General features: G+C 42.5%; 5 protein-coding genes and 1 long non-coding RNA gene across 13 annotated transcripts; 1 reads left to right on the top strand and 5 right to left on the bottom strand.

The window, feature by feature from the left end:
• Positions 1–1,465: 1,465 nt before the first annotated feature.
• On the bottom strand, positions 1,466–5,582 carry LOC115499418. Its single transcript, XR_003964162.1, has 3 exons — positions 5,476–5,582; positions 2,642–2,650; positions 1,466–1,477 (listed from the first exon to the last, which is right to left on the bottom strand). It is a non-coding gene; the product is annotated as an uncharacterized LOC115499418 (long non-coding RNA).
• A 34,184-nt stretch (positions 5,583–39,766) lies between these two features.
• Positions 39,767–40,705, bottom strand: LOC115499358 (olfactory receptor 2L13). Its single transcript, XM_030293240.1, has one exon. The coding sequence runs from the start codon at positions 40,703–40,705 to the stop codon at positions 39,767–39,769; it is 939 nt and encodes a 312-aa protein (XP_030149100.1).
• A 57,242-nt stretch (positions 40,706–97,947) lies between these two features.
• On the top strand, positions 97,948–110,344 carry CHAMP1 (chromosome alignment maintaining phosphoprotein 1). Of its 3 annotated transcripts, XM_030314588.2 has the most exons (3): positions 97,948–98,055; positions 101,874–102,003; positions 106,791–110,344. In XM_030314588.2, the coding sequence occupies exon 3, from the start codon at positions 106,845–106,847 to the stop codon at positions 109,314–109,316; it is 2,472 nt and encodes an 823-aa protein (XP_030170448.1). In that variant the 5' UTR covers positions 97,948–98,055; positions 101,874–102,003; positions 106,791–106,844; the 3' UTR covers positions 109,317–110,344. The 3 variants fall into 3 exon arrangements, with proteins under 3 accessions (XP_030170448.1, XP_030170452.1, XP_030170450.1); XM_030314592.2 differs by lacking the exon at positions 101,874–102,003; XM_030314590.1 differs by lacking the exon at positions 97,948–98,055 and having other exon boundaries at positions 100,700–102,003.
• Positions 110,345–125,045: 14,701 nt separating this feature from the next.
• Positions 125,046–155,360, bottom strand: UPF3A (UPF3A regulator of nonsense mediated mRNA decay). 3 transcript variants are annotated; one of them, XM_032592537.1, is made up of 11 exons: positions 155,090–155,351; positions 153,980–154,086; positions 152,303–152,409; positions 149,000–149,098; positions 148,765–148,875; positions 144,713–144,768; positions 144,464–144,622; positions 138,503–138,663; positions 136,587–136,884; positions 134,383–134,531; positions 125,046–125,682 (listed from the first exon to the last, which is right to left on the bottom strand). In XM_032592537.1, exons 1-11 carry the CDS (start codon positions 155,294–155,296, stop codon positions 125,418–125,420), a joined length of 1,719 nt encoding a protein of 572 aa, XP_032448428.1. In that variant the 5' UTR covers positions 155,297–155,351; the 3' UTR covers positions 125,046–125,417. The 3 variants fall into 3 exon arrangements, with proteins under 3 accessions (XP_032448428.1, XP_030170437.1, XP_030170439.1); XM_030314577.2 differs by lacking the exons at positions 125,046–125,682; positions 134,383–134,531; positions 136,587–136,884; positions 138,503–138,663; positions 144,713–144,768 and having other exon boundaries at positions 144,462–144,655; positions 155,090–155,360; XM_030314579.2 differs by lacking the exons at positions 125,046–125,682; positions 134,383–134,531; positions 136,587–136,884; positions 138,503–138,663; positions 144,713–144,768 and having other exon boundaries at positions 144,463–144,622; positions 155,090–155,360.
• CDC16 (cell division cycle 16) lies at positions 154,031–201,245 on the bottom strand. Of its 4 annotated transcripts, none has more exons than XR_003968664.1 (19): positions 201,068–201,245; positions 199,358–199,412; positions 199,157–199,254; positions 198,170–198,208; positions 197,442–197,582; positions 195,792–195,951; positions 194,739–194,830; positions 193,922–194,055; positions 193,019–193,098; positions 191,927–191,976; positions 190,684–190,757; positions 188,927–189,052; positions 178,537–178,689; positions 177,151–177,214; positions 174,681–174,742; positions 173,437–173,572; positions 171,386–171,476; positions 157,196–157,309; positions 154,031–154,086 (listed from the first exon to the last, which is right to left on the bottom strand). XR_003968664.1 is itself a non-coding variant. In XM_030314552.1 (19 exons), exons 1-19 carry the CDS (start codon positions 201,113–201,115, stop codon positions 167,900–167,902), a joined length of 1,698 nt encoding a protein of 565 aa, XP_030170412.1. In that variant the 5' UTR covers positions 201,116–201,245; the 3' UTR covers positions 167,803–167,899. The 4 variants fall into 4 exon arrangements, 3 of the variants coding, with proteins under 3 accessions (XP_030170419.1, XP_030170405.1, XP_030170412.1); XM_030314552.1 differs by lacking the exons at positions 154,031–154,086; positions 157,196–157,309 and adding exons at positions 167,803–167,912; positions 169,122–169,203; XM_030314559.2 differs by lacking the exon at positions 154,031–154,086 and having other exon boundaries at positions 157,149–157,309.
• A 16,108-nt stretch (positions 201,246–217,353) lies between these two features.
• On the bottom strand, positions 217,354–252,667 carry CFAP97D2 (CFAP97 domain containing 2). The gene is made up of 4 exons (XM_030314538.1): positions 252,560–252,667; positions 238,298–238,378; positions 237,287–237,381; positions 217,354–217,882 (listed from the first exon to the last, which is right to left on the bottom strand). Exons 1-4 carry the CDS (start codon positions 252,608–252,610, stop codon positions 217,876–217,878), a joined length of 234 nt encoding a protein of 77 aa, XP_030170398.1. The 5' UTR covers positions 252,611–252,667; the 3' UTR covers positions 217,354–217,875.
• Positions 252,668–288,358: the final 35,691 nt, after the last annotated feature.

The raw sequence follows: 288,358 nt of genomic DNA, 5'->3' as shown, positions 1-288,358 counted from the left end.
TTCCTCCCACCCCACCCACCTCCCCTCTGGTAATCATCTTTTAATAAAGTGAAAATAAAGCTCATTAAATTGAAGGAAATATATCATATAAAAATGAATATCTAGAATACATAAATAACTCATAAACCTCAACAACAAAAGTTGTTAAAATATGGGTAAAGTATTTAATTACGCATGTCTCCAATGAATATATACAAATGCCTGATAAGCAATTGACAAAACAGTCAACATCACTAGGTGTTAGAGAAATGAAAATAAAAACCACAATGAAATATTCCTTTTACCCATTATGTAAGCTATTATTAAACAATAAATAATAACAACAAATGCTGGCAAGAATATGGAGAAATTGGAAACTTAGCACATTTTTGATGGGAATGTATAATGGTCACATGCTGTGAAAACCAGTATGGCAATTCTCTGAAAGTTCACCATTAACTTATATGATGTAGTAATTATGCTTCTAAATATATAACAAACTGAGGGTTGATGGGGGGTGGATGGGAGGGGAGGGTAGGTGATGGGTATTGAAGAGGGCATCTTTTGGGATGAGCACTGGGTGTTGTATGGAAACCAATTTGACAATAAATTCCATATGTTAAAAATAAAGAAAATAAAAAATATAATTCATGTGTAAAAAAAATAAAAAGTAAAAAGTAATTGAAAGCAGGAATTCTAGCAGATATGTGTACACTTGTGTTTAGCAGCATAATTCACAATAGGGAGAAAGGTAAATGCTTACTGGAAGAGGAATGCATTAAAAACGTGATATATACACATAATGGATTATTTGCACTTAAAAATGAATGAAATTCTAATACATCCTACAATATAGATGAATCTTGAGAACATTTGTCTAAATGAAATAAGCCAAACAGAAAAGGCAACTATTATGTTTCCACTTTTATGAATTAGCTAAAATAGGCAAAATTGAGACAGAAAGAATTGTTAGCAGGATGTAGGATGGGGGACTGGGGAAGTATTGTTTATACAGTGAGAAGCTTCAGTTTGGGCTGATGAAAATATTGTAGACATGGATAGTGATGATGACTGAATAAAAATGTGAATGCATGTATGTCACCCAATTGTACAAATATGGTCTGAATTGTACAGTCAAAGATGGTTAAAATTGTCAATTATGTTATATATATATATATATATATATAACAAATTCTAATACTATATATATATAACAAATTCCAATACTATATATATATAACAAATTCCAATACTGTTCTTACTTGGATTTTTGTGTGTTTTTGTTTGTTTGTTTGTTTGTTTACATTTTTATTTGTGTATGGTTGACATACAGTGTTGTATTAGTTTCAGGTGTACAACATAGTGATTGGACAAGTTTATACATACTCTACACTCACCATAAGTGTAGCTACTACATGTTACATCACAACACTATCACAATATCATTGACTATATTTTCGTGCTGTGTCTTTTTTCCTGTGATTTATTCATCTCATAACTGAAAGCACATATCTCCTTCTGTTCTCTCTAATGAATTTTTGCTAATGAGCATAGTGGCTATGTGGTTGCCAGGGCAAATTTATTATTACTTATACACTGTCTTAATTTAAATGAATATGTCATTTCTAATTAAATGATACTTTGTCTCAATTTTATTCAAAACATAAAATTGAAATTATAATAAAGGCAAAAAAGATTAAAAGCAAAATCTGTCTGTTTCTGGGACAATTGTAGATTATCCAAATTTAAAGGACATCTAGAAATAATTGAAGTATTCACAGAAATAGAGGATGTATTAGTTATCAATTTATTTTTCCAAACACAGATTGTGACTAATTTTACTTTCTCTATTTAACTTTTGTAGTTTATCTTTTAACTTCCTGTATGTATAATTGAACTTCAAGTGAAATAATAATATCTCCATTAGAAATTAACGATACTTTGGGAAAATCAGATGGAAATGGTACACAGAAATAATTTGGAAACTATATTGATGATAAATCTAGGCATATCTGGTGTATTTGTGAAAATAATTTGATGGTAATTTTCTTGATGTTGCTGGATCATTATCATAAAGATGGTAAATATCACACCTATTTTTCTGTGAAGTCCGAAATTGTGATGTTTTCAAGTTTGCTTTTCTTTTTCAAGTTCTTTTTGGCTATTCTGGGTCTTCTGGGTTCCATTAAAAATTTTAGGATTGTTTGTTCTAGCTCTGTAAAAACTTATGTTAATATTTTGATAGGAAATTCATTAAATGTGTATATTTCTTTGGGTAGTATAGACATTTTAACAATATTTTTTCTTCCAATCCATGAGCACGGAATATCTTTCTATTTCTCTGTGTCCTCTTCAAATTTTTTCATCAGTGTTTTAAAGTTTTCACAGTACAGTTTTTTTACTACATTTGTTAAGTTTATTCTTAGGTATCTTACTGCTTTGGGTGCAATTGTAAATAAGATTAATTCCTTACTTTCTCTTCATGCTGCTTCATTATTTGTGTACAGAATGCAACGGATTTCTGTTCTTTGATTTTGTATCTTGAAACTTTACTGAATTCTTTTTCAGTTTTAGCAATTTTTGGGTGAAGTCTTTTGTGTTTAATATATATTCCACACTTTCTCTATTCATTCATTTGTTGATGAACACTTAGTTTGTTTACCTACCTTAGCTATTAGAAATAATGGTGCAATAATTATAGAACTGCAGATGTTGCTTCAAGATATAGATTTTTACTTCCCAGAAGGAGGATTGTGGGATCATATGGTATATCTATTTTTAATTATTTGAAGAACACCTAATTTACAGTCCCATGAACTGTACACAAATATCCCTTTTTCTCTCCATCCTGGTCAATACTTCTTATATTTTTGATAGTAGCCATTTTAACAGGTGTGATATCATATCTCATTCTGGTTTTGGTGTGCTTACCTTAAATAACATTCATAGAGTTAAATTTAGTAATCCAAACTTTTTTATTTCTAAGTTGCAATACTAGAACTAGATCTAGTTTGGACTCCAAACTATCTGTCACATTCTTGTGCAATAAAACAGAACAAACCATCTTCATTATGAATCCAAACTCAAAGTACTTCCAGTAGTAATTATTTTCTTTTCATCTCTCAAAATATGTCTACCTATTTTCATATTTATCTAGCTATTAATGGTAATTCATTACATGAAATTTCATAAAAGCATGTAATATAAAGGTATGAAAATATCTGCATTACAAATACTGTGTGTTCTATACCTCTTTAACATAATTATGCACCTGAAACTGTATGCCCTTTTAAAAAAATAGGTCACATGTTTCTTGGGGTGCCTGGGTGGCTCAGTTGGTTAAGCATCCGACTTTTGGTTTCAGCTCAGGTCATGAGCTCATGGTTTCATGAGTTTGAGCCCTATGTAAGGCTCTGCGCTGACAGTTGGCAGACTGCTTGGGATTCTCTTTCTCTCTCCCTCTGTCTATACCCCTCCCCCACTCATGCAGTCTTTGTCTCTCTCTAAATAAATAAATAAATTTTAAAAAATAAATCACATTTTCTTAAATATGTAATAACTCATTCTAAGTACCTAAAATACACAAAGTATATACTCTGTCTGTTTTTAGTAGAATCTATAGTGGAAACACCTGAAGGGATGTGTAATCTTATGTGAGATTTCATGAAAGGATATTGTGTAGAACTATGCTTGCTAAGACCCCAGAGGACACTCTTTTGGGGTTATGATTTGAAAATATTGAAAGCCATCTCACAATGCTGTAAATTCTAGATGACTTAAGGCAATACAAAATACTTATTATATAGGGATGTCTAAATACAAGCATGACGAAACATTTCAAGGAACCAGGGTAGACTTTAGGAAACCAATGGGCTTCAAAATTCTCTGGGAAATCTGACCTGGTAGCTCTTTCATAGAATTCTTCCCTTACTGGTAGATAAGAACATTCCCTTTTGGTAAAGTGAAGCACTTTAGACTATTTCAAAAATCTTGAGAGGGTCTGACCCTAAATTGATGTGAAATCTTCTGGAGAGTTTTTACAAATATATATATATGTATATATATATAAAATATAAATATTATATACAAATATAATAATATATATAAATATAATAATATATAAAGAATATATATATAATGGATATTGAATTCATGCGATGGCAATTTGCCCATCACCTTGAAATTTGACAGCAGTTGGAAAATTTTCTTCATCATGATATAAGAATAAACTGAATATATCTTGAATATACATATTTACAACTTGATTTACAGAGGAGATAATACAAATGTTTTTTGTAAACAAAATTACTGGGGGACACTTTGGTATTGGGGCAAGGCATGAATTGCAGTTAATTTAGAGAATCTGGAAATTATATCTGCATTCTCTACAACTTCATTAGAGTTGTATATGTGCAGGGAACAAGTGACAGTGTGGTAATCATCGAAGAAGAGGAAACATAGGAAGAAGATCTTAAAATGAGAAAAATTAAACACTAAACCAATTCATTTGGGCATAAAGGAACTTGTTTATTCATGATGGGTTTGGGGTTTCTTTTCTGTTATGCTTCTAGTTCCTTTAGATATGCTGCTAGATTTTGTATTTGGGATTTTTCTTGTTTCTTGAAATGGGCCTGGATTGCAATGTATTTTGCAAAAGACTGCCTTTGCTGCATCCCAAAGACTTTGGATTGTTGTGGTTTTATTTTCATTCATTTCTATATATTTTTAAATTTCTTCTTTAATTGTCTGGTTGACACATTCATTCTTTAGTAGGATGTTCTGTAACCTCCATTCATTTGGAGGCTTTCCAGACTTTTTCCTGTGGTTTATTTCAAGTTTCATAGCATTGGATCTGAAAGTGTGCATGGTATGGTTTCAATTCTTTTGTATTTATTGATGGCTGTTTTGTGACCCAATGTGTGATTTATCTTGGACAATGTTCCATGTGCACTCGAGAAGAATGCATATTCTGCCTCTTTAGGATGAAAGTTCTAAATATATCTGTCAAGTCCATCTGGTCCAGTGTGTCATTCAGAGTCATTGTTTCTTTATTGGTTTTCTGTCTAGATTATCTGTCCATTACTGTAAGTGGAGTATTAAAATCCCTTCAATTACCACATTCTTACCATTAACGTTGCTTATATTTGTGATTAATCATTTTGCATATTTGGGTGTTTCCGGATTTGGTACATATACATTTATAACAGTTAGTTCTTCTTGATGGCTAGACCCCATGATTATTATATAATGTCCTTCTTCATTCTTCTTACATTCTTAAGTTTAAAATCTAGTTTGTATGGGGTGCCTGGGTGGCTCAGTCAGTTGAGTGTCCGACTTCAGCTATGGTCATGATCTCGCGGTCCATGAGTTTGAGTCACACATCAGGCTTCATGCTCACAGCTTGGCACCCAGAGCCTGATTTGGATTCTGTGTCTCCCTCTCTCTCTGGTCCTCCCCTGCTTGCACTCTGTCTCTGTCTCTTTCTCAAAAATAAACATTAAAATCTAGTTTGTCTGATATAAGTATGACTACTCTAGCTTCTTTTGACTCCCAGTAGCATGACAGATGATTCTGCATCACCTCACTTTCAAGCTGAAGGTGTCCTCAGGCCTAAAATGGGTCTCTTGTAGACAATAAATAGATGGATTTTGTTTTCTTTTATCCATTCTGATACCCTATGTCTTTTGATTGGAATATTTAGTCCATTTACATCCAGTGTTATTATTGAAAGATATGAATTTAGAGTCATTGTGTTATCTGTAGATTTCATGCTTGAAGTGATGTCTCTGGTACTTTGTGGTCCTTGAAACATTTCACTCACAGGATCCCCATTAGGATCACTTGTAGGGCTGGTTTAGTAGTGTTGAGTTCATTCAATTTTTGTTTGGGAAAACATTTAAGTCTCATTCTATTCTCAATGACAGACTTGCTGGATAAAGAATTCTTGGCTGCATATTTTTCCTATTCATCACACTGAACATTTCCTGTGTTTTCTTTCTGGTCTGCAAAGTTACAGTGGTTAGGTCAGCTAATATCCTTGTGTGTCTACCCTTGTAGATTAAGGCCCTTTTATCCCTAGCTGCTTTCAGAATTCTCTTTGTATTTTGCCAGTTTCACTATGATATATTGTGCAGAAGATCAATTCAAGTCATGTCGGGGGGAGTTTTCTGTGCCTCATGGATTTCAACGTCTGCTTCCTTCCCCAGATTGGAGGAGTTGTCAGCTATAAAATGTTGAAGCACAACCTCGGCCCCTCTCTCTCTTCTCCTTCTGGAACTCCTATAATACAGTTATTGTTCCATTTCAATGGATCACTTAGTTCTCTAATTCTGCCCTTGTGATCCAGATTTTTTTATCTCTCTTTTTCTCAGATTTCTCTTTTTCCATAATTTTATCTTCTATTTCACCTATTCTCCCCTTTGCTTCTTCAATTCTCGCTGTCACCACCTCTAGTCTATTTTGCAGCTCATTTACAACATTTTTTAGTTCATCATAGCTATTTTTTAGTTCCTTGATTTCTTCAGCAATAGATTTTCTTTTGTCTTCTATGTTTTTTTTCAAGTGCAGCAGTTAATCTTATGACTATTATTCTAAATTATTCTTCAGTTATAGTGTTTATATCTGTTTTGAGCAATTCTTTAGCTGTCATTTCTTCCTGTAATTTCTTTTGAGGAGAATTCTTCTGTTTCATTATTTTGACTAGTTTTCTGTCCTTTATGTGTTTTAAAAACTTGTTATGTGCCTTGCACCTGTGAACACTACTATATTAAAGAGGGCTCATACACTTCCCAGGGCCTATCACTTCAGGAGGTGTTTTTGGAGAGTGTTACTTGCTCTCTGTTGTGACTTTGGTTATCTCCCTACTCATAGTGATGTTTTGAACTCTCCACTAGATGTGCTTTGATTTGTTCATTGAAGCAGCCCTGGAAAGGAAAACAAGAAAACAAAAAAACAAGCAGAGAGCAAAAACACACAAACACACAAACAAAACCCAAAAACAAAAAACCAGAAACACAGAAACACCAGCTACAAATAAACAACAGGGCGGAGGTGGTGCTGATGGAAGACACCTTATCCCATACAAAGACAGAAATGACAGGGGCAGGGGAAAATAAAAAATAAAAATTGACCATCCAGGGAAACTATATGGCTTAATCCAGTGAGAGAGAAAGGAAAATAAAGAGGTGTGGAACATGTATCAAGAGAATGGAGTAAATATGTCTGCTTAAACAAACCAACAACCCAGTAGAGGAGGGAAAAGATAAGAAGGAGAAAAGGAAGGAAGATATATCTATATCATAAGAATTGTTGGAGAATTAAACCAGGCAATGAAACGGTGCTGATCTGGAGGAGGAGCTGTCTGTTTCATCAGTGTCAATCCTCCTCCAGTAGGTAAGCAGTTACCAGGCGGAGGGGGGGGGTTTAGTGTAGGCTGATCCCGCCTCTACTGTGGGCCTGCTCTCCAATACCTGAAGCCCCACCTTGGTGGTGATGGGGAGAAAAATGGCAACACCTCAATCTTTCCTCCAAGGACCAGGTGTCCCAAACCACTGTATTCAAGCAGTCCTCACTGTGGTGTGGTAGTAAACTAGGCTGTTTGTCCTGCTCAGCCTACTCCAGTGCTCTGGTGCTTGGCCTGGATTCAAACTTCCACTCTGTGCACCTGGGTATTGGAGGAGTGCCTCTCCGTGCCGCCTGATATATGGTCCTTGGCTGGCGGACACAGGCAGGCTTTGTCCCGTCCCAAACCACTCCGGGGAGGGGATCACTTTCTCCTACTTCAGAATGTGTCCCCGACCTATCCACCAATCCCAGGGCTGGCTCTCCTCCTCCCCAGGTGCGTGATCTGGGTAGCTGGCCCCAGTCCAGAGAAAGCCCCTCAGTTAGAGATTCGATCTTTCTCTGTCCTGGTCAGTGGTTTTTCTTTTTTCCAGATACAGTCCTATGTTTTCCCAGTCTCTCTTTCTCTTCCCTTTTTCTCTCCACAGAAGGGATCCTTCGCCTCCTTTCATTTTATCTCTTCCAGTTCACAATCACTCACCTATGGCCCCCATCAGGTTGTGCCGGTGGGTCCCTGGAAGTGGCTGTCTCTTTGTGTCCTGGACTCTCAGAGTTAAAAATCCTTTAGCTTCAACACTGCTTTTTTTAGAGATGAGGGAAATTCAAATCCCCCTACTTCTCTGCCATGTTGGCCCCCTCCCTGTTTATCAATTTAAATCCAATATTAACATGTAAATACCTGTGCCTTTTCATCTAGAAACTAAATTACTAGCAGGGGAATCAGGGAAAGTCGCTTACCCTGAATCTTGGTATATCATCTATAATACGCTGAAGTTACCTCAAACTCAAGAGCCATTGATCAGGATTAAATAAAATTAAATTCTGGTACAAATCTTGACAGAAGTCAGATTAAAGCCAGTGAATATAGCCAACAAAAGTTGATAGCTCTGTATTCTCCTTCATGTATAGACCTTATTCACAGACAAGACTTGTTTCTCCAACTCAATAAAAACTTGATTGTTCTTCACCTGTGTATATTTGTAGCATAAAAAAAAAATCAAGGTGGTGAAAATCTGTATATGGTCTGTAAATAGATTGCTGACTGTTATTTAATTGGACTAAATAAAAATGAAAGGGGAAATACCTAACTAATTTTGTAAAAGAAAACATATTATTACTTTAGACCTTGAAACAGGTATTTGGGCATCTGAGTGGCTCAATTGGTTAAGCAGCCACACCTTGATTTCTGCTCAGGTCATGATCTCATGGTTTGGGAGTTTGAGCCCCAGATTGGACTCTGTGCCTACAGCATGGAGCCTGCTTCAAGTCCTCTGTCTCTCTCTTTCTGTCCCTCCCCCTTTCACTTTCACTCTCTCTTTCTCAAAAATAATTAAATGTTAAAAAAAGAAACATATATTCAATGGCTGAGGTTGCTCAGATGCAATATATCCTTAAGTTATATCACTTACAGTTTATTAATCTTAAACCATAATTTGTAAATTGGGCCACTGTGAATGAGACTCTGCTCCCTTTCTACATCATCACTCATTCTTTCTGTCCTCTTATGCTCTCATCACAGTTACATCCCACTTTATGTTTGGTAACATGAGTTGATGGTATTGTTTCATCTTCTAGAAATTAATGGTTTTATATAGAAATATAACATTATTGAAAACTTTATACCATTTTATTGATTATTGCTAAATACATGTCTTCTACTTAATCATTGTAATTCTCTAAAGAAATTTAAGATTATAACTTTTTGGATGATTTTTTTTTAATTTTTTTTTCAACGTTTATTTATTTTTGGGACAGAGACAGAGCATGAACGGGGGAGGGGCAGAGAGAGAGGGAGACACAGAATCGGAAACAGGCTCCAGGCTCTGAGCCATCAGCCCAGAGCCTGACACGGGGCTCGAACCCACGGACCGTGAGATCGTGACCTGGCTGAAGTCGGACGCTTAACTGACTGTGCCACCCAGGCGCCCCACTTTTTGGATAATATTAAGAATTATCAAGAAATTGTCCACAAGAAGATGTAATTTTCCAAGAAATCCTTTAATGCATCATTTATCCTTTATTATTCTATGTTCTTTGCATTGTATTTAAGTATTATACCTCATATATAACAGTTCTGTGAATTTTGTATAATATTCACTCCTCAGTTATTATGTCATATGCATTTTTAGGAAAATCCATATGCATAAGTTGAATTCTATTAATTCTTAATTATCTTATATTTTATTTTAATTTCAAACTATTATATTTTGTTTCTGTTTTTGTTTTCTTTCTGGTCAATTTTCTCCAACTTATCTTTTGAAAATTTTAATAAATCTATTGTATTAATTATATTTTTAATTTCAAGAAGTCTTTTATTGTTATCTGACACTTTTTTTTATATATATAATACATAATATTTCTACTGGAGATTTAACAACTTCTAATAGTATTCTGAGTTCCTTGCTAATAGTATTCCATCTTGAAGAGAATGTCTCCATGCATTCCAACTAAGAAGACTCTCAGGATGACATTTCTCCTTCTCTTTTAAAATGAAAAGTCCTGAACTCTTATGGCAATTTATAAGGGTTAGAAAAACATCTAAGTCCTATTAATTTAATGTGTAAATATTTTCTATTATAATTTTATGCAGATTTTGAAAATATTTTCAAGAAAATGTTTATCACCTGAATCTTGCATTTTGGGGACATAGAATGTGATTTCTTTTTCTTTTTACCATTTTTACTATATTATTACTGAAGTGTACTTGACACACTATGTTACATTAGTTTCAAGTGTACAACATAGTGATTTGGAAAATCTATGTTATGTTAACTCACGACACGTGTAACTACCATTTGTCAACATGCAATTCTATTACAATACCACTGACTCTATTCTCTATACTATACCTTTCATCACTGTGACTTATTTACTCCATAATTGAAAGCCACTTCCTCCCACTCCCCTTCACTCCTTTTTACCCATCCTCCACTCACCTTCTTACTAGCAACAACCAGGATTTTTTCTGTATTTGTGGGTCTCTTTCTGTTTTTTTTCTTTGTTTTGTTTCTAGATTTCACATATAAGTGAAACTATATGGTATTTTTTTTCTTTTACTGTCTGATTTATTTCACTTAGCATAATATCCTCTAGGTCTATTAATATTGTTTCAAATGACAAAATATCATTGTTTTTATGGCTGATTAATGTCTCATTGTATCTATATACCATATCTTCTTTATCCATTTATTTATTGATGGACACTTACATTGCTTCAAATCTTGGTAATATAAATAATGCTGTAACAAACATAGGACAAGGGGTGTACGTAGTTTTTTGAATTAGCAGTTTTGTTTACACTGGGTGAATACACAGTAGTGGAATTACTGTATCACATGTTATCTCTATTCTTAATGTTTTGAGAAACCTCCATACTTTTCCACAGTAGCTGTACCAGCTTACCTACCCACAAGAAGTGAACAAAATCCCTATTTCTTCTAATTCTCACCAACACTGGTTATCTCCTGTCTTCTCGATTATTGCCATTCTGACAGGTTTAAGGTAGTATCTCATTACGATTTTTATTTGCATGTCATTGATGATTAGTGATGTTGAGAATCTTTTCATGTGTTGGCCATCTGTATATTTCTTTGGAAAAAAATGGCTATTCAGGTTCTCAGCTTAATTGTAATTAGATTCTTTCTTTTAGTGTTGTTTTATAGCTTCTTACAAATTTTATATACTAACCTCTTACTTGATATATTATTTGTAAATATCTTCTCCCATTCTGTAGGTTGACTTTTAGTTTTATTGATGGTTTCTTTGATGTGCAAAAGCTTTTTATTTCGGTGTGGTCCCAATATTTCATTTTTGCTTCTGTTTCCCTTGCCTGAAAAGACATCCTAGAAAAATGTTGTGAAGGTTGATGTTAGATATCTTAAAGAAATTTAAGATCTTAGAGATGATCTTAGAAATTTAAGATGTTAGAGATTACTGCCTATATTTTCTTATAACAATATTATGGATTCAGGTCTAAAGTTTGTGCATTTGAGCCATTTTCAGTTAAGTTTTGTGGCACCTGGGTGGCTCAGTCAGTTGTGCATCTGACTTCAGCTCAGGTCATGATCTCACAGTCATGATCTCACAGTGGGTTTGGGCCCTGCATCGGGCTCTGTGCTGACAGCTCAGAGCCTGAAGTATGCTTTGGATTCTGTGTCTCCCTCTCTCTATGCCCCTCCCCTACTCATGCTCTGTCTCTCTGTCTCAAAAATAAATAAAAACATTAAAAAATTTAAAAAATTTGTGTACAATATAAGAAAATGGTCCAGTTACATTATTTTTCATGTAGCTGTCCAGTATTTCTAGAACCATTTATTGAAGAAACTGTCATATTTTTATTACTTTTATTTTTTAACATTTATTTATTTATGAGTGATAGAGACAGCATGAGTAGAGGGAGGGAAGAGAGAGAGGAAGACACAGAATCCAAAGCAGTCTCTGAGTGGTCAGCACAGAGCTTGATGCAGGGTTCAAACTCACAAACCAGGAGATCATGACCTGAGCCAAAGTTGGGCACTCAACCTACTGAGCCACCAAGGAGCCCCTTGAAGACATTTTCTTTACCCCGTTGTATATTCTTGCCTACTTTTTCATATATTAATTGACCATATTTTCATGGGTTTATTTCTGGACTGTCCTTTTCTGTTCAATTAATCTATATGTCCATTTTTGTGTCGGGAATTTACTGTTTTGATTATTATAACTTTGTGGTATATCATGAAATCTGAGATTATAATACCTCACACTTATTCTTCTTTTTCAAGATTTCTTTGTATATTCAAAGTCCTGAGTGGTTCCATACAAATTTTGAAATTATTTCTTATGGTACTGTGAAATGTTATCGGTGCTTTCATAAGAATTACATTGAATCTATAGATTGCATTGAGTAGCATGGGCATTTTAACAATACACAATTTTCTAATCCGTTAGGATGGAATATTATTCCACTTGTTTGTGTTATCTTTAATTTCTTTCATCAATATTTTATAGTTTTGAGAATCTACTTCTTTCACTTCCTTGGTTCAGTTTTTTCCTAGATATTATATTCTTGTTGGTGCAGTTGTACATTAAATTGTTTTCTTAAATTCTCTTTTTGCTACTTCTTTATTAGTGTCTAGAACCTAACTTATTTCTGTTCATTAACCATGTATCTTCCAAATTTACTGAAATATATATATATAAGTTTTATAGTTTTATAGTTATATATAAGTTTATAGTTATATATATATATAAGTTTTATATATATATATAAGTTTTATATATATATAAGTTTTTATTTAAATTCCAGTAGTTAACATACAGTATAATATTAGTTTCAGGTGTACAATATAGGGATTCAACACTTACATAGAACACCCTGTGCCCATCACAAGTGCACTTCTTAATCTCCATCACCTAGTTAACTCATCCCCACACCCATCTCCCCTCTGGTGACCATCAATTTGTTCTCTATAAATAAAAGTCTGTTTCGTGATTGATCTTTATCTTCCCCCCCACTTTGTTCATTTGTTTCTTAAATTCCACATATGAGTGAAATCATATGGTATGTGTCATTCTCTAAGTGACTCATTTTGCTTAGCTCAATACTTTTTAGCTCCATCAACATCATTACAAATGGGAAGATTTCATTTTTTTTTATGGCTGGTTAATAGTCTATTGTGTATATCTACTGCTTCTTTATCCATTTGTCAGTTGACAAACATGTTTCCACAATATGGCTATTGTAGATAGGTAATGCTGCTATAAACATTGGAGTGTATGTATCTCTTCGAATTAGTATTTTTGTATCCTTTGGACAAAAACCTAGTAGTTCAGGTGCTGTATAGTTCTTTCTTTCTTTCTTTCTTTCTTTCTTTCTTTCTTTCTTTCTTTCTTCTTTATTTTTAGGAACTCCATGTTCTCCAGAGTGGCTGCATCAGTTTGCAATCTCACCAACAGAGTAAGAGGATTCCTTTTTCTCCACATTCTCACTGACACTTGTTTCTTGCATTTTTTTTCCATTAATACAGATTTAAAGTGATATATATCATTGTAGTTTGGGTTTATATTTCCCTGATGATCAGTGATGTTGAGCATCTTTCCATGTGTCTGTCGGCCATCTGTATATCTTTGGAAAAAGCTCTATTTTTGTCTTCTGCCTATTAATAATTGGATTATTTGGGGGTTTTTGGGTGTTGGGCTTTGTAAATTCAAATATTTGTTCTAATAGTGTTTTTGGTGGAGTTATTACAGTTTTCTTCTTAGAGTATCACATCATCTGCAAATAGTGAAATTTTTAATTTTTCCCCCTTAACTCACATGCTTGTTTTAATTTGTTTCTTTGTTTGCCATTGTTAGGATTTCTATATTATGTTGAATATAAGTAGGATATCCTTGTTCTGTTCCTGATCTTAGGAAAAAATCTCTCAGTTTTGTACCACTGAATAACATGTTAGTTGTGGGTTTATGGCATATATTTATTATTATTACTATTATTATATTGAGGTAGGTTTGCTGTAAACCCTCTTTGTTGATAATTATCACCATACATGAACATTAAATTTTGTCAATATTTTTGTAACTATTTAGTTGATCATTTTTTTTATTATTAGATAATGTGATGTGTCATGTTAATTCCTTTGTTGATATTGAACTATTACATTCTTGCATCGCTACAATAAATCCATTAAATCATGATGAATGATTATTTTACTGTACTGTTGAATGTGGCTTGCTAATAATTTGTGGAGGACTTTTGCATCTATGTTCATCAGGCACATTCTTGTGTAGTTTTCTTTTTTTTGTAGAGTATTTTGCTGGTTTTGATATCAGGGTAATTCTGGCCATATAGAACATATTTGAAAGTTTTCTTTCCAATTATTATTATATATTTTTCGTAATAGTTTGGAAAAATAGATTGTAACTCTTTTTAAAAGTTTTGTAAAAAAAAAAAAAAAGTGGTTAGAGTGGGAGAGAGCCAAAGCATAAGAGACTGTTAAAAACTGAGAACAAACTGAGGGTTGATGGGGGGTGGGAGGGAGGAGAGGGTGGGTGATGGGTATTGAGGAGGGCACCTTTTGGGATGAGCACTGGGTGTTGTATGGAAACCAATTTGACAATAAATTTCATATATTAAAAAATAAATAAATAAAAAATAATAAAAAAAATAATAATATAAAAAAAAAAGGTTTGTAGAGGGGGCGCCAGTGTGGCTCAGTCAGTTAAGTGTCTGACTTCTGCTCAGGTCATGATCTCACAGTTCGTGGGTTTGAGCCCCACATCAGACTCTGCAGCACAGAGCCTGGACCTTGCTTTGGATTCTGTTTATCCCTCTCTCTCTTCCCCTCCCCACCTCGTGCTCTCTCTCTCTCAAATAAAAATAAATAAAAATAAACATTTAAAAATAAACAATAGATAAAATATAAAAGTTTTGCAGAATTCACTTATGAATCCATCTGCTCCAAGACTTTTATTTTTTGGTATTTTTGATTACAAATTAATTTTTTTAATCAGTCTGTTTATGTTTCCTATTTCCTTTTGATTCACTTTTGGAAAATTATATGTTTCTCGGAATCCATCCCTTTCTCATATGATATCAAGTTTGCTCACTTTTTTTGTAGTAACTTCTTATAGTTCTTTGTATTTCTGTAGGAATGGATGTTACTTCTCATTAATTACTGATTTTTGATTACTCTCTCTTTTTTTCGTGATGAGTTTGGGTAAGGAATTATAAATTGTGCCTATTTTTTTCAAAGAACTCTTGGTATCACTGATTTTTTTCTACATTGCTATTTTTTTTCATTTTTATTTAAGTTCTTACTGCTCTGATCTTTACTATCTCCTTGTATATACTAACTTTGGGCTTTTTTTTAGTTATTTTACATATTTGTTTTTTATTGTGTATTTGAAAATTTTTCTGGTTTCTTGAGGTAGGTTGATAACACTATAAACTTCCCTTTTAGAACTATTTGTGCTGCATCCTAAAGATTTTGGACCATTGTTTTCTCATTTTTATTTACCTATATGTATTTTTTAAAATTTCCTCTTTGATTTGTTTTATCATCCAATGATTGCTTAGTAATATGTTCTTTAGCCTCCATGTGATTGGGTGGGGGAGTCGGATGCTTTGGTTTATAACAAATAACAACGAAATAACATCTTAAGTTTTTTGAGGATTGTTTTGTGGCCTAAGATGTATCTGTTTTGGAGAATGTTTCATGTACACTTGAAAAAATGTACATTCTGTTGTTTTTGTTTTGTTTTGTTTTGACTTCCATTTTTCATTTAAATTCCAGTTAACTAAAATATAGTTAATATTAGTTTTAGGAGTATAATTTAGTGATTCATCACTTACATACAACACCCAGGACTCATCACAACAAGTTCTCTACTCAACACCCATCACATTTAATTCATTTTACCACCTACCTCAATTCTAGCAATATTCATTTTGTTCTCTATAGTAAAGATTCTATTTTATGGTTTGACACTCTCTTTTTCCTCATATGTTCATCTGTTTCATTTATTAAATTCCACATATGAATGAAATCATATGGTATATGTCTTATTTGACTTATTTCACTTAACATAATACTCTCTAGCTCTATCCATGTCCTTGAAAATATCAAGCTTTAATTTTTTTTTGGTCTGAGTAATATTGCATTATATACCATAACATCTTTATCTGTACATCTGTCAATGAACATTTAGGTTGTTTCAATAATTTTGCTATTGTTGATAATACTACTATAAACATTGGGGTGCATGTGCCCCTTGGAATCAGTATTTTTGTATCATTTGGGCAAATACCTTTAGTGCAATTGCTGGATCAGAAGGCAGTACTATTTTTAACATTTTGAGGAATCTCCATTCCTTGTGTGCCCACACCAGTTTTCATCCCCAACTATGTAAGAGAGTTCCTATATATATATACATATAGCGAGAGAGAGAGAGAAAGACAGAAAGAAGAGAAACATCCAAACTCATTCTACAAGTCCAGCATTACTTTTATTCCCAAACCAGACAAAGACCCCACTAAAAAAGAGAATTACAGGCCAATGTCCCTGATTAACATAGATACAAAATGCTCACCAAAATAGTAGCAAGTTGAATCCAACATTATATTATAATATTCATTCAACACAATGAAGAGGGATTTATTCCTCTGTTGCAAGTGGGTTCAATGTTTGCAAAACAATCCATGTGATACACCACATTGATAAAAAAGGATAAGAACCATGTGATCATCTCAATAGATGATGAAAAAACATTTTCCCAAGTAAAGCATGCATTCTTGATAAAAAAGAAAAAAAATGCCTCAACAAAGTAGGGATAGTTGGACCATACCTCAACATCGCAAAATATATTCAAAGGACTCACAGCTAATATATCATTCTCGATGTTAAAAAGAAACGAATATTGCCAGGTAGTATTCCATTTTGTACATAAACCACATCGGGAAGGTATTACACAAAGTGAAATAAGTCAGGCAAAGAAAGATACCATATGTTTTCACTCATATGTGGATCTTGAGAAACTTAACAGAAGACCATGGGGGATGGGAAGGGGGAAAAAGTTACAGAGAGGGAAGGAAGCAAACCATAAGAGACTCTTAAGGACTGAGAACAAACAGGGTGATGGGATGGTTGGGGGAGAGGGTAAAGTGGGTGATGGGCATGGAGGAGGGCACTTGTTGGGATGAGCACTGGATGTTGTATGGAAACCAATTTGACAATAAATTATATTTTAAAAATAACCATAAAAAACTGATAGATTTTTCTCTACAGTCAGTAACAAAACATGTATGTCCATTCTCACCATTGTCCTACTCTCAGCAATCAGAAAACAAAAAGAAATAAAAGGAATCCAAATTGGCAAGAAAGAAGTAAAACTTTATTTTCAAATGACATGATATTCTCTGTAGAAAACCTAAAAGACTCCACCAAACAATTGCTAGAACTGGTAAACAAATCAGTAAATTCGCAGGATACAAAATCAACATACAGAAATCTGTTGCAATTCTATACACTAATAATGAAACAACAGAAAGAGAAATCAAGGAACTGATCCCATTTACAACTGCACTAAAAACTATAAGATACCTAGGAATAAACCTAACCAAAGAGGTACTCTAAAAGCTATAAGACATTTATGAAAAAAATATTAAAGGTGACACAGAAATGGACAAATATTCCATATTCATGAGTTGGAGTAACAAACATATATTTTTTAAATGTCTTTATTACCAAAGAGATCTACACAATTAATGCAAAATGCCACCAGCATTTTTCAAAGAGCTAGAACAAATAATCCTAAAGTTTGTGTGACACCCAAAAAGACCCTGAAGAGTCAAAACAATCCTGAAAATGGAAAACAAAAAGGGAGGCATCACAATTCCAGACTTCAAGTTGTATTACAAATCTGTGATATTCAAGACAGCATGGTAGAGGCACAAAAATAGACACATAGGTTAATGGAACATAATAGAAAACCAAGAAATGAACCCACAAGTATATGGTCAATTAAACTTTGAAAAGCAGAAAAGAATATCCAATGCCAAAAAGACAATCTCTTCAACAAATGGTGTTGGGACAACTGGACAGCAACATGCAAAAGAATGACACTGGACCACTTTCTTCCATCATACACAAAAGCAAATTCAAAGTGGATTAAAGACTTAAATGTAAGGCAGGAAACCATCAAACGCTCAGAGGGAAACACAGGCAGAAACATCTTTGACATTGGTTATAACAACTTCTTACTAGATACATCTCCAAATGCAAGGGACACAAAAGCAAACATGAGCTATTGGGACTTCAAGATAAAAAGCTTCTACACAGTGAAATAAACAATCAACAAAACTAAAATTAAACTTATGAAATGGAAGGAGATATTTGCAAATGGCATATGCAACAAAGGGTTAGTATCCAGTCAAGAAATGGGTAGGAGACATGAATAGGTGTTTTCCCAAAGAAGACATCCAGGTGGCTAACAGACACATAAAATGATGTTCAAAATAACTCATTATCCGGGAAATACAAATAAAAAACACCATAAGATACCATCTCCCACCTCTTAGAATAGCTAAAATTAACAACACATTAAACAACAAATGTTGGTGAGGATGCGGAGATAGGGGTACCCTCTGTTGTGTTTGAATGGAATGATCTTATGCATGTGTTCAGTCAATCTGGCTTAATATTTTATTGAAATACATTTTTCTTATTGTTTTTCAGCTCAGATCATCTATGCATTTATATAAGTGGAGTGTTAACGTTTCATAATATTTTATATTACCATCAATTTTGCCTTTATATCAGTTAATATTTGCTTTATGTATTTAGGTACCCCAATGTTGCATTCATTTACATTTACAATTGTTGTATCCTCTTATTGGATAGACTTCTCTATCATTGTGTTGTCCTTCTTTGGCTCTTGTTACAGTTTTGTTTTAAAGTTACTCTTGTCATATACAAGCATTGATACTTAAGGGTTTTGTGGCTTTTTTTTCTTACATTTTCATGAAATACCTTTTTCCATCCCTTCACTTTGGACCTGTGTTTTGGGTGTTGAGTTTGGTTTATTCTGTATAGATTTTGGATACTAACCCTTTTTCTGATATGTTATTTGAAAATATCTTTTCCCATTCTGTCGGTTGCATTTTAATTTTGTTGTTTCCTTCACTGTGCAGAAGCTTTTATTATCTTGCTGATAATTTTAAATCCAAGTTTATAATTTTATAAATTTTATTAATTTAAATCCAAGTAATTTAACATATAGTGTAATCCTGCTTTCAGGAATAAATTTAGTAATTCTTATCTCACTTTTAACACACAGTGTTCATCCCAAGTGCTCATAAACATTCTCACCAGCAGTGCAAAAATATTCCTCTTTGCATCCTCGCCAACATCTCTTATTTCCTGAATTGTTAATTTTGGCCATTCTGACAGGTGTGAGGTTGTATCTCATTGTGGTTTTGATTTGTATTTCCCTTATAATGAGTGATGTTGAGCATCTTTTCATGTGTCTGTTAGCTATCTGGATGTCTTCTTTGGAAAAATGTGTATTCATGTCTTCTATCCATTTCTTCACTGGATTATTTGTTTTTGGGTGTTGATTTTGGTTCATTCTTTATAGATTTTGGATATTAACCCTTTGTCTCGTATGTCATTTGAAAATACATTTTCCCTTTCTGTTTGTTGCTTTTTAGTTCTGTTGATTGTTTCCTTCACTGTGCAATTTTTTTTTAATCTTGATGAGGTCCCAATAGTTCATTTTTTAATTAAGTTTTTTAATGTTTATTTATTCTTGAGAAAAAGAGAGAGACAGAGACAGAGAGAGACAGAGCATGAGCAGCCAAGGGGCAGAGAGAGAGGGAGACACAGAATCTGAAGCAGGCTCCAGGCACTGAGCTGTCAGCACGGAGCCCAATGCAGAGCTTGAATTCACGAACTTGAATTCAGATCATGACCTGAGCTGAAGTCAGACGCTCCACCGATGGAGCCATCCAGGTGCCCAATTCATTTTTATTTTTACTTCCCTTGCCTTTCAGATGTCAAGTAAGATGTTGCTACAGCTGAGGTTAAAGAGGTTGCTGCCTATTTTCTCCTGTAGGATTTTGATAACTTCTATCTCACCTTTAGGTCTTTCATTTATTTTGAATTTATCTTTTGTGTATGGTGTAGGAAAGTGATATTAGGCCATTTTATTGTTGGTGAACTCCTTTAAGTTTTGTTTGGGAAACGTTTATCTCTCATTCAAGTCTGTATAATAATCCTGTCAGGTAGAGTAATCTTGGTTGTAGATTTTTCCTTTCAGCACTTTAAATATATCAAAGCACTCTCTTCTGGCTTGCAAAATTTCTCCTGAAAAAGCAACTGATAGCATTATATTTTTGGGGGTATATATTTATTTCTTGTCTCTTGCTGCTTTACAATTTATTTATCATTAATTGTTGACAATTTAATTATTGTGTTGTGCTTATCTTTGGGCTTATCTTGTTTGAAACTCTATATATTTTGAACTTGAATGTTTGTGTGCTTCCCCAGATTAAGAAAACTTTCAGCTACTATTTTTCAAATACATTTTCTTCCCCTTTCTCTCTTTCTTTTTCCAAGTCCCCTATAATACAAATATATGTTCACTTGATATTGTCCTAGAGATCTTGTAACCCATCCTCATTTAACTTTCCATTACTGTGTCTTTCAAATCCCTAATGTGTTCTTCTGCATCTTCCACTATACTCTTGATTGCCCCTAGTTTATGTTTCATTTTGGTTACTGAATTATTCTACCTTGTTTTATTTTTCTTCCTATGTCACTGTTGGAACCCTTATGGATTTCATTTTCTCTTCTCTCCAGTCCAGTGAGCATTTTTATCATCATTACTTTGAACTCTTTATCAGGTAATTTCCTTATTTATGTTTCATTTATTTCTCTTTCTGAGGTTTTGTCTTATTCTTTCAGTGGATCATCTCTCTCTCTCTCTCACTCTCTCTCTCTCCTCTTCTCATGTTTGTTTTTATGAATTAAGTGGGGCAGCTACTTTACCTAAGATGAAGGAGTAATTTTGTTTATGATTGGTCCTTCTGTATAATGTGTGTACCTGGTTACTTTGGCAGGCTGGCTAGCTGGAACTATGACTAGTGTAGGCTAGGTGTCCTGAAACATTCTGTGTTGTGGCTGCCTTGGTGGGAGTGGACAGAGCTTAAATGGTCCCAGGCCAGGACAGTCTGAGTGCACACACTTGTGTGTCAATTGGAATGGTGATAGGCATAGGTTGAGGTGTACCAGGGTACTCTGTACAAGGGTACCCTGGCAGGGCTGCTGGAGTCAAGGCAGACATGGGCCACGGTGTCTAAGTAGACTCCATGCAGGGGAACCCTGAGAGGCAGATAGAACTGAGGTGGGTGCTGATATGGGTGTACTGGGGTTCTCTGTGCAAGGTACCCTGTTGGGATTGCTGGAGATGAGGCAGTTATGGGCCTGGCTGTTCTGGGGTACTTCATGCAGTAGCACCCTGGGAGTTTAGCTGAAGCCAAGAGACAGTGTGGGCTAGATGACCCAGGACACCCCATGCAGGGGTGTCCCTGGGGGGCCAGCTGGCCAGAAATCCTGGGGTGTTCCATTCAAGCAGAATTTTGGCAGGGATTCTTTGAGCATAGATGGTTGTGGACCAAAGGTTTCTAGAAAATTCCCTGGTGACTCATCTGTACCCAAAGACTTTTGGGTCTGGAGTATTCTGGGGTGAATTTTGCCTGTGTCATATTTGTAAAGTGGCTGGAGATGTAGTGAGTATTGGCGAGTGGTTCTCCAGTGTGTGCCTCATTGGGGTTACCTTGGTGGGATGGTTGGAACTGTGTGAGCTAAGGTCCATGGATCACTTAGGTGGTAGACTGGGTAGGGTGCCTAACCCTGTTTCTGTCCATGCTATCAAGGTGGAGGGTAGAATGCAAACCTCGGTGCTCACCAGCCCCTCTATTTGATGGAGAGTTTCGGCAGTTCCTTTGCCATTTATGGGAATTCAAGGGATGGATCTTTTACATTCTATTTGCTCTTTTAAGCTGTGGATTTTTTTCTGAACCCCAGAGCATATAGATTTGCTCAAAGTCCTTTAGCACTTCCTTTCACAACAATGCAAGGGGATTCCTTTGTTACCATCTTTCCATCTCTCTTTTTATTCTGCATGTGGCCTCTCTATAAGTTGATCTGTAAAACTGTTCAGTCAGCCCTTAGTTCTTCAGGAGGAATTGCTCTCCATATAGGTATAGATTTGGTGTAAAGTGGGGGAAGAGGTGAGTTCAGGGTATTCCTGCATCACCCTCTTGGACCTGAACTTCAGGCTTTGGTTTTCAAAATTGCTAAATGCAGATTTCAGGGAAGATGGGAGCTTATCTTGTCCCATGGATACAAATAAACAACACTCACATCAGTGTTAATAAACCATAAAATGATCCGAAGACTGGCAGAAACAACTCCACAACAAATGTAGAGAAGAGGCCACACTGAAGAAGTGGGGGTGGGGGTGGGTGGAGATAATGTCAGGAACTAAAGGGATACATGGGACTCTCCAAAGGAAGGAGAAATTTTGTGGGTGCATAAAGAGGAGAGTAACAGACCTCACACCAGGAAGTCCTCACAGGGAAGATGAATCCCCATAACATTTGGCTTTGAAAACCGAAGGGGCAAAACTTCACAACCACTTAAAAACAGTGGGACTTAAAAAATGAAACTTTAAAAATAAATGGTCTCTACTCTGGGAAGCTGGGAAGGCAAAAGGAAACTCAGTCTCTACCCTTAAATAGACAAAACAAACAAACAACCCATGGAGAAACAGCATAGAAGCAGCAATTTGAAAAATTCCTGGAGCACATATGAAATTTATTTACTAATCTCAGAGCATGTACTGGAGAGCCAGGTGTGCTTGGAAGACATCTCTGGGAATAAAGGAGATGGCAGGTACCATTTCTGTGCCCAACTTCCCAGCATAAACACAAACCATCAGTGGGAACCAGCAAGTTGCTGTCACTCTCTACCTACCTTGCTAAAACCATTGTGTTGTCCCTGTGCATGTTTTATGAATCTATCCTTCCAAATCTGCAGGTCTTACTACCTGTGACTTCATGTCCCCTACTGCAGAAGACCTGTGTACCAATCTTAACACTGAACATTCAACCCCTGCACACTTCTTAGGATTTCCCCCTCCAATACACTCTTCACTGGAGCCCATCAAAACAGGTGCTGCAAGCCTGGCAGTGTGCATGCAGTTCTGGAAATGATTAACATTACTCTAAAGTAACTCCTGCCTCAGGGAGAGGAGAATATAACCACATACACCAGGCAAAATGGGGCCTCAGCAGTGGGCTGAGGGCACACAATTGGTCTGACTATAGGCCCTGCCCACCAATGAAAGCTTCTAAGGGAAAAACACAGGGAAACTGTTTTTCAATTTGGTACAATTGCATCTCTGCAAATGCCATCTAAATCAACTCATGTCCCAGGTGGTCCCAGACTGGCCCATTAATACCACAGGGACTAAACACTGCCCGCAACTGGCAAAGAGACCCACTGAAGAAAACTGGGCTTAAGGGGAAAAATATCTCAGCCACAATAGCACAGTGCATGCAACACACATTGGAGACAATCCTGAAGTGACAGGTTCTGGTGAACAAAGGACACTGCATTACAGAACACTACCATACCTCTTCTTCATAAGGTCACGATTTTTCAGGTCACTTCATAAGGTCATTTCATAAGGCTTAGATGATTTTCCTAACACAGAGAAACAGAAATGGAGATTTAGACAAAATGAGGAGACAGAGGAATATGTCCCAAATGAAAACCAGACAAAATCACAGTAAGAGACTGAAATGAAAAGGATATCAGTAATAAGACTGATAGAGTCTTTAATGATCACAAAGATACTTATTGGATCAAGAGAAGAATGGAAGACATTATTGATTTTCAAAAAGATTAAAAAAAAGAAAAAAAAAGAAAAAAAGCTAGATATGGGGAACTTAATAAATGAACTTAAAATTGCACTAAATGGAATAAATCATTAACCACAGGAAGAAAAATGTATCAGTATCCTGGAGGATGGAGAAGCGGAAAGCAATCAAGCTGAATACCTGAGAGGAAAAAAAATACAAAGTGAGAACAGACTTAGGGAATTTAGTAAAACCATCAAATGTAATAACATTCGCATTAGAGGGATCCCAGAAGGAAAAATAAGAGAAGAGGGGGCAGAAAATTTATTTGAAGAAATAATAGCTGACAACTTCCCAAATATGGGAAGGAAAGAGAAATCCAAATTGAAGAAGGACAGAGATCTCACAACAAAATCAACACAATTAAGTTCCCACCAAGAAACATGGTAATTAAAATGGAAAAAAAATAGTGATAAGAAAGAATTTTAAAAGCAAAAAGACGGGGGTGCCTGGGTTGTTCAGTTGGTTAAGCACCCAACTTCAGTTTAGGTCGTGATCTCACAGTTCATGGGATTGAACCCCACATTGGATTCTGTGCTGACAGCTCAGAGCCTGGAGGCTGCTTCAGATCCTGTGTCTCCTTTTCTCTCTGCACCTCCCCTGCTTGTGTTCTGTCTCTCAAAGGTGAATAAATGATACAAAGTTTTTTTTTTAAGCAACAAGACTAAGAAAGCAGTTAGAAAAACCTGGTAAACCTATCAGTAGATTTTTTAGAAGTAACTTTGCAGGCCAGAAAGGAGTTGCATGATACACTTAAGGTGCTGAAAGAAAAGAAAGGCAAGCAACACAAACAAACAAAAACTGCAGCAAAAAATACTCTATCTAGTAAGGTTATCATTCAGAATAGAAGAGATAAAGATTTTTACAGACAAAAGCAAAATTAAAAGAATTTATTACCACTAAACCAGCCCTAAAAACAATGTTAAAGATGACTCTTTGAGTGAAAAGGAGTACTTTTCTTACTCCTTTAGAAAAGTAGGAAGCACAAAAGAAATACAAATAAGTATATCTATAAAATAAATCTAAAGTTTCACAAAATAAAAAGATAAAAAATGACACTACATAACTAAAACCCTGGTGTTGGAGGAAGAGGAATAAAAAGTGGGTCCAAACTTAAGTGACCATCCACTTAATATATATTGCTTCATGCAGAAGATGTTATATAGAAACCAAATGGTACACATCAAAAAGCAATAGCAGATAAGCAAAAACATAAAAAGAAAGGATCCCAAGTATATCATTAAAGAAAACCAGCAAAATATGAGAAGAGAGCAAGAGAAGAGAAAATAGAACTACAAAAACGAACATAAAACAAGTTACAAAATAACAATAAATACATACCTATCAACAATTACTTTGAATGTAAATGGACGAAAACCTCCAATGAAAAATACAAGGTGATGAAATGGATTAAAAAAAAGAAAAGACCCATCTCTTTGCTGCCTACAAGAGACTCATTTCAAACTTGAAGATACATGTATATTGAAAATGACGGGATGGGGAAGCACTTATTTTGCAAATAGTTGTGAATGGCAAGCCAGAGTAGCAATGCTGATATCAGATAAAATAGATTTTATGAAGACTGTAGTAAATGGCAGTCTAGTAGGAGGACCCTATCCTTGTCCTGTCCCTTGAACACAATTAAATAGCTATCAAATCATTCTGAAACCTCAAGATATCAAGCTGGGGACTGAAAAAACAAACTCCACACCTAAAGAAAGAAAAGAGGTCACATTGAGGAAGGTAGGAAATGTGGAGACATGGTTGGGGACAGAACAGAGTGTGGGTGCTGCAGAGGGGAGGGAGCCCTGGTCACAGAGAAAGGCGAGAGAGAGAGAGAGAGGGAGAGAGAGAGAAGAGAGGAGAGCACAGGAAAATGCACAAAAACACTTCCCCAACATCAAAGGTGTTGTCTTGGAAAACAAGAGGGATTGATCTTTGTGTTTTTGTAACCAACAACTCTCAAAGACAGTAGTCTTAAAGGTCAATGGACTCAGACAGGATAGAGCCTTCAGGGTACTACCCTCTCCTGGAGAGAAGGCTGATGAACAATCTTGGGGCTGAAAGCACCATCTGAGGATCCCACAAAGCACATGGGGGAGAGACTGTTCACTCTTCTTGGAAGGCATCTGTGAGAGGTGGCATTCACAGGGATGGTTTTCTGGGGACAAAAGAACTGGCAGGCACCATTTTTCTCCACCAAATCTCAACATAGGCACAGAAGCCTTCTAAGGGCTTCTCACCCCAATATGGGCTGTTTAGCCTTCTTGCTCCAAACCTCACACTCCTGGCCTCTGCAACTGCCCTTCATCATCAAACATGCATCTGTCCCAGCAGGGCAAGACCCTCCTCCAGAAGACCAATTCATGCCCCTGCCATAGCAGTTCCCTAAGGTTTGGAGTTTTAAAACTCAGCAGGCCTTTTATTTTTATTTTTTTAAAGACATAAGTAATTTTAAACAATACAAAAAAAAGTTGGGAGGAGCCAAGATGGTGGAACAGCATGGAAGCTTTTTGTGTGTCTTGCGTCAATGAAATACAGCTGGACCAACACTAAACCATCCTGCACACCTAGAAAACTTATCTGAGGATTAACACAACAATCTGCACAACCTGAACAACAGAATTCAGCAGGTACATGGCACAGAGAAGTGAACTTGGGGAAAGAGAAGCCACAGAGGGCAGGGAGCTTCTTTTGCATACAGAGAAAGGATGGAGATGAGGCAGGGGGGAATATGGGAAAAGCACTCCCCCTGAAAAGCAGCTGGAGAGAAATTGGAAAATAGGAAACAGCCACAGGGACTGAACTAAAAAGGAAGAAAGGAAAAAGGAGAGGGTTTAAATTCCATTAAGACTATAAACAGGGGGAGTGCAGAGTCTGAAACTCCACAGCTCAATACCTGGCAGTGCTCGGATGGAAAGGGTAAATCCCCAGGAGCAGAGGGGAGTCCAGGAGGTTCTCGGGCCACATGGGGAGAAGCGTTCCACTGTTGGAAGGACACTTGGTATGGGCTGTGAGGCCACCTGGTCCCAGCTGACCCCAGAGAACAACCACATTCGCTGGTGCTGGAACAATCTCCTTAAGGATGAAGTCTGGTGCCAGATGTGTGTTGTGATTTTCCACAATCCCTAAAATGCTGCTGCTACACTATCTCACGCACTTTTTCTGGGGTGGGCTGGCACCCAGCCAGTCTCTGGGCATTGGTACCAAACTGCTGGGTGCAAGCCAGCACCCAGCCACTGCTCAGTGAGACCCTCTGTAGAGGGGCACAACAGGCCAAAGCCACAGTCTCTCAGAAGTAAGGGGCCTGGAAAAACAGCAGCATCTGAGAAGAACTCGGGAGGGAAATGTTGCCTGGGGCTTGGTCACAGACTGTGTAAAAACAGGGAGGGGACGGAAGCCAAAGAAAACAGACAGGTGCACAATGGCTGATCAGGGAGAACAGAGTTCCGATACTAGAGACTGGGTAGCTGGGTGACACCATTATTACCACATCCGTACAAGTGCATATGCACCTACAAGTGACACAATAATCTACCCCAGTAAGCTAAGCAGCACCATCTAGTAGAGTATGGAGGAGTTACACTAAGCCCTGCCCAACTGGGAGAACCTCACTTTTCAAGAACATAAGTCTGACAGCCTGCTTAGTTTGTGGACTATAAAGCACTTCATAGTTTGACTTCTAGGGGAAAATGAAGTAATTTCAGTTGTATTTCAATCTGTTAATCGATTTATTCAATTTTCTTTCTTTTTTTTCTCTTTTACACTTCTTTTTCTTACAGAAAGAGAAAAAATCATTTTATTTTCAATTTTTATTAAAAATATTTTTCCTTATTTTTTTCTACTATATTTTTTACTTTTGTATAAAAATTTTCAAATTCTATTTTACTTCCATCATTTAATTTAGTGTACTTCAGTGCCTTCATTTTTTTCAAATTTGTGATCAATTTCCTTTTTTTCCCCTGCTTTTCTCTAATCTATCAAGCCTCTTTCAACACCCAGACCAAACAATACCTAGGATTTATCATCATTTATTTGATTTTATTTGTGTGTGTGTATGTTTTCAATTTTTAATTTTAATATTTCTTTAAGTTTAATATTTTTAATTTAATTTTTTCTACCTCATTAATTCCTTTTTTCCCTTCAGAATGAGGAAACGAAGGAATACACCCCAAAAGAAAGAGCAGGAAGAAAAGACAGGGAATTAATGAACACACATACAAGCAAGATGTCTGAACCAGAATTTAGAATCATGAACAAAAATACTAGGTGGAGTCTAAAATAGATTACAAATCTCTTTATGCAGAGATAAAAGAAGTAAAAGCTAGTCAGGATAAAATAAAAAATGCTATAACTGAGCTGCAATGTCGAATGGATGCCACAGCGGCAAGGATGGATGAGGCAGAACAAAGAATCAGCAATATAGAGGACAAACTTATGGAGAATAATGAAGCAGAAACAAAGAGGGAGATTAAGGCAAAAGAACATGATTTAAGAATTAGAGAAATCAGTGACTCATTAAAAAGGAACAACATCAGAATCATAGGGGTCCCATGGGGCGCCTGGGTGGCTCAGTCGGTTAAGCGTCCGACCTCAGCTCAGGTCACGATCTCGCGGTCCGCGAGTTCGAGCCCCGCGTCGGGCTCTGGGCTGATGGCTCAGAGCCTGGAGCTTGCTTCCGATTCTGTGTCTCCCTCTCTCTCTGCCTCTCCCCCGTTCATGCTGTGTCTCTCTCTGTCTCAAAAATAAATAAACGTTAAAAAAAATAAAAAAAAAATCATAGGGGTCCCAGAAGAGGAAGAGAGAGAAATAAGGGTAGAAGGGCTATGTGAGCACATCATAGTGGAAAACTTTCCTACCCTGGGGAAAGACACAGACTCAAAATTCAGGAAGCACAGAGGACTGCCATTAGATTCAACAAAAACCAACCATCAAACAGGCATATTATAGTCAAATTCATAAAATACTCGGGTAAGGAGAGAATCACGAAAGCAGCAAGGGGGAAAAAAAGTCCTTAACCTACAAGGAAAGACAGATCAGGTTTGTAGCAGACCTATCCACAGAATCTTGGCAGGCCAGAAAGAAGTGTCAGGATATATTCAATGTGATGAATCAGAAAAATATGCAGACAAGAGTTCTTTATCCAGCAAGGCTGTCATTCAAAATAGGAGAGATTAAAAGTTTCCCAGACAAACAAAAATTAAAGGAGTTTGTGACCACTAAACCAGCCCTGCAAGAAAATTTAAGGGGGATTCTCTGAGGGCAGAAGAGATGAAAAAAGATGTTTAAAAATTTAAAAAAAAATAAAGACCAAAAGCAACAAAGGCTAGAAAGGACCAGAGAAAACTACTAGAAACTCCAACTCTATAAGCAACATAATGGCAATAAATTCATATCTTTCAGTGCTGACTCTAAACATCAGTGGATGAAATGCTCCAAACAAAAGATGCAGGGAAACATAATGGATAAGTAAGCAAGATCCATCCATATGCCCTTTACAAGAGACCCACTTTAGACCTAAAGACATCTTCAGATTGAAAATAAGGGGATGGATAACAATCTATCATGCTAATGGTCAATAAAAGAAAGCCAGAGTAGCCATACTTATATCAGACAACCTAGATGTTAAAATAAAGACTGTATCAACAAATGAAGAAGGGCCTTATATCATAATCAAGGGGTCTATCCACCAAGAAAACCTAACAATTGTAAATATTTATGCACCAAATGAGACAGCATCCAAATAACAAATAATAAATCAATTAATCACAAACATAAAAAAACTCATTGATAGTAATACCATAATAGTAGGAGACTTCAACACCCCACTCACAGTAATAGATCATCTAATCAAAAAATCAACAAGGAAACAATGGCTTTGAATGACACACTGGACCAGATGGACTTAAGACATATATTCAGAACATTTTATCCTAAAGGAGCAAGGTATACATTCTTCTCCAGTGCACATGGAACGTTCTCCAGAATAGACCATATAATGGAACATAAATCAGCCCTAAGTAAGTACAAAAAGATCGAGATCATACTGTGCATACTTTCTGACCACAATGCTCTGAAACTCGAAATCAACCACAAGAAAAAATGTGGAAAAGTAACAAATACTTGGAGAATAAAGAACATCCTACCAAAGAATTAATGGGCTAAAAAAGAAGTTAAAGAGGAAATTAAGAAGTATATTGAAACCAATGAAAATGATAACACCACATTCCAAAATCTCTGAGACGCAGGCAAAGCGGTCATAAAAGGAAACTATATAGCAACCCAGGCCTTCCTAAAGAAGGAAGAAATATCTCAGATACACAACCTAATCTTACGCCTTAAAGAGATGGAGAAAGAACAGCAAATAAATCCCAAAACCAGCAGAAGAAGGGATATAATAAAGATTACAGCAAAAACAATGCTATTGAAACCAAAAACACAGCAGAACAGATCAATGAAACCAGAAGCTGGTTCTTTGAAAGAATTAACAAAATTGATAAACCACTAGCCAGTTTAATCAAGAAGAAAAAGGAAAGGGCCCAAATAAATAAAATCAAGAATGAAAGAAGAGAGATCACAACCAACACAACAGAAATAAAAATGATAAAAAAGAATATTATGAGAAATTATATGTCAATAAAATGGGTAATCTGGAAGAAATGGACAAATTTCCTAGAAACATATACACTACAAAAACTGAAACAGGAAGAAAAAGAAAGTTTGAACAAACCCATAACCAGTAAAGAAATAGAATCAGTAATAAAAATTGTCCTGAAAAACGAGTCCAGGGATGGATGGCTTTCCAGGGGAATTCTACCAAACATTTAAGGGAGAGTTGACACCTATTCTCTTGAAGCTGTTCCAAAAAATAGAAATGGAAGGAAAAACTTCCAAAGTCTTTCTATGAAGTCAGTATTACCTTATTCCAAAACCAAAGACCCCACTAAAAAAGAGAACTATAGACCAATTTCCCTGGTGAACATGAATGAAAAAATCCTCAACAAGTTATTAGCCAACCTGATCCAACAATACATTAAAAGAATTATTCATCATGACCAAGTGGGTTTATACCTGGGATGCAGGGCTTGTTCAATATCTGCAGAACAGTCAATGCAATTCATCACATCAATAAAAGAAAGGATAATAATCACATGATCCTCTCAAAAGATGCAGAGAAAGCATTTGATAAAATACGGCATCCTCTCTTGATAAAAATTCTTAAGAATGTAGGGATAGAAGGGTCATATCTCAAGATCATAAAAGCCATATATGAATGACCCTACACTAATATCATGTTCAATGGGGAAAAACTGAGAGCTTTCCCCCTAAGGTCAGGAAAAAGACAAGGATGTCCACTCTCACCACTGTTATTCAACATAGTATTGGAAGTCTTAATCTCTGCAATCAGACAACACAAAAAAATAAAAGGCATCCAAATCAGCCAGGAGCAGGTCAAACTTTTACTCTTCGCAGATGACATGATACGCAATATGGGAAACCCAAAAGATTGCACCAAAAACCTGCTAGAACTGATTCATGAATTTAGCAAAATTGCAAGATATAAAATGAATGTATAGAAATCAGTTGCGGGGTGCCTGGGTGGCGCAGTCGGTTAAGCGTCCGACTTCAGCCGGGTCACGATCTCGCGGTCCGTGAGTTCGAGCCCCGCGTCGGGCTCTGGGCTGATGGCTCAGAGCCTGGAGCCTGTTTCCGATTCTGTGTCTCCCTCTCTCTCTGCCCCTCCCCTGTTCATGCTCTGTCTCTCTCTGTCCCAAAAATAAATAAACGTTGAAAAAAAAAATAGAAATCAGTTGCATTCCTATACACCAACAATGAAGCAACAGAAATAGAAACCAAGGAATTGATCCCATTTACAATTGCACCAAAACCATAAAATACCTAGGAATAAATCTAACCAAAGTGGTGAAAAATCTATACACTGAAAACTATAGAAAGCTTATGAAAGAAATTGAAGACACAAAAAAATGGGAAAAGAATCCATGCTCCTGGACAGGAAGAACAAATATTGTTAAAATGTCAATAATATCCAAAGCAATCTACATATTCAATGCAATCCCTATCATAATAACACCAGTATTCTTCACAGAGCTAGAGCAAATAATCCTAAAATTTGCATGGAACAAGAAAAGTCCATGAAATTCCAAAGCAATCTTGAAAAAAAAAATACCAGGAGGCATCACAATCCCAGTCTTCGAGCTGTAATCATCAAGACAGTATAGTAGTGGCCCAAAAAGAGACATTCATATCAATGGAACAGAATAGAGAACCCATAAATGGACCCACAAATGTATGGCCAACAAATCTTTGACAAAGCAGGAAAGAACATCCAATGGAATAAAGACAGTCTCTTCAGTAAGTGATGCTGGGAAAACTGGACAGCGACATGCAGAAGAATGAACCTGGACCACTTTCTTACACCATACACAAAAATAAACTCAAAATGCATGAATGACCTAAATATATGACAGGAAGCCATCAAATTCTCGAGGAGAAAGCAGGCAAAAACCTCTTTCATCTTGGCTGCAGCAACTTCTTATTCAACACGTCTCTGGAGGTAAGAGAAACAAAAGCAAAAATGAACTACTGGTATCTCATCAAAATAAAAACCTTCTGCACAGCGAAGGAAACAATCAGAAAAACTAAAGGGCAACCAACAGAATGGGAGAAGATATTTGCAAACGACATATCAGATAAAGGGTTAGTATCCAAAATCTATAAAGACCGTATCAACACCTAAAAACAAAATAATCCATTGGAGAAAAGGACAAAAGACATGAATAGACACTTCTCCAAAGAAGGCATCCAGATGGCCACTGACACACGAAACAATGCTTAACATCACTCATCATCTGGGAAAGAAATCAAAACCACAATGAGATACCACCTTACCCGTGTCAGAATGGCTAACATTACAACTCAGGCAACAACAGATGTTGGCGAGGATGCGGAGAAAGAGGATCTCTTTTGCACTGATTTTGAGAAGGCAAACTGGTGCAGCCACTCTGGAAAACAGTATGGAGGTTCCTCAAATAATTAAAAACAGAAATACTCTATGACCCAGAAATTGCAAATTGCACTGTTAAGTATTTATCCAAGGGATACAGGTACACTGTTTCAAAGGGACACATGCACCCCTATGTTTATACCAGCATTGTCAATAATAGCCAAAGTATGGAAAAAGCCAAAATATCCATCGATGAGTGAATGGATAAAGATGTGGTGTATATATATATAATCAAAAAGAATGAAATATTGCCTTTTTCAACTACATGGATGGAACAAGAGGGTATTATGCTCAGTGAAATTAATCAAAGAAAGACAAATATCATATGACTTCACTCATATGAGGACTTTAAAACACAGAGTAGATGAGCACAAGGGGAGGGAAGCAAAAATAATGTAAAAACAGGGAAGGGGACAAAACATAAGAGACTCTTAAATATGGAGAAGAAACAGAAGGTTACTGGAAGGGTTGTGGGAAGTGGGATGGTCTAAATGTTTAAGGGGCATTAAGGAATCTACTCCTGAAATCATTGTTGCACTATATTCTAATTTTGGTGTAAATTTTTAAAAAATTAAATAAATAAACAAACAAATAAATAAATAACTTTATTTTTTTATTAAAATAAAGTCATCGGGTTTCAGTGGGATAGAGCTCAAAGTTCACTATACTGCTAAAGGCAGGCAAGCAAACTAGAGACAGATGGCCTAAAAAATGCGAGTTGAAAATGTGTATGACACGTGTGGGGAGATTGCTCTTCTGGGAGTGCTCCCCTGAAAGCAGGAGGGAGGGAGACCAATCTCTAGAGATAAAAGAGTGAGCTGGTTCCATTTCCCTGCTCCACCCTCAACATAAACAAGCTTCAGTAAACAGGAGAGTTCTGACACTGGATGACTAACCTCTTTACACCAAGCTACTCCACTCTGTGCTTTGCTGGGGTAAGTCTACCTAAGTCCCAGTGCGGCAGGCCCTTCCTCCAGCGTACCATCAGAAACCCATGCACATACTATGTCTCCAAACAGAAATGTTTGCATTGCAAAGTTCAGTTCTACTGTAAGTAGTGCTAGGTCTCATTTACAAGCAGACCAGAACACCTAGTTAAAACTGGCCACACTCTGGCCAAGGTCCAAACCCTGCACACTGCAGGCAAGGGAAATCTCTAGACAGGACTGGCATAAAGGATAGAGCAGCCAAACACAGCAGCAGAGTGCAAACAGTACATATGAGAGACACTCTCTGAAGCATCAGTCCCTGGACATTTTATGACCTTTTTTTCATAAAGCCATTACTCTAAAGGCAGGAAAGCCATTACTCTAACACAAAGAAGAACCCAGAGACTTGGAGAAAATGCCAAGACGAAGGAATTCATCCCAAATGAAAGAACAAGAGAAGGTCACAGACAGATCTAATCAAAACAGATATAAGTACTCTGCCTGATGCAGAATTTAAAGTAACAATCAGAAAGATACTCACTAGGCTTGATAAAAGAACTGAAGACTTCAGAGAGGACCTTAATGTAGAGACAAAAGATTTAAAAAACAATCACACAGAAATGAAAAAGGCAATAAATAAGATTCAAACCAGATTAGATGTAATGACCACAACACTGGAAGAAGTAGAGGGACAAGTGATACAGAAGATAAAGTAATGGGAAATAATAAAGCTAATCAAAAGAGAGAAAGAAGAATTATGGATCACAAGAACAGCCTTAAGGAACTCAGTGACTCCATCAAATATTACATTTGTATGAAAGGAGTCCCAGAAGAAAAGGAGAGAGAAAAGGGGAAAGAAGGTTTATTTGAGGATATAATAGCTGAAAATGTCCCTAAGCTGGGGAAAGAAACAGACATCCAAATCAAGGAGGCATAGAGAACTCCCATCAAAATCAATAAAAGCAGACCAACACCAAGACATATTGTATTAAAATTTGCAAAATATAGTGATAAATAAAATATCCTCAAAGGATCAAGACAAAAGGAGTCCCTAACTTACAATAGAAGACCCAGAAGGCTAATTGGAGATCTCTCCCCAGGAACATGGCAAGCCAGAAGGGAATGGCATAATGTATTCAACATGCTAAATGAGAAAAATTTGTAACCAAAGATAGTCTTCCCAGCAAGGCTATTTTTCATAATAGAAGGAAATATAAAGAGTTTCCCAGACAAACAAAAATTAAAGGAGTTCCAGACCACTATACCAGTCCTGCAAGAAATATTAAAGGGTACTCATTGAATGTGAAGGAAAGAACAAAAGTGACAAAGACTAGAAAGGAACAGAGAAAACCTCCAGAAACAATGAGAAAACAAGTAATGAAATGGCACTAAATACATATCTATCAGTACTTACTCTGAATTTAAATGGACCAAATGCTCCAATCAAAACACATAAGGTGTCAGAATGGATTAAAAAATAAATAAAAACCATGACCCATCCATATGTTACTTAGAGGATACTCATTTTAAACATAAAGACACCTACAGTTTGAAAGTGAGGAAATAAAGAAACATTTAGCATACAAATGGAAGTGAAAAGAGAGCCAGAGTACCAATACTTACATCAGACAAACTGGATTTTATTTTTAAAATTTTTAATGTTTATTTTTGAGAGAAGGTAGAGAGAGAGGGAGAGAGAGAGAGAGAGAGAGAGCCAGGGAGGGGCAGAGAGAGAGGGAGATACAGAATCTGAAGCAGGTTCCAGGCTCTGAGCTGTCAGTACAGAGCACAATGCAGTGCTCAAACCCACAGATTGTGAGACCATGACCTGAGCCAAAGTCGGATGTTCAACTGACTGAGCCACCCAGCCGCCCCTGACAAACTAGATTTTAAATCAAAGACTGTAGGGGGTAGGTAAGATGGCAGAAGACTAGGGAGAACCTAAACTTGTCTCTCCCTTGAACAAAGCTAGGTAGTTATCAAATCATTCTGAACACCAAAGACATCATGTCATTTACAAATAGTGAAAGTTTGAAATATTTCTTACCAATTTATGTGTCCCTTATTTCTTTTTATTGTCTGACTGCTGAAGCTATGACTTCCAGTAGTATATTAAATAGTAATGGTGAAAGCTGGCTATGGAGTTATTTCTAGAAAGTGTATTGTAAGTCCTGAAGGGTGAAGGGTGAATGAGATAAAAGCTGAAATGTCAGCTATGTTTTGGTCTCGAGGCTGTAGAATGTGATAGCATTATGAGATCAGAGTCCAATGATCCCACAAAGGACAGTTTTAGACACACCTGCTGTAAATCTTTGACATTCCTTGAAACCACACTCATTCCCTCCATGCCTTCAGGTAACCACCAGGCATATGTCTGGTTAATGTCTAAAGATCCTTTGCACTCTCTTTCCTAGCTTTGATATTCTTTGATACTTCTATATAATGAAATATGAAGTAAAGACTGTGTGCAGTTTGCTGCTGCTGCTGTTTCTCTGACAGAGGCAGCCCCGCGCGTTCACTCAGTCTATGTGTCGGCTACAGCAGGCATCTTTGTCTTATTCCTGAATGTAGGGAAAAATCAATTTTTCCCCATTGATGATGATATTAACAGTGGGTCTTTCCTATATGACCTTTATGATGTTAAGGTATGTTTCTTCTGCCCCTACTTTATTGAAGGGTTTTTATCAAGAAAGGATGCTCTATTTTGTCAAATTCTTTTTCTGCATATATTGAGAGGATCATATCTTATCATTTCTTTTATTAATGTGGTGCATCATATTGATCATTTTGTGAATATTGAGCAAATCCTGAAGGTCAGGAATAAATCCCACTTGATCATGGTGAATAATTATTTTAATGTACTGTTGGATTTAATTTGCTAGTATCTTGTTGAGAATGTTTGCATCCAGTTTCATCAGGGATAATAGCCTTAAATTTTCCTTTTTAGAGGGATCTTTAACTGGTTTTGAAATTAAGGTAATGCTGGCTTCATAGATTGAGTTTGGAAGTTTTCCTTCAATTTCTATTTTTTGGAACAGTTTGAGAATAATAGCTATTAACTCTTCATAAGTGTCTGGTAGAATTCCCCTGGGAAGCTATATATCCCAGGACTCTTCCTTGGTATATTTCTGATTATTGATTCATTAACCTTCTTTGCAGGTTATGGGTCACATAAAATTTTCTATTTTTTCCTGTTTCATTTTTGGTAGTTTTTTAGTTTCTGGGAATTTTTCAGTATCTGCCAGATGCCCAGTTTGTTGAAATATAATTTTTCATTGTATTCTATAATCATTGTTTTTATTTCTGTGGTGTTACTTGTGATCTTTCCTCTCTCATTCATGATTTTATCTATTTGGGTCCTTTCTCTCTCTCTCTCCCTCCCTCCCTCTCTCTCTGTCCTTTTTTTTTTTTTTTTTTTTTTGTATAGTCTGTCCAGGGCTTTATCAATTTTGTGTATTCTTTCAAAGACTAATCTCTAAGTTTCATTGATCTGTTTACTGTTTTGTTATTTTCTTCTATATCATTTACTTCTGCATTAATTTTTATTATATCCTGTCTTCTGCTGGCTTTAGGCTTTATTTGCTGTTCCTTTTCTAGCTGCCTGATGTGTATGGTTAGGTTGTATATTTGGGAACTTTCTTGCTTCTTGAGATAGGCCTGAATTACCATATAGTTCCTTCTTAGAACTTCCTTTGCTGCATTCCAAAAGGTTTGGAATTTCATGTTTTAATTTTCATTTGTATTCCATGTATTTTTTATTTGTTATTTAATTTCCTGGGAATCCCATTCATTCTTTGGTAGGATGTTCTTTGACCTCTATGTATTTGTGTTTATTCCAAATTTTTTCTTGTGGTGGACTTCAACTTTTATAGCTGTCTGAAAATATTCATGTATGATCTCAATATTTTTGTATTGGTTGAGGCCAAATTTGTGACCCAACATTTGATCTATTCTGTTAAATGTTCCATTTGCACTCTAAAAGAATGTGTATTCTTCTGCTTTAGAATGGAATATTCTGAATATATCTTTAAGTCCATCCAGTCTACTATTGGACCTTGTTAGTTTTCTGCTTAGATTATCTGTGCATTGTTGTATGTGGGTGTTAAAATTTCCTACTACCATTGCATTATTATTAATTAGTTTCTTTATTTTTGTTATTATTTGCTCTATGTTTTTGAGAGATATTTACAAGTGATAGAACTTTTTGATGGATAGACCCCTTAATTATTGTGTAATGCCCTTCTTTATCTCTTGTTACAATCTTTGTTTTAATGTCAGGTTTGTCAGATATAAGTATGGCTATTCCAGCTTTCTTTTTTCTATTAAGTAACATCTCTCTCTCTTTTCAACTTTAGACTTGTCTATGATTTACCATAGAAATTATAATTGCTCTGTTATTCCCAAATGAGTCCATTTTGCTGATAAAATAACTGGCTCTTTTACTTTTAATGTCAAATGTAGCTATGGCACTAAGTTTGTGGATTGAGTTGTAGAACCAGATAAAAGAACATAATGTAAATTTTAGATGCTCTTGAACTTGAGCATAAAATTGGCAATTATTGTGCATGGATGTGTGTGAAATCAATAGGAAATCAAAGACTGTGGGATGACAGCATCACATTTGTATTTTAGGGAAATAACTTGCGTAAAAAGGTGTAGTATACATTTTAGATTTCAAAAATACTTTTTAAAATTTATTTATTTTTTAATTTGCATCCAAATTAGTTAGCATATAGTGCAACAATGATTTCAGGAGTAGATTCCTTAAGGCCTCTTTAGCCCATCCCCCCTCCCACAACCCCTCCAGCAACCTCTGTTTGTTCTCTATATTTAAGAGTCTCTTAGACTTAAATCATGAGAATTCTTAAGATATTAAAAGACACCAGAGAAAGATATTTGGAGATTGAACTTGGGCAATAAATGAAGACTTGGGGGATGGACTAATAAGTAATTCCTTTAAGTAGAAATAACTTATTTAAGCGCTCTCTCGCTCTCTCTCTCTCTCTCTCTCTCTCTCTATATATATATATATACTTGAATATAGAATAAATTGTCAATCTTCCTCATATTTCTATGCAGGTACTGACTCCTACTATTTTTAAATAGAAATTGTAAAAAATGCTATACAAAATAAGACCCCTAAAATTACTTTTATAAAATGATGTTAGGATAAGATGGACTCCAAATGTCAATTACAATTATGATGAAGGAGGACAATATGTAAGCAAACTTATAAACACCACATTTACATGCTTGTTTTTGCTTGTTACTTCACATCCCACTACCTATATTTTATGTATTACAAATATATTTTTATATACCATATATACTTTGTAAAAGCATTTTATTCAATGTTTAAGTTTCTGCTGTGTAACAAGTAACCAAGAGCCCCATCTAGCTATTTGGCACTTGAAATGTGTATATTCAAAATTGTAACATGCTCTAACTATAAAATACACAGAAGGTTATGAAGACCTAGACTGAAACCAAAGTAAAAGTCACATTAATAATTTTCTATTGACTAACAATAAAAACCATAGCATGACAATATAAGTATAAATATTAATATGTACTAACATATTGCATTTAATATAGTATATATATATCATTAATATAATTGCTGTTAATATCAGTATTTATTTTAATGTTTTGAGTTAAAACAATATATTATTTAAATCAATTTTACTTTTTAACTGTGGTTGCTAATTTTTAAAATTACATGTGGCTCACATTACATGTCTATCAGACAGTGCTGCTCTAAGGTGTTCTAATTAACCTGGAAAAGGATAACAAGAGTAAGGGCAGCCATGATTATTCTTTATTGGCAGAGAATCTCCCAAACTCTCTTTTCATGGCCCCAAGAACCTCCTTATTCCTCAGGCTATAGATGATGGGATTGAGCATGGGGGTGAGGATGGTGTAGAAGACTGCCAGAATCTTATCTTCTGTTGGTGAACGGAGATTCCTGGGCCGAAGGTAGGTGTAAACAAAAGGTGCATAGTAAAATGTCACTACAGTTAAATGTGTTGAACAGGTGGTAAAGGCCTTCTTTCTTCCCTCTTTTGAGTGCATGTGATAAATAGAAAAAAGAACCCATCCATAAGAAGCAGTAATGCCAAGGAAAGGAAAGAGGAGAAAGAGACTTGTACTCACAAAAACCATGTACTCATAGACCCAGGTGTCTATACAGGCCAAAGGTAACATGGCTGGCACATCACAAAAGAAATGATTAATGGCCCTGGACCGGCAGTAAGGAATATGGAGAGCATAGACTGTGTGTGCCAAGGAGTTGATAGACCCCAAAATCCAAGATCCTATGATCATTTTCACACACGTCATTTTACTCATGCGGATGGGATAATGAAGGGGGTGGCAGATAGCTACATAACGGTCGTAGGCCATTGAGGACAGAAGTAAACCCTCAGAACATGCCATAGTCAGGAAGAAAAAGCTTTGCATGCCACATCCCAGGAAGGAGATACCTTTCTGTCCAGAGAGGAAGTTGAAAACCATCTTTGGGACAGTGGTGGAAATATATATTAGGTCCATGAGAGAGAGCTGGCTGAGGAGAAAGTACATTGGTGTGTGAAGCCGGGGATCTAATCGTATGAGGTGAATCATGGCTGAGTTGCCCACTGAGGCAAGAAAGAATATGAAGACGATAAAAAATAAGAGAAAAAGGCCAGTTTGATTTGAGGGAAACAACCCCAACAAAATGAAATCATTTGAAGTTTGATTCCATTTCTCCATGAAATTGTACTTTTTTCACTCCCTTGAAAGAAAAATAAAAACAAAACAAAGCACATAACAAGAAATTAAACAAACAGGAGCATAAAAAGGAATTATTATTTTATAAATATTTGTTTATATTTAATTGTCTTTTTTTTCAATACTGCAGCTTTCATAGAACCATTTTAGTGTCTGAATTAAATATTCCCCTTCAAATTGTTTGCTAAGCACTGCAACAAGTGATCTTCAGTATGAAGCCTAGTATTATAGCCAGCACAAACAAACAAAATAACTAAAACATTATTCTCTCCATAAGTTTTGTTTACGCACATCACTCAGCATTTATAAGATGCCACATGAATCTCTGTATTCCCTGGTGTCTGTTAATTTAACACATTATATTTACAGTAGTAACTGGATTATGTGACTCAAAATCTTTGTGTAAGCTTAAATTATTATTCCTCTATTACCTAGTTCTTTTCTACATCTTTAATTTCTGGTCTTTCTTCCCTAAATGGGATACTGCAGTGAGGAAAATGTTCATACTCTGCCTCTCATATTCTTATCACTTCTGTACCTTTCCTAAACATGTGATCTCCACCAAAAATCACTATCCTTGAACTGTAAAGTTCTTGCAGAACTTGTGAGATCTACATGAATTATAAAATATTATTTGAACATTCTCTCTTTCATAATGATGTTTGAATTTTTAAAGACCTACAGAACCCAAAGTCAAATGCACAGATTTTCATACCTAATTTACTTTCCTTCAATAATTATTACCCTTTTGCAAAATATTTGGCTTAATTCAATATTTTGGAATAGGTCAAAACATTCTGAATTTGGAGAGAGTACTTACCCCCTTTTTCTATTCTCTTGTTTCTGATACAGTAGATGGTAGCATAATTGATTGAAAAGCTGTTCTATTAGAAAAGCAGGTATAAGCAGGAAAATACTATTGAATTTGTAGCTTAAACATTTGTACTTACCCCTTTTGGCTTATGAAAAGTGGCAATATTCGTATTATGCATTAATTACTTAAAACAATCAAGAAATATTTTCCTTTCTGGAGAATTTTTCAGGTTTCTAATGTCCAATCCTTTCCTTGAGAATTTTTAAATGTAACTCAACATTTTATAGCTTCTCCTTTTCTCTTTCTCAATCAGTTCTGGCAGTTCTTTTCTTCACTCATTCTCCTATGCATGCATAAATTGTGATTGTGGTATTTCTTACACTTCCAAATACATGTTTTATTTTTTCCTTTACCAGTTTCAGTGTAGGACTTTCTGCTCTCTGTGAGCTTCTCTGTCTGAGGGAGGCATCTGAATTGTTATGTCCAAGATTTGGGTAATATTGATTGAGTTACTGATTTTTCAACAGTAAAGCAAAACAATTAATAGTTCGTTGTGGTTTTCCACATATTCTGACTTTATTATTTTTTATTTAAATTCAACTGAGCTAACATATATGTAGAACTGATTTCAGTAGTAGAATTTAGTGATTTATCACTTATAGATAACACCCAGTGATCATCCCAACAAGTGCCCTCCACAATGCCCATCACCCACTTAGCACATTTCACCCCCCTCCTCTCAAGCAACCTACAGTTTGTTCTCTGTATTTAACAGTCTCTTATAGTTTACCTCTCTCTATGTTTGTATCTTATTTTTCCTTCCATTTAATTCAATATTTACCTCACATTATTTTGGTAATCAGGAATAAAATTGTGAAAAAGGACTTGCAATAGAGAAATGGAAACATATTTTTATAGTTGTTTAGTTGATTCATGCTAACAATAAAAAGTACATAGTCAGGAACATAAGAGGTACATACTACCATTGGACATGGGTGTTACATGGGATAATAGACATCTGCTTTTTATAACTTCCTAGAAATAAAAACTAATGGCCCAAAATATAAAGATCAAACATGCAGCTACCATAATGATTAATTCATTCATTCCCTCAAGCAGCTGTTTTACTGTATGGCAGTGTTAAGTACTGAGAAGCTTTGGTGATTTAAAATAAACAATTTTCCAATCGTGTAGCTAAAGTTTAGTGAATAATACAGACAACAGACAAACTCTTACTTGCAACCCAATGTTATGTAGTGACTAATACTATAAAGAAAAATTAAATAATATAAATGAATAAAGAGACAGCAGGATAAGAGCACTAAAAAAGACACTCTGAAGAGGCAATTTTCAGACATGTTCAAGAGTTTTCAACTTGAGTGAACAGCAGCTAAATAGTGAAACCTATTCAGTGTATCAGGACAGTAGTGATGACACCAGGGTTTTGAAGCACAAGGTATTAGGGAATTTGTATAGAAAAAAGCAGAGTATGATAAGGACTTTGATTTTGTTCTGAGGGAAATGAGAAGCCAAGGAGAGTGACATGATGTCATTATATTCTAGAAGTCATGCAAGATGCTCTAAGTGAGTGGAGATTTTCAAGAAGTGCACATAGGAGATGTGGACATAGGAGCTACAGTTCAGGGTCTATTTTCATTAATAACCAACAGATTTCTTTAGTGGGTATGGGGCAATATTTAAGGTACTGGAATTATATCAAACACCATCCCCTGTTTACATTAAAACTTGGAGAATATTTTTGAAGGAAACAAAACATTCTCAAAAAGAGAATATGGCATTTCTATGTGGTGGCATCAGAATTATTCACAGGGGTTAGGCTCTGTTCACATTTAATATTATTCTTCTTGTAACAATTAAGTTCAATGATAAATGTCCATCCCTTGGTATGGACCATGGTTGTGAGTGCAGGATGCCTAGCAATCATTCTAAACTGTTATGACCCTCAACAGAATGCTGATGAAGGAACATCAGTGAAACAGCTCTATATCTTATTATTTGTTCATGTTCAACTCCCTCACCTGACTTTTGGGTTTTTTCCTTTATGCTGAGGATTTTCCTGATTTTCAACAGAAAATAGTAAGGCCTGAACCAATCACTAGAGTTGGTCACCCATATGGGGATAATGTAGGACCGGATTATCAGTCTCTCTCTATGACCTCATACAGCAAATATTGCATCATGTCTCAAATAAAATTGCAACATTTTATTTGCCTGATGAACCAAAGCTTACCTTAGTACTCAATTAATAGTTCATACTCATAAAAGGTGGCCAGATCAGTTCAAAAATCACTCTTTGGCATCATGTGGTCTGGAAATTAGGAAAAAATAGACTTTGGGATACTTTCCTTCTTACTTTGTTTAATTACAGTTTAAATTCAGGGGAAAAAATGCACCAACCATTTCTACAAACCAATTGCAAGCACTGAACAAACAGGCTGTTTTTGTATTCTATTGGAAAGTCATATTGTAAAGAGAAATGTATACATTTTGATTTTATGTTGCATAATTTAGAGTTCAGAATGTCAGAAAGATTCTTTAGTGATAGTTACAACATTTTTTGTTTGTTTCCTAAATTGAAAACTAGCATCTCATAAAACAATGGAAGCCATAGTTACTTTCAGAGTCTTGTAAATCTGGGACTTTAAACTTTTAGGACATAAGACATAGGGTCTATTTTAATTAATATCCAAAATATTTTTTACTGGGTATGGGGCCATATTTAATCCACTAAATTACATGAAACCCCACCCCTGTTTACACTATATCTTAGAGAATATTGTTCCTGGAGCTACAAGCTGGATCTATCATGAATGTCTCCCTGGATCATCTTAAGAAGCACATTGCTGAAATTTATATAGCTAAAAGGAAAAAAAGTCTTCAACTTAAAGGACTTCTATATGTAAACGTGCCTATCTCAGGTTCTAAATATACTTTGTAAAAGTTACAAGTTAAGCACAAGACCAAGAAGAAAATCGTTAGTCTGAGCCTCAGCTAATTCAATGCCAACAACGTTATAGGATGGCTGTGAAGATGGAATTTATTGAGTTCTGTGTATTTGGCACATAGTCCTCTATAGGTGCTAATCTCATTTGTTCATTTCATATCTTAAGCATTGAGAAGCCTCAAGTCCAGAGAGATTAAGTGACTTAAGGTCACACACACAACTCCAGCCACACATCATATAATAATAGGGTTATACATTTTAATATTTTAAGTTTATTCTTAGGTTTTCCAGTTTGTTATGGAGCTGCTTATTCTCTATAAAGTAGAAAATATTTCCCTAAGAGAAAAACCACATCTCTAAAATATTTCCCTGAGTTTTAACTAACACAAATCAACTTAATTCAGTAATATTGCTGTGACTCACCTCGTCTGAAGTACTTGAGTTTGTATTTTGGCAGAGAATATTTTTATATTGACATCATTGCCTGTTAATAGTCCACTGAATTATTTAAAGTGTTTAAGCAACAAACTTTGCTAACATAGTTTCTCAGCCTATCCCACAAGATCACGTAATTGATCACTAGTCTCTGCATCAGATCAAAATTCTCTGACAATGAGGGCCTTTTCTTTATCTCCTAAAATTTAGGAGAGGTAAATTTCCAGGAATATTTTTTAACATCTGTTTCTCACTTCTATTGCTCATCAATCTCTTTAATATAAAACCTATGGGCACATTTAAAATCCTATTGCCCATAACTTGTTGGAATCAGAAAACAATTCTCTCTAGTGATTTTTTTTCCATTTCGTAAGTGATTAGTCAAAACATCTTCCTGTCCTATTATCTTGCCAAGTGAAAGCAGACTAAGACATTTTACACTTAATTCCCTCAGGTTCTACTGTAGGAAGTCAGAAGGATGAGTTACTATATTTAATATGCAAAACCTTACATCATTAAGACAGAAATTCCTCTTTCTCTTAATTGATCCCCAATGACCAAGTCCACAGGGGCCAAAATTCAAGAAACTCACTTCACTTATTTGAAGATCCACTCAGTTATGCACCTAGATAGAGTAAATCAATCAACCAAATCAACACTGTTGCATTCTGCTAATGCAGAATTAGGCTAAAGACAGATGAACTTGATCATTCTAGAACACGATTTGAGAGCTAGAAAAGATGTCAGATAATGCTTTCTGAATTTTTGTAAGAAAACAAGGATTCAAGAGATGCAAGAGTGTAAGTGCTCAGCTATACAATAGCAGAGCTACTATAGGGACAGTTTCCTACCTACCAGTGAGTTTGCAGACGGAATTATTGGTGATTGTGAATAAATTAAATTATGCTGTGTCAAAACACTTTCTTATATTTGTAGAGTTATAAGACAGTTAACCCATGTCAAGACATTTATCTGGTCAGGTGTCCTGCTGAAGTGGGAAACTGACTTCTAAAGACAGTGCAATAAAATGAACATTTAGACTCAGAGAGGAGTTTTATATGGCAAGTAACACTGATTAAAAGGTGGACTGGGGAAAAGTACTTAAAATTCTACCTTGCTGCCAAGTTCTAATGGATATCCTAAGAAATAAGTGGGGTGATATATGTCAAATGATTACAAGTACCTGCTGCAGGGGAAGTGAATAATACATTTTAGAAGGTCTTATTTATTACCCAATCATTCCACAGATTTGTAACTCAGAGTTTATAGTAAAAGTAATTTTTAACTCTTGCTTTTGTTTAAAATGTGGCACTTACCCTAGTAAGAGATGAAAGAATATTACTTAACAAAATTTTACTAAATAAATATAAATCTTTCAGATATATATACATATATACATATGTCATGGCACATCACACACACACACACACACATACACACACACACACACGCACATATATGTCATGGCAAATATGAAATATAAAACTGGAGAAATTAATTACATTGCTTTACATTTGATGAGAAAATAAGTTATAAATACATACAAATATTAAATATTTTGGTTGTTACTTTGGGTCTTTTATCATAATATCTATGTTTCCCTGTCTTGTGTTGTGGCATTCCTTGCTTTTATATGACCAAAACTTCAAACCAGATAAACTCCACTCTCAAACTGTTATAAAACCCACAAAGATCCTTTCAAAGTAATTAAACAAAGATGGAGAAATGTCATAATTATTCTGACAGATCTCACTTCAAATTTATGAACACATATTTTAAGTTGGTTCTTCTGCAAAATCAGTTTGACCAAATTTTCTTCAGGATTACACCAAACTAATAATCCACACCTCTTCTTCTCTACCAAAATCCAACACACTTCCATATTCCTTACCTCAGATGAGAAAAGAAAATAAATGTATTAGGAAAACACAATCAGAACTCAAATTATCCTGCCACTAAATATATCACTCATAATAATAGGTCATATATTTAGTATTGTTTCCTGTGATAGAGCATGAAATGACCTTGCTTTTTGTCGAATCCACTCCTATATTTTTGTACAGGTTTCATTCCTTCTCACCATCTCCTCAGTCCATTTCCCTCTGCTGGATCATCGTCATCAGTGCATAATCATGTTTTCTTTAGATATGTTTTCCTTATATTTCTAAAGAAAAAATGATTATGAAATATATATTATACATATATAATATATATATTACTAAAGAAAAATGATTATTAAATATATATAATATATATGAGATATTATATATATATGTATTTCTAAAGAAAACATGGTTATGCATTGATGAGGATGATCATTTCATGCACTATCACAGGAAACAAGACTAAATAAATGAGCTATTTGTAATTTTCCTTTTTAGTGGGTTTTTTGTATGGTTTTGGAATCAAGGTAATATTGGCCTCATAGAATGAGTTTGGAAGTTTTCCTCCCATTTCTATTTTTTGGAACATTTTCAAAATAAGAGGTATTAATTCTTCTTTAAATGTGTGGTAGAACTCCCCTAGGAAGCCATCCAGCCCTGGACTGTTGTTTGTAGGGATTTTTTAAATGATTTTTTTTTGAGAGAGAGAGAGAGAGAGAGAATGAATGTGTGTGTGGGGGGGGGCAGAGGGGAAGAATCTCAAGCAGGTTCCTCGTTCATCATGGAGCCTGAAATCGGGATTGATGTGACAACCCTGGGACCATGACCTGAGCTGAAATGAGGAGTTGGATGTTCAACTGACTGAACTACCCAGGTGCCTCTGTTGGGAGATTTTTGATTACTGATTCAATTATTTTACTGGTTATAAGTATGTTCAAATTTTCTATTTCTTCCTGTTTCAGTTTTAGTAGTTTATGTTTTTTTTTAATTCTATACATCTCTTCCACATTTCCCAATTTTCTAGTATTTAATTTCTCATAATATTCTCTTGTAATTATTTGTTTTTCCACTGTGTTGTTTGTGATCTCTCCTCTTTCATTCATGGTTTTATTTATTTGGATCCTTTCCCTTTCTATTTGAAAAGTCTTTCTAACTGCTATCAATTTTGTTAAGTATTCATAGAACCTGTTCCTAGTTTTCTTGATCTGTTCTACTGTTGTTTTTCTATATCATTTATTTCTGCTCTAATCTTGACTATTTCCATTATTCTGTTGGTTTTTGGCTTTATTTGTTGTTTTCCCAGCTCTTTTAGATGTAAGGTTAGGTTGTGTATTTGAGACTTTTCTTCCTTCTATACACCAATAATAAAGCAGCAGGAAGAGATATCAATGAATCAATCCCACTTAAGATTTCACCCAAAACCATAAGATACCTAGGAATAAGTCTAACTAAAGAGATAAAAATATGTACTCTGAAAATTATACAACGCTTATTAAAGACATTGAAGAAAACACAAGAAATGGAAAAATAGTTGATGCTCATGGATTAGAAGACCAAAAATTATTAAATATACATATAGAGATATAGCTATAGTATATATTATATAGTATAAGATAGTATAGTGTATATAGTATATACTATCAAAAGCAATTTACAATTCAATGCAATCCCTATCAAAATAGCACCAGTATTTCTCAAAAAGGTAGAAAAAAACAATTCTAAAATTTTTATGGCACCAGAAAAGATACTGAATAGCCCAAGTAATGTTGAAAAAGAAAATAAAGTTGGAGGTATCACAATTTGGGACATCAAGCTGTTTTACAAAGCTGTAATCATTAAGACAGTATAGTACTGGCACAAAAACATACACATAGATCAATGGAACAAAATATAAAACCCAGAAATGGATCCACAAAAGTATGGCCAACTACTCTTTTTTAAAAAGCATGGAAGAATATCCAATGGAAAAAAGGACAGTCTCTTCAACGTATGGTTTTGGGAAAACTGGACAGCAATATGCAGACAAATGAAAGTGTCCACTTTCTTATACCATGAACAAAAATAAGTTCAAAATGGGTTAAATACCTAAATTTGATACAAGAAACCATAAACCCTAGAGGAGAACACATGCAGCAAGCTCTCTGACTTTGGCTCTAGCAACTTCTTACCAGGCACATCTCCTAAGACAAGGGAAACAAAAGCAAAAATGAACTATTAGGACTTCATCAAGATTAAAAGCTTCTGCACAATAAAGGAAACAATCAACAAAACTAAAAGGCAACCTATGGAGTGGGAGAAGATATTTGCAAATGACATATTGGATAATGTACTAGTATCTATAAAGAACTTATCAAACTCAACACTCAGAATATAAATAATCCAGTTGAGAAACGGTCAGAAGACATAAACAGATATTTCTCCAAAGAAGTTATACAAATGGCTAATGGACACATGAAAAAAATGTTCAACATCACTAATCATCAGGGAATTACAAATCAAAATCACAATGAGATATCACTTCACACCTGTCAGAATGGATACAATTAAGAACTCAGGAAACAACAGATGTTGGCAAGGATGCAGAGATAGGGGAATCATCTTACACTGTTTTGAGGAATGCCACCTGCTGTAGTCACTATGGATAACAGTATGGAGGTTCCTCAAGAAACTAAAAATAGAACTACCCTATGATCCAACAATTTTACCACTAGGTATTTACCCAAATGATACAAAAACACAGATTTAAAGGGGTACATGTACCCCAGTGTTTATAGCAGCATTATCAACAATAGCCAAACTATTTAGAGAGGCCAAATGTCCTAAGACTTATGAATGGATAAATAAGATATGGCTCATATATATATATGCAATGGAATATTACTTAACCATCAAAAAGAATGAAATATTGCCATTTGCAATAATGTGGAAGAAACTAGAGTGTATTTTGCAAAGCACTATAACTCAGTCAGAGAAAGATAAACACTAATGATTTCACTCATATGTGGAATTTAAGATACAAAACAGATAAACTTAGGGGAATGAAAAGAAAAATAAAATAAGACAAAAACAAAGAGGGAGGTAAACCATAAGAGACTCTTTTTAAAGTTTTTTTCTATTTATTTTGAAAGAGAGGACACACACGACAGAGCAGGGGAGAGGAAGGTCAGGGTGTGGCAGAGAGAGAAGGAGAGAAAGAATCCCAACCAGGTCTGGGGCTGTCAGCACAGAGCCTGATGCAGGGTTCAAACTCATGAACCATGAGATCATGACATGAGATGAATCAGACACTAGAATCAGACACTTAACTCCATGAGCTGGTGCTCCACCATTAGAGACTAACTGTAGAGAACAAATTGAGAGTTGCTGGAAGGGAGTTGGGTGAGAGGATGAAATGAGTGATGGACATTAAGGAAGGTCTTTGTGATGAACACTGGGTGTTGTATGGAAGTGATGAATCACTAAACACAGACTCTTACTAGAATTAAGCATAATTCTTTTTGCTTGTAGAGATGGGAGTTGCTCGTGTTAAGGTGGAGTGTTGGTGGGTATTATGGATAAAGGGTTGCATAGCTATGATCAACAAAAAAATCCAGGGTGAAATGAATGGCTCTGTGATGCTGTCTCCATGATGTCTGGGGTTTTAGAACATGTTGAAAGAGTCTTCACATTTCCTTAAGTGACAAACAGGTTTTTGGTTGTGAGATTTTGTTGGTACAGAGAATCTTGGTGATAATCAACATGATTTAAGAGATAGTGAATAGTTATGGAAGACTAAGGTAGGCAAAATGGACCAAATATACACTGGGTATGAATTATTATGAGATCATTACTATTATAATTGTCAGATGACTACTCAGGTATTTGGGGAAAAGCAATATTAAAGTGGTGACATTTTGGGAATAGGCACAGATTGTGAATATATCCATTTGCTAAAAGTGCTCACCTCCAGGTAGCATAACTTCACAGAAGGCCTCAGTAGTGTAGTGGAAATGTTGGCTCTTCCTGAGATATTCCCATCTCTTTCTCTAGCCAATCTGGTGCTTACTTTATGGGCCCTTTCAGATAGTGACAATAGGGGCTTGAATAGAATCAATACATGAGCTCGGCTAAATAAACTTGGCTCCACCAAGGTTGATTTGGTTTATATTCAACCTCCCAATAAGGTAAATCAAAGTTATGACACTCATATAGTAATATTCACTGAGGAAATGAGCCTACCACATGGGGATAGGATGATTATATTGGACTTTACAATTCTATGGGGAGGGGCAACAATTTTTTCTTCAATGTACAGTAACATGTTTTAGCTTTTCTATTTAATAGCCTGTATATATGCCTTTCTGTACAATTGCTCCCTTCAAGAACATGTTTAATTCTATCATTCATTGGCATAAATAGTGCTTTACCATTTAATTCTATGGTATATGGTTGCTGACCAGTCAATATTATTTTTTTATTTTTATTTTTTTATATAAAAAGGAAAGTGACCAACGAACTCATTCCCATAAGACACTGTTTTTGTATTGCATGCACCATCACCCAAAAAATGTCTGTCCTGATACAAGAGTGGAAATTCCTGGTGAATCTTATTTACAGTGCCACCTTGGGAAAGCACTCTACCAAATATGTTTTAAAGGCTATAATGTATGAATTAAATTGATGTTGTACTGTCTCCTTCATGCTGGTTTCCCTTACCATATAATGGAAATAAAAGTAGTTGTTTTCATTAAGAATTAAAATAATCCACTGAAATATGCATTGACTTCTGTCCCTGGCAACTTGGGTCATTGAGGAAGAAATAAATATTCAGTCACACAGATCAAAGCACTGAATCTAACTGATTGGAACTGAAACTATATGTAGTCACTTAATGCTTCTCACATTGTTAAACCTGAAGGTTGAAAACGGATCAGTACACTTTCTTAATGTAAATTGTCACAGATAAAGTATATTGCTGTTGCCCCAGGTGCAAGGATTAATATGCTTAAAATCCAGAGAATTCAGTGGAGCACTGTTAAGTTTTCCTTAATCAATGGTCCTGAAAAGCTAAATATATATATATAAAAGCTAAATATATATATGCTAAATAAATATATATATATATACATATATTTAAAACTTTTTAAAGTTTATTTTATTTATTTTGAGAGAGAGAGAGCATGCAAGCAGGGAAGGGGCAGAGGTGGGGAGAGAATCTCAAATAGGCTCCATGCTGCCAGTGTGGAGCTTTATGTGGGGCTCAGTCTCACAAACCAAGAGATCATGACCCGAGCTTAAATCAGATGCTTAACCGACAGCTTCTCAAGCACCCCAGAAAAGACATTTATTTAATCTTCAAAAAAAGAAATATTCACATCCAAAACAAATGAAGATTGGAATTGGCCAATTGGCCATAGCCAGCCAAAATATTGGCAGGTAACAAGCAGAACTTGAAATGTATAATCAAAGAAGGCAGTCATAATTACCTGAGGATTTGTATTTAACTGCGGAAAAAGGATTTTTAATATATATACACATATATATAAGTATTGTATAATATATTTAATAATATATAATATATTGTATAATGTATAATATATATAGTATTATATAATATATATATATATATAGTATCATATATATATATGTGTGTGTGTATATATAAACATATATATTTTTTTTCTTTCCTTCCCACCACATGAGCTATATTAGTAGTGGCTTTGATTTTGTTTTATGTGGCAGTATACCCAAATTCCTATCATCATGTGTTAGTTGAAAATATTTTTCAAATTCTATTGACCCATTCTATTTCTTTGACCCATGTGTTGTTTAAAAGTGTATGATTTAACACCTAAATATTTGAGGACTTTCCAACTATTATTGTATAACCTTTATTCATTTTTGAGAGACAGAGAGCTAACAAGGGAGAAGCACAGAGGGAGACACAGAATCTGAACGAAGTTCCAGGCTCTGAGCTGTCAGCACAGAGCCCAATGTGGGATTCAAACCCACAAACCATGAGATCATGACCTGAACCAAAGTTGCATGCCTAACAGACTGAGCCACTCAGGTACCCCTATTTATTGCTTAATTTCATTCTGATCTGAGATAAAACCTTGTATCACTTCTATACTTTTAAATTTGTTAAAGTTTGTTAAGACCTGGAGTGTGGTCCATTTGGTGAATGTTCTATGTGAACTTGAGAAGCATGTGTAACTTGCTGTTGTTTCATGAAGTAGTCTATAGATGTCTGTTATATCCAAGTGATTGATGACACTGTTTAGTTGAAATGTGTCCCTACGATTTTCTGCCTGCTGGAGTTATCACCATTGAGGGATAGCTGCTGAAGTCTCCAACTACGATAGTGGATTCATCTATTTTTCCTTACAATTCTATAAGTTTTTGCATCACATTTTTTGGCTCTTTGTTAGGCATACACACATTAAAGATTGTCATATTACACCTCATTTCATTCGTGTTATTTTTTCATGTTCTGAAGTTGGCTTGGTCTAATAAATATTTCTTTATTAGTTTCATACAATATATAAATTCATCCCTAATTTTTAGTCTATATGTGTGTTTATATTTAAAGTAAGTTCCTTGTAAACAACTAGTTGGGTTTTGTTTTTAATTGCTATATTCAGACCATTGATATTTCAAGCCATTATTGATATAGTTATATAAATATCTACCATATTTGCTACTTTATATTTGTTGCCATTATTTCTTTTCACTCTTCTTTTGCTTTATCTGTGTTTTTTGAACTATTTTATATAAATTACTTGCTCTACTCTCTTAGTATATCAATACTTTTTGTTTTGTTTTGTGTGTGTTTTTGATTGCCCTTGAGCTCAAAACATACATTTAAAACTAACAGCTGTTGTGAACATAGGACTCTTGAAACTAATGTAACTTTGTGTCAACTATAATAAAAAAATAAAATAAAATGAGTTCAAGTACTCTTTGAAATGACACTAGAGCACTTGATGAGTAGCAGTGCAAGTATCTTATAAAAAAGCATTCCCGGGACACCTAGGTGGCTCAGTGATTAGGCATCAGACTTTAAGCTCAGGTCATGATCTCACATTCCATGAATTCGAGCCCCACACCAAGCTCTGTGCTGACAGCTCAGCCTGGAGCCTGTTTCCGATTCTGTGTCTCCCTCTCTCTCTCTGCCTGTTTCTCTCTGCCCTCCCCCCATTTGCACTCTGTCTCTCTCTCAAAAAAAAAAGAATCCCAATTCCTCTTTGCGATCTCTTATGGCATTAGTGTTACTCATTTCACCTATCCATAGTCTATAATCACTGAATAATTTTTGCTATTATTTTTTTTCTTTTTTAAGTTTTTATTTAAATTCTGCTTAGTTAACTATTCTGATTTTGAACAAAATTAGGTCAATTGTGTATGACAAATAAGAATTATGTCACCCATAGATTTTATATGTTGCCCTACAATATCTTCCTTCTGAATAATTTAACATTTTTCAGGGTGAATCTTGTGGCAAAAATTTCCCAAATTTGTTTTTAAAAATTCTTTATTTCTCTCATGCTTTGAAGAATAATTTTTTTCTGCACACAGAATTCCATGTCAGTACTTTCCCCCCCACACTTTAACGATGTCACCCCACTCTCTTCTTGCATCATATATAAGTTTTTATTGTTTATTTATTTTTGAGAGACAGAGAGACAGAGCACTAGTGGGGGAGGGGCAAAGAGTGAGGGAGTCATAGAATCTGAAGCAGGCTCCAGGCTCTGAGCTATCATCACAGACCTGACACAGTGCTTGAACTCATGAACCACGGATCATGACCTGAGGTGAAGTTGGATGCTTAACCCACTGAGCCACCCAGGTGCCCTTCTTGCATCATATCTAAAGAGAAGTCTGATTTAATTGTTACCCTTGCTGCTCTATAAGAAAAGTGATTTTTCTTCTATGCCTTTTTGCAAGATTTTCTCTTTGTCTTTGATTTTTCTGCAGTTTGAATGTAATATGGCCAGGTGGATATTTTTGATATTTATCCTGTTTGGAACTGTGTTTTGATGACTTTCATTAATATTGGGAAATCTTCAGACACCATTCTTTCAATTATTTTTTTCTGATCCTTTTTCACTTTCCTTTACCTTCTAGTATTCCATTAATAGATTAAACCTTTTGAAATTGTCACACAATTATTAGTTTTTGTTCTGTGTTTTTCACTCTTCTGTTTTTATTTAAGTTTGGGAAGTTTCTATTGATATTGCTTCAAATTCACTGATTCTTTGCTCAACACGTTCGACTGATGAACTTATCAAAGACATTCTTCATTTCTGTTACAATGGTTTTTATTTCAAACATTTCTGCTTACTCCTTCTTAGTTCCTATATTCTTTTTTTAATTTTATTTTTTATTTTTTAAAATTTATATCCAAATTATTTAGCATATAGTGCAACAATGATTTTAGCAGTAGATTGCTTAGTGGTCCTTACCTATTTAGCCCATCTCCCCTCCCACAACCCCTCCCGTAACCCTTAGTTCATTCTCCATATTTATGAGTCTCTTCTGTTTTGTCCCCTTCCCCCTTTTTATATTATTTTTGTTTCCCTTCCCTTATGTTCATCTGTTTTGTCTCTTAAAGTCCTCATATGAGTTAAGTGATATGATTTTTGTCTTTCTCTGACTGACTAATTTCACTTAGCAAAATACCCTCCAGTTCCATCCACGTAGTTGCAAATGGCAAGATTTAATTCTTTTTGGTTGCCGAGAAATACTCCATTGTATATATATACCTCCTCTTCTTTATCCACTCATCCATCAATGGACATTTGGGCTCTTTCAATACTTTGGATATTGTTGGTAGTGCTGTTATAAACATGGGGTTGCATGTGTCCCTTCAAAACAGCACACCTATATCCTGTGGATAAATTCCTAGACATCACTCATCATCAGGGAAATACAAATCAAAACCACAATGAGATATCCCTTCACACCTGTCAGAATGGCTAACATTAACAATTCATGCAACATCAGATGTTGGCGAGGATGCGGAGAAAGAGGATCTCTTTTGCATTGCTGGTGGGAAAGCAAGCTGGTGCAGCCACTCTGGAAAACAGTATGGAGGTTCCTCAAAAAAACAAAAATAGAACTACCATATGACTTAGTTTCTATATTTTTGTACAAATTACCCAATCTTTCTCGCACGTTGTCCAGATTTTTTCATTAGAGCCATTAGAATATCAATTATAGTTGTTTTAATGTACTGGTCTATTAATTCCTACATCTCAAGGGGTGAAGTGAGGGCTCATGCGACGGGGTGTCTAAGAGTACGTGGAGGGATCGAGGCTGGCTTAGGCTTCGGTGGAGGGTCCCGGTTTGACGTTGGGTTAGGGTTAGGGTTAGGTCCCAGGAGGCTCCAGGCGCCGAACAAACAGCAGGGCAGTGGTCTGCCCGAAGGGCTGAGTTGATGGCACAAGGGAGGCTGCCGGTCAGGACCAGTCTTTTGCTGCCAAGGCCACACAGGTCAAAGGAACCCTGTCAGGGAGGCCTCAAGAATCCTCTCGGGCAGTTGCAGCCGCGCCTCGGAAACGACATGATCAGGTTCCAGGTTCCATGCCGAGTGAGCATGCACCGCTTGGGAAGCCCGGGTGCGTGGCGTTGTCAGGTTTTGGGATTGGGTCCCCATGGGGAGAGTGCCTTAGCTAGGGTTAGGGTTCGGTCCAGGGACGTCGCCAGGGCCGAAGCGACTCCGGCCGTGCGATCTACCTCGAAGGCTGAAATGAGGGATCATGTGACAGGGCGGCTCCAGTGTAGGGTTAGGGTTCGAGACAGTCTTAGGTTTAGGTGGAGGGTAGGGTTCCGGGTAGGGTTAGGATTAGAGTTACTTCCCAGGAGGCTACAGGCTACGAACCCACAACAGGGCAGTGGTCTCCCCGAAGGGCTGAGTTGAGGGCACAAGGGAGGGTGCCGATCAGGATCAGTCCTTGGCTGCCACGGCAACACAAGTCGTTTGGCCCTTGGTCGGGGAGGCCTCAGGAATCCTCTCGGGTAGCTGCAGCCCTGCCTAGGAAATGACGTGTTGCGCTCATGGTTCCATGCCGAGTGAGCCTGCTCTGCTTGTGGACCCCAGGCGCGTCGTGTAGTCCGATTTTCGTATAGGGTCCCCATGGGGAGTGCGACTTAGCTAGGGTTAGGGTTCAGTCCATAGACGTCGCCAGGGACGAAGCGACTCCGGTCTCGTGATCTATCTACCTCAAGGGGTGAAGTGAGGGCTCATGCGACAGGGCATCTCAAGTGTACGTGGAGGGATCGAGGCCGGCTTAGGTTTCGGGGGAGGGTCCCGGTTAGACGTTGGATTAGGGTTAGGGTTAGGTCCCAGGAGGCGCTAGGCACCGAACCCACAGCAGGGCAGTGGACTGCCCGAAGGGCTGAGTTGAGGGCACAAGGGAGGCTGCCGGTCAGGAACAGTTTTTGCTGCCAAGGCCACACACGTAGAAGGAACCCTGTCCGGGAGGCCTCAAGAATCCTCTCGGGCAGAATCATCCGCGCCTGGGAAACGACATGCTCAGCTTCCAGGTTCCAAGCCGAGTGAGCCTGCACCGCTTGGGAAGCCCAGGCGCGTGCAGTTGGCAGGTGTTCTGATAGGGTCCCCATGGGTAGAGCGCCTTATGTAGGGTTAGGGTTCGGTCCAGAGACGTCGCCAGGGCTGAACCGACTCCGGCCTTGCGATCTACCTCGAGGGGTGAAATGAGGGCTCATGCGATGGGGCGGCTCAAGGTTAGGGTTAGGGTTCGAGACCGGCTTAGGTTTCGGTGGAGGGTACGGTTCGGGGTAGGGTTAGGGTTAGGGTTAGGTCCCAGGAGGCTACAGGCTACGAAACCAAAGCAGGGCAGTGGTCTGCCCAAAGGGCTGAGTTGAGGGCACAAGGGAGGCTGCCGGTCAGGATCAGTCTTTTGCTGCCAAGGCCACACACGTCGAAGGAACCCTGTCCGGGAGGCCTCAAGAATCCTCTCGGGCAGTTGCAGCCGCGCCTCGGAAACGACATGCTCAGCTTCCAGGTTCCATGCCGAGTGAGCCTGCACCGCTTGGGAAGCCCAGGCGTGTGGCGTTGTCAGGTTTTGGGATTGGGTCCCCATGGGGAGATTGCCTTACCTAGGGTTAGGGTTCGGTCCAGGGACGTGGCCAGGGCCGAAGCGCCTCTGGCCTTGTGATCTCCCTCGAGGGCTGAAAGAGGGCTCATGCGACGGGTCGTCTGAAGAGTAGGAGGTACGTCTTCCTCAGCGAAGTGAGATGTCAGTGGAACGACGGCTTTCACCAAGTGGTATTTGCCAGAGCGCAGTGCGAGATGCTTTCGGGCTAGGCTCCGCGTAGCTTTCCAAACACTTCTTTTTTTTTTTTTTCTTTTTTTTTTTTTTTATGAAATTTATTGACAAATTGGTTTCCATACAACACCCAGTGCTCATCCCAAAAGGTGCCCTCCTCAATACCCATCACCCACCCTCCCCTCCCTCCCACCCCCCATCAACCCTCAGTTTGTTCTCAGTTTTTAACAGTCTCTTATGCTTTGGCTCTCTCCCACTCTAACCTCTTTTTTTTTTTTTCCTTCCCCTCCCCCATGGGTTCCTGTTAAGTTTCTCAGGATCCACATAAGAGTGAAACCATATGGTATCTGTCTTTCTCTGTATGGCTTATTTCACTTAGCATTACACTCTCCAGTTCCATCCACGTTGCTACAAAAAATGAAATATGGCGCTTTCCAAACACTTCTAATGAGGGAACCCAGATGCTGTTTGAAGGAGGGTTTCACCACAGTGTTGTTTTCCAGAGTTGCGCCCAGGGCCCTCCCTGCGTAGGACCCACATAGGTTTTCGAACCCTTCTCACTAAGCGACACGAGCGGTTAGGTGAAACGTGGAGACCCACGGTGTTGTCTCACAGAGTTGAGTGTATGGCATTTTCCGCATAGGCCCTGCATAGGTTGTCAAACACTTCTAACATTGTGAAACGAGATGTGATTGGAAACATGGTTTCCCCCACAGCGTCTCCGAGAGTTGAGTATACGGCAGTTTCGTTGTAGTCTCGGGATGCTTCTCAAACACTTCCAACTTAGTGAAACCACGTGGTAGTTGGAAGATGCTTTCCCCACAAGGTTGCGTCACAGAGTTGAGTGGACGTCACTTTCTACATAAGCCTCCATGGGTTTTCAAACACGTCTGCCTTAGTGAACTGAGATGTTAGTCGAAAGGTGTTTTCCCCACCGTGTTTCTCCCCATAGCCGAGGATATGGCACTCACCGTCCACGTCTGCATACGCTTGCAAACTCTTCTAACTTAGGCAAACAAGGTGTTAGTTGAAAGATGGTTTCTCCACGGTATGTTTTCACAGAGTCGAGAACATGGCACTCTCCTCATTGTTTCTAGCAATGCTTTTCACGTACGTCTAACATGGTGAAACAAGATATTAGTTGGAAGATGGTTTCCCTAAAAATTGACAGTGGAGCAGGTGGCACTCTCCGCCTAAGCCCCCCCCCCACCCCGCCCCCGGCAAGTTTTGAAACACTCCTACCAACTGAACCCAGAGGTTATTTGAAAGACGGTTTCACCGCAGTCGTGTTGCGCCGAGTTGAGCATATGCCACTTTCTTTGTAGAACCGGCGTAGGTTTTCAACCACTTCTGAGTGAAGAGCAGTTGGCTGCACCATGGATTCACCACAGTGTTGTGTCACAGAGTTGAGTGCATGGTCTACGCGCCTAGGTGCCGTGTGTCTTCTCAGACACTTGTAACCTAGTGAAACCGGAGGCTAGAAGACAGACTCTTTCCCCCACGGTGCTGTTTCACAGAGTTGAGTATATGGCACTTTCGGACTAGGCCCCTCATGGTTTGCATCTACATCTAACACAGTGAATTAAAATGGGAGTTGGAGGACGGCTTCCCCAGGTGTTGTTTGACAGAGTGGAGTGTATGATTCTTGCGGTGTAGGCTCTGCATAAGTTTTCAAACACTTCTAACAGGGGGGCCCAGATGGTATTTGAAGGGGGTGCTCTCCCCACCGTGTTGTTTTACAGAGTCGAGCCCATGGCACTCTCTACGTAGAACCGCATACGGTTCTCAAACACTTCTAAGTGAAACGAGAGGTTAGTTGAAAGGTGGAGTCCCCACAGTGTTGTTTCACAGAGTTGACTAGGTGGCCCTTTCGGCGCAGGCCCTACGTGGGTTTTCAAACGCTTGTAACTTTGTGAAATGAGATGTTAGTTGACAGATGGTTTCTCCACAGTGTCTCACAGAGTTGAGTTTGTGGCGCTTTCGGTGCCATCTCCGCGTGGTTTTCAAACGCTTCTAACGTACTGAAACAACATGTTAGTTGGAAGAGGGTTTCCCCGACTGTGTTGTGTCTCGGAGTTGAAAATATGGCGCTTTCCTCACAGACCCTGGATCGTTTTCAAACAGGCTTGAAGCAGGGAGACCAGATGTTAGTTGAAAGATCGTTTTGCCACACCGTTGTCTCTCACAGTTGAGTCCATGGCACTTCACGGTTAGGCTTCCCCTGGGGTTTCAAACACTTCTAACAGGGGAAACCAGATGGTAGTTGGACGATGGTTTCCCCATAGTGTTGTTTCACAGACTTGACCGTATGGCACTCTCCGTGTGGCCTCCACTTAGGTTTCCAAACCCTTGTAACTACGCGCAGTGAGAAGTTAATTGAAAGGTCGTTTCACCACAGTGTTGTTTGATTGGGTGGCGCGTATGGCGCTGGCCACATGGGCCCCGCATGTGTTTTCAAACACTTGTAACAGTGGAACCGGATAGCAGTTGAACGATCCTTTCACCACCCTGGTATTCACACAGTTGAGTATAGGGCACCTGGCGATTAGGCAATCCTATGAGAGCCTAGGATTTCCACACACTGCTCACTGAGAGAAACCAGCTGGTAGTTGAAGAGCGTTTTTCCCACAGTGTTGTTTCACAGAGTGGAGTCTATGGCACGGTCTTCCATAGGCCCCTCAGGGGTTTCAAACAGGGGTTTCTGACTTAGTGGTCCAGTTTTTAGTTAAAAGTCAGTTTCTCCCGTGTTGTTTCACAGAGTTGAGCCTATGGTGCTATGCACCTAAGCCCCCTCCCCCCGTCCTCTCAAACCCTTGTAACCTCGCGAATCCAGATGCTCGGAGAAAGACTGTGTCACCAGAGTGTCTGTTCTCGGGGTTGAGTACATGGCACTTCCGTTGTGGGCCCCGCATGGTTTTCAAAGACATCAAACTTAGGGAAATAAGAAGATGTGAGTTGGAGGACGGCTTCCTCCGAGTGTTGTTTGACACAGTGCAATGTAAGATACACTCGGGGTAGCCGCCGCATGGCATTTCAAACGCGTCTGACAAGTGAACCCGGGTGATATTTGGAGGGTGGTGTCACCACGCTGTTGTTTTACAGAGTTGAGCATATGGCACTCTCTGCGTAGTCCCTGCATAGGTCTTCAAACACTTCGAACTTAGTGCACCACGATGTTAGTGGAAAGAGGGTGTCTCCACAGGATTCTCCACAGTGTCCTGTACCTGTCCCTCTCCACATCGTTCCCCACATAGACCTTCAACAGACTTCTACGCGACACGACAGGTGAATTGACAGACTATTTCCACAAAGTGCATTTTGACAGAGTTGAGGATGTGGCGCTTTCACCATAAGCCCTGCATTGATTTCCCAACACTTCGAACCTAGTGAAACAAGACGGTAGTTGAACGATTGTTTTCATTACACTGCTGCTCCACAGAATCGAGTATATGGCACTTTCATGTATCCCAAGCACAGGTTTCCAAACACTTGAACCTTAGTGAAACCGGATGTTAATCGAACAGTGGTCTCCTCCCAGAGTTGTGCATATGGCACCTTGCGGGGAGGCCACTCAAGTGCTTCTAAACACTTCAGACTGGGTGAAACCAGGTATTAGTTGAAAGACGGTTGCCCCACAGTGCTGTTTCACAGGGAGACGGGTATTCAGCGCCTTCCGCTTAGGCCCCTCATAGGTTTTCAAACACTTCCACCTTAGCGTAACGGGCTGTTACTTGAAAGACGGTTTCCCCCGCCACGTATCAGACAGGTGTGTATGTGGCACTTTTGACGTCGCCCCCCCGCGTGGGTGTTCAAGCACACTGAGTTAGCGAAACCAGATGTTGACTGATAGATGTTTGCACCACACAGACGTTTCACAGGGTTGAGTACCGGGCACTTTGGCTGTAGTCCCCGCATGAGTGTTTAGCCACTTCTAGTGTCGTGACACAAGACATTAGTTGAAAGATGTGTTGTTTGCCAGAGTTGACTATGTGGCACTTTGTGCGTAGGTTTTGGAACACGCCTAGCAACGTGAAACCGTTAAGTTAGTTGAAAGATGGTTTCCCCACAGCAGTTTTTAGAGTCGCGTGTATGTCCCTTTCCCCATAGTCCCTAGTGTAGGTTTTAAAGCATTTCTAACAGGGAAACAAGTTGTTAATGGAAAGATTGTTTTACCCCACAACACTGTTTCACAGAGTGGAGTAGGTGGCACCTTCCTCTAGGTCCCTCGTGAGTTTTTAAGCTTTTCTAAATTTCTGAAATCAGATGGTAGTTGAAAGAGGTTTTCACCTCAGTGTTGTCTCACAGAGTTGCGTATACGGCACTTTCCTCATAGGCCCGGCATAGGGTTTCAAGTACTTCCGTGAGTGAAACAAGATATTAGTTGAAAGACCGTTTCTCCATCATACTCTTTCACACAATCAAGGATAGGTCCCTTTCATCGTAATTCCCCGAGAGTGTTTACAGACACTTCTCACCGTGACACAAGATGTTGGTTGAAGGGTGGTTTCGCCACACTGTTGTTTCACAGAGCTGAGTGATGGCGCTTTCCGTACAGTTGCCCGCGTGGGTTTTCTAACACTTACAAATTAGTGACATCAAATGGTAGTTGAAAGACGGTTTCACCACAGTGTTGTCTCACAGAGTGGAGGATATGGCGCTTCTCTCATAGTTGCTCGCGTACGTTTTCCATCCCGTCCAAATTAGTGACATCGAATGTTTCTTGAAAGAGGGTTCCCCAAAATGTTGTTGTTTCCCATATTTGAGTATGAGGTGTCCCTGTAGGTGTCGCATAGGTTTTCAAACTGTTCCAACCTTGTGCAACAAGAGGTTCGTTGACTGAGGGTTTGAGCAGACTCGTGTGCAGAGTTGAGTGTCTGGCACTTTCCGCATAGGCTCCGCAATCGGTTTCAAAGATGTTTGTAACCGTAGGGATACCAGATGCCAGTTGCAAGATGTTTCATACAGTCGTGCATATGGCAGTTTCGGTGTTGGCCCCGCACGGGTCTTCAAACACTTCTAACTTGCTGAAACCCGACGTTGGTGGATCGATGGTTTCACCACACGGTTGTTTCCCAGGGTTGAGTGCATGGCACATTCGCTGTAGGCCCCACATGGGTCTTCAAACGAACAGGGGTCTAATGTACTGAAAGAGGATGCTGGTTGAAAGATGGGTTTCCGCACAGTGTTATTTGCCAGACTCGAGTATATGGCACTTTATTCGTAGGCCCCACATAGGTTGTCGAATACCTCTAACATAGTGAGGCCTGATGGTGGTTGAAGGATGGTTTCTGCACGGTACGATTTCAGCGTGGAGTGTATCTCGTCTTCCTCATGGGTTTTCAAACACTTCTCAGCGAAGCAAGATGTTAGTTGATAAATGGCTCATTTATGAAAAGCGTCACATCCTTAACGCGGTGTAAAATCACTGTGCGGAAACATCTTTTTGTTTCACAAAGTTAGAAATGTTGGAATCCTAGACACAGAAGTGAAAAAGGGATGGGGTTAGGTCCCAGGAGGCTACAGGCTATGACCCACAGCAGGGCAGTGGTCGCCCCGAAGGCCTGAGTGGAGGGCACAACGGAGGGTGCCACTCAGGATCAGTCTTTGGCTGCCACGGGCACACACGTCGATTGGCCCCTGGTGGGGAGGTCTCAGGAATCCTCTCGGGTAGCTGCAGCCCGGCGTGGGAAAACACGTGTTGCGATCCAGGTTCCATGCCGAGTGAGCCTGCTGTGCTTTTGGACCCCAGGCGTGTCGTGTAGTCCGATTTTCATATTGGGTCTCCAAGCGAGAGCGCCTTAGCTACGGGTAGGGTTCGGTCCGTGAGGGCTCACGGACTACACGACGCGCCTGGGGTCCACAAGCAGAGAAGGCTCCCTCGGCATGGAACCTGGAAGTTGAGCATGTCGTTTCTGAGGGGCGGCTGCAACTGCCCGAGAGGATTCTTGAGGCCTCCCGGACAGAGTTCCTTCGTCGTGTGTGGCCTCGGCAGCAAAAGACTGATCTTGACCAGGAGCCTCCCTTGTGCCCTCAACTCAGCCCTTCGGGCAGACCACTGCCCTGCTGTGCGTTCGTAGCCTGTAGCCTCCTGGGGCCTAACCCTAACCCTAACCCTACCCCGAACCGTACCCTCCACCGAAACCTAAGCTGGCCTCGATCCCTCCACGTACACTTGAGACACCCCGTCGCATGAGCCCTCACTTCACCCCTTGAGGTAGATCACGAGACTGGAGTCGCTTCGTCCCTGGCGACGTCTCTGGACCGAACCCTAACCCTAGCTAAGGCGCTCTCCCCATGGGGACCCTATACGGAAATCGGACTAAACCACTGGCCTGGGGTCCAAAGCAGAGCAGGCTCACTCGGCATGGAACCTGGAAGCTGAAGCTGTCGTTTGCCAGACTGGGATGCAGCTACCCTAGAGGATTCCTGAAGCCTCACTGACGAGGGGCCAATCGATATGTGTGGCCGTGGCAGCCAAAGACTGATCCTGATCGGCACCCTCCCTTGTGCCCTCAACTCAGCCCTTCGGGGAGACCACTGCCCTGCTGTGGGTTCATAGCCTGTAGCCTCCTGGGACCTAACCCTACCCCGAACCGTACCCTAAACCGAAACCTAAGCCGGTCTCACACCCTAACCCTACACTTCAACCGACCCGTCGCATGAGCCCTCATTTCAGCCCACGAGGTAGATCGCAAGGCCAGAGGCGCTTCGTCCCTGGCAACGTCTCTAGAACGAACCCTAATCCGAACTAAGGCTCTCTCCCCATGGGGACCCAATCCCAAAACCTGACAACGCCACGCGCCTGGGATTCAGAGCAGTGCAGGCTCACTCGACATGGAACGAGGAAATTGAGCATGTCGTTTCCGAGGCGCGGCTGCAACTGCCCGAGAGGGTTCTTGAGGCCTCCGGACAGGGTTCTTTCAACGTGTGTGCACTTGGCAGCAAAAGACTGATCCTGACCTGTAGCCTCCCTTGTGCCCTCAACTCAGCCCTTCGGGGAGACCACTGCCTTGCTGTGGTTTCAGCGCCTAGAGCCCCCTGGGACCTAACCCTAGCCGAAACCCAACGTCAAACCAGGACCCTCCACCGAAACCTAAGCCGGCCTCGATCCGTCCACGTACAATTGAGACACCCCGTCGCATGAGCCCTCACTTCACTCCTTGAGGTAGATCACCAGACCGGAGTCGCTTCGTCCCTGGCGACGTCCCTGGACCGAACCCTACCCCTAGCTAAGGCTCTCTCCCCTTGGGGACCCAATATGAAAATCGGACTACACGATGTGCCTGGGGTCAAAAGCACAGCAGGCTCACTCGACATGGAACCTGGAACGCAACACGTCTTTTCCCAGACCAGGCTGCAGCTACCCGAGAGGATTCCTGAGGCCTCCCCGAGCAGGGGCCAAACGACGTGTGTGGCGGTGGCGGCCAAGGACTGATCCTGATCGGCACCGTCCCTTGTGCCCTCAACTCAGCCCTTCGGTGAGACCACTGCCCTGCTGTGGGTTCGTAGCCTGTAGCCTCTTGGGACCTAACCCTAACCCTAACCCTAACCCTGGCAACGTCCCTGGACTGAACCCTACCCATAGTTAAGGCATTCTCCCCATTGGGACCCAATCCCAAAACCTGACAACGCCACACGACTGGGCTTCCCAAGCGGCGCAGGCTCACTCGGCATGGAAGCTGGAAGCTGAGCATGTCGTTTCCGAGCCGCGGCTGCAACTGCCCGAGAGGTTTCCTGAGGTCTCCCACACAGGGTTCCTTCGACGTGTGTGGCCTTGGCAGCAAAAGACTGATCCTGACCGGGAGCCTCCCTTGTGCCCTCAACTCATCCCTTCGGGCAGAACACTCCCCTGCTGTGGGATCGGCGCCTGGAGCCTCCTGGGACTTAACCCTAACCCAACGTCAAACCGGGAACCTCCACCGAAACCTAAGCCGGCCTCGATCCCTCCACGTACACTTGAGACGCCCCGTCGCATGAGCCCTCACTTCACCCCTTGAGGTAGATAACGAGACCAGAGTCGCTTCGTCCCTGGCGACGTCTCTGGACCGAACCCTAACCCTAGCTAAGGCACTCTCCCCATGGGGACCGTATATGAAACTCGGACTACACAACGCGCCTGGGGTCCACAAGCAGAGCAGGCTCACTCGGCATGGAACCTGGAGCGCAACACGTCGTTTCCAAGGCCGGGCTGCAGCTACCCAAGAGGATTCCTGAGGCCACCCCGACCAGGGGCCAATCGACGTGTGTGGCCGTGCCAGCCAAAAACTGATCCTGATCGGCCCCGTCACTTGTGCCCTCAACTCAGCCCTTCTGGGAGACCACTGCCCTGCTGTGGGTTCGTAGCCTGTAGCCTCCTGGGACCTAACCCTAACCCTAACCCTACCCCAAACCGTACCCTCCACCGAATCCTAAGACGGTCTCGAACTCTAACCCTACACTTGAGCCGCCCCGTCGCATGAGCTCTCGTTTCAGCCCTCGAGGTAGATCTCAAGGCCGGAGTCACTTCGGCCCTGGCGATGTCCCTGGACCAATCCCTAACCGTAGCTAACGCACTCTCCCCAAGGGGACCCAATCCCAACACCTGACAATGCCACGCGTCTCGGCTTCCCAAGTGGTGCAGGCTCACTCGGCATGGAACCTGGAAGCTGAGCATGTCGTTTCCGAGGCGCGGCTGCAACTGCCCGATAGGATTCTTGAGGCCTCCCACACAGGCTTCTTTCGACGTGTGTGGCCTTGGCAGCCAAAGACTGATCCTGACCGGCAGCCTCCCTTGTGCCCTCAAATGAGCCCTTCGGGCAGACCAATGCCCTGCTGTGGGTTCGGCGCCTGGAGCCTCCTGGGACCTAACCCTAACCCTAACCCAACGTCAAACCAGGACCCTCCACCGAAACCTAAGCCGGCCTCGATCCCTCCACGTACACTTGAGACGCCCTGTCACATGTGCCCTCACTTCACCCCTTGAGGTAGATCACGAGACCGGAGTCGCTTCGTCCCTGGCGACTTCTCTGGACCGAACCCTAACCCTAGCTAAGGCGCTCTCCCGATGGGGACCCTATACGAAAATCAGACTACACGACCCGCCTGGTGTCCACATGCAGAGCAAACTCACTCGGCATGGAACCTGGAGCGCAACACGTCGTTTCCAAGGCCGGGCTGCAGCTACCCGAGAGCATTCCAGAGTCCTCCCCGACCAGGGGCCAAACGACTTGTGTCGCCGTGGCAGCCAAGAACTGATCCTGAACGGAACCCTCCCTTGTGCCCTCAACTCAGACTTTCGGGGCGACCACTGCCCTACTTTGGGTTCGTAGACTATATCCTCCTTGGACCTATCCCTAATCCTAACCCTACCGCGAACTGTACCCTCCACCGAAACCTAAGCCGGTCTCGAAACCTAACCCTACACTTGAGCCGCCCCGTCGAATGAGCCCTCATTTCACCCCTCGAGGTAGATCGCAAGGCCGGGTCGCTTCGGCCCTGGCGACGTCCCTGGACCGAACCCTAACCCTAGCTAAGGCACTCTCCCCATGGGGACCCAATCCGAAAACCTGACAACGCCACGCGCCTGGGCTTCCCAAGTGGTGCAGGCGCACTCGGCATGGAACCTGGAAGCTGAGCATGTCGTTTCCGAGGCGCGGCTGCAACTCCCCGATAGGATTCTTGAGGCGTCCCACAAAGGGATCCTTCGACGTGTGTGGACTTAGCAGCAAAAGACCGATCCTGACCGGCAGCCTCCCTTGTGCCCTCAACTCAGGCTTTCGGGCAGACCACTGCCCTTCTGTGGGTTGGGCGCCTGGAACTTCCTGGGACCTAACCCTAACCCTAACCCAACGTCAAACCGGGACCCTCCACCGAAACCTAAACCGGCCTCGATCCCTCCACGTACACTTGAGACGCCCCGTCGCATGTGCCCTCACTTCACCCCTTGAGGTGGATCACGAGACCGGAGTCGCTTCGTCCCTGGCGACATCTCTGGACCGAACCCTAACCCTAGCTAAGGCGCTCTCCCCTTGGGGACCCTATACGAAACTCGGACTACACGACGCGCCTGGCGTTCACAAGCAGAGCAGGCCTACTCTGCATGGAACCTGGAGCGCAACACGTCGTTTCCAAGGCCGGGCTGCAGCTACCCGAGAGGATTCCTGAGGCCACCCCGACCAGGGGCCAATCGACGTGTGTGGCCGTGCCAGCCAAAAACTGATCCTGATCGGCACCATCCCTTGTGCCCTCAACTCAGCCCTTCGGGGAGACCACTGCCCTGCTGTGGGGTCGTAGCCTGTAGCCTCCTGGGACCTAACCCTATCCCTAACCCTACCCTGAACCCTACCCTCCACTGAAACCTAAGCCGGTCTCGAACCCTAACCCTAACCTTGAGCCGCCCCGTCGCATGAGCCCTCATTTCAGCCCTCAAGGTAGATCGCAAGGCCGGAGTCGCTTCGGCCCTGGCGACGTCCCTGGACCGAAACCTAACCCTAGCTAAGGCACTCTCCCCATGGGGACCCAATCCGAAAACCTGACAACGCCACGCGCCTGGGCTTCCCAGGCGGTGCAGGCTCACTCGGCTTGGAACCTGGAAGCTGAGCATGTCGTTTCCGAGGCGCGGCTGCAACTGCCCGAGAGGATTCTTGAGGCCTCCCGGACAGGGTTCCTTCGACGTGTGTGGCCTCGGCAGCAAAAGACTGAACCTGACCGGCAGCGTTCCTTGTGCCCTCAACTCACCCTTCGGTGAGACCACTTCCCTACTGTGGGTTCGGCGCCTAGCGCCTCCTGGTTCCTAACCCTAACCCTAACCCTATCCAGAACCGTACCCTTCACCGAAACCTAAGCCGGTCTCGAACCCTAACCCTACACTTGAGCCGCCCCGTCACATGAGCCCTCACTTCAGCCCTTGAGGGAGATCACAGGACCAGAGTCCCTTCGGCTCTGGCGACGTCCCTGGACTGAACCCTAAGCCTAGCTAAGGCATTCAACCCAAGGGGACCCAATAAGAAATTCTGACAACGCCACACACCTGGGCTTCACAAGCGGTGCAGGGTCACTCGGCATGGAACCTGGAAGCTGACCATGTCGTTTCCCAGGTGCGGCTGCAGCTGTCCGAGCAGTTTCCTGGGGCCTCCCCGACCAAGGTACCATCGACGTGTGTGGCCTTGGCAGCAAAAGGCTGATCCTGACCGCCAACCTCCCTTGTGCCCTCAACTCAGCCCGTCGGGGAGACCAGTGTCCTGCTGTGGGTTCGGCGCCTGGATCCTCCTGGGACCTAACCCTGACCCTAACCCAACGTTGAAAACAGGGCCCTCCACCGAAACCTAAGCCGGCTTCCATCCCTCAACGAACACTTGAGATGCCCCGTCAATGAGCCCTCACTTCTCCCCTTCAGGGAGAACACGAGACCGGAGTCGCTTTATCCCAGGTGACGTCCTGTACCAAACCCTAACCCTAGTTAAGGCACTCTCCCCTTGTGGACCCTATACCATAATCAGACAACACCACGTGCCTGGGGTCCACAAGCAGTGCAACGTCACTTGGCATGCAACCTGGAGATCACCATCCCCCCCTAAACCCTACCCCAACCGTACCCTCCACCGAAACCTAAGTCGGTCTCGAACCCTAACCCTCCACTTGAGCCTCCCCGTCGCATCAGCCCTCACTTGAGCCCTCGAGGGAGATCACGAGACCATAGTGGCTTCAGCCCTGGCGACGTCCCTGGACCAAACCCTAACCCTAGCTAAGGCTCTCTCCCCTTGGAGACCCAATCACAACGTCTGACAACACCACACGCCTGGGGTCCAGAAGCAGTGCAGGCTTACTCGGCATTGAACCTGGAAGCTCAGCATGTCGTTGCCCAGACTCGGCTATAGCTGCCGAGAGGATTCCTGAGGACTCCCTTACCAGGGGCCCAGCGAATTTTGTGTCCGTGGCAGCCATAGGCTGATCCTGACTGGCACCCTCCATTGTTCCCTCAACCCAGCCCTTCGGGGAGACCACTGCCCTGCTGTGGGTTCAGTCCATGGAGCCTCCTGGGACCTAACCCTAACCCTAACCTTACCCTGAGTCAGAACCCTCCACCGAACACTAAGACGGCCTCGAAACCTAAAGCTCCACTTGAGCAGCCCCGTCGCATGGGCCCTCACTTGAGCCCTCGAGGGAGATCACGAGACCGGAGTCGCTTCTGCCCTGGCGACGTCCCTGGACGGAACCCTAACCCTAGCTAAGGCTCTCTCCCTAGGGGGACGCAATCCCAACGTCTGACAACACCACGCGCCTGGGGTCCAGAAGTGGTGCAGGCTTACTCGCCATGGAAACTGGAAGGTCAACAGGTCATTTCCCAAGCCTGACTGCAGCTGCCCGAAGGGATTCCTGTTGCCTCCCTTACCAGGGACCCATCGACTCTTGTGGCATTCCCAGCCAAAGACTGATCCTGACCGGCACATTCCCTTGTTCCCTCAACTCAGTGGTTTGGGGAGATCACTGCCCTGTTGTGAGTTTGGCCCCTGGAGCCTCCTGGGCCTTAACCATAACCCTATCCCTATCCTGAACCGGAACCCTCCACTGAAACCTAGGCCGGCCTCGAACCCTAAACCTCCACTTGAACCACCCCATCGCATGGGCCCTCACTTCAGCCCTCGAGGGAGGTCACGAGACAGGCCTCGCTTACCAAACCCTTACCCTAGCTAAGGGTCTCTCACCATGGGGACCCAATCCCATAGTCTGACAACACCACGCGCTAGGGTCCAGAAGCAGTGCAGGCTCACTCGGCATGGAACCTGGAAGCTCAGCATGTCATTTCCCATGCCCGGCTGCAACGAAAGGGAGGATTCCTGAGGTCTCCCCGATCAAGGGCCCATTGATTTGTTTGTCCTTGGCAGTCAAAGACTGATCCTGACAGGCCCCATCCCATGTGTCCTCAAGTCAGCCCTTCAGGGAGACTACTGCCCTGCTGTGGGTTCGGCACCTGGAGCCTCCTGGGACTTAACTCGGACCCTAAACCTACCCCTAACCAGAACCCTCCTCCGAAACCTAGGCCAACCTGAAACCCTAACCCTCCACTTGTGGTGCACCTTCACATGGGCCCTCACTTCAGCTCTCGAGGGAGATCACGATACCAGAGTTGCTTCGGCCCTGGCGACTTCCCTGGAACGACCCTAACCCTAGCTATGGCTCCCTCCCATGGGGACCCATTCCCAAAGTCTGACAACAGCACACGCCTGGGGTCCAGACACGGTGCAGGCTCACTCAACATGTAACGTGGAAGCTCACCATGTCGTTTCCCAGGCCTGGCTGCAGCTGCCCGAGAGGATTCCTGAGGTGTCTCTGACCAGGGGCCCATCGACTTGTGTGTCCTTGACGGCCAAGGACTGATCCTGGGCGGTCCCCTCCCTTGTGCCCCCAATTAAGCCTTTCGGGGAGACCTCTGCCCTGCTGTGGGTTCGCCCTCAAGGGAGATCATGAGACAGGAGTTGCTTCGGCCCTGGCGATGTTCCTGGACCGAACCCTAACCCTAGCTAAGACTCTGTCCCCATGGGGACCCAATCCCAAAGTCTGACAACACCTCACACCTGCGGTCCAGAAGCGGTTCAGGCTCACTCGGCATTGAACCTGGAAGCTCAGCATGTCGTTGCACAGGCCGGGCTGTAGCTGCCGAGACGATGCCTGAGGCCTCCCTTACCAGGGGCCCAGCGAATTATGTGTCCGTGGCAGCCATAGGCTGATCCTGACCGGCACCCTCCGTTGTTCCCTCAACTCAACCCTTCGGGGAGACCACTGCCCTGCTGTGTGTCGGCCCATGGAGCCTCCTGGAACCTAACCATAACCCTAACCATACCCCGAGCTAGAACCCTCCAATGAAAACTAAGCCGGCCTTGAAACCTAAAGCTCCACTTGAGCTGCCCCATCACATGGGCCTTCACTTCAGCCCTCAAGGGAGATCACGAGACCAGAGTCGTTTCGTCCCTGGCTACGTCCCTCGACCGAACCCTAACCCTAGCTAAGGCACTCTCCCCATGGGGACCCTATACCAAAATGGGACAACACCATGCGCCTTGGGTCCAGAAGCGGTGCAGGCTCACTTGCCATGGAACCTGGAGGGTCAGCAGGTCGTTTCCCAAGCCTGGCTGCAGCTGCCCGAGGGGATTCCTGTGGCCTCCCTTAACAGGGACCCATCATTCTTGTGGCATTCGCAGCCAAAGACTGATCCTGACCAGCACATTCCCTTGTTCCCTCAACTCAGTCCTTCAGGGAGACCACTGCCCTGTTGTGAGTTTGTCCCCTGGAGCCTCCTGGGACCTAACCCTAACCCTAACCCTACCCCGAACCGGAACCCTCCACTGAAACCTAGGCCGGCCTCGAACCCTAACCCTCCACTTGAGCCGCCCCGTTGCATGGGCCCTCACTTCAGCCATCGAGGGATCACGAGACCGGAGTCACTTTGGCCCTGGTGACGTCCCTGGACCGAACCCTAACCCTAGCTAAGGCTCTCTCACCATGGGGACCCAATCCCAAGGTCTGACAACACCACATGCCTGGGGTCCAGAAGCGGTGCAGGCTCACTCGGCATGGAACCTGGAAGCTCAGCATGTCGTTTTCCCGGCCCGGCTGCAGCTGCCGGGAGGTTTCCTGAGGTCTACCCGACCAGGGGCCCATGGAGTTGTTTGTTCTTGGCAGCCAAAGACTGATCCTGACTGGCCCTCTCCCATGTGCCCTCAACTCAGCCCTTCGGGGAGACCACTGCCCTGCTGTGGGTTCGGCGCCTGGAGCCTCCTGGGACCTAACCATAACCCTAACCTTACCCCATGCCAGAACCCTCCACTGAAACCTAAGCCGGCCTCGAACCCAAACCCTCAACTTGAGCCGCCCCGTTGCATAAGCCCTCACTTGAGCCCTCGAGGGAGATCACGAGACCGGAGTCGCTTTGGCCCTGGCGATGTCCCTGGACTGAACCCTAACTCTAGCTAAGCCTCCCTCCCCATGGAGACCCAATCTCAAAGCCTGACAACACCACACACCTGGGGTCCAGAAGCAGTGTAAGCTCACTCGCCATGGAACCTGGAAGCTCAGCATGTCGTTGCACAGGCCGGGCTGTAGCTGCCCGAGCGGATTCCTGAGGCCTCCTTACCAGGGGCCCATCGAATTATGTGTCCTTGGCAGCCATAGTCTGATCGTGACCGGCACCCTCCATTGTGTCCTCAACTAAGCCCTTTGGGGAGACCACTGCCCTGCTGTGGGTTCGGCCCCTGGAGCCTCCTGGGACCTAACCCTAACCCTAACCTTACCCCGAACCAGATCCCTCCACCGAAAACTAAGCCGGCCTCGAAACCTAAAGCTCCACTTGAGCCGCTCCGTCGCATGGGCCCTCACTTCAGCCCTGGAGGGAGATCACGAGACCGGAGTCGCTTCGGTCTTGTTCCCAGAGGATTGCTGTGGGCCGCCGATGGGGAAGAGGCCAAGGGAGCTGCTGTCTTGGGATACCAAAGAATCCCACTGTGCAAGGGCCTGGCATCTCGGCACCGAGATGCTGGAATCACAAAGGGAACTCTTTCGGCTCTTAAGACTAATTTCCCTGGGGTGAACTCAATGGTAATCTTACATTCAACCGTGGGCTGAATTGTAAGTATCTGAGCACAGAGAGGCTCACTGTGCATAAGGGTTTATATACAGGATTTATAGCGTTTTTCAGACAGTGCTTCCACTCACTCCCAAGAGATGGGCTCCCTGGTTTTGAAAAATGCACAAGAAATCTGAGATAGGGGTCTCTTCCTTGGGACAGGCCACAGTGTTGGTTCCACTATCACATGGAATTATTCTTCTCCTAGCCAGATATGAATGATATTGAGGCACCTCATCTGATATTGCACCTTAGACTAACAGAGACCAAGTAAGTACCAAGCATGGGCAGAACAAGTCAAAATGTAGGAGACTGACTACCAGCTTCTGTTTCAATCATCAGATTCATTCCTCATTGAAATATTGGTGAGAGAACTTATTTTAAGAGAGAAACTGACAAGGGGTCAAGAAAATGAGCTTATAGAACAAGGAAAGAGAGGAAGGGGAAAAAGAAGAGTATAGTAAGAAAAGCTGTTCTTTGAAGCACTAAAGGGTGATTGTGCTCTAGATGTTCCCTTTCATTGCTGAGCAGGTTTTGGAAGCTTTGCGGGGATGAAGGGAGGAAGTTCATGCCTTTTCTATTATCCAAAGTAATCTGGTTTCTTCAATTAAATGTGTTTTTTCAATCCCTTCTTGCCCTCCCCCAGCACTCAGCACAGCAGCTCTCTCCCTGAATGCACGTCCCAGGCATCAGGTGAACCATGATGCAGACCCAGGTGGGTGGGAGCCCCCAGCGGCAGGGCTCACGCACATAATAACCCTGCTGGTTTTTACTCCTTCATAGTGTACTTTCCAGCTCTACTCAAGGGTGCTACTGGTCTAGTTCTTCAAACCATGAAGATTTCATTCAGACTTCGTTGGTCAAAGATTACTCAAGATTTTAGAACTGGGGGGACTTTTGGAAGCATTCTCCTCCAAACCTTTGTTCTATGGTAAGGAGACAGAAGTCCTTAAAAATGAGGTGGGACCAAGGTTGGAGAGTAGCCCTTCCTTCCCTCTATGTCCAGCTCCATATTCCCATCTCCTATGCTTCCCCCGCAAACACCTGCCTCCCACATGACTCTCTGCCATTCTCTCACCTTGTTGGTTCTTCTTACCTCCTTGTCCCATCAACATGCTGGTCCCTTTGAACAGAACACCCTCTCTGACACCCAGTCAGAAGCTTTGCAGCTTTTCCCAACTTCTCTGGGATCAGAGGCTCCATCCTGTGTTTCCAGAACACCAGTTTAAAACTCTCCCCATAGAATTACCTATTTAGACACCTGCTTCTTTTAGGAGCCTGACTACCCTAAGTGCCTCTCCATGGGGCTCTGGTGAGTACAAGACACTTCATATTTACTGAGGGAAGGAATGCATAGGAGCTGGACCCAAGCATCCTTTGACTTTAGCTGGGGTACCTCAGACTCACATCTCCAGCTGTTCTCTGGATGTACCCCCACTTTAGAACCTGTTGTCAGAATCTCCTCTTCTGTCATCTGGCACTCCGTTTGATGGCACTCATAAGATGTCTCTGTGCAGGGATCCTGCTCATTCACTGCATACTGTCTTACCAATGTGTCCCAACTCTGATAAGTGACCCTGGCTGGCCTCTAAAAGGCACTTGGCTGCTGGCTCAGGTAAATTTTCCTGGGAAAGCCAACAGAAGATGCTCTAGCTTCTAGGCCCTTATGTTTCTCCTGCACTCTCAATTTTTAAAAAAAAATCACCTGATGGGGTGCATGAGTGGCTCAGTTGGTTGAGTGTCTGACTTCGGCTCAGGTCATGATCTCACAGTTCATGGGTTCAAGCCCCACATTGGGCTCTGTGCTGACATCTCAGAGCTTCAGATCCTGTCTCCCTCTCTCTGCCCATCCCCCACTTGCATTCTGTCTCTCTTGGTCTCTCAAAAATGAATAAATGTAAAAAAAAGTTTTTTTAATCACCTGATACCTAAACCTTGGCAAGTTTTTTTTTTTTTCATTTTTAGGAACATTTCATTTTTAGGAACATCTGGTGCTTCAGGCTAACCTGGCATAACTTCCTAAGCTTTTCAGGACTCTTGCCCCAGACAGTCCTGTCTCCTTCTACCACAAGGCCCCATGGAGGAAAGTTCTGAGGGAAAGCATGCATGAAACTAGGCAAAGCTCTGAAATACCAACTATCCTGGCCCTCCCAGTCCCTGCTTTGGTACTGGCCCACTTCACTTGAAGTGTACTCAGAGATGTTTACATTCAGAAGGTCTTAGGCTAAAAAAAAATTTACCTTCTATTATAGAGTTTTAGGCACCAACATGGCACTTGGTTCAGAAGGGCTTGCCAGAGGTAGTGACATCAAGACAGGGGATGTCCAAGCCAACCCTAAGGGGGCCAGGCCAGGGCCCGATGTGACAGGTGAGTTGAGCCCCCAAATGGCCAATGCCCCATCAAGGAGGTGGTGATGGTGATATGGAAGCAGGCTATCTTATCAAAGACAACGTGACATGTGGAATCCCACTTACTGGCATTTTCCCTAATCAAACCTGGGAACAGTTGTCAGAAGGGAAAGACAAAACTTCACAAAAAATTTCAAGTGGCTGCTGCAACATGCTTATTAGTAAAAGTCTTAAAGTCTTCGGAAGTCAGTGATTTTGGAATCTAAAAGTCATAGAGAAGCTTAAGTCTTAACTCTTTGTGGAGCTTGCCTGGATGACACTACCATTGCAGTGGAGCAGAGGAGAGGGTTTGTGTGTGCAGGAAATGCTCTTTTGGTTTTAGGCACATCCTCTCCCATTCACACCCTGCAGTCCCTGAGATCTGAAGCAGTGTCTCTCAACTATAGACCCAAATACATTTTTAGGCACACCCCCAAGCAGGCACCCTCTGAAGAGGGCAATCCCCTGGGGAATCCTGTTATTAATGGAAACTGCACCTCTCCCCTTCCAGGATGCTTCATCAGCGTCACTCCCTCATCCCCTCTCAAGGTAGAATTTTACAGACTTCCCTTAGGAGAGCTGGAAGAGGGACAAGGATGCAGGCTGTCCTGAAAGTTATCTACTCAGCTGACACCATGAGTGGGAATGACTTCCAGGCAGCACAGACTTGATGACAAGTTGGCTAATTCTGAGTCTTTCTCCCTCTCTCTGCCCCTCCCCCGCTCACACTCTGTCTCTCTCTCTCTCTCAAAAATAAATAAATATTTAAAAAATAAAAATAAAAAATAAATTTAAAAAATGCCATGGGTTCTCATAATCTATGCATCCATTAAAAAAACCACACCAAGGTGCTACTAAGGAGCTTAGCTTTGCACTGGACCCTCGGATGGGGCGCAAGGGATGGAACAATGAAAAGCCAGACTGAAGTCCCTGCCAAGAAGGAGCTTTCTATCCAGAAAAGGGAGGCAAACAATAAATAAAAAAAATATATGAACTGTGTTGGATGGCATTAAGTCCCACTGTGGTGAAAAATAAAGAGCTGGCAGGCTGAGAGCAAGGGAGAGGGGGTAGTAGATAATAACACAAGTTTAAACAAGGAGTTCAGGGATGACTCACTGAGAAGGTGACATCTGAGCAGAGACCACACAGAAATGCAGCCTGGCAATGACCTGGGCCAGCACAAGGGCCTCAGTGGTGGAGGAGTGTGGCTCTGGGGTGGCTGGACCTGCTGTCCCTCCAGTCCCAGTCGCACAGAGACTGTGGTTGCATTGTGGAGAAGAGTGGTTAGGCATAGAGCATGAGAGGAGATGAACTGCCCTGTTCAGGGGGCTGGGAGTGGGAGTAGGGAATCTGGGCCAGGGCTGGACCAGCAAGGACCCAGCACTGCTCAAACAGCACCCTCTGCTAATGTGATGCACAGCATCGTCCACAGTGACCCTGTGGTGCCCTCCTCCTCAAGAATCTCCATGTTCCTGGGTAACCAATATGTGTGTGCTCATGTGCGTGTGTGTATGCGTGTGCACATCTGTGTGGAGAAAGAGGGGAGCATTCAAGGGAGAAAAAGGACTTCTTGCTTTTAGGGTAGGTGGAGTCCAAACAATTAATTGTAAATGAAAAGAGATGAAACTCTTTTCTATCATGCATCAGTAAAGAGAATCCTCAGCAATTACTCTGGATTCATGATAAATGTGATAATATGACAAGCAGGTTTCAAAAATGGCCCCAAGATTCTCACCTCTTTGTGTATGTGGTGTGCACGATCCCCTTCCCTAGCAAGGGGTCCTACGAATATGATGAAATGGCCACCCCCATGATTATAGAATACTATGTAAGGTTGTATGTTATTTAAGGCTCTCCTGCTGGCTTCAAGAGGTAGCTACTGTGTTGTCAGAGGCACACATGTCTTGGACTGAGGGTGGTCTCCAGGAGCTGACTGCAACCACCAACCAGCCAATGAGGAAACTGGCACCTCAGTCTGACAAGCACAAGGAACTGAACTCTGCCAACCTGCATGAACTTACAGAACCCCAAGCTACAGATGAGGACACAACCCAGCCAACTTCCTGATTTCAGCTTTGTGGGACCCAGAGCAGAGGACTCATAGATGCTATGCCCAGACTTATCTATAAAAATTATAAGATAATAAATATACAGTAAAACCTTGGTTTGCGAGCATACTTCATTCCAGAAAACTTCTTGTAATCCAAAGCACTCGTATAATCAAAACAAATTTCAAGAACCACTGGCTCAGTTGTGATCACGTGACATTCAGCATCATGTACAACTTGTATTGCAAGACATCACTTGTTTATCAACTTAAGATTTATTAGGAATGTATGGGGCACCTGGGTGGCGCAGTTGGTTAAGCGTCCGACTTCAGCCAGGTCACGATCTCGCGGTCCGTGAGTTCGAGCCCCGCGTCAGGCTCTGGGCTCATGGCTCAGAGCCTGGAGCCTGTTTCTGATTCTGTGTCTCCCTCTCTCTCTGCCCCTCCCCCCGTTCATGCTCTGTCTCTCTCTGTCTCAAAAATAAATAAACGTTAAAAAAAAAAAAAGATTTATTAGGAATGTTTGCTTGTCTTGCAGAACACCTGCAGGATGAGTTGCTTGCAATCCAAGGTTTTACTGTAATAAGTTTGTAGTAATTTATTATGCAGCAACAGAATACTAAGACAAGTAAGGACAAAGGTCACAGGTTATGAGAACTTCGAGGTGTTTTACCACTGTCATAATACCCAAAGCTTCTATATACCGGGTAAGTATTATTAGCTTCATGTTTGAAATAATCTCGGGACACAAGGCATTAGGTATGTTTTGTCTCTTAACTGCAGGGCACTATCTGCTAAAGCCAAGAATTGACTTGACCAGCATTCCAAGAAAGTGTTTAGCACAGACACTGCCTCTTAGGTAATATGGAGTCTTCCATTACCGAAGGGTAACTTCTTTATCCCTACTTGGTTTGCCCATTCTTCCAGGGCCCTGCTTTTACAAGCTGCTATGGGCCGAGCCATCCCAGTGATGATGTGTGGTGACTGTACTAACAGTGAGTCCACAATCATTTAGCTCATGTGAACGAACCAACTGGAAGAGGCAGAGAGAACCAGAGCAGTTGAAGAGATGCCTAAGAAAGCAAAAGAGGTTGAGAAAATATAGGAGGTGAAGGGGAAGTTTAACGTGGCAGAAGCCATTCCCAAAGGGCAAATCAAGCCCCAAGGAAGTGACAGGGAAAAGAGAGAAACTCAGCCAGAGCACAGAAGCAGAGACCAGCAAAGAATCCCTGGGTAAATAGCAGGAAGTCACTGGGACAGAGGCGACAGATGGAAATTCTGCGACCACAGTTTAGTAATGCTTTAACTAGGGACAGATTATTGATTCCCTCAAATACCTATACCACTCTGTGTCAATAACTCTCCACAATTAGCAGATAATTTAATCATTACAGATAGAACTAATACAGTAAGATGTGATATTAGGTAAAAGTATGATGTTCGTTTGGAAAGAACTCTCAATGCTGCCGTGATAAATTATACATCAGAACAGTGTTGTTTAGCTACTGTGACCGCCTAAATGATTGTGGAATCAGGTTACTAGGTTGTGATATCCATTTTATAGAGGCAAAGATCGATTTTAAAGAAATACTAAGACATCACATGTAAGAAGTGTTTTGTGAAACTTCTCTTTTGGCTACATATATACCCATACAGACGTGTGTGTACTAGGCTACAACACAAAGGCTCTTTCCTCAAAGCTCTGTTGTGTAAACCCCAAAAGTGGACAAGCTCAAGTTGTGTTGAGTCTAGATCAGCTTCTTTACCCTCCTGGTAGGTTCTGGGCAACATCAGGTCCAACCAGAAGGTCACTTCCTGCTGGCAGTGGTGCTGGGCTGAGTACTCTTTCACATTCCCCGCGCTTCTGCCTGGGTGATACTGGTCAAATGGCTATTGCATTTTTGTTCAAAACTCTACTAAAAGTTGCCCTGCAATGATCAAATTCTGGAAGATGCAACTCTCAGGAAGGCCCCCTCAAGTGGGAATGGCCCCTGCTCACCTGCCTGCTTATAAGCACCCCATGAAGGGAGGAGGTGGCTGAAGAGTGGTAGACAACAAAGATGGCAGATGTTTGTGGATTGGGAGAAATGAGACTGTTCTCTTCCCGGTTCAGAACACTTTCTCTCCAACGCTCTACCACCTTAGCCGCCATGAAATTTCCTGTGTATCTCTCTCCGGGTTTTACCCCTAACTATAACCAGAACAGCCTCAAGCACAGTCAGAGCTGAGGGCAGACTCAGGGAGTTCATTCAACTCAGGTAAACATGAACTTGCTATAAATAAGACTACTCCTGACCAGCACCCTCCCTTGTGCCCTCAACTCAGACCTTCGGGGAAACAAATACACTGCTGTGGATTCAATGCCTGGAGCCTCCTGGGACCTAACGCTAATGCTCACCCTAACTTTAACCCTAACCAGAACCCTCAACCAAAACATAAACCTGTCTCGAACCCTAACACTACACTGGACCCGCGCCGTCACATGGGCCCTCACTTCAGCCCTCAAGTGACATCAGGAGACTGGAGTCGTGTCAGCCCTGACAATGTCCCTGGACACAACCCTAACCATAGCTAAGGCTCTCTCCCCATGGGGACCCAACAACAAGGTCTGACACCACGCGCCAGGCGTCCATAAGTGGTGCAGGATCACCTGGCATATTACCTGGAACATCACCATGTCGTTTCCAAGGCCTGGCTGCAGCTGCCCGAGATGATTCCTGAGGCATACCCGTCCAGTGGCCCATAGAGCTTCTGACCATGGAACCCAAAGACTAACCCTGACCGGCACCACCCTTGTGTCCCCAACTGAGCCCTTCGGGGAGACAACTGAACTGCTGTGGTTTCACTGCCTGAAGCATCCTGGTACCTAACCCTAACACTAAACAAAACCCTAACGAGAACCCTCAACCGAAACCTAACCCTATCTCGACCCCTAACGCTACACTGACCCTACGCCATCGCGTGGGCCCTCACTTCAGCCCTCAAGAGAGATCACAAGACTGGAGTCACTTCGGCCCTGGCAACATCCCTGGAGAGAAAGATAACCGTAGCTAAGTCTCTCTCACCTTGGGGACCCAAAACCAAAGTCTGACTATACCACGTGCCTGGGGTCCAGAAGCGGTGTAGAATCACTCAGCATAGAACCTGGTACATCACTGTTTGTTGCCAAGGCTGGGCAGAACCTGCCCGAGAGGATTCCTGAGACATACATGAACAGTGGCCCATAGGGTTGTCTGGTCATGGACCCAAAGACTAATCATGACTGGCACCAGCCCTTGTGCCCTCAACTCAGCCCTTCGGGGAGACAACTGCATTGCAGTGGAATCAGTGCCTGGAGTCTCCTGGGACGTAATCCTGACCCTAACCCTAAACCTCAGCATAACCCTCAACCGAAACCTAACCCTATCTCGAACCAAAACCCTACACTTGAACCGAAACATGGCATGGCCCTAATTTCAGCCCTCTAGGGAGATCACGAGACAGGAGTCACTTCGGCCCTGGCGATGTCCCTGGACCGATCCCTATCCATAGCTAAGGCTCTCTCCCCATGGGGACCCAATACCAAATTCTGACTACACCATGCGCCTGGGGTCCAGAAGCAGTGCAAGATCACTAGGCAAAGAAGCTGGAACATCATCAGGTTGTTACCCAGGCCCAGCTGCAGCTGCCTGAGAGGATTCCTGAGGGATACCCGACCAGTGGCCCATAGAGTTGTCTGGCCTTGGAACCCAAGACTAATCTGACCGGCACCCTCCCTTGTGCCCTCAACTCAGCCTTTCGGGGAGACAGCTGCACTGCTGTGGGTTCAGCACCTGGATCCTCCTCGGTCCTAACTCAAACCCTAACCTAACCAGAAACAGAACCCTAACCCTAACTAGAACCCTCAACCAAAACCTAACCCTATCTCAAACCTTAATCCTATACGTGACATGAACCGTCGCATGGGCCCTCACTCCAGCCCTCAAGGGAGACCACAAAACTGGAATCTCTTTGGCCCTGGCAACATCCCTGGACCGAACCCTAACCGTAGCTAAGGCTCTCTCCCCATAGAGACCCAATACCAAAGTCTGACAACACCACGCACCTGGGATCCAGAGGCAGTGCAGGATCACTCAGCATAGAACCTGGAACATCACCATGCCGTTTCGAAGGCCCCACTACACCTGCCCAAGACGATTCCTGAGGCCTACCCGACCACTGGCCGATAGAGGTTTCTGGCCTTGGAACCCAAAGTCTAATCCTGCCCAGCACCATCCCTTGTGCCCTCATCTCAGCCCTTCAGGGACACAACTGCACTGCTGTGGGTTCAGCACCTGGAGTCTCCTGGGACCTAACCCTAACCCTAACCCTAAGCAGAACCCTCAACCAAAACCCAACACTATCTCGACCCAAACCCTACACTTGTTTTGCACCATCGCATGGGCCTTCACTTCAGCCCTCGAGGAAGGTCACAAGACTGGAGTCGCCTAGGCCCTAGTGATGTCCCTGGACCGAACTCTAACCCTAGATAAGGCTCTCTACCCATGGGGACCCAATACCAGTATATGACAACACCACAAACTGGGGTCCATAAGAGGTGCATGATCACTCGGCATAGAACGTGGAACATCACCATGTCATTTCCAAGGCCCAGCTGCAGCTGCCCAAGACGATTCCTGAGGTCTACCCAACCACTGGCCCATAGAGTTCTCTGGCCTTGGGACCCAAAGACTAATCGTGACCGGCACCGCCCCTTGTGCCCTCAACTCAGCCCTTCAGGGAGACCACTGCACTGCTGTGGGTTCAGTGCCTGGAGCCTCCTGGGACCTAACCCTAACCCTAAACAGAACCCTCAACCGAAACCTAACCCTATCTAGAACCCTAACCCAACACTGGACCCGCACCGTCACATGGGCCTCACTTCAGCCCTCGAGGGAGGTCATGAGACTGGAGTCGTATCGTCCCTGGCGACGTCCCGGGACTGAACACTAACCCTAGCTAAGGCCCTCTCCCCATGGGGACCCAATACCAAGGTCTGACAACACCACATGCCTCAGGATCCAGAAGCGGTGCAGGATCACTTGGAATAGAACCTGGAACATCACTATGTCGTTTCCAAGGCCCGGCTCCAGCTGCCCAAGAGAATTCCTGAGGCCTACCAGACCAGTAGCCCATAGAGTTGTCTGGCCATAGAAAACAAAGACTAATCCTGACCGGCACCCTCCCTTGTGCCCTCAAATGAGCCCTTCAGTAAAACAACTGCACTGCTGTGGGTTCAGCGCCTGGAGCATCCTGGGACCTCACCATAACCCTAATCCTAACCTTAAGCACAGCCCTCAATCGAAACCTTACCCTATCTCGGACCCTATCAATACATTTGACCAGCAACTTCGCATAGCCCCTCACTTCAGCCCTCAAGGGAGATCAGGAGAATAGAGTCGCTTCAGCCCTGGCGACGTCCCTTGACCGAACCCTAACCCAAGCTAGGGCTCTCTCCCCATGGGGACACAATACCAAGGTGTGAAAACACCACGTGCCTGGGGTCCAGAAGTAGTGCAGGTACACTCAGCACAGAACATGGAATATCACTATTTCAGTTCTATGGCCCGGCTGCAGCTGCCTGAGAGGATTCCTGAGGCTGACCAGACCAGTAGCCCATAGACTTGTCTGGCCTTGGAACACAAAGACTAATCCTAATCAGCACCCACCTTGTGCCCTCAACTCAGACCTTAGGGGAGACAACTGCACTGCTGTGGGTTCAGTGCCTGGAGTCTCCTGGGATCAAACCCTAAAACTAACACTAAACCTAAGCAGAACTCTCAAGTGAAAAATATCCCTATCTAAAAGCCTAACCCTAAACTTGACCCACACCTTGGCATGGGCCCTCAATTCAGCCCTGGAGGGAAATCACTAGACTGGAGTCAATTTGGGCCTGGTGACGTCCCTGGACTCAACACTAACCCTAGCAAAGGATCTCTTCCAATGGGTACACAATACCCATGTGTACCAAAACCACGCATGTGGGGTCCAGAAAAGGTGAAGAATCACTCAGCAAACAAGCTGGAATATCCACGATGTCTTTTCCAAGGCCCGGGTGCAGCTTCCCAAGAGGATTATGAGAACTACCCGACCAGTGGCCCAAAGAGATGTTTAGCCTTGGAACACAAACACCAATCCCGAAAGGCAACCTTCCTTGTGCCCTCAACTCAGCCCTTCGGGGAGACAACTGCACTGCTGTGGGTTCAGCTCCTGGTGCCTCATGGAACCTAACCCTAACCCTAACCCTAACCCTAACTCTGACCAGAACCCTCAACCGAAACCTAACCCTATCTCGAACCCTAACCCTACACTGGACTTGCACTTTCGCATGGGCCCTCACTTTGGCCCTCGAAAGAGATCACGAGACTGGAGTCCCCTGAGCCCTCTCGATGTCCCTGAACCGGACTCTAACCCTAGCTATGGCTCTCACCCCATGGGGACCCAATACCCACATGTGACAACACCACACGCCTTGGGTCCAGAAGCAGTGCAGGATCACTCAGCATAGAACCTGGAACATCACCATGTCGTTTCCAAGGCCCGGCTACAGCTGCCCAAGACGATTCCTGAGGCCTACCCGACCAGTGGCCCAAAGAGTTGTCTGTCCTTGGATTCCAAAGACTAATCCTGACTGGCAATAACCCTTGTACACTCAACTTAGCCCTTTGGGGAGAAAGCTGCACTGCTGTGGATTCAGCACCTACAGCCTCCTGGGACCTAACCCTGACACTACTCTAACCCAAGCAGAACCCTCAACCAAAACCTAACCCTATCTCCAACCCTAACTGTATACTGAACACGCACCGTGGCATAGGCCCTCACGTCAGCCCTCGAGGGAGATCATGAGACTGGAGTCACTTGGGCCCTGGTGACTTCCCTGGAACAAACCCTAACCCTAGCTAAGGTTCTCTACCTATGGGGACCCAATGCAAAAGTCTAATAACACCACGAAACTGGAGTCCAGAAGCAGTGCAGGATCACACGGCATAGAACCTAGAACAATACCATTTTATTTCCCAAAACCTGGCTACAGCTACCCGAGAGAACTCCTGAGTCCTACCCGACCAATGGGCCATAGAGTTGTCTGGCCTTGGAACCCAAAGACTAATCCTGACCATTTGGGACCTAAATGCAGCTCTTCGGGGAGACAATTGCACTGCTGTGGTTTCAGTGCCTTGAGCCCCCTGGGACTTAAACCAAAACCTAAACCTAACACTAAGCAGAACACTGAACCGAAACGTAACCCTATCTCGAACCCTAACCTTACACTTGTTTCACACCGTCACATGGGCCTTCACTTCAGCGCATGAGGAAAGTCACGACACTCGACTTGCCTAGGCCGTGGCGACCTCCCTAGACCAAACAATAAACCTACCTAAGGCTATCTACCCATGGGGACCCAATACAAATATATGACAACACCACACGCCTGGGGTCCAGAAGTGGTGCAGGATCACTTGGCATTGAACCTGGAACATCAGCATGTTGTTTCCAAGGCACGGACAAGGCTTTGGGAGACGATTCCAGAGGCCTACCCGACCATTGGCCCATAGAGTTCTATGGTCTTGGAACCCAAATACTATCCTGAGGGGCACCCTCCCTTGGGCCCTCAACACAGCCCTTCGGGGAGACAACGGCACAGCTTTGGGTTCAGCGCCTGCACACGACTGGGACCGAACCCTAACCCTCACCCTAAACCCTAACCGTACCCTAACCCACCATCCCTAAAAATAAAAAACCTAAAAGTAACCCTAAACCTAACCATAAAACACTAACCCTAATGCTACCCCTAATCCAAATACCGACCCATTCCCCTAACCAATGTCCTAGACCTAGACTTCACCTTAACCCTAAATCTAATGCAAACCCTAACCCTAACCCTAACCCTAACCCTAACATAACCCTAACTCTCAAACCCAAGCCCTAACCCTAAACCTAAGCCTAACCCAAGACCAAACCTAACGCTTAAACCTAACTCCAAACCCTAACCCCTAACCATAACCCTAAACGGTAACCCTAACCCTAAACCCAACCCTAATGTATAAACCTAACTCTAACCCCTAACGCTAACCCCTAACAACAACCTTAACCGTAACCCTAACCCCTAACATCAAACCCAAACCCTAACCCAACGCTCACGACACACAGGAATGGTGTCACATCGGCACTGGTGAAGTCCCTGGACAGAATATTAACCCTAGTTAAGGATCTCTCTGGTTGGGGACCCAATTCCTATCTCTGAGAACACCACGAACAAAGGGCCCAAAGTGGTGCAGGATTACTCATCATGGAACATGGAACATCATCATGATATTTCCAATGCCCGCATGGAGCTGCACAAGGGGGTTGATGAGGCCCAACTGAAGATGTCACACACACGAGGCTGGCCTTGGCAAAGACTATGTCTGAACAGCTCGCTCAAATGAGGCCTATACTCAATCCTCTGAGGAGACCACTACCCTGCTGGAGTTTAAGCACTTGGAGCTTCCTGGGACCTAACCCTAACCTAAACCATGACACTCAGCACACCGCTCAAACTAAACCTCAACCCAACTCTAAACCTAACCCTACACATGACCCGCACAATCATGGACCTCATTCAGCCTTCCAGGGTGACCACGGCTCTGGTGTCACTTCGGCCCTGGCAACATCGCTGGACCGAACCTTAACCTTGGCTAAAGTTTTCCCCAGTGGGGACCCAATTCTTAAGTCTGAGGACACAATGGACGTGAGGCCCATAAGCAGAGGAAGATTACTCACCATGGAACCTGGAACATCTCGGTGTCATTTCCAAAGACCAGAAGGAGATCCACAGGGGATTTCTTGAGGTCTAACCGAGGAGTGACCCTGGCACCCAAAACTCAGCCTCACTGGGACGCTCCTTAGAACACCCACTCAGCCCTGCGGGGAAACAACTTCCCAACTAGGTGTATAGCACCAAGAGCCTCCGATGACCAAACCTAATCTTAACTGTTACCTTCGGTATACACATTAAGCTAAATCTCACCTCATGGTTAACCAGCATCCTACACCTAACTCCCAACATGCATGGGCCTTCAACTCATTGATCCAGAGAGATCACAGGACTGGTGCCACTTCGGCGCTACAGATTTCACTGACCCAAAATCAGACGGTAACTAAGGCTCTCTCTGAATAGGGAACCAATTCCACAGTCTGACACAACTCAAATGGGGTCGAGAAATGGTGGATAAATATGCGACATATAAACTGAAACATCACAATATCATTTCAAAACCACGAATGTAGCTATAAAAGAGAATTCCTGAGGACTACCAGGCCATAGGCCCATAGAGGTCTCAAGACTTGCAAAACAAAGACTAACCCTAAATGGCACCCTCCCCTGACCATTACACTCAGACATTCAAGGAGACAAGTGCCCTATGGTGAGTCCGGCACCTGGAGCCGCCTGGGACGTAACCCTAACCCTAAACTAACCCTAACCCAAACTCTAATGATAACCTAAATCCTAACCCTAACCCTAACCGTAACTGGAACACTAACCCTAACCCTAACCCTAACCCCCTAACCCTAACCCTACCATAACCATAACCCCTAACCCTAACCCTAACCCCTCGGAAGGAGACCAGGAGTCACACCTGCCCCTGGCCACATTAATTACACATTGTCATAGAACAAATTGTCCCATCTTCGAGTCTCTTCTCTCTCCTTTACAAAGAGCACATGTGAGGAAGGTAAGGAAATTAGTGCTCAGTGAAGGAGTGGGAGACTCCAGGATTATTCCACAGCACAGAATCCACACTTGGCAGGCTTTCTGGAGGGCATGGTCCTGGAGTCATGCATGTGGCTCTCTGAGACCATGCAGCCTCAGTGAGAAACTGCCTGCTGGGAAACACAGTTGCTCCTATATTCTTGATCCTTAACAAGTATAAATGTCCAAGATTTACATTACAACAGAGAGGCCAAGGACTACAGGGCCAGTCTGCTGTGTGGCTCTTGTGGCCAAGGCCACATTCAACATTTGGAGGGTTATTATATCTCTTGGCAGGATAGGAGGCTAGGAGGGAAGAGTTATTTGTCTCAACCACACAGACGTTGGGAATGGAAACATCCTGTGGATTGGTCTACACTGCCCATAGACCTGTTAAATTGCCAAGAGCACAGTCAGCTCAGTAATTGGCAATGGGGGTTTTTAGGACCTGAGCTGGTGGACCACAGATGCCTGCCTGGATGGTCAGAGGCCAAGGGCTGTCCTGTCTGAGACCTGACTGTCTACTGCTGATGGCTCCAATGGGACCAGGGATACAGCCAGTGCCAGGAGGGCCCTCCCATTCCACAAGAAGGGCTGCACATGGGGTCTTATAGGATGCTGCACTCAGACCTATGTAAACCGACACATGTCCATTGAGTGCCCTGTGGGTCAGGGCTGTGCTGAAACCTAGGGCTGCCCAGGCAGAGTGTGGCCAGCAACGCCCTCTCCAGGTGAGAGGGTGGAAGAATCCTGTGTAATCTCTGAGGCTCTCCACAACGCTGGACTGGGTCTGAGTTTGATCTGAAATAGTCAGGGACCAAGCGGACATTTGACTCTCCTTCTCTTAGTACCCAGGGCTGAAGGGGCAGAAGACCGATGTTCAGATCAACCTCTGATGCATGTGTGATCCTGGGTGAGTCCTGTCCAATCTGGAGGGCCAGAGAGATGGAAAAGGGGGATGAAACACAGGCCCTGATCTCAAGCCTTGCACTGACCCCAACGCATGGCCCTAACAATAAAATCTTAAGTCTAAACCTTAACGACATTTTGTTTATACACTCACCACTGATGGACATTTGCATAGTTTCTACATTTTGGCTATTGTTAACACTGCTAGGGGTTAGGGTTTCCAGGTTCAGGGCTTAGGTCCAGGTTTTGGGTTCAGGGTTCAGATTCAGGTTGGAGTTAGAGATCTGGGTTTGCAGTTCAAGGTTTAGGGCTAGGGTTTCAGATTGGGGTTTGGGCTCGAGGTTCAGGGTTCAGGTTAGGGGGTAGGCTAAAGGTTAGAGGTTACAAATTTTCTTCAGGTTGTCATCATAGATACAAAATTTCTCCCCAAAGGGTATAAACCTAGAATCTATTTACTCTGTGTGTCATGAACAGGTTCAGAGTTAGGGTCCCAGTAACTCCCTACTGACAGCATTCTGATGCTAGAGTTGGCCAGCTGCACAGAGGCTGCCCCTTGTCTCAAACATACCCTTTGCAGAGAACACACCCTGTGTGATTCATGGAGGTGTGAAACTAAGACCAGGACTCATGGAATATGAAACAAGATACAAACAATTCATGGACTCCTTATTCTTTCACAATAACAAATATCGAGTTTGGCTCCCAACAGAATGTTATAATGTACCCCAGGAGGGACTATGGTACTATCGACACAAAATGAAGAAACCCTTTTTTTTAAATTTTTTTAATGTTTATTTATTTTTGAGAGAGAAAGAGAGACAGAATGAGAGTGGGTTAGGAGCAGAGAGAGGGGAGACACAGAAGCAGAAGTAGGCTCCAGGCTCTGAGCTGTCAGCACAGAGCCCGACGCAGGGCTCGAACTCATGAGCTGTGAGATCATGACCTGAGCTGAAGTCTGACGCTCAACTGACTGAGCCACCCAGGCGCCCCAAGAAACCCTTTTAAAGAGAAAGGAAAAGAGTTTTATTTGAGCTCAAGTTAGGGCTGCTGCCAAGCATACACAATATTCCCAAAGAAGAGAATGCTCGGGAGAAGGAACATTTGGCACAGGGTTACATGGTTTTTCAATAGAGAGTTACAAATCTATGTGAAGAAGGACATTCCAGAAAGTTACAGACTTTATCTTATCTTTTTGGTATGTGCAGGGCTATGTGACTTTAATCTTATGGGAACCAGGGATGTTTCTTTCTTTTTCTTATCTTCTGTTCAAAATGCTCCTTTGTGGTTTTTTGTCTGTTTGTTTTGTATGTTTGTTTAATGAAGCAGACATACAATGTGTGCTCAGGGAAGAAATAGAGTCCATGCTCTGAAGTTCTGCCAGGTCATTCTGACCTTGGTAAATGTTAAATTGTAGCTTCTCTGGGGAGCCCAGGAGCAAGGCTGACAAACATTAACAGCTGAAAGTTCCCCATATCATTACTCACTACTGGTACCAAACAGGGCTCCCTCCCCCTGGCTTAAGCTAAGAATCACAGGAGGACACTTATCTCATTGTCAAAAATAAAACTGTATTAATAACTAATTGGATGTTCCAGCGTACAATTTGTAGGGGAGTCATCAACATTTTCAATATGCAAATACATAAAACGCAGGCAATATTGTAACACACCGCTCATTGGAATACCAACTACAAGGAGATTGATAGAAGTAATAACAATATATCTACTATTAAACTCAACAATCACACTTTATGAGGATACCTATCCATAAAATCTAACATCTCTCCATAAGGAATACATCCATTAAGATCATGAGTGACAACAGCCTGCTGTCCCCTGTAACCACCCCGTCACTTACCAGATGCCTGTAATACCCACTCCAGCCGCTAGAGACATACTTCCCAGCAACGAAAGGGGACTTGTCCACTCCCCAGGCATCAACTCTTACAGGAACCTACATCTTAACAGTCCTGCTCCTTGGAAATTCCAGCCCTTAGAACAAAGTCACAGAAACCACGCCCATACTTCATAAAAAAAGGCCGGTATCTCATCAGCCAGACGCTGCAGGTCCACCACCACTCTCGTGAAGTAACTCCACAGTGGACTCCAGATCCACCCTCTTCCCAAGATTACAAGGTGCATCATTCTTCCAATACCCCATCCTTAGAACAATTCTTTTTATTGTCTTAATCAGTCCTGCGTGCAGGCTCAAAGTGAGCCCTGTGAAAGCCAGGTACCTTCTTAAGAGCACTCAGGCTGTCACGTCTATTGAGATTTGCAGATCCTTTCAGACAGATGGGGTGCCCTCTCTCCGACTTCTCTACCAACTACAAAATACATCAACATCCAAAAGCCATTCTTCTGTGAAATTACTTATGGTGAAACACCACCAACCCCTCACACCTTCTGAACCTAGGTAAATTGGCCAGGGCTGTGACCCCTAGCCCCTACTCTGCACAACCCCTTACCTGTGTGTTCCAGACCGGTTTTCACTTTGTTCATTCTCAGCCATTGTCTCTGCAGAATAGTTCATACCAAGCCAGCACCTGGGACATACTCAATACTATAAGTTAATATTTATTTCATCAACCGCCACACATCCCCAAACCGTTATCACCATGGCAACCAGAAACACCATCCACACCAGCAAAGGTTCCTCTTCTTTGAGTACTTGAGAACAGGACCTTGTGGAGGTAAGCTCTACATGGTGCAAAGAAAAAATACTGCTCCCAGATTCTCCTGCAAGCTCTCAAGAAAAGGGTTTTTAGTAATATTTCAACTCTAACTTACCTTATAATGGCACATCCACATGTCTACAACCCAATGGGAGTGGTATTAATAAAATGACCTGTAGCCCTCAGGTGATTTTATTTTATTTTATTTTTTAAAGAGAGAGAGAAGGGAGCACCTGGGTGGCTCAGTCACTTAAGCATCTAGCTCTTGGTTTCAGCTCAGGTCATGATCTCACAGTTCATGAGTTCGAGCACCTGCACTGACAGTGCAGACCCTGTTTGAGATTCCCTCTCTCTCTCTGTCTCTCTGTCTCTCTCCCTCTCTCTCTCTCCCTCCCCTGCTGTCTCTCTCTCTCTCAAAAATAAATAAACTTAAAAAAAATAAAAGAGAGAGTGAGTGCACACACAAGCGGGGGAGGGGCAGAGAGAGAGGAAGAGAGAGAATCCCAAACAGGCTCCACTCCCAGCATGGAGTCCAACATAGAACTCAACGTGAGGCTCTATCTCACGACCATGAGATCATGACCTCTGGGGCTTGATCTCACCATGATATGATGACCTGAGCAGAAATCAGGAGTCCAGATGCTTAACCAACTGAGCCACCTAGACGCCACATCCCTCAGGTGATTTTAAAAGTGCTTTCTGACTCATTAAATAACATGATCAGTTGCAGTTTGGGAATTCACTGCAGTTTATATGGCAGTGATGCTCAAAGATGGAGGTGTGAATGTAAGTGTGTGCGTTTGAGTACATGTTTAATTCTAGTCACAGTAATTCAGTAGAATAGACCTTCTCATTATTATAGAACTTTGATTTGAATGGCACCAAACAGTTCAAGATGGTTGAAAGCAGTAAATACTACGGCATTCATGCTTGGTGTTCACTCTTTGCTTTTCTTTTAAAATAAACTTAAAGCACATTAAAATGCATCATGATACCTCTTTTTCAACAAACCAAGATGCCCTGAAAAATGTGTCCAAGCTGATTTCCCCTCCTCTGCTGCCCTCTGGAAGCAAGGATAGATCCACTTCAAGCAAGAAAATATTTCCCAGAGCTTCAGCTGTCTTCACAGTTAGAGTTCAGCTAATTTCCAAGTTCCATGTTCCTTTCTTTTTCCATAGCATGTCAAACCTTCTGAATTATGTAAGATTCTTCAATGTAATGCTTTATTCCTGAGAAAACATCAATCATGTGGCCACCTGGGTGCATTGGACAAATCCTGTAACAGTGAGGATGGCCCTGGGGTCCTCCATCATCCATGACGTACTTCAAGGAACCCCCACAGTCAGGAAGGCTTGCTTCCTGAGGAGTAAGGAAAAAGCAGTGAGTCAACATGTCAGTCTAGGTAGAAGTTGTAAATCCAAACATTACGCTACAAAGTTTTGGCCCTATAGTCTTTGGTTTTGTGGTATCTTCTGCATTTTAAATTTTGAAAAGAAGTTGGTTGCCTCAGAGAAGGTTTCACTCTTATGTGGATCCTGAGAAACTTAACAGGAACCCATGGGGGAGGGGAAGGAAAAAAAAAAGAGGTTAGAGTGGGAGAGAGCTAAAGCATAAGAGACTGTTAAAAACTGAGAACAAACTGAGGGTTGATGGGGGGTGGGAGGGAGGGGAGGGTGGGTGATGGGTATTGAGGAGGGCACCTTTTGGGATGAGCACTGGGTGTTGTATGGAAACCAATTTGTCAATAAATTTCATATATATATATATAAAAAAAAAAAAAGAAAAGACAGCTATCATCTGGTTTCTGTGGCAGAACAAACATCTATCTCCCTTAGGCCTTTTTATGAACTTCTGAAATGTCTGTTTGCTTCCAACTACTCATGGGACAATAAGAACGCTACCTTTAATGTTGGCAAGGGCAGGGGCACCTGGGTGGCTCAGTGAATTAAGCAGCTGACCTCGGCTTAGGTCATGATCAGTTCGTGAGTTCTAGCCCCATGCTAGGCTCTGTGCTGACAGTGCAGAGCCTGCTTGGGATTCTCTCTTCCCCATCCCCATTCATGCTATCTCTCTCTCAAAATAAATAAATAAGTTTAAAATATATATATTGGTAAGGCCAGTGCTAACCATCACAGAGGTGGACAACAAACTGAAAACAAGGCAGGCAGTCCAAATAAATAGGCGAAGGCAAACAGGTCCACCCTTTCCACACACAAAGCTCTCTGAAAGGCCCAGGGGCTGGCCTAAAGACAGAGAGGGGTGATCTTATAGCTACTCCAGCCACTTGTTCACCTAAAAATCCACTCTCAGTGACTAGAGAGCTGCCCAGATAGTCAAAAAAGAAAGGAGCAGAAAGGCCAGAGCATCACAGTTTGCTCTATCCAAGCTGCAGGCCAGATCTTCGCAAAGTAGGAGACATAGCTTTCAATGGACCTCTATAGAAGCCCCTTCTTGTATCAAAGACAAATGTGAGAACTGTGGCTATTTGAACTTTTTGCTTTGAAATTGGACAATGTTTATCCCTAATAACTCCCAAAGAACAAGTTATCATTCTTTCATTATAATACTAACATCAGTAACTTATATATTCTATGGGAAAGACAGAAAACCAGAGACACCTAAATCTAGGCAGCCCTGTTGTTGAAATGAATTGAAGGACTAGATGTGACTTAAGAGGGCAAAACACACTAGCAGGTGAAGAGCAGCTCTTTACAATTATAAACTGAGAAACAGAATGCCACAGTTACCCCGTGTAAATGTCTGTATTTGTTTCTCTGTCATTTTTCTTTTTTCAACGTTTATTTATTTTTGGGACAGAGAGAGACAGAGCATGAACGGGGGAGGGGCAGAGAGAGAGGGAGACACAGAATCGGAAACAGGCTCCAGGCTCTGAGCCATGAGCCCAGAGCCTGACGCGGGGCTCGAACTCACGGACCGCGAGATTGTGACCTGGCTGAAGTCGGACGCTTAACTGACTGCGCCACCCAGGCGCCCCTCTCTGTCATTTTTCTGATGTTCCTTGAGATGTACATTAATGCTCTAGTTTGGATTGGAAATTTAAGTCTGCCTTTTTCTGACAAAAATTCTGTACGATTTTAGACCTTCAATTCACAAACTGCACTGTGTTTGCAATTGTGATTCTGTGTCAGCTTTGAGTATACGCACAGGCACAGCTGTGTCCTCCTCCACCAAGGACACTGAGGTGATCACTTCTTGCTGCAACTTTAGTTCTCCTGCATCCACCTGCTCCCCACTTCAAGTTTAGACCCTAGAATCTAGCAGGAATTGAGAAAACACCCAAATAAGTTATGAAGTATGTGCTAAATAGGAGACTTAAAGTGGACTTTAAAAGTCTGTAAGGTCTAGTTTTAGTACAGGGTTTTATGAGGCTAATTTGTGCTTTCTTGGGTTACTTCAGGTTTAGGGCAATATGCTGACAGACTCTAAAAGACTAAGGTTTCAATAATTGGGAGTTCATTTGAATTATCCGTATACTCTATGATAGCTTTGCTTACATAATTTCAATTCAAAATAATGGCAGAGGGTATTTTGTTGCTATGTTACTTTGTCACTTATAGAGAAATTCTCACTAAAATGGACCGAATTACTGCCCCATCACAATCTACATTTGGCTTCCAAGAGTTGCCCTACGCTAGAGGCTTGTTTGTTCAGAGTTCTGTTAAAACAACTCATTCTAACACTTGAGGAAAAAACCAAGTACCACAGCCAAATTCTGGCCTGCAGCCACCATGAACCTTGTTTCTGAAATTGGATTTCAAAACAGAAGGTAAAAAGCTCCACAGAAGCTTCTTGGGGCACCCAGGTGGCTCAGTCAGTTGGGCATCCAACTTTGGCTCAGGTCATGATCTTGAGGTTCATGAGTTCAAGCCCCACAGCATGCTTGCTGCTGTCAGCACAGAGCCTGCTTTGGAACCTCTGTCTCTGTCTCTGTCTCTGTCTCTGTCTCTCTGCCCCTCCTCCACACACATACACACACACACACTCTCTCTCAAAAATAAATAAATGTTTAAAAAAAAAAGCTTCTTAAATAACAGAAACTCAGAACTCCAGTGCTCCAGAGGCATCCACACACTTGGCAACCAGGTCCAGACCCTAGGGACTTCCATCTGCAGATAGCAGAGCTGAGAACAAGTCTGTGTCTGCAAACAGTTCACAAATTGACAAACCACCCCAGGAGGGCAGATCTTCAGCAACTGAAGAAATAATACACTGTTATCTTGCTATCAGTCTCTGGTCACTACCCAGTTCTTTAACTGGAAATTGTGTGATGTGAGTACAAATTACGGTACCTTCCAGGGGGAGGCCTTAGGGGTAACAACAGTAATAAGAGTTGAAAGTTATTTTGGTAACACTGATACAGCAGCAACACTTGTAATTATTACAATGCTTTTAAAATACAGGCCTAAAATGAGAAAAACAGCACTACATATATGCCTATACTGAATTTTACACCATAACTTCCTATTAAAGGTAACAATCTCAAAAGTTAATATGTAAAACTAAGTGGTCAGAGAAAAGATTCTCTCATTTCTACATTTAAAATTTATGGCTTAAAGAGTATGGATTGTATTTCTATTAAGGCTGAAGACTTTTTCACTATTTATTGGACATCTATGTTTCTTCTCTTGTAAATAAGCTGTTTGTCTTTTTTCTGTATATTTAATGCGGTGTTCAACTTTCCTTTTTCACAAAGAAAGTTTTGTTGTGTTAGTAGATAAAAGTTCATGTCACAGTTTGGACTTGGGAGAGTGGGAGGTGTTTTCCCAGGTAAAGAAAATTTTCAACTTTTAACATTTGGGGACCCTACTCCTGGGCTTCCGGAAACTACTTAACATTTACCAAGGTCTGTAGCACACACTATGTCTGCTTCATTAAATAAAATAACAAAAAGGAGCATTCTTAACACAAAATAAGAAAGATAAGAAAAAGTAAGAAACTTCCCTGATTCCTTCAAGATTAAAGTCATACAGCGCTGCATATACTGGAAACTTAAAGTCTGCAACTCTTGGAAACGTTCTTTGCATAATAAAATGGGACTTTTAACGTAAAAAATGTATATAACTCTATACCGAAGATTGTGTATCGCAGGAAGTTGTCCTAATCTAGACCTGAATAAAACACTCTTTTTAAAAAATTTTTAATGTTTTTATTTATTTTCGAAGGAGAGAGACAGAGCATGAGTTGGGGGAGGAGCACAGAAAGAGCGAGACACAGAATTCAAAACAGGCTCCAGGCTCTAAGCTGTCAGCACAGAGCCCAATGCGGGGCTTGAACTTATGAACTGTGAGATTATGAAGTCGGGCGCTAACTGACTGAGCCACCCAGGTGCCCCAAAATGCTCTTTTTTAAAGAGATTCTAAAATGTTTGTTTATTGTGCCTTACAAGATGAATGGTTCCTCCTCCCTCTCCCAGGAGTGTGTTTACAGTGTACCTTGGCAGGTACAGTCTTCAGGCCCAGGCAGTTGCCTCCCGCCCAGGCAACAATATATATGTGTGTATATAAACATATATATATATATATACACAAACGCACATATATATTGTGTATACACATACATATGTGTATACACATAATGTATGTGTATATATATATATGTATATATTGTGTGTATATATATGTATATACACACACAATATATATATACACACACACACATATACATGTGTATTTATATATGTGTGTATATATATATTTGTGTGTGTGTGTGTATATATATATATATGTATATATATAGTTTTAACCCTTTTAATTGTGCAGTTTTCTTTCGAGGCTATTAAATCTAAACACAACTAACGGATCACTCTGCTACACAAGCAAAAACCTGCAAATGCCCTAAAATGCGCCTGTCACTATTTAAATATTAGAAGTCAGAATATTCTCAAAAATCAAAGAACGCAGGGCCCTCAGTTCCAAGTGAATGGGAGGTCAAAACAGCAGACTGGAGAAGCCTTGCACTGAGCATGAGTGGGTACCGACTGCACAACCCGGCGGGCTGCTGGTTCGACGGCGAGGTCCACTAGGCATTCGCGACAATGAATCTGCTGCGCAGCACCGTCTCGGCCGGCCACTCGAGGTCTGCGGGCGTGTTCACCTCAAGGGACCGGCAGAAGCGAGAAACAGAGCGGCCAGGCGACCTTAGGCCGGGGATCGGACCGTCGACCTGCCGGAGTCAACAAGGACTACAGCCGCTGAGACCGCGGCTCACTCGCTCAGGGTAACCAGCACTGTAGACCCAAACCCGGCCGGCGCCCGGGATCCTCCGGGGGCGGGACTGAGCGCGTAACTTCCGGAGGCAGGGCGGGCTGCTCCGCACGCCAACGTACTCCCAAAACGGCGCCCGGCGATCTGCGACCTGATTGGGCGGCGCTGGAGGGCGCGGGACGACAAACTAGCTTCCCATCAGCCCCCACTGACCCGTCCCGCGGCCGCGCGCACGCCCGCGCGCCCGCATCCCGCGCCTGCGCCGCGCAGCCATTCGGGAGGCCGCCGCGCTGCAGGGCCTCGCGGAGCAGCCGGGTCCCGCGAGCGCGGCTTCCGAGGTCCTTCGAGTGTCTGGACGCCGCCGAGGCCCACCGGTGAGGAGCGGGGCGAGACTGTCGCCCGGGCCGGGGCCCACCCCGCCTCCGCCAAGGCCCGAGTCCGGGGAACCCCGTCCGGGGCGTGCACCGAGGAGCGGCCTGCGCCCCGTCCGCCGGCGGGGTGGGCCTCGGGGCGGGGGGCGAGCCCCGCGTTCTCTGCGGGAGGCGGGAAACGCTCTGCGCGATCCCGCGGGGAGGTCGTGAACCGGCTCGGGAAGGAAAGCGCTTCTTCCGCTACGGGCCAGGACGCAGTTTTCGCGGCACCTCGTCGGCGTGGGCTTTTGTCATTGTTGCTGCTTAAAAATGAGCTGGGCAACCCAGAGTGGGAGACACGTAATCACGTAGCTGGGAAGGGGTTAGTGCCCAGAATATGTAAAGAACTTCTACGACTCAACAACAGAAACATCCTGGCTTTAAAAAACGGGCAAGGGCTGGCCAGTGAGCACGTCACAGGATGCTCCGCAGGATGCTTCCAGACATCAGAGTTAGGAAAATAAAAACCAGAATGAGGTACCACTTCACACCCACTCGGACGACTGTCATCAAAAGAAAAATAACAGGTGTTGGGGAGGGTGTGGAGAAGGGGGCACACTCGTGCATTGCTGGCAGCCACGTAAAGGGGTGCAGCCAGGAGGTATGGAAAAAGGGTTAGTGGTTGCTCACATTTTAGCGTAGTTACTCTAACACCCAGCAATTCCGCTCCTAGGGCTAAACTCTAAAGAATTGAAAGCAGGGCCTCAAATATTTGTTCACCAGTGTTACTAGCAGCTTTATTCAAAATGAGCCAAAGGCGGAAATACTCCAGATGTCTATCAACAGATGAATGGAAAGCAAATTGTGTAATGTAATTCATCCATAAAAAGGAATAAAATTCTAATACATGCTGTAATATAGATGTGGAAAGTGAAATAAGCCAGACACAAAAGGACAAATGTATGATTCCACTCATAGGGACAGAAAATTGAGTAGAGATTACCAGGGGCTGCGGAGGTGGAGGGGTGGGGGGAATGGGGAGTTACTGTTTAATGGGTACAAAGTTTCTCTTTGTCCTAATGAAAAGTCCTGGAAATGGACAATGGTGATGTTATACAACATTGCAATATACTTGATTCCACTGAATTGTGCTTTTGAAAATTGTTAAAATGGTAAATTTTGTTGTGTTTTGCCATAAGTTTTTAAAATGTACGGAAAAGGCAAAACCAGGAAGACAGTAAAGAGATCAATGGTTAATGAGAAGCACAGGGAATTGTTATGGCTGTGACATTCTGTCCATTTTGTAATGCTCGGTATGTGACACAGTGTGTGTGGAAAATTATAGGCTTGTACAACAGGTAGAATGAATGACCCCTAACTACACTTTGCACTTCAGTAACAATAATATATCAGTATTCATTCCTCAGTTATAACAAATACTAACAGAAGTTGTGTGCAGAGGAGGAAAGAAGGTATATGAAAGCTGAAACTTTGCATTCAATTTCTTCTTTAACCTAAAACTACAAATAGTTTACTACTTTTCAATTGACATTTAGGGGTGAAGAGAAATGCTAGTGGATATATAATAGAACGCGATTGGTTTTAACCGTGCTGTACATAATTTTGTGCATTTATTTTTTAAACTATGCATCAGAATGTTTTTAAAGACAACCAGTGGTGTTAGAGTCTAATGAAGCTGTTGGATAGGAGATAAGTGTGATGTGGTGGACTGGCAAACCACTAATGACAGAACTTTTTTAGGGACTGCGTGTAGCCTGTAGAGGCAGAAAGTAGGATGAGGGAAACTTTTGTAGAGTTACCTTCATACTTAGGCTTAGGAGCTCTGAAATTTGGGTGGGAGGGCAGAAGGAATCTGTGTGTCTGGCCTGTACTCAGGAGTCCCCATGGGAAAGACCTCATGGTGTTACAGCAGAGATCCAGAATCAGGATCTTGTGTTACTTCCTCTGACCTCAGTGTTGTGATCTTGGGCGCTTTTCTCCGTCAGCATCACTTTTCTCATTTTAAAGTGAAGGGTTTGGGGCGCCTGCGTGGCGCAGTCGGTTAAGCGTCCGACTTCAGCCAGGTCACGATCTCGCGGTCTGTGAGTTCGAGCCCCACGTCGGGCTCTGGGCTGATGGCTCAGAGCCTGGAGCCTGTTTCCGATTCTGTGTCTCCCTCTCTCTCTGCCCCTCCCCCGTTCATGCTCTGTCTCTCTCTGTCCCAAAAATAAATAAACGTTGAAAAAAAAAATAAATAAAAAAATAAAGTGAAGGGTTTGGACTCAAGTCCTCTGACGACCCTTTCAGTCCCATGCTGATCATTGACTTACGATTAGGGAGGGCTCTTACCTGGCAGGGCCAGTCATTCTTGTCCATGACTGAGTACTTTGTAACCCTGCTGGCTTCCACTTGCTGCTTCTAGGACACCTTACATATTAATCCATACTTCTTCCACTTTTGAAGTTAATCAGTTTCTGTAATCCCAAAATACATGTTTTTATTTATTTATATTTTTAAATGTTTATTAAAAACATAGAAACAGAATGTGAGCGGGGGAGGGGCAGAGAGAGAGAGAAAGACAGACCCAAAGAGGCTCCATGCTCTGAGCTGTCAGCACAGATGCAGGGCTTGAACTCACAAGCCATGAGATCATGACCTGAGCCGAAGTTGGACGCTCAACCGACTGAGCCACCCAGGCGCCCCCCAAAATACATGTTTTTAAAGACTGCCTGCCATCCTGGTTGCTTTCGTTTGCGTGTTCCCCTGTGTTATGAACTCAAAGTGTCCTTCCTGCTCAGAGCTAGAGACAGCGATCTACTGGGATTTTCTGTTCAGTGTAGAATATGGAATGCAGTTCTCTGTAGATTCGTCTTCCTGATTTTGTGCACTGTACTGGCTTGTCAAGATCTTACTAAATTCCAGGGTATTAGTCAAGGTGTGTTAGAAAGAACCTGGATAGATGGCAGAACTTTAATCTGGTCCTTTGTCAGATGCTCATTATTTGCTTCATCTTGAACAAGTTACTTAATGTTTAGGCTTGAATTTCCTCAGCTATAAGTTGAGTTTTAAAGTAGATGCTCCCTGAGGGCTTTCTGCTCTAAATCCCAATGTTCAAAGGCTAGATGATAGCTTAGGTCTCTTCTAGTTTTAAAATCTTGTGAACCTAAGGTCAGGTCTCCAGTCTTCATGACCAGATGTTTTAGAGGTAACAAACACATACTTTCTTAGCATACACCGTGTGCCAGGGATGTGCAAGGGCTACAGGGTGAATGGGTAGACCCTGCCCTCAGAGAGCCAGACTCCTGCCAGAGGGTGAAGGCTACACTGGAGGTGTGCTGACAAAGAGGATGGGGGGTGGGAGTGGCCATTATTAAGAAGTAATTCTGCGTGAAGGGTCTGATGGCTGGGTGGCAAGACGGAGTGTAAAGAAGGGGCGATGCCTGTGCAAAGGTCCAGACGCTTGGTTTGTGGGGGAGTTACAGATGGGTCAGTACTTAGACCTGTCGGCGGCCAGACAGATCGTGAAGAGCTTTACATGCCTGGTTTTGTCTGCTGAGTGCTGTCACATCAGCTGAAGTGGGATGGTGGGCTGGAGAGTGCTGTGGTTAAACACATGAGCGTTAATTCTGTAGTGGATTTTAAAGTGGAATTAGACATGGGTGGCATCATGGTACGGTCACCTTTGGTATTATTTCAGTAAAGCAAGTGTTCAGCTTATTGGATCGGACCCCTGTCACTGTTGCAGGAAGCAGGACAGCGAGAGAAATAGGCAGAATTCTATTACAGGGCCACAGATGACCACAGAAATGTAGTTTTGATTATACTTCCTTTATTTTTTTCAGGTCCAACTTCTCATCTCTGTATCTCTGTTCTTCATGTACTACAGGCTTTTTTCTGTAGTTAAGTCAGAAAGCCATGTAGACTTGCCTGCCCTTTGAAGACAGACTTTTAAGACTTCTAGGAAGATAGCTGGTAAGTCTACCAGGGTATAGCATGTTGGTCTCTATTTCTTCCCTGCTGTAAAAGCACTTGTCCTGGATTCATAGTGTCATTCTACCAGCTTTACTTAGCATATGTTTTTGTTTGCTTTTTAATGTTTAGGAGAATATTTTAAGATATGAACATTTTTGAAAAGTGTTTGGATTTTGTAAGGAAAAACCACTTATAAGAGCATATACACTCATATGTAATGATGTGGGAATGTGTGCTAGATATGCATTTATATGACAGAGTTTGGGGTTTGAGAAGTGAATTTTTTTACCATTCTTTTTAATTTTTTTAAGAGGTTTCTAGAGTATGATAATGAGGTGTGGGAGTAGGCAGGTTTGGGTAGTAGGCACTTTGAGATTGGCCAGAAGAGTTGGTGACAGGAAGAGGAAATAGGGGCAGGTGGGAGAGCTGGGGACTTTTAAAGTGTGAGGAGCTTGAAAGAGAATGGGATGGGTGAGATACTGATTGGGTGGCACTAGATGAAGGGTGGGAGAGCTGATGATTTAGGCAACAATTAAAGACCAAAGGAGACCGTCCAGTCAGAGAAGCTGAGGTGGCTGGAGGCCACCCGAGGCAGAAGCTAGCGGACTTAGGCCAAATGGTATTCCTCAAAAACGGACTCATTTACAGGAGCAGCTGTAAAATGTAGTGAGCGTACAATTTCCAGAGAGGCAAGAAACAGAGGTACAACTGATGGAAAATAGAAGTAAGGAGAAAGAGTGGTAGAGCTTTGCCCGTAGAAAAGATCCACAGGACTTGGGTAGTAGTCGAGACCGGGGGTGTGGCTGAAGAGGGGACCACCTCTCTACTGTTGCACTGTGTCAGAGGTGTCTATTTATGCATTGTGCTTTTGTGTTACCCTCTTTTTCATTTGGTAAAACCTTCCTGGCAATAGAATATTGTGCTCAGTCATTTCTGTGGTAGTAGAAGGAAATGCTCTATACCCTTACAGTTCATAATCTGATCCCCGTATTGTACACTTATTGGGTTCGTTGATAACTTCTGTTTTATGAGTTAGTATTGGTAAAAGTTGGTGAGTTAGCATATAGGAAATAAAATCATTTCATTGATGGGACTATATTAGGGAAAGAAAGGAGAGGGGTCGCTAAGTAAGATATTTTTGCTGTATGCCAGTTTCTTGAGAAGATGGGAAAAGTCTCCATAGTTTTGTTTAATAAGTTTCTGAAGTCATGGAAGTAAAAAGCCTCTTCCTGTCACGAGTGGGACCTGAGTATATTTGGGATGAGATACTGTGTGTTGGTCAGTCATAAAGTTACCAAGATCATTTGGGAATATTTATTTACCAGAAATGAAGTATTTGTTAGAGGGTACTCTTGTAGTTTCTAATATAACAAATCATAGCTGACACTGAGTGCTAACTCTGAACATGCTACGAAATATCACATCCATTTTAGGGGAACTGAAGCATAGAAAGGTTTAACAACTTAACAAAAGCCGTATCGTGGAGCTAGGACTCCCTCAAACCCAGCAGGCCTGAGCTCTTAACCTCTGTGTCATAATACATACGACATAGGGAATATTATACTACAATGATGTGATATCCCCCATTACTTAATATGAGCATCCCTTGACTGTTCATTAGGGCCGCTTATTGCCAGGTGGGATTATTAAGATAAATCTTCCCTATTCTTTTAACATTGTTCTAGTTTTATGAAACATTGGGTCTGAGGTTAGCCTGCATGTTCTTTCTACATGTTTTACTTGCCAACCACGAGATCATGACCTGAGCTGCTGACTGAGCCACCCAGGTGCCCCAGAAATGTTAAGTCTTTTATTTTATTAAAAAAATTTTTTTTTCTTACATTTATTTACTTTTGAGAGACAGAGACAGAACACAAGTTGGGGAGGGGCAGAGAGAGTGAGACAAAATCTGAAGCAGCTTCCAGGCTCTGAGCTGTCAGCACAAAGCCCAGTGCGGGGCTTGAACTCAACAAACTGAGATCATACCTGAGCCAAAGTCGGATGCTTAACCAGCTGAGCCACCCAGGCGTCCCTGTTAAGTCTTTTAAATGAATGTTTTTGAAATTATTAAAGGGCGATCCTGTGGACATAAGAAGTGTGTACTGTTTTCTGAGGAGCAGTAACATGGAAGGAATACATTTTGATCCTTCATTACTGTTAGCACAGAGCACATTGTGGGTCCTGGGGAGTGGCTGGTACTTTTGGTAAAGGATGGAACATAATGTAATGGGAAAAGACTTTGTGATCCATTTGGATAAACTGTATGTGTTACAGAATCTGTTTTAGCAGTTGTTGGGTTCCCATGCTGAGAAGAACACACCAGATGGAGCCGGTGGAGAATAGGATAGAGTCCAGTTGGAAGAACGTGGGACTCTTGATCTTGGGGCCATGAGTTTGAACCCCGCGTTGGGAGTAGAGATTACCTTACAAAATTAAAAAGAAAAAGGAAAAAAAGGAAAAGAGTTCAGAATGGATTCATAAACACAAAATTTAGTAAATGCTAAATGGAACATTATACATCAGTGAGGAAAAGGGTTGCAGAGACAACTGCACTGTCCGTTTGGGGTGAAAAAATAAGCTGAAAAAATAGACTATCCCACTCCTTATACACGATGGAGTAAAAATACAAATGTTAAAAAAAAAAAGAATGAAACCATCAAAATCACAAGAAAAATATGTAGACTGCTTTAAAAGTAATGGAGTGGGAAAGCATGATTTAAAACAGTCGTAAAGGGGCGCCTGGGTGGCGCAGTCGGTTAAGCGTCCGACTTCAGCCAGGTCACGATCTCGCGGTCCGTGAGTTCGAGCCCCGCGTCAGGCTCTGGACTGATGGCTCGGAGCCTGGAGCCTGTTTCCGATTCTGTGTCTCCCTCTCTCTCTGCCCCTCCCCCGTTCATGCTCTGTCTCTCTCTGTCCCAAAAATAAATAAACGTTGAAAAAAAAAAAAAATAAAACAGTCGTAAGGAAAACCTGTAAGTTTTTCATTTGTATGTGAACCAGTTGTGTGTGAAAACACGCACGCACACATACACACACACATACCGTAAGTCAAGAGATGGTAAACTAGGAACATATCTTCAGTAGAAGGACTGATTTATTTTATGCAAAGACTACAGATAATTAAAAGGACAAGGCATACCCTACAAAAGAAATACACATGTGTAATAAAAAGGGAAAATGTTCACTCTTTCTCATTAAAGAACAGCTCGTTAAAACGATGATGAGACTCCAGTTTTCACCCTAGAAGTAGCAAAGATTAGAAGTTAATAATAGTGTTCTTGAGGGATTGGGGAATTGCCCCTGAACTGTTGGTTGGTGTGCAATACTACTGTAACTTTCTGAGAGGTGGGTGAAATGTATCAATTTTAAATGCAAAGAGCCTTTGAACCGGGTAATTCACTTGTAGGAATTTTCCCTTCAGCAGCACCCTCATATTCAAGATATGTACAAGGAAATATAGTGCTTCCTCTATGTAAAAATGTCCTAGAAAATGCTCATCATAATTCAGCAGAACTCCTGAAACCTATGCCTTCCCTCTCCATAGAAACATGAAAACTTGGCCTAGTTCTGTTTCCAGAATCACCAAAACCTGCTCCTCTCTTCGCTTTACCTGAAGCCTCAGGAGCCTGGTCTTGGTTCTCTTGAGCCACCTGCTCTTACTTAAATGAAAGCAGGTTGTAAAATATTGTGTTTAGAATCCTATTTGTGTAGCATGTCTTTGTGAGAGATTGTGTAGTCTTAGAGCAAGTGATACTGTGTAAATATCTTGTTCTGCACGAATGAGTATATTTCTAACTCTGAGCTTCTGTTACTTTTCACCATCCTAGAAAACGTGCTTATTTAAACTTTTAAAAAGTCATAATTACTGGCAAGCAAGTTCCTGCTTCAAGGATGTCCTCTATCTGAATTGCCCTTTTGCTAAGCAAACTCCTTTACATCGTTCAGGATCTACGCTGGAGCTTCTTTCCTTGACAGCCTTTTCTGTGTTGCCCTTCACACTTACCTGTGCAACTAATGTTAGCACCATAGTACAAGACACATCTTTAAACCCAAGTGCCTAGAAAAGCAGGGAACAGAAAATAATTAATCTTAAATGAAAGAATAAAATATTAGGATGGATAAAATATTATAAAATGTGTTGATATTTTTAAAAAGCCATCTTTTCATAATTTTAGATTAATGAGTGCTTTCTGAAATGGATCTAGTTTTCTTGCTCAGCCTTAAATTGCCTAGCTTTAATTTTGATGTTTGCTCAACTTTATGTGCTGACAGCTTGTTGATGCAGAGTTTTAGAGTCAAGGTGTAAGGCACACGCTGGGTAATTCTGGGGTCAGGCTTGGGTCACTGGTAGCCTAGAACATGGGTAAGGTACCATTCCGAACCTGTTTCTTCATCTATAAATGAAAATACTAATACTGAGTCATAGTGTTAGATGGATTAAATGAGATGATATATGTAAAAGCAGTTTTGAAGCTCAGCTAAAAACTAATTCCATCTCGGGGTACCTGGGTGACTCAGTCATTTAAGCATCTGACTCTTGATCTCAGCTCAGGTATTGATCTCAGGGTCATGAGTTCAAGCCCTGTGTTAGGACTCCACTACTTTAAAAAAAAAAAAAATTAGTTCCATCTACCTTTTCTCTTCAAAATCTTTGTTGAGATACTATCTGATAAATGCACATACCATTCTAGACTTAAAATTAAGCAATTATAGAATGAAAAGTTCTAGGACAGCATTTTATTTAAAATTATATTCCCTGAAAATAATTAATTTCTACTTTATTGCAGCACTATTGAAAGTTTTCAAAGAATATAATCGCGTGTGTTGTAACAGAAAGAGAAATGGAAGTATTCCAGGAACTCCGTAAGCCCTCAGCACGTTTGGAGTGTGACCACTGCAGTTTCCGAGGCACAGATTATGAAAATGTGCAAATCCACATGGGCACCATCCATCCAGAATTTTGTGATGAAATGGATGCTGGTGGGTTAGGTAAAATGATATTTTACCAGAAAAGTGCAAAGCTATTCCACTGCCATAAATGCTTCTTCACCAGCAAGATGTACTCTAATGTGTACTATCACATCACATCCAAACACGCAGGCCCAGAGAAGTGGAATGAGAAACCAAAAACTCAGCTAAGCAAAGAAGCAGATCCTAGGAAGAGCCCTCCTCCTCCTGAACACCAGAAAATACCCTCTAATTCAGCAGAACTCCCAAAACCCATACCTGCCCTTTCCATAGAAACACAGAAACTTGGCCCAGTTTTGTCTCCAGAATCCCCAAAACCTGCTCCTCTCTCTTCCCTGGAGCCTCAGAAGCCTGGCCCTGTTGTTTCTCCTGAGCCACAGATACCTTCTCTTCCTTCTCCTGAGCCTGCAAAATCTGCCTCTCTTTCTTCTCCTGAACTTCCGAAGTCAGTCCCTGTTGTTTCTGAATCTCAGAAACCAGTCCCTCTTCCTTCTCCAGAACCACAGAAACTTACTCCTTTATCTCCTGAGCCAGTAAAGGCCACTCTTCCTAATCCCAAACCCCAGAAACACTCCCATTTCCCAGAAACATTGGGGCCACCTTCAGCCTCTTCTCCAGAGTCACCAGTTTTAGCTGCTTCCCCTGAACCTTGGGGTCCTTCCCCAACTGCGTCTCCGGAGTCTCGGAAGCCAGCCCGGACTGTCTCCCCTGAGCCAAGGAAGCCATCCCCATCGGAATCTCCTGAACCTTGGAAGCCATTCCCTGCTGCCTCCCCAGAGCCCAGGAGACCAGCCCCAGCTGTGTCACCAGGTTCTTGGAAGCCAGGGCCACCTGGGTCCCCAAGGTCTTGGAAATCTAGTCCTTCAGCATCATCAGGACCTTGGAAGCCAGCTAAACCTGCTCCAGCTGTGTCTCCTGGTCCTTGGAAGCCAATTCCTTCTGTTTCACCTGGACCATGGAAACCAGCTCCCTCTGTGTCCCCCGCATCTTGGAAGTCTTCATCAGTCTCACCTGGTTCCTGGAAGTCTCCCCCCGCATCTCCTGAGTCGTGGAAGTCTGGCCCACCAGAACTCCGAAAGACAACTCCCACCTTGTCACCTGAACATTGGAAGACCATTCCCTCAGTGTCCCCTGAGCTTCGTAAAGCAGGACCTCCCTTATCTCCTGAGCTTCGTAAACCAGGCCCACCATTGTCCCCAGAGATCCGCAGTCCAGCGGGATCTCCAGAGCTCAGAAAACCTTCAGGGTCTCCAGAGCTTTGGAAGCTATCTCCGGATCAGCGGAAAACTTCTCCTGCTTCACTTGATTTTCCTGAGTCCCAGAAAAGTTCCCGTGGTGGTTCCCCTGATCTCTGGAAGTCTTCCTTTTTTATTGAGCCTCAGAAGCCTATCTTCCCTGAGACCCGGAAACCTGGACCATCTGAGTCCCCCAAAGCCACCTCTGATGTCTGGAAGCCTGTTCTCTCTCTTGATGCTGAACCTAGAAAACCTGCCCTGTTTTCTGAGCCCACCAAAACAGCCCCTCCTGCTTCTCCTGAACCAAGAAAACGTGCTCTTTTTCCAGAGCCCCGGAAACATGCCCTTTTCTCGGAACTTCCCAAGACTGCTATCTTCTCAGAATCCCAGAAGGCAGTTGAGCTTGGTGATGACCTACAGACAGATGCCATAGATGACCAGAAGTGTGATATTTTGGTTCAGGAAGACCTACTAGCTACACCTAAGAAACTCTTAGAAGACACTTTATTTCCTTCGTCAAAGAAGCTCAAGAAAGACAACCAAGAGAACTCAGATGCTGAGCTTAGTAGCAGTGAGTATATAAAAGCAGATTTAGATGTGATAGACAGCAAGGGCCAAGAATCAAGTAGCGATCAAGAGCAGGTTGATGTGGAATCTATTGATTTTAGTAAAGAGAACAAAATGGACATGACCAGTCCAGAGCAGTCCAAAAACGTATTACAATTTACTGAAGAAAAAGAGGCTTTTATCTCTGAAGAAGAGATTGCAAAATATATGAAGCGTGGAAAAGGAAAGTATTATTGCAAAATTTGTTGCTGTCGAGCTATGAAAAAAGGTGCTGTTTTGCATCATTTGGTTAATAAGCATAATGTTCACAGCCCTTACAAATGTACAATCTGTGGAAAGGCTTTCCTTTTGGAATCTCTCCTTAAAAATCATGTAGCAGCCCATGGGCAAAGTTTACTTAAATGTCCACGTTGTAATTTTGAATCAAATTTCCCAAGAGGCTTTAAGAAACATTTAACTCATTGTCAAAGCCGGCATAATGAAGAGGCAAATAAAAAGCTAATGGAAGCTCTTGAACAGCCACTGGAGGAGCAGCAAATCTGATTTTTACACTTGGCGTGGATATACGATCTACAGAGTTGTTTGTTGAAACTGTAAAGCCTAGTTAAGTAGCATAGTTGGAATGGTAGATGTTGATGTGTATAATGTACCGTGTTTGTCTCGGTAGTGTTACAAAGGGTAAGCATTTGGTCCTTTTTTTCATGGCCTCTGTTTATGTGGCTGTCTTAAGTTAATAAATTCGTAACTATATTCCAGGTGGATTAAGATTTCTCTAATTTCTTTAAATGTATTTGAATAATATGAAGATGTAGGCGGTCCACTTAATCCAGAGCAAGTTGTACTCGATTTAAAACATCTAATAAAGTGTATCTTTTTTTGTGAAACTGACTTCAGACAATGGAAATTATTAGTTGGAATGTTTAACAATTAGGCATGAAATTTTTTCTCTCCTTATTTTCAGATCATAAAAGTTATTTTGAAGTTCCTATTTGATCATATAAAGTTAGAATTTTGAGCAGTTCTAGATGTTTATTAGCTTTTACGTCATGGAAAATTGGAGTCTCAGGGTTGCTGATTTTCTGCTAAAAGAAGAGGGGTCAAGTAAGTTTGAAAATATTTGCAGCCTTCTCCTCTAGGAGACTGGGAAAGATGAGTGTGACTTAGACTTAGGTCTTGTCCTTAGATGTTCCCTTTGGGTTCTTCCACACTGCACTGACCCCCCCTCCCCCCCCCCCCCCGCCCCTGCTCCATTCTGGCTCTTTTCTTACCTGTGAGTTCACACCAATAGATGATCCTTAACTGCCAAATGTGTCAGAACTACACTTCTGCCCCTGGGCCTCATGCGCCACCTATTGGGATTTCAGACCTGGTAATGAGTAGGAACTGAAGAGTCTTCCAGATTCACAGTAGAAAATTTTATAAGTAGACGTTTCTGTTTGAGAGTACGTCAATTGTCTGTTTTCCACGGTTGTTACTGTAAATACCTTGTATTCGTGGGTTATTTTGTTCCAAAATATTTTGTCAAATGTGTATCGACCAAATTAAAAGCAAAGGCTTTCATGTCAGCAGTATCTTCATGTGTGTGTCTTCTTTTGTGTAATTTTCATTGTATAATACCCAGATTCCATTATTCTTTCCCATACCCCCTTTTTTCAGCATGCTGATTTTCATGTCTGAATAAGCATTTTCTAAGCTGTGTTTTCTCAGCTCTGTGGTCAGGTAAGTGAGGGAGAAGCTACCCTAGGTGAGGCTCCTTGTGGAATATCCACATCCTGGCTGACTCGTGAAACATTTAGTGCCATGAGGATTGGGAGACTACTTTTAATTAAGCTGTTTCTAGACATTTTTGAACAGGGAACACTTTTTCTCATAGCATCGTAATTAGCTGCCAATCGAGAAGGTAGTGTTTACAGAATACTGGGAAGGTCTTACAGGCTCCAGGTCTCTCCCCTCTTTGAGCACAGTCTGGCAGGGAAAGCACTGTGAGTAGTTGATGGTGTTTTCAGTTCACACTGGGTACTTTGAGAGCAAGCTTCTACTACTGGGTTTTCCTTCTAGGCCAACAGTAGGACAGATGGGATATCTTGGATATACAGTGGTCTTTTTCTCATCTATACTGACTTGATTAAAATTACAACTGGAAAAGAGAATGTGCAGCACCCAGAAACCCTTTTGAAGCCTGCAGTCTAAGACCAATTGTGTTATGTGTAACACATTTTCCTTAGGACCTTGCATACTTCTCACAGAACGCTTCCTAGACTTGCTCAAGGTGGAGCCAACTAGATCCCATGACTTGCCATCTTAGGTGAGTTTTTTCGTAACACAGGATGTTATGCTAAAGTAGGGGGTGACAAATAGTTTTGGCCTCTAAGCCACCATGTTCTTGGTTCATCTCATTTGTGGCTTTCCACTTTTTTTTCCTTTTACCTCTTCCAGTCAAAGTAACCTAATACCCTTTTTTTCAACCTTGATAATTCTGGTTTCTATATGATAGCATCCCAACTCTAATCAATGCAGCCCTACATGTTCATTTTATTTTCCTATGTAATTACAACTATTTTAAATGAACTCGATCCAGTTATTTTATATAATACGAAAAATTGTACCATCTTTCGCTCAACATTCATGGACCTGACACCATTACATTTTAGGGTGGCCTATTTAGTTTTCATTAATTTGACCCTAAGTACATGAACTGTGATGTGTCTTTAGCAGATACTGCTTTTGTTTTAAATATTGGTGTGGATTATAGCTTTTGTCTTAGATGAAGGCCTAGAAGGGTGCTTACCATGTTGGATCTTCAGAGATCGTAAAGTGAAGAGGGGCATCTTTTAAGCTGAGTTACATCCCTAGATCTTAAAAACCCTGAAATTGTCCCCATTTCTCAGTCTTGCAGTTTCTGTTGAGTAACTTTGAGTATGCAGTGTATTAGTTTCCCCTTCCTGTCATAACAAATGACATGAAATTTAGTTGCTTAAAACAACGCAAATTTGTTTTCCAACATTTCTGTAGTTCACAGGGCCAAAGTCAAGGTGTCAGCTGGGCTGCCTTTCCTGGAGGCACCAGAAGAGCATCCGTTCCCTTCCCTTTACGTTTTCTGTCGGTTCGTGGCCCGCTTGCTAGCACCTACATCTCCTGCTTCCTTCTTCCATGTAAGGGCCCTTACGTTTACATTAAGCCACCCGGATAATCTAGGATGATGTCCCTGTTTTGAAGGCAGCAGATTAGCGGCCCTAAATCTTTGCCATATAAACTGCCATAATCACAGGGTCTGGTGGTTTGGACTTGGATGTCTTTTGGGGTTACCGCCTGCTAGACCTGGGCTTGAAATTTGGGGTTTTGATTCCTCTGCTTGACCTATTGCAAGCTAGGTTTCTTCAGCAGTATATCTTCTGTGGCCATCTCACTGTGTACATGTATTAGTACAGTAGACTGCTTGTAGTCTGGGGACTCCAGTGTCAACCCCCATTCACCCTTTACACACAAATAAGGTCTCCACAAGACTGATTTTTATGTTGCACATTTAAGGTCCAGTTACTTAGGATCTTCCATTGGCAAACCATACCTTACTCAAGCAGCCTTCCAACCCTCCCCCTGCTCATTTTTTTCTTCCCCAAGAAAATGCTCCCTCTGTTTCCTGTTAAACTGCTATCCTCACCAAGCCTGGCACATTTCCCTCCACCTTCCAATGCTAGTCTTGGCCAAACTGCATTGTATTTTAGGAATTGGAGAAAGAACAGAAAAACCCTATAAGGTTGAATTGGGCCTCATTTAGTATTGATTCAGTGCAGGAATGTAACATTTTCGTTACAAATTCTCCAGACTGGAGACACTACACTAAATCTGAAAACTGAAAAAAGTCATTGGAATGAAATCAGATGTGTCAACACTTTTGATCCTCACCAATTAATGGCTTAGTTGGTTTGAGCATAATTTTAATTAACTTTTGCTTCCATCACCACCCAATCTATTGTGAATGCTTGTTGTGGGCCTGGTTTGTATAAATGGGAGAGTTTTAGTCATGTGAAATAAGAAGGTAGTAAAAGCCAATCAATTCCAGTGAGGATTCTGGGAAGATGGTGGAGTGGGACACCCCAGGAATCTGTCCCCTCCATGTGGACAACAATTACATTCATAGAACCTGTCTGATGTAACTATTTGGAACTCCAGTCTCTTGAAGGCTCACAACTTCCAGGGGAAGACTTGGACAGTAAATTTTAGCTCTTCACACAGTGGCAGCTACCCATCCCCCACCCCTGGCCATGTGAGCACCTTGCCCACAACTTACAGGAACTAAGGTGGGTAAAAAGGACCCTGTCTTCCAAATGTTGGGCATCTGTGCTTTGCTGATTGCTAGTTTTGATCAAAGAGGTGCAGGCAGACAGGCATTCTCATTCTATCTCCCCCATTAATGCAATCCCCTTCCCCCACCCCACTCCCACCTCCTGGCTGAAGTGACTTTGAGGATATTTAAAGGGGCAGCACTCCACCCACCCACCTCCCACTGCCCTGACCTCAGTTTTGCTTTTCCCCTTTGGGGAGCCAGACTTTAAAGAGTAGGACTTTGAAAAACAGCTGCATGTACAGGGAAAATTAGAAAGTGGCCATGAATGCCCAAGGAAAGGCTCAGAATAGACATAAGACACTTTACACCTCAGGCTGATCCTCAGCGTAGAGCATACAATAATAAGACAGTAAATCCTGGGAAAGGAGGAGAAACTGATTTACACAGTTACACATTTTAGATTCAAATGTCCAGTGTTTCACAAAGTATCATAGACAAACAGGAAAGTGTGACCCATTCAAAGGAAAAAACTTCAACAGAAACTGTCCCTGAGAAAGACTTAATGGCAGATCTATTAGACAAAGACTCCAGAACGATGGACCTAAAGATGCTCAAAGGCCTAATGAGAAGTGGAGAAAGTCAACAAAATGATGTATGGACAAAATGGAAATACCAACAGGGTGATCAAAAACCTAAAAAGAAACCAAGAAGAAATTCTGGAGCTGAAAGTACCACAACGGAGATGAAAAATTCACTAGAAGGATTCAAAGGCAGATTTGAGCAAACAGAAAAATCAGTGAACGTAAAGACAGGATGATGAAATTTATCCAGGCTGAGGAACAGAAAGAAAAGATTGAAGAAAAGCAAGCAGAACCTAAGAGACCTGTAGGACACCATCAAGTAGACGAACATACACTCTGTGGGTGTCCCAGGAGAAGAGGGAGAGAAAGGGGCAGTGCAAATATTCAAAGAAATAAATGGCTGAAAACTTCCCAAACATCCAGGAAGTTCTACAAACTCCGAAACACATTATAGTTGAAAGAAAAAGAATGAATCTTGTAAGCAGTAAGAGAGAAGAAAATCGTCACATACACAGGATCCTCAATGAGATTATGTGCAGATTTCTTATCAAAATTTATAGGCCAGAAGACACTGGGTCAAAGTAAGAGTGCTAAAATAAAAAAACCTGTCAACCAAGAATCAAATATCTGGCAAACACAGTCCTCCAAAAGTGAGGAAGAAATCAAGACATTCTTAGAAAAAAAAAAAAAGCTCAGGGAGTTTGTGACCACTAGATATGTCCCACAGTAAGTGTTCAGCAGAGTCCTGCAGGGACACTAGACACTACCTTGAAGCTGTATGGAGAAAGTAGTATCTTCATAAAGGTAAATGTATGGTCAATTATAGATGCTGGTATTATAACAATGGTTTGTAACTGTACTTTTTTCTTAGCTAAGTGATTTCAGAGACTAATACATATAAAGAAAAAAATTATTATAAAACTAGTATTATTGTAACTTGGCTTTGTGACTCCAAGTCTTGTTTTCTCCGTTACTCAGGAGACTACTGCATTTAGAAGAATTAGTTTTGGTTTGGGGACATACAGTGTATAAAGTTGTAATTTTGTGGCATCAACAACGTAAAGGGGGAGGGATAGAGTTGTAAGAGAGCAGAGTTTTTGTATGCTTATTCAACTTACGCTGCTACAAATTCAAATTAGAATGTTATAACTTTAAGATGTTGATCCCCATGGTAACCACAAAGAAAATTGCTGTAGATTTCATGCAAAAGGAAATAAAGAATTCAAGCATTTTACTTTTAAAAATCAACTAAATGTAAAAGGGAAAAATACAGGAATGAGGGGAAGAAATCTGGACAAACTTTCAGTATGCCCTATGAGCTATAGAGCATATGGGAAACAAATAGCACAATGTCTCATCTAGTGGATCAGACAGAGACTTTCCACCTCAGCAAGAAAGAACTGGATGATAAACTGAGGACAGTTCACGAGCCCCCTTATAGGTGGGAAAATGGGGGGGGGGGAAGGCAGGACCCCAGAGGGTTTTGCTGGTGCGAAGGGGCTCTTCTCTTCTGCCAAGCAGAGCTGGCTCTGCTAAATGACCATCTCAAATTCACAGCCAGCAGAGTGAGGCAGGCAGGAACTGACAGGGTCTGCTGACTCCACAGTGCCTGGCACATTGTAGGCACTCAATAAATGCTAGTTGAATACATGAGTGAATGGACTTTCCACACACATGCAAGTGAAAGGCTACCAGGAACCTGATGCTGGCCAGCTGAGTCCCTTTATGCGATGTATCGTGACAACACAAAGCCAATCATCTTCTAGTCTTGTTTGCTCCTGCTAAGGAGGAGGCAGAGGGCACTTTGCTTGGAACAGGGTTCCTGAGTAAAGGTCACCTGCTCTTGCTGGTGAAGAAAAAAGCAGGAGTGGTGAGCATAGAAACCAGCCTGACCTTGGATACTCTTTGTGCTTGTGGAACTGCAAAAGGAACCCATGACTTCTCTCCTGCCCTATATTATGTATGAGACTGGAAGCCAGGCTCCCTCTCCATGCAAGGACTCCCACCATCTGACTGTTAACAAAACTGAGGTAAGGCACCAGCAAAGCTAAGGACCTACTTTGTTGGACATTATAGCTTTAATGCTTGATAAGCACACACTTACTCTCCTGCTGAGGATAATGAGCATAGTGGTTGAGAGCTTGGGCTGTGCATTCAGACAGACCTACATCTTCATCTTCAGACAGACCTGCCTTCATCACTTAATGTGTGTGTATACGTGTGTGCATGCCTGAATGTGAGCTTGAGTGAGTTGTTATCCTCATAGGCAAAATGGGATAGATTGCAGGACCTACCACATAAGGTTATTATGGAATAAGACGCATAAAGTGCTCAGAGCACTTAGTAAATGTTAGATGCCACTGTTACTCATACGTTAATTGAATTGTGCAAATGAGAATTTTCACCACTGGTAGGGAAAGTAATATTGAAGGATGAAGATTTTATGGCTTACCTCCTCTTGGCAAGGTATTGCAGGCCTTTGGGGATTTCTTTCTATCAAACATCTGAATTACAAATAGCCAACACATAACCACCATGAAAATATCCAATGGCGTACTCCCACCCTGGAGTCATAGCTGATGTTGGAGCTCTAGTGGGCAAGACATCTGATTCCCTACACACCATGTGAGTGTAAGTCACCATGTAAGTGAGGCATTGGGTCCTGCTTAAAACTCAACCCAGGCACTACTTCCTCACCGAGGAAGACTTTCTTGCTTCCAGGCTGGGCAAGACACCTTTTCCAAGGCTCCTAGACACCTATTGTTGCTGACTTTTACTGGAGTGTTTCCCTCTTCTTGAGGGCAGAGACTTGCATGTCATATTCCTGGAAGTAGCATTTTCTCAAATATTTGTTGAGGAGTAGAGGATTGGGCATTCTTTGCTACCCAGCATTTTCCCATGGACACCGTGCTACCTATCAGTTATTTTTGAACCTGGCTGCACATTAGAATCACCTGGAAAGCTTTATGGGGCACCTGCGTGGCTCAGTCGGTTAAGCCTCTGACTTTGGCTCGAGTCATGATCTCGCAGTTCATGAGTTCGAGCCCCACATTGGGCTCTGTGCTGACAGCTCAGAGCCTGGAGCCTGCTTCAGATTGTGTGTCTTCCTCTCTCTCTCTGCCCCTCCCTTGCTCATGCTCTGTCTTTCTCAAAATGAATAAATGTTAAATTTTTTTTTAATAAGAAAAAAAAATCACCTGGAAAGCTTTAAAAACTACTGGTTCCTGGGCCCCATTCCAGGCCAGTGAAATCTGGGTATAGAACACAGGCTTGGGTGTTTTCCAGAGTCTCACATGTTTCCAAATACAGTCACAATTAACACCCAGCATTATAAACCATGAATGCTAAGCCCTCAGGCTTACCCATAGCCCAGCCAGCCCACCCTCGTGGAGCTATTGGGGAACACAGGAGTAGGAGCAAGTGACTGTGCCCATTGTGAATCACATTTGTGGTAAAGCAGGAATGTCCTGTCATGTAATTTTAGTTTTAAAACAATATCTAAACAAGCAGAGAAAAAGCCAAAGGAGTTCAATTCTTTAAATTGTGGTCCACGAGGGGTGCCTGTTTGGCTCAGTCTGAAATCCGACTCGATGTCAGCTCAGGTCATGGCTTGTGAGTCTGAGCCCGAGTCAGTACTTGAAGTCTGTGGTTAAAAAATTACATTTGTTCCCAGTGGGGAACTCTACTGCCCATGTTTCACCTTTGGAGCTTCCTGTCATTAGTGAAGCCATGTTTGCCAGAGGAGAAGCACTGGGCGGAAAGATGGCAGCCTCTGCTGGTCTCACCTAGCCTCTTCCACTCTAAACGGGTGGGATTTCCTCTGGACAGAATTCAAGGCAAGCAGAAAGTATCATGAGACTACACAACTTTCCAGATGTTTCTCATGTTTAAGGGATGTAGATTTTCCTGTATCATTTCTTAAGTAGTAAGCTGGAGGAGGGATGGCATTTAAGGGTTTGGGTGAGCGAACAAATGGCAGAAAGACCCAGTAATTTGGTACAGCAAAGGCCTGGTGTAAGATCTCTTTCCCTTACAGGTTGGCTGGTCTTTGGCACATCACATGGTTTGTCTGCAACACACCTGAATGATAATACTGCTTCTAAGATGAGTTCAAGGACACACAGGAGGAGGTTTGAGAGACAGTTTAGGAACACAGAGAAGGGTGTGAGCTTGAGGTCACAGAATGATTTCCAAAAGGCTAAAAAAGCAGAATGAATGTGTTTTAGACTTAATCAGATTGTGAGTACAGAATGAGCAAATGAGCCGGTTCCCAAAGGAGAATTTGGGGAACAACAGTGTATTTAGTGAAGGCTGAAATAGCAGCTGAAAATCTGTTTTTTATCAAGTTTATTTCCCAATTGCAGTCATTTTTCATACAATTAAATATTTCTACTTGCTATTGACTAAGAAATAAACATATAGATTAGTTGCCAGGCAGAATCGTTTTTAGCAATATATAGTTGACTATTAAATATGTGTAAAATGTTTGGTAGTAGTACAGAACAAAATTAAAGGGTTTATTGATTAGTTTTTAAATAAATTAACTATTCCTAAAGCCCAATACTAGAGTTTCATATACTCATGTACTGCCATTTACTGAAGCAACATAGCTCCCATTATCATATTCTCTGCTTCACAAACTCCTCTAAGTTTAGCTACACATTATACTGCATTACCTTAGGTAGTAAGAAACAGACTGTTAGCTCTACATAAGTTTAATCTTGACTTTACTGCATTTAGTAATCTCTTAACAAGATGTGTTCCTGATTCCTTTGTATAAATTGGTCCTCATTTTGAGACATAAATTTCACATTTATTTGAATTGAAAACAAAGTTATGGGGCACCTGTCCGGCTCAGTCAGTGGAATATGTGACTCTTTATCCCTGGTTTGTGGTTTCAAACCCCATGTTGGGTGTAAAGTTTACTTAAAACTCTTGGGGGCACCTGGGTGGTTCAGTCGGTTAAGCGTCTGACTCTTAGTTTCAGCTCAGATCAGGATCTCACAGGTCCATGAGTTGGAGCCCTGTGTCTAGCTCCACGCTGAGAGCATGAAACCTGCTTGGGATTCTCCCTCTCTCCCTCTCTCTGCACCTCCCCGCTTGCTCTCTCTCACTCTCTCTCTCAAAATAAATAAACTTTAAAAAAAACAAAGTTATACTTTTCTGAGAAAATAAGCCTGATTTTGACTCATTGGTCTAAAAACAAAGATTAATTGGCAGAGGTTACATGGTGACTATTTTCCATAAATTGCATTAATTAAATCTACAATCCAAGGCTTTCGTAAACTCTCTGTAAAAATATTGTACAGACAAACATGTACTGAAATTACTGCCTTGAACTCCACCCACCAAGTTTTCTTGAATAGATCAGATTAAACTGTTTACCTCTAAGAATGAAAGGGTAGCAGGTGTGATTAGTAGTTATTTGATAAGTCCTGGTAAAGTCTTCTTCTGTGCCTGCTTCCCAGGAACAGAAAATTAATGAGTCTACTGATTGAATAACAAATCCTTTTAAAAGTCAGGTCTTTGGGGCGCCTGGGTGGCTCAGTCGGTTGGGTGTCCGACTTCGGCTCAGGTCATGATCTCGCAGTTCGTGGGTTCAAGCCCCGCATCAGGCTCTGTGCTGATGGCTCAGAACCTGGAGCCTGCTTCGGATTCTGTGTCTCCCTCTCTCTCTGACCCTCCCCTGTTCATGCTCTGTCGCTCTCTGTCTCAAAAATAAATGTTAAAAAAATTTTTTTTAAAAAGTCAGGTCTTTGGGGTGCCTGGGTGGCTCAGTCAGTTGAACACTTCGGCTCAGGTCATGATCTCACAATTCGTGGGTTCAAGCCCCGCATCGGGCTCTGTGCTGACAGCTCAGAGCCTGGAGCCTGCTTTAGATTCTGTGTCTCCCTCTCTCTCTGCCCCTCCCTTGTTCATGCTCTGTCTCTCTCTCTCTCTCAAAAACAAACATTAAAAAAGTTAAATAAATAAATAAGGCAGGTCTTTGCTTTCAGTAAGATTGAGAGGAATATCAGATGGTAAACCCTCAGAAGTAATTTGTGATCATAGATAACTGGAACATTTGGTGTATAACTTGAAAGAAATTTAAAGAATTAGGTGGAATTTTTATAACAAGACCCCTCTGCTCCCTCATACATCAACACAGTCTCAGCAATTAGACCCATAAAAATGAAAAACGGAAGAGGACAAGGTATTCTTTCAATTCGTCTGTGAACATATGAACCAACTGGAAAAAAAAATCCCCATCTGAGATGAATTTTCTTTTTAACATTTTATTACTGGAAATTTTAAACATTCACAGGAGAGAGAGTAATAACATGGACCCATACCAGCTTCAGCAGTTGCCAATATGCTGCTGTTGTCAGTTCACAGAGGGACATTGTACCTTCTCTGCTTAGGTCTTCATCAGGCTGCTATAGCAGACCACCACTGACTGGCTCCCATGGTGGGCAACACCTGTGCCAGAATGTGTGTGTCTGCTTCTTTGGGCAGGTTACCTGGAAGTCATGGATGGATTCTCTCTGCCTGGAATAAGAAATGACCCTCCCAAGAGAGGTGAGGAGCCCCCCACAGATTTCCTGCTGAACGAGCAGCAGCAGGGCAAGTACGGGCTGCGGTGGAGGGGACGCAGGGTGCATGTGGCATTTTCAAGTCACCTTGGGCATCATGGCTGCTCCTTCCTCCCTCTTTAAAGAAAGCCCTTGTTCTTGGCACTAGAGGCCTGGCTCATGGATATGAGGGAAGCCAGGGCGTGTCCCACTTGGCTGAACTTGTACAGGCTGACTGTGGTTTGCAGCAGCCCCCAGGAGAGCTGCAGAGCATCCATGGGACCTCCTGTCTAGGAGCTGATAGGGGTCCTCCATGGGCCACATGGTCAGATGCTTTTCTTTCCTGAGAGTGTCCCAGAGTGGAACCAACAAAGGGTGAATTGACTTGTTCACTCATTTAAAAGTGCCTACTCTGTGTCAGAACCAGTGTTAGGCTCTGGAATATGAAATGAATAAAGCAGCTTGCTTCTGTGGTGTTCAAAGGCAGAGGGGAGTGGTAACAGAAAAACTAGTGCTATGAGGGGATGAGTGGACACTGAGTTGATTCCTTTTTTTTTTTTAATGTTTATTTTTGAGAGAGTGTGTGTGTGTGCACAAGCAGGGGAGGGGCAGAGAGAGAGAGACAGAGAGAGGGAGAGAGAGAGAAAGATACAGAATCTGAAACAGGCTCCAGGTAAGCTGTCAGCACAGAGCCCGACACAGATCTGGAACTGGGGAATGGCAAGATCATGACCTGAGCCGAAGTCAGACGCTTAACCGACTGAACCACCCTGGTGCCCCAACACTGAATTGATTCTTAAATGAAGAGTGAGTTTCCCAGGGGAATCTGGGTACTTGGGGCACTGGGGAGACTGGTCCATAGCAGGTGGCTCACACCCTTAGGTGCAGGTGGAGCCTGGGAGCCTTGTGGGATTAGAAGGTCTGCATGGGGCTCAAGCTGCTGTACTCTCCAACAAGTGAGGGTACAAGGGAGAGGCATCTCAGTAGCTAAGGGGACAGCCACCTCAGCAGGAAACAAGGACACAAAGAGGTGACTGTTGAGGCAGCATGTGTGTGTTGGACACAGCAAGGGGCAGGAAGGATGCTACCGAGGCACAGGTCATCTCAGATTACTCAGGTTCACAGCAGTGCCGTCCCTAAAGTGACCCCAACTGGTGACACCCATGCTGGTCCCTTGTGTCCTCTACTTGAGACAGTCAACTCCACAGTTGCTCCCAAGATGTCAGTGAGCTGGGTTCCTGCAGCATACTGGCCCCTGAATCTTGCCAACGGAGACACAGCCTTGCCAACAGAGTCAAGCTTGTGGATCTTTGCCAATCTGCAGTAAATGCCTACAGAAAGAAAAGTCTCATAACAAATGTGTAGGTTCTCACAAGGTCCTTCGAGTGTAGCTAACCTCCTGGCTGGTGGAGGATCTCTGATCTGTGGAATTATTCTAGTCTAGAAATTGGTTGAAGGGACATGTCTCTACCTGATTGTTACTCAAGTCAGGCCTATATTCACAAGATCTGACATAGGTTTTAACTACGCAAACCAAGCAGGAATCTAGTGGGCAGTTTATCCCTTTCAAACCTAGGCACTTGGTAATCAGTCACCCCCAGAATTATCTGGGGCAGGGCCATTCTGATCACTACACTGGCCCTGTTGCCTGCTATGTTCAGCTTCCTGGCTTAACACTAAACTCCTGAGTCTTCCTTTCCCATTTAAGCCAGGGTACCTGTATTAGTTGCCTCTGGCTGCCATGACAAATGGCCACACGTGTAGTGGCTTAAAAGCACAGAAATTTATTCTGTTATAGTTCTAGAGGCTGAACCCACCATCAGTATAAGCAGGGCTTGTTCCCACTGGAGGCTCTGGGGGACAGTCTGATCTTGGCCTCCTCCAACTTGTGGGGGCTGGGCTTCCTTGGCTCGTAACAGCATCTGCACATCACCTTCTCTGCATACCTGGGTGTAAAATCTTTCCCTGCCTCCCCCTCTCAGATCCTGAATTTAATCACGTGTACAAAGACCCTTTTCTCCCCAGGCTCCAAAGACTAGGATGTGGACATCTCTTGCGGCCATCCTCCAGCCCACTCCAGAGTCCACCTTAAATGTGATGGGAATTTTTGGCCTCTCAACTTCACTTGGCCACCACTGAGTTTAGGCCCCTAGTAGCCAGTTGAGCAAACAACTAGAACTTCTCCTTTGTTTAAACCAACACACTATCCATGAATTCAATCCAACTTAGTATCATTTTCTTTCTTCTCTAGACTCCTGCACTCAGAATCTATTCTTTCATTTGTTCCCCTCATTTTGGCTGACATGAATTCTTAAAGGGCTGTGTTCTTTTTGTGTGGAAGCCAAGTTGTTCCAGTATCAACTTTGTTATTGGCTACTTCCGGTCTGAAAACAGTGGTGGCGTGGGGAGAAACACAAGATCTGTTTCCTTGGGGACGGGACAGCATGGGAGTAACAGTGGGTCTGGGTGTTGGTGAGCCTGTCAAAGACTCCTAAATACCTCCATTCTGGTTCAGAGGACACTCTTTCTGTGTTACTGAACCAACTGTCACATATGTGGCTATTTCAACCCTGTTTTACCCCTTGAATAGCAACTCTCAGGGCTTATGTTTTAAGAATTCAGGTTATTTTGTTTGCTGCTTACATTGCAATTCAGGACTGTTAGAAATCACCACCCGACACTACAATCTTGCATTGCTTTTGCCTTTCACATTGTTCCATGGTGATTGCAATGGAGCAAACCTGAACAAATCCACAACAGATAGTTGATACAAGGTCACCACAGGTGATTAGCCACTTTCCACCACAGGGTATGGGCTGCCAGATTCTTTTTGCTGGATACTAATGGTATTTCTGCTCAGGCCAGTGTAACTTCTTCCTTCAGCTTTCCCTGTGTTACTTTTGCCTCTAACTCCCTCCCTGTTTGTCAGTTTTCCTTTAGAGTTCTTGGTTTTAAGCAACAGAAACCAATCCTAGTTGACTTAAGCAGAGAAGGGAAATTATTTGAAGGATCTCAAGTAGCCCAGAGAATGAACTTGAAGCCTGAATGAGCTGAGGCTCAGAACCAACAGACCGGGTGCAGTGTAGTGAGCACATACTGGGCCCCTGGGGAAGCACCACTGCCCTCCCACTGGGTGCCATTATCCCCACCACCACAGGCTGCTGCCTTGGATGGCCTGATTGTGCCTGCCTCTGCATCACTCTTGAGTCAGGATCATGACGTCAAGCTCTGGCTTCCTGTTGCCAGGAGCAAGGGACCCCAAATAGATCAGTGTACTTGGGGAGAAGATGATTGATTAAAAGGTACATTTCCTTGTCCACACTTTATTTCAGTCCTTACGCCAGTGAACTGTAATGGTGTATTCATCCACTTGTGTGGATTTTCCTGGCAAACAGAGAGCTCATTATCAGCACAAGTCCTATGCTTTGTAACATGAGCATGTGGCATCTGTCCCCGGCACAGCATACACACCCAGACAAGTGGGTCGTCACTGAAGGAATAAAGTAAGTGTGTAGGCTGTAAAGCTGCCCTTGGCAGGTGAGGGTTTGTGTCTGTGGTGTGGAAGGGGGAGATGCAGTCATGTCTCTTATTCCTAGAGGGTAGAACTTGTAATTCACATCTTAGAAGCAGCACAAGACGGTTACTGAAATGTGTATTAAGTGGAAATGCTAGGTTCTAGGAAAACCTGGATGACTTCACATTTTTCTAAATATTTCTTGATTAATTTGCAAAAGTTGCAAGAGGAACCACAGCTTTATCACATTACGACCTATCAATTGGTTGTCCATTAGAACCTCGAGCCTTTGGGGTTTCTCTTCATAGTCGTTTGTAAGTGGAAGTAATGGCTGTGTGCTGCTGGGGCCTCTGGGTCTGATAGGCAGTATGGTGGGGTTTCTCAAGGCTTTAGAACCACCTTGAGGATAAGAGCTGAGACCTAAATTATCAGTAGTTCTTAGGCAGCACTTGAGAATGTGCATTTCTGACAAGTCCTCTAGGAGCTGCTGGGGGTGGGGTATCACACTGTTGTACAAAGAGTGGATTTCCTTGGGGTGAATGAAAGCTTTCTCACACATTAAAACAAAACAAAACCTTTCATCCAGGGTCAGATTTGTGTGCAAGTAATAGAAATAGTCACTCAAACTGTTTACACAAGGGACACCGCCCTCACCTAACAGAAGCCCACAGGAGGTGGGCAGTTCGACCACCGCGGTCAGGAGCCCGGGGTCTTCCCACCTCTGCATTTTGGCTCTGTGTGAAGGCTGACTACCCTTGGGCCTCTTTGGCCACATACGGGAGGATAGAGTTAGGTCTGCCCTGTTCCCTCCCTGCACTCACTGACATCATGTGCCCATCACCTGACCAGTGACAGCCAGTAGGCCCAGGCCCAGAGCAGACTGGCCGTGTCTGGGGTCTGCCCTGGTCAGAAGGAAGCAAGCTGCTGGGGGATCTGCTTGGAAGAAGGAAGGCGACAGGAATCACATGGCTACTTGGCAATGGAGAGAAAATACGTATCATTATCTGTCACTTAAGGTGACAGTTTTTGCCTAGAATATTGAATCACTCCATTTTATGTTTATGGCAAGATAATGGTGACAACAATTTAGTGCTGGGTTACAAAGAGCCTAATGTATGACACTTAAAGCTTTTTAAAAGTTGTTCCTTTGAGGATCTGACAAACATTTAATATAGACCATTCCATAGAAAGAAAGAGTATGATCTTGCTTATTCATAATATCAGGGAGACTAATTTAGGGGCCATGGATGGCCACTAGAGCAACAGTGTCATATCAACACTCAACATGGATTTCGGATGAAGGGTTTCTGATCTAGACAATCTGGTTCTGGCACTTATGACCTGGAAGATTCGAGGAAGACCCTACCTTTTAGGGGTTTCAGCTCCTTGTATGTTTAAGGAAGGGTATGAGCCCTGAGGATGCAGGGACTAGTCTGCTGTGTTCACTGCTTATGCTCGACACCTATAAAAGTGCCTGCCCCACAGAGGCGCTTGGAGAGAATGTGACGAAGGAATGCAGGAACCTCCCAGAGTGGTTACACTGCCTCTTCAAAGGACTGTTGTCAGACTACAAGTAAAGAGCATCATAAATGTGAGATGCTGTAACTTCACTTGAGGGACACTGGAATTGCTTAATGATGCCCATCTTTTCAGTAGGAATATGGCTTTGTTACAAAGATAGGTATACCCTCTGTGAAGAAGCACAGGTGCTCCTCAAGTGATGTTTTTTGAGAGTGTGTGGGACTGAGTTGGCCTATTATAACCTGGTCTGTCTCTGCCTGTGTCTACCCGTCTCTGTCTCTCTCTCTCACTGATGTTTAGGGCAGATGCACAATGTGTTTGGGAAAGAAGTATCATTGGATTATTCTTTGAATCTGCATCATGGAAAATTTGATTTGTTAATTCACATGCCTGACAACATAATGCTACAGATCTTCTCTTTTCTTGATTTGGATGACATTGGGCAGCTCTCAAAAACCTGCAAAAAATTCCAAAAGGTAAGGCCTTAAAATATTATACACACACACACACACACACACACGCACACACACATGTGTGTGCATGTATTTTTTACTGGTAAATATTACACAGAATTTCAAAGAGAAAGGGCATGATTTTTAAAAAAAATTTTTTTTCAACATTTATTTATTTTTGGGACAGAGAGAGACAGAGCATGAACGGGGTAGGGGCAGAGAGAGAGGGAGACACAGAATCGGAAACAGGCTCCAGGCTCTGAGCCATGAGCCCAGAGCCTGATGCGGGGCTCGAACTCACAGACCACGAGATCGTGACCTGGCTGAAGTCGGACGCTTAACCGACTGCACCACCCAGGCGCCCCAGAGAAAGGGCATGATTTAGAAAACCTTAACTTCATGTAATGACGCACTGGATTTTGGCAATGATAAAATATGTTTTACTTACAGCCTAAGAAACTGGTTAAGTTATGCTCAAGAGGAAAAAGTAGCACCAAGAAAGAAAGATAAAGTGGTCTTTTGTAAAATATAAGGTCAATGAGCACTGTAGGCAAAACTATTCTAACAAAAGGAAATGCATCATGCTGCATTTCAAGGTAAATGGTGTTAAAACACACATATTAAAGAGAATGTTAAAAACAGTACTAATACAGTTTCTAATTGAACTTAAGCAAATACTAAAAACAGAAAAAGAAATTGCATGGAAATTCCTAAGTGTGGTTTTCACCAGTGTCCTTCAATGAGAAACTTGGCAGCAGATTAACAAAGATCCCTGGGGAAAGAATTACTTTTCAAATTCCTAATTTTACACATATTGTTTCAGGCATCTGTAGATATTTGGTAATAAATAAATTTTGAATTCCTTAGGAATGAGAAGCAATGAAAATCTATCTTTGTATATAATCATTATTTAAAAGTTAGAAAACAACTAAAAATCACTTAATCCTACCTCCAATTGCTATTAAATTGTGGAATAGTTCCTGTATTTTTCCTAAAAGCTTGAGTACGTTTTGTGTTTGTACCTACTAACTCCCTTCACCCATTTTGCCCATCCTCCCCACCCCCCGCCCCCGGCCCCCGGCGACCACCAGTTTGTTCTCTGTATTTATGAGTCTGTTTCTGTTTGTGTTTTTAGATTCCACATAGGAGTGAAATCATTTGTATTACTTTTTTTCCGTCTTATTTCACTTACAATAACACCCTCTATGTCCAACCGGGTTGTCACAAATGACAAGATCTCATACTTTTTTTGTGACTAGAGTAATATTCCATGGTATATACAAACCACATCTTTATTCATCTATCCACGAACACCTGGGCTGCTTCCATATCTCGGCTATTGTAAATAATCCTGCAATAAACATAGTGGTGCATATACCTTTCCAAATTAGTGTTTTCATTTTCTTTGGGAAAATACCCAGCAGTGGAATTACTGAATCATATGGTATTCTCATTTTTCATTTTTTTAGGAAATTCTGTACCATTTTCCACAATACACTCCCACCAGCAGTGTACGAGGTTCCCTTTTCTCCACATCCTTACCCACGCTTGTTATCTCTTGTCTTTGATCTTGGCCATTCTGAACAGGATGAGGTGATCTCTCATCGTGGTTTTAATTTGCAGTTCCCTGATGATTACTGATGTGCACCTTTTCATGTGTCTTTTGACCATCTGTGTCTTTGGGAAAATATCTATTCAGGTCTTCTGCCTGTTTATTAATCAGATTATTTTTTTCCAGTAATGATTTGTATAATCTTTATATATTTTGGATACTAACCCCTTACCAAATATGTCATTTACAAATATCTTCTCCCATTCTGTAGGTTGCCTTTTTGTTTTGTTGGCGGTTTCCTTTGCTGTGCAAAAGATTTTCTTTTTGGTGTTTTTGCTTTTGTTTCCCTTGCCTGAGGAGAGGTAGCCACAAATATGTTGCTAAGGCTGAGTAATCCATGAGATTACGGCCTATGTTTTCTTTGAGGAGTTTTACAGTTTCGGGTCTCACTGTTAGGTGTTTAATCCATTTGGGGTTTATTTTTGTGTGTGGTGTAGAAAAGTGATCCGTCTTCATTCTTCTGCCTGTAGCTGTCCAGACCCAGCACCATTTACTGCGGAGACTATCCTGTCCCCATTGTGTGTTCTTGCTTCCTTTGTTGCAGATTGATTGACCGTGTTCTTACATGTTGGTACACATCTTTCCAGACATTTTCTAGCACAGACATCCTGTATATCTATAAACTATTTAAAGCACATCCCGTACTTGTAATTTTGTGACACACTGTGGACATTTCAATGTCTGTATTCTGCCATGGCTGCTGAGGAGCAGTGGGCAGAGCATAGGGACAGCTGGCATGCTTACTGTCTGTACATGTGCAGGTCTGTCTGTAGGGTGCAGTGTTAGGAGTTCAAATGCTGAGTGTGAGGATATTTCCATTTTATATTTTGATATGGCAATTTTGCCTGAGGAATTTCCTTCCTAACACAGGAATGACCAAATCTTGTTGGAATGATCCAGGAGAGGGGAGCCACCACTGGTTTCCTTCCTAATGTCCTGCACACTCTTAGCCCTTGGGTTTCCAGTGACAGGCCTTTCTCACAGCTCCAGACACCACAACAAAATACCATAGATGGGGGCACCTGGGTAGCTCAGTTGGTTAAGCATCCAACTTTGGCTCAGGTCATGATCTGGCAGTTTGTGGGTTTGAGCCCCACGTCGGGCTCTGTGCTGACAGCTCAGAGCCTGGAGCCTGCTTCAGAATCTGTGTCTCCTTCTCTCTCTGCCCCTCCCCCACTTGCACTCTGTCTCTGTCTCAAAAATGAATAAACATTAAAATGAAAAAAAAAAATACTGCAGATGGGCCACTTTAGCCACAGACACTTCTCACAGTTCTAGAGGCTGGAAGTTCAAGATCAAGGTGTTAGCTGTTTTGGTTCTTAGTGAGGCATTCCTAACTTACACGTGGGCACCTTTTGGTGTTTCCTCCTACAAGGACACTAATCCTATCAGATCAGAGCCCCATACTTATGACCTCATTTAACACTGATTACTTCTTTACTCCAGATATAGCCACACTGAGGAAGCAGTTAAGACTTCAACATGTGAACCCTGTGGAGACCAAGTTTAGTCCATAGTAAGGCTTGAATGTGAATATCATGGTTTCTATCACTGTTAAGACATCTAAGAAACGCCAGCAGTTTTGTACCCAAACAGCATCTCCTATATTGGCCCTCACACCAGAGCGACACAAGAATCCTTTGTCAAATCAATTGTTCCATTTTTTGGTTCAGGAAAGTATGGTCCTGGGGCACCTGGGTGGCTTAGTCAATTACACGTACAACTTTGGCTCAGGTCACGATCTCGCGGTTCGTGAGTTCGAGCCCCGCGTCAGGCTCTGTGTTGACAGCTCAGAGCCTGGAGTCTGCTTCAGATTCTGTGTCTCCCTCTCTCTCTCTGCCCCTCCCCCACTCACGCTCTGTCTCTCAAAAATAAACGTTAAAAAAAAAAAAAAGCATGGTCCCAGTGATGCAGGAAGTGGCTACTTCGTGCATGTATAACTGGGCAGATTATATGTAGGCACACGGCTCTCAGTTTGGCACCTTGATTTTTCTATGATGACAATAATTTATTCAACTAAAAATGCTATTATCATTGAAAAATGCCATTCTTCTATGGGGTAGACTGCTTGTGTTTAAATTGGCCAAGATGCCTTACCTTTTATCCTTTTAGTCATACAAAGTTACTTATGTAATTATTTTTTTAGATGTGTAACAGTGAAGAACTTGGGGAGAAATTTAACATGTTACAAGACAAACATGCTTTTGACACAAAGAAGGATAGACACTTACAAGAAGTTGTAAGCTTTCCACCAAAATGCAGGCCAACAGAAACACACAGAGAAGACAGCATTTTTCTAAACTTGACTGAAGTGACAAACTTTTAAAAGTAAGGATTTAAACTGAATTTTCATATAATAATGACTATCATTAAACCTTACTAAAGCTGAGACTGGGTTGAAGAAATTACCTGGTGGATTTAAGCAGGCTAATTTGCTTGGGGAAAAACAAACAAACGAACAAAAAAACAACCCTCTTGACTCTGAACACTGTTCTGAAAATAAACTTATTTTCACTCTTTTTTTTTTCTTTTTTTGGTAGTAATTAACATGGATTGAATAGATCAAATATCCATTTAAATTCTCCATTTTAATCTCTGACATGTTCTTAATTTTAAAGACAGGAAGAATAGAACAGAAAACAAATCTGTCTAAAGTATAATTACCTCTCTTTTCATCAGAGTTAAGAAAATAGACTTAAAAATGAGAATTCACTCATACAGATGAAAATAAAAAATCCTTTCTCATGGCATAATGTGAAGAAATTCATGCCCTTCTCCACCCGAGGTCCTCTCCATGTCACGACTGCGGCTGAGCCATAACCACTCCTCTCCTTAGTTCCTGGGGCCACATGATCCACTAGACTTCCTAAGACTTGTATTAAAGAACCTGTTGCTCCGTGAGCTACCTCACCCTCCCCAAGTGTTTCACTGTCATGTGATTCATTAAGTGGGAGACAATTACTTGGTAATACTATTATCAAGCAAGTGAAAACTTATTTCCAAAGACGTATGTGAGATTCTTCAAGGTACCTATTTCACGTCAGATTTGAGGAATTACTTCAGTCAGTTGGTGTTTCTAATTTACTAGCAAGACTGAGAGCCATTAAAATACTGATAGTTAATGCTCTGCTTTGCTATGTTCATGTTTAAATATAATTACTAAAATTATTAGGTAGCTGTGGGGCGCCTGGGGTGGCGGTGCTCAGTCGGTTGACCATCCAACTCTTGATTTTCGCTCAGGTCATGATCTCAGAGTTGTGGGATTGAGCCCTGCATCAGGGTCTGTGCTTAGAATGGAGCCTGCTTGGGATTGTCTCCCTCCCTCTGCCCTTCTCCCTTGCTCGTGCTCTCTCTGAAAAATAAAAATAAAAATAAAATACTTAGTTGCTGAATAAAACCAAAAACAAATCCAAAATGAGAAACAGAAAAAAGAAAGTTTTGCAAAGGAATTACTAGAAAGTGAACCAACAGGTGGCCAACCCCACCCCACTCCTTGGTCATGGGAGCCCTCCCCACAATACGGGCTCCCATGGGCAATGCCCATGTGAAGAATATTCTTTAACATTTCTATCATTTCTTTCTTTCTTTCTTTCTTATTATTTAAAAAAAATTTTTTTTCAACATTTATTTATTTTTGGGACAGAGAGAGACAGAGCATGAACGGGGGAGAGGCAGAGAGAGAGAGGGAGACACAGAATTGGAGACAGGTTCCAGGCTCTGAGCCATCAGCCCAGAGCCTGACGCGGAGCTTGAACTCACGGACCGCGAGATCGTGACCTGGCTGAAGTCGGATGCTTAACCGACTGCGCCACCCAGGCGCCCCTTCTATCATTTCTTAGACATGTGATAAACTCAAAAACTTATTTCTGGGTAATTAGTAATAAAAACTTTACGAATATGAAAACAGCTTTTGGCTTTGCCAGCAACAAGTGCTGGACATCTCTAAACCTGTTTCTTAGTTTGTAAAAGGGAGATTATGTGTGTCGTGTCCTGCCCAACCATCTTAAAAATGAGTCTAAGCCAAAACTAGGGAGTGTACATGGAAGTGTTTTATACCGAAGTAGTCCATTATACAAATGTATTATTGTTTTAAATCAGTAATCTCAAAGTGATTTCTGCGAAGCCCTGGGGACAGATCTCAAGAATCTTTCACAGGATGTAGCTACTTTTTATTTACTTATTTTCCAGTCGCATGGAGGTATAATTGACAAGTAAATTTATAATATATATTTAAAGCATACAACATACCGATTGGTAAAATGCATACATTATGAAAGGATTCACACTGAGTAATAAATAGCACCTCACATATTTACTTCTTTTTGGTGAGAAAATTCTGTCTTAGCAAGTTCCAATTATACAATACAGTATTAACTATCGTCACTATGTTATACATTAGACCCTTGACCTATTAATCTTATAACTGAATAACAGAAATTCACTAACCTCTCCCTATTTCCCTCATGCCCTAGTCCCCGGCAGCCACCATTTTACTCTGTTTCTAGGAGTTTGACTTTTTTTTTTTTTAGGCTGTACATATATAAGGGATAGCAGGCAGTATTTGTCTTTTTCTGTCTGGCTTACTTCACTTAGTATAATGCTCTCCAAGTTTATCCATGTTGTTGAAAATGGCAGGGTTTCCTTTTTTAAGGCTGCATAATATTCACTTCATTTTTTTTATCCATTCACCCATAGTGGACACTAAGGCTGTTTCCACACCTTGGCTACTGTGAATAATCTGTGACAACCATGTGAACAGATATCTCTTCGAGGTAGTGCTTCCAATTCCCTTTGGATCTATGCCCACAGTGGCACAGATGGATCATATGGTAGTTCTATTTTTAATTTCTTGAGGAACCTCCATGCTGGCAAACCATAGTGGCTCTAACATTTGGCATTCCGACCAACGCTGCATGAGGGTTCCCTTTCCTTCACATCCCTGCCAAGACTTGCTCTCTTGTCTTTTTTATTTTACCCACTCTGACAGGTGTGAGGTGGTATCTCATTGTGGTTTTGATTTGTATTTCCCTGGTGATGAGTGATGCTGAGCACCTTTTCACGCACCTGTTGGCTATCTGGATGTCTTCTTTGGAAAAATGTCTATTCAGGTCTTTTGCTCCTTTTTCTTTTTTAATTGGGTAATTTGGTTTTTTTTGCTATTGAGTTGTTATGAATTCTTTCCATATTTTGGATATTAACCCCTTATTAGGTATGCTGTTTGAAGATATCTTCTTCCTCTCCATAAGCTGCCTCTTCATTTTATAGATAGGTTCCTTTCCTGTGAAGAAGTTTTTCAGTTCAATGTGGTTCCATTGTTTATTTTTACTTTTGTTGCCTTTGCTTTTGGTGTCAAAATATAAAAAATTATCACCAAGACTGGTATCAAGGAGCTAACCCTCTGTGTTTCCTTCTAGAAATTTGATGGTTTCAGGTCTTGTGTTCAAGGCTTTATTCTTATTCTATTTTGAGCTGTACTTATGTTTACAGATCAAAGCCCAAGTGAGCAGTGAGGACACAGTGTCTCACTGATCAGGAAATCCAGTGTGATCCAAAGTCTAAGTAGGAGTCAGCAAAGTACGATCCACAGGCCAAATATGGCCTGCTATGTATCTTTATAAATAAAATCTTATTGGAACACAGCCCTGCCCATTTGTTATGTATTGCATAATGGCAGAGTTTGCAAGTTGTAACAGAGACCAGAGAGCCTGCAACATCTAAATAGTTACTACCCACCTACCCTTTTTCCATCAGGGCTGACCCCACCAGGTCACATAGACCTCACTAAATCACAGCAAGTCCTTTGCCCCCTCCCCCCGCCAAATTCTTGGAGCTCCAGAGTCAAGAGCAAGGGCATAGCAATGCCATGGAATAGACTATATGTCTGACAGACATTTTTAATGATAAATGAGTATTCTAAGTTTTTTGATAAATGTTTCATATCTAGAAAGGAATAGATACAACCAGCAAAATTCTCAGATAACTAAAGCTACATTTTATTTATTTATTTAAAAAAAATTGTTTTTAAATGTTTATTCATTTTTTGAGAGAGAACACGAGAGTGGGGAGGGGCAGAGAGAGAAGGAGACACAGAATCTGAAACAGGCTCCAGGCTCTGAGCTGTTGGCACAGAGCCCGACGTGGGACTCAAACCCACGAAGTGTGAGATCATGACCTGAGCTGAAGTCAGATGCTTAACCGACTGAGCCACCCAGGCGCCCCTAAAGCTACATTTTAAAAAGCAATGTTTTATTATGTAGAATTTGATGTAGGAAAAGTACAACTGGACTTCAAATTCATAGCAACTAAAATTTTTATTTAGTAAGTGGTTCAAAGCATAGTGCCAAAAATACATTAATGTTTAAAAATTTCACTAACATTAAAAAATACTGTAGAACACATAACTGCAGAAAGTTCCAATGAGTCATTTCAAAATAAAACTGCCTCAGACTGCGAAAAGAAAAACCCTAGATGCCATAACTAAGTTATCCTTGTCCCAAAATAATGCCCTTACGTTGTCTCAGCAACCCTTAAATCACGGTGGTTATAAACCATGAGCACATCCATCAAAAGACTGTAAAAAAGTCAGTGGCCACATTGCTAAAAGGGCAATTCTTAAAGCTGTCAGATTTTATACAGTGTTAAGTTCTATCACAGGGGCTATAACACAATACAGACTTCGGGGAATCTTCAGGACAGATGGCACAGGTGTCTGTATCACCGAGTTACAATGGAATATGAGCCCTCCCTTCCCCCGAACAATAGCTCACATACTACGTGATATGAATCCCAACAGATCACTTACAAATGTGTAGAACTCAAAGTACAGGCTATTTTGGCTAAATGATACATACTACTTTATACTAAAAATAATAAAATCTATGACAACTTTTCAATTTTTTAAAAGATTGCTTCTTTCTTAAGAATGGTTTCTAGATGTTTCTATGCCACATTTATATTTCTAGTTTCTGATTTCTTTATAAGGAGTAAATTCACTTTGCAGGTTAGATTCAAGGCTGATTTGTACATTTCCAGAATGCCCTCTCTAACCCACAGAATGCCGAATGGGAGGTCCCAAACATGTGCGCTGACTCACCCTGCCTCTTCGCTCTTCTGGGAACCCCCCTGTGCTGAATCTTCAGCCTCGTCCTTGTTCCTGCCAGGGCACTCCACAGAGGTTCCCCTACCACCTTCTCGTGCTCGGATGCGAACTCTTGGCTGGTACAGCTGCAAGGACGGCCGATCCTGCCAGGACAGAGCAGTGGGTTACCCTTCCAAAGGCCAGCAACACAGGAGGGAGCAACTTCTCTACTTCCAGGGTCTGATAACTCTAATTACCTAAAAAAAATCAGCTAAAAATCTGCCTTTTTCACAGCACTATCTCATGTCAGAAACCAGGCACTTTGAAGCTTAAAAAAAAAAAAAAAAAAAAAAAAAAAAAAGCCATGAACAGAAAGACAGTTAATATTTAAAATAACTTGAAAAAAGGTAAAAATTAGTATCTGGGAAAAGGTTACTGTGCAAACCCAGATCTCCCTAGAACCAGCAGAACCACGGCGTCTGCCCTCCCAGGCAGAGGTGAAGACTTACACATTTCAGCCCCTCTAAATTACCAGGCAGGGTGAACATGTGGCCTGAGACAAAGCAAGGCATGGCCCCTCAGAGGCGGCTTTTTAGGGCCATGAACTAAATAATTACTGATGTCTGTAATGAGTTGATTTCTATGTGGGTTATTCCTGAACTGCCCCTTCATAGGAAACACCAACCCATCATCTGATTCAAGTCTTAGAGGTGGAGAAACGCAATGATGGTTGAGCAACGTGAGTAAGACACTACGGAACTGTTTCCAGATATCAGCACAGTGAGGCCAGGGAAGGACAGAACAGCAGAAGCCAGGTAGCTCTGCTCTGACGGAGAGGAGGAACAACCAAACCCCAGCTCAGGGGAGCTTCCAGCCCCTCAAGGAAGCCTCCTACACTCCTTCCGTGGCCACCTGGGGGCCCAAGGACAGGGCAGCTTGGGTGGGCATATCTGGGGAGGTGTTTCTGCAGGGCCCCACAGTCACTGCCAGGGCACTTAGCAGCCCTTTTCCCCGGTGGAAGCCTGGCCAGGGAGGAGAGTGGCAAAGGCCTCGGCAGGCCCCATGGGTGCAGAGAGAAGGGCAGGGTTCACATGCCACCTCCTGCCCGGGCCAACACACATGGTCCTGCTCTCACCAGGGCAGCACTGGTGTGCACAGATGGGGGTCAACACTGATACTGAAAGAACATCGTAACCTGCCAGGCCTCGTAAGGAGGAGCCATTATGCACAAGGCGCCTCATTTCCACCACAGCATCACAGAGTTCATGGAGAGGACTCCCAACGCCTAAAGCTGGGCTCACTGCTGCTACAAAAAAAGGGAGCTGAAAACAAGTGTTCGTATAAACACCTCCCACCAAAAAGACCCATGGCTGTTCTGGTGTACCTGAGATTAAGGAAACTAGAGAAACTCCTGGGTGACACAGATGTGATTAGCCAGGGGTGAAGAAGGCTCTCCTCTTGCCTGTGGTTTTGCCTGCCCTGGAAACATTTTAAAAATCAACATCACTAATACCAGCAACACCCTGGGTGACTGGAAGAGAAGGCAGATCTGAGTGAGAAAAACAGTCTCAGGTCACACACTGTATGCTTCCACTTACATAGCACTTATATAGCAATGACAAAACCATGCAGACAGCAGACAGTGTCCCTGTCGAGGTTGGGAATGGGGTGGGACGAGGGTGTTCCCCTTGGACACTGGGCGGCCAGGCTGTGGGGGACTCACTGGCACCACGGGGCCTGGCCCTATAGGGAGGGGACCCCATTAATAGTGCTTCTCTACAACAATGTGATCTGAGTAAAAGTTAACCTCAAACTTCTGGGGAAAAAAAAAAGAAAAAAGAAAGAAAAGCCGTTTGTTGGTCTAAGTAGGCCACTCCAATCCTGTGTCGACTGTGCACACCTAACTGATGAGTATTTATGAGCCATTTGACTATCTACTAATAATCACTACATTGTTAATCACGTAAAAGAAAGCTCCCTGAAGCGTCATGAAATGCAAACTGTCAGGGCAGTGCACTCCCTAAGAGCACCGGACCCAGTGGGGGCAGACTTCCCACTGGCAGAGTGCGTGACCCTAAGTCCCCGACACCTACACAGATTTCTCTCTTTGGGCTAACTAAAACAACTTCCGTCTGATAAAGCAGGCATAAAGCCGCAGATGTGCTGTTTGTGCTTTTACGGCTGATGAATGAAAGATGATCCCAAACAAGCAGAAGAACCTTGTTTCCTGGGCGCTCCGTTTTGGCTGCTGGGCCACCTTCACTCCTCTGCTCTTTCCCGGGCCGCTCTGCTGTCTCCACAGCGTTGCCACTGTCCTGGCTCCCCTTCTTCCCTCTGTCGGGGGGGCCTCCTTTCCCCCATCTCAGCTCCTCCTCATTTCTCCGCGAAAACGTGTCAAACTCACAGTGAGCTCTCTGCTTTCTACTGTCATCCAAGTGGCATCTTTGTGTTTCAGGGTCTTTTTCTCTGAATCTTCGGTCCAACTCCCTTTGCTCTTCATTGCTCTCATTCTGTGACCTGTGATTCAATTCAAATTATCAGTCACCTCAGGCATACTGCTTGATGAGAACCTGTCTGCCTGTCCATACCGCAAGTTCCAGAAGAGGCAGGGAATACCTCAGTCTGCACATCACCATGCTGCCAAGTGGGCACGTAATAGGCATTCAATAAAAAACTGCTAAAAGATGAACTGACAATGGTAACGACAGTATCTACTGTTAAACTTGAATGACACGTAGGAATAGGCACTGTGGTAAGGAACTATGTATACTTACTTTTCTAACTCTTAGTAACCCCCCAAAGTAGACTAACAACCCCCTTTACAGATAGAGTACCGGAGACCAAAGTGGTCAAGTGACTTTCCTAGGGCCCCAGGTATACATTCATCATGACACAGAGCTGATACTGACAGCCTTGTTTCTGCTTCAAGCGTAGCTACAATTAATTGAAATTTACTAATTTTATACATATATCAAACTCTTAAATGAATAGTAAATAAATAAGTGGCTCCTTAGCTCCTTTGCTTCTTAAAGTCCACAACCAACAGGCAAAAGTCCTCACACACTATTTTTGACTTCCCACAAAACAGAAGCAGCAGGACTGCTGGGGAGAAAAAGATCTATAAGCAAAGTGAGAATTCATGCCAGAAACATGACGAAAGGCACTGCTATATCATAAGCGATAATAATACAAACACATATAACAGAAACTACAGTCCTAACAGATCACAGATTTAATAATCATGCATAAATTAATTTCATAAACTGAGCAATAAACTGGAATCCCCAAAAAGAGGGAAAAATTTTTTTTTATCACAACTCTTTGTATAAGAAAGACAGTAAGAATTCATTGTGACTGGTATGTTTCTGGGCAAATGGCAGCCTAACCCCACAACCCTGCCATCTCACATCCAAGTGCAAATTCACTTCTGGACCCCTTGGAAGCAGAGCAGCCCTGGGATCCAGGAAGCTCCATGGGTGTCCAGATGCAGTGCACGAGCAGGAGCCCTGGGCCAGGGGAACAAGAAGCCCAGACACACGTGGCCCCACTGACCGTGGGGAGGTGACCAAACCCTGAGGAGGCTCAGGGGCGAGAGGGAGGGGCTCCTACCTGACAAGGTTCTGGCGGGTCTCTCTGGCCCCCATGCAAAGACAGTGTCTGTCCCATTCCACACAAGCCCTGCTCAAGCTCCTTTCGTGACCTGCATGTCACAAGCACGCAGAGAAGTACATGCCCCAAGGACCCCTAGCCTGAGACAGGCAGGGCTAGCGCAATACTGGGATCCACACAGCTGCTGGTCAGATTCCACGGGAGGGCCACAGGGATGGTAACACCAACACAGGAATCCTAGCACTTGGACAAGACTGGGAAGGAGATCCTGAAGACCCAAAGAGTGATAACAGGAATCCAAAGGGAGCAAGGACAGGAACGGCTAAGGAACTGGAAGCAGGACATGTTCCTGCTTTGAAGACAGACTTGAGGCTGCAGACGAAATGCATTTACCAAGCCCCTAGCGTGACCCAGAAGAAATAAGGATGTGGGCAAGCATTATCTTGGTAAAACCCGATTCCACAAACAGTTTGAAATACGATAAAGGACACATACGACTCTGACACAGTGACAGTCACAGGCTCACTTTTCCCCGGGCTCCTCCAGCGAGCTCCCCAAGGGCATGGGTTTCCGGACAGCACAGCCAGGACAGGACTCCTGTTCTCCATCTCTAGTATCCATTTCCTCTCCTCTTTTTTTTGGCTTCTCAGTGGTTGGTTCCTCTCCCTTTTCTGGTTTCTTAAGAAGCTAAGAAATTATAATGTCAGTAAAATATCACTTTTAGAATATGGTATAAACGAAGCTGTTTTAAAAAAAAATTAAAAACATAAAGCAACATTGAGCACAAGTGTTTTTTTTATTAAATTTTTTTTTTTTCAACGTTTATTTATTTTTGGGACAGAGAGAGACAGAGCATGAACGGGGGAGGGGCAGAGAGAGAAGGAGACACAGAATCGGAAACAGGCTCCAGGCTCTGAGCCATCAGCCCAGAGCCTGACGCGGGGCTCGAACTCACAGACCGCGAGATCGTGACCTGGCTGAAGTCGGACGCTTAACCGACTGCGCCACCCAGGCGCCCCTAAAATGCTGCGTTATACTGATGACTTTTAGAATAGTTTAGACTTTTCAGAACACTTCCTACTCTTTCTTGAATCAGCCTGAGCAGGCGGCTGTCGTGGAATTTGGGCCCTCCTCGCTGTTCTCTGTGTAGTTTACTCTTTGAAATTCAACTGCCACAGGCAAGTCAGTTTATAAACAAAAACAGAAGGTACACTTCTGAGAATTTTTTTCTAACTTGAAAAAGTGAACGTAGGGGCGCCTGGGTGGCGCAGTCGGTTAAGCATCCGACTTCAGCCAGGTCACGATCTCGCGGTCCGGGAGTTCGAGCCCCGCGTCAGGCTCTGGGCTGATGGCTCAGAGCCTGGAGCCTGTTTCCGATTCTGTGTCTCCCTCTCTCTCTGCCCCTCCCCCGTTCATGCTCTGTCTCTCTCTGTCCCAAAAATAAATAAACGTTGAAAAAAAAAATTAAAAAAAAAAAAAGAAAAAGTGAACGTATTTTAAATTGCACTACAGCAAAATGACACACAGATAAGTTTCAACTACATGAGTTCATTTAAGAATAAAACAGGTAAAATGTGAGGCCAAGCACTGGAAGTTGCAGTACCTTACATAGTCTTCTCCTGTCTGTGGGCTCTATGAATTGACACATTTTCTTTCACATATCTATTGACACATTTTTAACTAAAAAAGCATTACATGCTGGTCCTAGAAGTAAACCACAGGGAAGTACAACAGTTTATGTTCCTGCCCATCCATCCAATGAATAATTTAGTGCACCTACGAATCGTTTTTACTTGCAATACTTCTGAAACCAAATGTGTGGTGTCTTTTCCAAAACCATTTCTCCAACTCTCAACACGGACTGGTATCCTACAATTCATTTCAGTTTTGACACCACCTAGTTGCAATTAATGTCACACCCCACAAAACTGTTCCCACTTCAGATGCCAGTCAAAAGTCCCAAGTTGCCACTAGCACCTATGACTGACTGGCTATATATTCAGGGGTTCTTGAATGAGAACAACTTGTGGAACTCAGCAAAACTTCACAGGAACTAGGTCACTGGATTATTACAAAGGACACAGTGCAGGGACGGCTACACTAGGTCACTGGATTATTACAAAGGACACAATGCAGGAACCAGGTCACTGGATTATTACAAAGGACACTGCAGGGACAGCTAGACTAGGTCACTGGATTATTACAAAGGACACAGTGCAGGGACGGCTAGACTAGGTCACTGAATTACTACAAAGGACACAGTGCAGGAACTAGGTCACTGGATTATTACAAAGGACACAGCGCAGGGACGGCTAGATCAAAGAGGTGTTCCGTGCAAGGTACGGGGGAATGGCTCAGAGCCTCCAGGCCCTCTCCATCAGCAGAACCCTCCTGCACCTTGATGTGTTCACCAGCTTGGATGCTCTCTGGACCCCATACTTTAGGGAACTCTATGGAGGCTCCACTACATGTCTACAAATGATTAAATCATTGGTGGCTGGGGACTGAATTCAATCTCCAGCCCTCTCCCATCTCTTGAGGTCACAGGGCTGGCTGAGTGTTCCAACCCTCTAATCACACCCAGTCTTTCTGACAATCAGCTCTTATCCTGAAGCTACCAAGGCCTCAGCCACCTGTCACCTCACTGGCACAGAGAAGATGCTCTTATCACTCCGGGGGTTGCAAGGGTTTTAGGAGCTATGTGCCAGAACTAGGGAAAAAGTCCTTGTGTCAGGTGTTAGGAATACAGTTGTGAGTAAGAGACAAGTGCCCACAGTGAAGGAATCCACAGTACATTCTAGCTGAGGCAGTGGTGGCCATGGGGGGGAGGGGGAGAACAGTGTACGCGGTGACAAAATAGAAAAAGTGAACCAGATAATCTTAGATGGCGTGAAATGCTACAAACAACTAATAGAACAGAAAACACACACACACACACACACACACACACACACACACACACACACACAAATCCCCAGAGAGATGTGGGGTGAGAGTAAGAGCAGGAATGGGTTCTCAAGGGGGTCATGGAGGGACTCTCTGTGGAGGTTAGACATGAATAGAGACCAGATAATGAGAACGAGACACTTAAGAGAAACTGTAAGTCTTGGGGGAAACTCCCAGTAGAAGGAAGCAAGCAGAGGCCTAAGGTGAAACCAGAGGGAGGAGGAGACAGAGAGGCAGGAGATTCAGGGAGGTGGGGGAGGGAAGAGGGAGGGAGGGGAGAGGAAGGAGGAAGATGGAGGGAGGAGGAAGGAGAGGGGAAGAGGGAGGCGGGGGAGGGAAGAGGGAGGGGGAGGAGGAACAGAGGCCAGGTCTTGCGTGCTTCCACGCAGTCCACCTTGGTTTTTAATAAGCTTTGTAGAAAAGATCACACAACTAATGTCATCTATTGTCCACAATTTGTGTACTCAGGAATTGTATATGTAACTTTGTATTGTATCTCTAACTTCCTACTTCAGCTTAAGCTCATCACCTAGTTTTAGAGTCCTCAGAGGAAAATAAAAACAGCTGGGTTGCTTTCCTTGTATCAGTTTCCTTTATGTTAAAAATAGCCTGAGGATATCTCTCTGCATCTGTATTTTTATGATATTGATAAACTCTTTTAGCATTTCTTCACTGATTTTATTTTTCAGGTTACAAAAGAATTTTAACTCTCCAAATGATTCTTAAGTCAGAAATCCTGAAAATGAGCACAGATGCTCATTAAAGGCAAACCTTGGGCGTGGCTGTGTGTAATCAGGTCTAGACACCAGACACTCCCCTAAGGACACAGGCTGTTGATTACCTATGCCATTGTGGTCTAACCTGCCACCAAGATTTTGTTTTACCAGATTTGAACAAGAATAACCCTTTCTCTTGCTTTCTTTATGTTTTGACTTATTTTTTTCTACAGGAAGGAACATATGTTTACTTTCAGTGGTATAATTTTGTTTTTTATTTCTTTGACTTATTTCGGACTCTAATTCCATAATTTATTTTTTTTGTAAATTTTTTTTTGATGCTTATTTATTTTTGAGAGAGAAAGAGAGAGAGAGAGAGTGTGAGCGGAGGAGGGGCAGATAGAGAGGGAGATACAGAATTCGAAGCAGGCTCCAGGCTCTGAGCTATTAGCACAGAGCCCGAGGCAGGGCTCAGACTCACGAACTGTGATATCATGACCTGTGCCAAAGTCGGATGCTCAACCGACTGAGCCACCCAGGCGCTCCTAATTCCATAATTTAAAATGTAAAAGTAAAATGAATGCTATATTCCAAATACTTTAAGCCTTACTTAAAATTAAAACTGAAATTATAAGCTACAAGTGTCATTATTCCTGAAAAACTCTCAGCGTTACTGACAAAAGTACTTTTGGAGTGTAAAGATTAGGCACTGGGTTAGCTATGATTCCGTGTTTAGAAAGATAAATGAGAAGGTTAGATAATATTTCCACATCGGTGGCCACAAAATTTCTATTAAACGTATATCTATTCGGTGCCTGGCCATGACAGAACTGAATTTCTGTCAGGATTAATGCTTAAGGTTTCTCTGTAATATTAAGGTTTAATTTTATTGATTACCTTTCCAGGGCTGTTGATTTATGCTGTTGGAGATGAAAAGTTTGTTACAGGAAGTCTATCTGCTACAATTTTGTTGGGAGACTTGTGTGTTCACTAAAACTACAAGGACGAATGAAAAACATGACCTCAGAGTTGTTTCCTGAGGAATACCCTGGTTTTGCTATGTCCTTGCTGACGGAGGGGGGAATGAACCGTGTTTATTTGATAGTCTTGGCTGGGTTCCTCAATTTCATCAATGCTATCAGATTAGGAGATACTTTCTGTGGGACAATCAGTTCCCCACTCATCTTGCCCATCCAGGTGCTGTCTTTGCAGCAAATGTGCTCGAGGGACATGACCTGCCCCACACCTTTCATCTAGATAAGGTTTTCAACACTGCCTTTATTTAAAAAAAATTTTTTTTTTAACGTTTATTTATTTTTGGGACAGAGAGAGACAGAGCATGAACGGGGGAGGGGCAGAGAGAGAAGGAGACACAGAATCGGAAGCAGGCTCCAGGCTCTGAGCCATCAGCCCAGACCCTGACGCGGGGCTCGAACTCACAGACTGCGAGATCGTGACCTGAGCTGAAGTTGGATGCTTAACCGACTGGGCCACCCAGGCGCCCCGCACTGCCTTTAAACTTCAAGAGAGACACCTGAAGAAACAGTCTTTGGAAATTACTCCTTAGTGCTGTTCATCAGATACTTCTGGTTCTCCTCCTGGTGCTTCCTAAACATGCCCCCAACCTGAGGTTAGGTACCGCCGTGTGACTTGCTTTGGCCAGTGAAACGTGGGCAGAAGAGAAACATGGGCATACGACCTGCAGCATCACACGTTCCTGCCTGGTCATAAGGGCTGTGGAAGCAAATGCCAACGTGCAGCCTTGGTCGCCGGGTCCTGGGCAGTAACGGTAAGCGGTGACCGACAGCCACAGCCCACCACCAACAGACTCCTTGCGTGAACTGGTGTGAGGCTACCTGTTCCTGCAGCAAACCTAGCCAGGCCTCAAGGATACACACAGTTGTGTGTTTTTGTACAAGTTTTGTGAAGAAATTGTTCCCTTCAGCCAGTGAGCCCCATGTGACCACCTACAGGAAAAACTGATTTAGAAGCAAAAGCCTAGAAAAAGCCTCACCTTCCTTAAAGAACTGGCCTATTTTTCCTTCATGGATAATGACACTGTTTCTGATCAAGCATACCAGAAACCAGTCTATTGCTCAATTATGGTGACTATGATCTCTTCCCCATCCTTTCCCTTTCTACTCTATCTTCCCCCAAGTCCTGATCTTTTCTTTCTTTTTCTGATATAATTTTAATGAATCCCTATAAAGCATCTCAAACACTTTGTGCAATGAGGGGAGGTACACATTAGGTTGAAGTCTAGGGTTAGTAAGGTCATCTGAGCAGAAGACTAAGAAGTAAGGGCTGGCTCAAACTGGGGCAACATATTTTACACTGGAAAGACCTCCTTCTGTGCATGAAGCCACCCTTCCAGATGAATGCATCAGTCAAAGGAGAAATTGGGCAAGAGAGTAGAAACATTGCTGCTCCTGCAAAGAAAATGGTAACACCCAACACCAGGAGTGAGCCCTCATCTAGAAAGGCCAGTGCACATGGGGCCAGTGGTTTCCAAACATGTACGTTTTAGTCAGGAAGTCTTCTCTCTGATGGAAACGTAAGCAGAAGCCCCAACTCTGACATGTAAGTGTGGGGCTCCGCTGGGTGGTCCTTCTCCACCTCCCCCACAGCATGCCCAAGGAACCCCCAGGGCTCAGGGAACACAGTTTGAGAACCACTGCTGTATCGCAGAGAAATGGAACTGTAATAGTAAGAGACAAGGCTAACTGAAAGTTTCCTTACAAGTAGCAAGAGCTAAACACCTAAAAGGCATGCCTGTAGCAGAACTACTTTTGGAAAAACGAAAGGAGAGGTCCCCTCAAGATTACCTTAATCCTTACTTCTCTCTCTGCTGTTCTCTTCTGTTTGTCTGCTTCTTTTCTCTTACACCTCTCCTCATCTCTCTTTTTTCTCTTTTCTTCTTCCCGTAAGCGCTTCTTCTCCAGCTCCCTCCTCCTTCGCTCTTCTCGCTTCTCTTCTCGAATCCTCTGAAGACGTGGAAAAGCATGTGTATAAATTGTCTGCACGAATGTGGCAGAGACAGGAAGGATATTTATCAGGTAAAAAGGTCAACCTACCTGCTTCTCTAATTTTCTATTTCTAATATATTCCAAAAGAGGTGTGGTTCTTCTAGCTAAAACACAAAAATTGTAATGTAGTATTTAACTCTAAAATATGATTTCTTTCCTTTATTTTAAATACTTGTTTTCAATTTAATCCTTAAGTAATCAGGCTGGCTCAGTAGGCATAGCATGCAACTCTTGATTTGGGGGTTGGAAATTTGAGCCCCACGTTGAGTGCAGAGATTACTTAAAAATAAAATATTTATAATAAATAAACGAATACAATTTAGATGTGCACACATTGTACCTGGAGAAATTCCTATTCCATCACTATAAAATCACATTATCTGGAGGTACTGACAACTCTACACACAGTAGGCAACGAACTCCTGATTCTTAAGGGAGGCTTCATGTTACTCACAAAGACGCCATAAAAGCAAAAAAGAAAAATGAGTACAATGGATTAGACTTCCTGAATGCTATGAGTATCTTCACATTATTTTTTTTAAGTTTATTTACTGGGGGCGGGGGAGGAGGGTGGGGAGAGAGAGAGAGAGAGAGAGAGAGAGAGAGAGAGAGAGGGAGAGAGAGAATCCCAAGCAGGCTCCATGCTGTCAGCATAGAGCCCAACACAGGGCTCAAACTCACAAACCGTGAGATCATGACTTGAGCCAAAATAAAGAATCAGACGCTTAACTGACTGAGCCACCCAGGCACCCAAGTATCTTCACATTTTTGCGGATATTTTAAAACATCACATAGCCCGCTTATAGATTCACTGATTCAACATATATTCTGGGAGTTTCTTCCTTTTCTGTTCTCTAGACAATGATTTTAAGCAATGTGGATTCTTGTGATTTCTCATGATATACACTCTACAAACCAGAATAACCAGGTGTAAAAGTTTAGACAGTGACACTGCCCCCGCCCCCCCCCACCCCCACCCCATGGCACTTTATCTAAGTAGCACTAGCCACCCAGGAATGAACCTCTCCATAAACTCAAACCTGATCCTCAGTTTTCATGCCCTGGACCTGTCTGACCTAACCTGAAATTTGGTGCCCATTTGTGGCAGGCCTCCTGGCATAGCCTCTCAAAGGGATTGCTTCTGAGAAGCATGTGTTCCCTATGGCAGTGGCTGTGGATGCAGGTAGGAAGGCAGAAGATGGTTTGGGTCTATGCTACAGCTCTTTCAAGATCTAAGATTAAGTGAGGGAAGAAAGAATCCCTGGACGCACTTGAAGGCTGGCCAAGACATACATTTCCAGAATTCTAAGGATCAGGAATTAATCATAAATTCTACAAGAAAGCCCCTGGGCAGGGGTTCTTACCTTGGAATTAAGGACTCCTGAACACCGCAACATAATATACCAATGGCTTCTGGCAAGAAAGCTCTGCCCTGGATTCAGGGCTGTGCAAATGCCCACGTTTCATCATAAGTACAGGGGCCAAGAGGAGCCCATTTCCTCCCTGGGTGGCTCCTGTGTTAACCATGAACTCTGGCTCAGGATGAGCACAGCCAATGCCCTTTGTAATAGGCAATCACCTCAAATAGGGAGGATCTGCTCTTCACCATGGGAGTTCTGGACTTGTCAGCAAAGAGCAGGACCAAGATCTCCCTGGGTAGGTGGGGGAGCTAACACCGAGATCCCACCTGCCTTCCCCCTTCTACAAACACCTCCCTTGTTACCCCAAAGGATCGATATGAAGGGTACATGAGACCCTGGATAAGAAAGTGCTTTACAAACCACAGAAATGTATCATTTGTTAAACAAGGTGCATGGCCATGTAATATAAGACTAACTTATCCAACAGCATGACTCTCACCACTCACAGAGAGCTGTTCCATCCTAGGCACTGTCACCACCACCTGGCAGCAGGGATGCTGAGGCTCAGGTGTGGCCACACAGCTGCTAAGTCTTAGGGCTGGAACCTGAGCCCAGGTCTGTCCGCTCCACAGACCCTGCCATGCCACCACACTAACCTGCAACTTCAGAGGGATTTAATATTTCCATTTAACCCTCATTGCTCAGACTAGATCATAAGAGTCCACTGAAGGCCAAAATCGAAGAAAAGAAAAAGGTAATCTGCCATGAATTGCCTGATTAAGATCCAAACTTCAATGGGCACAGATTCTGAATCACACTTACTCATTCAGCAAAACACTATGATCACCTACTGTGCACCAGGAACAAGGTGAGGGGCTGGGAATGGGAAAGGATGTCCCCCTTGTGTGGGAGGGTAGCTGGAGCAGCTGGATGGTGTGTGTCTGGCCACCAAGGCCTGCCTCAAAACTATCCACCAGTGGAAGCTCCTGGTCCTTTTCTGTGGGTACCCTGTACAAGGGCTTTTATAGCAAAGTAGGAAAGAAATGATAGTGGGGGGGTGGGGTGCAGGGCAAGTCCTGTAAATTTTTAATTTGCTTCTTTTCTAAGCTCTTCCTAAATTTAACATGCTCTACAGTGAGATCTCGATTTGCCTCCAGTAAGTTTCCTTCCCCAGTTTGCCCCAGGTCAGTGATGGTGCCCCCATCCACTGATCTGTTTGGGTAAAACTCCTGGGGGCCTGGATTCTTTCTGTTTCCTTTCTTCCCACACCCAATCCACCAGAGCTTATGTGGACTCTGCTGGCTAGCACAAGCAGCCCTCCCTGGACTGGAGCAAAGCCTCCCCACTGGAAGCCCAATGTCTCCTCAGGGCATCCACAATCCATCACGTATGGAGCGACAGGGAGAACTAATCAAGCCACGCCACTCCCTCAATGGTCTCCAGCTGTCTCTCCAATAAACTCCGAACTTCTCACTCACCTGCCTCTCCAGCCACTCCGCCTGAGGCCCACCTGTGTACCAAGCACACAGGCACGTATCCCACTCCTATGGGCCCGCAGCTCAGCTCCCAGCTCTCATCTCTAGTCCCCTCTTCTCCCGCCTCTTAGCATGGCTGCTCTCAGCTCAAATGTGGACTCAGAGGGCCTTTCCCACTCAGGATTATTTCACCACATTGTGGCACTGCCCCATGAAGATGCCCTGGCTTGAAGCCTGGTTATTTTTCGGGTGTTTACTGCAGTCTTGCCCATGAGCAGGGCAGCTACGTGATGGCCGTGGCCATGCTCACTCCCTACTCCCAGTCAACATGTGCTAACCAAAAATGAGCAAATGTACCCTAAGCACATCTTTACAAATATTTGCTTTAGTGATTAAAAATCTTTTGAGCCACACATTAAATCAGCTGTTACAAAACATAAACCTTCATTACTTGACTAATGAAGACCATTTCAAATGTTAACCTCTCTTACTACTTTCCTCAACAAACATTTACTGAATACCTAACCTTGTCTAACCATGTACTACTGGGACCACCAATATGAAAATACGGTTCTACTGGGGGGGAGGGTGGGGAGAGATGGGTAAATAAAAATGTAAATTATTAACAGGGCAATCATCCCGTTCTAGACATCTTGATGGGCAAGTGGGACACAGCCACAGAGAGGGATAGGAGAGCAGGGGCGAGTGGGAGCAGACAGCAAGGGAGACACCAGGTAAGTTTACAACCTGCCACCAGGAGATAGCCATTTCTAAAATATGCTGCTTGCAAAAAAGGGCTGAAGCCTGATTCAAAGCAGACTCTGTGCTCCGGCTGGGTTTATCCACTTGTCTGCTTGCTCTCTCAGAGTGCTTGGTATTTTCTGAACAGTAACAACATGGCCTCACACTTGGGCAAAGCATCTCATCTCTAGGACTGCTCTTGAGAAAGATGACTGATTTCAATCTTGAGACACAGCACTCCCTCCCTGATGTAGCAGGCACAGAGCACTCCACGGTCTTCTTTACTGCTCGTCTGGAAGCATCATAACTGTCAACAAAACGCCTATGACTGGAAGTTCTGGTGCTCTCCATCAACAGACACGCAGAAATATTTTCACGGGTTGCCATCCTTTTGTTACAACTGGAAAACATCCTACACTCCTGCCAAGCCTGTCATGAGCGTGTATTTTTAAATACTCATGAAAAAGAAATACAAGCTTTGTAAGTACACGTCTCAACAAAGAGAAGAAATGAGCAAACAGACCAATAAGCTCTCTTGTCTTTGCCTCCATGTCTCCCAGAAGAGTTTCAGGATTGGCATTCGTTTTCTCTTCCTCCACACAGTAAGTTTCCAAAAACTTCTTGTATTCCGGATCTGTAAATTTAAAAAGAAAAATGGAAAATAAACATGCTCCTCCCCATATCTGGTAGACGAATTATATCTGATCAGTGTATTTGATTTGGCAGTTTCCTAATTCAGTCTTTGTAAAAGGACTCACCATCTTCAATGCTTCCGGTTTTGGCATCTTTTTTCTTTAGCTTCTTTTTGGCTATCTTCTGGAATGGGGCAAACTCTACCACTGCAGGATATTCTAGGCCTGTATTAGAAACAAATTCCAAAAGCCATTCTGAAATTCCACTACATTCATTTTAGTAAATAACGTTTGCTTTCTTAAAGACCGCGTATAACAATGACAATGTTAACTGTTTTAACTATATTTCGAGCAACCACAACCCTAGCATGTCAAACTCCAGACATGAACAAAGGACGAGCATTTATTTATCAAATAAAATGATTTTTCATGTGTTAGTAGTGGTTACAAAACTGAATGCATTCAAAATTCATCAAATGGTGAATTTTACATTAACTCAATGTTAATAAACCCTCTCTTTCCCACTGAAGAGTTTATCGTGGAGTACCTTTAAATACATTTCTTAGTCACATTTAAATTTCTTCTGATTTTAAAAGGTTAATTCCATTATCAATCTGTTATGTGAGTTCAAGGGAATTACTCTGCTTACAAGAGACACTTGACTAAAAGAGGGGCTTCGAAGGGTGTGCACAATAATCAGACAGGGTTTGCTTCAAACAGGAATGTTTACAATGAAAGCCATGAGAAACTGACTTGGTCATTATGTGCGGGGGGGAAAAACATACCAAGAAATGTTCACCAAGATAACCTGCTATACACTTAATCAACAGATGGAACACTTTCATGTTGGTACTAAATTCACTGAGTAATCACCTTCAGCCTCGTCAGGAATGGTCACGTGACTATGATATTGCAACTCTTATTATCTGAAAGATATTTCGATGCTAACCCTAACTATCCAGGAGAAAGTCAAGAACCAGGAGGAGAGCAGGGCTTTGGACAGAGAGGAACAATGTCTCATTCACTGCTCCATCAACAATGCCTGGGACATAGATAGTTATTAAATAGGAGTTGACACACTTTCTGATTTCAAAGCTTATTACAAACCTACAGTAATCAAAACAGTATGGTATTGGGGCACCTGAGTGGTTCAGTCAGTGAGCATCTGACTCTTGATTTTGGCTCAGGTCATGATTCCAGAGTTGTGGAATCAAGCCCCACCTTGGGCTCTGTTGAGCATGGAGCCTGCTCCAGATTCTCATTCTCATTCTCTCTCTCTCTCTCTCTCTCTCTTTCTTTCTCTCTCTCTCTCTCTCTCTCCCCTCCCTGCCCCTCTTCCTCACTTACACATGCTCTCTCTCTAATGGGGAAATTGGGAAGATGACATTCAATGGGGAAATGACAATCTTCTTTAACAAATAGTGCTGGAAAAACTGGATAACCACATGCAAAAGAATGAAGTTGAACTCTTACCTAGTATCACAGACAAAAGTTAGCTGAAAATGGATCAAAGACCTAAACATGACACTTAAAACTATAAAACCCTTGGCAGAAAACATGGAGTAAAAGCTTGACATTAGATTTGGCAATGACTTCTTAGATATGACACCAAAAGTACAGGCAACTAAAATAAAGAAAGAAAAATTGGACATCACATTAGAAACATCAACAGAATATAGTATATGTGCTGCCAAAGCAAGCACTGAAACATCAACAGAATATAAAGACTACCTATGGAATGGGAAAAAAATCATATATCCAATGAGGGGTTAAGATCTGTAATACATTAACAAAAATTTTACAATTTAACAAGAAACAACTCAATTTAAAAATGGGCGAAGAAATTGAACATCCCTCCATTTCTCTTCCTCCAAAGAAGACATCAGCAAACACACAAAAAGATGCCGACATCACTAAGCATTAGGGAAATGCAAATCAAAATCACAATGAGATAGTGCCTCATACCCACTAGGATGTCTGTTACCAAAAAACCCCAGAAAACAACAATTGCTGGCAAGGATATGGGAAAAACTGGAACCCTGTGTACTATCAGCAGGAAGAGAAAATGAAGCAGCCTCTACAGAAAACAGTAGGGCAGTTCCTCAAAAAATTAATACTATAATTATAATATGATCTAACAATCCCACAATGGTATCCACCCAAAAAAACTGAAAGCTGGGTGTCCAAGAGATACTTGCACACCATGTTCACAGCAGCACTGTTCACAACAAAGAGCTGGAAGCAACCCAAGGGTCCACTGAAAAATGGATAAACAAAATGTGGCACACACACAGCCGAATATTACTCAGCCTTAAAAAGGAAATTCTGACACCTGCTACAACATGGGTGAACACTGAGGACACCAGGCTACATGAAGTAAGCCAGGCACAAACAGAGAAATACTGTAAGATTCCACTTATAGGAGGTATGCAGAGTAGTAAATTCATAGAAACAAAACACAGAAAGGTGGATGCCAGGGGCTGGGGATGGGGGAGGAGAGGGGAGTTATCTAACAGGTACAGAGTTTTTGTTTTACAAGGTGAAAAGAGTTCTGGAAGTGGGCTGCACAACAGTGTGAATGTACTTAACACTACTGAACTGTGCACTCAGGAAAGACTAAGATGGTAAATCTAGTTTTGTGTATCTTACCATAACTTTTTAAAAACTAAAGGAAAAAGGCACTTGAATAAACAAGCATTTAACACAAATGTCAAATAGTTCAAGCATTAAATTTGTTTTTGCTCAAAGAAAAGAATCTCTTGGCCTAGTCACTCTTTGAGGGTTTCTTGCTCCCTCTCAGTGGAGAAGAAAACACTTATCATAGTGCGGTGGGTGAAGTGGGAGGAGGCTGGCTGGTGAAAGGTGTACAGAGAATATGCTGATACAGGTGTACAGACTTGATTGCAGTGGACACAACAGTTGACAGTCTGACAGGAAAGGAGGACAAAGGGAGGACCCCAAAGTACAGAGCTGTCTCAGCGGGCAGCTGTTCAACAGTGAGAAAGTGATGTTCGTTACTACAATCCCCTTCCCCCATGACATAATCCAGAAATGTATGATTATAAAAAGTTCTCTGTTTAAGACATAGATATAAGTAAATAATATAATTTAAAAGACTTATATTGAATATGAACAAAGCAATTCAGTTTTGGTACATAAGAAAGTGAAGCTCACTTATCCAGGAAACTCATTTATATGAAAAACTTCACTCTCTGATAATACATAAATAGATTACAAAGACTTGGAGTTCTTTGGTTTACACATAATTTCAATTTTCAACACAAGCACATAACCACAGTAACACAATAAAAACTTATGAACTTATTTTAAGTCGGTATCTGAGAACTTAATTACAGTTCACAAACATTCCAGCAAAACATAATTAATGTAGTTAGAGATTATAATAGTTTAAAAAGCCAACAATCGAACCTTTACTGTCAATGAAGATATATCCATCAAAACGATCTCTAAAAAGAAGGATGTCATCAGGATTTCTAAAATTAATGTATGCTCTTGAGTAGAGATGAGGATAAAGACTGAAATAAAAGATAACAGTGAAAACTGTTAGCAAAAAAATGCAAGGCTTCTTTAATTTTGATTTTCTTTTCCTTTTCTAGATGCAACAAACTATTTCAAATAAAACCTTTATGCCAAAGAATCACTTCTCTTTTAATTACAATAATATGGGTATTCTTTAGCAAAAAAACCAAAAAAACAAAAATAAACAAAACATTACCCGAGATCTTTTTAATAACTTGGGAAAGACACTTAAGGTAAGTCTCTCTATTACACAAAACCAGGGTTAAAATAATGGTCTTCCGAGGTTGAAAAATCACAGGCAAAGTTATTTAAAGGTTTTCCTTAGTACATACAATGATGTAATACAACCTAATCATGATTCATTCACAGTTGAAAACGTTATATTTACAAGATATTCTTCACTGATGACCACTTTTACGTATTTTAAAGGGATATTAATTGTAGCACATGGTATGGGGACTATAGAAGAACTAACTCTTTCTCCTTGATCTCACAACTACCAATTTCCTTCATAGGCAGGAACTTTCAACCCCATTTCACAGACATGAACACTGAGGCCCAGAGAAATTCAGTATGTGCAAAAGGTGCAGCTAGTTAAAGATAGGACTATGTTTCAACCTGAGTCACCCTGAGTCCGGTGCCAGGTGTCCTTTAATGGTACCAGTTTTCTTAAACGTTAGTCATTTGAAAATCATCTATTTTTTTAAAACCAAATCTATATTTACCTGTGATATTTTTCTTTGAATGGACTGGCATTTTTAACTTAAATGTATTTATTCAGAAGGAAAGTTTACATGGCTACCATAACAAACTCATGACACTCATGACACTGAAGATAAAAAGGATAATAATGATAATAAAGGTAATAATAAAAACAGTGAAAAATCACAAAATTCTAGCTGAACTATCACCCGTTGAAGGTCTAACATGAGGTCTGCTCTTTCATTGTTAATAAAAAGAAGATCTGGGGGCGCCTGGGTGGCGCAGTCGGTTAAGCGCCCGACTTCAGCCAGGTCACGATCTCGCGGTCCGTGAGTTCGAGCCCCGCGTCAGGCTCTGGGCTGATGGTTCAGAGCCTGGAGCCTGTTTCAGATTCTGTGTCTCCCTCTCTCTCTGCCCCTCCCCCGTTCATGCTCTGTCTCTCTCTGTCCCAAAAATAAATAAACGTTGAAAAAAAAAAAAAAAAGAAGATCTGGAAGTGTGAAAGTGTTGTCAGAGCCACCTTACTACCAAGAAGTGAAAGAGAATCAAAAAAGATATAACCTGACAGGTGTGAGGTGGGGACAGGGGTCTTAGTGATTTAAGGGAGCACAAGTCGGTTTCTGGGGGCTGGAATATTGTTTCTGTCTCTGGTGTTTGTTCTCTTTGGACTATGGTGGTGCTAGTAGAATGTAATGATCTGCCTACTTGGAAACAATTTGCAGAAATAAAGGTCTGCACTGATTTCTGAGTACATGTAAGAAAGAAGATGGAAATAAACATAGCTTTCATCATCTATAATAATCTTAATCTCTCATCAAGTGACAAGACCTCCCAGCTTCTTAATGTTGGTAAGCAGCTTCTCACCTGAAATCGGCAGTAAAGAACTCAAAGTAATCATGTGCCGGCAGTGGGTGTAGCTGCTCTTCCAGCTGCTCCTTGGTGAGGCTGGGAGGAAGCCGCCGGATGACCACCTGTAGAATGGACTCTGGGTGGGTTTTGTTTCACTATCATTGCCTCAATAATTTGAATGTCACCTGTGTTTTGGTTCAGAAGGAGATCTCAACCAGGAGTCCAGCAGAAACACACATTTTAGGAAAAGCTAAGAAATACATGCATGGAGAACATGGCTGTCAAAAGGGTAATGAGGGCTGACTAATCTAAACGGAATCAGTAAGGTCAGAAAAAGGGGTGCATAAAGCAGCTCCTTTTCAGGAATCCAGACAACTCTTGGCATGACGCTTACTGTCCATGCCCGAGTTGAAAAATAAAACCTCCGCCTATATTCTCCCTGCACGCAGAGCAACAGCAATTCTAACAGCCCGGCGGTGCACCTGTTCTTCCTGCCAAGGGACCTCCGCCTGCGATGCGCACTTGTCGCCCCTGCCCGCAGTATCCTCCCGCCGCCCTCCCTGGACAGGACCGGACCCTCGCCGAGCCGCCCCCTCGCATCGCCCGGGCCGAGGACAGAGCCTCCCCGTGGCCCAGCATCTCAGCGTGGCAGCCCCAATCGGAAACAACACAGGCTGAACGCACTCTTCTTCCTCCTTCCATACCAGAAAAGGCCGCGTTTGGCGGAACGGGAAACGGTTCCAGCTGCACGTCGTCCCCGCCTCCCCCCCAGCCGCTGTCCGCGGTGCTGAAGCGGCTGGCCCAGCCCCGACCCGCGCTCCCAGAACACGCCGCGCGTGGCATCACCTCCTCCCACCACTCCAAACCCTGAGCCCGCCCCGTCTTCGCTCAGACCATCCCTCTTCTCGCGAGGTTTGCCTGCCCAACCCCGTTCCCGCAGCCCCTCGCCTCCGCCCACCCACCTTTCTTAGCCCCACCCCTCGAGACCCCCCCAACCATTGGCCCCACCCCCGCCACGCTGAAGAGCATCCCTCTTCTCCTCGCGAGGTTTGCAGGACGTCCTCGCCTCTCCTGTTGAAGACCTTCCTCCTCTCGCGAGGCTTATCCGTCCCGCCCCTTCCCCACCTTGCTCAGGACCATTTTCTTTTCCTCGCGATGTTTGCAAATGCCGTCCCCGCAAACGAAGAACGAGGCTGGTGGCGCCTCGGGTTCTCGCCGCGGCGACTCCCGGCGGAACTGGACTTCCACGGCCGACGGCTTCTCCCTCCCGCTCGGGCCCCGCGCAGCAACGGCAGCCCCTGGGCCTCCGGCCCCCTCCTTCTCTGAGCGCATCTCGCACCCGCCGCGGAACCGTCTCTGCCTCCCTCCCAGGGCGAAACCTCGCGAGAACTGGGACGACACCGCCCCTTCTCCCTCCCCCCGCTCCCCCGACCCATGGTGCTCCACGTCCAGCATGGCATCCTTCTGTCCCAGGGGACTCAACCTGGTAGTGCCGCGGGACGTAAAGCAGAGGTGGGCCCTGGCAGCCCGGGTAGGTCTGGGACGGCAAGGGGTCGAAAGGCCTCTCCCAGTAGCCAGTCGGCGGGAAATTAGGGACCAGAGCACGTTTGGCTAAGTGTTCCTGACAATTACATACACGTGCTTCACAACGTATTTACAGCTATTTTATTTTCCAAGGAAATCTGAACCTTTCTTCAGAGAACAGCACTTAAGAAGAACGGAGGGGTTGGCAAACAGCACAAATGGCTTCCCCATACGGAGGAGAATAAATGCGCCGCAATTGGAAGCAGAAAGTGGCCGGCTCAGAAAAAGGGTTTATTCGTCTCTGAGCCCCGCATTCTAGGGGCGAGTGCCTTGCTCAGACCCAGGGCACCCACAAAACGGGGCCTGAAGGATTTGCAGCAATTTTTACACAACTGTTCGAAGCTATTAATGGGACAGCAACCAAGCCAGGTTCTCGTTCATATATTTTTCTTTTATGAACTTAAGAGGCAGTAGCACTTCAGATTAGAATGTATGGAAGGTCTTCAGTTTTGTTTTGATGTTTATTTTTGAGAGAGGGAGACAGAGCACGAATGGAGGAGGGGCAGAGAGAGAGGCAGACACAGAATCCAAAGCAGGCTCCAGGTTCTGAGCTGTCAGCACAGAGCCCAACGCGGGGCTTGAACCCACAAACCTCGAGATCGTGACGTGAGCTGAAGTGGATGCTTAGTTGACTGAGCCACCTGGGTGCCCCATCAGGTCTTCATTTTTAAATGCCACGTTTTTTCATATTTTCTATTTTTTAATTACATTGGCTGTATTTGTCATTCATAGCATCTTTCTCCCAAGAACTTCCGAGCACAAACAGAGATGAAGGGAGTCACTGTCAGATACTGGAGGTAAGTCCAGGCCTAATTCTAGTGCTTTATCCTTAAACTACTCGCTACCAATGAACACACTAGGAATGTGACTTTTAAATGAGCCAAGACTCAAAAAGCAGTTCCAAAGCAGTTTTCTAAAACCCCATGAAGGGGGCAAGGAGCAGTTGTCAATATTTCATAAATTTAAAGGAATCCTGTTAGAAACACACCTATGATAAGGTTGCCCACCCTGGCTCCAACGGTTTTTTTTTTTTTTCTTTTTTTTTGGTCTCAAATCAACTCCGTACAGACAGTTTAGGTATGCTGATCAAAAGCTCTGATGGTATAACCTGTGATAAAAAGAAGGAAAATATGGTTGCCACCTAAAATCGTTTAATACAGGGGCTCCTGGGTGGCTCAGTCGGTTAGGAGTCCGACTTTGGCTCAGGTCTTGATCTGCTGGTTTGTGAGTTCGAGCCCTGTGTTGGGCTCTGTGCCGACAGCTTGGAGCCTGGAGCCTGCTTTGGATTCTGTGCTTCCTCCTCTCTCTTCCCCTCCCCGACTTGTGCTCTGTCTCTATCAAAAGTAAATAAATGTCAAAAAAATTAAAAAATAAAATCTTTTAATACAAAAGACGGAAAGGAGGTAGATGCAGAACGGGCTGATGTTGAAAAACGTGAAAACCATTCATTTGAAAAATTGGAATGTTTCAGCAGTCTTTACAGAGCACATATTTGAACTTTTAAAAAACTGCTCTCAATCTATTTGCAGGTCTTTACTTTTCTAATTTCTTGATATTATTCAGACTAACCAACTGAAAAACTGGCATTACTGGAGCCATTTTAAAATCGAGTCTGAGTGGCCAGTGGAGAGAAACTGCCATACTCACCTTTGAACTGGGTCAAAACCTTTGCACTGGGTAAAACGGCAGTTGTTTTAAGCAACTGTTTGAAAAGTCAGCAGAACAGACATCCGGATCACAAGTCTGGTGGTTGTGGACTTTCTGAAGACAGAATCAGCACTCAGTCAGTATATAACCCAGAGTAGCCTAGCCTGTTAAAACACCCATAGAAAAAAAATTTCTCCCTTAAATCATGTCATTGCACCTCCCTTTGTTTTCCTCATGAAAACCACCTTGCTTTCCTGAATCGGTGCTCCCGAAACTGCAACTCTTTGGTCCCAAATAAATACTCATTTGCCTCTCATTGTGGCTCTTTATTTTCAGGTTGACACAGTCATCTAAATATCTTTTGCTCTTTGGTGAGGTTTTTAAATTGAGATAAGGATTCTAAACCTCATACCACAAACCTACTCACATCTATACTAGGCCAAAAAGCAAAATTGTCAAATGGAGAAAAGAACTCCTGTCTTCAGAAAGGGAGTTCTCATTAGGCCCAAGTCATGTGCAACGCTTTGTGGTATTCCTGTGTCCATACTGTGCCCCCGTAGTGAAGCCACGGTTTATGCTATGGCTTCGGCCTGGAATGTCCTATCCTGAAGGACGTTCCTGAAGTCTTTCTCATCCCAACCCAACATCTTCCCAGCCAAAGTGATTCAAGATCCCCAGAAATTCAAGCATACCTCCATTTGCTAGTTACTACATTGTTTCAATGCTGAATATTCCCTAACAACCTAGAACTGTGCCTTCACTTAGGCAGGAACTATGTCTTTATCCAACTCTGTGCCCAGTCCAGGCCTGTAGGTGGCACCTACAGGCACTCACATGTTTGCTGTATGTGTACTGCAATCTGGACAGCAAAATGCCCAAATGTTTTTTTTTCCCCTAGCCAACAGCCACCATGGTCAATTTTTAAAGACTCCTCGGATTCTTTACTTCCTGTTATTAACAAATAAGGTTCTCAGAAATGGTTTCACAAAAATGACACAATTTTAGAATTCAGGTATGACTATGAAATTATTCTGTAAATTAAAAAATCTTATAGTACAAATTTCAAGATACAGTGAATGAAATACACTTGCAAAATAGCTTAAGATTTTATATGAAAAAATAAGTACATCACAAAGAAAGTCTAGATTCCTACATACTGCCAAGCCTGTTATATACGTTTTCTTTTACATTGTTTTACATACACACAGAACTACAGACAATAAAAGAAAATAATCTCCAAATGTCAGAGTGAATAAAGTAGGTAACTTTGCTTGGCCACACATGAATCTGATCCTGGGGTGAATGCTTGTCACAGGAAAGGCTACATTTTACTTGGGAGCACATCTAATTGGTAAATGGCACTGGTTTAAAGCAGCAGGTGACCATAACACTCCCATATCCCTTTGAAAATGACAGCATGATCACTTTAAAGTTGGCAAGAAGGATGCCTTTTTAGTAAACCATGCATCATTATGAGAGTAAAATATTGGGTGGTATAGAAAACTACTTGACAGTACAATTACACATTACCTTTCTTTGATACTCTCTGAAGCCTAAACATTGGTACTAGACTGCTGACCTGAAAAACAGCTTGGATTTTGCCTTTCATTTCTTAAAGCACTGTCAATATGGTAATTAGGCTCATTTATCAGGAGTTTGCTTTTTCGGAAACTTAAAAAAACATACCATGTGATCAATGAAGAAATTACAGGAAGAAATATTTTATCTGGAAGGCAAAATAAACTTGAAAAAAGTATTAATACCTACATTTTTACCTATTTTAAAAATTACTATTTTAAGTTCAGTCATTTGATTTTCCAGCCTCAGCTAAAGAGGGGAGGCATAACAATAGGCACGTGTGATCCTGATAGAGAAGAGATAAAAAAAAGCCATTAAATAGAAAGATGAAAACTCAGAACCACACTATTGAGTCTGAAGAGCAGCAGGTAACTCACGACCTAAGTGCATGACTGCACTAAACTGACATTCGCTGTCATAAGCTGAAACACACAATAGCTAGGATGCTGGGCCTTGGAAGCATCTATAGCTGCACTCAAATTCCTCAAATGTACAAAGTCTTATTTTTATTTTTTTCAATGTTAATTTTTGAGACAGAGCACGAGTGGGGGAGGGGCAGAGAGAGGGGGAGAGAGAGAACAGAATCCCAAGCAGGCTCCAGGCTCTGAGCTGTCAGCACAGCCTGATGCAGGGCTCAAACCCACAAACTGTGAGACCATGACCTGAGTGGAAGTTGGACGCTTACCCAACTGAGCCCCCCAGGCAACTTACTTTAAAGACCTCCTGGAGTTAGACCTCAGGAAATGAGAGCCATTATTATTTTATTTTATTTTATTTTATTTTATTTTATTTATTTATTTATTTATTTATTTATTTATTTATTTATTTATTTATTTATTTTTTGCCTTAGCTTCTTAAGGTAGAACTATATGGAATACATGTTAGATTAAGAAAAAAAGTTGGTGTTTAAGGAACCATTTCAGGTGCCAGGAAAATTCATTTCTGTACAATACTTTGTTAATAATACTCTGAACAAATGTCTCAGAAACCACAAAAACATAGGATAATATAACCCTAACCCTAACCCTAACCTGATGAAGTCAGGATGAAGGCTTGCAAGGGTTACAACAAATGAAGCATATAACCCTATCCCTTTATTATATGACATATTTAAAGCTTTAAAAGAGAAACACTGTCAACCAAAAATTTTTCTGGCTAAACCATTCCTCAAGAAGGAAGGAGAAGGGGCGCCTGGGTGGCGCAGTCGGTTAAGCGTCCGACTTCAGCCAGGTCACGATCTCGCGGTCTGTGAGTTCGAGCCCCGCGTCAGGCTCTGGGCTCATGGCTCAGAGCCTGGAGCCTGTTTCCGATTCTGTGTCTCCCTCTCTCTCTGCCCCTCCCCCGTTCATGCTCTGTCTCTCTCTGTCCCCAAAATAAATAAACGTTGAAAAAAAAATTAAAAAAAAAAAAAAAAAGGAAGGAGAAATTAAGACATCCCCAACAAACAGAGGTTAAGGGAGTTTATCACTGGTAGACTAGTACAAGTGCCCTTTTAAGAAATCCCAAAGGGAGCCCTTCAAGCTGAAATGAAAGAAAGCTACACAATAATTTGGAATCATATCAAGAAATAAAGAACAATGGTAATGATAACTACATAGGTAAATATAAAAGCCAGTATTAGTGTACTTTTGGTTTTTGGTTTCTAACTCCTTTTTTCTTATATGATTTAAAAAGCAAATGAATAAAATAGTATTTATAAATCAATGTTAATGGGAACAATGAAAAAAGATGTAATCTGTGATAAGAAGAAGAAAGGGAAGGAGGCGTATAACAACAGTGTATGTATGCTACTAAAACTAAATTGGAATCATTCAAATTAGGTTGTTATAAATTTAAGTCAGATATTGTAATCCCCAGAGTAGCCATGAGGAAAAAAAACAAAAAGCCCCAGAATAGTAGAGTATCAAAATGGCACATCACACACACAAAATCAACTATAAGATAAGGAGGGAACAAAAAATATGTAACACTTACAGAAACAAATAGCTGTATGGCAGCTCAAGACAAATTCCTTATCAGTAACTACTTCGAATGTAAAAGATCAAACCCTCCAATTAAAAACCAGAATGGATAAAAAAATATGATCCTACCTGCTTTAGACACAAAAGGGTGAAAGTAAAAGGATGGAAAAAATTACTCCATGTAAATAGTAATGGAGAGAGCTGGGCTGGCAAACTGTTATGAGACAAAAAGGACATTATATATTGATAAAAGGGTCAAAAGTCATAACAAGTATAAATATATATGCATCCAATAAGAGAGCCCCAAAATACATGAAGCAAGCATTGGCAGAACTAAGGGAGAAATAGACTTCTATAATAATAGTTTCAGACGTCAATACCTTATTTTCAATAATGGAATAAGTAGGCAGAAGATGAGGAAATAGAAGACTTGAAAAACACCATAAACCAATTAGACCTAACAGACATACACAGACCACTCCACCCAACAAAAGCAGAAAATACAATCTTCTCCAGTGAACAGGGTATATTCTCTAGGAAGGACCATAAATTACACCACAAGAAAAGTCTTAAACACTTAGACTGAAATCACACAAAATATTCTTTCCAACTACAATGGAATAAAACTAGAAATCCTAAGACAGGAAAAACTGGAAAACCCACAAATATGTGGTAAATTAAACAACACACTCTTAAACAACCAATGAGTCAAAGGAGAAATCACAAGGAAAATTAGCTAATACCTTAGCACAAATGAAAACAAGAACACAGTGTAACACTTAGGGGCTGCAGCAAAAACAGTGCTCAGAGGGAAATTTATAGCTGTAAATGACTGTGTTAAAAAAAAATCTTATTTCAGTAATAAAACTCTACACCTTAAGGAAATAGAAAAAGAATAGCAAACTAAACCCAAAGCTAGCAGAAGGAAGGAATAATAAATATTTGAGTGGAAATGAAATATAAACTAGAAAAACAACAGAGGATGTCAACAAGATCAAAAGTTGGTTTTTTGAAAAGAGCTACAAAGTTGTCAAACCTTTAACCAGATTGAGGGGGGAAAAAGACATTACTAAAATCATAAAATGGAAGAGGAGATATTATTACAGACTTTATAGAAATAAAAAAGATTGTAACAGGATACCATGCACCATGGTTAACCAACAAAGTGAACAACCTGGATGGACAAATTCTTGGAAACATACCAACTACCAAAACTGACTCAAGAGGAAACAGCTATTAGCAAGTAAAGACATTGAATCAGTAATCAAAAACCTCCCAACATGGAAAGGCCCAGGACCAAAAGCCTTCACTGTTAAAGAATTAACATTAGTTCTTCTCAAAAACCTGAAGAGGAGAGAGAATACTACTTCACTCATTTTATGAGGCCAGCAGTACCCCAACACCAAAGCCAGACAAAGGCACTACAAGAGGACTACAGACCAATAAATATCTCTTATGAGCATATATGTAAACTCAACAAAAAATTAAATTCAACATTCTATTAAAAGGATCATACAATGTGACCAAGCAGGATTTATCTCAGGATTGCAAGGGTAGTCCAACACACAAAAATCAATCAACGTAGGAGGCACCTGTATGGCTTAGTCAGTCAAGCATGACTCTTGATTTGGGCTCAGATCATGATCTTATGGTTCATGGGTTCGAGTCCTGTATCGGGCTCAACGCTGATGGTGTGGAGCCTGCTTGGGATTCTGTCTCACTCACTGCCTCTCCCCTGCTCGCTTGCTTGCTCTCTCTCTCTCTCTCTCTCTCTCTCTCAAAATAAACACTTTTTTTTTTTTACAAATTTAAAAAAATCAATGTAAACTATTACATTAATATAATGAAGGAAAAAACCTTCAAGACGTTATATAAGTGAACCAGAGATGTGGCCCTTGTATATTGAAGCCTATGTTGTTTACTTCTTCACAGCAGACGGGGTTGGTTAGCTCAAGCCCAACAATGCCAAGTCCAATTTTTACACATATCATTGTTTTAAATATAGCTTAAACAAGCGTATCTTTAGCCATCTAGAGCCTGCCTGTTTTGCATACTGGGTAAATCTACACGCAGCATCTGCAACCTGTACATAAGACACACCCTGGGACTATGAAGGACCACACAGCCACTGCGCTTCAGTCTTCTCTAACCTCCTCTTCCTGTCACACTGCTACCACATCGCCCCCAAAGAGCCGCTCAAATACACTTGCCCAAATAAAATATGCTACTGCCACCTTATGGTCATGTTTTTCCCTCAACAGCCCTGAAATCCTAGAATTCATTACCCCTCATCATCACATTGATCCACCTAAAAAAAAAAAAAAAAAAAAAAAAAAAGCATTTGACAAAATTTGCAACCTTTCTTGATGAAACAACTAAGCACTCAATAGAGTAGAAATAGAAGAGAACTCCTCCAAAACTATGAAGGGCATCGATGAGAACCTACAATAGCATTACCCTTGATGGTGAAAGACTGAAGCCTTGGATCAAGCCTGTCCTACGATCAAGGACAGGACAAGGATGCCTGCTTCTCACGTCTATTCAACGTAATACTGGAGTTCGAGTCAGAGAAGTTATGCAAGTGGGAAGAAATACAATCCAAATTCAAAAAAACAAGTAAAACTATCTCTATTTGCAGATGACATGATCCTATTATGTAGAAAGCTCTACATGTACACATACATACATGCATGCACAAACTGTTAAAGCTAATAAATACATTCAGGATACTAAGTCAACACACAAAAAACAGTTGTTTCTCTATACACTAGGAATGAACAATCAAAAAAAGGAAACTAAGAGAACAATTCCATTTATAATAGCATCCAAAAAAATAATAAAATACTTGGGAATAAATTTAACCAAAGAGGTAAAAGACTTGAACAATGAAAACTACAAGCACTGCTGGAAGAAATAAAAAATGACATTATTAAATGGAAAGACAGTTTTTGTTTATGGATTAGGTGATATAATATTAAGAAGACACACAAATTCAATGAAATCTCTATGAAAATCCCAATGCCATCTTTTTTCAGAAATGGGGGGAAAAAACATTCTAAATTCATATGGTAATTCGAGGAAGCCACAACAGCCAAAACAATCTTGAAAAAGAAAAAGTTGGAGGATTCACACACCCTAATTTCAAAGCCTACTTATAAAGCTATAGTAATCAAAACAGTGTGGAACTAGCCTAAGGATACACATATGGACCAATGGAATAGAATCCAGAGCCCAGAAATAAACTCTCATATTTGTCATCAATTAAGTTTTTTTTTTTTTTAAGTTTATTTATTTTGAGAGAGAGAGAGAGAGAGAGCAAGCCGAAAGGAGAGAGAATCGCATGCAGGCTCAATGCTGTCAGCACAGAGCCTGACATGGGGCTCGAACTCACAAACCATGAGATGAAGACCTGAGTCAAAACCAAGAGTTGGACATTTATTTAACCAACTGAGCCACCCAGATATGCCTACCATCAACTGATTTTTGACATGAATGCCAACACTATTCAATGGGGAAAGGACAGTCTCTTTAAGAAATGGTGCTGGGAAAACTGAATATCCACACACCAAAGAATGAAGTTGAACACAGCTTACAACATTTAGACAAATTAATTCAAAATGGATCAAAGACGTAAATTTATGGAAATCTTAGAAGAAAACTTTAGTGAAAATCTGCATAACCTTGGATTTGGCAATGGTTTTGTAAATATGACACCAAAAACACCATAAACAAAAGAAACAATAAATTGGACTTCATTCAATTAAAAATTTGTATATCAAAGGACACTATCAAGAGAGTGAAAAAACAACTCACAGAATGGGAGAAGATATCTGCAAATCACATATCTGACAAGGATTTAATATTCAAAACCAATACAGGACTCCTATAGCTCAACAACAAAAAGAAACAGCTCAATTTAAAAGTGGGCATAAGGGGGCACCTGGGTGGCTCAGTCAGTTAACCATCTGACTCTTGATTTCGGCTCAGATCATGATCCCACAGTTTGATTTCAAGCCCCACATTGGGCTCTGTGCTGAGTGTGGATTCTGCTTTGGATTCTGTGTCTCTCTCTCTGCCCCTCCCCTGCTTGTGTTCTCTCTTTCTCAAAAAATAAACTTACACACACACACACACACACACACAAAGTGGCCATAAGATCTGAATAGACAGTTTTGCAAAACAGACATACAAATGGCCAGGAAATTCAGGATAAGATGCTCAATATCACTAGTTATTAGGGAAACACAAACGAAACAGCTACTTCCCACTGGAGTGGACTGTAACAACAAAAAATAAAAGTCCCAGTGAGGGTGCAGAGGAATTGGAACCTCATGCTCTGGGGGTGGGAATGTAAAATGGGCAGTTGCTGTAGAAAGTTGCCCAGTTCCTCAAAAAGTTAAGCACTGAATGGGGCCCCTGGGTGGCTCAGTCAGTTAAGCATCTGACTTCGGCTCAGGTCATGATCTCACAGTTTGTGAGTTTGAGCCCCACATCAGGCTCTGTGCTGACAGCTCAGAGCCTGGAGCTGCTTTGGATTCTGTGTCTCCTTCTCTCTCTGCCCCTCCCCTGCTTGCACTCTCTCTCTCTCTCTCTCTCTCTCAAAAATAAATATTTAAAAAAATGTAAAAATAAAAAGTTAAGCACTGAATTATCACATGAGCCAATTCCCCTCCTAGGCAAATACCCAAAGGAACAGAAAACAGGGACTCAGATGTTTACCACGCATGCTCACAGCATTATTCACAATAGCCAAGAGATGGAAATAACTCCTATCCATCCATAAATCAATGTGATGTACATTATGGAATATTATTGAGCCATAAAAGGAATAAAGTTCTGGTAAAAGCTGCAACAGGAATGAACCTTAAAAATATGCTTGATAGGGGCATCTAGTAAGTATCCGACTTTGGCTCAGGTCATGATCTCAGGTTTTGTGAGTTCAAGCCCCACATCAGGTTCTCTGCTGTCAGCACACAGCCTGTTTTCAGATCCTCTGTCCCCTTTGCTCTCTGCCCCTCCCCAGCTTGTATGCTCTCTCTCAAAAATAAATACTTTTATTAAAAAAATATGCTAGGTAAAGTCATACATGAAAGGACAAATATTGTGTGATTCCACTTACATGGTCTAGAATAAGCAAATTCAGACATAAAGTAGATTAGAGGTTACCAAAGGCTGGGGGGAGGACATGTGTGGAGTTCCTGCCCAAATGGGTACAAAACTTATTTGCAAGAATGAAAAAAAACTGGAAATAAGTACCACTGAAATGTACACTTGAAATTGGTTAAAATGGCTACCTACCCATATCTATACCCACACATGCACACAATTTCTTAGAGCACTAGGTTACAGAAAAATGGAAAAGCACAAGTTCCCACATGCTCCCCACCACACCTGTATCCGCACCTTGCACTGCGACATTTGTATCAATAGTGATGCATTATTAACTAAAGCCCATAGTTCATGTTATGTGTATTTTACCAGAACAAAGAATCACAACAAAAATGGATGGGGTTATATCACAGGGACACAGGAGCCAGGCTCAAGGAGGTCCCAATGGCCAAAGTTGAAATAATGAAGCCCTGGGGTGCCTGGGTGGCTTGGTCGGTTGAGCGTCTGACTTCGGCTCAGGTCATGATCTCGCAGTCCGTGAGTTCGAGCCCCGCGTCGGGCTCTGTGCTAACAGCTCAGAGCCTGGAGCCTGTTTCAGATTCTGTGTCTCCCTCTCTCTCTGCCCCTCCCCTGTTCATGCTCTGTCTCTCTCTGTCTCAAAAATAAATAAACGTTAAAAAAAAAATTAAAAAAAAAATGAAGCCCTAATATAATATTGTGTAGGATTATAACTTAAAATACAAAATATGTATACATATACATATGTATACATATTGATTTTTGATAATACTTAACTAATGGCTGAATAAATGGGAGAAGACACAAATTTTTGTTACAGAAGATTTCCAAATATGTGCAGATAGACCCCCCCCCCCAGATGGTGGAGCCCTTGGTCCTACAAACAAACAAACAAACAAAAACAAAAACAACCTTGGTCCTATTGAGGATAGGCTGAACTTCATGATTTGCTTCTAAATCACACATTACAGGCAGGAAAAAACAGTAACTTTACAGTGGAAAAACTTGGTAGGCATCATTGTAACCACGTGGTCAAGATTAACACCATCCGTGATAAGTCATATTATATTATATACCCTCTGACATGTGATGAGAAAGATACTTCATTCCCATCTGTGTACTTTTTCCCCAAAACAAATAACCCTAGTCCAGTATGAGAAATACATCAAACTCCAACTGAGGGACATTCTACAAGACATCTGACCAGTCTTCCTTAAATCCCCTTCCTCAAATGTCACAGAAGTCTGACACATGGTCACAGCCAAGGGGAGCCCAAGGAGATGTGACAGCTAAGTGCAGTGTGGCCCCTGGATAAGATGCAGGGCAGGAAGAGGACATTAATGGGAAAATGGTGAAATCCAAATACAGCTCAGAGTTCCATTACTTGTAGCGTACCAATGTGCGCTTCTTTGTCATGACAAAGGTTTCAAAGTCACGTAAGATGAGAACAGGGAGAAACTGTCTAGGGGTCCTATGGGAGCTCTCTGTGCAGTCTCTGAAGCTTTTTCATAAGACTAAAATTATTCTGAAAATGAAAGTTTATTGAAAAAGGAAAAACAGACATAATACACAATTTACCTCTTTATTCCTCTACCTATAATTGTTTTGTAGGGTCAGAAAACACCTGTTGCAAAGGTGTGCAGTCCAGTCTCTTTTGGCAGGCCCCCATTCCTAAATGTAGAGGTGCAGTCTGGATTCGTGTTAAGAAATGGGAAATTCTGAAGACAGGACAAGGGTGTGAGGAAACCCCAACCTCCCCCAAGGCAAAATGGAATGGAGATCTGTCTGCAATCAACTACTGTGGTCTGACATAGATGTCTCTAACATCATGTCACTTTCGTTCATTTCAATTTCAAAGGTTTCTTCCAAGGAAGGTCTGGGATCTGGAGTTTTCCTTGAGGTTTCCAGTGGTGCAAGCCCCGTTTCTTCTGTAGTTTGTTTTTCTACTTCAAATTCCCTGAAATCCCACGGAGGTGAAATAATGTTTTTTAGTGTCTTCATTGTATGCACATCAAAGTCATAACATTTTAATTTGTCTTTAATGTCTGCTCCTAAAAGGGAATACCACAAGGAGAATAAAATAAGAAACCCCGTCATTATCTATCATTTCCATCATCATGTATGTAGCACCACCTCCAACGTTTAGGTCCAATGGTACTTTTTTTATTTCTTAATGTTTATTTTTATTTTTGAGAGAGAGAGAGAGAGAGAGAGAGAGAGAGAGAACGAACACAAGCAGGGGAGGGGCACACACAAGGAGACAGAACCCAAAGCAGGTTCCAGGCTCTGAGCTGTCAGCACAGAGCCCAATGAGGGGCTGGAACCCACAAACTGCAAGACCATGACCTGAGCGGAAGCCATCGGATGCTCAACGGACTGAGCCACCCAGGCACCCCTAAGTCCAATGGTACTTTTACGAGCACAAGTACAGCTCAGAAGGAGAAATTCCAATCACTCTCCTCCTCTTCTTTTTCTCGATTATCAAGGGCGGCTGCTGGGAGACTGACAAGCACATGTACTTCAAGCCCCATGTGGCAGCGGCACCATCCCTAAAGCCCCCACACAAGGGAGCCACAGCAGGCACTTGCCCTTGCATGTTACAAACAAGAACAGCCCACTGGCATTCTGGCATCGGTGCAGTTGCACCCTTATGCAAACAGAAACACAGTGAGGGGAAATACACTTTCCACACATCAAAATCTTATGAATGATGGAGAAGAGATTTCCAACAGATGTATTAGGTTCAATCATTTCTGACACAAAATAATTTTACACAGTTCAAACTAATAGCTTTCAGCAATAGGTGTTTTGACAGATAATGACAAACAAGCCTTCTAAAAAGAAAAACAGTACAGCACGGTGATTAAATACTGTATTGCACATTTGAAAGGTGCTAAGACAGAAGATTTTAAAAGTTCTCACTAAAAGAAAAATAATTTCTAACTATGTATGGTGATGAATGTTAACTAGACTTACCGTGGTGATCATTTCACAATATGTACAAATTCTGAATTATGGTATACACCTGAAACTAATGTTACATGACAATTATACCTGAATAAAAAATATATATAAATAGTAAGTAATGACTAATACACTTGGAAATCTCTGTAAGACCATTATCTTTGTGAGGACAGGCAAAATGTCTGTCTCACTCAGTACCCTACCTCCAGACCTTCCTTAGCTTTATAAGAATTTTGCATTTAAGCCTGTTGTAAGACCCTCCTCAAACAAAAGAGGAAACTGAGGCTCAGACTTACCCAAAGCCACAGGGCTTGGTGGCAGAGTTGAGATACCAACTCAGGGTCTTTAGGGTGCCAGAGCTCAAGCTTTCTGTTTTAGCTTTAAAAAAATGAGCCACAACATACACGCCGTAAAAAGTGTGCAGAGCTGGGCAAGTTCTCACATACACATATACCCACATGACCACCACCAGACCACAAAGAGAACACCTCCAGTTCCCAGAAAACCACCTCATGCCCTTTCCAGTGAACACCTCCCCTTCCCAAACCAGAAGGAATCACCGCTCTAATTTTTCTATCACCACTGATCAATTTTGCTTATGATTAACTAATCTTCACATAAATGGAATTTATCAGTATATATTCTTTTTGTCAAAATCTGGGAGATTCACCTAGGTTACAGTGTGACTTCATCATTGGTCCTTTTAACTGTGTAGTACTCTACCGCTTATGCTTGCCACAATTCACTTCCCCATTCTCCTACTCATGAACAGCCAGTTATTTCTAGTTAGGTGTGGTTACAAACAGCTGCTGTGAACAACTCTGCATGTGAGCATTGGCTTACGGAGACATCGATGCACTGGGCACACACCTGGGAGGAGAACTGCTATGGCTTAAGAGCAGCATGGTAGGTCAGCACCCTAACACCCCAATGAATCACACCCCACCCCTGATGACAATGCACTCGATCACGTGACTTGTGCTGAACAGAATGTGACGGAAGTGATTCTAGGAAACTTCCAGCTTTCAAGAGGTCTTGAGGCATTAGTTCTTGTTGCTAGAACCCTGAGACCTCCATGCTATGGAGAAGTCTGAAAGACCCATGAGAGGCCCAGCTGGGTTGGCTGAGGTCCCCATCTGTGCATAAGGCCATCTTAGCCCGTCAGCCCATCAAGTGACTGCTGACCACAGCTGCATTAGTGATGAGACCAGTAAATGAGCCACCAATCAACCTACAGAGCTGAGACAGGTAATACATCCTTGTCGGTTGGTGTAGCTTATTAGGCAGCAACAGATAACTGCTTTAACAGGTCTGTTTAACTTTAGCAGATACGTTGAACAGTTTTCCAAAGTGGTTCTACCTGCTATGAGCACCAACCACCAATAATATACAAGCATACCAGGTGTATACGTCATTACCAACACTAGGCACTAGCGGTGTTTTCACTTGTGGCCATTTTGCAGGTGTGCAGTGACATCTTGTTATGGTTTTAATTTCATTTCCATAATATGCAACGACAGTACGCACATTCATTTGCTTTGGCAGACAGCCTCTTTGGTGAGGCTCCTGTTCAGGTATTTTGCCCATTCTGGACCCATCTTTGACTGAACTTTTTCTCACCAATTTATAGGATTTTTTGTATTCTAGACACAAGCTCTGACCAGTCTATAAATTGTAAGTTCTCTCAGTCTATGACATGCCTTTTCACTCTGTTAACAGTGTTTTGATGAACAAAGTTCTTAATTTTACTGAAGCCTACTTGAACACTGCTTTCCTCTCATGGTTTTGTGTCCTGTGAAAGAAATCTTTGCCTACCCCAAAGTCCAGACCTCGAGTTTAACTTCATTACACCCTCTTTACCTTACAATGTTTGTCACTAAATGAAGGCCCAAGGACAGCAATTCTACCCAAATTTATCTTAACACTTGCTTATCATTACCAAAAAAAAATACTTAAAAAATTACACAGCACTGTAATGTGTGAACGTAAGCCAACTTAACAGTCCACTGAAATGCAAAAATTAATGTTATTAATATGCTACAAACCTCATTATAAAGTATTAAGGCCAGAGTGTTTTCATTTACTTATTAGAAATTAGAAACTATTGGAAATTAAAAAGTCTCTAAGGTTTTTTCCCATTACGCAATTTAGATTGTTTTAACACTTTTTCTTTTTAAGATTTTATTTTTAAGTAATTTCTACACCCAACGTGGGGCTTGAACTCACAACCCCGCAATCAAGAGTCACACACTCTACTAATTGAGCCAGCCATGTGCCTTGCAATTAATTAGATTGATTCTTGTATATCACAGCACTTTACACATACTCCATAATAGTATTTTGCATATACCAAGTACTCAATTATAAACTGAACAAACACTTAATGAGCTATTAATTCCCACAGAATTTTCCAACAAATAAATGGAGTTTCTTAATAATATAGTTAAATGGTTAGAAAGTTAAACTTAAAACCTTACATGAGATTTGAGAAACCTAAACAGAGATATACAACAATCTAAAGAATGGGATGCAATGTCAGAGTAATTAATTATAATCTTACCAATGTAAGCTTCAGAATCACCAATGTACATCTCAATGCAATGACCAAGCATTGTAACAGAAAATGTATCATCCCGCCTAAGACCAAGGGCCTGCAGAAAAGATTCAGCATGGTTATTACAAGAAAATGTATTTCCTTCTCTTTCATTTAAAAATATTCCTGCAGGACTCCATTCAAAACACTACAGGGAATCAGAGGGGGTGGGGGGGGGGGCTACAAGAGTGGCCATGAGTTGATGTCTGTTGCAGTTGGGCGATGGGCACATGTAGGGTTATCACACCACTGTTTATGTTTGAAATCCCAGTCCTCCAAAAAGATTTTCAAAACTTTGTCTCCACATAGAGCCTTCTAAGTCTTCTGCATTAATTACATCACAGAAGAGAGGTAAATTATAGAATCTTCAAATACACACATTCGAAATATCACACAAACCAGAAAAGCTGCCAGTCCACACTTCTGCCTAGCTCAGTATCCTAGTTATCATAATGGCATCTTCAGGACTTGATCTCATCTGAAAATCTCTAACCAACCCTATGCATTTTCTCAGATTTTATCTTTCTCTCCAAATACCATTATTTCATCAATTCTAACACCCATTTTTTTTTTTTTTATTCTAACATTTCTGAACTTGGGACGCTTTAAACTACTGGTGGTTTCTTACTACTGCTGTCAGCTGGCCACAGCTGTGATGAGGGTGTTTTGCGTGGGTAGCCATGGTGATGTACAGACTAGATTTGAAACCACGTGAACACTCAAAAATACAGGAACTGAGACTGTTGCCTAAAATCCTTGCATTGACACCTTCTGGCAGCGTAAGATTTGCATAGTCAACGCCTTTGGGAAAAACCTTCAAGAGCAGGGTATACGTGCCAGCCCCAGGAAAACAGGGACACTGACCGCCTGGTACGAAAGTGATTTAAAAGAACCAAACTCTGGGGGCGCCTGGGTGGCGCAGTCGGTTAAGCGTCCGACTTCAGCCAGGTCATGATCTCGCGGTCCGTGAGTTCGAGCCCCGCGTCGGGCTCTGGGCTGATGGCTCAGAGCCTGGAGCCTGTTTCCGATTCTGTGTCTCCCTCTCTCTCTGCCCCTCCCCCGTTCATGCTCTGTCTCTCTCTGTCCCAAAAATAAATAAACGTTGAAAAAAAAAAAAAAAAAAAAAAAAAAAAAAAAAAAAAAAAGAACCAAACTCTGAATGTAAAGAATAGAGCATCTTAAGTATTTATTTCACTTATATTTTCTTTTTTATGTAGATACTAGAGTCATCTCTGAAAAAAAACCTATGTCCTAATATGCCCAAAAAGAGTGCCCCAAAAGAGTGCTTTTTCTAAGTACCAAAAAACTGAGAGATTGGAAAGAATTGTGTAAAGTTTAAAGGTTTGTCTGTGTGTTGGGGGGCGGGGCACCCAACCTGCTTACTGATGGTGTCTTAGGTCTAGTGAAGTATGACGTGAGATTCTTTCCTTGTGATGACACAGATGTTTTGTTCACCAACTAAAGTGATCCAAGGTGGGGCGCCTGGGTGGCTCAGTCGGTTAAGCAGCCGACTTCGGCTCAGGTCATGATCTCTCGGTCTGTGAGTTCAAGCCCCGCGTCGGGCTCTGTGCTGACAGCTCAGAGCCTGGAGCCTGTTTCAGATTCTGTGTCTCCCTCTCTCTGACCCTCCTCTGTTCATGCTCTGTCTCTCCCTGTCTCAAAAATAAATAAAACGTTAAAAAAAAAAATTAAAAAAAAAAAAAAAGTGATCCAAGGACTTTAGGACTTTAAGTCCTAAACAGAGAGACCAGAATTTCTTTTCTCCTGCCCAGACGTGATGCCCAGCTCAGATGAGGCCCACAAACCTCATGCACACATGTATGTCTGACTGCACACTTAGGACCTAAGTCTCACATTTGTCTCTAATTTGATGAGTATCACACACACATGCTTTTCTCTGGAAAGGAAAGAAGAAACCACAAAGTCGTCTGAAGAATTTTAAAATGGTAAATACAATGTTGGCTAGAAAAGATCTTCTCAAAAAAAAAAAAAAAGTGGTAAATGTTAACTAGACATACTGTGTGGAAATAGTCAACAGCATTTTCAAAGTTGCCCATCAGACTATGGATATACCCTATGGCAGAATAGGTAGACGCGTTCTGAGGAATTAACACCAGTGCCTGACGGTGATAATCCAAGGCCTCGGCATACTTTCTGTGAGAGAAGAAAAGACAGGGAGTTGAGAGCAGAAAAAACGGGAAGAAAGAGAAAACAATTAGTGGGTACAGTGAAAGTACTGACTTTCTAGATCTAAGATGAGTATTCATCTATGTGCCAACATCAAAAACAATCTGGTACATCACAGTAACCATCCAGAATGGTTATACCACCTTCGTGTACCTTGACACCTTCCTAAATGGATCTTCCTGCCCTTCTCACCCAGCCAGCTGAAGGTGCTCCCACAGGGACACAGGTGGGAGACATGAGCCAGAACATAACCTCTGGCCCTGGGTCCTGTGCCCCACCACACTGCAAGGTCTCTTTTGGGGCCAGACAAACCTCCCACACTGGGGGTGGTTAAAAGCAACCAAAGGTTTTTGCTTTAAGGTCCAAAGAAGTGACTTGAACAGCATTTTCCTAAGTTCTCTGGAATTCCTGCCCTGTAAAATCTTTCGTGAGAAGAAGGTTCAATAAGGTTTGGGAAATGCTGCAGCTCATAATGAATACTCAAGACACCAACATATCCTGAAATAGAAAAACCTATTAAATTTTGAGTAACCTAGAGTTTCCCAAACATATTGAGCCAAAGAATCTATTTTTGCAATGCTGTTTATCACATCATAAAACTGGAAACTAGAGAAAAACAGTAAGTTAGAATATGGATATGGTTTTAAATAAACCCTACTGTCCTAATTCTTCCAAATTAATTTTGAATACCCATTTTTTTATCTAAGAAAATGAAATTTATTAGAGAATTGTAATTCTCTATATTTCTAAAATAAAATTATACTACCAGGGATAATAAAAAAAGAGATAATAAAACTCACTAGAGATAATTATTTTGATGCTTGCTGTGTCTGAGAAGCAAAGTACAAAGCTGGAGGACCTCAAAATAAAAATATGGGAAAAGAAGGGTGCCTGGCTGGCTCAGTTGGTAGAGCATACAACTCCTAATCTAGGGGTTATGAGTTCATGCCCCATGTTAGGTGGAGATTACTTAAAAATAAAAACCTTAAAAAACAAAACATGGAGAAAGGCTACACAAAATTAAGTAAACGTTTAATCGCAAAGAATGTTTCTGCAATGGTCCTAGTTCACTTACTTAAGCTTCCTGCAGACATGCCCCAAGTTGTTCAACAAAGGCTCCCATTTGTCAACCGTCACCTGAAACACAGCAACACCAAACCCGTGACTCATGTGCCACTTTCCAGTCACGCCCATTCAACCACACCACTGCACACAGTGAAGCAGGCCGCCCTCTCTGGCAGTGACTGCACAGCATAAAGCAGAGTATTTGTGGATTCGCCATCTTTCTTTCCTATTAGAAGAGACTTCCTGAGGATGCTGTTATTTTATTAGCACAACACTGTTAATGAGCCCGTCTGACAATGAGAATGCTGACATTCAAATTCTGTATCTTGAGCCCAGAGCTTTCCATCTGCCTACTAAACATTCCCACTTGGAAACCTCATAAGCACTGCAAATCCAGCATGCCACCCGTTCATCTCTTACCCTCTCTCCTGCCCTCCCAGTTCCCCAACCTCACGCCCTTCTAAGTGCCTGCCTCTCATGCCCGGCACCCATGTCAACCCTAACCCCTAGCAACTACCGAAGGCTTATTCATCAGCTGCCCCAGCATAACGCCAGCCTCCATGTAACAAGTCTTGTCTGGGCCCAACCACCTCAAGATAAGGTACAAGGCCCTTGACGATCCACACTCAGCCCTCCTGACCCATTTCTTGACATTCTCAATTAGCTCCAACTTGGCACATACCATTCTCTATACCTAATACACTCTTTTCCTCACTTCTGCTTGGCAAAACATATCTGCTCATGTTTTAGGACTGAAATGTCACAACTGTATCCACGAGGTTTTCTTGGCCCATCCTCAAATTCCGGTTAACTGCTCCCATGCGTGAGTTTCTTTATTTCCTCAATCATGGCCTTTTTTGTGCACTGTATCATTACTGCCAATTTACTTATCTGCAATCCCCAACAGGTCTAAGGCCAGGAGCCATCATGTCAGTTTCCTACTTCCTCCCAACACCTAGCTCAGAGCTTAGGACACAGTCAACACACATCAGTCAGTCTGAGCTAACCAGGCAACAGATCTGAGCCATAGTCTCCAGCTCCCATGAGCCTGGCTCCAGGAGGTGTGGCCTATGAGAATGGAAACAAACCCTTCATGGTTCTTAGGCACATTGCTTCCCTTTGGCTGTTTGGACATTTGCTGTAGTTCACAACTGAAGGCAAACAGTATTTCCCCCTTTTCACATAACTTTCAGTAGCACTGGGCATTTGTACTTAAAGCCATTACTGTAAATTTCTGCAAGGCTCCACAGTGCTCTCCGATCATCAACGAATGATGCTGATGCAGCTGGTCCCATTAGAGCAGCAAGGCCCTAAGGTATCCTACTATGAAAACTAGCAAGGTGGTATGTGGCCATCCCATATAACAAAAACACATTTATTATCCAGACCACCCAAGACTGAGCTGTTCAAGACCCTGTTTTATAGGGGTGCCTGGGTGGCTCAGTTGGTTAGGCATCCAACTTCGGCTCAGGTCATGGTTGGCAGGTTCGAGCCACACACCAGGTTCTCTGCTGTCAGCGCAGAGCCTGCTTTGGATCCTGTCTCCCTCTCTTTGCCCCTCCCCAGCTCGCTCTGTCTCTCAAAAATAAATAAACATTAAAAAAAAAAAAAAGAACCTGTTTTATATAAAAGATGTGCCAACACACAGAAATACAGTGTTTTTAAGTTCATATGTATGACAAATAAGAGACTTGGCAGGGACCCCAAGGGAGCTGTGTCTGTGTCAGTGAGGGGAACCAGCACCAAGGAAGATGTGGGTTATAAGCAAGGCGGCCCAGATAGGAACAGAGTAAAAATGGGAAGTGACAATCAGAATGGCACAAAATAGATGTGAATAAAAAGAATCAAGAACTAGAAGAGTAGCAATATGCAAATCCCTTACCTACAGAAGTTGACAGTATCTAAAATTAATATTATTTTTAAAAAATACCCATATACACATCCAAGCTAGCAGAAGGTTAATTCATGAGCACACGTCTTTCATATGGTAGAACCTAGCAAAATGTCTCAAACCTTGAGAGGTCTAAATATGTAATAACTACAAGGTCAGGAAGAGCCATGATAGGTCTGAATAAAATGATACCCGGCCTTATTCCTACAGAGGTGGGTGCTGTATACTTACCCATTAATTCAAGAGGAGCCTCTTCAGTTCTAGAGGACATCTTATGTTAGATGCTACAGTCCCCACTAGTATCCACTAACTGTCACATATTCCCCATATCAAAAAATCATCAAATATATTCTGATTACTCCCACATATCAAAGCCTCCTAGGAAGCAAACAGTTGACATCTACCTTCTCAGTTAGAAACAAACTCATTTTACACCATGCAGCAAAATAAATGCCTGAAATTCAAACATTAACAAGACATTTGCCATGATAAATATTAGCCCTTTATCTCCCAGGCAAGACTTTGTCCATATTATTGTTCTCATTCAACAGCAAACACACACAAGAGTTACAGATGTTACATAAGATACCTCATTCCCAATTGCTTTAATTTTTTCCAATGCATCAAGAAACCACTTTTCAGCTGTTTTCCATCTAAAATAGAGGGGAAAAGGTTGCAGGTTATTCAAAATTAGCAAATATAAACATTTTAAGAAAAAACGAGATAACCTTCTGTAAACAGTTTATTAAAATTCAACTTTAAAGGTGAAATTAATGAATTTTATGGCATTAGCATTATAAGAGTTCAAGATTTTAGGATATGGTTAATTATCATTATTCCTGGTAATTACATTCTATAGAGTCAATGTGAACACTGCCTTAGCAAATACTGAACTACTGCTCCTGGCAAAAGTACAGGCTCAGGTTCCTATAAACCTCTGGTCAACCATTCAACATATAACCTGTTTTATATGTGTTTCTGTTGATCGATACCTTATTTAACATACAAACTGATTTACTGACACTGAACTCACAGCCAGCAACACAGCTCATCTAACACAGGGTCATCACAGCCTTCTTGTGTTTACAGTCACTAACAGCACATCAGCACGAGGCTTGGGGATCATTTCAAACAGTGAAATCATCAACAAAAAACACAAAAATGCGAAAAATGTGGCACTGAAAAAAACCCCACAAACTCATTTACAGTATGAGAGCAGAAACAGGAAGGCAGAATGTCACTTCTGACCTTGGCTGGGAACGTGCACATAAGTATGAAAGTACTCCAGGAGCGGGCCCTGGGCTACAAACCAACAGGCTGTATATTACATCATTTTACAACAGATCCAAACTTGCTTTTGTAAACACTAGATAATCCAATACTTAGAATACACACACATGCCATAAAAAACACAGTAGTACTAATTTGTTGTTTTTAAATTTATGTATAATTTAGTGCAAAGCACTACAGATATTTTTCTCTTTAGAGCATGATACTGAATTATTCTACAAATATCGAAGGTTACACTAATGCCTCAAATGACCAGGAATCTGAGCCATTCTAATTAGTTTAATTTTTGGATTAACTTCATTTCTGTTTCACAGCTGTGGGCAATCTCCCTTCAATGTATGACTCCAACTCCTAACCAACAAGGAGATGACTGACTGAGGGTTCTGCAAGGCCTCCAGGCACCCTACAGGGTGTGGTTACTGGACAGTCAGCAATAACTGTCCAGTCTTGGAATGGAGTCTGCAGGAGCCCACCTCCCAGGGGACCAAAACCCCAGTACAGTATTTTTAAAGAATTCCACAATAACACTTTCTATTTTTTTTTCTAATGTCTGCCTCCTTCTCTTCAAATAATACACATTTAAAAACAAAAATCTATTGAAGAGTCCCTAATCACTTAAACTCTAGTGACTGGTTTTATTTCACTTACAGAAAGAAAACAGGGTTTTGGGCCTTTCAAGACTTACTCGCCATTCTGAAATGCAACCACGCCAACCTCGTGCATAACAAAAGGGTCTTCTGGTGCAATGCTTAGCGCTTGGCCAAAGAATCTTTCAGCCAACTTTGAGTTATTGGTCAATCCATATTCTAATCCGATGTAGAGCATTGGCAAATGACACCTAAAAATATTGGAGAATTTCACATATGCAACACCTAAAACTTTATAATTCAGCAGAAATTAATTTACCAACTTCAAATCCTGTGTGCAAAATAACTTAAACATAGCCCAAAATAATGTGTTTACTTTTTTTCCTAACACTTCATTTACTAATACATAATAAATGTCTAATAGGTTTTCAGACCTGTTAGAATCTATCACTTTCAGACCACTTCTAGAATCTATCAGCAAGCTACTTACTTATCTTTATTTTTCATCATTCTACAGTAAAAACAAAAAAAACCAAAACTCTCCTAAGCAGAAGGGCAGGTCTGTGCTTCCTGTTTTCTTCTACGATGCTAATGTCATACCTTTGCCCTTGACTGTCTTCCCCCTCCTCTACTATTTATCCTTTGTGACATGTTCAAGTGACCCTTCCCTTTAGGAAATGCTTCTGACTTTCTAACCTAAATGGATCTCCCTTGTGTCCATTCCTATTATCTCAATTACTATCAGTTCTATCCCCAAGGGTTTCAAAAGTATGTCATGTATACCCCATTTTCACATCCTCTCAAAGAGTTGTAGGTACAGAGCAAATACTAACCACTTCTTAACTGAATCTCTTGCCAGACCAGTAATTACATTAAAACAAACAGAATAAAATAATATTTTTTTGAAGATGAATCTAAGAAAGTCTATAAATACTAACCAACAGGTTGATAGGTGCTTTGGTTTTAATCAAGAATCAGCTCAGGTGAAGAGTCTATCACCTACAGATAGGTTCATGAAGGACGCTTTAAAAGGATTTACCTGGAGGAAGTACTTCCAAAATGGCCAAGTAAACACCTCCAAAACTCGACACCAGAAAAGCAGTATCAACACTAATTGTCAAAATAAATTTTTCAGAACTTCAGAAGCTAACTAAAGGCTTACAACAATCTGAGGGTTGTTTACTACACAAAGACAGGTGAAACATGCAAATACCCAGGAAACAATTGGCAATCCAGGGGAGTGGGTAGAAAGCAGGCAATAGAAACTGTCCTGACAAACACCAGATGTTGGATGTACTAGACAAACACTTTATTATTATTTTTAGACAAACACTTTAAATAAGCTATTTTAAATATGAAAATAGAGGGGTGCCTGAGTGGCTTAGTTACGCATCTTGATTTTGGCTCAGGTCATATATCTCACGGTTTGTGAGATTGGGTCCCACATCGGGCTCTGTGCTGACAGCCAGATCCTGCTTGCGGTTCTCTCTCCCTCTCTCTGCCTCTCTCTCGCTCACGTGTGTGAGTGCACACACTCTTTCTTCTTTCTCAAAATAAACAAACATTTAAAAAACTATATGAAAACAAAAATATAAAATCTCAAGTTGAAACGTAAAATAACGAAAAGGGTTGTTCAGTAGAAGGGTTCAACAGCAGTTTGAAAAGGCCGAAGAATCAGTGAACCTGGAGTTAGGTCAACTGACATTACCCAGTCTAAGGAACATAAAGATAAAAGAATAAGGAAAAATGAACAAAGCTTCAGAGACCTGTGGGATGCTATCAGGCAAACCGAAATATACACGATGAGAACACCAGAAGGCAAAGGGAGACAACAAGTGGCAGAAAGAATATTAGATACTAAAGAATATTTGGGCCCAAAACACCTCAAATTAAAAAAACAAACAAAAAACTCCAAGCAGGATACTCAGAGATCCACACTTAGATATATTATAGTCAGTCAGACTGCTGACTTTAATTTGTAACATTTATTTATTTTTTGAGAGAGAAAGACAGAGCATGAGTGGGGGAGGGGCAGACAGAGAGAGGGAGATAGAGAATCCAAAGCAGCTCCAGGCTCCGAGCTGTTAGAACAGAGCCTGATGTGGGTCTTGAATTCACGAACCGCAAGATCATAACCTGAGACGAAGTTGGACGCTCAACCAAGTGAGCGCCCCAGGCACTCCCAGACTACTGACTATAAAGCAGTAAGAAACTACAACCAGTGACATACAAGAGATTCCCAATAAGATTAACACCTGACTTGTAATCAAATACCTGGACACCAGGAAAGGCGGAGGGAGGACATTCAAGGTGCTGAAAGAAACAGAGCACCAACCAAGAATTTCATACCCAATAAAACTACTCTTGAAAATGAGGGTGAAATTAAACATTTCTCAGAGAAACAAAAAACTGAGAAATATTGTTGAAGACAAGAGACACTGAAGGGTGTCCCTCACGCTGAAATGAAAGGAGACTATACAGTAACTCAAATCCCACATTTTAAAAAAAGGAATTTAGAAGACTTCAGTCCGACTTCAGCTCAGGTCATGGTCTACCGGTTTGTGGGTTTGAGCCCCATGTCTGGCTCTGTGCTGACAGCTCAGAGCCTGGAGCTGCTTCGGATTCTGTGTCCCCCTCTCTCTCTGCCCCTCCGTGACTCACTCACGCTCTCTCTCTCTCTCAAAAATAAATAAACATTAAAAGAAAAATTTTTTTAATCTTTCAATACTCACTCTAAACGTCAATGGACTCAATGCTCCAATCAAAAGACATAGGATAACAGAATGGATAAGAAAACAAGATCCATCTATATGCTGCTTACAAGAGACCCACTTTAGACGCAAAGACACCTTCAGATTGAAAGTAAGGGGGTGGAGAACCATCTATCATGCTAATTGTCAACAAAAGAAAGCCAGAGTAGCCATACTTATACCAGACAATCTAGACTTTAAAATAAAGACTGTAATAAGAGATGCAGAAGGGCATTATATCATAATTAAGGGGTCTATCCACCAAGAAGACCTAACAATTGTAAACATTTATGCTCCAAATGTGAAACCCCCCAAAATATATAAGTCAATTAATCACAAACATAAACTCATTGATAGTAATACAGTAATAGTAGGGGACTTCAACACCCCACTTACAGCAATGGACAGATCATCTAATCAGAAAATCAACAAGGAAATAATGGCTTTGAATGACACACTGGACCAGATGGACTTAACAAATACATTCAGAACACTTCATCCTAAAGCAGCAGAATATACATTCTTCTCCAGTGCACATGGAACGTTCTCCAGGATAGACCATATACTGGGACACAAATCAGCCTTAAGTAAGTACGAAAAGACTGAGATCATACTGTGCATATTTTCAGACCATAACGCTATGAAAGTTGAAATCAACCACAAGAAAAAATTTGGAAAGGTAACAAATACTTGGAGACTGAAGAACATCCTACTAAAGAATGAATGGGCTAACCAAGCAGTTAAAGAGAAAATTAAAAAGTATATGGAAGTCAATGAAAATCATAACACCACAACCCAAAACCTCTGGGACGCAGCAAAGGCAGTCATAAGAGGAAAGCATATAGCAATCCAAGCCTTCCTAAAGAAGGAAGAAAGATCTCAGATACACAACCTAACCTTACGCCTTAAGGAGCTGGAAAAAGAACAGCAAATAAAACCCCAAACCAGCAGAAGACAGGAAATAATAAAGATTAGAGCAGAAATTAATGCTATCGAAACCAAAAAACAGTAGAACAGATCAATGAAACCAGAAGCTTGTTCTTTGAAAGACTTAACAAAATTGATAAACCACTAGCCACTTTGATCCAGAAGAAAAAGGAAAGGACCCAAATAAATAAAATCAAGAATGAAAGAGGAGAGATCACAACCAACAAGCAGAAATAAAAACAATAATAAGAGACTATTAGGAGCAACTATATGCCAATAAAATGGGTAATCTGGAAGAAATGGACAATTTCCTAGAAACATATACACTACCAAAATTGAAAAAGGAAGAAATAGAAAATTTGAACAGACCCACAACCAGTAAAGAAATCGAATTAGTAACCAAAAATCTCCTCCCAAAAACCCAAGAGTCCGGGGCCAGATGGCTTTCCAGGGGAATTCTACCAAACATTTAAGAAGAGTTAACACCTATTCTCTTGAAGCTGTTCCAAAAAATAGAAATGGAAGGAAAACTTCCAAACTCTTTCTATGAAGCCAGCATTACCTTGATTCCAAAACCAGACAGAGACCTGACTGAAAAGGAGAACTATAGACCAATTTCCCTGATGAAAATGGATGTAAAAATCCTCAACAAGATATTAGCCAACCGGATCCAACAATACATTAACAAAATCATTGACCACAACCAAGTGGGATTTACACCTGGGATGCAGGGCTGGTTCAATATCCGCAAAACAATTAATGTGATTCATCCCATCAATAAAAGAAAGGACAAGAACCATATGATCCTCTCAACAGATGCAGAGAAAGCATTTGACAAAATACAGCATCCTTTCTTGATAAAAACCCTCAAGAAAGTAGGGATAGAAGGAGCATACCTCGAGATCATAAAAGCCATATATGAACGACCCAACGCTAATATCATCCTCAATGGGGAAAAACTGAGAGCTTTCCCCCTAAGGTCAGGAACACAACAGGGATGTCCACTCTCTCCACTGTTATTCAACATAGTATTAGAAGTCTTAGCCTCTGCAATCAAAGAAATAAAAGGCATCCAAATTGGCCAGGAGGAGGTCAAACTTTCACTCTTCGCAGATGACATGATACTCTACATGGAAAACCCAAATGATTCCACCAAAAAACTGCTAGAAATGAACCATGAATTCAGCAAAGTGGCAGGATCTAAAATCAACGCACAGAAATCGGTTGCATTCCTACACACCAACAACGAAGCAACAGAAAGAGAAATCAAGGAATTGATCCCATTTACAATTGTATCAAAAACCATAAAATACCTAGGAATAAATCCAACCAAAGAGGTGAAAAATCTATACACTGAAAACTATAGAAGCTTATGAAAGAAGTTGAAGACGACACAAAAAAATGGAAAAAGACTCCTCCTGGATAGGAAGAACAAATATTGTTAAAAATGTCGATAATCCCCAAAGCAATCTACATGTTCAGTGCAATCCCTATCAAAATAACACCAGCATTCTTCACAGAGCTAGAACAAACAATCCTAACATTTGTATGGAACCAAAAAAGACTCTGAATAGCCAAAGCAATCTTGAAAACCAAAGCAAGGGGCATCACAATCCCAGACCTCAAGCTGTATTACAAAGCTGTCATTATGAAGACAGTACAGTACTGACACAAAAACAGACACTCAGATCAATGGAACAGAACAGAGAACCCAGAAATGGACCCACAAACGTATGGCCAACTAATCTTGACAAAGCAGGAGAAAATATCCAATGGAATAAAGACAGTCTCTTGAGCCAGTGGTGCTGGGAAAACTGGACAGCAACATGCAGAAAAATGAGCCTGGACCACTTTCTTACACCAGACACAAAAATAAACTCAAAATGGATGAAAGTCCTAAATGTGAGACAGAAAACCATCAAAATCCTCGAGGAGAAAGCAGGCAAAAACCTCTCTGACCTCAGCCATAGTAACTTCTTACTTAACACGTCTCCAGAGGCAAGGGCAAAGCAAAAATGAATTATTGGGACCTCATCAAAATAAAAAGCTTCTGCACAATGAAGGAAACAATCAGCAAAACTAAAAGGCAACCATCAGACTGGGAGAATATATTTGCAAATGACGTTATCAGATAATGGGTTAGTACCCAAAATCCATAAAGAAGTCATCAAACTCAACACCCAAATAACAAATAATCCAGTAAAGAAACGGGTAGAAGACATGAATAGACACTTCTCCAAAGAAGACAGCCAGATGGCCAACACATGAAAAAATGCTCATCATCACTCATCATCAAGGAAATACAAATCAAAACCACACCTGTCAGAATATTCGGCTTACATTAACAACTCAGGCAACAACAGATGTTGGCGAGGATGTGGAGACAGAGGATCTCTTTTGCAGTGCTGGTGGGAATGCAAACTGGTGCTGCCACTCTGGAAAACAGTATGCAGCTTCCTCAAAAAATTAAAAATAGAACTACCCTACGACCCAGCAATTGCACTACTAGGTATTTATTCAAGGGATTCAGGTATGCTGTTTCGAAGGGACACATGCACCCCAATATCTGTAGCAGCACTATCAACAATAGCCAAAGTATGGAAAGAGCTCAAATGTCATGGATGAATGGATAAAGAGATCAAATGTCGATGGATGAATGGATAAAGAAGTGGTTTCCATATACAGTGGAGTATTACTCAGCAATCAAAAAGAATGAAATCTTGCCATTTGCAACTATGTGGATGGAACTAGAGGGTATTATGGTAAATGAAATTAGTCAGTCAGAGAAAGACAAATATCATATGACTTCACTCATATGAGACTTTAAGGCACAGAACAGATGAACACAAGGGAAGGGAAACAAAAATAATATAAAAACAGGGAGGGGGACAAAACAGAAGAGACTCTTAAATATGGAGAACAAACAGAGGGTACTGGAGGGGTTGTGGGAGGGGGGATGGGCTAAATGGGTAAGGGGCATTAAGGAATCTACTCCTGAAACCACTGTTGCACTATATGCTAGCTAACTCGGATGTAAATTTAAAAAAAAATTTTTTTAAGTAATTTAATAAAAGTTACCACCTAGGTAAACACAAGACAGTACAAATTGCAATTCTTCTACCCAATTTAACAGATAACTGAGTAATAGAACAATCATAAATTTGTGTTGGGGGCTTACAATGTGTAACATGTAATCTGTGTGATAAGAGCACAAAGGAGGCAGAAAGAAACAGAACTGCAGAAGAGTAAAATTTTATACAACTGGAATTAAGTTGCAGTGGTAAAGTAAGAAATGTATTTGGTCTTCCCCTTGGTTCTTGATACGGAGCACCTAAAAACCCTTGCAATTCCCTTAGTGACAGGAGTCTCTTTGGTATTCACAGTGACCCCTTTTGATCACACCTGAGTTTATACTAATGAAGGTGACTCAGGGTAGGGCCCCAAAACAGCCTTGTAAGGGGCTGGTCACCAGGAGGACCAAGTGATAAGAGGGTGGGAACAAAAGTTCCAACTGACTTCCCATGAAGGGAAGGGCCGGAAATTGAGCTCCATAAAAACTTGTGAACAAAGAGACTGAGTATCTGGGCTGCTGAACACAGTGCACTGCCAGGAGAGTGGCTTGCCTGCAGAGGGTGTGGATACCTTCTGTCTGGCTATTCTGGAGTATACCCTTTATAACAAGCCAGAAGAATTAAGTAAAATGCCTTCCTGAATTCTGTAGGTCATTCTGCAAATCACCAAATCTCAGGAGAGGGTCATGGGAAGCCCCGATTTCTAGCCAGTCAGAAGTGAAAGTGGTCTGGGACTTACCACTGGCGTCTGAAGTGGGGAGCGGCAGTCTTATGGGACTGAGTGCTTAACCTGTGAAGGGTCTGTACTAAATCCGGGTAGTGTCAGAACTGAACTGACCAGTCAGAACTGGACCCAGCTAGTGTCCAGATAATTAGAGAATTGGTTGTTGGTGCTGGAAAGCACCCTACAAACTAGATTCTTTTAAGATGTTAACTGTAATCCCCAAGATAACCACTAAAAACCCAAACCAAAACAAAAGGCTCAAAAAATATAGTATAAGGAAAAACCAAGGAATTAAAATGGTATATTACAAAATATCTAACAAAAAAGGCAGTAACAAGGAAGAACAAAAAAGACATAAAAACAGAGCAAATGGTAAACATAAATCCTACTTACCAGTAATTACATAACACAGTAACACATAAAATTCCATCAGAAAGAAATTGGCAGAATGAATAATAAAACAATGATCCAACTACATATTGTCTATAAGAGACCTACTTTAGATTTGAAGACACAAGTTAAAAGTAAAAGGATGGAAAAAGACCATGCAAACAGTAACAAGGGAGAACTGGTGTGATTATACTAGTATCAGACAAAATAGACTTAAGACAAAAGCTGTTACTGGAGACAATGAAAGACCTCCTATAATAGTGAAAGACTCACTGCACTCAAAACCTAACAATAGAGACCCAAAATACATGTAGCAAAATCTGCCAGAATTGGAGGGAAAAAGACAAAATTCAAAAATAATAGTTGGGAGGTTTCAACAGCTCACCTGCCACAATGGATAAAATAACTAGGCAAAAGATAAACAAGGAAACAGAAGACATGACCAACACTAGAACCCAATCAGACCCAAGGGACTGCAGTACAACAATCACCCCAAAAAAGCAGATTCTCAAGTGCACCTAGAACATTCTCCAATAGACCATGTGAGGCCATAAAACAAGCCTCAATAAATTTGAAAGGACTGAGATACATAAAATATGCTCTCTAACCACAATGGAATTCAATCAGAAATCCTAACAGAAGGAAATTTGGGAAATTCACAAATATGTGAGAATTAAACAACATACTCTTACATAACCAGTGGCTCAAAGAAGAAATCATAAAGGAACACTTAAAGTATTTACACAATTTCAAACATTTATCCAAACACAGGGAAGTTAAGAGAATGCAAAGTTGTTCTGATGGGGAAGAAATGAAAAGAATAATGCTTATCTTGGTGAGCGGATTTGAAAATTTACTTGAATGTAGTTTGTTACATTGGAAAATTTTGTAATTAGTTTTGATTCTTAGGTAGAAACTGACAAACAAATAATAACTATTCTGGGTTTGTGAGCACCCAGAAAAAATAAATAAATAAAATAAATAAAATTAAAAAGCACACTCTAGCCTGTGTTCATAAGAAACAACCCAAGGGGGCACCTGGGTGACTCAGTTGGTTGGGCATCCGACTTCGGCTCAGGTCACGATCTCACGGTTTGTGAGTTCGAGCCCCGCGTCGGGCTCTGGGCTGACAGCTCAGAGCCTGGAGCCCGCTTCAGATTCTGTGTCTCCCTCTGTATGCCCCTCCGCTGCTTGCACTGTGTCTTTCGCATTGTCTCAAAAATAAATAAACGTTAAAAAAAATAGTAAGAAACAACCCAAGGTAAATTGCAGAGACTTTTTTTTCTGCCAATTGACCAGATTGATAGATTAGAGGTCTTGGTAGACACGGGAGCCAAGTTTTAGCAAAACACTGGGAAAGAAAGGTCTCACACATCACGGTGGATAAGCTGGAGAATCATGGACTCTCCATGATTGGTACTGAGGACCATTCAGGTGGGTCAGTAACTGCTGAAACCATTTTAACCTGGAGAACTATTTCTAATAATACGTTGGTATTAGGCCTGAATTATATATCCTCACCCTGACCAAATTCATATATAAAGCCCTACCCCAGTGACTACACTTAGAATGCTTGTAAGGAAATAGAAAAGGTAAATCAAACCTAACGAGATGACGTTCAATGCAGATAAATATATGATCCCACTTCTGAATACTATAAGCAAAGAAATTAAGGCAGCTAACTTTTACTGACTGCTTTCTGCATGTCAGACATTGTTCCAAGTCTTTAACTGGTATTGTCTCAATTATTCCCAGGAATAAGTACTGCAATTCTCCCTATTTTTCAAGAGGGTACATACTTGGCTGAGACCCCCAGGAGTCTGACTCCAGACCAGCCCTTGGAACTACTGCACTCCTACTACCTCTCCAGAAACGGACACAGCCCACACAAAAGAACACCACGTGGTAGGGCTAGGACAAGTGTTAGGCAAGTCCAAAGAGAGCTGACAGGAGAGTTGACTCCCCACCACAAAGTAAGATACTCTTAGGGTGCACTTATATCACTTAATATCAATACTCTTAATATTGATATAAATCTAGAACACTGGAGGGGTACCTGGGTGGCTCAGTTGGTTAAGTGTCTTGACTCTTGATTTAGGCTCAGGTCATGATCTCATAGTCATGAGATGGAACCCCGCATCAACTTCTGCAATGACAGCACAGAGCCTGCTTGGGATTCTCTCTCTGCCCGTCCCTCCCTGGTTCATGCACACATGCGCATGCTTTCTCTCATAAAAATAAATAAAAAGTAAGTAAATAAAATCAAGAACGCTGTCAAATACAGTCCACAAAACCTACATCAAATACCTTTTGGACATAAATAGGATACAGATAACATATTTGCTCACGAATACTTTCATTCCTGCATGAGAAGGAGCTTCTAACCCTCCTCTCTTCCCTCAGCTTAATTTCCTAGTGCCATTCTGTACTGGTGAAAGTGACCTGCTACGTCAAAACCACTACACCAGCCTCTTTCCCTCCATGTTCAATCATAAGCTACTAACAAGATACAAATAAGATATTTTTGTTTAGTTCAGCAACCAAATGGCAATGACAGTAATAACAGAATCGTCATTCTGTTAGCAAGAGCAGCCCTTCATGGATTTCACCACGCACTCTGCCGTACCCTTTCATGAGCTGCGCGGCTGTGAAGTAAGCAGCCATGGCCTGGTCATGCTCGCTCTCAACTGCAAATGAGTGTCCGTACGCTACCCACGCAGGCCCGTAAGTCTTCTCAAGTGTTGTCGCTTTGCTGAAACAAGAAACGTCATTCTAGTGAGAGATTCATTCTTGTTAATTTTATATAAGCTGATAGCTTCAAGGATATTGGAATTAAATAAATGAGCTCTTAACATATTAAATACATAACAATTGTTAATCTCATTTGAAATAAAAGAATGTTTAATAGTACAAGCAAAATTTTAAGACATTTTAAGAGAGGTCCACAACTTTTTAGGTCCAATAGTTGAACCCACTGGCACTCTGTATTTACAAATACAAATACACTCTGAATTTACAAATATTACTTAATCCAGGAGCTTTGTTTCAGTAATTGTGGTAGCAACAACCATTTAATGAGGGCATATTTTACACCAGACTCCATGTGAAATGCTTCATGTGCATCACCTAGTAACTTACAAGATAAATCGTTATTTGTATTTTAAACATCAGTATACTGAGGCTGGGAAGATTAAGTGACACCCTGTGGACGGCAGCAGGAGAACACCCTGGTCCTGCAGACTGCACCACACAGTCTAAGCCGTCATAAGTAGTCTTCAATCAGCAGACACCCGGTGACCCAGGACACCCAGAATAAAGAGAACACACCACAAAACAAGGAAAATATAAACGATGAGATGCCCATTTCCCAGCATTTTATTTTCTAAGTTTTCTATCACTCAAATGTTCCTTGATTCACATGGAGTCCATCACTAAATCAGAGAAGCACAGTTCAGAGGAACTATCACATCTGAATCATCTGCCTACTCCAGGAAAAAGCACAAGCAAGTTCTTCTAAAATGCTTAACATTCAACTGACCAGAGAACTCCCTGTTTTTAAAGAAGAGAGGGTCAGAGGTTAACTTTCCCAAGGAATTACAGCTAGCAAGTGGTAGGGCTTGTATTAGAATTCAAATCTATGTCCAAAGTTTACACACTTTTTCTTAGATCCACTTTCCCAGTTTGTTCATGTGGCTGAAATCACACTTATAAAGTCGCTTGACTGGGCTGCACACAGCAGATCCTTATATAAACCAGTTCACTATGACAAGAATTCTGTTTTATAGTCACATTTAGTGACCCTAATCTCATGTAGTTTCATGTAATTTCACAAGTATTAACAAAAGAAGTCCTAAAGTTAAAAGGTGCCGATGAAAAACAGGACCTTCCAAACGTCTATTATTGTTTCATGTTTTTTCTCACTTATAATTTACACACATCGTAAATTCCTTGAGAATAAGGTCTACACCACTGACTTTTATATCCCCTCATGACATCTTATAAAAAGGTATGTAACTGGGGCACCTGGGTGGCTTAGTCAATTAAGCAGCTGACTCTTGATTTTGGCTCAGGTCATGATTTCACAGTTCGTGAATTTGAGCCGCACGTCAGGCTCTGTGCTGACAGGGCAGAGCCTACTTGGAATTCTCTCTCTCACTCTCTCTCTGTCGCTCCCCTGCTCTCATGTGTGCACTCTCTTTCACTCTAAGATAAATAAACATTAAAAAAAAAAAAAGGTACATAATTGATGCAACTGAACTGAATCTGAAAAAAATTATTCTTTCATACTGCTTTTAAAGTACTTAATTATCGTATTAAAAAGGATGAACAAGAAATCCCTTACTATAGGCTCATTACAGAGGGAGAAAGACAACAGATCCATACCTGAGGTATCTTCTGGCATGTTCATTTTTATGACCAACCATGAGATAATAGCATCCCACTGCAAACCAAGACACCTAAAAAGTTCAAAATTTACTGTGACCAAAGATGCTGGACTTGGAACTGGAAATCTCTAACATACCAGGCCAGAGGGTGGACTACACATTCCATTATGTGTTCTAGCTCAAGTTATTCTAGTTCAAGTTAGAAACTTCTCTGAGACAGGCTGTCTACTAAGGGTCCTAGATGAAAAAAGAACAGATTCTTCCTCAAAGTGCCTTCAACGATGTCCCTGCAGCATTCGATACAAGATAAGGTTCCTTCACACTTGGTACAAACACCAGCCTGAGTCGTGTCCTCCCTGGCTCCACCCAGGTTCTCACCAGCACTATGCAGGCTCGACCTCATTAGCAGACTTCTCTTGCACTGATTCTGCCTCTTTCTAAATTATTTTCATACTGGCCAAGGGCAGAGATTCTTGGGTGAGGCTTAGGCTTTGATCCCTAACTTCTGTCTCTAAGGACACAGTTCCTGAATTTGTTTTAATCTCTGGGTCCCAGTTGTGTTCCAAGGTAGCCTAAGAGACCCAATGACCCAACTACTGCATAATTCAGTAAGTTATGCTGTAAGTGCAAGGTGAGGAAGCCACCAAGTAATTATTAGCACCTCTTACTAGAGGTGAGAGTATGACTTTCATTTTCAACATTTTATTTTTCTGTATATCAAGTATATTAAAATAAGCATATATTATTTCTGTAACCAGAATAAAAGGATTTTTGTTTTAAGCTATTGTTTCAAGATACTTAAAAAAAATACTTTCATGGATTGAAAAGCTAACGCTACTTCTAATTATCATAGCACTAGGAGGTCCTCCTCCAACACCTTAAAATAAACATTATTTGGGGGTGCCTGGTGGCTCAATTGGCTGAACATCCGACTTTGGCTCAGGTTGTGATCTCATGGTTCGTGGGTTCGAGCCCCGTGTCAGGCTCTGTGCTGACAGCTCAGAGCCTGGAGCCTGCTTTGGATTCTGTCTCCTTCTCTCTCTGCCCCTCCCCTGCTTGCACCCTGTCTCACTCTGTCTCTCAAAAATAAATAAATGTAAAAAATAAATAAATAAATAAATAAATAAACATTATTTGCTTGAACTTAAATATAAGTTACTACCTAAAAGCCAGTTAAGTATTTTTTTAGAGTTCAGGTAAGAAAAAAACACCATAAGAAAAAAAGGTTTACATTTACTTACAGGATTACTAGGATACAGATCCACCAATTTATGAGAAAGGTAGAAAAGTTCTACATTAAAAGAAAGAAAAAAAAGAATTAGATCCAGTCAATTTTAAGATATGACTTTCCTCTAGTTACAACTCTTCACGATCAAACAAATTTATTCTCATAGTAACACTTTCGTAGTTTTCTATTTACTTAATAAAATATACAACTACTACAGTTGTTTCATTCACAGCCCCCCACCAACCTCTTACCCTACAAGTGGACACTGAGTGCTTCTGGAGTGACTGGAAAACTGGACGAGTCTCTCATGATAAAGCACGTCATGGTGCTTGAGAAGTAATTTCAAAGCTCTTCGCTTATCTTCATAACTGGCATCACACACTCTGTGCCCTTATTATGGACCATCTTAACTACCCATAACCAATTTGAGTGATCAAACTTTCAAGTTTCAAATCAGCAAGATGATTTCTTCTTGAGTAACGTGTAAGTCCTAACACATCATGATGAAGTTTCCTATGTGCAGATTTGGATCCATTAGACCAGCACAGCCGGAGTGTCCGCATCTCCAACAAGCTTCTAGGAGCTGTGACGCTGCTGGTCCATAGACCACACCCGGAGCAGCAGGGGTTTGGAATTGGAGTGTCAGGCTTTTTAAACTCCTGACATAGCTTAAAAGATTTAAGGGCAAATAACATCCAAACATAACTAAATTGTTTCTGAAATGTTAAAGTATAGGAAACACAAGCAAAAACTCTGCCCCCACCCAGTTTCTAAACTATTTTCTATCAGTTTTCTATCAGTTTTCTTAGGATTTTACAAAAAAAAGAAAAACTATCTGCCGATACTCTAAAGCTTATACAACTTAAACCATAAAGTACATTTGACAACAGGAAGCAAGGGAAAACAAACACTGTTCTGTAGGCGTAAGAGAATTGATCCTCAGTCACTCTGATAAGCTTTTCTTACACTAGCTGTTACTTTTGTCAGAGAACTCCATTTTGTTGTTAACTGCAATCTCAATTATCCAGGACTTGTGAGACATAATTTCAAGTTACAGAAAATTTTTTTGTCTTAACAACTATTATTTTGATTTAAAAAAAATTACCATTTGCTTTATTCAGCTCCACAAGTGTCCCTATATGTACAGGTAAACAGTTTGCATGGAAAGGATCTTTCTCCATTACTCTGAAAGTCAAAGCAACATTTACCATGCCAGAAGCAATACATAACAGAACATACCTCATTAAAATAGCTATGTCTAAACAGTCATTACATCTTTATGTAAAATACTTTTTTTACTTTTTAAACTCCATTACCTTCAGGTTGGCTCAATTAAGGTAATGATTATCTTATAAATGAAAGGGAAAATTCTGGTTTATTTAGAAGGAATAAAAATAAACACTATCACATACATTTATTTTAAATCAACAGAATTACAAAATAAGCAGTCTAATTACTAAGAAGGATTAAAAACAATATGAAATATTAAACAGATCATAAGTATTTGTCAATTAATATTTTTGTGAATTCAAGGATGTTAAGTAATCCCAAAGATCTGTTAAAAATAGCATATGTAATTTAGCTACAAGTTTGAATCATGAAAACTGGTATGGTGGGGGTGGCAGGGAGATGGCTTAGCTACTTAGTAAGCCTGACTGAGCACCCAGCATCTACAGGATTTGACTAGTTCCTACTTTAACAAAGAAGGGATTTTATGAGACTATGTGCCAGAATGGTATTTTCAAATTTGCAAATTATAAAACACTGAGACGAGGGAATTGTCTATTCCCAAGGCAATGGACTAAACCGATAAGTGCCCATAAACCTGTGTCTGTAAATTGCTCTTTTAAGATAACAATAACCCTTCTAGTAAACTCTGCAAATTGTAAAGGCAACTTCAATTATCACCAATTAGTTCAAGCTTATTCACAAAGCAGCCCCACATACTTCTTAGGTAAAATGAGAATGGACTCTATGCTCCTACACAGAAATAAGTGGATATACTTACACAGAAGTAAGCTTGTAGCACATTTTAAAATCACAGTTATAATAATGTCTTTCAGCCAAAGACACTACCACATCCAGATTCTCCTGCAAACCATCTACAGACTCGGGGAGGACAGTTTCACTGGGTTTATTATACTGCAACAGAGAAAGGGAAACATGAACCCAATGTGAAGTACAAATCAAACGGCAGACTCGATCTGGCCCAATGGCTCAAGGGTTTACACAGGGCAGGTGTGAACCTCTAGGAGCCCTGACTTTATATCTTATCAGCCCTCCTCTCAATCAGCTGGACTCTCTTCTCAATTTTATCATGGAATTCCAGGGCAGGAAGTATTTTACAAATCAGAAGTTCAGGGGTGCCTGGGTGGTTCAGTCAGTTGAGCATCCAACTTCGGTTCAGGTCATGATCTCACAGTTTCTGAGTTCGAGCCCCACATCAGGCTCTGTGCTGACAGCTCAGAGCCTGGAGCCTGTTTCAGATTCTGTGTCTCCCTCTTTCTTTGCCCCTCCCCCGCTCATGTTCTGTCTCTCTCTCTCTCTCAGAAATAAATTAAATTAAAAAAAAAAAGTTCACTAAGCATAAGAAAAAAATCCTCATTTTCACACAACGTCCCACTTATGTTACAGTTCAATCTTTTAGCATAAGGAATCCCTAGAAAAAAGACATGTTTTTGGACGCTTTTTAAGGAATCATATCATCTATTCTTGCAAATGTGCTAATAAAAATTAAGTTTTAAAAATTTAACTAGTAAAAGAATAGATGCCAAATTTAGTAAAATAGTTACATAAAGCAAAACTAATTTTGTGTTTTTACTCACCTTTTTTAATTTGTTCTCAAATAGAAAGCGTAGCAACTCCTGTTCTTCAGTACAGAGCTTGCTAAGAGGTAGTGACTCAAGAAGTTCTTTCTCTTAAAAATGTTAAGAAAAAAGAATGTCCTCACAGTATTTATGGGGGTAAAAAGGCATCAATAAAAAATATTCTTCTATAGTTCTTGGTCTAAGTAAATCAAACTCAAAAGAGAGAATAACAAGATCAAAATATACTTGAAAATCTAAGACAGTGGTTCCAGACCCAGGTGATAAGAACCACCTGGAGGGTTGAGCCATGAAGCCTTTTAAGCGATTCTGGTCACCACCAGATGCAAGAACCACCCGGCCAGTTTCCCAGCCTCAGCACTGCTGACACTCTGTGTGGATAATTCTGTCGGTTGGTTGTCCCACACCACCACAGGATGGTTAGCAGGATCTCGGACCTCCACCCACTAGATGCCATTAGCAACCTCCCATCCCGTCCCCAATTTATAAAAATCAAAAGTGTCCCTAGGGCACAAAATCAACCTGAGAACTACTACACTAGATAGACTAAAATGTGCTTGAACCCCACTAACACAACATCCCTATTTTCTCTGTGTTTCTTGCTCTGTGTTTCTTGTCTCACATTACTGCTGACATACTAGGTCTGTGGTTGGCTCTCAGCCTAGCTGCACCTTAGGGTCATCTGAGAGCTTTAAAACATCTGACGCCAGGGCCCCACTGCCAGAGATTCCATTCCACTTGTCTGGAGCTGGGACCTGCACCCTGATGTTGTTAAAGGCTTTGAGGTAAAGCCATGTTGGGCATCTCTGAATCAGATACTGAGATCTTGGTTTACACTACCTCAAGTTACTTCCCAAAAAGATGGCCTCACCACATCACAACCCTAAAGATTCTGACAGCAAAGGGCACTGCACAATCCACCACTGTCCTTTGCAATGTGCTTCAGGTCTGTTTAAACATGCATAGTCTGCTCTTGACCGTAAAGGTTTCAGAGAAAAAAAAATCCAAATGATATTAATTGTGCTAAACATGAAAACACCTGAGTTTCCAAACCTTCTTGAGCTGTCAACATGTGGTGTGATGTTAAAAGATCAAATGCTTCAAAACAGTAGGCATCCAGCTTCAAAGCTTCTTTGTAGCTATAGGTAGCTAGGGCTCGGTTATCCAGAGCATCATAGATTTTCCCTCGTAAAAGACAAATAGAACTCTTTATCTGTTGGAAAAATATGATGAGTCATGTACTAAATCAATACGTCGAAATTTAATTTTTGATCAGAATGATCTATTATCTTAAGGCTGAGACTTCTCTTGACCTCTAAAATAATTTATTTAATCCCAACAAATTAACAGAAACAGGAAAGCGAAGTAAAAATTTCTCTATCTTCCCTAGGCTCTCCTCACTTCAACAATCTTTAGAACTACAGCACGTCACTGCTACTTGGTTCCTTATCTGTTCTGTCTCAAAGAGGGAAATGATTTAGATAGCAAGCAGAATACAAACATTAAATTAAACTCAGACAGTTTGATAGGCGGGTCGCAATGAAAGGATCTTAGTAATAAACACTGAAAAACTGGTGGCAATAAGGTACCACGATTAGGGTCATGAACTTGTAGCATTGGACAGACCTGAGTTAAAACCCCAGCTCTGATGCTTCCTAGTGACCCTGGACAAGTTTCCTTTCCTCATCTAACTTACAGGGCCCTGTGAGAAGCAGAGGTGCTAGTCTTCTGCAAAGCGAGTACATGTGAGGTGTTCACAGAGTAGCCACCTCACCACTACCACTAACAAGAGGACGTGGGCAGCAATCCAACCTATATTCTAGACTCTGAACCTCAAGAAACATGCAACTAAACCTACAGATGATCCAGAGACGGGCAGCTAAAACTGGTAAAGGGACAAAGAAGATTCATCATAAAATCCAAACTTAAAAATAAGAGGATGTAACAAGAGAATCTTACACCAATGCAGTATCTTATGACTTGTAAATAATAATAATAATAATAATAATTTCATAAGATAAATAATGCATTACAAACAAACCATGTATTTCTTAGCAGGTAAATGGTAAGTAGTCCAAAAATAATAATGGTAATACCAGACTCCCTCATAAATACCTTTATTAGCAGAAAAATAAACGTGCTCCTTAGCACATAAATAGTCTCAAGAAGGCTGTTTAAAAAAAAAAAAAAAACAGAAAAAAAGAAAAAATAATAACAGTCGAGATTAGTAATCTGTGAATGTCATTTATTATGTTACATTATATAATCTCTGCCAACAAGGAATTTGCAATTTCAGGCAGATATGAAGTATACAAACTGAAGTAAACAAATTACATAAAGAGTAACACCAAACCACTCCCTGGAAAGAAGCAAACTATGGTTTCCTGGGGTAGGTATTGAAACAGTAAGAAAGGGAAAGGTTATTCCATCTGTGGGAGTAATTTAAGGCATCAAATATGAGAAGAAGCTTTCAAGTCAGCCTATTTCAGACTCAAGCATATGAGGACATGGCTATAGCTTCCATCTAATGACTCAGAAATGTCTCGGAGTCTTCTTGTGTTTCAGTGGCAAATTAAGTAAGTTGGCAACTGAACTGTTTTAACATGGTGATACTGAAATAAAAGAAAGTGATTTATGTTTTGCATGTCGTGTGAGTAATTCTTACTGATGTTACTGAAGTATGCTTATTGCAGCATTACTTACGGAGGACTGTGACATTTCCCAGTCATTGGAGGGGTCTTTCAAGCCACTTTCATCCTTCAAGTACTTCTCAAATAACCTTTTGTTGATTGGCTCCTCCATGTCAAGAATATCAAGTGCCTGCTGATGCTCTTTCGCAGCATACTGTGTTGTGCAAAAGCCAGAACTACTGTTTATCACCTATCACTTCGAACACTAGACATACAAGCAAATACTGTCAATTTTAAAAGGGTCATAGAATATACCTACTCATTACTTATATTTAAAATGTAGAGCTTAAAATTTCAAATTCTTTTTTTTTTTTTTTTAATTTTTTTTTTCAACATTTATTTATTTTTGGGACAGAGAGAGACAGAGCATGAACGGGGGAGGGGCAGAGAGAGAGGGAGACACAGAATCGGAAACAGGCTCCAGGCTCTGAGCCATCAGCCCAGAGCCCGACGTGGGGCTCGAACTCACGGACCGCAAGATCGTGACCTGGCTGAAGTCGAACGCTTAACCGACTGCGCCACCCAGGCGCCCCTAAAATTTCAAATTCTAAGGCAGAGTTTTCTTCATGCATGTCAGATATTGGTAAATAGAGAATCAATATTTTATAGCACACAATACTAAAGAAAAGAACACTTCCTCATGAATACTTTACTAATCTGCCAGCTCCACCACCAGATTTCTGTATAACAGCAACATAATTAATCTTTTACCAAGAAAATTAAAACAGATGGCATACTTACATGGCATCTAGCTGCGAGGTAGCGGCATGCTTCGTACAGCTAGGAGAGAAAACAATCTGTTAAGGAGGTTACGGCAGGAAGACGCAAACACAGTACTCGTGAGACGTAAACTATATAAACTCTGGAAGAACGGCATAAAAGTACTAGCAGTTAAGAAAACATGTGCAAGGGACAGAGGTGGAGGGGCTGGCCAGCATTCCAGGCACTGAGCAGGGACACTCCTCTATGGGACTGCAGACAGTCAGTTTGCACATGTTACTTGTACTGGTGGTGGTGGTAGGTTCGACACCGACGGAGAGAAACCACAGGGACTCTGGTGCCTATGTAGGCGGTGGGAAATCTCTGATTGATACTGTCAGTGCTATAATCAGGTCTGTGTTTCTGTGTTTTAGGAAGACCACTCTTGTGATAGTTTAAAAGACTGCTAAAAAGAGTCAGGGAAAATGGAAGTGGGAAAGATATTATCAAAGAAAAGAGACAAGAAGCTAAAACAAAACAGACAAATTAAAGGCCTGACATGTATGAGCAGTAATGAAATGGAAAAGAATATCCATAATTTCAGAGTTACTTAGAAAACAGAATTTTCAAAACTGAGTGATTAGATTGGGGGACAAAAGTGACTGAGATTAGGAATAAGAAAATTTTTCTTTACATTCAATAAGAAAAATTGAATCCTTTTAAATAACTTTGACATTTAATCTAATGATATTTTTTTAATTAATACCTTTCATTTTTTTTTAAGTTTATTTATTTTGAGAGAGACAGAGAAAGGGCTCAAGAGGGGTAGAGAGGGAGAGAGAGAGTTCCAAGCAGGCTCCATGTTGTCAGTGCAGAGTCCGATGCAGAGCTCGAACTCACAAACCATGGGATCATGACCTGAGCTGAAACCAAGAGTCGGACACTTAAACAACTGACCACCCAGGTGCCCCTCATCTAACAGCATTTTTGAAAAGTTTGGGAAGCTTTAAAGTTCACACAATCACTTACTTTGTCCAGTTTTCGTGACCGAAGTGCATGAGCTGCTCTGTGATATTGCGCTGTCAGGTAAAGACACTGAGCCAACCAATAAATGTCCTGGGGTTCCTCTGGAAGGAAAAAAATCACATAAATGGTCAGAGGCACAAGGAAAGATAGAAAAGTTTTTAAAATATAGAAATCAGAAAAAAAAAATTACAAGTTGTCACTTACCATGAGAGAGTGAAGCTACTTTATCTGCCCAAAATAGAGCACTTTGATACTGTTGCTGTATCAAAACATAAAAAGTAACCACCTTGTTATTTCAATAGTTTTAAACAGATATCTAATATCGTTAGAATGCTATATAATAAATCAACATCTTAATACAATTTTTTACATGTAGCAAAGGTCTACCAATCTTATCTCCATTTTACATCTCAGCTAGGTGAGTTTGGTTCAAAGGTACAAAAACATTATTGTAGGCTCTTTGATACATACAGCTCAAGAAGGTAGGATTTTTTTAAACTTATACATTGTAAAAATGTATAAGCAGGTATCTAAGACAGTAGATAATTTAAACAATTATTTTGCAGTTATCTCCTCATTAGCAACGTTCTGTCTTTGTACAGTTCTTGAACACCAGCTAGGTACTCTGTCACCAATCTGGGAAAAGGAATGCTTATGGAATGGTTACAAATCTGCTCAAGGTAGGTGCCCCCAGGGTGGAAACCGGACCTGTCTCATCTCTCACTACATCCCCAGAACCAAAAGGAAAGTGCTCAGAAGCACCTGTTCAGTTCAACTGACTCACCAACACAAGACCCTAACATACCGCAGGCATCTGGCAGTGTTATGTCACATCCATTAGAAACATTTCATATCAAATATGCTTTTCCCTCCCCTTCCTGGTTTTCAACTTACTTGGAGAGTATAAATTTTATAAAACTAAATGACCTTGGGGCGCCTAGGTGGCCCATGTCCTGATCTCAGGGTTCTGTTGGTGGTTTGAAGCCCCAGGCTGGGCTTTGCACCGACAACGCAGGGTCTGCTTGGGATTCTCTGTCTCCCTCTCTCTCTGCCCCTGCCCTGCTAGCGCTCTCAAAAACTAAACGTTAAAAGCAAACAAACAAACAAACTACCTGACCTTGTGGATAAAAGTAATGCTGCTGATTCTGGAGACACTTCCTAAACAAACTGCTGCTCATTCATGGGCAGTGCAGGGAATACAGACAGAGTTAACATTTATTTTTTATTAAAAAAAATTTTTTTTAATGTTTATTTCCTCCTGAGAGAGACAGAGTGCGAGCCAAGGAGGGGCAGAGAGCAAGGGAGACACAGAATCCGAAGCAGGCTCCAGGCTCTGAGCTGTCAGCACACAGCCCTACACGGGACTCGAACTCACAAACCCTGAGATCGTGAACTGAGCTGAAGTCCGTGTGGCTCAACCGACTGAGCCATCCAGGCGTCCCAACATGAATTTGTTAAAGTACTGATTTGACACAACAGGCTTGTTTGTATCTTTATTCACTTAAATTCTGCCAAATAAGAATTACAACTAAGCTTCTCGAAACTTTTCCATTAGCTAGCTAAATTCAAAGGCCATCCTGCAACTTTCCTCCTAAAATAACCCTTTAACTTCCACTGAGCAGTAAGTTTGTACTGAGCACCCACTGCGCGCAGCAGTTAGGACGGCTGCAGAGCGAGAGTCAACACGTGTAAAGCTCGCGCTGCGCTTTGGTGGCTTGCGCTCCCAGGGCTCCTCATCCTCCCAGATGCAGAGAGGGCTGAGGGGCTGCCTCCCTCCCTTCCGGGGCTTCAGCCCAGGCCCCGCCGGACGAAGCGCCAGCAAGACCCTGATGACAGTTACCCTGCGGGCAAGGGCTCGGGCGCGCTGGCCTCAACGAGCCCCGGGGCCTGCGCTACCCGGGTTGGGCCGCCCACCTGGTCCAGGTACTGCCGGACACGCTTCCGCAGCCGCTCCAGGTTCATGGCCGCGCGGCCGGAGAATCCGGCAGAGCGTGGTCCACCGCCCCCGCGCGCGCCCTCCTTTCCGCTGCCGGCCGGGCCCGCCCCGAGCCCGCACCGCTGTCGCCAGCTCCCTGTCCGGCGCCGCCGGGATCTTCCGCTCCCGCCAGGCCCCGCCCCGGAAGTCCTCCGCAAACGCGTTCCCTCCGGCTCCAGATACTGGGGGCGCGCTGATGGTTCCGGCGCGCTCCCGTGACCCTTGGGTTGCCGGGGTTTGGGGACCACGGACGCCTTTTCTCCCAACTGGAGGGCTCTGGTAGCACGGCCGGTTGTTGTGTCCGGGCGCCGTTCGCTCTTTAGCTCGTTCTGGGGGGCGGGGCGCTCAAGGCCGGCAGCCGGGTGGCAGCGGGGGCGTGAAGGGGGGTGGCCCGCCTCCAGGATCGCCGCGGGGGTCGCCACGCTTCCCCGTCATGTTGTCTTGCGGCCCTAGGGCCCGAAGCCCTAGGTAGAGGAAGCCGAGACCAAAAACAAGTAAGCTAAAAGGGCTGGCCAATTAAAACTTTGAATGGAGTGGGATTCGGCAATGAAAGGGAAGTGTTGACACCTGCTTAGTGAGGGACGCCAGCCCCCCAAGGACCACACACCCTGATTCCACTGGCGAGGGTTCGCCCACTGACTGAACCCTACTCAGGCGACCCTCAACCCCGGTGCAACCAGACCTCACTGTTGGACTTCCACGTGCCGTTCTGCATCGACCCATTTTAACAGGAATTCCCGTGTCAGTTCAGCCGGAATCCCCCACCCTCCATGTGTGCTCTCCCCTGACGTATGACAAAGTCCTCATCGCCTGCATCCCCCAGTCGGGTCTGATCACCTCGGCTTGCCTTCAGCAAGAGTCCTGTTGGTTCGGTTTATCTTTTTAATTTTTATTTTTGTAAGTTTACTTATTTGAGAGAGGCAGAGAGAGTGAGTGGGGCAGGGGCAGAGAGAGTCCCTAGTGGCCTCTGCACTGTCAGCGCAGAGCCGACAGCGGGACTTGATCTCACCACGGTGACCCTAACAGTGAGATCATGACGAGCTGAAACCAAGAGTGGAGGCTTAACCCACCAAGCCACCCAGGCGCCGCCGCATGGGTGGGTTTAGACCGAATCCCCCACCCTTAACTCTGATGTTTCCTCTTAATAATATTCTATTCAGAGACCCCCACCTTGCTCCTTGGCTATAGATTCCCGCTTGGCTTGTGCTGTATTCAAAGTTGAGCCGGATCTCTCTTCCTCACTGCGGATTTCCATCACAGTTGTCCATAACCCTATGGTGATAGTTCCCGGGCTTGAATAAAATCTTCCTTCCCATAAATCACCATGTCATTTCCAAACGTGAGAGGATTTTCCCTAGGTATCTTGTGCCTTTTGAATTTCAGACTATGTACATGTATTACCTTTTAAAGGTAGCTAAAACCTTTATAAATAAAAGGCCTAAAAAAGAAAGAAAATGCAGAATAACTAAAAGAATATAAAACTACCCATAAAGAACCCCACTCACTCAAAAATTCTTCTCTTAACACTTCTGTGAGTAATCTGCCATGTCTTTTTCTATGCATGCACATACACTGGTAACATGTTGAAATTTCTTCTTCTGTATCTTTCCCTTTCCTTCACATCTTCCCAGAAAGAATCACTGTCAATTATTGTTATACACTTTATACTCTCCTTTCTGTGCTTTGAATGTACATATACACATTTACAAACATCTTTCTTTTCTAAAACATGATGATGTAATGTGTAATAACTCTGAGAATTGCCTTGTTCACTTGTATACATTAGAGATATTTCCCTGTCAGAACCTGCTTTGTTCTTTTTATGAACAAATATTTCACGAAAAATGTTTCATGTTATATTCATCGGACCAAGCTGGATTATGATGCTATACAAACTAATCCTTCACGTCATACCTGAGTGGCTGTGATGGTTAATTTTATGTGTCAATTTGGAGCACAGGATGCCCATATTTTTGGTCAAACATGATACTGGGTATGTTTGTGAGGTTTTTGGACAAAACTAATATTTGAATCAGTAGACTGAGTAAATAGATTGCCGTCCCCAATAAGGGTAGGCCTCATCTAATCTATTAAAGGCCTGAATAGAACAAAAAGGCAGAGTAAAAGAGAATTTAGTCTCTGCCTAACTGCTTGAGCTGAGACATTGATCTTCTCCTGCCTTGGGACTCAGACTCAGAGAAACTCACACCATTGGTCCTCTCAGGTCCCCAGCTTACTGACTTGAGACTTCTCAGCCTCCATAACTGCATTAGACAATTCCTTATAATAAATTATATATGTACACACACACACACACACACACTCACACACACCTCTCTCCATGGCTCCATTTCTCTGGGAAACTCAGATTAATACAATGGCCATTTCATTTAGGAAATCTTTGAGCTCCCTAAGTTGGGATTGTGTGTCCCTCCTATACTTTTTAGTAACACTCTGTATTTTCCTCATAGAAACACGATGGTAACTGCCTGTTCTTTTTTCCATATCACTCTGAAGTCTGTGTGTTCCTTGAAGGCAAATGCTAAGGATGAATGTGAGGAAAGGAAAATAAATAGAATTTCCTTTATTAGTCAAACCACACTTGGGCAAAGTTTTAATTTTGTTTCCTAATCTCTAGTCAGTACCTGAAATAAGTCTCACCTGACTAGCATCCAGGTGTTGGCAGTGCTGTTTTCCTTCTAGAGGGTCTAGGGAAGAATCCAATTCTTGGGCTTTTCCAGCTTCTAGAGGCCGCTTGCATGGCTTCATTATCCATCTTCAAATCTCTCTTTGACTTTGATCTTCTTACCTCTCTCTTTCATTTATGATGACCCTTGGGATTACATTGCACCCACCCAAATAACCCTGGACATTTGCCTTCTTTAAAATCCTTAACCACCTCTGCAAAGTCCTTTTTGCCATTTGAAACAACATTCACTAGGTCAGAAATTTGGTATCTTTGGGGCTGTTACTCTGCCCTCCACACTGCTTAACCAAGTCAGTCACCCAAAGGCATGCCTTTATTACACAGGGTAGGAAATATAGGTGGATCAGAGAAAACCCACCCTTCCTACTTGAAACCAATTTAAAGTACATGGACCACCCTTCCCAGGACCATCTTGTCTGTTCTTTCCAGCACCATAGCCCGTGATGTACCCACTCCTTGCTGGAGGATAGCCTTGGGATGGGGAGGGCAGACCTTTCAGATGCAACCAGAGGCAGAGGAGTAGTAAAAGTACAGACTAAGAAAGCCCTATAAAAAACTCAGACCATGGGGCACCTGGATGGCTCAGTCGATTAAGTATCCAGCTTTGGCTCAGGTCATGATCTCACGGTTCATGAGTTCGAGCCTCGTGTCAGGCTCTCTGCTGTCAGCACAGAGGCTGCTTTGGATCCTCTGTCCCCTTCTCTCTCTGTCCCTCCCCCTCTCATTCTCTCTCGGTCTCTTGCTCTCTCAAAACTAAATAAACATTAAAAAAAAAAAACCCTCATGGGATAAGAATCTATTTCCTACAGCAGCTATTCCAAAGAAATGATATATTATTGTTTATAGGATTATATAGGATTTAAGTAGACTCCTGAGACCATCAAGGAAGCTCCTAAATATACTGATAGTCATTTTTGGTTATGAACCTTTTTAACTCTGAAAACCACGTCTTAGTTTAGGATTCAACACCTAGCCAGTAAGGTAAGATTCAATATTTGCATTCATCCATTCATTCTTTAAGTTGTTATTGGGTGATGCAGTATTTAGTATAATGTACTACTCCCTGTGTTTTAAACACATTATCTCATGTAATCTCACATCTAACACAATGGAGGAAGTGTTATCATGATGTAATAATATGAAATATATAAATACACAAATGTATATGAATAAACAGGTAATAGCATAAGAAAGTTATGAAAATTCACTTGCCCAAAGTGGAAAAGTCTTAAATATCATAATATCTGATACTAATCCCACAACTTTTTTTTTTAACGTTTATTCATTTTTTTAATTTTATTTTTTATTTTTTAAAATTTACATCCAAATTAGTTAGCATATAGTGAAACAATGATTTCAGGAGTAGATTCCCAATGCCCCTTACCCATTTAGCCCATTCCCCCTCCCACAACCCCTCCAGCAACCCTCAGTTTGTTCTCCATATTTATAGTCTCTTCTGTTTTGTCCCCCTCCCTGTTTTTATATTATTTTTGTTTCCCTTCCTTTGTGTTCATCTGTTTTGTCTCTTAAAGTCCTCATAGGAGTGAAGTCATATGATTTTTGTCTTTCTCTGACTGCCTAATTTCACTTAGCATAATATCCTCCAGCTCCATCCACATAGTTGCAAATGGCAAGATTTCATTCTTTTTGATTGCCAAGTAATACTCCATTGTATATATATACCACATCTTCTTTATCCATTCGTCCATCGATGGGCATTTGGACTCTTTCCATACTTTGGCTATTGTTGACAGTGCTGCTATAAACATGGGGGTGCATGTGTCCCTTCAAAACAGCATATCTGTATCCCGTGGATAAATGCCTAGTAGTGCAATTGCTGGGTTGTAGGGTAGTTCTACTTTTAGTTTTTTGAGGAACCTCCACACTGTTTTCCAGAGTGGCTGCACCAGCTTGCATTGCCACCAACAATGCAAAAGAGATGCTCTTTCTCCACATCCTTGCCAACATCTGTTGTTGCCTGAGTTGTTAACGTTAGCCATTCTGACAGGTGTAAGATGGTATCTCATTGTGGTTTTGATTTGTATTTCCCTGTGATGAGTGATGTTGAGCATTTTTTCATGTGTCGGTTGGCCACCTGGATGTCTTCCTTGGAGAAGTGTGTATTCATGTCTTTGGCCCATTTCTTCACTGGATTATTGGTTTTTTTGGGTGTTGAGTTTGATAAGTTCTTTATAGATTTTGGATACTAACCCTTTATCTGGTATGTCATTTGCAAATATCTTCTCCCATTCTGTTGGTTGCCTTATAGTTTTGCTGATTGTTTCCTTCACTGTACAGAAGCTTTTTATTTTGATGAGGTCCCAGTAGTTCATTTTTGCTTTTGTTTCCCTTGCCTCTGGAGACATGTTGAGTAAGAAGTTGCTGTGGGCAAGACCAAAGAGGTTTTTGCCTGCTTTCTCCTCGAGGATTTTGATGGTTTCCTGTCTTACATTCAGGTCTTTCATCCATTTTGAGTTTATTTTTGTGTATGGTGTAAGAAAGTGGCCCAGGTTTGTTCTTCTGCATGTTGCTGTCCAGTTTTCCCAGCACCACTTGCTGAAGAGACTGTCTTTATTCCATTGGATATTCTTTCCTGCTTTGTCAAAGATTAGTTGGCCATACGTTTGTGGGTCCATTTCTGGGTTCTCTATTCTGTTCCACTTATCTGAGTGTCTGTTCTTGTGCCAGTACCATACGGTCTTGATGATTACAGCCTTATAGTACAGCTTGAAGTCTGGGATTATGATGCCTCCTGCTTTGGTTTTCTTTTTCAAGATTGCTTTGGCTATTCAGGGTCTTTTCTGGTTCCATAAAAATTTTAGGAATATTTGTTCTAGCTCTGTGAAGAATGCTGGCGTTACTTTGATAGGGATTGCATTGAATACGTAGATTGGTTTGGATAGTATTGACATTTTAACAATATTTGTTCTTTCTACCCAGGAGCATGGAATATTTTTCCATTTTTTTGTGTGTCTTCTTCAACTTCTTTCATAAGCTTTCTATAGTTTTCAGTGCATAGATTTTTCACATCTTTGCTTGGATTTATTCCTAGATATTTTACGTTTTTTTGTGCAATTATAAATGGGATCGATTCCTTGATTTTCTTTCTGTCGCTTCATTGTTGGTGTATAGGAATGCAACCAATTTCTCTGCATTGATTTTAGATCCTGCCACTTTGCTGAATTCATGAATCAATTCTAGCAGTTTTTTGGTGGAATCTTTTGGGTTTTCCACATAGAGTATCATGTCATCTGCAAAGAGTGAAAGTTTGACCTCCTCCTGGCCAATTTGGATGCCTTTTATTTCTTTGTGGTGTCTGATTGCAGTGGCTAAGACTTCCAATACTATGTTGAATAACAGTGGTGAGAGCAGACATCCCTGTCTTGTTTCTGACCTTAGGGGGAAAGCTCTCAGTTTTTCCCCATTGAGGATGATATTAGCGTTGGGTCGTTCATATATGGCTTTTATGATCTCGAGGTATGATCCTTCTATCCCTACTTTCTTGAGGGTTTTTATCAAGAAAGGATGCTGTATTTTGTCAAATGCTTTCTCTGCATCTGTTGAGAGGATCATATGGTTCTTGTCCTTTCTTTTATTGATGGGATGAATCACATTAATTGTTTTGCGGATATTGAACCAGCCCTGCATCCCAGGTATAAATCCCACTTGGTCATGGTGAATATTTTTTTAATGTATTGCTGGAGCCAGTTGGCTAATATCTTGTTGAGGATTTTTGCATCCATGTTCGTCAGGGAAATTGGTCTATAGTTCTCCTTTTCAGTCAGGTCTCTGTCTGGTTTTGGAATCAAGGTAATGCTGGCTTCATAGAAAGAGTTTGGAAGTTTTCCTTCCATTTCTATTTTTTGGAACAGCTTCAAGAGAATAGGTGTTAACTCTTCCTTAAATGTTTGGTAGAATTCCCCTGGAAAGCCATCTGGCCCCGGACTCTTGGGTTTTTGGGAGGAGATTTTTGGTTACTAATTCGATTTCTTTACTGGTTGTGGGTCTGTTCAAATTTTCTATTTCTTCCTTTTTCAGTTTTGGTAGTGTATATGTTTCTAGGAATTTGTCCATTTCTTCCAGATTACCCATTTTATTGGCATATAGTTGCTCCTAATAGTCTCTTATTATTGTTTTTATTTCTGCTTGTTGGTTGTGATCTCTCCTCTTTCATTCTTGATTTTATTTATTTGGGTCCTTTCCTTTTTCTTCTGGATCAAAGTGGCTAGTGGTTTATCAATTTTGTTAAGTCTTTCAAAGAACAAGCTTCTGGTTTCATTGATCTGTTCTACTGTTTTTTGGTTTCGATAGCATTAATTTCTGCTCTAATCTTTATTATTTCCTGTCTTCTGCTGGTTTGGGGTTTTATTTGCTGTTCTTTTTCCAGCTCCTTAAGGCGTAAGGTTAGGTTGTGTATCTGAGATCTTTCTTCCTTCTTTAGGAAGGCTTGGATTGCTATATGCTTTCCTCTTATGACTGCCTTTGCTGCGTCCCAGAGGTTTTGGGTTGTGGTGTTATGATTTTCATTGACTTCCATATACTTTTTAATTTTCTCTTTAACTGCTTGGTTAGCCCATTCATTCTTTAGTAGGATGTTCTTCAGTCTCCAAGTATTTGTTACCTTTCCAAACTTTTTCTTGTGGTTGATTTTGACTTTCATAGAGTTATGGTCTGAAAATATGCACAGTATGATCTCAATCTTTTAGTACTTACTTAAGGCTGATTTGTGTCCCAGTATATGGTCTATCCTGGAGAACGTTCCATGTGCACTGGAGAAGAATGTATATTCTGCTGCTTTAGGATGAAGTGTTCTGAATGTATCTGTTAAGTCCATCTGGTCCAGTGTGTCATTCAAAGCCATTATTTCCTTGTTGATTTTCTGATTAGATGATCTGTCCATTGCTGTAAGTGGGTGTTGAAGTCCCCTCCTATTATGGTATTACTATTGATGAGTTTATGTTTGTGATTAGTTGATTTATATATTTGGGGGGTTTCACATTTAGAGCATAAATGTTTACAATTGTTAGGTCTTCTTGGTGGATAGACCCCTTGATTATGATAGAATGCCCTTCTGCATCTCTTGATACAGTCTTTATTTTAAAGTCTAGATTGTCTGATATAAGTGTGGCTACTCTGGCTTTCTTTTGTTGACTATTAGCATGATAGATGGTTCTCCATCCCCTTATTTTCAATGAAGGTGTCTTTAGGTCTAAAGTGGGTCTCTTGTAAGCAGCATATAGATGGATCTTGTTTTCTTATCCATTCTGTTACCCTATGTCTTTTGATTGGAGCATTGAGTCCACTGACATTTAGAGTGAGTCCTGAAAGATGTGAATTTATTGTCATTATGATGCTTGTAGAGCTGGAGTTTCTGGTGGTGTTCTCTGGTCCTTTCTAATCTTTTGTTGCTTTTGGTATTTATTTATTTTTATATATATTTTTTCATCTTTTCTCCCCTCAGAGAGTCCCCCTTAAAATTTCTTGCAGGGCTGGTTTAGTGGTCACAAACTCCTTTAATTTTTGTTCATCTGGGAAACTTTTTATCTCTCCTTCTATTTTGAATGACAGCCTTGCTGGATAAAGAATAACATTTATTCATTTTTGAGAGACAGAGAGAACAGAGCGTGAGGGGGGGAGGGGCAGAGATAGAGGGAGACACAGAATCTGAAACAGGCTCCAGTCTCTGAGCTGTCAGCACAGAGCCCAATGTGGGGCTCAAACTCACTGACTGTGAGATCATGACTGAGCTGAAGCTGGGCACTCAACCGACCGAGCCCTCAGGCACCCCGAATCCCACAATTTCTAACTGCACTGTGCTGAGCACACAAGTTATAAGGTAACCACCATCCCAATTTGCCTGTGATGTGAGAATTTCAGTGCCAAAACTAAGAATTTACTATATTATATAAAGCGTGTAACTAGTGGTCATTTTTACTTTGTCATAGGACATAAAACAATTTTCATGTCCATACCAAACTACGATAAAATATGAAAATGAAAAAAAAACCCTCAGAACCATCTGGCAAGGCCACACCATGGGGAGGCAACAGTGTGCTGTTTGGAGAACAAGGGCCTTTGGAGTTAGACTCCCTTGGTTCATATCTTGGACAAGTTCCTCAAGCTCTCTGTGCATCAAGTTCCTCGTTTATAAAATGGGATGATAACAGTTCACACTTCGTATGATTGATGCATGTAAAGACTCAATGAAATACTTTGTGTAAGGTGCTTAGAATCACGCTGAACATATTGTAATTAAAATACATATGTATATCAGTGTATATTGCATCGCACTATGTTACATTATATTTTAATGCCATTTATTAGTAGCAGCCTTGCTAGCAAGTCTGAGGGATAGAAACTTGCAGCATGGAAATCTCTCTTAGCCGTCTCTCAGGTCCATCCCCAAACTGGATGGTCTGATCCAGTGCCATTTGAAGTCTGTTCTCACTTACCTTTGTGCCTATTCAGCTCTATGTGACAGCTGAAAGGCAGTAACTAGGTCACCGAACACATTTTTTGGAACCTCAGATAGGCCTGGTAAGGCTGGCCATGCAACTTGTCCTTCCTGACTTCATGTTTAGAGTCTTTATTGAATATTTTTATTAATATATATGTCCTGGTTAAAGTTATGTATTTGAGATGAATGATTAGCAAAATCACAAATATAGTCTAAAATTTTCTCTCTAAACTCATTTAAAAAAAGACAAAAAAAAAAAAACAACACTGAATTCAGTTTGGATTACAGGCCCTTAGTAACTAAATCATGTTGATGTTTCCCAGATGTGTTGAAGTACACACATGCTACCCCATTCTGCACAGCCAGGCTCTCCCACACACACATTTTGCTGCAAAGGGACTTCATTGAGTAAATACATACCTTGAAAGTACAGCTTATCACTTTTTCCATCTTGTTCTTTCCTGCTCTTGACAACAGCTATGGAATCCACTCCACTGCATTTTTTTTTTTAGGTTTATTTATTTTGAGAGAGAGAATCTCAAGCCGGCTCTGCACTTGAGCCTGACAGTGTGGCCCAATCCCACAAAGCATGAGACCATGGCCTGAGCAGAAACCAAGAGTCACTCAACCGACTGAGCTACCCAGGTGCCCCTCCACTTCACTGCATTTAAACCAAGAGGATTGGTGAGGCATTTGACTGTCTGAAGAATCTCAACCATGGACATTTCGTTTCAAAGTCCTGAGGATCTTTAAGTAATAACCAATATCTGTATGAGACAGCTCCATTTTCCAAGTATCTTCCATGCAGCATGTTAATCATTTCACACGTTCCTGTGTCGTGGGTGCATCAGTGGAGGATGGGGTCTGAGCCTCAGGGATTGGGTGCACCTCACGTGGAGGGGGCTGGCTCACTCTGAATCCTGTGCTTGCACAGCAGTCCCCTGGAGGGGCAGGCAGTGTCCTCACTATGGTAAAATTTCTATTTTTTTAAATGTTTATTTATTTATTTAAAAAATTTTTTTATTACATTTCTTCATTTTTGAGAGGCAGAGAGAGACAGAGCATGAGCGGGGGAGGGGCAGGGAGAGAGAGGGAGACACAGAATCCGAAGCAGGCTCCAGGCTCTGAGCTGTCAGCCCAGAGCCTGACGGGGGGGGGGGGGGGGGGGGGGGGCTCAATCAAACCCACAAACCGTGAGATCATGACCTGAGCCGAAGTCAGACGTTCAACCGACTGAACCACCCAGGCACCCCAATGTTTATTTATTTTTGAGAGAGAGAGACAGATAGACAGAACATGAGCAGGGCAGGAGCAGAGAGAGAGGGAGACACAGAATCTGAAGCAGGCTCCATGCTCTGAGCTGTCAGCACAGAGCTCGATGCAGTGTTTGAACTCACAAACCACGAGATCATGACCCGAGCTGAAGTTGGATGCTTAACCGACTAAGCCACCCAGGCGACTCGGTAACATTTCTATTAATGAGTCCCAAAATGTTCTAGTTAATATAATTTCTCATTTCAAACATTCTTGCTAGCAATATTTATAAGCCATATTAGTTTACCAAGTTAGTAAGCGTGGTAGGGGAAACATAATGGTGGAAGAAGGTCTAACCTAAGAAGCATGATGATCAGATCAGTGATGATGATGTGGCAGTGGGCATAGGTGGAGAAAAAGCACAAGCATAAACTAGGTGTCTGCTACAGACTGGAGGGCTGTGTTCCTCCACCAAAATTCATATGTTAAAACCTAACATACTAACACCTGCTCCCTACCTGCCCTTGGGAGGGTGGCTTGTTATTTGCACAGCAACTGCAGGCCAGACTCAGCCTGGCCAGTTGGCCCACTTGTCAGCTATCCAGGATCACACACCTTCCTCCTCCTCCCCCTCCTCACCTCCCACTTCTCTCCTCCCCCTCCCCCTTCTTCTTCTTCTTCTTCTTCTTCTTCTTCTTCTTCTTCTCCTCCTCCTCCTCCTCCTCCTCCTCCTCCTCCTCCTCCTCTTCCTCCTCCTCCTCCTTCTTCTTCCTCTTCTGCCACAGTTACAGTAAGAAGGTGCAAGGCTTTCCCTCACCTCAGATGCTCCACTGCTTAGTCACCAGGCATGCAGTTGTGAGCCCTCATGGGCCCTGGGGTACCAAGGCCCAGCCAGCTGCTGCATGGCAGGTTGGCTACACTGGTATCCTACCACAGAAGGAGCGACGCATTTTTATTTCCATAATAACAGCTTCATCAGAATTTGAATTTGCTTTCTCTGCCTTTCATGTTTCATCAGATGAACACCTGTGCACTTTGTAACCACCACATTCATCTTCACAGTTCTAAGCAAGCACATGAGGTTAAATGGTAGTCAGTGCCCATGGTGCTTATCGGACTCACCACGTGCAGGGAGAGGTGCATTATTTTAGGTGGCAGCAATTGAAAAAGATGTACGACCAGGATGGCATGTGTGTGTGTTAGGCACAATCTTTCTTCCACTTTCTCCCTTGCACCTATGCCCATGACCTAAATGCACCAATCACTGCTCAGTGTCTGAGGGGGTGGTAAAGGCCAAGGGACAGCTATAGACTGTTTGCAAAAGCTAGCAGAGTGACATGCGGCCGTGGGAAGGATGACTAACCCTCAAATTGCCCGCTCTTTTACAAGAATAATTCCCACTGCCTTCAAAATGGGACAATGAAGAATCATGTAAAGAAAGAACAGGACACTGAGATCACCAATCAAGTCACAAATTATATTAGATAAATTTTCAATCAAGGGGTTCTAAACCTAACCCAAGATTTTTTCTGATGTGTAACTAGTCTGAAGTCAGACAAATACTGGGGAACAACTGTACATTATTATTTTTATGCAATACTGAATTTTATGAAATTGTATATACATTAATCTCTGTTTTACAATTCTTTCCTTAAACTGTCCATAAAATACAGACAGGGGGTGCCTGGGTGGCTCAGCCGGTTAAGCGTCCGACTTTGGCTCAGGACATGGCTCGTGAGTTCGAGCCCCACATAGGGCTCTGTGCTGACAGCTCAGAGCCTGGAGCCTGCTTCGGATTCCGTGGTTTCCCTCTCTCTCTGCCCCTCCCCCACTCACTTCCTCTCTCTCTCTCTCTCTCTCTCTCATAAAGTAAACATTAAAAAAAAAAGAAATACAGTCAGGACAGTAATTTGAGAATTGGTAGACTCTTGTTGGCTGACATTGGAGAAATATTGAGGCTTTGGAAGGGTATAAGTAATTATTCAAAAGTCAATGATTTCAAACATCTCTGTTGCCACTTTACATGACAATTGTGTAAATTTGGAATTAACCAAATATCAACTCTCCATTTACTGTGGGTTTTATAGAGCAGGCGGTTAGTTAGGTTAGTTAGATGTGAGCTGGAGGCAAGGACGGTGATAAGTAGGTGACACATTAGAAGCCTGAGGGCACAACATCCTGACTTCGTGGATTTTAACCTCCTGGCCTGACAGCTTCCAGGACCCAGGGCTGACAGACCAAGAATCACAGGTGCCCGAACAAACCATCTTCTCCTCAAACTGTGACCCAGCATCACCTATAGCTTCATTATAATACTGCTACGTTGTGGGTTCCACCCAACCCCCTGGGGGAAGATGGTCCTGACAATCCACAAGAATCTAGTAGGGCCAAAAACTGCCTCCCAGCCAATAAGAGGAGTCCCTTAGATGACTGGAAACCACCTCAGTAGGACACACCCAGCTGTGACCCACAACCTACACAAACAGGAGAAGAAAAGACAGCCTGACCCAGAGCAGTTGCCACCTCTGGGCTTGCCCCTCCCCACCTGCAGAGCTACATCCTTAATAAATTGCTTTGTGCTTGCTATCTTGCTCCTGGCTGTCTCTATTTGAATGCAGATCCTCATGTAAATCTTTCCTGGGGAATCCAAGAACAGAGTTCTCCATTCACACAACACAGACTCTCCTACTGATAACAGATTTTCCTTTGTCCTGCAGGCTTGCTAAGTGGCTGCACCAAACACCTACTTAGACACCGGTCAGTGACCCAGTCAGGCTCTCATGGTCTGTTAAGCATCTCCAGGAGAGCTGGGCAATGGTTGCCCAGACACCAGGGCCCTGGAAGGTTCTCTTTAATAACAGTTTACCAAGGCTCCTGAGGAGAAAACAAAATCTTGGTTAACAATTGTCTTTTGAATTAACCTCCGCATAGATAAATAATGTTTGTTAATATAAATTGAGGTTTTATGATAGTTTATAAATGTACAGCTTTGTAATACCTACTCTGATGGAAAATGGGACCCTGCCAGGATAGCTTAACCTGCGCAAGGTCACAGAGCCGATCAGCACAAAGCCACCGCTAAAACTCAGATGTCAGGGCAACAATGACTTCTGCTGTTTCCTCCATTAGTGACTCTAAGTGTGGGGTTTTAGGGCAAATGCAAGTTCTAGGGGAAACAGTTTAGGGTAAATGATCACTTCGGAATCTTTAAAGTACTGGTGACTGTCTGCTTCTGTGATCGTATGTGTTCACCTGAGCACAGGGAAATTGATTACTTCTTCATTTTGCCAGGCCTCTAACAGTCGAGTGTATGTGGTATGGTAGTTTGAGCGTACTTCTGTTATGGAGTACTGTTGGTTTATTAATTACTTTATTCAGTCGATCAAAGTTAGGGATGTGATTGGGGGTCACGTCACATACCTGTGTCAGTGGGAGTTAAGGTAACTCACGCCCACAGGACTTTACAGGAACTTTACTGGGTATTACTGTCTATTGCTCAGGGACAGTAATCCTGCTGGAGAGCAGGGTTTAAGGCTTGGGAAAATGAGCATCAGCATCACCACACTTGCAGAAAGAGAGAAGCTCTGAACCGGCAGACCCATGGACAATTTGGAACTCCTCTGTGGTTGGAGCCTACCGCCCCTCCCGCATTTCCACTCAGGAGCTGGAACCGCAGTTCCAGGGAGCGCCACTAGGGACCGCCACTTCTCCACATATCCGCTGGTTTCCTCAAAGCGTTGTAAGGGGCCATAGCTGGCCTGGGACTTCATATCTGTGCAAGTTACTGGCTGGACAGGAGATTGGTCAGGTTAAGGACATTTGTCATGAGGTCCAGATAATACAGCCTGAGAATCAATGGGGTGGGGTGGGGGGGCAGGTTAATAACCACTATTATGCTTTCTGTTTCAGCCACTGTCTTGAGGGTCAGTACTATTTGTGGTTATCCCTAATCTACTTATGAGTTACATAAAAACTTTACTCTGGTCCCAAAATGACTTCAGAGTTTCTGGCAGGCCCATGTGTCACTGTCTTTGAGAAAAGAGAATGGCCACTGCATTGTGCAGCTGTCCCTGGAGGCTTGGGTGTTACAGAGGAGGGGCCCAGGGATCAATCCTCCACCCTACACAAGGCCTCTCTTTGCCTCACCCAGAGCCCACCCTGCACAGAGGGCACCTCCTCTCCTCCTGCTGTCCCTCCTGCTGTTCTCCTGCTGTCCTCCTGCTCCCCTTCATCTTCCCCAACCCATCATTAGTCCCATTCTTTATATTTATGGTGATTTTAAAACATTTGAAAGTTCTACATATTTAAACTGATTTGACACAGGGTAATATGGGACAAACTCATCTCTTCACCTAAAAACACACCTGGTACCTTATTTTTTCAAGTTAATTTCAAAATCAGAGCTCCTGCATAGCCAGTTTTCACTCTGAGAGGCGTGTGTGAAGTAAGACCCATTCGCCCACTAAAGACTCTCTGAGCCTTCCTGGAATGAGAAGGTCCCTGCTGTTTTTGAAGAGAGCTGCTTCTTGCCCATGTGGAGTCACCTGGCAGTCTTCACAGACTGAGGTTCTCTGGGAGTGGCGGGCAGAGAAATAGACCATGTTGTCGTGTCCAAATAGCGACATTTGCAATTCTGTGGTAGATTGTTTAAATTTCACTGCATGGGGGTTTTTCAGGGCAGGGCTGCAGAGACACACTAAACACAACTCTGGGAATAATGTAGTCACTGGGAAGAGGACCGAGGCATGAAAACAATGACTGTAGAGAAGATGCAAACAGGAAGGCTTGTAGATCAGGTATACTATCATTACCAAGAGACCATTTTCCTATCAAATTTAGCACTAGACGCGACACAGCATTGTGCCCAGTTTGAGGTTTCATGATAGGAAAGGGAGGGATTCTGAAGCCCACACCTACCTCGCACACAAGGCCTAATGTGCAGCCGTGAGCTGGCTTCTAGCACTACCTTGCTCCATTGATTCAGACGTTGAGTAATCTGCTCAAAGCCACGCAGCAAATGAAAAGAGTCGAAATTCGCATCCAGGGCTGTCTGACTCCAGGTCGGTGATTTTAAACGCCACTGACTAAAGGCCCTGCCTGCAAGCAGCAGTGAAGGACCTGGGGTGATTCTGTTTAGACACAGAAACCTGAAACCAGACTCACTATTGATCTACAAGTATGCTTTAAAGGGTTTATGCATAAAGGAATGAAATTAGCTCCTTTCTCTCTCTCTCTCTCTCTTTTTTTTTAGTGGAGAATTCAACCTCAATTTATAGTATGAGTTGAATATGGTGAAGAGTGATTATGTCCTGTGACATCACCGAGGGGTCCGGCTCTGTGAGGCAGAGTCCACGTCTGTCTTCCTCATCTTGAACCCCAGGTCTACTCAGTGCCCGGCACATCCACTCAGTCTAAAATTAATCAGATTATCTTTTTAAACACAGCAGTTTCATTGGGACATAATTTCATACAATAAAAGCACCCTTTTAAAGTGTATATTGAGTGGTTGTGGTATTTTCAGAGTTGTGCGATCATCACCAAATTCAATTTTAGATTTAGTTTGTTGAATGAATGAATGAAAGTGTGTATGAGGCTTTCAATCATTTGTTTCAGGTGCTGATACAGGATAGACGTTCTCTGCTGCGGAACAGCGTGAGCATGGTCCTGCCTGGACGTGACGGATAAAGTGAGCTGTCTCCAAGGCACCTGCCACACTCCATCCATCTGACCAAGGCCCACTGATTCCTTTCACATCTCCACGTTATGTGTTCTGGAATCAGGGCTAGTTTTTTCACGTCGAAGAGTTTTAAACTGATTTATTTAGATATTTGTTAAAGTAACAATCACAGGTTTTTAAGGTGAATTACACAATCCACTTGAGAATTATAAACAAATACACAACGGCACAAATATGGTGACAGAGTAAGTGTTAGAGGCCAGAGAAAAAACCTAATTCAAAGCCCTTTAGCTCCCAGTATTACTTCTCTGCATAACTGGTTTCTAGTTATCAGCCCGGAAGCACAAAGAATAGTTCTGTTGCATCAGCCTGTCAGGCACACTGTGTAAACACACACAGTTCTGGAGTGCTGTCTTATGCACACGTGCAGCTGTCCTCCATGTGATATCGGTGAGGAGGGCCTGGCCGACCTCCCGAGCCGGCGCCCCGAGGACCAGCACTGTTGTGGCTTCAGGGAGCCCGTGGCTGCCTCGCAGTTTCTCTCACCACACCGCTCAGATTTGCCTTCTTTTCCCACTTTGCGTTTTGAGTCTTCCCCTCCTCCTTCGCTGTTGGGGCTTGGGCTTGGATGTGGCCTTGCTAAATCCCAGTTTCAGTTCCTGCTGGACCAGAATTACAAATCAGAAACACTTTCCCTAGGGAAGGGCGCTAAAATATCTATTCACTCGAATGCAAGGGAAATGGGGTATTTCAATTCACTGACAATTCTTTTCATTTAGAATCAATCATATAATCCTTTTTTAACATAACAACTTCATTGAGCTATAGTGTTGTACCATACAATTATTCCTTTAAAGCTATATATATGAGTGGTTTTGTTATGTTCAGAGTTGTGCAGTCATCACCAAATCCAGCTTAGAAGCTTTTACGACCCTTCCCCACCAAGAGAAAACCACCGTGCCCCTTAGCTCCTGCTCCCCACCTCCCCTCCCACAGACCCTGGCAGCCACTAACTCACTTTGCATCTCTCTGGGTTTTCATATTCTGGGCATTTCATCTAAATGAAATCATACAGTATATGCCCTTTGGATCTGCCCTCTTTCACAGAGTCTGATGTCTTATAGGGTTACCCACAAAGAAGCACATATCCAAACTCTATTCTTTTTATAGCTGCATAATATTCCATTGGCTGGTTCTACCACCTTGCTTACCTGTTCATCAGCTGATGGATGTTTGGGTTGTTTCTACTTTTTGGCTATTATAAATACTGTTGCTCTGAACATTCTTGGACAAGGAAGGGTATCTGGTCAAGAAGGACTCCTGTGGATTCTTGGACCATTTTCTAGCCTTCTGGTCCTTTACATAAAACAGCTCTTTCCTCCCTAGCCCTACGGTTTTCAAATAGTTTGATTTTGGTTTTCTTTCTGAAGGGAGGAGCTCTCCTGTAAAAGTGTCCTGCTAACCCCACCCTCACCTCCATGCTGACTATGTTCCTGATGTTTCCAAGGCTGGGAGGCTGGGACTTGTTGGGGGAAAAGCAAGTGCACCCTTAGAGAAAGTCTTTCTACTTCAAAGCCAACAGACCCAACAGCAGGAAAGAAATTTTTGACTGAGGAATCCTATAGTGGGCGTCCTTCCCTCTGCCCCTGGGCCTGTCACCCTCTTCCTTCTGCACATACAGACATGGAAGCTGAAGGCCCTGGGAACTTAAAACAGGGCAGGAAGGATGCTTGTGACAGAGCCATCTTTTGATTTGGGACGCTCAGATGGTAATTGTTTCTGATCTGGGATCCAGAGGCAATGAGTTGTTTCCTTAGGCTATCCCTGTTTGTCTTTTCTTGCAGAAGGGATAACCTCAGCAGGAGGCCCACATCCCTAGGGTCTGGTCTTTGTCAGAACTGTGAGTGCTTTTGTGCCCAGGCAAGTTTCCCCGACTGCATCAAGCAGGTGCCTCGAGCTGACGCTTCAATAAAGTGCAGTGTCTGCGCTGCAGCTGCAGGAAACACTATTTCTAGGAGGCTGTTTTCCCTTCCTTTGTTTTACTTTATCTTAACATCTCCTTTTGCTCTTGGGCTTTATCTGTTTCCTGTTTTGTAAAAGAGGAATTTCAAGAGTCAACGTAAATAAGTGAAGGATGGATTTGAAGCGTAGGTTCCAAGCATTTTCCTGACATTTGCTAAAGAAAACAATATAAAGGAGGAAAAAGTAAGGAAACAAAACATAGGAAAAAAACCAGAAATGAGAGCAAACACGATACTTACATCAATAAACAAATGGATAAAACTGAGGGGAAAAAGCCTCTGGGACTAGACTATAAAGCAAATTTACAGTGTTCTGCTTAAAGACACAAACCTGAAATAAAATGACACAGATATGAAGTATACCGCGATGTCAAAGAACAAATGAGCCTGAGAGGGACAGAAACCAACTGAAGGAGGCAGCAGAGACGAATAAAACACGAGGCCCAGTAGATTGGGCCCAGGACGCCAAGAACTGGGGCCAGAGACCAGCGTTCCTGCCCCAGGAAGAGGAGGTGGAGGAGGAGGAGGGGGAGGAGGAGGAGGTGGTCCCCCCCTCCCTGCTCTGATGCAGGGAGTGGGGTGGGGGACACATGCTGTTCACCTGCTGGGAGTGGAAGCCTCTGGAAAGCAGCTGGTGTGAAATAGAAAGAGTATGAAAATTTTTGATATTGCAAACTGCTATTTTTAACTCACAATAAATTTGGAAAAAATGAACTCTGATCTCTAACACAATATAAAAAATTCCATATTTATTAAATTCTACATTAATTAAAGATTTAAAGCAAATCAAGAAAACCATAAAAGCATTAGGAGAAAATATAGGAGAATATAGGGGAGAAAGTGCTCTCCCCTTTCTGTGGAAGGCACTAGAACTAGATGCCATAAAAGAAAACAGTGGCTGATTTGTCTCCCTAAAAATAAACTTAGGTGAAATGATAATAATGTAGCAAAAAATATTTGTGACATTGATAATAGAAAAAAGTAAATATTGATAATATATAAACAGCCATTACATATTAACAACTAGAAGAGAGACAGACCAGTAAAAAAGACGACACCAGACAATTAATACATAGAAATTGAATGGAGCGAGACTCTAAAACACGTATGATGCCAAGTGCTGGCAGGACTGTGAGGAAACAGGGACTTGAAGCCACTGCAAAGTGCAAGTTGTTAGACTGTATCGGAGGGCAGTGCGGTAGTATCAGAAAATTAAATGTGCATACCTTTTGATTAAACAATTTACTTTTAGGTATATAAGTTACAGAAATGACATGGAAAGAGACACATGCACCAGGACTACTGTCATAGTTTCCTCTGGAATAGTGAGAACCTGCAAACACCGTACATTTCTGTAGTTATGGAACTGATTAAATAACTTAAGGTGTATCTCTACAAAAATTACCTTGTAACTGCTAAGGAGGAATGGAGATCTTTATGTACTGACACGAGACTATTTCCATGATACATAATAGATGAAAATGAGCAATTTACAGAAAACTGAGTAGACTGTGATCCCATTTTTGTTTGAATAAACAGATATATATAAATGATGAATAAAAGTCAACGTTCATCAGCAAGTTAACAGTGATTAGTTCTCAGGAGTTCAATCCAAAGGCAGCCTCACATTTTACTTACACACTCTACTGTTTGACATTTTATTTTTCACAATAAATAAATATGAGTTTTGTAATTAAAAATAAAGACTTGAAATGAAATATTCAAGGTTTCGATGTAAATTGAAAAATAAATTAGATTTTCCAAATGCCTCAGCAATTAGTAATTATTTATTGGTTATGCAACTTTGGGAAAGGTGCTTTACTCTCTCCGTACCTCCAGATTCTGTAAGAAATGTCCAAGGCAAACAGGCAGGAAAGCTAGGGCTTCTCAAATCCTTCCCAGTGCCAACCCAGATGCCTGTGGGGCCAGTGGCTACCTAAAGGAGCAGGGCATCTTGGACAAGGGAACTGGGCTTTGGGGGCTACGGGGCCTGCTCAGGGATGGGGCGTTGGAGCTGGGGGGTGTTTATTTAAACTTTGGTGTCTATGCAATTTCTTACAATGGACTGGACTTCGAGGGAAAGCAATCTGCTGAAATGTCCCACAACATAGTGGCGGTCTATTCAGGTAAGAGGAGTAAGTGACGATATTACAAGTCTATAAGTGATTCACTCAGGACATTAATAAGCAAAGTAATTTAATTTCTTAAATTTTTTTAATGTTTGTTTATTATCGAAAGTCAGAGAGAGTCAGAGTGTGAGCAGGAGAGGGGCAGAGGGAGAAGGAGCACAGAATCAGAAGCAGGCTCCAGGCTCTGAGTTGTCAGCACAGAGCCCGACACGGGGCTCGAACTCACAGACAATGAGATCACAACCTGAGCCGAAGTCGGACGCTTAACCGACTGAGCCACCCAGGCGCCCCAATAAGCAAATTAATTTAATTACAGATGACATTAATGACAAAATTAAATACTTATTTTTCTTCATTCAGGGTTAGGGTTTTGCCAGCAAGAAGGATAAGATAAAGAGGGAGAGTTTAGAATTTAAATTATTTGGCAAACTTTTTCAAATTATTCATTTTCTTTGCCTTTCTCGACATAGTGTGCCATAACCAATTTGGCACTGTCACATGATTTCCTGCATACCATCTTGCTAAGTTGTTATTTTTCACCATATCTCTCTCCCTCAACCTGTAATCAATCAGTTGAGTTCATTTTCGTCTCCTTATGACTTCTTTGTGTGAGGAAACAGTGCATTCATCAGCTGAGTCACTGTGCTGGGTCTTTTTTTTTTTTTAATTTTTTTTTAACGTTTATTTATTTTTGAGACAGAGAGAGACAGAGCATGAATGGGGGAGGGTCAGAGAGAAGGAGACACAGAATCTGAAACAGGCTCCAGGCTCTGAGCTGTCAGCACAGAGCCGGACGCGGGGCTCGAACTCACGGACCGCGAGATCATGACCTGAGCCCAAGTTGGCCGCTTAACCGACTGAGCCACCCAGGCGCCCCTGCTGCGTCTTAATAGTATTAGGAGAGGACCGTTTGGCAAATGCTTTCAGACAATAGAATAAAATGCCATAAAACAAGAAAGAATCAGTGAGTCCAAATGCATAACTCCAATGAAGCGAATGGAAATTTCAAATAGCTGTGGATGTGCAGCAAACAAGAAACCACAGGCACCTTGTCACGGTGCATGTCTTCAATTTCCCAGGACACGTTGCTCCGGAACTTTGTGCCCGTCAGCCCTTCCTGGTCTTCTGCCACCTCTGGGCTCTGTGTAACAACAGCTCTCGGTTTGTGATCCTTTCCAGAGTGGTTTTCCTTTCTCTTTGCACTCCATGAAGTCCCTGTTCTCTTCTCCCCCTGCTTAGACTCCAAAAAACAGCATAGATAGTTCTTGAAGTACTGACGGAGTTAAGACCAGTGGAAGCCTTCCTACTGCATTGGAGAGAATGGGCGGGAGTGCTCAGAAGGCAGGAAGGGCTCCCAGAGACGGTATATTTCCTCTTTCTCACTAGTCTGACAAACATTTGGTAGTGCATCTTGCTGCAGGTGCCTGGTTGGGGAGGAGCTGGGCTTCAGAGGTGAGCGGTGACCTCACGGCCCAGGTAAGGGAGAGAGCACGCAGGCACGGTGAAGAGGAGGAAAAGCAGCTCAGTGGTGTCGATGTGCTGGGGACACAGAGGTGGGGATGCTCAGGGCTTCCTGAGGACAGAGGGAAGAAGTGGCAATCAGAAGTGATGCTGGGACAGAACCCTGAAACGACAGAGGTGTGAGCAGGAAGGCAAGGAGAGGAAGGACATGCCCGGTGGCAGGGGCATCTAGGAGCCTGACAGAGGCTGGACCCTGGAGGGCCAGGTGCCGCTGGAGGAGTCCTGACTTACTGTGCAGGCAGCGCAGGGCCACAGAAGGCTGTAAAGCACATTCTTGCATTTCGAAAGGATCATTGTAGAGAAAGGGTGGAGAGCAGGTGAGAGAGAATGTGCGTGGAGGGGCCACTGCAGGGGCCCAGGTGACGGATGAGAAGGCCAGAGGCAGGGCTGCATGCAAAACGCTGCCATGCTGTGCCCTGTAAGATGCATTCCCATTTCAGAGCCCTTTAGGGGTATGTGTGCATGGAAGTGGGGGGGGGGGGGTTGTATCTTAGAGTCTGTGGAGTATGTTTATCTCACTTAGTCCTTAGAGCTAGCTACTCTATCATTAGCCTTACTGAGGTTAAAACTTACCCAAAGTCACAGAGAACGGGTAGTGGCACTAGATTTGAGCGTGTGATCTAACTGGGTGGGACACTGAGGTAGACTCATCCGTTAGGCTGATGGCTGGGGGGCGGGGGGGGCAACGGGGTTAAAGACACGATGTGTGAAGGAATGTGCAGCAGAGGAGTGGTGTGGAGCAAAGGCGGAGGGGTAGGAAGGGCCCAGCACTGCTCCAAGAAGTCATTGCCAAATCCAATTATAGGAAGCTTTTTTTCTGTTTTCTTCTAAGAGTTTTATTGTTTTAGGTTGTGCATTTAGTTCTTTGATACATTTGTGAATTTTTGTTTATAGTTTAAGAGTCCAACTTCATTTTTTTTTGCATGTGGGTATCTAGGTTTCCCAGTGCTATTTGTCGAAAAGACTGTCCTTTCCCCATTGAATGGTTTTGGCATCCTTGTCAAAAATTATTTGACCATATATGTAAGGGTTTATTTCTGGGAATTCTATTCTATTCCACTGGTCCATATGTCTGTCTTTATGCCAATACCACACCATTTTGATTACTGTAACTCTGTAACTCCCTGATTGTGAAGTCAAGGAGTGTGAGCCCTCCAGGCTTCTTCTTCTTTTTCGAGATTTTGTTTTGGCTGTTTCAGGTCCCTTGAGATCCCATATAATTTTAGGATGGGTTTTTTTCTATTTCTGCAAAACTGTCATTGGGGTTTTGATAGGCATGACACTGAATTTATAGATCACTTTGAGTAGTATTGACATTTTAACAATATTAACTCTTCCAATCTGTGAACATGCCATGTGTTTCCATTTATTTATGTCTTCTTTTATTTCTTTTGGCAATGTGTTATACTTTTTATTGTACAAGTCTTTCGCCTTCTTAGTTAATTCCTAAGTATTTATTCCTTTTGAGACTATTGCAAATGGAATTTTTTGTAATTTCATTTTCAGATTCTTCATTGTTCATGTCTAGAATGCAATTGATTTTTTGTGTTGACTTAGTGTCCTGCTACTTTGCTGAATTCATTTATTAGTTCTAACAGTTTGTGTGTGTATGTGTGTGTGTGTGTGTGTAATTATTAAGATCTTCTACGTGTAAGAGCATATCATCTGTGACCAGACATCATTTTACTTCTTTCTTTCCAATTTGGATGCCTTTTATTTCCCTTGACTATTTGTTCTAGCTAGAACTTTCAGTACTATGTTGAATAAAAGTGCTGAAAACAAAATTGTCCTGAACTTAGAGGAAAAGCTCTCAGTCTTTTACCATTATGATATTCACTGTGGGTTTTCCTATGTGGCTTTTATTATATGGAGGTATGTTCCATTCTATTCCTAGTTTATTGAGTGTTGTTATCATGAAAGGATGCTGAATTTTGTCAAATGCTCTTTCTCGTCAATTGAAATAATCATGTCTATTTTTCCCCTTCATTCTGTTAATGTGGTTTACTTTTTTTAAAAAAGATTTTTTAACATTTATTTATTTTTGAGAGACAGAGAGAGACAGGGCATGAGTTGGGGAGGGCAGAGAGAGAGAGGGAGACACAGAATCTAAAGCAGGCTCCAGGCCCTAAGCTGTCAGCACAGAGCCCAATGCGGGGCTCAAATTCACAAACCATGAGATCATTACCTCAGCCAAAGTTGGACACTTAACCAACTGAGCCACCCAGGTGCCCCGTGTTAATGTGGTTTACTATATTGATTGGCTTTGATATGTTGAACCATCCTTGTATTCCAGAAATAAATCTCACTTAGTCATGGTATATGATATTTTTAATATGCTACTAATCGGTTTGCTAGTATTTAAAGAGACAATATTCATAAGGGATATTGGTATGTAGTCTTCTTTTCTTGTGGAGTCTTTGTCCAACTTAAGTATTAGGGTAACATTGCCCTCATAGAATGAGTTAGGAAGTGTTTCCTCTTCATTTTTGGGGAAAAGTTTGACAAGCATTGGTATTACTTTTTCTTTAACTATTTCGTGTAATTCACCAGTTAAGCTGTAGGGTCCAGGGCTTTTTTTGTTAGGGGATTTTTGATTACTGATTCCATCTTCGTACTAATTATAGGTCTGTTCAAATTCTCTGTTTTCATGTTTTAGTCTTGGTAGGTTTTGTGGTTCTATGAATTTGTCCATTTCAGCTAAGCATCCAATTTGTTGGCATATGATCCTTCATAGCATTCTGCTATAATCCTTTTTATGTCTATAGCATTGGTAGTAATGGCCCTACTTTCATTTCTTATTTTCATAAGTTGAGTCTCTTCTCTATTTTCCTTAGTGTGTCTACCTAAAATTTTGTTAATTTTTTAAATCTTTTTGAAGAACCAACTTTTAGTTTCATTTATTTTCTCTATTGTTTTTCTACTCTTTATTTCATTTATCTCTGCTCTATACTTTATTATTTCCTTCCTTCTGTTAGCTTTAGATTTAGTTTGTTCTTCTTTTCCTAGTTCCTCAAGTAGTAAAATTGGGTTGTTCTTTGAGATCCTTTTTTTAAATGTGTGTGCAGCTATAATTTCCCTCACTGGCACCAATTTCCTGCACGTCACATAAGTTTTGGTATGTTGTGCTTTCATTTTCATTTGTCTCTAAGTATTTTCTGTTTTTTGTTTTCTTCTTCGACCTATTACTTATTTATGAGTATATTGTTTAGGGGCACCTGGATGGCTCACTCAGTTAAGCGTCCAACTCTTGATTTTGGCTCAGGTCATGATCTCATGGTTCATGAGCTCAAGCCCTGCATCAGGCTCTTTGCTGACAGTGAAGATGCGGCATGGGATTCTCTCTCTCTCTCCCTCTCTCTCTGCCCCTCCCCACGTGCTGACACTTGTTCTCTCACACTCTCTCTCTCAAAATAAATAAATAAATAAACATTTTTAAAAAAGTGTTTATTGTCTAATTCCCAGAATTTTGTGAATTTTCCAGTTTTCCTTCTGTTACTGATACCTAATTTCATCCTGTTATGGTCAGAGAAGATACTTTGTATGATACCTATCTTTTTAGATCTATCAGTATTTGCTTTGTGGCCTAAAATATGATCTGTTCTAGAAAATGCCACATGTACACTTGAGAAGAATGTGTATGCTGTTGTTGGGTAGAGTGTTCTGTGTATGTCTGTAGGGTCTAGTTGGCTTGTTGTGTTAGGTCTTCTATTTATTTACTTATCTTCTGTCTGGTTGTTCTGTCCATTGTTGTAAACAGGATACTGAAGTCTCCAATTATTATTGTAGAACTGTCTATTTCTACCTTCAATCATGTCAACTTTTGCTTCATATATTTTGGTGGTCTGTCCTTAGGTGCACAAATGTTTATAATTTGATATCTTCTTGTATTAAAACTTTTGTTAATATATAACGTCCTTCTTTGTCTCTTGTAAACTTTTTTGTATCTAAAGTATATTTTGTTTCATAGTAGAATAGCCACTTCTGCTCTATTTTGGTTGTTATTTGTGTGAGATATTTTTTACCATACTTTAACTTTCAATCTATTTGGCTCTGAAGTGAGTTTCTTGTAGGCAGTATATAGTTTGATCATGTGTTTTTATCCATTCTGCCAATCTCTGTCTTCTGATTGGAGAGTTTATCCATTTATATTGAAAGTAATTCCTGGGGCACCTGGGTGGCTCAGTCGGTTAAGCACCCAACTTTGGCTCAGGTCATGATCTCACAGTTCATGAGTTGGAGCCCTGCATCGGGCTCTATGCTGACAGCTCAGGGCCTGGAGCCTGCTTCAGATTCTGTGTCTCCCTCTCTCTCTGCTCCTCCCCTGCTCACACTCTGTCTCTCTCTCTCAAAAATAAATAAAGATTAAAAAAAATTTTTTTAATAATTCCTGGGGCACTTGGGTGGCTCGGTTAGGTAAGTGTCTGACTTTGGTTCAGGTCTGTGATCTCACAGTTCATGAGTTGGAGCCCTGCAACAGGCTCTGCTGTCAGAACAGAGCCTGCTTAAGATCCACTTTCCCCTCTTTCTCTGCCCTTCCCCCTCTCAAAATAGATAAACATTAAAATAAATTTAAAAAGTAATTACTAATAAGGAGGGACTTTTGCTATTTTGCTATTTGTTTTCCATATGCCTAATAGCTTTTTGTCTTTTATTTCCTGCATTACTGTCTTCTTTAGTTGATTTTTTGTAGTAAAACATTTAAATTCCTTTGTTTCTTTTTGTGTATATTCTATAGCTATTTTATTTGTGGTTACCATGAGGATTGCATTTGACATCCTAAAGTTATAACACTTTACATTTAATCAATATCAGATTAACTTCAATAATATATAAAAACTGTTCTTTCACTGCTGTCTTCCCATCCTTTTTAGTTATTGATTTCATAAACTTACTTTCTTTAAAAAAAAATTTTTTTTTACATTTATTTATTTTTGAGAAACAGAGTGAGACAAAGCATGAGCAGGGGAGGAGCAGAGAGAGAAGGAGACACAGAATCCAAAGCAGGCTCCAGGTTCTGAGTAAGCGGTCAGCAGAGCCTGATGTGGGGCTCGAACCCACGAACTGTGAGATCATGACCTGAGCCGAAGTCGGATACTCAACCTACTGAGCCACCCAGGCACCCCAATCATAAAATTACATTCTAATACATCATGTGCCCCATAAAATAACAATTCTTTTAAATAAATTAGTCTCTTAAATTATGTATAAAATAAGATTTGGAGCTCCAAATTTCCAGTAATAGTAGCTTTGATATTTGCTCATGTGTTTACTGTTATTGAGATCTTTATTTCTCCATATGGCTTTGATTTACTGCATAGTAACTAGTAATTTCACCCTGAAGGACTCAGGGTGGAGAAGGTCAAGTGGTAATGAACTCCCGCAGCCTTTATTTATTTGGGAATGTCTTGATTTCTCCTTCACTTTTGAAGGACAGATTTTCCGGATATGGGATTCTTGGTTGACATTTTTTTTTTCTTTTGACACCCTGCTAATCTGCTAATTATCTCATTTATGATCCCTGTATGTAAGATTTGCTTCTTACTTGAAGCTTTTAATATTCTTTGTCTTTGTCTTTCCGAAGTATGATTATAATGTGCCTCAGCATGGATCTCTTTGAGTTCATCTTACTTGAAGTTCATTGAACTTCTTGGATGAAATCTGGGAAGTTCTTATCCATTATTTCTTCAAATATCCTTTCTGCCCCTTTCTCTCGTCCTTCTGGAACTCTCACAATATATATGTTGATCCACTTAATGATATCCCAAAGGTCCTTCAGGTTCTGTGCTTTTCCTCAATCTTTTTTCTTTCTGTTCCTCAGCCTGGATACTTTCCTTTGTCTTACCTTCAAGTTCACTGATTCTTCCTTCTGCCTGCTTAAATCTTCCTTTGAATCCCTCTAGTAAATTTTTCTTTTCAGTGATGGTACTTTTAACTTCAGAATTTCTTTTTGGTTTCTTTTTAGGTTTTCTATCTCCTTGTTAATATTTCCATTTTGTTCATACATAATTCTCTTGACTTTCTCCACATCTTTCTTCAGTTCTTTGAGCATTTAAAACCATTGTTTTAAAATCTTTGTTTTATATATCTGACATCAGGTCATTTTCAATGACAGTTTCCTTTTATGCATTTTTTTCTCCCTTTGAATAGGCCTTTCATGTTTATTTGCATGCCTTATAATTTTTTATTGAAAACTAGACATTTGGATCCAGTACTGTGGTAACTCTGGAAGTAAGATTCTCCCCCTTCCTCAGAGCTAGTTGGTTTTTATTATAATTAATTAATTTATTTATTTTGTTTGTTGCCATAGGCTAACTCTGTGCTGAGGATCAGCCTGAGGTGTAACCTTCTAATTTCTTTTCTGAGCCTTTTTCTGAGCATTCAAAGGACACTTTCTAATTTTCCATGTACATGCAGTTGTTTTTGTATGTCCGAGTCTTTAGTGTCTGACTCCCAAAGCGGGGAAAGGGAAAAATGAGATGAGGTGGGTAGATAAAGGACACTGGTTCTTTAAATTCCCTGGAAGTCATTTCAGCAGTAGCAGGATGGTCTTGCAACAAGAGTGGTTGTCACCTCTTCATCTGCACATTTGTGATCAGAAGCAGCAATCAGTGATCACAGCATCGACCTGATATTTGGAGGTAAGGGTCTTTTGTTGCCTACTTTGGCTATCACAGGCTGCTCTAGGACCACGTGTACAGCTGCCCATCATGAGTCTGTGGGCGGGCAATGTGTAGATGCTACTTTGCTAAGAGCTGATATTGACTGAAATTTACCACAATTTTATACCCAAATCTTCCCCCTGGAAGTTATAAGTTTTCAATAGATTCCAAAGTAGTTTCAATAGAGCTCCAAAGTAGTTACTTCAGACAGATTTTAATTGCACAATTGTCTAGGTAGAGAGACAGATTCCTGGTGCTTCCTACTCTACCATCTTCCTAGCAATGAGCTTTATTTAGCCTCTTAAGGCCTGTTCTCTTAAGACGAAAAACTTCCTGATCTCATACAAATGTCTTGGATATGTGCAATCACCAGCATAGTCAATGGGAATAGTTTCATCATCCTCAAAAAGAAACCTTGTACTCTTTAACTATCAACTCACTATCCCTCCCTGCCCCCAACCCTAAGTGACCACTAATCTACTTTTTATTTCTATGGATTTCCCTATTCTGGACATTTCATATAAATTGAACCATATAACGTATTGGCTTCTTTCTCTCAGCATAAAGTTTTCTTTTCTTTTCTTTTTTTAAATATAATTTATTGTCAAATTGGTTTCCATACAACACCCAGTACTCATCCCAACAAGTCCTCTCCTCCCTGCCCATCACCCACTTTCCCCTCTCCCCCACCCCCCATCTATCCTTAGTTTGTTCTCAGTCTTTGAGAGTCTCTTATGGTTTCCCTCCCTCCCTCTCTGTAACTCCCCCCCCCAAAATGGTCTTCTGTTAAGTTTCTCAAGATCCACATATGAGTGAAAACATATGGTATCTGTCTTTCTCTGCCTGGCTTATTTCACTTAGCATAATACCCTCCAGTTCCATCCACATTGCTGCAAATGGCCAGATTTCATTCTTTCTCATTGCCAAGTAGTATTCTATTGTATATATAAACCACATCTTTATCCATTTGTCAGTTGAAAAATTTAGGCTCTTTCCATAGTTTGGCTCTTTCTATAGTTTGGCTATTGTTGAAAGTGCTTCTATAAACATTGGGGTACAAGTGCCCCTATGCATCAGCACTCCTGTATCCCTTGGGTAGATTCCTAGCAGTGCTATTTCTGGGTCATAGGGTAGTTCTATTTTTAATTTTTTGAGGAACCTCCACACTATTTTCCAGAGCAGAAAATAGTTCATTTTTGCTTTTAATTCCTTTGCCTTTGGAGACATGTTGAGTAAGAAATTGCTGCGGTTGAGGTCAAAGAGGTTTTTTCCTGCCTTCTCCTCTAGGGTTTTGATGGTTTCCTGTCTCACATTCAGGTCCTTCATCCATTTTGAGTTCATTTTTGTGTATGGTGTAAGAAAGTGGTCCAGGTTCATTCTTCTGCACATCGCTGTCTAGTTTTCCCAGCACCACTTGCTGAAGAGACTGTCTTTATTCCACTGGATATTCTTTCCTGCTTTGTCAAAGATGAGTTGGCCATACGTTTGTGGGTCCATTTCTGGGTTGTCTATTCTATCCCACTGTGTCTGTTTTTGTGCCAATACCATACTGTCCTGACGATTACAGGTTTGTAGTAGAGGCTAAAGTCTGAGATTGTGATGCCTCCTGCTTTGGTTTTCTTCTTCAATATTACTTTGGCTATTCGGGGTCTTTTGTGGTTTCATACAAATTTTAGGATTGTTTGTTCTAGCTTTGAGAGGAATTCTGGTGCAATTCTGATTGGTATTGCATTGAATGTGTAGATAGCTTTGGGTAGTATTGACATTTTAACAATATTTATTCTTCCAATCCATGAGCATGGAATGTTTTTCCATTTCTTTGTATTCAGCATAAAGTTTTCAAGGTTCATCCATGTTATACTGTTTTATTTAAAAAAAATTTTTAATGTTTATTTACTTTTGACAGAATGAGAGACAGAGCATGAGTGGGGGAGGGGCAGAGAGAGAGGGGCAGAGAGAGAGAATCCAAAGCAGGCTCCAGGCTCTGAGCTGTCAGCACAGAGCCCGACACGGGGCTTGAACTCACAAACCACGAGATCATGACCTGAGCCAAAGTCATGCCCCCATGTTATGCTATTCTAAATACTTCATTCCTTTAAATTCCTGAATAATATTCCATTGTGTGTGGGTATACCAAATATTGTTTATTCATTCTTCAGTTGATGAATATTTGTATTGTTCCTACCCTTGGCTATTATGAATAACACTGATGTAGATATTCCTATACAAGTTTTACTGTGGGCATATTTTCATTTCTCTTGTGTATTGTCTAGGAGTGGAATTACTGAATCATATGGTAACTCTATGTTTAAACATTTGAAAAACTGCCAGACTTTTTTCCAAAGTAGCTGCACCATTTTACATTTCTGCCAGCAGTGGATGAAGATTCCAATTTTTCCACATCCTCACCAACATTTGTTATTATCTGCCTTTGGTTCTAGCCAAACTTGTGGGTATAAAGTGATATCACATTGTGGTTTTGACTTGCATTTCCATGATGACTAATGATGTTGAACATTTTTTCATGTATTTGTTGTCCTTTTGTGTATCTTCCTTGGAGAAATATTTATTCAGATCATTTGCGTATCTTTAAATTGGGCTATTTTTCTTTTTATCATTTGGCTGTAAGAGTTCTTCATATATTCTGAATATATGCAAGTCCCTTATCAGATATATAACTTGCAAATATTTTTGCCCATTCTGTGGACTCTTTTCACTTTCTTGATACTGTCCTTTGAAGCACAGAAGTCCTTAATTTTAACTAAGTCTAATTTATCCAGCTTAATGTTTTCTCTTTTTTCATGCTTTTGGTGTCATATCTAATACCATTGCCAAAGATGAGGTCAGGAAGATTCACTTCTATGTTTTCTTATATGAGTTTTTATATTTTGTTTCAGCTTTTTAAAAAAAAAATATTTATTTTGAGGAAAGCACAAGCAGGGGAGGGGCAAAGCGAGGGGGCAGGGGATCTAAAGAGGGCTCTGCACTGACAGGCTGACAGCAGTGAGCCTGATGTGTGACTTGAACTCATGAACCACGAGGAGATCATGACGTGAGCAGAAACCAAGATTCAGTTGTTCAACTGACTAAGCCACACAAGTGCCCCTGTCTCAGCTTTTATATTTTGGTCTTTGATCCATTCTGAGTTAATTCTTGTATGTGGTGTGAAATAAGAGCCCAACTTTATTCTTCTGCATATGAGTATAGAATTGTTCCACACCATTTGTTGAAAAGACTATTCTTTCCCTATTGAATGGTCCTGGCATCTTTATTGAAAATAAATTGATATAGACACATGGGTTTATTTCTGGACTCTCAATTCTATTTCATTGATCCATGTCTGCCCTTATGTTGGCACCACATTGTCTTGATTACCACTGCTTTGCAGAAAGTTTTGGAATCAGGATACATGACTCCTATTTTGTTCTTCTTTTTCAAGATTGTTTGACTACTTGGTGTCCCTTGTCAGTTCCATATGAATTTTCAAATCCACTTGCCAATTTCTACAAAGAAATCAGCTAGGATTCTGGTAGGGGTGGCACTGAATCAGATCAGTTTGTGGAGTATGCCATGCTAACAATACGAAGTCTTCTGACTTACGAACATAGGATGTTCCCCCATTTATTTATTCTTTAATTTCTTTCAACAATGTTTTATAGTTTTCAGAATGTAAGTTTTGTACTTTCTTTATTAAATTTGTTCCCAAGTATTTTATTATTTTTGATGTTTTTGCAAATGAAACAATTTTCTTAATTTCAGTTTCAGATTGTTAATAGCAAATATATAAAAATACAATGGACTTTTGTATATTAATCTTGTGTCCTGCTACCTTGGTGAACTTGTGTATTAGTTCTAATAGTTTTGGGTTTTTTTAACTGGTTTCCTTAGGATTTTTTGTATGCAAGATCATATCATCTGTGAATAGAGACAGTTTTTTGTTTTCCTCTCCAATTTGAATGTCTTTTATTTCATGTTCAGTGATGCTTGGAACTTGCCACACTTTGCTGAAAATGAAGTCAGCTGCTTTGAGGGAACATCAAGAACCATTTATTTCATGGTTTGCATCTCACCCTACACAAAATCTCAGAGTCCTGGAGCTCAGAATAGCAAGCTTCTCTCTGTGTGACATCCCATGCTCTTCCATTGTAGTGGGGGAGAACACATAGATATTTATGGCTTGACTGTCCCAACATCAAACTCCTGTTTTATGAACTAGGCCAAGGGGATCAGGCCCCAGTATTCTCAGCAATACCACTCAAGGTGGAGCCTCCATTTTCTGAGTGGGAGCTGGGCAGAAAGGAGTCTTCATCTCTGGGCCACTCTCACCTGAGACGTGGTCTCAGTAATAGGCAGCTGGAGACACGATGATAAATGCTGAAGTCCTGCCTTTTCCAGAAAGAAAGCTTCTCCAGTGGGAAGTTGGAGAGAGAAGGAGCCCTTTGCTCTTGGCTGCATCAGCCTGGAAGGGTTGGGAGGGAGGGGGATGGAGTGTGTCTTAGTTCAAATACTATGGAATCTGTTCTTGCTGCATCACATTTCAGCAGATTTTCTTGGATAAATGTTTCTTCATATGGTGTATGTCCTTAGGACCATTTCCATAAACCTTAAATGATTGTTTTAAAAATAATTTTTATCAGTTTTAGTGGGGAGTGGGTCCAGAGACCTCCTTATGCTGTCATGCTTGGAAGACTTTCTCTGTGTGACTCATATTTAAGACTCTTCATTTATCATTGAGTTTTCAGTCTTGGGCAGATATTGGTTCTTGATTTTTTAAAAAAAAATTTTTTTGAAATTTATTTATTTTTGAGAGACACAGAGAGACAGAGCATGAGTGAGGGAGGGACAGAGAGAGGAGACACAGAATCCAAAGCAGGCTCGAGGCTCTGAGCTGTCAGCACAGAGCCTCACATGGGGCCTGAACCCACAAACTGCGAGATCATAGCCTGAGCCAAAGTCGGTCTCTTAATCAACTGAGCCACACAGGCCCCCTGGTTTTTGACTTTTTAAAAACATGAATATTCATTTCACCCTTATTTGTTTAATAGTCAAAGATTAAAGACAATCCAAATGCTCACCAATAGGTGAATGGATAAACAAACTGTGATGGCTCCCTACAATGAGCACTACTCAGCCACAAAAAGGAATGGTCTATTGACTCACTCAACCATGCTATTACATGGAGTAAATGGCAGAAAAAGACAGACAATGCATGGATCTACTCAGAAAATGCAAACTTGCCCACAGGGACAAAAAGACTGTGGATGTATGCGGATGGGAGAGAGGAGGGGTGGGGTAATTATTCATGGGAACAGGAGACCTGGAGGAGTGATGGGTATAGTTATTATCTTGTTTGTGGTGATATTCTCACAGGTGTAAAGCACGTCAAACTTATCAAACGGTACACTGAAAATATATAGTGTACCATATGCCAATTATATCTCAATAAAGCCATACAAAATAAAATGAAGAATTAAAGCCCAATTGTTGGTCATATAGTTTCTCCTATAGTGTTGACTTTTGCTACTGAGTAGTTAGCTAGCTAGGTACATCCATGCTATCTGAACCAACTAGTTTGCAATGTTCTGGGAATAGCCAAGATCTCCCTGAAAATTGGCTGATTCTCTTCCACACCCTGTGTTAACTTGACAAGTGTCTTTTATTAAATAAAGGACAGAGAAATGAAATGGCCAGTTATCAGGCCCAAACTGATGTATTCTTGACAGAAATCATTGACTTTTATTTTTGCTGGGGCTCCATTAAACTAATCACAAGGAGACACACCATTTCTACCACTACTTTGTGATGAGTCATTAGCTGAATTAGCTAGGTGCCTCCTACTTTCACACTCCAAACGTCAAGAGTTGCGCGAAGCTGAATTCGCTTTGAGTTTGAACGTGCAAAGCAACCACCCTTTGTCCTCAGCATATGGCCCAGAGCTGAACAATGAGAAATATGTCGGAAGGGAAAAGGAGGTCTTCTGCTGCTTTAAATCCAAGCAAGACAAGGAGGGGGTATGTGGCTTGCAAAGCCGGCCAAAATAATTTCCTGGTGTGGGAGGAGCTGGGTCGGTTCACAGGCCACCTTTGGCCCCTCACATCCCTTTCATGTTTCCTGAAGTCTGGTTCTGTCTGGCTCCCTTGTTCAAGCCCAGGGACTTCCTGTGGGCTTCTGACTGGCTGGTACCTCCCGGGATCACTTCTGCTTCCTCTTTTCCCTCCTTCTTCCCTTATTTCCTGTGTGTGACAGATCAGGCAGGTTCTGAGGGGGGAGCCATTTGATTGTGTGGATTCCCCTCCAGGCTGCTAGGGACTTGCTTATCAAAGAGAATCCAGGCATCTTGTGTGAGAAGCTCCCTGTAGGAGCCTATCCTGGCCTGAGTTGTATGGAGATTAACTATTAGCCTAGGCTCCCTCATAACATCTTTAAGCTTTAAGCTTTTAAGCTTTCATCACTCAACAGTGATTTTTATACTCAGGTGAAATATCTGTCTTTAATGCAGAAAGTGATTCCAAATGTAATGTAAACTATCCCAGGAGAATGGAGGTCTACCCATAGCTCCAGGTTTTTAATGACGGGCTGGACAGTGGCTGCAGCCATGAAGCATAGGGGCCATTCCTGACACGCAGGCCTGCTTCCCATCCTTCCAGGCCCCTCAGAGTGTAGCCCCAGGTGAACCACTGCTGAACTGGGAGACAAATTACTTTGATAAACCCAGTCCAGCAGGACTGTACGACCCACTTTTCCCATGGAGCTTTGGTCTGGGCCCACTACAGCCTTCCTATGAGACGCACTTCCTGTGCTTGAGGGTCAACTAAATTTTAATTTATTGCAGAATCTGGAAACCATTCTGAGCTTCTTGGAGACAGGTACAGGCTAAAGGTTTTAAGAGGACTGATTACTTCTGAAAACCCACCTGCATTACAATTATCCATCACTGTCACTACTGAACTGTCGCATTTAAAAGGAAAGGACAATGAGAGGGGCTTTTAGGATTCATAATTGTCTCCAAACTTTTATAGGCAGATTTTAAAGAGCATGGAGGCCTGCTATTCTCCATTTCTACAGAGAACTGCAATTTGGGTAAAAAACAATGTGGTTGGGAAAAAGCAGCACCAGCACGAGGCTGGGAGTGGCCACCTTGTCTGCAACAAGCAGGAGCAGTCACCACCCACATTGGAGACAGGAGTGCGTGGCCTTTGATGCCGTTTCCAGGCAAATATTGGGCCCATGGTGCACTGGCAGAAAACAACAGCCTTGGCTACTTTTGCAGATGAAAACCTAGGAGAAATGCCTGGGCACAGGCCCTGGGGTGGAACCTGCTTCCACCAGTTTCTAGGTGCCGTCCTCACCAAGTTCTGTCACTGCTCGGTGCCTCAGTTTCCCCATCTGTACACCAAGAAGCACAACAGACCCTTCCTCACGGGCTAAGTATGAGAGTTAGGCAGTGAGATGATGTAGCACAGTGGGACAGCACAGGTGCGCAGTGAGCTCACAGCACTGAGAGCTACTGTTTGTGGCCCTGTTCTGCGGTGGGCACGGAATCAGCCTGAGTCCCAGGCAATACTCTGATTCGTGGACAACACAGCAGGAAGCACAGGGCTCTCTGGAGGGGAAGGAAAGGCCCCGTTCTGGCTCAGGGGCAGCTATCCTGTGCAGGCCCTGGAGCTGAGCTCTCCGGGTCCTTCTGGGTTTGGTGCTGGCTGTGGGGTGCAGGAGCCCCAGTTACCTCTTACATGTGCATCTGTCCCCTGGTCCTCATGATGCAGGACACCCTCTCCAGCAGCAAGCGGTTATCCCTGTCGATGACCGCGAGATGTTCCTCCTCGAGCTGCGGACAGACACACAGACACATGGGGGGCCTTTGGAAGCACCAGCTGCATCTAGGCCATTACCGTGCAGATTTACTTAGCGGATTCCTTCAACCCCACATTTCCTTTGACTTGGGCACACTGCAGGTTTACACCGCCTCTTCAAATATCAGCAAGAGCTGTTGTAGCAAGCTTCAACAACGAGTATGACACATGCAGGCTCCTTTGTCTATAAATCGGGATACGTTAGGAAGGGGCCAAATTTCATATGCTCAGAATGGAAGTAACAGCAAGAACGCTATGATTCTTTGTGAAATTGGGTTACCGTCCAAAACTCAGTGAATGATGCTAATGAGGAAACCACTTCATGTTTTAAGAGAGGTGATTTTATACTGTGCAGAAGAAGAGATTGGAGCCCAGAGGAAATGAAAAATCTCTTGTTTTACGTTTTAAAGTTCACTGATCTATTGATTTGCTTGAGGATGACGTTTAGTTTCTGCTCTGCCCACTTCAGATATCATCACTAACAGGCACATAAAGAGCACACAGCATTTTGTTCTGGAGGCACTACTGTCAGAATAGCCATGAGCACCAGACAGCTTAAACTTCAAGAAATAAAATATCTGTGGAGGTCAAGAAATGGTCTTGTTTGAAGGAAGGGTACCGATTGCTCCAGAACGGCCCTGCCACTGCGCCTTCCTGCCCCTTCCGCTCTCTCCTCTGCAGACAAATGTCCGCAGGAAGACTGGAGAAGGGTCCCCATGCCCCTACTACCCGCCTGTGCTGGCGGAGTGAGGTTAACGGGCTGCTGACATGGCCCGGCATTGTCAACAACGGGAACCTTTATCCCTTGCCGAGCCGGCTGTTTCCATTTCTGGGGTTTCTGAGGCCACGTTCCCTCAGTTACAAGGGCAACTGAGGAAGAACTGGCATTACCTTCAGCTTCTTGAGTTTCAGGTGGAGGTGGCTGAGGCTCAGTGGGGCGCGAGTGTCCACGAGGGGCTGGGCATCCTGGACCTGCGACACAGAGAGGCAACGTGACCCCAGGCACACTTTTAGCCGGCAATTAACATGAACTCAGATTGGACAGCTTCTGGGCTGTGGCACCGGGGACAATTATAGATAATTGTTTGTGGCACTGAAGAGACCATGTCAGCCTTGGACAGACACTCCTGAATGAGGCTCGGGCTTGATTCAGAATCCAAGTATCCCCCGGAGGCCAAGGGGCAGCCCTGGGAAATGAGTCGTTTTCAAGTAGAGAATTAAGTGGGTATGGAGTGAGGACTCATGAAATGTAACTGCCAGTGGACATTTCTATTCTGTTGTCAGGCCTTTAAGACTGTGAATTATGAAACCGTGTCCACCTCATTCTACTTTCTGAGCCTCCAGCAACATGCCCAGGATAGGCACCTGAAACATTGATTAACTGGAAAACGATCTCTGCAGTTTCCCATCAGAAAATGCGCAAAGAAGGGAAGAAATTTACAGTTTAAAATGTGTTAGACTGGGACGCCTTGGGTGGCTCAGTTGGAAAAGCGTCCAACTTCCGTTCAGGTCAACATCTCAAGGTTTGTGAATCTGAGCTCCACATCAGGCTCTGCGCTCTCAGTGTGGATAGGATCCTCTGTCTCCCTCTCTCTCTGCCCCTGTCATGCATGTGCTCTTTCTTTCTCTCTTTCTAAAATAAGTACTTAAAAATAAAATAAAATGTGATGGAGTAAGTGCGCGAGGGCTATCTGTATTACCATCTGCAATAAAAAGGAATCTCCCTCCTCCATATTCTAGATACTTGGTATAGACCAAGGGCTAGATGGCAAGAATGTTGAAAAGCATGCTCAGGAATTGGCGCTTGGCCCCTAACATGAGGGAGGACTAAAGAACAGAAACAAGGGAGAAACACAAACACATACATGACCTGGAGGTTCTCTGTCACTGAGTGTGAAAGAAGACAAGAGCAGAGGTGGGCTGGTGGGCCACACAGCTTGGGTATTCATCCGGTCATGCAGCTGTGGGGTGGTGAGCAGAGGTGTGCCTCTGTGCTGTGGGTAGGGTCTGCAGGAGTCAGGCCTCCCGGGAGGTGTGTGTCTGTTGGGGTGGGGATGAGGGAGAAAGGGGTGCTGAAGAATGGCCCAAGTCTTGCAGCTTTGATGCCTGGTGACTCCAGAGCAGGAATAAAGATGGTGAGTAGTCTGGGGGGTGGCCAGTAAACCCTGTGTTGGGTGGGGCTATCTAGAAGCAAGTTGGTTGGGCTACAGGTAAAAATTTTAGGCTAATTATGGTTATTAAAAATATGACACTATGGTGGCTCAGCTGGTTAAGCATCTGACTTCGGCTTAAGTCAGGGTCTCACATTTTGGGAGTTTGAGCCCCATGTCGTGCTCTGTGCTGAACAGCTTGGAGCCTGGAGCTTGCTTTGGATTCTGTGTTTCCCTCTCTCTCTGCATCTCCCTGCTTCGTGCTCTGTCTCTCTGTCTCTCAAAAATAAACATTAAAAAATTAAAAAAATTAAAGTATGACACTAGCTTGCTTTATTATAGCACTTGCTTTTGACCAAGTTCTTTGGAACACACTGTCTTCCTAGATGCTCCTCTTGCCTATTATGCGCATTACATACAAATGAAAGGAAGCTCTTTCTCACAGAGACATGCCAGTTGAAAGATGAAGAAAGAGTGGAGACACTGAAAAGTTGCCATTTTATAGTCACCGTAGCACAGATTGGCTTGGCACAATCACCAACTGATGTTTAATCTTGGGGGAAAGTATGATGGAAAAGATGGAACTGGAGTAACTAACAGCTGGAGACAGCTGCCAAGGTGGACATGATGGCAAGTGACAGGGTTCACCTCCAAGAACCACTGACAGGCTTAGCACCAAGAGATATCAGGAACCACAAATGCCTGGAGAGGCCCAGCGTGGGGGCTTTTGTGAGTCTTTCCAAAAAACTGAGACCCTTGACATTGTCTTCACTGTCTCCTGAGGCAGGTGGCCGAGTTCTCCCCACAGAAGATACCAGAACTTCTTCTCTGGAGAAATGGGGTATGGGGGACTCTGGCTGAGGGCAAAGTGGGTGCGGCTGAGGTGGGGGTCAGTGCTTCTCCCAACCCTGTGCCTAAAACTTCACAGGTTCCCCAGACAGATCTCCAAGGAGAGTAAACTGCTCCAAACACCACATGCCTTGACATGGGGAGTCCACACAACCGGATTGGCCGGAGTATGTAAAGCCTCCAGTCAATGTCCACGACCTCCTTCTCCAGACACTGGAGGGATGTCTCCAACATGAAAATGAGAGAGATAAGGACACTAAACAGGGGGTGGAAGAAACAGGGAAGATGAAGGGATCAGAGAAAAACACCAAGTAAACTGTAAGTAACAAGCTTGGGGAGACAAAAGAGGGTGCTGTGTCCATAAAACAAGAATGAGATCCTAGGAAAAAGAAATGACTACTGATATTAGCCCTTGAAAATTAAAACTGAAATAAAAATTGAACAAAGGAGCTGAGGATGAAACTAAGGAACCTCTCCAAAATGAGCCAAAAATAGAGAGATGGGCAGCAGAAGAGAAAATAAAAGGAAACCAGAGGCTTGATATTGGGTCTCTGACATGTAACTAGTAGGGTTCCTAGAAAAGGGAAAGGGAAGGAATTTTTAGATTCTCTCAAATGAAAGGATCCATCAGAATGAACTCAAAGAGACTCACATAAAAACATGTCATTACAGAATGTGAAAACATCAGTAATAAAGATGAGGTCCTTCCTAGAAGTTTCCGGAAAGAAGCACCCACAGTCACACAGGAGTCAGAATGGCACTGGATATTTAAAAGAAGGTGGTGGCTGCAGCAGAGGGCTGGCCATCCGTTAACATAGCTCATGCTCCCCCAGCCGCAGTCTGGAGCTGTCCCTGGGAAATGGATGTCCTGTCAGGGACAGCATTTCCCAGGACTCCTGGCACTTGGGAGTGGCCATGTGATGAATTCTTGCCAATACAGCATCAGCAGAGTGAAGTTCCTGTTTTAGGACAGGTTTTCTAGGAAGCAGGTGTGCTTTCTGTGTCCTCTCCCCTCACAGAGCCTGATGGTGGAGGAGCCACAGGTGAGTGGAGCTGGTCTGGAGTCACCCACACACGGGCACAGGAGCAGGGATTACATGAGGATGATGTTAGGGCCTATTTGTTATAGCATGTCTCATTACCACAACTTAGGATGAGGGCCAGTGCCTTTAACATACTGAGGGAAGGTGATTTCGATCCTAGAATCTCATACCAAAGTTTCTATCAAGAGAGATGAGAGAATAAAAGCATTTTTAACGCAGAGACAAAAAAGAAAAGAAAAAACAAAACAAAACAAAACAAACCCAAGTAAACGAAAACCTCTGCTGCACTTGGGAAGCTCCCGCACGATGTGCTTCATCTCAGCGAGGGCGTAAACCAAGGTGCTGAAAACATGGTGTCCAGGAAAAGGGTTTTCAACATGGGAGACGGCACAGGGAGCTCCCGGCACATCATCAGCTCAGCGGGCCCAGAGCGTACACAACGTGCCATCCCACCAGAAGCAGTAAGGTGGAGGGAGGACTGCTGAAGAGGGGTGAGGGGTGGGGGACTGAAAGAGTATTTGATGCTCTTGAGTGTTTGAGAATTTATTCATCAGCATTTGATGACTGATGGAATATTTGAGAAAAAATAACTACAAATATACAGAAAACTCAAGCAACGTGACAACAAAGCAACTATTAACCCTTATAAGAAATTGTAAGAAAGGAGATATAATTACAACTTGACTCAAAAATAAGTGGTTTTGCATAGTCATTATAACTGGTTATTGACTTAATAAAAACCTATTATATTTATGTTGAGAAGATACGGCAAATGAGCATATTCTTCTGAAAAATGGAGGTCAAAACCAGGAGAAACTGCCAGAAGCGTTGAGCACGGCTGCCTTGGAATGGGGCTTTGCCATGGGGAGAAGCTGCTGTTTTTCTTAAAGTGTTTTGGTACTTTTTAATTTTTTCAAAAGTGCTTACATTACTCTGACAAAAATTAAAAGTAACTGAAGAATTATCGAATGAAAAGATCCAGTCCAGAGAGTACTAGAATGGAGAGAAGCATAATCCTCCGTGTAGGCTCTCGAGGGCCAACAGCACAGGAGAGGTGGCCAAGCCTGGCCGAGTGCAAGAGCCTGACACCCCAGTGACGCAGAAAGGCTAGCCTCGGCCACCTCAGCTGCCGGTGTGGCTAGAAGACAGTGTAAACAGTCCTTTCCAGTTGGATTTTGCCAGACGAGTGTGCACATGGAATAGAAGGTTCTGATGGCTCTGGAAGATCAGCAGCCTTGACCCTGCTCTGCCTCCTTCATTGCACCATCTACGAGTCCCACCAATGTGTTTCAGAAGTGTGGGGGGGAGGGGGCAGAGACCGGAGCAACGATATTGAAGAGCCCCTCCCCCCATAGAGAATTAACAAGCGCAAACATCCTGTCCTATAGAGACGTCACATTGCACCTGACACTGTATCCTGCTTTAGCCCGCCCCCTGCACCTCCCCAGGCCACCCCATCCTGAAGTCAGCCCCTATCCTTCCTACCTTGTGTCTGCATTTTTACCACTATGAAGGCACCCATAACCAATATTTTCTATTATTATCTTTTTAAATTTATGGAAATCATGTTTACCTACCCACTCTGCTTCTTTTTCCACTCAAAATTATGAATTTAAAAAAATGTAGTATAAAATTTTAACCATAAATAAAAATGAGAAAAATAGTATAACAAACCCCCATGGAGTCTCACTCAGCTTCACCAAAGCCAACTAGGGGCCAATCTGGTTTCATCTCTGCCCCCCACCCACTGCCCCTGCCCCACCTGAGATTGTAGCAAATCAAACCAAGCAAATCTTTTTCATCCTTAAACATCTTAATATATGTCTCCAAAACATAGGGAACCTTTTAAAAGTACATGCTTACAATACCATAATCACACCAAGTTGACAAGTTCTTTTTTAAAAAAAAAATTTTAATGTTTATTTATTTTGGAGAGAGAGAGAGACACACAGAGTGTGAGCGGGGGAAGGGCAGAGAGAGAGGGAGACACAGAATTGGAAACAGGCTCCAGGCTCCAAGCTGTCAGCACAGAGCCCGACACGGGGCTGGAACTCATAAACCCTGAGATCATAACCTGGGCTGGGGTCTGACGCTTAACTGTCTGAGCCACCAGGCGCCCCTACAACAGTTCTTTAATTAAGTATTCAGGCACCGCCCACATGTCTTCTATTATCCCCTCCCCTCTCCTCTCTCTTGTTTGCTTGTTGGACTTAGGACCTAGGTCAAAAGGTCCATAAATTGTACTTACTTGATGTATCTCTTGCACCTCTTTAAATTATAGTTTTTGCCTCCATTTCTGCCCTTGCAATGTGTTGTAGGGAAATCAGATAATTTGTCCTGTAGACTTTCTCAGTCTGGATTTTGCTGACTGAATGCCTGGCACTACCTATAAACTGATAGTTAGAAATTCAGGTTCAATTTTTTTCCTTGGCAAGACTACCCCATGGTGATATTTTATCACAAGGTACACATTTCTGCTTATCTCTGTTTTTGTGAAAATTAGAAACATTCTGATTCTGTCATCCATTCCACATTTATTTGCTGGAATACGTCTACACTTCACTTTTGCAGGATAACTGCATTCTCTTTATTTACTAATTTTCAAAATAACAAGTTGTTCTTAGCACCTTCCAAAGGGGGTGGATAAGGTGTTTCTGTTTAACATCATTAGGAAGTAAAAAATTCAAACATATTTGATGTGTTTCAGTACACTGCCATTGACATCCTTTTTGATAGTCAACATGTCCCTCTGGGGCCAGTGAGACAGTTGACTTTTATTTTTTATTGTTTAATTTACATCCAAGTTAGTTAGCACATAGTGCTATAGCGATTTCAGGAATAGATTCAGTGATTCATCCCCTGTGTATAATACCCAGGGCTCATCCCAACAAGTGTCCTCCCTAATGCCCTTTGCCCATAAGCCCATCCCCTCTCCCACAACCCCTCCAGCAACCCTCAGTTTGTTCTCTGTATTTAAGAGTGTCTTCTGTTTTGTCTCCCTCCTCATTAAAAAAATTTTTTTCCCTAATGTTTATTGATTTTTGAGACAGAGAGAGACAGACAGACAGAGCATGAGCAGGGGAGGGGCAGAGAGAAAGGGAGACACAGAACTGGAAGCAGAATCCAGCCTCTGAGCTGTCAGCACAGAGCCCAGTGAGGGGCTTGAACTCATGAACCATGAGATCATGACCTGAGCAGAAGTTGGATGCTTAACTGACTGAGCTACCCAGGCACCCCGTCCCCCTCCTTGTTTTTATATTATTTTTGTTTACCTTCCCTTATGTTCATCTGTTTTGTATCTTAAAGTCCTCATATGAGTTAAGTCATATGATATTTGTCTTTCTCTGACTGACTAATTTCGCTTACCATAATACCCTCCAGGTTCATCCACATAGCTGCAAATGGCAAGATTTCATTCTTTTTGATTGTTGAGTATCAGATACCACATCTTCTTTATTCATTTATCTGTCGATGGACATTTGAGTTCTTTCCATACTTTGGCTATTGTCAGTAGTGCTACTATAAACATGGGGGTGCATGTGTCCCTTCAAAACAGCCCACCTGTATCCCTTGGATAAATACTTACCAGTGCAATTGCTGGGTCGTAGGATAGTTCCATTTTTAATTTTTTGAGGAACCTCCACACTGTTTTCCAGAGTGGCTGCACCATTTTGCATTCCCACCAGCAGTGCAAAAGAGTTCCTCTTTCTCTACATCCTCGACAACATCTGTTGTTGCCTGAGTTGTTAACGTTAGCCATTGTGGTTTTGATTTGTATTTCCCTGATGATGAGTGATGTTGAGCATCTTTTCATGTGTCAGTTGGCCATCAGGATGTCTTCTTTGGAAAAGTGTCTGTTCATGTATTTGGCCCATTTTTTCACTGGATTATTTGTTTTTGGGTGTTGAGTTTGAGACGTTCTTGATAGATTTTGGATACTAACCCTTTATCTGATATGTCATTTGCAAATATCTTCTCCCATTCTGTCGGTTGCCTTTTAGTTTTGTTGATTGTTTCCTTTGCTGTGCAGAAGCTTTTTATCTTGATGAGCTCCCAGTAGTTCATTTTTGCTTTTGTTTCCCTTGTCTCTGGAGACATATTAAGAAGTTGCTGTGGTCGAGGTCAAGGAGGTTTTTGCCTGCTTTCTCCTCGAGGATTTTGATGGCTTTCTGTCTCACATTTAGGTCTTTCATCCATCTTGAGTTTATTTTTGTGTCTGGTGTAAGAAAGTGGTTCAGGTTCATTCTTCTGCGCGTCGCTGTCCAGTTTTCCCAGCACCACTTGCTGAAGAGGCTGTCTTTATTCCATTGGATATTTTTTCCTGCTTTGTCAAAGATTAGTTGGCCATACGTTTTTGGGTCCATTTCTGGGTTCTCTATTCTGTTCCATTGATCTGAGTGTCTGTTTTTGTGCCAGTACCACACAGGGATTGTGATGCCTCCTGCTTTGGTTTTCTTCTTCAAGATCGCTTTGGCCATTCGGGGTCTTTTGTGGTTTCATTCAAATTTTAGGATTGTTTGTTCTAGCTCTGTGAAGAATGCTGGTGTTATTTTGATAGGTATTGCATTGAATATGTAGATTGCTTTGGGTAGTATAGACTTTTTAACGATATTTGTTCTTCCAATCCAAAAGCATGGAATATTTTTCCATTTCTTTGTGTCTTCTTCAATTTCTTTTATAAGCTTTCTATAGTTTTCAGTGTATAGATTTTTCACCTCTTTGGTTAGGTTTATTCCTAGCTATTGTATGGTTTTTGGTGCAATTGTGAATGGGAACGATTCCTTGATTTCTCTTTCCGTTGCTTCATTATTGGTGTATAAGAATGTAACCTATTTCTGTGCATTAATTTTATATCCTGCGACTTTGCTGAATTCATGGATCTGTTCTAGCAGTTTTTTGGTGGAATCTTTTGGGTTTTCCATATAAAGTATCATGTCATCTGCAAAGACTGAAAGTTTGACTTCCTCCTTGCCTATTTGGATGCCTTTTATTTCTTTGTGGTGTCTGATTGCTGAGGCTAGGACTTCCAATACTATGTTGAATAGCAGTGGCAAGAGTGGACATCCCTCTCGTGTTCCTGACCTTATGGCAAAAGCTCTCAGCTTTTCCCCATTGAGGATGATGTCATCAGTGGGTTTTTCATATATGGCTTTTATGATCTTGAGGTATGATCCTTCTATCTCTACATTCTTTTTTTTTTTTTAATTTCTTTTTTCAACGTTTTTTATTTATTTTTGGGACAGAGAGAGACAGAGCATGAACGGGGGAGGGGCCGAGAGAGAGAGAGACACAGAATCGGAAACAGGCTCCAGGATCTGAGCCATCAGCCCAGAGCCCGACGCGGGGCCCGAACCTACGGACCGCGAGATCGTGACCTGGCTGAAGTCGGACGCCCAACCGACTGCGCCACCCAGGCGCCCCATATCTCTACATTCTTGAGGGTTTTTATCAAACAGTTGGCTTTTTAAACAATGCTAATAGCCTTGACAGCTTCTTTGCTTTCTGGAGTGACAAGGTGATACAGGGTTATCTTGTAAATATCTTATCTCAACTGGGAATCCACCATTTTTACAGCAAAGCCTGGTCAGTGGGAAATGACATTTAGAGACCATGGTCTGGGTGCTAGTTTTGTGTTTTTTTTTTTTTTTTCCAACGTTTATTTATTTTTGGGACAGAGAGAGACAGAGCATGAACGGGGGAGGGGCAGAGAGAGAGGGAGACACAGAGTCGGAAACAGGCTCCAGGCTCTGAGCCATCAGCCCAGAGTCTGACGCGGGGCTCAAACTCACGGACCGCGAGATCGTGACCTGGCTGAAGTCAGACGCTTAACCGACTGCGCCACCCAGGCGCTCCGCTAGTTTTGTTTATACTGGGTTTTTTCTTTGAAGGCCTTTGCCATAGACAAAGCCCATTTGATCCTTCCAGCTCCGGTTCAGAACCCCATTCCATTTAGCTGGGCTTATGAGTCTTAGTTCTGTATTTCCCTTCTCTCGAGCTGTAATTCCCAGTTCTCAATGACACCATCAGAGCTACTCATTGGCTTTATCCCACCCTAAACACCCATGGTCCATAAGAATAATACTGACTTCTCGTGGACATTGGCAACATATTTATGTCCCTCGGGTAAGGGAAACAAAGACAAAAATAAACTACTGGGACTATACCAAAATGACAAACTTTTGTACAGCAAAGGAAATCATCAACAAAGAGAAAAAGGAACCTACAGAATGGGAGAGGATATTTGCAAATGACATATCTGATGAGGGGTTAGTATCCAGAATAAGATATTTGCAAATGACATATCCAGTAAGGTTTAATATCTAAAATGTATAAAGAACTTGTCTAACTCAATGCTGAAAAACGATCCAATTAAAAAATGGGCAGAGGCCCTGAAAAGACATTTGTTCAAGGAAGGCATCCAGATGGTCAACAGACACATGAAAAGATCCTCAACATCACTCATCATCAGGGAAATGCAAATTGAATCCAGTGAGAGATCACTTCAACCTAGTCAGCATGGCTAGTATCAAAAAGACAAGAAATAACAAGTGTTGGTGAGAATGTGGAGAAGAGGGAACCCTCATCCACTGTCGGTGGGAATGCAAGTTGGTGCAGTGGAAAACAGTATGGAAGTGCTACTGGTGTGTAGTACTCAAAAAAATAAAAATAGAAATACCATATGATCCAGTAATTCTACTACTGGGTATTCACCAAAAGAAAGTGAAAACACTAATTCAAAAGGATATATGCACCTCTATGTTGTATATAATATATAGAGAGTATATGTATATATGTATACACTATATACATATACTATATGTATATACATATACTATATACATATAGTATATACATATAGTATATACAAACAGTATATACATATACTATATACATATATGTACACTATATATAGCATATATATATACTATATGTATACTATATATATGCTATGTATATACACTATATACATATACTATATACACATATTACTCAACCATAAAAAAGAGTGAGGTCTTGCCATTTGTGACATCATGGATAGATCCAGAGAGATACAATGTTAAGTGAAATAAGTCAGAGGAAGACAATATGGACTCTTAATAACCAAACAAACACCAGACTCATAAATACAGAAAACAAACCAGTGGTTGCCAGAGGGGGGAGAGGTGGGGGATGGGTGAAATGGATGAAGGGGGTGAGGGGTACAAACTTCCAGTTATCAAATAAGTCAGGGAGATGAATAGTACCACACAGAGAACTGTAACAACCCTGTATGGTGACAGATGGTGACCACACTCATGGTGACGAGCCCTGAGCAACGTGTAGGACTGTCGAGTCACTGTGGTGCACACCTAATACAGCATTGTGTGTCAACTCTACCTCAACAATAAAAAAGAAACACATAAATGTAAAACATAAAGACAACTGAAATAGTTCCTCTCAATATGGTTATGAAACCAATTGCACCTGCACTCAGCTTCATTTTATTTTCGGTATTTGGAATGCTTTTTAAGTTTAATTTTGTTTTATAATATGTAACATATTTACCTAGCTCCAAAGTCAAATCTGTCAAACAAGCGCCTTTTCTAAGAGGTCCCTGTCATCTTTGCCCTGCTTCCTGATGACAAGTCTAATTTTGCTGTCACGCCTTTCATTTCTGAAAATATGAGGATATATAATAGGTGTGTGTATGTCAATATATTTATATATAAGTATATATAGATATATTTTCAATCCCTTTTTTTTGGATAAATGTAGCACATTTTACACATCTTTCTCCATGTTGCTTTTTAAATCTCACAATATATTATAGACACAATTCTATAGTGGTCCATAGAGAGGTTTCTTATTCCTTTTTTGGACCTGCATAGTACTTCATCATGTAAAAGCATCATCCTAACTTACTGACCCAGCTTGTTTTTGATGGACATTTGGGTTAGCTCCAATTTTGCTATTACAAATATTGCAGCAATTAGCATCTTTCGCAATTTCTTTTTGGATCTTTGCCAGTGTGCCTCTGGAATGGGTACTGCTGGGCTAGAGGCCAAGTGCATGTGCAGTTTCGTTAGGTATCACTAAATCCCCAGTGGGGCTGCTCTCTGCTGCGTGCCCACAAGCGCTGCTGACACTGCTTCTGTCCCCAGAGCACTGCCAACAATCTGGGGCATTTTTGCCAGCCTGATACGTGAGAAATGGTATTACAGTGCAAATTTCATTTGCATGTCTCTGTTATAAGTGAAATTGACCAACTTTCTGTAGGTTAAGAGTTGTTTGCAATTGTTTTTCTGTGAACTTTTGTTCATATCACTTGCCCATCTTCATATGGAGTGGTTTGCATTTTTCTTCTTATTTTTAGAGGATCCTTGCATATAAGGGTATTAACCTTTTGTGATATAAGTTGCAATTACTTTTCCCAATTTAAATTTGATTTTCTATTGATTCTCCTGGGTTCTTCAGATATTTAGTCATTTCATCTACAAATAGAAAAAAAAGCCAGATACGTATTTCATTTCATTTTCATGCCTAATGGATTTGTCTTGTCTACTTGCTTTGGCTAATACCTCCAACACAATTTAAAAGGGTATATAAGAGTGTAGGCATTCTTGTTTTATTTCTTACTTCATAGGGAATACCTTGAGTGTTTCCCTATTTTTAAAAAATGTTTATTTATTTTTTAGAGAGACAGACAGAGCAATAACAGGGGAGGGGCAGAGAGAGAGGGAGTCATAGAATCCAAAGCAGGCTTCAGGCTCTGAGCTGTCAGCACAGAGCCTGATGTGGGGCCTGAACTCATGAACTGCGAGATCATGACTTGAGCCAAAGTCAGACGCTCAACTGACTGAACTGCCCAGGTCCCCCTAGTGTTTCCCTATTAACTGAGATACTGTCTTAGAGCCGAGATATTCATATTTTATTATGTTAGGGAAATATCAGTAACAATTTTTCTATATTAAGATTATTTTAGTTTTATTTTTAGCATGAATGGGTGTTCAGGCTCTAAGATAGAAGGTCCTATTGAGATGCCAGACTGACGACAAGGCACTGGATTCTAGAGATGCTTTGGGCACAGCACTTTCCCATAAATCTTTTTTCCCCCTTCTAGTGCATCAAAGTCCTTTATGTTCCCAAGGAAGCCAAGCAGTAAGAAACTAAATAACTCTAAAGAGCTGGCTCCTCTTACTCTTAATAAGGAAGAAGGATTTGTTTAAGTTTTAGTGCCAAGTGGTGAGGTCTGGGGTGGTAAAAGGAGGCCTGCTGGCTCTCCCTGCTGCCTCCAGGGGGGGCCGTGTGGTCTCTGCTCCAACGCCCTTCTGCTCAGGCCCAGATTCCAGTCATTCACTGGGGCCTTCCCCATCTGGAGCATCTCGTCTTCCCACCATGAGGTCTGCACCACAGGATGGCCCTGCCAGCACTCTGCGCCCTCTGCCCTCTGATGTCCTCCTGTCCTGACCTCTCCTCTCCTTGCCAGAAAGCCTCTGCTGGGACTCTTGGCACCACCCCCACCTGGGCTGGTCCCTCTGGCCCCGGTTGCCCCCTTGTGTACCCACCGTGCCCTTCTTTTCAGCTTTCTTAGTTGACTGTACCTGAGACTGGCTCCCTGTCTTCACTTCATTCCCTTTCAGGTAAGACGCATGGCCCTCCCTTTAACACCTGATGCTGGGATCGTGAGTTCCTGGGTCCGCGCCTTCTGCTGCTGGCCACGCCATATCGGAGTGTTTCAGCGCTGCCTTCTTAGGCCCAGCAACCACGTTGTTTCTGGGACGTCTCGGAGCTGCACTCATCAGGGCCATGTGATTTCACACTCCACAGCCACACCTGGGTCCCACACAAAATGCCAGCTACTGGCTCTCCCTTTTCATAGCCCCCCACTTCGCACCCTGACCATTTCAAATCTTCTTTGTCTTACAGTCTCTTAGGCATAGAGCCTAGCTACTCACTTACATTGGGGGCGTTTATCAATCACCTACCTCTTGCCGGGGACAATTCTAGTCTCTGGGACACATCCATGAACAAAACTCTCATGGCATTTACATTCTTATCTGTTATTCAAAGAGGTGATGCCAACTGATTTTGTACTTATTGTCATACTCTCTCTTTCAATTTTTCCCTGCCAACCACTATTTGCTAACCGTGACTCACTATGTGCTCTAGGTGCTGAGGATATCATAGCAGCAGAATGCAGTCACCGCCCTCCCAGATGGGAGAACAAATAGGACAAAATAAACACATTACATCAATCATGTGGTGACATGAGATGGTAGACACAGGAACCAGAGAGGGAAGAGGGTGTGCTTCTTAAGAGAGGGCACAGAGAAGATCGTAGGAAGCCTGGAGGTCTGAGGAAGTGGGGGTGAGCCTGAGGAAAGCCAGGCTCCCAAGGAGGTTAGTGGGTGCAGGGCCAGGTGTGCGTGGGCACTGGAGCAGCCTTGAAGTAAGTATGACCTCCCTGAGAACACAGTGTCCCCACCACCCAGGCAGGCAGAATCCTGGGAGGAGTAGAAAGGCTAGCCTGGATCTTGTATCCTGCAGAAACCCTGGGTCCCTGCCCTGGGGAGATGCCTTCAGAACATCACAGAGAAACACTGCCTCCCCACGATGCTCCCTTCTTAAGAGCATTTCTCAACTTTGAGAAACACAGACACAGAGAGACAGCACCGACTGAGCACCGTGGAGTTGGATGGCCCCACTGACGTCTCAGTGGCCACTATGGCAGGCCATTTTGAAAGCACAAGGTGACCTTCTCAAATGATACCCACATTTGCAATAAATAAATGGAAATAATAGCATATCTCCTAGTAGAGCTAAAAGTCAGTTTTTAGTTCTCCCTGGAACATGCTGTTTTGATAGGGGAGAGGGTCCCTGGATCTTTGTGTCTTAACACACTTTCAAATCATTTAGGAAAAATTAAGTACTTTATAAACACGCCATAATTCAGAGTCCTAAAATAACCATAATCCACTTAACAGAATTTTTATTGTGTGGCAACACACATGACCAACCTTTTAAGGAAATATCATTTCAACCGTTCCATCTCTGAAAATAAAATTAGCTTTTGGTTTCCAGACAAAGCGCTGGCATTTTACGGGGGGTGCCCTGACACCTGCCTTTCCTACCTTTCTCCGGTGATGCTGGTAGGCTTTCTCCCAGGTGCGCTGTCCCTGCATCTCAAACAGCAAAACCCACTGCTCCCTTCCACTGGCGGCCTTGGTGCAGGCTGCTGAGGGCTGTGTTTGCTGGGTCACCTGACAGTTGTCATGGTGCCCAAGCCAGGAAGGAAAGAAAGGGCAAGAGGAAGCTTAGCAAAGGAGAATTGAAGATCCTTCTGTTCCAAAAGGGTATTTTCTCAAGAGATCTTAAGTAGCTTAGTGATGCCATCTTGATGCCCACTGCTCACCTCCCCTGTGCTCATGGAAAAGGTCAGAGAGTTGGGCCTTCAGCAGACTTTCCCCTTCCCCTCCTTTCCCTCTCCTCTCCCTCTCCTTTCCCGTTCTTTTCCTCCCTTTCCTGCTTCCCATCCTGCCCCCTTTCCTGTCTATCTTTGAATAGCCTATAATAATTTGGACAGATATTTTTACTCCAGATTTATTTATTTATTTATTTATTATTTATTTTTACTTGCAATGGGTTTAATTGACTTGAGGGTTAGTTATAGAAAGTTTTAGCCATTTTAAGCCATTCCTCTCTCTCTGGTTTTTATCTGGTTGGGATAGGTTTTCCATGAGAAGGAAGAAGTGACAGTGGTATTAGAATATCTGTTGAGCTGTTCATCTTTGTTGAAATCACAGGCATAATATTGGAGATGGCATGATTAGAGGAATTGGCTAATGACAAAATCACAATATTGTTTTCGTTTCAGATTGTGGGGTGTCATCACATGCCCATGGTGGACACGTTGTAGCACAGAAGCGCATTCAGGGGCTCATTGTTCAGCTGTGTGTCAACAGGCAGAACAGAAAAGGGTCATTATTAAGAACTGTGTTCTGCACATGAGCATGATCCAGTGGCTGTCAGTCTTAGAATTAGCTAGGCCTAAACTGAGTCAGACTTGGGAAGAATAAGATGGGAATAAAATCAGAATATGCCTTTTTCCTACCCAGCTTTTGGAGCTGCACTTAGCTGGTTCTAATGCTTTTCAAAAGTTTGGCAGAAGACTTTGCAGGCTGGTAAAATTGTTCATGTACTGAGAGTTAAAAAGTTGGGTTTTTCAAAATCTAATTTATTTTAGTTCACAGGTATTAATTAATTTTCTAAAGACAATTATGGATACACAGAAGATAGATGTAAGAATTACTGTCTAAAAAATACGGCTGGCACTTTAAGACATAGGTTTCATTAAGATTCCCTAGCCTATAAAATCTATACGTCATATTCGGAGGAATTCTATTAAAATAATTAATTTGTTGGGGTGCCTGGGTGGCTCAGTCAGTTGAGCATCCGACTTTGGCTCGGGTCATGATCTTGCGGTTCTGTGAGTTTGAGCCTCACATCGGGCTCTGTGCTGACAGCTCAGAGCCTGGAGCCTGCTTCAGATTCTGTGTCTCCCTCTCTCTCTGCCTTTCCCCGCTCACACTCTGTCTCTCTCTCTCTCTCTGTCTCAGATGTAAATAAACATTTAAAAAAAATAAAATAATTTATTTGCTTTACCCAGTTATTGTCATTGGTCAAGCCCCATATTCAGTACTATATTCAGACGCTTAAGGAACACCTGCCATTAATGACATAATGGCATCGATGTTAATGAAGTCCCCAAATGTACTCCAAGATTTTTCTATTCAGACTGTGGGGCTGGTTCTATATGATTCTAGTCTTTTTCTTTTCCAGAGCTTGCCACACATGCTGAGAAATTCCTGGCCATGCTCAGCATCACTGCCAATGACCTGAGGGATGTGAGCAGTGTTCTGTCCACTCTGCTCATGGTTGTGTGAAAGACCACAGCTGGAGGGCGAAGTAGAAGATGGACAGAGTAAATGACGTTTAAAGGTTCTGTTTCTTTTGCTTTTGTTTTTTTTCTTAACACTGTGGGTGCTCAGAGTGGTTATGATACACACATTATTACTGATGCAGTCTATCACATAAGTGACCTCAGGGAGGAGTCTTACTCCCACTCACCTATGTTTGCTCTTAACCGACTGACCACTCAATTAACACTGGCTATTTGATTTGACGTGTTGGTGAGGCCCCACAGCAGAGGACTGGAGGAACTAGACGTACCCCACACTGAACCAGAAAGATCACTGTCAGCTGCACGGCACACCCATCCATTCAGGCTCAAACTAAGTGTTGGTTCATAACACATTCTTAACAAGATCAGACCAGAAAAAAATCAGTTAACTGGTAACTCCTTGCAATGTCTCCTGAGGAAATAATCTGAAACACTGACAAGCATTTATGCACATCAAAGAATTATTCATAAGGGCGCCTGGGTGGCTCAGTCAGTTAAGTGTCTGACTGTTGGTTTCGGCTCAGGTTATGATGTCATGGTTCATGAGATCGAATCTGTGTCAAGTTTATGCTCACATTGAGGAGCCTGCTTGGGATTCTCTGTCTCCCCTCTCTCTACTCCTCCCCTACTCTCTCTCTCTCAAGATAAATAAACTTAAAAACTAAATAAAATAATTAAAAAAAGAATTACTCATAAAAGTAGAAAATTGGAAAGTCTGGAGTTTAATTAAGAGTGTCAGTATCAGTTTCTAGTAATGTTCTTTTTCTATTCTGAGATCTAATCCATGATACCACTTTGTATTTCGTGAATTTTTAATTAAAGAAATTTTTTAATATTAATCTAGGTTTGAATGTTTCTATTTATACTTTGCACAAAATAATAGCAAAGCGTATTTTGATTTGTTTATTCAGATAATACCTGTATGTTTAGCTTCAGCCTTAATCAGTGTTTTCTGGCTCAGTATTGACTTGAATATTGAGTTTACTAGAAATACCTTGAAATGGTGATTCCCTGAATATGTGAAGGTCGTTATTGCACAATTAAAAAAAAAATTTTTTTTTTTAATGTTTATTTATTTTTGGGACAGAGAGAGACAGAGCATGAACGGGGGAGGGGCAGAGAGAGAGGGAGACACAGAATCGGAAACAGGCTCCAGGCTCTGAGCCATCAGCCCAGAGCCCGACGCGGGGCTCGAACCCACGGACCGCGAGATCGTGACCTGGCTGAAGTCGGACGCTTAACCGACTGCGCCACCCAGGCGCCCCACTGTGTGGTTAATTTTAAACAAATGCATTTGAAGTGCGTATTAGGACTTGCTCACAGTGCTTACAGCCCAGCATCTTCTCCCCGACTCTGCTTCTCGCATCCACTGAATTCAGAGAATCAGACAAACCTAACTCTGTCCCTCACCCCAACCCCAGATGGATCCCCTTGTGAGGCAAACAACCCTCTCCGGTCACACGGCCAGTGGATGGATCACAGCTTCACCAGCAGCAGCAGTGACACTATTGTCAACGTCACCGTGTGTGGCTGAGCCAGTGTGTCTGCAGTGAGAGGCCGTAGATTAAGAAAACTCTAAGCACTGTGACCTTTGCAGGGTCACAGCGTGCTCCCGGCTAGGTCATCTGGACAGGATCTTAAGGACCCTTTTTTTGCCTCCTCCCTCTTCCACGCCAGGCTGAGTAGAGTCCTGATTTGGATTTTCAGCCTGCTTTTGCTCAGAAACCCAGCAAAGCCACCGAGTTGCCAGCCCCCAGCATGGAGAGGGGAGGGCACAGAGCGGGGGGGGGGGGGGGTCAGAAAGACGCAGAGCTGCGGGGCTGGGGGTGGTGCTCTTCCCTGTCCTGCAGAGACTGTCACGTGGGCAACAGCACCCTGTCCTCAGCCCCAACTTATTTTTTACCTGGCAGCCACTTTTTGTCACTTGCTGTTGGTCCCCAAGTCAGGCCTTTGGGCAAAGCTCTTGTCATCTGCAAGGGAGGGTCACTCCTTGAGGGTGAGGGTGCAGGGAAGAGGCGGTGTTGGCTGAAGAGGAGTCAGCAGGGTGGCCAGCCCTGGTGGGGGTGGGGGGAGAACCAACAAGCCAGGAGGCTGCTGGGGGGTGTCCACCTGGGCCTGGTGTGGCTGCCCTGGTCTCCAGGCCCTTGAAGCCGGGCTCACAGTGGCACGAACTGAGCACGGGGGTGTGAGTGCGGGGGGGGGGGGGGGGGGGTTGTGCCTGGAGACTCTGCCCTGGGGACCCTCCAGAGCCCGGATGCGGGGGCAGGGCCCCAGGCTTTCTCCCCCACGGTTCCTTGCTGCCATTTAAATGCAGATGCAGTTGTAAAATAATTAAAGCATTTTCTTCATCATAAAAACAAAGAAGCAGTTCATGAGTATTTTTGGCAACATATCCTTCCTTTCAAGAAAAAGGAGAAAATGCAACTGAAAAACTGCACCTTCTCCTCCAATTTAGAAGGAGGATGACCGAGAGAAGAGGCCAGTCCTCACCCGAGCGGGGGTGCCTGGACCTTCTGCTGGGGAGCTGCACCCTGGGGCGCTGCCCTCCTGGCATGTGAGGAGACCGAAGGGTGGCTGTGAATGGAGACCTCATCTCTGTTCTGCTTGCTGACTGTGGAGCCTCGTCTCTGGCAGGGCTAGTCGGGGACAATGCCCATGCCCGTCACTCCGTCCCCTTCCCTTCCTTCCACCAGAGCCCTGTGAGTTTAGAGAGGGTTACCTCCACTAGGTAATCTGGGTGGAGAGATTGCTGGGTCTGTTCCCAGCAATGCTCCCCACCCCTTCCCACGTTTTCACAAGATTGCTTATTGCCTATTTGGAAGACCTTCCAGCGAGGCAACTAGAAAAATGGGCTAATTCAGGGTTTGTTAACCTCAACACTGTTGACATTTAGGACTGCACGAATGGTTCTCAGTCCTGTCATTGTAGGAGGCTAGCCACTCCTCCCTCCCAGAGTGACAACTGAAAACGTCCCCAGACATTGCCAACTGCCCCTTGGGAGACATGGGGGCTAAGTCAACCCCAGCTGGGAACCACCGATGGGTGAAACTTCAGGCAGGGTAAATAACTAGTTTAGTTCTGAGGGAGATTTTCTCTCCGAAGGTCAGTCTCGTAAAATCAGAGCAGTTCAGTCCCTTTCCTGTGTGATGAAAGGGAGGCTGTTATAAATCGTTATTATGAGTTCCAGGCCTCCGGCGAGGGCAGACTGGCCCGAAGAGTCGAAGGGTCGTACCCAACAGCTGAAGCAGAAGGCAGGACTACCCTTGGGAAGAGTCTGTGCCTGTGAGGGGCCGGGGTGGGCTGGGGGCGGGGGTGAGGGGGGAAGACGGAGGGCTGGAGGAGCTGTGGGAGAAGCCAGTGACTGTCGTGTGGTACAGCTGTCCTCAGGAACTTGTAAGCTCTCAAAACCCAGATGCAAACGGGTTTCCTGGTGGGGAAGTGTGGTGCGTGCCTACTAGTTCAGGACCAAACGGAGGAGCATTTATGCACATGGCTCAGAAATGAGGGCCTCGGAGGTGGGAAGAGTGGGAATTGACAGAAGCCATGGAGAGGGTAACAAGCCGTTCAAACTACGTTTGGAAGTTTGAGCCAAGTTCACCAAAACTGATTAGAAAGACAGATCAAATTTGACAAATCATTTTCTTATAGGCACTCAGTATGCTGTCCATCAGCCGGGATGTACAGGAACGAAGTGTGTGCTGAGAAATGCACCCCCCTGCCCCCCGCCACGGTGATTAAGGACCTGGTTCCACCCGCACCACACCGCCAGGGGTGGGAATCCTGGGCCAGAAGTCTGAGGCATAGGCTCGAATCCCAGCTCTGTCTTGATGCTGTCACTCACCTCTGCACCTCGGCGCCCTTGTTGGTGAGACACAGGGATCTGACGTCCGAGGTTTGCTTTGAGAGGAAGAGAGGACCAGAGGGGAAGACTTTGAAACAACGGTGTCCCCAGGTCTCCAGACTGAACAGTGCTGTCTGCTCCGACCCTCCTCAATTCATAGATTTCTTTTTTTTTTTTTTAATTTTTTTCAACGTTTTTTATTTATTTTTGGGACAGAGAGAGACAGAGCATGAACGGGGGAGGGGCAGAGAGAGAAGGAGACACAGAATCGGAAACAGGCTCCAGGCTCCGAGCCATCAGCCCAGAGCCCGACGCGGGGCTCGAACCCACGGACCGCGAGATCGTGACCTGGCTGAAGTCGGACGCTTAACCGACTGCGCCACCCAGGCGCCCCAGATTCATAGATTTCTGATACGTGAATAACTACAGGGATGGGGCATCCAGGTTTCCAGTGGAAGCATTTTCAACTTAGGGCAACTCGAATTCACTGAGAAACTAACTGAAATGATCTGAAATTTACCTTTTCGTGATCTTTACTGTTTGATTCTAATTCTGGCAGTTGAAGTGACGCTGAAGAAACATGCCTTTCTGCACAGGACAGCTGTGATCCGTCTCCCCTCCACCTTCACCCCTTCCTTAGGCTACGCTGCTTCACCTTCTTTCATTATTCCTTCCACCATAAATGAGCGTCACTTGAAGCAACAACTCACAAGGGGGAGTGGGGGCAGGAAGGAGGGGGGCCCATGTCGGAATCTGGTGGGTGGGGTTCAGAGGATCCCCCGCTCCTCCCCCCTCGAGGGTGCTGAGTCTTGGTGTCCCTGTCGTCCTGGAAGTTATTTTCACCTCCTTCTCGACACAGCCATTTGGAACTCAGACCTGCCAGCACCAGTGCGAAGGGAGCACTTCTGGCAGGGGGAGGGGTTGGTCATCAGAACAGATGGAAGGAAGAATGAGTAGTCAGGGAGAATGGACAGGGTTATAGCATTAGTCCGAGCCCAGTCTCATATTTTCAGTAAGGTAGCTGTGTCTCAGGGGTCTTGGTGAGTCTGCTTGAGGGAACACAGCTCCCTAGCCCTGGGCTTGTCAGGGTTTAGGCTTCTTAACTTCCATTCTTATGCTTTCTTCAAATCTGTGGGGAGATCTCATCATCTCTGCTCTCTTTCCATTACAATCTTATTATAAGTGGGTGTTACAGACACCAGCTGGGTCTGTCCAGCTCCCCTCCCCCCCTCCCCAGACCTGCCCCTGGCTGCCATGGTCCTACCATGTAATGCCCATCACTGCTGCTGGCCTGGGCCTCAGTTGAGTGGATCAATAAAACGATCCTTTTAGAAACTGAAGTTGGTATTTGGGTTCAACTAGCCTGTCTCGGCATGTGCTGGCACCGGGACACCCACAAAACCTGGGGAGTCGAGGGAGCTGCCTTCCACCCTGTGGACGTACAATCAGGGAGAAACAGCCTCCAGAGATGTGAAGAGCAGAGAAGGGGCATCAGGATGTCAATGGCTCCTGGTGGCATTCTGGGCACTGGTTTAGCGCTGCAAGAAGCCCGGATCTTCTGATAAGTTCTCCTTCGGTCTTGAGCCATCCGCAATGAACACAGGCCAACCCAGAGAATCTAGACCATAAGGGGAAGTAATTCTTTTGCTCGTTGCTCACGTTTGTCCTCCCAGGAAATTGTGCAGGTGACTGTCTTCTTGAATAGAAAAACCTGCAGTTTCTAGTTGACTGGCTTTCTTTATTTCTCCCTTAGAAAACCAAAGAAATACTTGCAAGATCTTTAGGTTCACGTTGGCGTGAAGAATTTTTTTTTAATTTTTTGTTAACGTTTATTTATTTTTGGGACAGAGAGAGACAGAGCATGAACGGGGGAGGGGCAGAGAGAGAGGGAGACACAGAATCGGAAGCAGGCTCCAGGCTCTGAGCCATCAGCCCAGAGCCTGACGCGGGGCTCAAACTCGAGGACCGCGAGATGGTGACCTGAGCTGAAGTCGGACGCTTAACCGACTGCGCCACCCAGGGGCCCCTGGTGTGAAGAATTTTTAAAGTGCTTTGAACTTCCTAAAATGAAGGTGTTCTGCATGGCCTGGCTAACCGGACAGTCACTGAGTAGTTAGACTCTGGACATTATGTTGGGTCCCTCAGACAGAAACCCAGGCTTACAGTCATACGGTTATATTGGTTTAAATGGTTTGTTTAAACCTAGGACCCTAGTCTCCCCCCTTAGACCTGTTCCCTCTTCCTTACCAGCTGTCACTTCACCCGTAGCAAGTTGATGAGCTTTGACACTTCTCCCAGGACAAAACTGAGTTTTAAGTCAGAAGAGTGTTCTGTTACCATCTTATCCTTGAGCCAGTGACACTCTTCGTTGCTTAATTTTAATTTTAATTTTTTAAAGATGTTTATTTATTTATTTTTGAAACACACACACACACACACACACACACAGAATCCGAAGCAGGCTCTAGGTTCTGAGCTGTCCGCACGGAGCCCAGTGTGGGGCTTGAATCCATGAACTGTGAGATCATGACCTGAGCCAAAGTCGGACACTTCACCGATGAGCCACTCAGGTGCCCGGGGTTGCTTAATTTTTAAAAATAGACGTGATCGTTGTGAAAATGGCACCCAGACCCAGTAACTAGTAATACCGATGGCTCCAGTCTCACACGGTAGGTCGAGCCGGTACGGAGACATACCTGACACCCAGGTGTTCTGATTCTTGGTCCAGGGACATTCTCCTCTGCTTTGACATTTGTGTTTGTAATGTGTTGGTGACATGCACCAAGGTGCTTCCGTGGTAAGACATCACAGACATCAAATAGATGACTGGTTTCAAGGACGTAAAAGTCACAAGTCTTAAAAAACAAAAGTCAGCTAAATGAATTTGAAGATTTAATTGCCTTTATTCAGCACTCATGAATCAGGCAACTACTGTCCAGCAGATGGGAAAGAAATCCTGGGAGCTGTAGGATATGGAAGGCTGTTATTGGCAGAAACAAGTGGGACAAGGAAGTTACTAATTAGCAAAAGAAAAGAAAGGATTGTTTTAGGCAGGTCACCTTCCTTTGGGGAAAGACAGGAGTCTTCTGGTAGCTCCACTAGTGGAAATTCCAGCCGGACTTGCTCAAGGTCACACTCTGGGGAGGGATAAAACTGCACTGAAATCTTGGTTTGCTGTTGATGGGGCAAGTAACTCCATTTCGCACCTGCTGTTTTTAACAGCTCCACCCTTTTAAGCGCTCTTGGCCTGAGGGTTTGTTCAGAATTCGTGGCAGTAGGTTCTCTCTCAGCTACTGCTCTGTGGTTCTCGTCATCACGAACCCCTGTGACTCGCAGGTCAGGCCCACACTTCTAAGTTGGGCATTCTCTTCATTCTTTCTCTGACCACCCAGGCTTAGGGAGACCATTTGCTTGGCGGTCAGTGGCTGTGAACATGCATTTAAAGCTTTTGAGAGAATACAGCATGCCAGGGAGTGTATTATCTGGACAGGATAGTTCCCAATATCTGGAGTGCACCCCAGAGTCATGGCTCCCAAGACCCAAACCAATGAAAATTTTAAAAGTCAAAGAAAGACCTCATTAAAGGAGTCTTTTATTTTTTTAATTAAAAAAAATTTTTTTTAATGTTTATTTTTGACAGAGAGAGAGAGAGAGAGAGAGAGCATGAGCGGGGGAGGGGCAGAGAGAGAGGGAGACACAGAATCCAAAGCAGGCTCCAGGCTCTGAGCTGTCGGCACAGAGTCCGACGCGGGGGCTCAAACTCACAGACTGCGAGGTCATGACCTGAGTCAAAGTTGGTCGCTCAACCGACTGAGCCACCCAGGCGCCCCAAGGAGTCACCTCTTAAAGCCAGTGCCTTGCTCGGTAGTTTTCTATAACTGAGTTTCAGCTTCCCCCCAGAGGTGTTAGCCCAGGTACAGTATGTGGCGTTGATCACAGCACGGACACCTCCTTGTTCAGCTGAAAGGTAACCAGGGGCTATTCTAGTATCAAGAACTACCTTGACCAGAGAGTCTAAGTCTTTTCAGGGGCAGCTATTGCCTTAGCAGCAGAGTCTGTAATAGTTTCAAGAGTGAAGAAGTTCCTGAGCATAGCCTTGTTTGCATTTACTCCCAACTAGGGAAGTAGGGACCTGCCAAAGGGGTGAATCCTGAATCATGAAATTCTCCTGGAAGGTCCTTTCTAATCAAGGATGAAAATTCAGGGAATCTGATCAATGAGGTATCCCTGTCTGTGAACACTTAGGGGCACAGTCAGAGAGCGTCAGAGGCATTGCTGGGTTATGCACCAGCCACGTAGGCATGTATAGGCCCAAGAACAACGATAATCACTACAAAGGTAAATCCTGTTGGGGCACAAACCACTCTTGCTAAGGTGGCATTGTTAGTGGACAGATCAGAGTTCCTAACAACAAATCCAGCAGTCTAAGAAGTCCTTAGCAATGGTCTGGGAGAGGAGGATGCCAGCATTACCTTTCCAGACCAGGGGTAGGTGGCGCCTTTCTCTCCATGAGGGTTGTACCCAAGGCTCACTGCCTCTGGTGTGACTGTGGTGTCAGTGGTCAGGAGCCAGTGAGAAGATGCGGTACAGCCCCTGTTGAGGGGAGTCAAGGGCAGTCTTCATTCTCAATAACTCCACATCAGAAGGGTAGGAGAAAAATGGAAATGTTAGCCTATAGAATTGGACTCAAGATCCAGCCCAGTTTACAGGTTATACAACAAAGACGGTCAACAAGATTAGAATCTAGTATCTACAAAGGTGCAAACATAATTATTCTCTCTACAATTATGCCCACTTTTCACTAGACCTAATCACATTTAAAATAGTTTATTTGTATTAAACTTGCCCTGATTGTTTATATTAGTACGCTAAGAATAGCAATTGAGCATATAAGCTCTTTTTAGGACTGCTTTGCTGGATCTTTTCATAAGAAACTTCAGATTGAACTCTTACAAACTTCTGGAGGCCAGGAAGCCAAGCCAAAGATTTGCCGTCATATTTTACCTATAATAACCATAGTTTGGATGAATTCTGGTCAGTCAAAGCTTTGGTAATATAACCATTCTGTCATATTACAGGGAGGATGGGATCTCACTGAACTTATGCAAATAACTAATAGTATTGTCATAAAGGAATACTTAACAGTTTCCAAATTCTGGAGTAATCAGGTAGGGAGAGAAAGTAAATCTTCCATCTTTGACAAAGGTGGACTTTACCAAATTGCTGTAAGACACAAATAGCTTATGAGAAAAGGGTTTCCTTAAATCTGGAGAAATAAAACATTAAGGAATCAGCAATATTTCAAACAAAAAGTCATAGAAAGTTGTAGCCATTCTTCTCGGTTCATTCAGTCCTGTGTTATTAATATCTGTTCTGCTTGAATTAAGTTTTTCCATCAGGTCAGGAAATTCTTACCCAGTTCAGTTTTATGATCTTACAGTTTTGTCAGAAGGCTGTGCTGGCCAGAGTCCTTTCCATGCAACCTCTTGCAGGTGACATACTTTTGCAAAGGATCAGGCTAAATCCATAACGCTCTGTAAATGACAAAAGACCCCAAAATGCGCATTAAAGATCTGATGATAATTCATTATAACGGAATTACCAAGGAAATTTGGTTATTTCTCTGGCACAAAACATTTTAAGATAATAACCGGATAATGACTGATAACATAATATTGGTACATATCAGGTTTCTAGGAATGTCCCACAATTTCTGTAACACTTGTAAACATACACAAATACAACATAAAAAGAACTATTACTACTTATATGACAATGTTTTCCATGTAATTTAACATTAAATAAGCCTAATTAGCTTAACATCTCCTTTTTCATAAGGGGAGAGCAAACCTTTTGAGATGTTTCAGGGAATCTTTGGAAAACCCAAAATTAGTTTAAGATCAAAAAGACTTTATTTAGAATTTGATTTCAGAAAGCTTGTCAAAAATATCAGAAGGTTTTAAAACACTTGGTAAAGTAGGATCGCAAGGTATTGTGAAATAATACTTAGTTATTTATTTAACCAAAATGACAGTTAAATACTTCACAGGCAAATATAAAAAGTTAAATAGTTGTTTAAAAAAAATTTAGCTCTTTTAAGTAATAGCTGAACTTCATTTGGGCTAGTTTCTACTATATTTCTGAGAATTTAATTTATATTGTGCTTAATTTTTCTTAATCCAATTAAATAGAGCTCATTTATAGATTAATTTAGGCAATGCCACCCAGACATAGAAAAAACCACACGTCTACAATACATATACATCAACATGTATGAGCATACAGACAGACACCAGCAGGGACCTCTTTGCTTTCATTTTCAAATTACTGCCATGATTCTAAGTTTCAAATGCACTTCCCACCACCCTTTTTTTTTCCTGGTGAAAATTACCTCCCTGAAGCTGGTATGTTAGAGCTGGCCTAGAGAAAAATGTATGAGCTCCCGGAGAAAACCAGGTAGAACACTGACATTTTAAAGGCATGGGGAAAGAATGTAAGATATTTCTAGAAGGACTTCTGTGCTCTTATGACCAGAATTTTTACAATACTTACAAGCCCTTTGAGATAAACCGAGGAGGTCTGGAGACTGGTAGAAAGGATTGGTGGACTCTGTCTTGTTTCTGGGTCCACACCTTTGATCCTATAAAGACTACACTTGTAAAGCAAGAAACATTGTTGTTTGGGCCACCTCCTACATGGTATCAAGGACTAACACACCCACCCACTTATGTTGGAATGTTTTTCTTTCTTTCTGGATATATTTAACTTAGGAGAGAAGTCCTAAAAAAAATTCTTACAAGGCTCTGAATATTGGCTTCCAGTTTGGCCAAGTTTCTGATCATAGAGTTATTAAATTCCTTCAAATATCTTGTCAGGTTTCAGTGGGAACAAACAGTATTTCTGGAAGTATTAAGTAACCCATAGGACCTCTTTCAGGAGGTGTCCTCAAAGAGGAAGCAAAGGTCACCACCTTCCCAAGATCCAGAGTCACTCCCAAACGTGATCAAAAAAAGAACCAATAACCTGCACATCCCAGGCAGACAGAAAGCCAGCCAAGTCCGTAGTACACAAAACAAGACAAGCAGGAAGGCAGTAGTTGTCCCTGAGAGAAAAGGGATCAATAACCAATGAGTCTCAAGTTAGAATGGAAGGGATAATGTGAAATGTCATTACCTTCTCTCATCTGGGCACTACAGACAGACATTTGGGAGAGATGACTCTGGTAAGGACTCTCATCATCACCCAGCTTCTGTTTTCCCAGGGCGCCCTCTGTAGGCTCCCATATCTACCAGAATTTGGCAAGGTTTTAATTATCAAAATTACATTTAATTAATTAAATCAAAATTAAAATCAATTTTAATTTTTTACTTTTCTTTACCTGTTTAAGAGAATAACATAGCAATTTACCAAACAATCCATGAGAGGCCTGTCAATGCTGGCAGGGAATGGGGGGCACCCCATGTGGGAGCCCTCCTTTGAAGGCAAATATGAAGGCATTTGAGTTCATGTTGAAGGATTTACACAAAACCTTTAAGGACAATCTCTTTTCTGGTGTTCCAGTTGATTGCAAATGAGATAACCATTTTTGGGCCAGTTGTGATGATGAACCTCTAGGAGGGTATAATGAAGGAAGCCAAGGTGTTGTTTAAATCCTTTTTGTGTCTTTAATTTTTCATTAGCCTTTTGCAATGATACTTTCAATAAAGCTATTTTGGAATCTTGAAGCCTTTTGGAAATTTCTAAAATAGATATCTCATTCTGTTTGTTTAATATGGGAATCCTTACTTTTTTTTATTTAAAGTTTGTTTTAAATTCTTCTTTTATTTATTTTGGGAGAGAGAGTGAGAGAAAGAGTGGAGAAAGGGGAGAGAGAGAGGGGGACAGAGGATTCAAAGCAGGCTCTGTGCTGACAGCAGAGAATCCACAGGGTTCGAACCCATGAATCATGAGATCGTAACCTGAGCTGAAGTTGGATGCTTAACCGACTGAGCCATCCAGGCACCCATGGGAATCCTTACTTTCAAGTGCACTTCCTACTTGATCTTATCTGTTTGGAACACTCCTGATAATGACCATTGTAATTCTAGGTTGTTCTGAGTAAGATTTTGCATTTTGTAGATATTTATAGTTTCTGGGACCATAGTTTTTAGACATAAAATAAACAGATGTCCCAGAAGGCGGCATGCTTACCTCTTTTAGAGTTTCAAGATCCTATTTATTTTGGCTAAGCTCTTAAGTCTCTGGCAGCCAAACGATTAGATGAAAGGGATGTGCCACTCTGTTGGGGATTGTGTGGTGTTTTAGTGTACTTGCCACACAGAAATTTTCTTGATGTTGCCCTGTGACCTAATGTCTATCTAGCCCATTCCATGAGCAACTTATCCTAACAGGGAAGTCTTTGAGTTGGGTGGTAAATACCCTAACAGCTTAAAAAAAATTTTTAAACTATTATTCATTTTTGAAACACAGAGAGAGACAGAGTACAAGCAGGGTAGGAGAAGAGAGAGAGGGAGACATAGGATCTGAAGCAGGCTCCAGGCTCTGAGATGTCAGCACAGAGCCTGATGTGGGGCTTAAACTTACAAACTGCAAGATTATGACCTGGGCTGAAGATGGATGCTTAACTGACTGAGCCACCCAGGTGCCCCTCTAACAGCTTTTAAATGCTCAACCCATGCCCACCAATTTTTGTGGTTTTTTGGCCTCCAAGTTAGTGATAGCTAACTGTTAGTGATAGCTTTTATCTACACAAAACAAGAAAAGCAAACATGTGCACCTTAATGTAGCATCAGTAACCAAGAGATGTTATGGTGTCCTGGCCACAGGAAGGCCCTGTGTGTACCTCTATCAGTTCCTGTGGAGCCTTGGACTGGAGAAGGACTGAACCAGCAAACCTCTACCAATGGAACCTGTGGATGGGGGAGCTCCACATAAATGAGAGTTGCAACCTGTCACTATCAGTTCTCATGTGGATTTTGGAAAAGAGTCAAGGGCTGGGAGTTTCCACAAATTGGGAATTGTGGACTGAAAAGCCAACTAGGTCAGAAGTTCTTGGCAAAGACAGTGGAGCTCAGAACTGAGAAGAACTTACCCACATCTCTTGGAAGTGGCAGGAGAGGCAGAGAACTTAAAAAGGGTTCGTGGGTAGGGACGCCTGGGTGGCTCAGTTGGTTGAGCATCCAGCTTTGGCTCAGGTCATGATCTCACAGTTTGTGGGTTCAAGCCCTACATTGGGTTCTGTGCTGACGGCTCAGAACCTGGAGCCTGCTTCAGATTCTGTGTCTCCCTCTCTCTCTGCTCCTCCCCTGCTCATGCTTGGTCTCTCTCTCCTTCAAAAATAAATAAAAACATTTTTAAAAATTAAAAAAAAAAAGGGTTCACGGGTACCACACCCATGTTTCTTGCCCCTTAATGTTGTTAGAAGTTTGCTTCAGATCCCACTGCTGCCACCAAATCTATGAAAAAACAAAATCCAACTGAAAAAATGTGAAGATCTAATTGGCTCTTTAAGTCACGAATCAGGCAGGATGCCTTCTGACAAATGGAAAGAATTTCCAAGGAGCTGTACAAAATGGAAGGCTTTTATAGGCAGAAGGAAAGGACAAAGGAAATTTCCAGCAAAGAGTGGATTGTTTCAGGCAAAGTCACCTTCCTTTGGGGAATGGTGGGGGTCTACCAGGCAGCTTCGTTAGTGGAAATTCCAGATGGACTGGCTCAAGGTCACCTTCCTGGGAAAGGTTGAAACTGCATTTAAATCTTTGTTTGCCGGGGCGCCTGGGTGGCGCAGTCGGTTAAGAGTCCGACTTCAGCCAGGTCACGATCTCGCGGTCCGTGAGTTCGAGCCCCACGTCAGGCTCTGGGCTGATGGCTCGGAGCCTGGAGCCTGTTTCCGATTCTGTGTCTCCCTCTCTCTCTGCCCCTCCCCCGTTCATGCTCTGTCTCTCTCTGTCCAAAAAAAATAAATAAATAAAAAAAAATAAATAAAAAAAATAAATAAATCTTTGTTTGCTGTCAGTGGGTCAAGTAAGTCCATTTTGGACCTGCTGTTTCTTTTTGGGCAGAAGACTCAACCAGGCCTTTAGTTGAGACAAGCTGTTGCTTTCCTGGAGGTAATGAAATACAGGTGAAGGATTTTCATTCCTGTATGTTACTAACACAGCGCATCTGAGTAAAGGGACAGAGATAGTCGGGGGCGATAGTGCCCGCATTCCTTCCTCTGGTTCATGGGCTGCCACGATCTGCTTCCTCTGCTGTGGGAGCTTCCTGACAACTAATGCTCACTGGACCCTTTCCAATCAGGTTCCGGCCTCTAATCTTGAAGGAGACCACACTAATTAAGATTTCCGTAGTCTTACTTGCTCACTGCCAAACCCAAAGATTCCTGTTCCCATCCCACCCCCAACCTCTCTGCAGGCTGTTTGACTGGCTCCCATGCCACTGGACCCTCTGGGAGAAAAATGCAGATTTACCCTGGAGCTGAAGAAGATTCAGAGCCTCCCTGCAGAGACCCCCAAGGTCTTAGGAAGACCCTACTTATTTTGTCTCTGTAATTTTAATTTCTTTTCCTTTTGATTGATGCTATACCTCCATCCCAGCATGACCAAATTATATCAGCTTCAGGCTCCAGCAAACCCGGATTGGCCTCTATTTGTCTGGAAAATGGTTTCTACTCCCATGGATTCTGTTATTATCTATGAGTTATGTCTACTTACACACACACTTTTGAAATGAGCTCTTGGTTCATTCCTAGTGTGTTTTCTCTACCATTATGTACCCTGAGGGAGATCTTTGAGCCACCAGAATGCGCAGCTCAGAGGGCAGCACCCTATTAGCCTCCCGCACAACCAGAGAAGCTCTTCTTGAATATGTTTAATATGTTGGTGTTGTGCTTAATTTTGTTTGAAGAAAATGTCCTGGAATTCATAGAAATTATGAAAACCATAGTTTCAAGTAGTCCACAGCTGGTATCTTAAATACTAATGCTAATAACATGCTAATATATATGATTTTGTCATGAGCATGGAAAAATTTGCTACAATATCTAATTTTAAAAGATATCAGTGAACTGGACAATGAATCAGCACATTTTCCCCAATCTGATAGAGCCACCAGGTGAAACATGTAGCTAAGAGTATATGGTCAGAAAGACAGTTTTTTCTTTTCTTTACATTTTGAGCACAGGGGTTTGGAATATTAGTGAAACCATAGGGTTTTTACTCACATCACAAAGCATTCTTCTAACTAGAGATGAGATGGCACCCAGGAAGATAAAACACAAAGAGTGGTGGTCAATGGGAACATGCTGCAGCCGTGCTGTGGGATTTAGTCAAAGAAGTTGGAAACACCAATTCCAAAGGATACATGCACCCTTATGTCTACTGCAGCATTATTTACAACAGCCAAATTGTGGAAGCAGCTCATGTGTCCACTGACTGATGAATGGAGATATATACATACATGTAATATTATTCAGCCGTAAAAAAGAAGGAAATCTTATCCTGACATTTGGAATGATGTAGATGGAGCTAGAGAGTGTAATACTAAGTGAAATAAGTCAGAGAAAAACAAATACCATATGATTTCAGTCATATGTGGAATTTTAAAAATAAAGGAAAAAAAGGACAAACCAACAGACAACAAACTGTTGGCATCAGAGGGGAGGTGGGTGGGGGGTGGGGGAAATAGGTAATGGGGATTAAGGGGCACATTTGTGATGAGCACCAGATGTTGTGTGGAACTGTTGAATCACTACATTGTACACCTGAAACTAATATTACATGTGTGTTAACCATGTTGGAATTAAAAAAGAAGTATCACCAAAAAACAAAAAAAAAAAAAAAAAGGAAAGACAGAAAGACAGAAAGGGAGAATGGGAGAACAGGAAGATGGGAGGACGGGAGGATGGGAGAAAGAGAAAAGAGTGGCTGTCAATGGGAACACCCTGTGTTCTGCAGCGCATCCGGGAGCATGTAAGCAGGGAGCGATATCCTGAAAGCTCTACACAGACAGGGGCTCAGAATGAAACTATCCCAGAGGCCTTCAGTATACACTACTTGTGTGTTAGCCTTACCTTCCTGAGACTCACCTTTACCTAGAAAACCATTTCATCCACAGGGGCCACATTCAGTAGTGACAGAGGTGTACCAAGGGCCAACACTGTCAAAGCATCTCAGCACAAGCTGGAAACTAATTAACAAACAATAGGACAAGGAAAAATGATTGCGGGTCCTAAAAATCATGCATTGAAATGAGTCAACAGTAGAACAGTTGTGACTTTAAAAAGATCACCTGCTACAGAGTACCCTATAGAAGAGTGTGACTCAAGACAGTAGTTGCCCTCTACACTCAGCATTATTCAGGCTCTTAGAACTGTACTGTGTCTAATTTTCATGTCCACGTTTTAAGAAGGACCCTAGAAATACTACATAGGGCATGCTTTGAAGAGGCAGAATGCCCCCTAGGTTTGGGCACTGTGGCTCGGGGCTTCTGTCCCAAAGTCGAGCCTGGTGGAATGGAGTCTCTGCTGGGTGCATGAGCGTGTGTGGTCTCCTTCCTCCTCAGGCCCCAAGGACTAGAAGAAAACAAGCAGAAGGAGGATAAGCCTGTCACAGCAAGGAGAATGGGAGATTAGGAGGACAGTTTCTAAAGGTGAAAGGGAGCGGAAGGTGTTGGTGGGTGGGAAGGGTGGAGGACAGTGGCCATCTTGCCGTGGGACCCGGAGGGACTCTGAGAGGCCGTAGTTGTGAGTCCACAGCTTTGTGAGTGAACTGCCATCTACTTCCCTGCCCTCCTCTCCCTTTGCCCCTTAAGGCCTGTCTTCCAGCTTGCAGACACCAAAAAGCTCCTCTTCAAAGACCTTGAACAAACAGCCTTTGGGCTACAGCTTTCTTTGTGGGTCTGGGGTTGTTGGGTAAAAGCATCCTCATTCTGGCTCAGGTCAGGGGATGTCAGAGGGTGAGAAAGAGGGGAAATTGTTGCCTACTGCCCAGCTCCTCGCCCAACTATCCTGAACGAAGTACAGCCAACAAACGTGTCTGTGGGCGCAGAGCTCTTGGCTTGCCTCTCCATTCTGAGGAGTTTATGGAGAACCCACAGCAGCTCATCAGAGCAAGCCACTGATTCTTAACATATGTGAGCACCCAAGTACCACCAGAGTTTGAGAAGAAAATCAGCGACATGGCAGAGAGAAATGGAGATTCACAAAGACAACTTACCTTGGAGAAATTAAAGTAAAAGTCTCAGAAAGAGTCTAGAAAATATTGGATATCCAGAATGTAAGAACAGGATGCTATTTGCAAACAGGTAGAGAACGGGAAGGAGATTTAAAAAATGATTGCTGACTTTAATGTCACAGAAGAGAACAAGGCTAAACATATCACAAAACAGAGAGATGAGATAAGCAAGGAGAGACAGAGTCATACACACGCAGCTGAGGAGCAATGTATCTGAGCACTCAGGGCTCCAGAGAAAACAAAGAAGGATGACTAATCATGAGGACATACCAGGAAAATTTCCCAGAGCTGCAAGAAGGTGTGAGTCATGAGACCGCCCCCACTCCAGGCTGAGAAAGCCAGGGGTGTAAGGAGCCACACCGAGCCCCGGCCAGTGGGTGTCTCAGGACATTTGGAAGAGGACCCCACCTGAAAGCCCCAGGAAGGAGAGACCAGATCACATATGAGGATCTGGAAACACATTGGCTTCAGACCCGTGGCAACACTTTGGAAGGCGACTGAGATGCCATGCAGTGAAATGACAGACTGCACAGGGCATTTCCCCGCTCTTTTCTGAGAACAAAAATAAACAAAGAAAAGGAGAAAGAGAACACATTTCACCTCCACCAAAGCTGGACACAGCTATGAGTCTACACTACCGCAGATGGGGGGGGGGGGGGGGGGGGGGGGCAGAGAAAACAGGGTGAGGGAGCAGGGAGACCCTGAGAGGCTGTGGGTCACAATGGGTCAGAGTGTCATACCCTGAGCGAAAAGTGGGGGGGAGCATCGGCCTCACTTGACATGCAGAAGAAGTAGGGTTAAGGCCACTAGGGAAGGTGTTCTTACCAGAAGCAGCATGTTGGACAGGCAGGTGGAAGGGGGTGCGGCACTGTGAATACCCACACTTGCCCATCACTCACACCCAACCCCACTTTTGGGGATTGGACCTCCAGACTGATTTTCCTATAAAACATCGATCCAGGGAGGACTTAGCATACTTGAAGATGAGTCATAATCAGAAAGAAACCAGCACAGGATCCACACAGAAATAGAGTAAGAATGAAAACTATGAAATAAAGGGGAAGGATATGGTAAAACCAATTGCAAAAAAATGTGGCCACAAAGGGAGTGAAAACTGTGATCAAACACATCTCATGGAACAGAAACATTGTCCTCCCATCTCGGGACACACAGTCCAAACCTAACCCTGTAGTTCTTAATAAGAAGCAATGACAGCAAGACTAGAACACGAAACAGGGCTAACTGTGCATTCCTGATACTCAGTAAATGCCCTGAGATAAGCTCGAATCTTGGTGTTGAATCACAAAGCAAAACGCAGCAATGTGCTGTGTGCAGGAACACACCTGAAACAGGAGATCGGAGGGTGTGCAATGAAAGAATGGACATAGCCATATCAGGCAAAAGATCCTGAAAAAAATGTTAGCATGTAGTATGTACTTTTTTTTAAATAGACAAGGTAAATAGCCAGAGAAAAGGAGCCATGGCAGTAGGGTTATGCTGATATATAAATGACAGATAGGTGAACCAATCAGGAAGTACAGAAATATACTCAAGTTTATATAGGAATTTACTGATAAAAATGACATTTCAAATCATGAACTAAAGGGTTAGTCAACAAGCAGTCTTGTGATAACTAAATAGCAATCTGAAAAATTAACTTCAATCCCACTTGACAACTCTCACCAAAATAAATTCTAGATAAATAAAAATTTAATTGGAGCAAATAAAAGCATGAAGGGAGTAAATGATAATATGAGCGATTTAAAAAATAACACAAGAGGAGAAGTTCTTTCTAAGTATGATACAAAACTCCAGAAAATAAAAGAATGAAGATGAGTAAATTTCATTACTTAAAAATAGAATATATCGTCACCCCACCACCACCCCCTAAAAAACCAGCATACACACAATGGCAAAATAACCAATCCGGGTAAGTATTTGCAACCAATAATCATAGACAAAAGGTTTGTTTCTTTAATCAACATTGAGTACCAGCAAATTAATCCAGAAGACCATAGGCCCAAAGTAAAATGGGCCATAAGATGAATAGACATTTCACAGCAAAAGAAACACACGGGCCTTAACGATGTAAGAGGGTTCATGACAGCAGCAAGTGCAAACTGACAAGGTCAGTGATGGGGTCTGCAAGTTGCACAGATCCCACTCTCTCTTCCTTCGTGGGCAAAGGGTCAAAGGTGTCCACAGGTCCCCTCAGGTGGGCAGGAAGTGCAAGAGCCACGTGTTGTTTCTAGGCTGTGGCCTTGGGGTCGCAGCTGTGCCTCCTCTGCCTTTCCTGGGGCCGGACCAGGAATGCGGCTGCCACCACACAGGCTCAGAGCATGCCGGGACAAAAGGAGCTGCGTGTCTGAGTGTATGGAGCAGAGCCACTAACCAACGTGAACACGTGCCCTGTGCTGAAAGACAAAGAGAAAAATGTGCGCAAGAAGGTGTTTGTAAGAGGAGAAAACTCCAGGCCACCACACATTTGTACAATGGAAAACTATGCAGAAGCTTTTTTTTTTTTTAGCGAGGTAGCTCTGTATTTGGTGACTTAGATGAACAAAAACACGGACGACGGGAAGCAAACAGTGGGGACCCGTGCGCAGGGCGTGTTTACACATGTGCAGATACAAGTCTCTACTTGGACGCGCACAGACCACGCACTCTGCGCGGAAGCGCTCGCAGCCGCGGGCGGGTGAGCGGCGGCGGGTCTGCAGGTCACCACTACCCTCCCCAGGGATTGAACTTTGTACCAGGGGCATGATCGACCTCTGTGGAAAAAGCAAAACAAGGAACTCCTAGAAACAAACGACAACTGCCTTTTCTACCTTTTCGTTTGCTGAGACCCTCCTAAAATGCAGTAAGGGAACTAGAATATGCATAAAGCCAGGACCACGAATGGAATAGGAGACCAGAGGCTGTGGCTCTTGCCTGACAGTGGAGGCCCAAGGGGAGAGGTGGCTCAGGCGGAGAGGTCACAGGGTGAGGGGGGAGTTGGTGATTGCGCACGCCCCCAGGGAGGGGCAGGCCTCGTGAAGAAGACCCTGAAGAAAGATTATTCAGGAACACAAGAAAATGTTTTAAAAACTTTTTAAAATGTTTTTGTGTATTTATTTTTGAGAGAGCGAGTGGGGGAGGGGAAGAGAGAGAGGGAGACACAGAATCCGAAGCAGGTTCCACTTAATGGCCACGTCTCCACCAACAGGAGACCGGCTGGCAAGTAGTGGGTCACTTGATTTTCAACCAGCCAGTGACAACTTATTCAGCCAAACGAGGGTAGTTCTTCCAAGCAGAATGGTGGAAAGACCTTGTGCTTTGGGGCCCGGGACCACCTTTGCACCTTTATGCTTAAGTAGAGGGGCTCCCGCGTTGGGGGACTGAGCGTGGGCTTGGGGGCAGGGACCGATGCAAACTGTGGTTCTGCCACTTACCGGCTCTGTCACCGTGGGCACGGTGCCAGCAGCAATGACGGCCTTGTGGTATGCAGAGCCAAGTGACCCTGGCACACCCAGGGTCCTGCACAGAGCCTGCACGCTGGGTGGGCAGTGGGCAGAGGGCAGAGCACAAGTTCAGTGCTGCACATAGGTGATGCCGCTGCCCTTCAAAGCGTTTTTATGCTTCTTCAAAGCAGTGACACGTTCTTTGGAACGTCTTTAAATACAGGAAGTTTTTGTCTTCGAAGGTAAATTTGAATTTTATTTTTTAAAATGACCAAATTAATTTGAATGATTATTTATTTATTTGTTATTATTTTTAATGTTTATTTATTTTTGAGAGAGAGGAAGAGAGAGTGCACAAGCCGGGGAAGGACAGAAAGAGAGGGAGACACAGAATCCGAAGCAGGCTCCAGGCTCTGAGCTGTCAGCACAGAGCCGAATGGGGGCTCAAACCCACAAACTGTGAGATTGTGACCTGAGCCAAAGTTGGATGCTCAATTGACTGAGCCATCCAGGCACCCCAGAACCTATCTATCATCTATCTGTCTGCCTATCTATTAATCATCTATCTATCATTTATATATATCATCTGTCATCTATCATCTGTCATCTATCGATCATCTAATATCTATCATCTATCATCTAATATCTATCATTTATCTATCATCTATCATCTGTCACTTAATATCTATCTTTTATATATCATTTGTCATCTATCATCTATCATCTAATATCTTTCTATCATTTATATATCATCTGTCATCTATCATCTAATATCTATCTATCTATCTATCATCTATCTATCTTTTTTTTAATGTTTATTTTTGAGAGAGACAGAGACAGAATGCAAGTGGGTTTGGGCAGAGAGAGAGAGGGAGGCACAGAATCTGAAGCAGGCTCCAGGTTCCGAGCTGTCAGCACAGAGCCCGACGTGGGGCTTGAACGCACAAGCTGAGAGAAGATGACCTGAGCCGAAGTCAGACGCTCAACCGACTGAGCCACCCAGGCGCGCCTATCTATCTTTTATATATCATCTGTCATCTATCATCTGTCTATCTATCTATCTATCATCTAATATCTATCAATCATCTAATATCTATCATCTATCATGTAATATCTATCATCTATCTATCTACCTATATATCATCTATCTATCATCTAATATCTATCATCTATCTATCTATCTATCTATCTATCATCTGTCTCAACTGATGCGGTGTGTGTAAGGAAGTGAGAACTCACCCTGCTGGCCCTGAAGCAGGCAGTGGACTGACCCTGGCGGGACCCCCAGGGAGAAGGAAATTTAGAAGCTGGAGTCACATTCGGAGGGGCTCAGAGGCTGGCTCTGCAGGTTGCTTGGGGTCCCTGACAGCTCGAGGGCCTTCAGAATGGGGTGCTGAAGGAGTTTGACTCTGTGCCCTGGGCCTCTAGGCCACCAATTTCTTTTCCTGCACTAAGAAGAGTGCTGACTTTCTGCGTGTATATTCTCCACCTCAGGCCCCTGCCGCTCGGACTGTGACGTGCACCTGACATGCACAACATGCTCCCCCAACTCAGGGGTGCTCCGTTCCTGTGCTTGTGTCCAGCATCGGTTCCCACTGCTGCCTGCTTCATCATCTGAGTGTCCCCTGCCCATAGTCCTGGGAAAGAACTAATGATGGGTCCACTCATTGTTTTACAGCAGGCCCCGTCATGTGCCAGCCAAGGGCTGGATTGATTCTCCATGATCCAAGAAACCGTAACTTACTTAGCAGGAGAGGGTGGAAGTTCTCACATGTTACTTTTAAAGACAATTCACAGGCGCCCGAGTAGCTCCGTGGGTTAAGCGTTCAACTATTAATCTTGGCTCAGGTCATGATCTCACAGTTGGTGGGATCAAGCTCCACGTTGGGTTCTGCACTGATGACACAGAGTCTTCTTGGGATTCTCTCTATCTCTCTCTCTCTGCCCCTCCTTGCCCCCTTTCTCTCTCAGACATTAAAAGAAAATAAAGACAATTCAAAGAAAATGAAGTTTTTGTTAAAAGAAAGGAGATTGTGGTAGACCACACGACTTACCCTGCTGTCTTCCTCATGCATTTACGTGTCAGAGGAGGAAGTCTGCAATAAAAATACACAGTTTTGAACAGTAAATGTTAGAAGCATGACTCCATTACTGGGGTACATACTTCAGATGGCTGTTCTCAAAATGGGGTCCCCAGGAGGCCAACTTGCCCTGGTTTGCCCCAGGAATGCTCCAGTTTTAAAGCTGAAGTGCCACGTCCTGAGAGCCCTCCTTAGTTCCTGGCAGACTGGACATGTTGGTCGCCAGCTCCTGGAAGGACAGTGAAGCGTCATTTGGGAACTGGATAGAAATGCAGGCTCTGGGCCTCCTTGGACCTGCTGAATCAGGACCTCAGGGGGGTTGCCCAGCTGCTTTCATCTGGCCCTTTGGGACATGATGGCAGCTAAGGGTTGAGAATCTGCTCCAGGGGTGCTGGGGTCCAGGCTGGTCTGGGGAGGGGCCAGGGAGGGCTCTGTGCTCTGTAGCCCACTGGCTGGGGAAGATATGGAACAGCTCCACTCAGCTGCCAGACGGTGGCCTGACCACCAGCTCCCTGGGCCGAAAGGAGTGGTCTCAACTCAGCTGAGATCTGCAGAGACTTGAGAGGCCCCGGTGCCCGGGTTGCTCTGGGGCCCCCTTCCAGGCTTCTCTGTTCACATGAGGACGTTGTCATTATTTCCAGCAGGTGGCACATGCTAATCACCCTTCTTCGAAATTGGAGAAAACCCAACAGTTGACTTAGTTGCTGAGACACCAGGCGTATATATTTGCAAACCACTTGCAGTCAGATTCTGCCATCAGCAGTGATGGAGACACTTGTGATTGGCATAATTAGTACTTGAGTGCAGGGTGTATAATTAAAAAGAAAATTCTCTTTTGCTCCAGTAAACAGTGACACTGGTAATCACAGATTTTTTTGAAGGAAGAAGATACAGAAGGATATTCTGGACTTTGGTGCCTGTTTACTCAACCACATTTTTGAATTTGCTGTGTTTTGTGGGTGACGTGTGGGTGTGCCCAGTTTGGTAAAAAAAATCTGTGAAATGTCTTCACTGGGACAGAGAAGAAAATAAGGTGCTTTTGTGACATGTGTGACCAGAAATGTAACCTCTCTTTTTTTAATTGAAGTACAGTTGATATAAAATGTTATATTAATTTCAGGTGCACAATGTATCGATGCAACAATTATACATTACCATGTGATGTTCACCACAGTACGTTTTTTCACCATACAGAGTTACTACAGTGTGGTCGAATACATTCCTCATGATGTATTTTCCATGTCCCTGAATTACTTATTTGATAGCTGGAAGTTTGTACCCCTCACCCCCTTCATCTGTTTCACCCATCCCCCACCCCTCCCCTCCGGCAACCTCCAGTTTGTTCTTTGTGTTTATGAATGTGTTTCTGCTTTGTTTGTTTCTTAGATTCCGCATACAGGTGAGATCACAGGATATTTGTCTCCGTCTCCCTTATTTCACTTTGCCGACACTTGTTATCTCTTGTCTTTTTGATAGTAGCCATTCTAACAAGGGTATGGTGATATCTCATTGTGGTTTTGATTTGTACTTCCCTTAGGATTTTTTTTATTTCTTAAGGAAAAAAATGGAGACAAAGCAAAGACAGAGGCCCTATAAAATTTTGTCATCTCCCCATTATTTCACAGTTGTCTTAATATAAAATGCACATAGTATTGGTTATTTTCTGCTACCTGCGAAATTACCCCATGTGATACCAACTTCCTGTGACTTCTGTGTGTGATTGTGGTCTCGGGGCTTGCTGTCTTTTGCAAAGGGGTAGAGAGCCACGAATATGGGGCCTCTGGGCATGACCTGAGCTGCAGCCAGTGGAGTGGGGGACGTGGGCCCTGAGCCCCCAGCTCTGCCTCTGTCCGTGAAGAAAACTTGGTCAGTCGCAGCAGCCTGTCGAGGCCACAGTGGAAACCGTGTGTCCTACCTCATGACAGTATGTGACTGAGAAATGCAGTTGAGTGGGTGTGCTCAACACTCTTACTACAGTGTCTGCGGCCCACTGAGCTCAGATACCTTGGCTCCCATGACTCCTGGATTCGGGGAGAAAATCAGCAGTGACATGAGCCGCTCAGAGTTTTTAACAGAGGGCATATAGCTCGGCCCAGGACCGAGCCAGGGATGAAGCGTTTCGCCATCGTTTCAGGAAACTAACAGAGCTGGCCATCCCTGCCAGGGCTCTGGGTTGACCTGGGCCTTTCCAGTTACCTCTAAAGTCCAGGGAAAAGCCAAACTTTCAAGGGCATTGTGGATGTGGTTGGGAGTCGTAGAGAATTCTGTTGGTGCAAAGCCTGTGGACACCTGTCTTGAGAGTCCTGTGCTGATGATCACACAATAGTTTAAATGTTGGCATTTAGTTTAGGGAACAAAAAATGTGAAAACAAAGATGAAACAAGAGAACAAGTCCTCTCAAAAAGGAGGAACAACCAGGTACCATCCCTTTGACTAAGAATTTCAAAACACTGTACAACCATTTGTTTTGTATTTCTGATTATTTCATGGGAAAATGGAGACACGCACCGGGAAACACCCACGAGGGAGACAAGAACCTGAGGAAACTGTCAGGACCCGACTCCCACTCTGAGCTGGAGGCCTGCCCCTGTTTACTCCTCTCAGCTCTGCCCTAACCAACTTGGGAGCCGGAGATGGACCTGTGCACTGTCCTCCCCATGCGCTGTCAGTTGCCTTTCTCAACGGCGGAGAGGGAATGCGGGGACATCCACATGCAAGGTGTCTCCGTCCCGTTACTGGCTCAGAAGTTGTGCTGGCGGTTTCCCACCCCCTCAACACCTGACAAAACCCACCAACCTTTAGCTTCTGGGACCCTCAATCCACTATTGAGGGGAGGCTGTGGTTGTCAGGTTCAGAACAGCTGTGAGACTGGAAAACATCCTCAATCACAACAACAGTGGTTACGAGGCCACAGACCTTAGTTCTCATCTTAATCCACCTTTTAATTCCCATTTGGGTCTAGTCACTCTTCTTTTTTTCACTTTTTTTAAAGTTGCTTATTTCAATGGATGTGAAAGGAGCCTGTGTGTGTGAGTGAAGGGAGGTGAGAGCAGGGAAAACAGGCCACACACGCGCGCGCGCACACACACACACACACACACTCGGAGGACTTGCTTGGGGGCCACTGCAGCTGCACCGCAGAGTGGGGACAGTCCTTGTCCCCTTGCAGGGAGCCCTGCTCTGGAAAGGAGGAAGGAAGTGAGCATCTGGGTGGCAGGTGACTCATCCAACTCAGGCTGAGGCGCCCCACCCAGGGACGGCCTGTGAAATGTTCAGATGTTGGGACCCACACGCAAGGTCTTCAGATTTGTTTCACGATGGTTTAAAAACCACAATGTGTGAAGTTCAAAAAGCCTGACGTTTGGTTCTCAAAGCAAGAGGAGAGGGTGTCCAATGGACACTGGACTTTTGTCTTCTTGCAAAAGACTGCAAGAAGAATTTCATAAAATTAAAGTTCTGCATGACTTTGGGAAAGTCACTAGACTTTCTGCACTTACATGGAGCGGGACCACAGGGACTTGTCACCTTGCTGTGAGGGTCTGGTGACGTGGAGGGTGTGATGCCTAGCATGGCACGGTTTCACTACCATCTGCATTGTCACTCTTATTAGGGCTTGGATAGGCCAATTCATTCATGGGGTAGATTCTCAAGGATTTTCTTAAAAAGATGAAACTACAGAGTATCATCAGTCTCGATGCAGATTAATGTTCTGTTTATTTATTTTTTTTATTTATTTTTTTTTAAAGTTTTTATTTTTTTTTTTTTAATTTTTTTTCAACGTTTATTTATTTTTGGGACAGAGAGAGACAGAGCATGAACGGGGGAGGGGCAGAGAGAGAGGGAGACACAGAATCGGAAACAGGCTCCAGGCTCTGAGCAGTCAGCACAGAGCCCGACGCGGGGCTCGAACTCACGGACCGCGAGATCGTGACCTGGCTAAAGTCGGACGCTTAACCGACTGCGCCACCCAGGCGCCCCTAATGTTCTGTTTATTGTTGCAAACTGAACTTAGATGTTTTCACCCACCAGGTCTGGGAGAGCTGGGTGCTGAGTCCCCAAACTGCCCCCCCGGGCCCAGAACCCCACCCTGGGCTGAGCGCCAGCTGCCTAAGCAGGAAGACCAGTGTCTGGCTGCCCGCGGGTCCTGGGACCTACTCCCCACCCTCCACGCCCGCAGCTCCAGAGGGGTGATCAGCCCTGGGTGGGAGAAGTTTCCGCTTCCAGCCCCAGAGCCTCACAGCCCAGCTGCATGCTGGCACCCTCACCTGCAATGTGGGGGGACAGAGGAGAGGCAGGACTTTCGGGTACAGCATTGGACCTAGAGTGAACAGAGAGGGCACCCCCTCCTGCTCGGACACTCGTTGGCCCCGGCCCAGCCACTCCTGCAACCTTCCTTAAGTCTCTTCACCATCAAGCGCCAGGTGGAATGGGAGGGGAGGAAGCCAGCTAGCGGTGGGGGGAGGGGGGGCTTTCAGACTGAGCTTCACAGCACCCTTGTGCTGGTAAGTGCCTGACATCCCGCTGGAAATGAAACGGGGGGAGTGTGTAGCGTTTACCAATTTCCACGGCGCAAACGTTCCACGGTGGGAAGACGTGCAAACAGCTGCCATCTGGTAGTATTTCCCCCACATAACAGGCATTCGCAGCCTCCAGAGCACGGTGCGTGTAATTTTATAACCTAATTTAACTTTTTCAAAGTGTTTATCTATTTTTGAGAGAGAGAGCACAAGTGAGAGGGAGAGAACCCCAGGCAGGCTCTGCGCTGTCAGTGCCCAGCCTGTTGTGGGGCTCGACCCCCTAAGCAAACCGCGAGATCACGACCTGAGCCAAAATCAAGAGTCGTTTCACTGACTGAGCCACCATGTGCCCTACATAATTTCATTTCTTAAAAATGTTGATTTATCTTTGAGAGAGAGAGAGAACGTGAGTAGGGGAGGAGCAGAGAGAGAGGGAGACAGGATCTGAAGTGGGCTCTGAGCTGTCAGCACAGAATCTGATGAGGGGCTTGTACTCATGAACTGGGAGATCATGACCCGAGCTGAAGTCAGATGCTTAAACATCTGGGCCCCCCAGGTGCCCCGTAATTTCATTTTTAATAATGATTCTGTTCAACAACCAGCTGGCAAAACTCTTGAAAATTTAACGGTTGGATCTTGTGAACTGGTATCTGTAGCACACCAGTAGCTCACTGCCTAATCAAGGATCCTGAAATCAATTAAAAATCAAATAAACAAGATTAGTTTCACTGAATCTGGAATAGAATGTAAAATTGTAGAAGACATTATGTCTGTCACAATAGGTATTGTCACATAAAGTTTGTGTGAGTACATCAGGTCTTGACCTAATATGTATTTACTTACTTTTAATAAGAAGTTTGGCATTTCTGGAATCGGGACCTCCAGCTGCCTTGCCATCAATGTTGGTCTGAGAGTGACCAGGAGGGCCACCCCATCCATCAGTGTAAGAGAGGGACTGGGGCGGTTGAGCTTCTGAATGTCGGCCTGTCCCTCCACGGCAGGTGGGGCAAACGAGCCTCTGAGAGATGAAGGAAATTCTGGAAAAGGAAGGGATCCAGCAGGAACCATGTTTGTCTTCAGATGGGCATCGGGTCTCCTGAGGTCACGCCAGAAGGCAGCGTCTGCAAGCGAGGATTGTCCCCTCTTGACAAGGAGGGCACAGTTTCCTCAGGTGCAGGTGGTAAACATGAGGTCACACCCTTCCTGTGGGTAGCCCGAGATCAGCCTCCCCGCAGGAGAGGATGTAAGCCCAGGTGGGGCTGTAGCAGGAGCCTTAGGGGACGGTCGACACGTTGGTATCTACTGCCATATTGTCTTTCCTCAGTTTTTTTTTTTTTTAATTTTGAGATACCTGTAGATTCACATGCATTGTAGACAACAAGGCAAAGATCCTCTGTACTCTTCACCACCAGTCCAGCGGTGACACCTTCCAGGATGGCAGTGACTGCATATAAGGCCCCAGCCAGAAGACTGCATGGTCCCATGCACCTGCTGTGCACAGAGGGCACCCTGTACATGCACTCGTGTGCGTGCAGATCTGTGCGATTCCAGCACATGTGCAGATTCCCGTGGCCACCAAGGCTGACAAGACACAGACCCTTTCTGTCCCACAGGGTCCCTCCTCCCGTTGTCTGTTCTCCATCTCTGCAGCTTGTCCCTGAACAGTGCTGTAAGTGGAATTGTAGGGTGTGTGTGACAGGCTCTCCTCGCAGTCTTGAGGTCCACCCAGGTTGTCATTTGTATCAGCAGTTTGTTCCTTTTTGTTGCTGAGTTGAGCTTGTTCAGCGTCCTCCCTGTCGGGGGACAGGTTGGAGGTTGTTTCTGGGTTCTGCCTATCACACATAGGCTTTGGGTGCATGTCTTTGGAAGGAGGTTTTCTTCCTGCAGAGGAACGTGAGCTCACCATCACCTCTGGTCGCCAGAAGCCACCCTCTACACTGGCCTCAAGCACACCCCAGAGGAGGGCAGAGGGCTCTTGCTCTGTGCTCAGAAGGGGGTGGGGGCCGAGAGGGGCAGCTGACATCCTGCTGAGGAAACCCGCAGGGACCCATATCCTGAGACCCCAGAACGAAAGCTGAGTTGTGCTTCTCACCGGCTCCTGCCGTGGTTGGGGGGCAGCTGGCGTCTACCAGGTGCTCAGGGGGTTTGCAGCATCAGCAGGGCAGGGAGGAAAGAGCCCCACCCTTGCCCGCAGGGAGTGACGATGAAAAAGCCACCAGGCACTGGCGGTGTCTGGCTTGACTGTGGTCCCATCCCCCCCATGCCACTGGTGGTCCCAGAGCCCTGTGCGCTGGTGCTGTTATGCCCACTTTACAAACACACTTGGAGATCATCGTGGGGAATGGTTATGTTCACATCGCATTATTTGGCAGGAATAGAAAATCAGTGGCCTGTCACAGTCCATAGATGTGGAGAAGCAGTGTTAGTCCCTCACATTGTGCCCAAAGGTAAACCAAATGTCCCCATGCCCACAGAGACCGCGTCTGTTCCCGAGCCCCCGGCTTTGTCTTTCTTCCTCTCTGTGGTCGCTGGCCTCCCATGACATGCACTCTGGCAGATCTCCTTCTCAGCAGTTGCGACCATCCATTCCCTTTGGTGCCTTGGAGGCATGAGGGCAGTGCCTGGGGCGGGGCCGTCCCGAGGGGGCTCTTCGGTTCCCAGACCCCCCACCACAGCTTCAAAGGTAGTTTTCCGAGTTTTCTGTGCAGTGCTGCTGTTGTGTCTACACCTCAGAGACTGTGCCTACTTCTAGGATTTTCTCTTCTGTTTCTCTTTTTTTCCATTTTGTTCCAAACTGAACTAAGTGCAGCCGGAGGGAAAGCTGTCAGTGATAGTCACTACATAGGAAGTTCAAGGGCCCTGAGGTTAGGGGTGTGTGTTGTTTTCTGGTGTTCCCGCAGGGCCTGGCAGGTTCTGGACACGTGCTAGGTGCTCAATAAAGGTTTGCTAAATAAATGAACTGCTAAACACAAGAGATGTACATTTAAACAAGTTATATGCATATAAATACTAATAAAACCTTGAAGGAAATAAAGAGAAATAAAAACACTTGTGTTGTAATGATGGGCACACACATACATTTTTACCCTTTGAAAGTTTTTACTGTTATGTTGGGTCTAACGTTTTACAGAAGGAACAGGTCTTCCTGGCCGCTGATGAATCAGTTTGCCGGGTTGTAATGGTGTTGAGGAACAGGGTAGGACTTGCTGGTGCACTTGTGTTTGGCCTCTGTGTCTGGATCCCTGCAGGAAGCACCTGTGGGGCAGACAGAGGGTTTTCTAGAGTTCTGGGCTCTCTCTCCTGTGGAGCTTGCGCTGTGATTCTGTTGAATACTGAGAGTCACGATGGTCTTAACAGCACATGCCCATCTCAAATGGTGTGAATTAGGGGCGCTCCTCCTTTTAACTTTTTCTGGGGTAATTTGATGGAGATTTTAAAAGGAAAAAAATACATATATTCCTGCCATAGCTAACGAGACAAGATTTGGAGTCTAATTAGTTGCTGATTTCAGGGGGTGTCTTCAAAAAGTACTTTGATATTTGACTAATTCGGGTCAAAAACAGCAAATTAAACTTTATTATGATAAAAAGTTATTTTGAGCAAATATTTTCATAATAAGCAATCAAGACATTACACAAATCTATTTAATGGGTAAATCCACTGGACATCTGGGGTTGTATTTTATTATTAACTCAAATTCACAGATGATTGAATTGATATTGATTACTATTGCATTGGTATTAATAAAATAGCATACCATGTAAACTTTATTTTTTAAGTTGTTATTTAGATTTTAGTTAACATACAGTGTAATGCTATTTTCAGGTGTACAATATGGTGATTCAACACTTCTGTACATCACAACAGGTGTACCCCTTAATGCCCATCACCTATCTCACCCATACCACACCCCGCCCCCACCACCACCTCCCTTCTGGTGACCTTCAGTTCATTCTCTAGAGTTAAGAGTCTGTTTCTTGGGGGTCCCTGGGGGCTCAGTCAGTTAAGCATCTGACTTCAGCTCAGGCCATGATCTTGTGGTTCATGGGTTTAAGCCCCACATCGGATTCTGATCTGACAGCTCAGAGCCTGGAGCTTGCTTTGGACTTTGTGTCTCCCTCTCTCTCTGCCCCTCCCCTGCTTATGCTCTGTCTCTGTCTCTTTCTTTCAAAAACAAATAAATGTAAAAAAAAAAAAAGAGTCTGTTTCTGGATTTATCTCTCTCTCTCTTTTCCCTTCACTAATTTGTTTTGTTTCTTAAATTCCACATATGAGTGAAGTCATATGATATTTGTCTCTCTGAATGACTTATTTCACTTAGCATAATGCCCTCTAGCTCCATCCATGTCATTGCAAATGGCAAGATCTCATTCCTTTTTATGGCTGAGTAATATTCCATCGTGTGTGTAGATAGATAGATAGATAGATAGATAGATAGATAGATAGATATGCTACATTTTCTTTCTCTATTCATCAGTCAGTGGACACTTGGGCTGTTTCTGTAATTTGGTTACTGTAGATTGCGCTGCTATAAACATCCAGTGCATGTATCCCTTTGAATTAGTGTTTTTGCATTCTTTGGGCAAATACCCAGTAGTGTGACTATTGGATCACAGGGTAGTTCTAGTTTTAACTTTTTGAGGACGCTGCATACTGTTTTCCAGAGTGACTGCACCGGTTTGCATTCCCACCAGCTGTGTAGGAGGGATACCCTTTCTCCGCATCCTCACCAACATCTGGTGCTTCCTGTGCTGTGGATTTTACCATACACGCTTCATTAAGGTTTTTATTAGCAAGGGTAGGACAGGCTTGGGCTACGTGATTCCCAGATCTTACCAGCTTTACCTGAGGGAACTTTCACACTTGTCGCTTTCACAGCCGCAGATCCCAGTGGCCCTCCAGTAGTGACTTAGGGATCCAGGCTGCCTCTGTCTATCTCTGAGTTTCAAAATGAGGCCTCTCATTTGCCACAGCAGGAGGAGAGCCTGAAAAATATCCCAGTGGGTTTTCCCAGCTCCCAGCCAGATGTGACATCCCTTCCCTCCCCTCATCAGGCACACAGTTGCTTGTTGAGGCGTGAGCAGGGTAGGCGGTGTGGCCCCTCATGCTGCCCGGAAAAGCTATGGCTATGCACCACCAAGGCCTCCGGTGTGGCCTCTTGGTCCACTTGCGTCCGGAGCACAGGGCCTCCTTTCTATCAGCAGCACATCTGGTCTTCGAGTGTCCACAAGGAACCTGAGTGTAGATGTGTCCCCGCATGCCTCTGTGCTCTGTGTGGCCCAAACAGCATCATCCAAAGGTGTGTGGTGTCATGTCTCATAGACACTTGGGCCACGAGAGAGCTGAGCTCCTTAACTCCCAAGAGCTGGATGAATCTTCTCAGAAAGCTATGAGTTAACATCATGTTCCTAAAGTTTTCGTGAGACAATAGGAGATTCCAGTACATTTATCCAACAAATACCAGTTGAGTTTTTACTCTGCGCCAGGTGCTGAAGTGAGCGTGTTGCAAAGGTTACTTAGTCATTTGAGATTGAAAGTATCCTTCCCCAAGGTGCTGAATGTCCCTTATGAAAACAATTCCTTACATTGCTTAGTTGGTTAAAATAGCCTTTTCTGGAAAACTAATACACTTCTGTGTATTAAATAATAGAACTTGTATAAAATGCCATATTTCCATATTTCTGTTTTCACCTTGAAACAGGAAACTGAGAGCAGAGCTGTGAACTCTTTGCAGTAGCTGTTTTCACTGTAGATGTTTGATACAATAGCTTCTTCCTTCATTACTTTTTTTGGACCCTTTAAAAATTATTCTAGGGGCGCCTGGGTGGCTCGGTCTGTTAAGTGTCTGACTTCGGCTCAGGTCATGATCTTGTAGTTCGTGGGTTCGAGCCCTGCATCGGGCTCTGTGCTGACAGCTCACAGCCTGGAGCCTGCTTCTGGTTCTGTGTCTTCCTCTCTCTCTGCCCCTCCCCTGCTTGTGCTCTCTCTCAAAAATAAATAAAAACCTTTAAAAATAATAAAAATTATTCTATTATATACTAGTCACTTATTTTATGCCACTTTGAAAGTCTATTGATCAGATATGATTAATAAATGATCTAATTATGCTGTCTTAGCAATTCATAAATACCTGTTGATAGACTGATACTTTTCAAGAAATATTTTTTTGCGGAGTGTCACAAAAGAGGGTCTATCAAAGAGGGAAAAATTTAACAGTGAGTAATAAACAAAAGAGATTATAGATACTTTCAACAAAGTCTCATCTTTTCCTTTAATCCCCCAATATTTTCCTGTTTCTATCATCATAAGCTCTAAGGGAACTGAGTTTAATTTGGAAAACTAGCGATCAATTCCTTTGTGCAGAACACAGTTTTGAGAAGACAGGGTACCTGCACAGTTCTGTGGATGCTGGGCTTTGTTAAGGAAGGGATCCTGGAAGCATGCTGTGCTGGTCTCTGTGGTTTGTAGAGGGAAAGAGAGGCCCATAGTCGTGGACCTCTTGCCTCGCTGATGTGGGGAGGCCCTGAATCTTCGCAAATTTACTTCCTGTCCTCTGAGCACGTGTGTCTTAGACCACACATGTCTTACCAAAGCCTCCAATGAACTGCCAACTTCTTGCTCATCTGGCCTAATTAAAATGATGTCATTAATATAGTGAGCCAATTAACATTCTGAATCCTGCCCAGATGGTCCAGGTCTCTTTGGACTGTTTTATAACAGAGGGCAGGGAAGCCTAGCAGTGGGGCAGGTTGTAAGTGTGCATTAGTCCATGCCACATGATGTAAATTGCTTCCGATTCTCTTTCTTCTTCAGGATGGAGAAGAGTGTACATGTGAGCTCCACGGCCAGAGGCTGTGCT

Source organism: Lynx canadensis, chromosome A1, assembly GCF_007474595.2.
Source record: "Lynx canadensis isolate LIC74 chromosome A1, mLynCan4.pri.v2, whole genome shotgun sequence".
Classification (NCBI taxonomy): domain Eukaryota; kingdom Metazoa; phylum Chordata; class Mammalia; order Carnivora; family Felidae; genus Lynx; species Lynx canadensis.
The sequence above is the reverse complement of the archived record's forward strand: the minus strand, read 5'-3'. Positions and strand labels throughout refer to the sequence as shown.

What these genes read in the sequence shown, in the direction of transcription:
- UPF3A (XM_032592537.1), bottom strand. Translation starts at nt 155,296, where the DNA reads ATGCGCTCAGAGAAGGAGGGGGCCGGAGGCCCAGGGGCTGCCGTTGCT. An exon ending in AACCGGAAGCATTGAAGATG is followed by an intron (nt 148,876 to 148,999) that starts GTGAGTCCTTTT and finishes TTAAATTTACAG; the next exon opens with ATCCGGAATACAAGAAGTTT. An exon ending in ATAGAAAATTAGAGAAGCAG is followed by an intron (nt 144,623 to 144,712) that starts GTAGGTTGACCT and finishes CCACGTCTTCAG; the next exon opens with AGGATTCGAGAAGAGAAGCG.
- CFAP97D2 (XM_030314538.1), bottom strand. Translation starts at nt 252,610, where the DNA reads ATGCAGGGACAGCGCACCTGGGAGAAAGCCTACCAGCATCACCGGAGA. An exon ending in ACCAGCATCACCGGAGAAAG is followed by an intron (nt 238,379 to 252,559) that starts GTAGGAAAGGCA and finishes TCTGTGTCGCAG; the next exon opens with GTCCAGGATGCCCAGCCCCT. An exon ending in TGAAACTCAAGAAGCTGAAG is followed by an intron (nt 237,382 to 238,297) that starts GTAATGCCAGTT and finishes GTCTGTCCGCAG; the next exon opens with CTCGAGGAGGAACATCTCGC.
- CHAMP1 (XM_030314592.2), top strand. Translation starts at nt 106,845, where the DNA reads ATGGAAGTATTCCAGGAACTCCGTAAGCCCTCAGCACGTTTGGAGTGT.
- CDC16 (XM_030314545.1), bottom strand. Translation starts at nt 201,115, where the DNA reads ATGAACCTGGAGCGGCTGCGGAAGCGTGTCCGGCAGTACCTGGACCAG. An exon ending in GTTGCATTTCAGAATGGCGA is followed by an intron (nt 177,215 to 178,536) that starts GTAAGTCTTGAA and finishes CCTCTATTTTAG; the next exon opens with ATGGAAAACAGCTGAAAAGT. An exon ending in TGATTCTGAAGCTTACATTG is followed by an intron (nt 167,913 to 171,385) that starts GTAAGATTATAA and finishes ATTCCCTTTTAG; the next exon opens with GAGCAGACATTAAAGACAAA.
- LOC115499358 (XM_030293240.1), bottom strand. Translation starts at nt 40,705, where the DNA reads ATGGAGAAATGGAATCAAACTTCAAATGATTTCATTTTGTTGGGGTTG.